Source organism: Bos indicus, chromosome 20 (genome assembly GCF_029378745.1).
Source record: "Bos indicus isolate NIAB-ARS_2022 breed Sahiwal x Tharparkar chromosome 20, NIAB-ARS_B.indTharparkar_mat_pri_1.0, whole genome shotgun sequence".
Taxonomy (NCBI): domain Eukaryota; kingdom Metazoa; phylum Chordata; class Mammalia; order Artiodactyla; family Bovidae; genus Bos; species Bos indicus.
This window is the reverse complement of record NC_091779.1, coordinates 49,124,877-49,413,234: the sequence shown is the minus strand read 5'-3', so window position 1 is coordinate 49,413,234 and position 288,358 is coordinate 49,124,877. Positions and strand designations below refer to the sequence as shown.

Genomic DNA, 288,358 nt, shown 5'->3' with positions numbered 1-288,358 from the left:
TCCCCAAAGGAAATGTGTGTTCAAAAATGCAGGCATCAGGGGCTGCCTTTTTTGTTTTTAAAGATTAGATAGGACTGTGAAGAAAACTATCAGTACGTATTTGTTGAATTAAAAATACTGAACTAATTATCCTTCAGTTAGAAAATAAATAAATTAAAAAAAAAAGAATTAGGGGACATATGTCCCCTAACTCTCACACACGCAATATTTGGCATTGCCTCATATTTATAATGTGATTATTTTAAACTATATTTGAAACACATACAACCTTTATTATGCATCTAATCTGTATCGTGTTATGCTACAAGAGAGACTATATAATCAAAAATTACCAAGATTGCACTTAAATAGGGCACATATGTTCATAATATACTTTTTAAGATCTAATTACGTTTCTAGAACATACTCTTTCTGAGGTCTTTGTTGGACTCCACAAACTCCGTCTGAGTCTAGCATTAAAATTTCTCTTTAACTGTGTTAACATCACTCCTAATTTATTCTCCAGAGCTGAAGAGGTCCCTTACCACTTGTCTGTTTTAGTGTTTAATTGCTTCACAGACTCCCAAATTGAATTCTGTAGCAAATTACTTTGCTCTCCTGGTGAAAGAGTGAGATTTTCAGCATGATTTACACAAAAATGAAAATCTTGACATGAAGAGAACACTATGCTAATAAGTAAAAAAGCAGGGGTTCCTCTATCCTTTTACTTGATTGGAGGCTAATAGTGAATTTGTTAATCTTACAGAATTTTATCAGTAGTTTTGCAGTTTTATTCCAAGGAGTTAATGACTGAAAGTCTGTAGGCCACCCCAATTCAGCATTTCCAAGACTATACTCTCTTACCTGAGATACATTGCTGCTACTGCTAAGTCACTTAAGTCGTGTCTGACTCTGTGTGACTCCATAGACGTCTGCCCACCAGGCTCCACCGTCCCTGGGATTCTCCAGGCAAGAACACTGGAGTGGGTTGCCATTTCCTTCTCCAATGCATGAAAGTGAAAAGTGAAAATCAAGTCGCTCAGTCATGTCTGACCCTCAGCGACCCCATGGACTGCAGCCTACCAGGCTCCTCTGTTCATGGGATTTTCCAGGCAGGAGTACGGGAGTGGGGTGCCATTGAGATACATTATAAGTGATTAAATCTGTACCATGAACTTCCTGTTTATAATCCTCTAAACCCAAACTTGTTTTCACAGTTTTTTTTTTTTTTTTCCCCAAGATATTTAAACTAACCAATAAACATGCATTGCACTATGTTTAACTTCTATTTAAAAGTGTAAGTTCTGAAGTTTGGGGTATCTTTATGTTATCAAATTAACAAAATTGACAAGTTTCAAAATAAAATGGTATTAATTTTGTATATAATAAAAGCCTCTGAATTCTAATTGCAAGGGCTCTCAAGTAATACTTGTTACACTCGGAAGATACTCAATTGAAGAATTTAAACTCATATTTAATATCCTTTATTGCTTCTTGGTCTGAAACAGTCCTAAAATTTCACAGAACAAAGACACTCTAAGTTGGTTCCTGATTATCATGACTAATTAGAAGTGCACTTAATGTTACTAACCTAGAGCTGTATTTGCAAATCGGTTTTCAAGAATAACTTCTAACACTAAGATGGGCTTTCTTTTACCCTCTGGCAAGCGAGACCTGCCATCTACTGGGCAAGAGCCAACTAACTTAAAGTTTGGTTAGAGTGAGAGGAGTCTAACTGAATGATCTTTTAAATAAAACTTTCACATAAAAAATGCTGGCGCAATTTTAATCAGTAAAGCTCCACATGGAAAGAGAACATTGACTAATTTGTATGTATTGTACAGATAATTTTATAAATCAACACCTTATCACTGAATCTTTGTCCTTTCCAATTCAGCTCATTTTAATTCAGAATACAAAATTTTATATTTCAGAAATTTTAGGATAATGAACTCAATATAAAAAAAAATTGACTTGCAATCCTGTTAATTCTCTATGCCAGTTAAAAGTAAAGCCATAAGAAAAATGTTCTATTGTTTGCACTGTCCTATACTATAGTTGTGGAGAAGGCGATGGCACCCCACTCCAGTACTCTTGCCTAGAAAACCCCATGGATGGAGGAGCCTGGTAAGCTGCAGTCCATGGGGTCGCTAAAAGTTGGACATGACTGAGCGACTTCACTTTCCCTTTTCACTTTCATGCATTGGAGAAGGAAATGGCAACCCACTCCAGTGTTCTTGCCTGGAGAATCCCAGGGACGGGGGAGCCTGGTGGGCCGCCGTCTATGGGGTCGCACAGAGTCGGACACGACTGAAGTGACTTAGCAGCATACTATAGTTGATGGCCACATGTGGCTGTTGGGCATTTGGAATGTACCTAGTCTGACTAGAAGTGAATTTTTAATTTTTTTAAATTTTATTTAATTTTAAGTAAATTAAAATTCAGTAGGCTTATGTAGATTATGACCATTGTATCTGTAGAACGACAGAGCTCTGTAGTATTTATTTATGGTAAATTATATAAAATAACGTTTCATGGTTTTTTTCACAGTGACCTCCAAAATTTGAACTTATCTGTAAGGACTTAGGTCTTGCCAGGCGGTTCATTGGGTAAAGAATCTGCCTGCAATGCAGAAAATATGGGTTTAACCCATGGGTCAGGAAGATCCTCTGGAGGAGAACGTAGCAACCTACTATAGTATACTTTACTGGAGAATTCCATGGATAGGACAATCGCAAAGTGTCCATAGGGTCACAAAGAGTCCTATATGACTGGAAAACCTAAGCATGCATGTAAGGATTTAAGTTACTTATTTCTGTTAAAAAAAAAAAAAAGTTAAGGAAAAAGAAGCAAAAGCTATGTTAATGTCAGAAACACATCATCATTGGAATTTGTATTGAGATATTAAAAAATAGTTTCTGATGTTGTTCTGTGTATAATGTAATGCATAAAATTTAAAGTTCAGTTCACTTCCGTTGCTGAGTCACATCTGACTCTTTCTGACCCAATGGACTGCAGCACGCCTGGCTTCCCTGTCCATCACCAATTGCCAAAGCTTGCTCAAACCCATGTCCATTGAGTGAGTGATGCCATCCAACCATCTCATCCTCTGTCGTTCCTTTCTCCTCCTGCTTTCAATCTTTCCCAGCATCAGGGTCTTTTCCAATGAGTTAGTTCTTTGCATCAGGTGGACAAAGTATTGGCACTTCAGTTTCAGCATCAGTCCTTCCAATGAATATTCAGGACTGATTTCCTTTTGGATAGACTGGTTGGATCTCCTTGCTGTCCAAGGGACTCTCAAGAGTCTTCTCCAACACCACAATTCAAAAGCATCAATTCTTTGGCACTCAGCCTTCTTTATGGTCCCACTCTCACTTTATGGTCCATCCTTCATCTACCAGAGTTTGCTCAAACTCATGTCCATTGAGTTGGTGATGCCGTCTAAGAACAAAAATAATAATCGACACTATTGAATTCTTCACAGAATATTTTAAAAAAATAGCAATAGAGAACCTAATATATCGAAGTCTATAAATGAAAGGTAAATTACTACAAAAGTAATATCAAATATTTATATTAATTTTTGGAAAATTAGAAAGCAGAATTTAAGATATGTATCAAAAGTATTGGTTCCAACCTGGGAAAGGTGTATGACAAGACTGTATATTTAAGACTGTCACCCTGCTTTTTTAACTTATTTGCAGAGTACATCATGTGAAGTGCTGGGCTGGATGAAGCAGAAACTGGAAACAAGATTGCTGGGACAAATATTAATAACCTCAGATATGCAGATGACACCACCCTTATGGCATAAGTCATGAGGAACTAAAGGGCCTCTTGATGAAAGTAAAAGAGGAAAGTGAAAAAGCTGGCTTAAAGCTCAACATTCAAAAAAAAAAAAACAAAGATCATACCATCACTTCATGGCAAAAGATGGTGAAACAGTGGAAAGAATGACAGAATTTCTAGGGCTCCATATTCACTGCAGATGGTGACTGCACCCATGAAATTAAAAGACACTTTCTCCTTGGAAGAAAAGTTATGATAAAACTAGACAGCATATTGAAAAGCAGAGACATTGCTTTGCCGACAAAGGTCCATATAGTCAAAAGTGTGGTTTTTCCAGTGGTCATGTACGGATGTGAGAATTGGACCATAAAGAAAGCGGAGCACCAAAGAATTGATGCTTTTGAACTGTGGTGTTGGAGAAGACTATTGAGAGTCCCTTGGACTACACAGAGATCAAACCAGTCAGTCCTAAAGAAAATCAGTCCTGAATATTCATTCGAAGGACTGATGCTGAAACTGAAGCTCCAATACTTTGGCCACCTGATGTGAAAAACTGACTCATTAGAAAAGACCCTGATGCTGGGAAAGGTTGAAGGCAGGAGGAGAAGGGAATGACAGAGGATGAGATGGTTGGATGGCATCACTGATTCAATGGACATGAGTTTAAACAAACTCCGGGAGTCCATGGTGATAGACAAGGAGGCCTGATGTGCTGCAGTCCTTTGGGTCGCAAATAATCGGACATGGCTGAGTGACAAAAAGAACTGAACTGATGAAAATTATTCAAATTTTTATACAGAAATTCACACACACACAAATCACCTTGGTCACAGAAGTTTCTTTAAAGATCCATACCTTGTGCTCTCATTATTATAAAATTCTAAATGTATAAAAAGAGAGTCTTAGCATCTCTAAGAGGAAGTGTAAAATCCTGCTTACAAATATATTTGCAAAAAAAGAAAAACATAATGGAGAGTACTTTTAATATGAAAATTAATTCATCAATCATTATTAAATCATCATCATGTAAATATTTTCCAATAACATAAAAGAGCCAATTATGAGAAATTATATCAACAAAATTTTCCATATTAAGAGAAAACTCTCAATCATGAAATATTTTCAAAACCTGTGTCTGTGTATGTTTTCTATACCCTGGATTTGCATGTGAAAACTTGTAAAATAATTTAGGCCTGTAATAATTGCATTTTCCTTCAGAAGAGAAGGAAAGTCCAGTGAAGTTTTTTATTATAATAATGGTGCATTGCTAAGTGAGGCAGTGGCACCCCACTCCAGTACTCTTGCCTGGCAAATCCCATGGATGGAGGAGCCTGGTAGGCTGCAGTCCATGGGGTCGCTAAGAGTTGGGCACAACTGAGCGACTTCACTTTCACTTTTCACTTTCATGAACTGGAGAAGGAAATGGCAACCAACTCCAGTATTCTTGCCTGGAGAATCCCAGGGACAGAGGAGCCTAGTGGGCTGCCGTCTATGGGGTTGCACAGAGTCAGACATGACTGAAGCAACTTAGCAGCAGCAGCAGCAGCTAAGTAATTAGCTTTGGGGTTGGTAACTTTTTTATCTTAATTACATATACATTGTTTTGAAGGATAAGTTAAATTTCTTTGTAGTCTCATTAGAAGATTATAAAGTAGAAACATGTTCTTAAAAACTATGTATAACAGAATCAGTTTGGTGTCCACACAAGACATGAAAGAAGCTAGTGTCTGGATTTCAGCACCTGGACCCTACTTTAAAAAAAAACTGACTTAAAATGTTGGGCACACATATCTGATTTATATGTTTATTATTTTTGGTTGCATTTATATAATATAGATAGCATCACCAACTCGAAGGACATGAATTTGAGCAAACTCCCCAGAGAGAGTGGAGGACCAAGGTGCCTGGCCTGCTACAGTCCATGGGATTGCAAAGAGTCAGACACAACTTAGTGACTGAACAACAACAGAACAACAACACCATATCTATATAAATCAAGGAAGTTCTTGTAAAATAGATAAATTAGCATTGAAACATGTATAATATCATATATGAAATGAGTCACCAGTCCAGGTTCGATGCACGATACTGGATGCTTGGGGCTGGTGCACTGGGACGACCCAGAGGGATGGTACGGGGAGGGAGGAGGGAAGAAGTTTCAGGATGCAAAACACGTGTATACCTGTGGCGGATTCATGTTGATATATGGCAAAACAAATACAATATTGTAAAGTTAAAAAATAAAATAAAAATAAATACATAAAAAACATTGTATATATTCGAAAAAATTTGTTTTAAATATATAAAAACATAAGACATAATACCTGATATACTACTAAAAATTTTCTTAGATTCGAAAGTCAGTTAATTTGTCTCTGATTTTCCTAAGATCTTAAAAAATGGAAAATCCTGTCTGTACCTCTTCCCTAATTCCCACAGTGTGATTTGTGGAGCATTTTTGTCAGTATTTCCAGTTATGCTGAGAAGCAGATTACTTGAATCAAGATAAGACATACTTTTTTTGATTCTCAGAGACTCAGGCCCCCAAATCTCCATTTTTTAATTGATACTTAACTGCTTTGAACATATATAAAACTAGAATTCATGAAATTATTACTTTTTAGGAAAGTAACCTTTGCAAAGTATTCAGCGTGTCCCTTTTCACATGTTTATCTTGCTTTATAAACACTCATTATTTAGGGATGGTAACTTGAAGAATGGGATTTTTTTTTTCTTTTCTTTAAAAATGAGCGTATGATTCTGAGAAAAGGTAAATTCTGAAGTATATTTTATCCCGTAACATCTGTAAATAAATTTGTTTCTTATTTGACATTAATAAAAGCAATATAAGATAAGCCTTATAGAAATAAACTTCAGTGATTTTCTTTTCCTAAAAAAGATAAGTTAAAGAAAATTATAAACTTAGAGATAATCTTTTTCAGCAAGTTAGTGTTGACTGTGACATAGAGAAAATATCCCAAATAATTCAGTTAACATTTTTAAAAGGTAGGATAAAATGCATTAAAGTAGTATACCTAGAGTTTTGCAATATAAAATACCAAAATGATAAGTATTTTATGTAACATTTAAAATTGTATTTAATTACCTTTTAAGAATCCCTTGAAATTAAAAAGAAAGGTGTCTGGACAGTGTTAAGCTACATTATACAGATCATTTGAATGGGTATTGTCTCCAGTTTTATGGAGTTTTATGAAACAACTGGGTTGCTTTTTTATATGTATGATACTAGTCATGGAGAAGGAAATGGCAATCCGCTCCTGGAAAATCCCATGGACAGAGGAACCTGGTGGGCTACATACAGTCCACGCAGTCACAAGAGTCAGACATGACTTAGCGAATAAACCACCATCACCACCATACTAGTCATCCAGAGTTTTATACTCACTATCCTGGAAAATTCCACTGGCTTTCTTATTAATGAAACAAAGCTACATTTTACACTTTTATTTTACATAATTTGAAAAACATGAGAAAAAAAATCATTTTTGGAACTGTTTTGTTATGAACAGGTTAAGATGAAAAGTTTATAAATTTCACTGTTGTACATATGCACAAGTGATGCAATAAATAACCAAAGAAAAGGAAGCACTTATAATGTGATTACAACAAACATAATACAAAGAAGACTAGATTTATGTTTTATCTACAGGTATGGATTTCTGTCAACAAAATCACTACAAAGGAAATTGTATTTCTCTGTTGATATTTTTATTATAGTACAAATGTGTCATTAATAGCTGTGTTATCTTGTTCTAAGTAGTTAACTTCTAAGAATTCAATTTTCCTCAGTTGTGTTATTGAGTGGATTATTTTTAAAAAGTCCTATAATATTCCTTACATCCTACATATATGTGGATTTAATAAACATAAGAAAAAAATGTAGAACTTAAAAAATTCATCATTGCACCAAAATTGTTAAAAATGCAAACAAATAAAAACCATAGCTTATATTAAAATTTTAGGCTTTAGTTAAAATTAAAAGGGCTACTTAGGTGACCTAGAATTCTCTGAAGGATAGGAGAGCAAAGCTAAAAACGAACTTGAAGAAATAATGATTGAAATGTTTCCACATTTGGCAAGTGACAAACGAATTTGGCAAAATTCAAGAAGCTGAGAAAATACAAACAGGATAAATCCAAAGAAAATCATAACAAGAAACATCAAGTTGGAGAAACAAGACCAAAAAAAAATTTTTTTTAAAAGCTTGAGAGAAATAGCCTTTTATCTGTAGAGGAAAAATAACTTAAATAACAATACATCTATCACCAGAAAATTTAGACCAGAAGGAAGTGGCAAACATTTTTCAAATGCTGAAAATGGAGAACTTCTACCCCATAATTCTATAGCTAGTAAAATAATCTTTAGGAATAAAAGGGAAAATGGAGATGTTCTCAGATGAAGGAAACAAAGAAAAGTTGTCACTAGTTTTAAAAGAAAATGTCTTATTAGAATATTAGAAAAATATAGTAAAAAGAGTAAAATTTATAAATAAATGTTTATTCTTGAGTCTTCTAAATTATATTTGATGATCAGAGTAAAAATTATAACAATGTCTAAAGTAATTCTCTATGCTTATATAGAAAATATTTGAGACAAGTTTACCATAAGTGAGAACAGGTGAAGGGACTTCAATTGAGGTAAATTCTTATATTTTATTTAAATTAGTAAAATCTATTACCAGTATAATATGATAAATTATTCATATACAGTGCAATACTTAGAGCAGCTTCTTTTTTTTTTTTAGAATATTAGATGATATTTTTTTCCTTTTTCCTTTTTTTTTTATTTTTTAACTTTACAATATTGTATTGGTTTTACAGCTTCTTAAAACCCTATTCAAAAACATAGGTGTTTCAAAATGGAATTATTAACAATGCTTATGTAAGCCACAATGCTTATGTAAGGCAGGAGAGTGAAAACCGAAGAGTAGAAACAGGAAAACAGAAAAAAAGTCAAGTATGATCTAATAAATGGTGAAATTGCCCACATTCATGGAATGGGAGACTCAACATAGTAAAAAAAATATGTATTATTTCCAAGTGGTTTAACAATTTTAATGTATGAGGAAGTAGAAAAATTTGATCCTCATACATTGTTGGTGAGAATGTAAAATTAGACTGTCACCCTGAAAGGCATTTTTGTAGTTTCTTAAAAAAAAAAAAAGATACTAAACTAAATATACACTTAACATATAGTTTAGTATTTGGATTTCTGATTGTTTGCCATGTAGAAATGAAAAAAATTCTTAGAGAAAAATTGTAAACTATATTAATTGTTAGTAGCCATTTTATTTATAATAGCCAAAACCTAAAAAAAAACCCCAAAATTCTCTATAGTGTGAATAATTGAACACGATACAGATGAAATCACCCTTATGGCAGAAAGTGAAGAGGAACTAAAAAGCCTCTTGATGAAAGTGAAAGAGGACAGTGAAAAAGTTGGCTGAAAGCTCAACATTCAGAAAATGAAGATCCTGGCATCTGGTCCCATCACTTCATGGCAAATAGATGGCGAAACAGTGGAAACAGTGTCAGACTTTATTTTTCTGGGCTCCAAAAGCACTGCATATGGTGATGCAGCCATGAAATTAAAAGACGCTTACTTCTTGGAAGGAAAATTATGACCAACCTAGATAACATAGTGAAAAGCAGAGACATTACTTTGCCAACAAAGGTTCGTCTAGTCAAGGCTATGGTTTTTCCAGTGGTCATGTATGGATGTGAGAGTTGGACTGTGAAGAAAGCTGAGCGCCGAAGAATTGATGCTTTTGAACTATGGTGTTGCAGAAGACTCTTGAGAGTCCCTTGGACTGCGAGGAGATCCAACCAGTCCCTTCTGAAGGAGATCAGCCCTGTGATTTCTTTGGAAGGAATGATGCTAAAGCTGAAACTCCAGTAATTTGGCCACCTCATGTGAAGTGTTGACTCATTGGAAAAGACTCTGATGCTGTGAGGGATTGGGGGCAGGAGGAGAAGGGGACAACAGAGGATGAGATGGCTGGATGGCATCACTGACTCGATGGACTTGAGTTTGAGTGAACTCTGGGAGATGGTGATGGACAGGGAGGCCTGGCGTGCTGCAATTCATGGGGTCGCAAAGAGTCGGACACAACTGAGTGACTGAATTGAATTGAATATTCCATTGCGTATATGTACCACAGCTTTCTTGTCCATTCGTCTGCTGATGGACATCAAGGTTGCTTCCATGTCCTGGCTATTATAAACAGTGCTCTGATGAACATTGGGGTACACGTGTTTCTTTCCCTTCTGGTTTCCTTGGAGTGTATGCCCAGCAGTGGGATTGCTGGATCATAAGGCAGTTCTATTTCCAGTTTTTTTAAGGAATCTCCACACTGTTCTCCATAGTGGCTATACGAGTTTGCATTCCCACCAACAGTGTAAGAGGGTTCCCTTTTCTCCACACCCTCTCCAGCATTTTTTGCTTGTATACTTTTGGATCGCAGCCATTCTGCCTGGCGTGCAATGGTACCTCATTGTGGTTTTGATTTGCATTTCTCTGATAACGAGTGATGTTGAGCATCTTTTCACATGTTTGTTAGCCATCTGTATGTCTTCTTTGGAGGAATGTCTGTTTAGTCCTTTGGCCCATTTTTTGATTGGGTGGTTTATTTTTCTGGAATTGAGCTGTAGGAGTTGCTTGTATATTTTTGAGATTAATTATTTGTCAGTTGCTTCATTTGCTATTATTTTCTCCCATTCTGAATGCTGTCTTTTCACCTTGCTTAGAGTTTCCTTTGTTGTGCAGAAGCTTTTAATTTTAATTAGGTCCCATTTGTTTATTTTTGCTTTTATTTCCAGTATTCTGGGAGGTGGGTCATAGAGGATCCTGCTGTGATGTATGTCAGAAAGTGTTTTGCCTATGTTCTCCTCTAGGAGTTTTATAGTTTCTGGTCTTACGTTTAGATCTTTAATCCATTTTGAGTTTATTTTTGTGTATGGTGTTAGAATTTGTTCTAGTTTCATTCTTTTACAAGTGCTTGACCAGTATTCCCAGCACCACTTGTTAAAGAGATTGCCTTTTCTCCATTGTATATTCTTGCCTCCTTTGTCAAAGATAAGGTGTCCATAGGTGTGTGGATTTATATCCAGGCTTTCTATTTTGTTCCATTGATCTATATTTCTGTCTTTGTACCAGTACCATACTGTCTTGATGACTGTGGCTTTGTAGTAGAGCCTGAAGTCAGGCAGGTTGATTCCTCCAGTTCCATTCTTCTTTCTCAAGGTTGCTTTTGGTTTTCGAGGATTTTTTGTATTTCCATACAAATTGTGAAATTATTCGTTCTAGTTCTGTGAAAAATACCATTGGTAGCTTGATAGGGATTGCCTTGAATCTATAGATTGCTTTGGGTAGTATACTCATTTTCACTATATTGATTCTTCCAATCCATGAATACGGTATATTTCTCCATCTATTAGTGTCCTCTTTGTAGACTTTTTGATAGCAGCCATTCTGACGGGTGTGAGATGGTAGCTCATTGTGGTTTTGATTTGCATTTCTTTGATAATGAGTGATGCTGAGCATCTTTTCATGTGTTTGTTAGCCATCTGTATGTCTTCTTTGGAGAAATGTCTGTTTAGATCTTTGGCCCAATTTTTGATTGGGTCATTTATTTTTCTGGTATTGAGCTGCATGAGCTACTTGTATATTTTTGAGATTAACTCTTTGTCAGTTGCTTCATTTGCTATTATTTTCTCCCATTCTGAATGCTGTCTTTTCACCTTGCTTATAGTTTCCTTTGTTGTGCAAACACTTTTACATTTAATTAGATCTCATTTGTTTATTTATTTATTTTTTTTTTTGCTTTTATTTCCATTACTCTGGGAGGTGAGTCATAGAGGATCCTGCTGTGATTTATGTTAGAGACTCTTTTGTGCAGCACTTTTAAAAGGACAAAATTGTAGATATGAAATAGAGATTGGTGGTGACCAGGATTTAGGAATGGTGGAGGGTGGGATGGGTATGGTTTTAAAAGAGTAGAAAGGAGATTTGTAATAATTGAATAGGTACTGAACAGATATTTTGACTGTAGTGAGGGTTCTAGAATCTACACATAAGATAAAATGTGTACACACACATCAGTATTCAATTCCTGTTTTGAAATTTGTATTTTTTCTAAGACGTTATGTAAATAGCTATGCAAAATGTAATCACTGGAAGAAATTGGATTGTATAGAAGTACTTTCTTTTCTTACATATGTAGCATACTAGGAACCTGTAATTATGTAAAAGTAAAAAAAAAATCATGTCTTTAGTACTGTTGTCTCACGACTTTAAGCATTATGAAATATGGCAGATGGAATATGTTAATTTTTCAATCGTCTTATTTCTGATGTAGAATGAGTGACTATAACATTGTATTTGCTCAATAAATGATCAATTACATAAGTGAAATATTAAAACATGGTCTATTGAGCTACTATGTGGGAAAAACTGTATAGTAGATCAAAAAAGAATGAGTATACTGACAGAATGGAGATAAATGTGGACAAATATTTTCATGTGCTGTGCTTAGTGGCTTAGTTGTGTCCGACTCTTGTGACCCAGTGGACTGTAGCCCACCAGGCTCCTCTGTCCATGGGTATTCTCCAGGCAAGAATACTGGTGTGGGTTGCCATATCCTCCTCCAGGGGATCTTTCTAACCCAGGGTCAAACCCGGGTTCCAATATTGCAAGCGGTTTCTTTACCATGAGTCACCAGGGAAACCCCTGGTAAAATTTTCATAGAAATTTGCAAAATAAATTAGTCTTAAAAGATTAAGTGATCACAGTCTTTGCAAGTTATAGAGAAGGCACTGTGCACTATAAGGAGAAGGCATCTTAAGGAACTAAGTTTAAGTCAGATGACAATCTTGAGGGAAAGAAATGTATTATGAAAAATGAATTTGGATTTGGAGGATTTACAATGCTTTATTTCAGTAGAAAAAGCAAGAAAAAGTGAAGGAAGGGAAGAAGGAATGTAAAAAAGATGGAAGGAAGGAGGAAGAAAAGGACGATAGGGAGAAATAGAGGGGAAGGAGGGAGGAAGATAGGAAGGAAGAGACAGAAAAAGAGAGAGAAATGGAGAATGGTTTTTAACTGATAGAAAATAAATCCAAGTTAATCGAATAAGAAAACTAATATAAAAATGATACTTTAACAAGATATATATGGTGGGCTGCCATCCATGGGGTCGCTAAGAGTCAGGCATGACTGAGCGACTTCACTTTCACTATTTACTTTTATGCATTGGAGAAGGAAATGGCAACCCACTCCAGTGTTCTTGCCTGGAGAATACCAGGGACTGGGGAGCCTGGTGGGCAGCCATCTCTGGGGTCACACAGAGTCGGACACAACTGAAGCATCTTAACAGCAGCAGCAGATAATTAGAAGATTGTTAGAATAATCTGGGAGGGAGGTTGAGGTACCTGCACTGTAAAGGGAAAATGATGAAACTAACAGTTTTCCCAAACATGGTAATGAAAAAGATTCATAGCTAGAAGTTTTAAAGCACTGCATGACCACCAGATACTTAGCATAAATTTTGGAATTACAAGAGAATATATATTTCCTGAATCTAAAGCTTAATTCCATTTGCACGATTTAACTAAAATGTTTAATGATATTCAATAGCAAAAAATCAAACAGTTACATTAAATAATGGGTAGTGAAACTGAATGGGCATTTTTCTAAAGACAGCCATGAGAATGGTTGACAGGTATATGAAAAGGTGTTCAGTATCACTAGTCCTCAGGGAAATACAAACCAAAACCAGATGAGCTATTCAGTTCAGTTCAGTTCAATTGCTCAGTCGTGTCCAACTCTTTGCGATGAACTATTACCTCACACCTATTGGGATATCTGTTCTCAAAAAACAAGAGATAACAAAGGTTGACAAGGAAGTGGAGATAAGGGAACCCTTGTGTACTGTTGGTGGGAATGTATATTGGTGCAGCCAGTATGGAAAACAGTATGTCAGTCAGTCGGTCAGTTTAGTCACTCAGTCCTGTCCGACTATTTGTGACCCTATAAATTGCAGCAAGCCAGGCCTCCCTGTCCATCATCAACTCCCGAAGTTCACTCAAACTCACGTCCATCGAGTCAGTGATGCCATCCAGCCATCTCATCCTCTGTCGTCCCCTTTTCCTCCTGCCCCCAATCCCTCCCAGCATCAGAGTCTTTTCCAATGAGTCAACTCTTCGCATGATGTGGCCAAATTACTGGAGTTTCAGCTTTAGCATCATTCCTTCCAAAGAAATCACAGGGCTGATCTCCTTCAGAAGGGACTGGTTGGATCTCCTCGCAGTCCAAGGGACTCTCAACAGTCTTCTGCAACACCATAGTTCAAAAGCATCAATTCTTCGGCGCTCAGCTTTCTTCACAATCCAACTCACACATCCATACATGACCACTGGAAAAACCATAGCCTTGACTAGACGGACCTTTGTTGGCAAAGTAATGTCTCTGCTTTTGAATATGCTATCTAGGTTGGTCAAAATTTCCTTCCAAGGAGTAAGCGTGTTTTAATTTCATGGCTGCAGTCACCATCTGCAGTGACCCTGGAGCCCAGAAAAATAAAGTCTGACACTGTTTCCACTGTTTCCCCATCTATTTCCCAGAAGTGATGGGACCAGATTCCATGATCTTCATTTTCTGAATGTTGAGCTTTAAGCCAACTTTTTCACTCTCCTCTTTCACTGTCATCAACTGACTTTTTAGTTCCTCTTCACTTTCTGCCATAAGGGTGGTGTCATCTGCATATCTGATGTTATTGATCTTTCTCCTGCCAATCTTGATTCTAGCTTGTGCTTCTTCCAGCCCAATGCAAAACAGTATGAATGTTCCTCAAAAAATTAAAAACAGAAGTGCCATATTATCCATAAATTTTATTCTATATCCAAAAGAAATTAAAACAGATTATCAAAAAGATGTATGCATTGCCATGTTTATTGCTACACTGTTCCATATAGCCAAGAATTGGAAAGAACCTAAGTCCCAGACAATGGATGAGTGGTTAAATAAGATATGATTATATACCATAAAATATAGAAAATTCTGCCATTTGCAATGAAATAAATGGATCTTGAGAATATTATGCTAAATGATGAAGGTGAGAATATCAGGAGATATTGTTTAAAGGAAGAAACTTGCAAAGAGTAGTTAAATAAGTCTTGGAGATCTAATACACTGCATAATGATTATAGGCTGCATTATAAATTTCAGAGTTGTTAAAGAGACTATGTCTTAAATTGTTTTCTCTACAGAAACTAATTATGTGACATAACAGGCATTAGATAAAGCTGTGGTGGCAATTATGTTGTGCTATACAAATGTATCAATTCAAAATAATTTATAGCTTAAACTTGCAAATTGTTATATGTTAATTATATCTCAAAAAGTAAAAACAAAGAAACAAAAAACTACAACAACAAAAAAAAACCCTGAAAATTTCCTTTTAAATGTTGTTTTTAGTAAGAAATCTGGTAAAAAAAAATATATGTGTGCATATTTACTGTTACTCTGAGATGCCATACAGATAGTGAATAGTTCTTATGCCTTGAGAGGTGGATAACTGGATTTTTTGTTGTGGATCCTGTGACTTTTACTGATAGACCTGAGGAGTGGCTATTATCCCATAAGAAAAATAAAATGTTTCTTCCCATGTCCCTTTGGGTTTGATCAATTTGAAAAGAAAAAAAGAAACACTCAAGTTTTTCAAGACCACGTACCAAGTATCAGAAAAAAATACAAAATGTGATTAGAAACATGAATTTCCAGAAAACAGATTAATTTAGAGAAAGTTGTTTTCTCCAAGAGTGTGGAATTAATTACATAAGCAATGGCCTTCAATTCTTAAAATACATATGGATAGTTATAAAGACAGCTATTGATTAGAACAAATTCTGCCATAAAATCCATTGAAAAACAGGCATACAATGTTCTGGAATTTAATGAAGGTTTACTTGAAGAAGAATCACCTATTATTATTTGGTCTAGATGACAACCTTCTTGAATTCTTTCATTCTTTAAGAAGTGTGCAAAAATTTATCCTGGGTTATGAATTATATGTCTTTATTGGCACATTACTACAAAATATAGAGTGGTTTTACTGGAAATTTTTCATTTTTAATAAGCTTTTGAATAAGTTTTCTAATTCTATTATCAAAACAATTAAGCTTCTAAATCATTGAAATTACATGAATTATCAATTAATAATGAATATGATACCAACAAAAGGCTTCTGTACAGGCAGGAGTGCCAAGAGCACATCAACAGATTTGCATCTTAGTTTTTACAAATTTAACACAAATATGCAAAATACTGATTATATACTATTACATATCATTTACATATAACATATATGATATATAGTACAAGCTTTTGTTGTTTAGTGGCTAATTTGTGTCCAACTCTGAGACCCCACAGGATGGTAGCCCTTCAGGCTCCTCTGTCCAAGGAATTTCCCAGGCAAGAATACTGGAGTGGGTTGTCATTTCCTTCTCCAAAATATACGTCTTTGTAGAATATAAAATATATTTATATTATACAGTAATATTTTTTCTAATTATTCAATTTCACTTTTAGGAAATGTCAATATATTGCCTAATTACATCAAAACTTAAAACCAAAAATAAAGACACAGATTTTAATACTTAATTTAATCCTGAAAATGATGCTTTGAAAATATTAATGCTTTTTAGTTTCACATAAATATATAAGAGCCTTTTAAACCATCAGTTCAGTTCAGTCACTCAGTCATGTCCGACTTTTTGTGACCCCATGAATAGCAGCACTCCAGGCCTCCCTGTCTATCACCAGCTCCCGGAGTTCACTCAGACTCACGTCCATCACTCACGTCCATTGAGTCAGTGATGCCATCCAGCCATCTCATCCTCTGTCGTCCCCTTCTCCTCCTGCCCCCAATCCCTCCCAGCATCAGAGTCTTGTCCAATGAGTCAGCTCTTCGCATGAGGTGGCCAAAGTACTGGAGTTTCAGCTTTAGCATCATTCCTTCCAAAGAAATCCCAGGGCTGATCTCCTTCAGAATGGACTGGTTGGATCTCACCGCAGTCCAGGGGACTCTCAAGAGTCTCCTGCAACACCATAGTTCAAAAGCGTCAATTCTTCGCATTCATCTTTCTTCACAGTCCAACTCTCACATCCATACATGACCACTGGAAAAACCATAGCCTTGACTAGACAGACCTTTGTTGGCGAAGTAATGTCTCTGCTTTTGAATATGCTATCTAGGTTGGTCATAACTTTCCTTCCAAGGAGTAAGCATCTTTTAATTTCATGTCTGCAGTCACCATCTGCAGTGATTTTGGAGCCCAAAAAATAAAGTCTGGCACTGTTTCCACTGTTTCCCCATCTATTTCCCATGAAGTGATGGGACCAGATGCCATGATCTTCGTTTTCTGAATGTTGAGCTTTAAGCCAACTTTTTCACTCTCCACTTTCACTTTCAAGAGGCTTTTTCATTCCTCTTCACTTTCTGCCATAAGGGTGGTGTCATCTGCATATCTGAGGTTATTGATATTTCTCCCAGCAATCTTGATTCCAGCTTGTGCTTCTTCCAGCCCAGCGTTTCTCATGATGTAATCTGCATAGAAGTTAAATAAGCAGGGTGACAATATGTAGCCTTGACAGACTCCTTTTCCTATATGGAACCAGTCTGTTGTTCCATGTCAAGTTCTAACCATTGCTTCATGACCTGGATACAAGTTTCTCAAGAGGCAGGTCAGGTGTTCTGGTACTCCTATCTCTTTCAGAATTTTCCACAGTTTATTGTGATCCACACAGTCAAAGGCTTTGGCATAGTCAATAAAGCAGAAATCGATGTTTTTCTGGAACTCTCTTGCTTTTTCCATGTTCCAGCAGATGTTGGCAATTTGATCTCTGGTTCCTCTGCCGTTTCTAAAACCAGATGCTTGAACATCAGGAAGTTCAACCAGATACTTGAACATCTGGAAGTTCACGGTTCACATATTGCTGAAGCCTGGCTTGGAGAATTTTGAGCATTACTTTACTAGCGTGTGAGATGAGTGCAATTGTGTGGTCATTTGAGCATTCTTTGGCATTGTCTTTCTTTGGGATTGGAATGAAAACTGACCTTTTCCAGTCCTGTGGCCACTGCTGGGTTTTCCAAATTTGCTGGCATATTGAGTGCAGCACTTTCACGGCATCATCTTTCAGGATTTGAAATAGCTCAACTGGAATACCATCACCTCCACTAGCTTTATTCGTAGTGATGCTTTCTAAGACCCACTTGACTTCACATTCCAGGATATCTGGCTCTAGGTGAGTGATCATACCATCGTGATTATCTTGGTCGTGAAGATCTTTTTTTGTACAGTTCTTCTGTGTATTCCTGCCATCTCTTTTAATATCTACTGCTTCTATTTGTAGACATACCATTTCTCATCCTTTATCGAGCCCATCTTTGCATGAAATGTTCCCTTGGTATGTCTAATTTTCTTGAAGAGATCTCTAGTCTTTCCCATTCTGTTGTTTTTCTCTATTTCTTTGCATTGATCGCTGAAGAGGGCTTTCTTATCTCTTCTTGCTATTCTTTGAAACTCTGCATTCAGATGCTTATATCTTTCCTTTTCTCCTTTGCTTTTCGCTTTTCTTCTTTTCACAGCTATCTATAAGGCCTCCTCAGACAGCCATTTTGCCTTTTTGCATTTCTTTTCCATGGGAATGTCTTTATCCCTGTCTCCTGTACAATGTCATGAACCTCCATCCATAGTTCATCAGGCACTCTGTCTATCAAATCTAGTCCCTTAAATCTATTTCTCACTTCCACTGTATAATCATAAGGGATTTGATTTAGGTCATACCTGAATGGTCTAGTGGTTTTCCCTACTTTCTTCAATTTTTTCTTTAAACCATCAGTACTCCAAATTACAGGGCATAAGAAAATATGTGGATATTTTTGTATGTATGTGGAAGAGAGTGAGTTCATTTTTTTAATTCATGAATGAATTCATAATTGAAACATTATGAGACTCCAAAGGGCATTTAATAAATTATCTAGTTTCACCTAGTTGTCTAAAAACTTAATGAACTTTCCCAAGGTTAGAAATTTATTTCTTTCTTTAAAAGATCATTTCCATGTAATTTAAATTACTCTTTAAAATGATGTTAGTAATTCTCCATTTTAATTAAAATTATTGATCAAAATCTTTATATTGCAGTGATATTAATGTTACAGGGGACATAATATCCATTTTCTTTTCTTTTGCATATAACGGTAATGCTAAAACTTCAATATAATACCTCCAGTTTATAGTCTTTCTAAAATTCAGTTAGTATGAAAACTTATTTGAGAAATTTCAATACAATTTGTCATATTTATAATACCATCAGCTATACTGTTTTTTTGTTTCAAAATATTTCTTATGTCTAAATTCTTAGGAAACTGAAAAACATAACTATAAAACAAATGTAATTGGTTTTTCAAGGCACACAGTTCTTAGAAAACCATCAAATACTCCAGTTGGGTGCTAAATAACATTCTGATAGCTCATAATTTCTCTACCTGATTCCATATGTTTGGGTTTGCATATAATACTATTTCTGGGAAATTACAGAATACAGAGTGAACTGACATATAAAAGGCAAATATTGTGACTTAAAAGATCTCCAATAAGTTAAAATTTTCACTTACTTGACTTATGAACTTTTTCAGAATCTAAATCACTGGTCTGTATTTTAGAATCTGTAAATCTTAGAAGTTAAAAACGATTTGCAATCATTTGAAAGGGAAGTTAAATTATGCCTTTTTAAATAAAGTTTATGTATCTATTTACTTTTGCCTTCTGTGGGTCCTTGTTGCTGTGCACAGGTGTTCTATAGTTGTGGCAAGTAAGGGCTACTCTGTCATTGCAGTGGGCAGGCTTCTCATTTCAGTGGCTGCTCGTGTTGCAGAGCACCAGCTCTTCAGTAGTTGCAACGTACATGTTCAGTATTTGCGGCACATGAGCCCTCAAGCATGAGGGCTTCAGTAGTTGTAATGCAAGGGCTTAGTGGTCCCGCAGTACATGAAATCTTCCTAGACCAGGGATCGAACTCATGTGACCTGCATTGGCAAGTGGATTCTTAACCACTGGACCGCCAGAGAAGTCCAAAATTACATCTTTTTAAAAAAGGAGTCACTTTTACCTAGGTTTATAAAGTTCCTGTAATGTAAAAGACCTTCATGTTTTTCTAATTTCATTAGTGATCTCAGTGCTGACTTTCGAAAGCACTTTCACTAAGGTTTCCTTGATCCATAAAGATTTAATTGCTCCATATGCTGCATATTCAGTGTTAATTGTAGTGTAATCAGTAGTTTGCATTTTTCTGATTACCATATTTCTTTGGGAATATTTAATTAATGTTTTAAAACTGTTTTTTAATTTATAATGATTTCCTTTATTATTATTTTTTATTATTTCATGGTCAACACTACCCAGTGTCACCATATATTATTACTGCCAACCTCATGTAGCATTTAACTTAAATGTTTCTTTAAAAGCTTTATTTGCTTAAATCCAGTGAATTCCATTTAGATTTTTCTAACTAAACTAAAATAACAAAAGGATCCTTAAGAGTATAACATCTCACTGACATGATTGTTCACCCTCTTTAATGAGAGAATTAACATTATACTGCTAGTAAGGCAAATTTAACTGTCACTGTATTTGCAGTACCCAATGAGGCTTATGACTCTAGGTTTACATGTAATGCAGACTACCATATTGTAAAAATATTCTGGCATGGATTATATTACATTTATGTTAACCCCAAGGAGATTTACCCCAAAGGATTTCTGTGCATAACTAGAGGTCATAAAAATGGACTTTAAAAGATTTTATGGTTTGGCTCACTAGGATGGTCCCTCAACTCACCAGTGCTTAATTAGCTATTGAGGATGTGAACAGTACAGCCTGCCAAAAACTGAGACAAACACCAAGAGCCCAAGATCTGTTAAGAGGACCAATTGGCCATTTGATGATAAGTGAATCATACTAAACCCTTTCTACTGAGGAAGGAGTATGGTTGGTTTTCACCATCATTGATGCATGCTGTGAGTTTGACTTTGCAATCAAAGAGGCTCAGCCAGCTCCACTTTTTGAAGACTTAGATAGTTTTTGATCCATTGACAGTGTGTGCATGCATGCTAGGTCATTCAGTCATGTCTGATTCTTTGTGACCCGAGGGATTGCAGCCCACCAATCTCCTCTGTCCATGGAATTTTCTAGGCAAGAATTCTGGAGTGGATTACCATTTCCTCCTCCAGGGGATCTTCCAGACCCAGAGATCAAACCTGCTTTCCTGCATCTCCTACATTGGTAGGCAAATTCTTTACTAGTGGGCGACCTGATACATTGGCAGAAGATTTAAAAAAGTGTCATATTCAGAGAACTAACCTTATAGCAGAACAATTTGGAAAGCATGCATATAACCATTATACCCATTGTTCACATCATATGTCACACCACCCATAAGCTGCCAGTATTCCAGAATGACAGAGTGACTTTTGAAGACATAGCTGATGCAATGACTTGGAGATAAGGTTCTCTGAGAATGGGGCTGTAGCCATTAAGATGCAATGTAAATGAGACTTTGTCTCCTGTTCACTTCAGTTCAGTCACTCAGTCACGTCTGACTCTTTGCAACCCCATGGACTGTAGCACACCAGGCTTCCCTGCCCATCAACAACTCCCAGAGCTTGCTCAAACTCATGTCCATTGATTCAGTGATGCCATCAAACCATCTCATCCTCTGTTGTCCCCTTCTCCTCCTGCCTTCAGTTTTTCACCAACATCAGAGTCATTTCCAGTGAGTCAGTTCTTCTCATCAGGTGGCCAAAGATTTGGAGCTTCAGCTTCAGCATCAATCCTCCCAATGAATATTCAGGACTGATATCCTTTAGAATTGACTGATTTGATCTCCTTGTAGTCCAAGGGACTCTCAAGTGTCTTCTTCAACACCACAGTTCAAAACCATCAATGCTTTGGTGCTCAGCTTTCTTTATGGTCCAACTCTCACTTGTCTCCTATAGGCAGTATGTTGCAGTCTGGGAAAGAAAGAGTGGAACTAGGAATGGCTTCTTTTGCCATAACTCTAAGTAACTCACTTAGGAACATGAACATTGTTTCCACACAAATTGCAGCTCTGTAAATCTATAGGTTCTGGTTTCCAGAATGGTAAATGCTTACTTAAGGAGCTTTAGTGTTAAATTTTGAAGACACTTACTGCACTGACATTGTCAACCTCTTGAGCCAAAAGAAAAACTACAAAAGAAAGGCTTATTATCTCTTATGCTTATCTATCGCTGTATAAATATTTGCCTCACAACTTCACAACATATAATAAAATGCGTACTGTAGTCATGAATCCTGTGGGTCATCAGTCTGGATAAGGAATAGTGGGGATACCTATCTCTGTACTTCTCTCTCCTTCCTGAAACCAGGATTCTCAACAGGAAGACTGAAAGTCTCAGACCAGAATTCTTTGAAAGATTGTTCTCTTTCATGTCTGGTGATGGATGTAGGCTGAAGTCTGGGGTTCTCAGGTTTTCTATCATAGTAAGATTCTGTAGTGTACTGTTTAGACACCCTAAAGGGTGGAGGCACTCATTTCTCCAGCTTGTGGGGCTAAAGACTCTCAGCTGATTCTTTCTCTGGCTTTTCAAGTAAAAAGACCTCCTTCACTCAAGAGCATGGCTCCTCTCCAGTTGCATCTTGGACACAATGACTAGGTAACATTGAATGTATATGGTTCTTCCCATTTGCATCAGATTGGGAAAACAGAGGCAGAGATCCCTTTTGTGATGGCGTTGCTATTCAACTTTTCTCTGAACATGGCCCTGCTTCTCTGACATTTCCAAGATATGTTAGGCAGAGTACCACAATATTTCTCCTGCATGTAAACCTCATTGTCTATTTTCTGTGGGAGCTGAAGTTTGATCTATCATGTAATACAAAGACATAAGACATTTGATAAAATTAAATAAGACAATTGTGTAAAAATGCTATTAATATTGATATTTAATAAGGATTAAGAAAGAAAGCTTGTCTTAAAATTCTATAAACAGTATGATCACAAAAAAATAAAGTGTGAAGTCATTTGCCAGAGAGTGTTTGTTATGCAAATATATGGAAATTTATGACATTGCATACCAATTCTTGATAGATTACTCATCACTCATCAACAAATGGAATGAGCCTAAGAGATAGTTTTAAAAAGAAGCTTTTGCCATTATGAGTATCCAAGCTTTCCCATTTGCTAGATTTTTAAAATATGGCAACACATTTTTCATTTTTAAAATAAAGGGAAGAAGAAAGAATCAACAGTTAATAGCCATCTGATGATGTAATCTGTCCTAAGTCAAGAAAAGCTTTCATTTTGCTTTAGTTTTCATGTGTGATATATATTTGTCCTTAGTAACATCTACTGCAGTTACAAAGTAGGAAGGAATATTATCCCTTTCCTCATAGAGAATTGTTGTTATTGTTGTTCAGTTACGAAGTCATGTCTGACTCTTTACAACCCCAGGGACTGCAGCACTTCAGGCTCCCCTGTCTTTCACTATCTCCCAGAGGTTGCTCAAACTCGTGTCTATTGAGTCAGTGATGCCATCAAACCATCTCATCATCTACCCCACATCTCCTTATGCCCTCAATCTTACCCAGCATCAGAGTCTTTTCCAATGAGTTGGCTCTTCACATCAGGTGGCCAAAGTATGGGAGCTTCAGCATCAGTTCTTCCAATAAATATTCAGGGTTGATTTCCTTTAGTTTTGACTGCCTCCAGAGATGCTAGGGTAAAGAACCCACCTACCAATGCAGGAGAGAGATGTAAGTTCCATTTCCTGGTTGGAAAGATCACCTGGAAGAGAGCATGGCTACTATTCCAATATTCTTGCCTGGAGAAGCCCATGGACAGAGGAGCCTGGGAGGCTGTGGTCCATAGAGTCACAGAATGTTGGACATGATTAAAGAGACTTAGCACTCACTCGTAGATAATGCAGTCAATTATATCTTTAACAGAAAGTCATTTAAAAATATTATTGTAGTGATTTAAATAAAAGTATGCATCATTTACTGTATATAATCTTTGGATTTTAATATCTGCCACATAATCTATACCAAGCTTTTCAACTTGCTTTCTGAAGATTATTGTGATAAAAATAAGTTCAAATGATTATGTCAATAGAAAAAATGTTACTTTCAAGCAAGAATTACTGCATCAAGTTATTAATAAATGGAGATGGCGGTAACAAACCATTTTTCCACATCTTCTTTGCACTATTGCTCTACAATTTAAAAACTGAGTTCTTTCTCTCTCACACACACATCTGTGAGTGCTTTCTATCTCTCTCTTACACACACACCTTTATTTACTATTTTTAGATTTTATGTGCTCTTCCAGAACTACCAATGAGAGTTGATTATATGTAAGTTAATAGGATGTTATTCTCAATGTAAAGTGTTCAGTATTCGTAATCACTACCTTCTCTGCATCAATGTGCAGTACCCTGATTTTATAGCCTGTGTCTCAGTTAGGAAAATGACAGGTGGTACCGTGCTCTCTGCTCCACTTGAATAACTAATCTGCATAAGCACAGTAAGAAAGCTCATTATCCAACAACATATGTGGACACATCCTTTCAGGGTGCCATATGTTTCTAAGGCACATATAAAATAATTATCACAGCTAGCCCCAGATCAAGTCGTGTGTGTTTCATTGAGCTCTAGCTAGGAGGCTTAATTATGCCATCATCTCTCCATGATGGTATAATCTTTTTATGTTCCTTTTCTCTCAGTTCACTCTGCTCTCGTTATCACTGGTAGTTTTATTTTCTACCAGTAGTCTCTTGTCTTTGTCCCTGGCTGTGGAGAATTGAACTACATTGTAATTAGCTTTAAACCGGTGGTCCCCAACCTTTTGGGCACCAGGGACTGGTTTCATGCAAGAGAATTTTGCAATAGACTGCAGGTGAGAGGTATGGTTTCAGGATGACTCAAGCACATTAGATATGTTATATACTTTATTATTATTACAGCAGCTCCACCTCCGGTGGTCAGGCATTAATCCCAGAGGTTGAGGACCCCTGCTTTAATCTATAATGTTAATTTATTGCTGTCTTAGTTATTTTTATTGGAAATCTTATCTTTTTATACCTTGTTTGTAGAATTTCTTCTTTTCCTAATTTTCTTTGAGTAATATTCTTTTTATTGGTTTTCACCAACCTCATTTGTTTTAAAAATCTATAAATATAACCAAGGTTTATTTGAATTATGGGTTTTAAAATTTTATTAGACAAAGTAATTTTGTTTTTAAATGAAAAAAGACAAAGAGGATCCTAGTGTAGCAAAACCATAAAATCTAGTAGAATTTATCCCAAAACTCCAAGTATAAATTTCTCCTGGATTTGCATTTGAATTCAGTTCAAGAATTTTAGCATTTCAATTGCCAACCAAACTCTGGTCATCTAGGACCAAACTACCTTATTCATAATTCTGAAACGGCCAGAAGACTTCCTTTATGTTACATGCAGAGAGATCCTTTTAATCAAATTTATCTTCAAGTCACAAAGTCTGCTATATGCAGTATGAAAATATGACTGCTCCCAAAAGAGTTTACACAGCTTCAACCAGTCCATTCTGAAGGAGATCAGCCCTGGGATTTCTTTGGAAGGAATGATGCTAGAGCTGAAACTCCAGTACTTTGGCCACCTCATGCGAAGAGTTGACTCATTGGAAAAGACTCTGATGCTGGGAGGGATTGGGGGCAGGAGGAAAAGGGGATGACAGAGGATGAGATGGCTGGATGGCATCACTGATTCGACAGACGTGAGTCTGGGTGAACTCCAGGAGTTGGTGATGGACAGGGAGGCTTGGCGTGCTGCGATTCATGGGGTCGCAAAGAGTTGGACACGACTGAGCGACTGATCTGATCTGATCTGATCCCAGTGTTAGTGGATTTTCTTATTTTCACAAAAAAACAAGAATTTCTAATTTGTCCTAAGCATAGTTGTGCTACAGCTTGCTCTTATTCCCAGGTAAAAACTTCTGGTACTTGAATTAAAGAAATAAATGATTGGATAGAAATATCCTTTTTAATACCTGTTGATTTCTGATAGTTTTATGTCAAGAAGTAAAAAATCTCTAAGTGTGCTTTCAATAAGCAGAACATTTATTATAATTCTGATAATCAGTATTGATTTGGGCATATAATTTTCTTTAACTAATTGAAAGCAACTAATTAGCATACTGTGGAAAATTATGAAAGAGATGGGAATACCAGACCACCTGAGCTTCCTCTTGAGAAACCTATGCAGGTCACGAAGCAACAGTTCGAACTGGACATGGAAAAACAGACTGGTTCCAAATAGGAAAAAGAGTACGTCAAGGCCCTGCTTATTTAACTTATATGCAGAGTACATCATGAGAAACACTGGACTGGAGGAAGCACAAGCTGGAATCAAGATTGCCGGGAGAAATATCAATAACCTCAGATATGCAGATGACACCACCCTTATGGCAGAGAGTGAAGAAAAACTAAAGAACCCCTTGATGAAAGTGAAAGAGGAGAGTGAAAAAGTTGTCTTAAAGCTCAACATTCAGAAAACTAAGACCATGGCATCTGGTCCCATCACTTCATGGGAAATATATGGGGAAACAGTGGAAACAATGGCTGACTTTATTTTCTGGGGCTCCAAAATCACTGCAGATGGTGATTGCAGTGATGAAATCAAAAGGTGCTTACTCCTTGGAAGGAAAGTTATTACCAACCTAGACAGCATTATTAAGAAGCAGAGATATTACTTTGCCATCAAAGGTCCGTATAGTCAAGGCTATGGTTTTTCCAGTGGTCATGTATGGATGTGAGAGTTGGATTATAAAGAAAGCTGAGCACCGAATTGATGTTTTTGAACTGTGGTGTTCGAGAAGACTCTTGAGAGTCCCTTGGACTGCAAGGAGATCCAACCAGTCCATCCTAAAGGAAATCAGTCCTGGGTGTTCATTGGAAGGACTGATGCTGAGGCTGAAGCTCCAATACTTTGGCCACCTGATGCGAAGAGCTAACTGATTTGAAAAGACCCTGATGCTGGGACATATTGAGGACAGGAAGAGCAGGGGACGACAAAGGATGAGATGATTGGATGGCATCACCAACTCAATGGACATGAGTTTGGGTAGGCTCCGGAAGTTGGTGATGGACAGGGAGACCCGGCATGCTGCAGTTCATGGGATTACAGAGTCAGACGTGACTGAGTGACTGAACTGAACTGAACTGAATTAGCAGAACTCCTTTTTATTGCTATTTAAATCTCAGTGTCAGGAGATCACCAGGAATACATTGTAATCAAACAACTTTAGCTGTCTTGACTTGCTTATAAAAATGAGAAAAGCACTACCAGCACTATGGACTATCTCAAAGAGGTGTAATTAACATTCATAAAGGCTTCAGTGACTGGAGTTAGTCATATGGTGGTCTTGGCAGGGATTGATCAGAATGTGCAAACTAAGGAGTTATTGGAAAGTTTAGTAGTTTTCTACTTAAAACACATAAGTCCATGTGGAATTAGAGTTTGGTTTGATCTTATGTTGGAATATATGGATCTGAATGAGTGAGTGTTGAGTCAAGTGTATCATGATTTTGTGTGGCACAGTTTATCATTTTAATGTGTAACTGAGCAACAATCTATTCGTGAAAATTTGATTGCGAATCTCAGTACTGCTTCAGTGAAGCAGTATGATTATTTTTCAGCACCCTTCCTCTTCCAGTTAAATTTCATCTTAAACTAAGGATTATACTATATCTTTTATGGGCATGGATAATGTTAATCTGAACCATACCACTCATCAGAATATTGTTCAAAGAATATCTGTTGCTAAACAAAAATAGCTTTTCAGATTTCTTGCTGCAGGTTGATGTGAAAACGGTTGTCCTATAGCATGTAAGTCTCCAATAATCACATTTTGACAAATTCAACAAATAGCAAATTAACTTCAGATTTTATTTTTTTATTTTATTTTTTTTTTAGTTTGAAACGTGTTCCGTATATCATTTAATTTATTTGGATATTCTTACATAACCAGGAGTTACAATGCCTTAGTTTGGATATGCATGCTCCAATTCTTTAATGTCTGAGAAAAGGACCCAATTGTCAAGGATAAGAGAATATCAGGAGCATATTTTGGCTAAAGAACATACGAGAGTACTAACAATCAGACCTTGCACTAGCTGTGAGGAAAGACAATAACAAAAAGAACAAAGAACAAAAGCAATGAAAAGAAAAGTATGACAATCAGTCGTATCCATTATCTATGTGCTTTTATTTCTGTGATCCAATTATCTTGGGCAGAAACAACCACATGTATGCATATGTATGCATTTTTATGTATGCATTTAATACGCAATTTTTTAATTAAAAATCTTTGGTAACATTAACTTCCTAACAAAAAAGTTAACATCTTAATCAGTACTATCGGTGTAAATTTTTCTTTAATCCAATTAAATATGCCTCTATTTCAAGTATGTTGTCACTATTATAAGTCAGTCATTAGTAATGCTATACATGTACATAATTAGTTGAGATAAAATCCCAAAAGTAGAACCTGAGAATCATAGGAAGATATATTTGACAGCATTTGATAAATAATCACAAAAGTGATATTCAGAAAGGTTATTCCAATTTACACTCCCACCAGCGATATTTACACAAACTGTCACAAACTGCAAGTGTTGTTAATTAATCTTTGCTGATATGTTAGGAGAAATTCTTTGTTTTCATTTTAATTTCATCGTATAGTTAATTTTTAGGAGACTGAAGTTATATTATCATCTTAATTTATATCACCAGTATACAGAGTTTTATACTCTGGATTCTATTTCATATAATTTTGTTATGAGAATTTTAGCATTGTGTTAATTTTCAAAAACTGTACAATGTTAATAATATTCATTTTGAGAGAAGTTATTTCTGTATGTTCCCAATTTGACATTTGTTTGTATTTGACAGTTGATTATTTCTTTTTATTCCTGTATGGAAAACAAATTTTAAAATATTGACATTTATTATTTTTCTTAAAAGTTATTGATTATGGATTACTTTTAGAAAAGGCCTCGTCTCTAAGAATCTAGTTATTCACCTATTTTTATAATGTACAATAATATATCATCATGTAATTTTAAAGATCCATATTTTCTACAGTGAAAAAGATTACTAAGCAGTAAATAGAATTATATGCTACATATATATAGAAATAAAATTGTAGAATAACTAAATAGAAATAAAATTGAAAAAAAAATTATTCAGTGGAAGAATAAACATCAGTAGTGACCATTTCTGGTTTCTAGATCAATATTGATTTTTTTATCTTTACAGTTTTACATTTAATACATTGTTATAAAAGTGCTATTTAAAAACAACAAAATTGTAATATCATTATTATAACATGATGACAGACTTTAAGACATATGAAGTCCCTTTACTGTATCAGGTATTATTTCAGGAAATAAAAGTGTAGTGGAAAATTTTAATGGCAAACTTCTTATAATATGTATTTATATTGTATAGGGAAAATGATCAGAAATATGTGCTATAGAAAGTAAAACATTAAATATCTGGTTAGGATAAATTTTTCAAATGTGGTGACTTGAAAGGACTTCCTGAAAGTTGACATTTAAGTTCAGGTTTGAGTGAGGTAATGGTCCCCTTGTGGAAGATTTGCAAAGCCCTTTCCATTTTACATAAACAAAATCTAATATTGTATTTATGATACAATATCAAATATCAAAATCAAATTGATAAAATGATTTCAATGTTTGTTTCTTTGTGTGATAGGAAATCTACATGGTAGTCAATCAAAAAATAAATAAAAATTAAAACTTCTGCCCCACATATATAAAGTTAGCATTAATAATGTACATTTTACTTAACTTTAATTAAAACTGCCCCACATATCCAAAGTTAGCATTAATAATGTACATTTTTATTTAACTTTAACTATGGCTCTACTGCATTAGATAATAATATCACAAGGCAAGATATGGTTTCTGGTACATAACTTTCTGATAGGTACTGAATTGTGTTCCCCTAAATTTCATACATTGAAGTTCTAATTGCCAAAGTAACTGTTTTTGAAGATAAGGTCTGTAAGGATGTAATTAAGGTTGAATGAGGTTATGATAGTGAGGCCCTGGCCCATATAGCTGGTATTCTCATAACTAGACGAGAAGAATCAAGAGTGGGCACCACAGAGAAAGGCACACTGGACACAGCAAGAAGGCAGCCATCTGCAAGCCAAGAAGAGGTCTCACCAGAACCAACTGCCAACACTTCATCTTGGAAGTTTGGACTCCAGATTTGAAAAATAATTTCTGTTGTTGAAGAAGTCACCCAATCTGTATTATACTGATATGGCACCCTACGCAGTCTTATACAAAGTGTCTTTTTCTTTTTTTAATTGCCTTACATTATATTAACTATAGTCATATAAGTGTAAAGTTCAACAGTTCCTTGCTTTTCATTTTCATCAATATTAATTCCTGCAAAGATTAATTTGCCATTCCTTTCTTGGTACAATTTTATAAAGACAGTATTTTAATGTATTGTACCTTTAAATTTATTTTGTATAAACTTATAAAGTATCTTTCTCATCTTGTGGACAGAGCCAGAAAGGGGGGAAATGTAATAAACCTCTTTATTTTTTCAGAAGACTGCAAAAATTTGCTCAGAAATTTTAGAGTATTTATTAAAAATAAATGATTTTTTTAAACTTAGTTCTACTATATTAAGCAACAAGCTTTATTTTCATATCCTTTGCATTTTTTGAGACTTACCTTATGGCCCATAAACCAATGAATACATCTCATGTGTGTATGTAGAATATGGCTGTTTGTGTTTGGGTGCAATATTGTATATATGTTTATTGGGCTAAGTTCTTTCATTGCTTATTCATATATTTCACATGCTTTCTAATGTTGTTGTTTGCTTGTCTTATTAGCGATATATGCACATTTAAATCTCCCACTGTGTTTTTTATGTTGCACATTGATTTCTTTTTCTGGGGCTTCCCCACTGGCAAATGTAGGAGACCCAAGAGATATGAGATCAATCCCGGATCAGGAAGATACCCTGGAGAAGGAAATGGCAAACCAGTCCAGTATTCCTGCCTGGAAAATCACATGAACAGAGGACCCTTGTAGGCTACAGTCCCATGGGGTCATGAAGAGTTGGACATAACTGAGCGACTAAGCAACATTGTGATTCTTTTTTCTAGTTCCCATACATTTTGCTTCAGTACTTAAGTCTATATTATTATGTACACATACATTTAGAACTGTTAAATCTTCTTGGTTGACAGAATGCTTTATCAATTTGAAATATCCATTAATCTTTAACAACAATCCATGTGTTGTGGTCTGTAGTCTATACTGCAGTGACAACTTCTTTCTCTAGGTTTGTCAGTGACTTATGAACCACTGTGTGTGCGTTAGTCACTCAGTCTTGTCCAACCCCATGGGTCGTAGCCCACCAGACTCTTCTGTCTATGGAATTCTCCAGGCCAGAATACTGGACTGGGTAGCCTTTCCCTTCTCAAGGAGATCTTCCCAACCCAGGGACTGAACCCAGGTCTCCCTCATTGCAGGTGGATTCTTTCAGCTGAGCCACCAGGGAAGCCCTATAAAAATATATAGATTAAACATTTATAAGGGTTTCATAAAATCTGTATAAAATAATTTACCTTTGGCATCTATTAATTCATGGAAAATACTGTTTTAATTTTTACCCTTATTAATTTCCTTCTTTCATATCACTATTGTTTTGTATTTATTGACATAAAACATATACACATGTGATACATAAACACATGTGATACATATACATGTTAAGTGTCCCTTTCATGGATCATAGCCTTTTCATGACCAAGGGGCTTGTGTAATTCAATGAACCTATGAGCCATGCCATGCAGTCACCCAAGATGGACAGGTCCTCGTGAAAAAATCTGACAAAAAGTAGTCCACTGGAGAAGAAAATGGCAACCCACTCCTGTATTTTTGCTGCAAGAACCTCACAAACAGTATGAAAAGGTAAAAAGATACACCACCAGAAGATGAACGCCCCGGGTCAGAAGGATCCCAGTATGGTACTGGAGAAGAGTGGAGGGCAATTACTAATAGCTCCAGAAAGAATGAAGTGGCTGGGCCAAAGTGGAAAAGACACACAGTTGTAGATGTCTCTGCTGGTAAAAGTAAAGTCCAGTGCTGTAAAGATTACTATTGCATCAGTTCAGTTCAGTAACTCAGTCATGTCCAACTCTTTGTGACCCCATGAATCACAGCACGCCAGGCCTCCCTTTCCATCACCAACTCCCAGAGTTCACCCAAACTCACGTGGATCGATTCGGTGATGCCACCCAGCCATCTCATACTCTGTCGTCCCCTTCTCTTCCTGCCCCCAATCCCTCCCAGTATCAGAGTCTTTTCCAATGAGTCAACTCTTCACATGAGGTGGCCAAAGTATTGGAGTTTCAGCCTCAGCATCAGTCCTTCCAATGAAGGACTTCCAATGAAGACCCAGCACTGGTCTCATTTAGGATGGATTGGTTGTATCTCCTTGCAGTACAAGGGACTTACAAGAGTCTTCTCCAGCACCACAATTCAAAAGCATCAATTCTTCAGTGCTCAGCTTTCTTCACAGTCCAACTGTCACATCCATACATGACCACTGGAAGAACCATAGCCTTGACTAGACGGACCTTTGTTGCCAAAATAATATCTCTGCTATATAAGTTGGTTATAACTTTCCTTCCAAGGAGTAAGAGTCTTTTAATTTCATGGCTGCAATCACCATCTGCAGTGATTTTGGAGCCCAAAAAATAAAGTCTGACACTCTTTCCACTGTGTCCCCATCTATTTGCCATGAAGTGATGGGACCAGATGCCATGATCTTCGTTTTCTGAATGTTGAGCTTTAAGACAACTTTTTCACTCTCCTCTTTTACTTTCATCAAGAGGCTTTTTAGTTCCTCTTCACTTTCTGCCATAAGGGTGGTGTCATCTGCATATCTGAGGTTATTGATATTTTTCCCGGGAATCTTGATTCCAGCTTGTGCTTCTTACAGCCCAGTGTTTCTCATGATGTACTCTGCTTACAAATTAAATAAGCAGAGTGACAATATATAGCCTTGATGCACTCCTTTTCCTATTTGGAACTAGTTTGTTGTTCCATTTCCAGTTCTGACTGTTGCTTCCTGACCTGCATATAGGTTTCTCAAGAGGCAGGTCAGGTGGTCTGGTATTCCCATCTCTTTCAGTACTTTTACTTTATTGTGATCCACACAGTCAAAGGCTTTGGCATAGTCAATAAAGCTGAAGTAGATGCTTTTCTGGAACTTTCTCGCTTTTTCGATGATCCAGCAGATGTTGGCAATTTGATCTCTGGTTCCTCTGCCTTTTCTAAAACCAGCTTGAACATCTGGAATTTCACATTTCACATATTGCTGAAGCCTGGCTTTGGAATCTTGAGCATTACTTTACTAGTGTGTGAGATGAGTACAATTGTGAAGTAGTTTAAGCATTCTTTGCCATTGCCTTTCTTTGTGATTGAAATGAAAACTGACATTTACAGTACTGTGGCCACTGCTGAGTTTTCCAAATTTGCTGGCATATTGAGTGCAGCACTTTCATAGCATCATCTTTCAGAATTTGAAATAGCTTTACTGGAATTCCATCACCTCCACTAGTTTTGTTCATAGTGATGGTTTCTAAGCCCCACCTGACTTCACATTCCAGGTTGTCTGGCTCTAGATCAGTGATCATACCATCGTGCTTATCTGGGTTGTGAAGCTTTTTTTTGTACAGTTCTTCTGTGTATTCTTGCCATCTCTTCTTAATATATTCTGCTTCTGTTAGGGCCATACAATTTCTGTCCTTTATCGAGCCCATCTTTGCATGAAATGCTCCCTTGGTATCTCTAATTTTTTTTTTTAGGGTTTTATATGCTGTTTTATTTATTTTAATTAGAGGCTAATTACTTTACAATATTATATTGATTTTGCCATACATCAACATGAATCCACCACAGGTGTACACGTGTTCCCAATCTTGAACCCCTCTCCCACCGTCCTCCCCATACCATCTCTCTGGGTCATCCCAGTGCCCCAGCCCCAAGAGGTCTCTAATCTTTCCCATTCTGTTGTTTTCCTCTATTTCTTTGCATTGATCTCTGAGGAAGGCTTTCTTATCTCTCCTTGCTATTCTTTTGAACTCTGAATTCAGATGCTTGTGTATCTCCTTTTCTCCTTTGCTTTTCGCTTCTCTTCTTTTCACAGCTATTTGTAAGGCCTCCTCCCACAGCAATTTTGCTTTTTTGCATGTCAAATACCTTACAATTATACAATTGTACAATGGAGGTGACAAATAGATTCAGGGAATTAGATCTGGTAGACAGAGTGTCTGAAGAACTATGGACTCATGATCACTACCTTGTATAGGAGGCAGAGACCAAAATTGTCCCAAAGAAAAGGAAATGCAAGAAAGTAAAGTGAAGTCTTTGCAAATAGCTGAGAAAAGAGGATAAGCAAAAAGCAAGGGAGAAAGGGAAAGATATACCCAACTGAATGCAGAGTTCCAGAGGGTAGCCAGGAGAGATAAGGCCTTCTTAAATGAACAATGCAAAGAAATAAGGGAAAACAATAGATTGAGAAAGACTAGAGAGCTCTTCAAGAAAATTAGAGATATGAATGGAACGTTTCATGCAAGGATGGGCAAGATAAATGACAGAAACAATAAGAACCTAACAGAAGGAGACAAGATTAAGAACAGGTGGCAAGAATACACAGAAGCACTGTACAAAATAGGTTTTAATGACCCAGATAGCCACAGTGGTGTCACTCAACTACAGCCAGGCATTCTGGAGTGTGAAGTCAAGTGGGCCTTAGGAACCATTACTATTGGTAAGGCAAGTGGAGGTGATGGATTTCCAGCTGAGCTATTTAAATCTGGTGCTGTTAAAAATGTCAGCAAATTTGGAAAACTCAGCAGTGGCCACAGGACAGGAAAAGATCAGTTTTCAATCAGATCCCAAAGAAGGGCAATGCCAAACAATGTTCAAACAACTGTACATTTGCACTCATTTCACATGCTAGCAAGGTTCTGCTCAGAATTCTCCAAGCTAGGCTTCAGCTGTATGTGATCAGAGGATTTCCATGTGTACAAGCTGGATTTATAAAAGGCAGAGAAACCAGATCTCAAATTGCCAACATTCATTAGATCACAGAGAAATGAAGAGAATTCCAAAACATCTACTTCTGCTTCACTGACTATGCTAAAGTCTTGGACTATATGGACCACAACAAGCTGTGGAAAATTCTTTAAGAGATGGGAATACCATACCACCTTACCTGCCTCCTGAGAAAACTGTATGCAGGTCAAGAAGCAACAGTTAGAACCGGACATTGAATAAAAGACTGATTCATAATTGGGAAAGGAGTATATCAAGGCTGTATATTGTCACTCTGCTTATTTTATTTATATGCAGAGTACATCATGAGAAATGCCTTGCTGAATGAAGCTCAAGCTGGAATCAAGATTGCTGGGAGAAATATGTAACCTTAGATGTGCAGATGACACTGCCCTTGTGGAAGAAAGTCAAGAGGAACTAGAGATCCTCTTGATGAAGGTGGAAGAGGAGAGTGAAAAAGCTGGCTTAAAACTAAATATTCAAATAATGAAGATAATTGCATCTAGTCCCATCACTTCAGATAGGTGGGGAAACAATGGAAGCAGTGACAGACTTTAATTTCTTGGGCTCCAAAATCACTGGGAAGGGTGATTGCATCTGTGAAATTAGATGCGTGCTTCTTTGAATAAAAGCTATGACAAAACTAGACAGCATATTAAAAAGAAAAGGCATCGCTTTGCTGACAGGGGTCCATCTTGTCAAAGCTCTGGTTTTTCTAGTAGTTATGTACAGATATGAGAGCTAGACCTTGAAGAAGGCTGAGTGTTGAAGAACTGATGCTTTTGAACTGTGGTGCTGGATAAGACTCTTGAGAGTCCCTTGAAAAGCAAGGAGATCAAACCAGTCAATCCTAAAGGAGATCAGTCCTGAATATTCATTGGTAGGACTGATGCTGAAGCAGAAGCTCCAATATTTTGGCCATCTGAAGTGAAGAGCTGACTCATTAGAAAAGACCCTAATGCTGGGAAAGACTGCGTGAAGGAGGAGAAAGGGGCAACAGAGGACAAGATGGTTGGATTGCATCATCCATTCAATGGACAGGAGTTTGGGCATCTCCGGGAGATACTGAAGGACTGGGCAGCTTGGCGTGCTATATTCATGGGGTCACAAAGAGTCGGACACAAGTAAGGGACTGAGCAACAACTAAAAAAACATAGCTTTGATAATATGGAGAACCCTGTGAACCAATTATCTACTGCTACTTAACACCTTACACAGACACAGCATTTAAAATAACACATCTTTGTTATCTCCAGTTTTCTAAGGTCAGAAATTTATACATAATTTCACTGTGTCTACTACTTAGTGACAGATTTCCTCTTCTTGGGCTCCAAAATCACTGCAGATGTTGACTGAAACCATGAAATCAGAAGATTACTGATTTCAGTTACTTCTTGGCAGGAAAGGGATGAAAACCTAGACAGAATGTTGAAAAGCAGAGACTTTACTCTGCCAACAAAGATCTGTATTGTCAAGGCTGTTGTCTTCCCACTGGTCACATACAGTTGTGAGAGCTGGACCATAAAGAAGGCAGAACGCCAAAGAATTGATACCTTCAAACTGTGCTGCTGGAGATGACTACTAAAATTCCCTTGGACAGCAAGGAGATCAAATCAAGTCAATCTTAGAGGAGATCAACCCTGAATACTCATTGGAAGGACTGATGCCAAAGCTGAAGCTCCAGTATTTTGGTCATGATGCCAGCAGACGAGTCATTGTAAAAATCCCTGATGCTGGGAAAGATTGAGGGCAAAAGGAGAAGAGAGCGTCAGAGAATGAGATGGCTGGATGGCATCACCAATGCAATGAACATGAACTTAGGCAAACTCTGGGAGATAGGGAGGGACAGGAAGGCCTGGAGTGTTGAAGTCCAAGGGATCACAAAGAGTTGGACATGACTGGTTACTGAACAACAACAGCTGCTAGTGTCTCCCCAGGCTGTAATCTAGGTACCTGTCGGGGATGGTGTATCTTTTGAGCTCCTGGATCCTCTTCCAAGCTCAGACAGTTGTTGTAGCATTAATTTCTGTAAGTCTGTAGAACAGTGTTGTCTGATTCCTCAAGAACATTAGGAGAGAAAGTCTCTGAACCTGTAGGACTGCAGTCCCTCTTTTAAGTTTTCACTTGATTAAATTAAACCCACTCAGGATAATCTCTCTACTTAGTAGTGAGTTGAAGTCAACTCTGTTGACACAAATTACTTCTGAAGAATCCTGTTACCTTTTCCTGTCTCTGTTTACTAGAAGAAAGTCACAGTATCTATCCACATTGAAGCAAGGAAATTGTAAAATGGCATGACCTAAATACAGGCTTCCCAGAAAGCGCTAGGAGAAGGAAATGGCAACCCATTCCAGTACTCTTGCCTAGAGAATTCTGTGGACAGAGGAGCCTGGTGGGCTGCTGTACATGTGGTCGCACAGAGTCGGACACCACTGAAGCGACTTAGCAGCAGCAGCAGCAGCAGCAGATGGCGCTAGTTTTAAAGAAAGAAATAAAAAAAAAGAACGTGAGTATTACTCAGCCATTAAAAAGAATACATTTGAATCAGTTCTAATGAGGTGGATGAAACTGGAGCCTATTATACAGAGTGAAGTAAGCCAGAAGGAAAAACACCAATACAGTATACTAACGCATACATATGGAATTTAGAAAGATGGTAACAATAACCCTGTGTACGAGACAGCAAAAGAGACACTGATGTATAGAACAGTCTTATGGACTCTAAGGGAGAGGGAGAGGGTGGGAAGATTTGGGAGAATAGCATTGAAACACGTAAAATATCATGTATGAAACGAGATGCCAGTCCAGGTTCAATGCACGATACTGGATGCTTGGGGCTAGTGCACTGGGAAGACCCAGAGGGATGGTATGGGGAGGGAGGAGGGAGGAGGGTTCAGGATGGGGAACACATGTATACCTGTGGTGGATTCATTTTGATATTTGGCAAAACTAATACAATTATGTAAAGTTTAAAAATAAAATAAAATTTTAAAAAAAAAGAACATGAAGTCGCTCAGTTGTGTCCGACTCTTTGCGACCGCATGGACTGTAGCCCACCAGACTCCTCCGTCCATGGGATTCTCCAGGCAAGAATACTGGAGTGGGTTGCCATTTCCTTCTCCAGGGGATCTTCCTGACCCAGGGATCGAACCCAGTTCTCCCGCATTGTGGGCAGACACTTTAACCTCTGAGCCACCAAGGAAGCCCAGGAAGTTATAAAGAACCCACCTGCTAATTCAGGAGTTGTAAAAGATGTGGGTTTGATACTTAGTTGGCAAGATCCACTGAAGTAGGGCATGGCAGCCCACTCCAATGTTCTTGCCTGGAGAATCCCATGGACAGAAGAGTCTGGGGGGCTACAGTCCATAGGCTCGCACAGAGTTGGACATGACTCAGACGACTTAGCACACATGCACGTAGATATCCAAATTAGGTTAAATTCAACCTATTTTGTTTCCACGGGCTTACCTTGTGGCACAGTAGTAAAGAATCTGCCTGCCAATGCAGGAAATGCAGGTTCGATCCCTGGGTCAGGGAGATCCTCTGGAGAAGGAAATGGTAATCTATTTCAATATTCTTGCCTGGGAAATCCCATGAATAGAGGAGTCTGGCAGCCTATAGGCCATGAGGTCTCAAAAGAGTGAAATGTGATGTAGTAAGACTAAACAACAACTTTGTTTCCATTCTTTTTCAAGTCCAGACCAAACTGGTATTTGATGCAACTTTCCTCCTTCTTCATCACAGGATTATTCTGCAATGCACATGTCACCTCCCTTTACTTTCATCATTTTTTATGTCCAGGTGGGGCCCCAACCCTTAGTGCCAAATTGCTGGAATATCTGAGGAACATATGGGAACTTCTTTCTTTATAGTTTTCTGGACCAAACTTGACCTTTTTACCCTTGATGGCTTCTGTCATCATGCTTGCATGCTTCTCCACAGAACAATTGCTATTAAATGTGGTCCCTAAAGCTAGTTTTAGTTCAGCATTCCACATTGTTCACCTTCAATTTAGTTCAGTTCAGTTGCTCAGTTGTGTACAACTCTTTGCAACCCTATGAAGTGCAGCATGCCAGGCTTCCCTGTCCACCACCAACTCCCAGAGCTTGCTCAAACTCATGTCAGTCAAGTTGGTGATGCCATCCAGCAATGACATGGTTGCCCCTTCTCCTTCTGCCTTCAATCTTTCCCAGCATCAGGGTCCTTTCCAATGAGTCAGTTCTTTGCATCAGGTGGCCAAAGTATTGGAGCTTTGCTTCAGTATCAGTCCTTCCAATGAGTATTCAGGACTGGTTTCCTTTAGGATGGACTGGCTGGATCTCCTTGATGTCCAAGGGACTCTCAAGTGTCTTCTCCAACACCACAGTTCAAAAGCATCAATTCTTCGGCATTCAGCTTTCTTTATGGTCCAACTCTCACATCCATACAAAACTACTGGAAAAAAAACATAGCTTTGATTAGATGTCAGCAAAGTAATGTCTCTGCTTTTTAATAGGCTGTGTAGGTTGGCTTTGCTGATAGCTCAGTTGGTAAATAATCCGCCTGCAATGCAGGAGACCCCTGTTCAATTCGTGACTTAGGAAGATCCACTAGAGAAGGGATAGGCTACCCACTCCAGTATTCTGGCCTAGAGAATTCCATGGACTGTATAGTCCATGGGGCCGCAAAGAGTTGCACAGGACTGAGCAACTTTCACTTTCTCTTTCTGGGTTAGTCATAACTTTTCTTCCAAGGAGGAAGTGTCTTTTAAATTCCTGGCTGCAGTTACCAACTGCAGCGATTTTGGAACCCCCCAAAATAAAGTCTCTCCCTGTTTCCATTGTTCCCCCATCTATTTGTCATGAAGTGATGGGACCAGATGACATGATCTTCATTTTTTTAATGTTGAGTTTTAAGCCAACTTTTTCACTCTCCTCTTTCACTTTCATCAAGAGGCTCTTTAGTTCTTCTTTGCTTTCTGCCATAAGGGTGGTGTCATCTGCATATCTGAGAGTATTGATATTTCTTCTGGCAATCTTGATTCCAGTTTGTGCTTCATCCAGCCTTACATTTCACATGATGTATTCTGCATGTAAGTTAAATAAGCAGGGTGACAATATTCAGTCTTATCATACTCCTTTCCCAATTTGGAACGAGTCCTTTGTTCCATGTCCACTTCTAACTGTTGCCTTTTGACCTGCGTACAGATTTCTCAGGAGGCAGGTAAGGTGGTCTGGTATTCCCACCTCTTCAAGAATTTTCCACAGTTTATTGTGATCCACACAGTCAAAGGCTTTGGTGTAGTCAATAAAGCAGAAGTCGATATTTCTCTGGAATTCTTTTGCTTTTTCTATGACGCAACAGATGTTGGCAACTTGAAATATGGTTCATCTGCCTTTTCTAAATCTAGAATATCTGGAAGTTCTCAGTCCATGTACTGTTGAAGCTTTGCTTGGAGAATTTTGAACATTACTTTGCTAGTGTGTGAGATGAGTACAATTGTGCAGTAGTTTGAACATTCTTTGGCATTGCCTTTCTTTGGGATTGGAATGAAAACTGATCCTTTCCAGTCCTGTGGTCATGGCTGAGATGTCCACCTTACCAACAGAAAATCCACATAGTGTTGACAAACAGATGCCAGTACAGCCCAGCACACAGAACTTTTGTCTTTTCTTTTTAACCTGACAATTCTCCAGAGTTTTCTAGAGTTCTCATAGTGCCATAGGTTTATATCAGTGAGTCTGTTGCCCAGTTCCATACTAACAGGGTAATGGGATTTCAGTCCGATTACAGTTGATCTAATTTTTGTGTGTGATTCTCTTTGGACTCTACCATGATGAGCAAGGAAGAGACATACTTCTCGACATAAATACAGCAATATCATGTCCAAAATTCCTATACAGATAGAAAAGAAGGAATGTCATGAAAATACAGTGTCAATCAAAGTAGACTGCTAAATGACTATGAGGCATTTTAATAAACATTGAGGGAAGTTCTTGGGATTCAGTGGACTTTTTTTTTTTTTTTTTTAACATAGAGCATGAGTTTTCAGTGTATCTTTAACTGCAGGTTCCAAGCCAATACCAGGACCAAAGCACTTCTTCCTAAATTTCCTTTTACAAGTATTTGTATGAAACCAATCTAAAAGCTGAATCACCAATACTTTGGCCACCTGATGTGACGAGCTGACTCAAGGGAAAAGACCCTGATGCTGGGAAAGATTGAAGGTGGGAAGAGAAGGGGACAACAGAGGATGAGATGTTGGATGACATCACCAACTTGATGGACATGAGTTTGAGTAAGCTCCGGGAGTTGGTGATGGACAGGGAAGCCTGGTGTGCTGCAGTCCATGGGGTAACGAAGAGTTGGACAAGACTGAGTGACTGAACTGAATCTAAAAGGTTGATAAATTTCACTAGGAAAATATATGCATATTATTTTAAAGAATGACACATTTTTTTAAAGAATGACAAGTGCAAAGTATCATCATAATCTTCTCATATGAACCTTCCTCAAATTTTAGGGTTTCACACCTTTGTAATCAATGCTTATGTTAAACACTGTAGTCATGGCATACCTGTACATTCATTTTTCACTATATTGAGGCCATATTTTAACCTGTGGGTTTGCTTTTTAGAAAAATCAGTCCTGTGGCTATAGTAGATAAGATTTTCTCTTCAGACAGTCAATAACTTTCTTGTCTCTAATGTAGGTTTGACCTGAGAATTAGCCATGACCTGATGAATTTCTTTCTTTAAGTTGCTTAGTGTTCCTAGAAGTACCCCTTCCCCAACTCCTTGATTCTTCTTATTTTCACCAATATGTTTCCTTCTTCCAGGACCTACTTGATAAATAAAACTTTACTTTCAGTGAGCACTTGGTTACAGGTGTCTAGAAATGATTGTGTAAGTAGTTGCTTTCCCAATGTGACATCGACTTCCAATGTCCCTGTTAAACACTTGTCATAGAGGCATTAGCACTGTTAAGCCAAATCAGTGTACCTCTTATAATCTAATAGTTTTTATTTTGTCTGAAATTATTTCTGGTATCAATAACTTTTTAAGTCAGGGCCAAATCAAGAAAATAGTATGACTTTGTTTCTATGTCTGGTGGTGGGACTGAAGATGCAGAGTGGATAAGAGCGCAAATAGGAACTTGTAGGCATCTATTTGTTATCCCTCATGCAAAGTGGAAGAAAGATAAGCTGAAAGCCTGTCACACCAATGAGTTTCTCTTTTGGCTCATCTAACCAATGACTTTCTGAGCCTAGTGAATGCTGCTTACTTCTCTCTAAACTGTATTCAATTCTCTGTCTCTGCCTCTGCCTCTCTCTTTCACTCTCCGTCTTTTAAATTCTAAGTGGGAAACATGAAGGGAAGGAAATTTCTGAGAGAGGAGTTTCAGATTATCTGAATTGAGATAGTGTAAAAATATGACAGCTAAACAAAATTTATAACAACAATGTTTGTAAATATTCAATAATATCCTCATATATTAGTAATTAATCACACCAGATTATAAGGACATGCAAATTTTCCTAGTTTCTATGATGTCTGCATATTTTGGTTACTGATTCCTAAAGAACAGGATGCATAGTTGTTCAGCTTGGGATTGGGTGATGCATAGGCAAATGAGACTTAAACTTGAGATCAGATTGAAATAGGAAATTCTATAAGAAAATATGTATGAACAAAAATAATCTTGTTAATATGATGAGGTCAGCTACAGGCATAAGAAGAAATTATGGTTTAGAATATTTACCTAATAAAAGACAGAAAAAAGCTGAACTGTGGGCTTAGCTTAGCAGTTCTAATATACTTGCATTTTGAAGAAATGCTGACATCTAATCAGAAACTTTGAGGATTATTATGTTTAGCAAAAATATGTTTACATAACATATAGTCTTCTTTTTTATAACTAAAATTTTTGCATGAAACTTATCTTTGTATCTGTATCTTTAATCTTTTGGTCAATCATAAAATAAATTTCATGGCAAAGAATTATGTCAAAGTCACTTTTCATTTTGTATTGGTTGAGAAATAAAGATTTAAATGTTTCCCAGGAAATCGTTTCTTATTTTAAGTTGATTTTTTTTCTGAATCATTCTATAGTGCATTCTGTGACAGTATAATTAGTTTCAATTCCTAAAGAAATATCTTAAATAAAGAAGTGTAGAATATTCATTGGAAGGACTTTTGCTAAAGCTGAAGCTCCGAAATTTTGGCCACTTGATGTGAAGAGCAGATTCACTGGAAAACACCCTGAGTTTGGGGAAAGATTGAGAGGATAAAACGGTTGGATGGCATCACTGACTCAATGGACATGAGTTTGAGCAAACTCAGGGAGATAGTGAAGAACAGGGAAGCCTAGCATGCTGCAATTCACTTAGTCTCTGAGAGTTGGACACAACTTGGCAACTGAACAATAGTTAATTGCCTCTCTGTGGAGTGGGGAGGGATTGACATTGTCTTTCAAATAACTGTATGGCCTATAGGAAGCAAATCAAATTTATAAAATAAGTGCCTCTAATCAAAAATTTCTAAATGTACTCTACTAGAACAAAATATATTTTATCAAATTATTCTTACTTAATGTTATATATTTTTAAAAAGCTTAGGACGTTCCAAAATAAAGTAGTTATTATTATAGTCATAATCCTTTTGTAATCCGTTAAGGTTGTATGAATATAGGACTCTTAGAGCTGATATTTTCAGGACCTAGTAGTAAAATAAAATTATAATGGATTTGTATTTTCTTAGGTATGTCCCATTCTGGATTTTTTATCCCGGCCCAGATGGCTTCTGCTTTTTCAAAAATTGGCTTTTATTTTTCTAACTAGAACACTGGCTGGCACATTTGAAATGCTCAATTAATATTTGATGAATTAATGAATTAACAAATGAGTGAATGACTACTATTGTCTATAACATCTCATTAAGTTTTAAAATGCTGAAATCTATAGAACTATTGCCGAGCAAGAGCCTTTTATTATCTAGTCTTAAAATAAAATCTTGTGGTCTTATTTTGTTTTTGTTTCATCCTTATAAATTTTCTATCCATAGTTATCTTTAGACCCTGGGATTTATTTCTTACATGGACTTATAAGTAACTCTACTTGTTAAATAGATAATAATGTACCTATGACAAATTAATTTTTTCTTGACCTTTTGTTAACAACAATGTCATGCTGGAAAAGGAATTTAAAAATTGCCCAACTCAATCCTATCATATTTCTGTGATTTTTGTCATCTGAGCTATCTAATGTTTGAAGTTCTGTATTTCTTCTATTTAAACATGCATTTCAGTGTCCAATGTACTTTTGACACAAAGCTGCTGGTTAATACACAAATGTTAATATAATAGATTTAATAATTTGAATATTACCATACTTAAACATCAATCAACCTTGTGTGATTTATGAACTTTTCAATCTATAATTCAGTAAATTCTCTTTAAAGAACGCAATAGCAAAGTTGTCACACATGCAGAGGACAAAGTACAGTGACCTTTACCCCTATATTATAATCTTGCCCCTGTATTTTAATAAGTAATAAACACTTTCTCCTTATATCAAAAAATCAATACCCATTGCAAAGTTTCAGTTTCTGTATACTCTGAATTCCTGATTAGCATAAAAACCTGTTAGTTGCTGTTTGTAATTTCATGGACTGTAGCACACCAGGCTCTTCTGCCTATGGAATTCTCCAGGCAAGAATTCTGGAATGTGTTGCCATTCCCTTCTCCAGGGGATCTTTCTGACCTAGGGATTGAACAGGGCTCCTGCACTGCAGGTAGGCTCTTTACCATCTGAGCCACCAGGGAAGTCCTAGTTAGCATACTTTTCTATAATTTGAGTGTGTTCTACACCCTTAAGGTTACAGTACCTGTGCAATTTCCGATTTCAAAATGAGCAGCTAGTATCACTAAGTCATTAATTGCCCTTCTGTGATATAGTCATCCATTATAAAGAACAGTATATTTTTATATGCATTCCAACATTTTAAGGCTTTGTTGATCATTTAAATGCTCATTCATTTTCTTAGTCAAAGGAATTTTATGATAAGCAACATAATTTTACTGCTACTGGTTCAATGAATTATCTATCATACCATTTGATAAAAATATTATTTTACTTTATGTGTGTTATTCTCTCTTTCTTTCCCAAACTAAATAGCAGGGAATTATATCTTCTTTGGGGAGAGATATATAAAGCCAATCTGACTCAGGTTTGTTAAATACTGAAACTGATTCAGTTTAGTTCAGTTGCTCAATCGTGTTCAACTCTGCAACCCCATGGACTGCAACCCGTCAGGACTTCTTGCCCATCACCAACTCCCAGAGTTTACTCAAACTCATGTCCATTGAATCAGTGATGCCATCCAACCATCTCATCCTCTGTCATCCCCTTCTCCTCCCGCCTTCAATCTTTCCCAGCATCAGGGTTTTTTCAAATGAGCCAGTTCTTCACAACAGGTGGTCAAAATATTGGAGCTTCAGATTCAGCATCAGTCCTTCCAGTGAATATTCAGGACTGATTTCCTTTAGGATGGACTGGTTGGATATTCTTGTAGTCCAAGGGACTCTCAAGAGTCTTACCAACACCACAGTTCAAAAGCATCAATTCTTCAGTGCTCAGCTTTCTTTATAGTCCAACTCACACATCCATACGTGATTATTGGAAAAACCATAGCTTTGACTAGACAGACCTTTGTTGGTAAAGTATGTCTCTTCTTTTTATTAGGTTGTGTAGCTTGGTCATAACTTTTCTTCCAAGGATGAATCATCTTTTAATTTCATGGCTGCAGTCACCATCTCCAATGATTTTTGAGCCCCCCAAAATAAAATCTGTCACTGTTTCCCCATCTACTTGCAATGAAATGATGGGACGAGATGCCATGATCTTAGTTTTCTGAATGTTGAGCTTTAAGCCAACTTTTTTGCTCTCCTCTCTCACTTTCATCAAGAGGCTCTTTAGTTCGTTTTCACTTTCTGCCATAAGGGTGGTGTCATCTGCATATCTGAGGTTATTGATATTTCTCCTGCAGTCTTGATTCCAGCTTGTGCTTCATCCAGTCCAGCATTTCTCAGGACGTACTCTGCATAGAAGTTAAATGAGCAGAGTGACAATATACAGCCTTGACATACTCCTTTTCCTATTTGGAACCAGTCTGTTGTTCCATGTCCAGTTCTAACTGTTGCTTCCTGACCTGCATACAGATTTCTCAGGAGGCAGGTCAGGTGGTCCGGTATTTCCATCTCTTGAATTTTCCACAGTTTGTTGTGACCACACAGTCAAAAGCTTTGGCATAGTCAATAAAGCAGAAATAGATGTTTTTCTGGAACTCTCACTTTTTCATTGATCCAATGGATGTTGGCAATTTGATCTCTGGTTCCTCTGCCTTTTCTAAATCCAGCTTGAACATCTGGAAGTTTACGGTTCACATACTGTTGAATCCTGGCTTGAAGAATTTTGAGCATTACTTTACTAGCATGTGAGATAAGTGCAATTGTGTGGTAGTTTGAGCATTCTTTGGTATTGCCTTTCTTTGAGATTGGAATGAAAACTGACCTTTTCCAGTCCTGTGGCCACTGCTGAGTTTTCCAAATTTGCTGGCATATTGAGTGCAGCTGAAACTGATTAGTGATTGTTAAAAAATCCTTTATGCTTGCTATAAGTTAAGTAAATCTTCTTGTAGCTTACATGGTACATGTGGTTGGATAGTATATGGAAATTAGTAAGATCAAAGACTGTTCCTCCCAGTTCAAGAATTTAACAGTTATTTTTGTTTATCCCTTATTAATCTGCATAATGCTTAATCTACTTCATTGAGAAAAATGAGGATAGAATTCACATGGGAAGCATTAAATACGTGATGTTTATTTTTTGTAATTAAGGCATTTATGAAATAAATATCTAAATTTTAATAATACTAACTGATGTAACTATAATCCATCTTATATATATGATATATATATACATATATATATATACACCCCATGTACATATATATATATATATATATATACACACATTACCACATATGCATATATACATATGTATTACCCCATAGATACTATGGGTTTATAGTGCATATCAATCCCATTTATATGTTTACAATCAACAAATACTTTTTAGTTGACTAATTTGTGCCAGGGAGTATTTTAGATGCTAAGGGAATGGCAACCCACTCCAGTGTTCTTTCCTGGAGAATCCCATGGACAGAGGAGGCTGGCAGGCTACAGTCCATGGAGTCACAGAGTTGGACACAACTGAGTGACTATCACACATACAAGAACACTGCAGTGTATTAGTTATCTTTTGCTGTTCTAACAAATTACCAAAAGTTTGGTGCCTTAAAATAAGAAGGAAATAGTCATCTTACAGGGTTTGGGGGTTATAAGTCCGAAATGGTTTCACTGGTGTAAAATCAAGGAGCCTTCTGGAAACTTTCGTAGAGAGTCCACACCCTTCCCTTTTCCAGCTTTTAAAGTTGATCCTGAAGCTGAAACTCCAATACTTTGGCCACATGATGTGAAGAACTGTCTCATTGGAAAAGACCCTGATGCTGGGAAAGATTGAAGGCGGGAGGAGAAGGGGATGACAGAGGATGAGATGGTTGGATGGCATTGCCGACGTGACAAACATGAGTTTGAGTAGGCTCCAGGAGTTGGTGATGGACAGGGAAGCCTGGTGTGCTGCAGTCCAGTCGTAACTTATTAGCCTTTCTTTTTATCTAGATAAGCATTTAATGTTAATATTTTGCCCCATCAGTACATAATTTGATAGTATGCTATCATTTCATTGAGATCAAACAGTTGTTTAATTGTTCTTTGAACCGTAAAATAGTGTTTTGTTTGTATATGCAATTTCTGATTGTTGGCATATTTTAAACACTCTATATTACAGTAAAAATGTATAACTATTTTTTATTTCTACATGAATAATTCTGTGGCATTAAGGTTCAATATATTCAAAATGTTGTCCAGCCACTATCATTATCTATTTCTGGAACTTTTTCATCAACCCAACAGATTTCTGTAACTATTAAATAATTCTTCCTCATTCCCTGACCCCAAGCCTATGGTAGCTTTCATTATAGTATCTATCTCTATGAATTTGCCTTGTCTAGGTATCTAATGTAACTGAAATCATACAATATTTGTCTTTTTGTGTCTGACTTATTTCTCATAGCATAATGTTTTTAATGTTTAAAAAATTAAACTGAGCTAAAATAACCCTGATTTGTTACACTACCATATATAAAATATATTAAGCTGTACCTTTGCTTTGCACATGTCATTTTTTGCATGTAATTCCTATGTGCTCGTGACAAATGTATTTTTTCCAATATGATGTTAGATCAAAATTATAATTGTGCCTTTCAAATACTCTATTACATTTTGGCCTTCAGAAAAACAAATGTAGCACATGCACTGTTACAAAGCTATAAAGAATAAATCGAACCACTTCATGACATCAAGAAGAGTAAGGAAGAAAAACAAAGGAAGGATTCACTATGATAATCAAGCTGCCTTTCATTTTTCAGGGACTCTTCTCAGATTAGTCTCCCCGGACCTTTATATTTTAATTGGATGTGTCTTAATAACTGCATTCATGTGTACACACACACACTTTAGATGGTATAAAGCTCATCACTACCTTTATCCCAAATCCTACATATGTAATCTATGTCTATAGATATGTATGTAAAGACATATAAATATGTATTGATACTTGTCTCAAGAAAATCACTTCTTTTGTTGATCTATTTTCAAATATAAATTGGAATTCTAATACTCTAGTCACAATTGACTATGTGATTGAATATCTTTGTATCTTTTTAAATACACAAGCTTTGTTTTACTAACTGAGTGTTGAGAAAAACTAGGAGTTCTGTTTGGGTGTATTTGAAATAGCCCTGCAGTTAATTTTTTTTTTTCAGTTAAATTTTGATTCTAGTGCTTCTTACCTTTATGACATTGAAGGACTTTATTACTGTGGTAAGCAGAATAATATTCTATCAAATGTGCCATTGCATTACTTCCCAGAAATTGTAATGTGCTATATTATATAGCATAAATGATATTCAGATGCAATTAAAGTCATGGACCTTAAAATAGGGAGCTTATCCTGCATTATCTAACTGGGCCCATCTAATGAAATTAGCCCTTAAATGTAGAGAATTTTCTCTGGCCAGAGAAATGTGGCAGAAGGTGAGTCAGAGATTGAAAGTATGAAGACTCAAAGCACCATGGCTGGCTCTGGGATATAGAGTCCCATGTGCAGGCTCTGGCCAAAAAACCTCTAGGAATTAAGGGTGTCTGCCAGTTGACAGGCAGCAGGAAATGGAATCTCAGTCCTGTGACTAAAAGGATCTGGACTCTGCCAACAGCTTGAATGAACTTGGAAGCAGAATCTTCCCAGAGTCTCCTGAGAAGAGTCCAGTTGGCTGACACATTGTGTTTGGCTTTGTGAAATCTAGAGCACAGCAACAGTGGAGCCAACTAGAACTTCTGACCTATAAAACTGTGCAATACTAAGTTTGTATTGTTTTAAACCACTTAGTTTGTGGTTATTTGTTACAGCAGCAGGAGAAAATGAATGCCAGTATCCTCTTCAACTCAGGTACCAGTCCCTAAAAGGCAGTAGAAAGTGATATTATGTTACAAGTGTTTGTATGTCTTTGGTATACAGAATGATTGATAAATTATACTTGTCATACATTTAAAAAATTTTTTATTTGATTTTTTTTATTAAAGATTTAAATGTAGATTATACAAACCAGTTTTTCCCCTTTGTATGCATGTATGGGTGTTTAAGATTTTTATCACATTTAATTGTCCTATGGAAAAATCTACTATCTGATAACTGAATATTTTCATTGATGTATACAAATCTAATATGGTGATATGTCACAGTGGAAAGTTCCTGAAATGAATGGCACCAATGGTGAGGATGACATTCATGGCCTAATTGCAGGAAACAGAAATACACGGTTTTGAAGACAAACAAAAATGCTGTAAAATATTACATATTTCATTAAAATAGTTTACACTAACTTATATTCACCCAAGTTTTTACATCTTGCAAAATGCTTAAGAATGTTCTTAAATACTAATTAAATGATGAGTTTGCCACAGTTTAAAAAAAAAAGCTTCATTGGAAACTGCTTGACTTCTGATATTTAAAATGTACTCTTGTTAATAAAATATAATTTATACTTTCCTTATGACTTTAAAATAGATATAAAATGTATACTCAGTTTAAAATTATGATTGAATAACTCTGTGTTTCTGCAGAAAATGTGCCAGAAGATAGACCACATGGCTTATAATAGATTTTCAGTGATCCCTGTGATTCAATTTTATTTTCGCTGCTGGATTTGTTTTTAAAGCAAGAATAAACATGGTTTTCATTTTTAATAGATAATTCTATTTCTTCTTTGGAACTTAAACTGATTTGAGAATGTTATAGCAAGCACATCAGAAACAGTATTGTATATGATAATGCCTTTCAGTCATATAATGGTTTTATCAGTTCAATTCAGTTCAGTCGCTCAGCCATGTCCTACTCTTTGCAACCCCATGAACCGCAGCATGCTAGGCCTCCCTGTCCATCACCAATTCCCGGAGTCCACCAAACCCATGTGCATTGAGTCGGTGATGCCATACAACCATCTCATCCTCTGTCATTCCCTTCTCCTCCTGCCCTCAATCTTTCCCAGCATCAGGGTCTTTTCCAATGAGTCAGCTCTTTGCATCAGGTGGCCAAAGTATTGGAGTTTCAGCTTCAACATCAGTCCTACCAATGAACACCCAGGACTGATCTCCTTTAGGGTGGACTGGTTGGATCTCCTTGCAATCAAAGGGATTCTCAAGAGTCTTCTCCAATACTACAGTTCAAAAGCATCAATTCTTTGGCGCTCAGCTTTCTTTATAGTCCAACTCTCACATCCATACACAAATTTATTATTAATTAAAGAATATTATATATTATTTGATAGTATTATATTTTCAATTTTTGTTACTGAATAGGTATATTAATGAAGAAATATTTGTCTGAGACTTTCCATTAGTCTCCCACTTTCAAAATAACATATAACATATAACATTCTTAAACATTATCAACTTTACCATTTCAAAAAAAATCATTTGTTAAACATTTTCATGAAAATATTTTGATACAAAGTTTTCAGTAATGTAACTTCTAAAATCAATAATATAGTCTTGAACTTGAGCCTAGAGGAAAATGTTCATAGAAATCTGCCTGTAGCGTATGCTTAAGAATGAGCAGCAGTCTTTGTAGGTTATTGACCTTCCATTCCAGCTTGCTTCACCCATACATTCAACATTCTTAAACCTCTTATGATGGGTTGTTGAATTATTGAGGATCTGGAGGCATATGCATCTGTTTTAATAATTCACTGCATCTTTGCTAAAGTTGTACTAGCAATTATAAAGATAAGTTGATGATTGAAGATAATCAATGAAGTAAATTACACACACATGCATACATACTGTTTACATGAAAATTGTATTCAAAAAGAAAGTTAAGTAATCTATTGTTTAAATATTTTGAGTACTCAATTGATAATGCATCTTCTGCCTTTTCATAAGGAAAGTCTTAGATATATAAGAATCGAATACTGAGTACAAAATATGGATGTGAAAATCTAAATTAAGGTATTAAAATTGACATAGAGTAATCAGTTCTGACAGTATAAATGAGAAAATAAGAAGGTGGATCAAACAGACCATCAGATCAGATCAGATCAGATCAGTTGCTCAGTCGTGTCCGACTCTTTGCGACCCCGTGAATCGCAACAAAGCTAGTGGAGGTGATGGAATTCCAGTTGAGCTATTCCAAATCCTGAAAGATGATGCTGTGAAAGTGCTGCACTCAATATGCCAGCAAATTTGGAAAACTCAGCAGTGGCCACAGGACTGGAAAAGGTCAGTTTTTCATTCCAATCCCAAAGAAAGGCAATGCCAAAGAATGCTCAAACTACTGCACAGTTGCACTCATCTCACACGCTAGTAAAGTAATGCTTAAAATTCTCCAAGCCAGGCTTCAGCAATATGCGAACCATGAACTTCCTGATGTTCAAGCTGGTTTTCAAAAAGGCAGAGGAACCAGAGATCAAATTGCCAACATCTGCTGGATCATGGAAAAAGCAAGAGAGCTCCAGAAAAATTTCTATTTCTGCTTTATTGACTATGCCAAAGCCTTTGACTGTGTGGATCACAATAAATTGTGGAAAATTCTGAAAGAGATGGGAATACCAGATCACCTGATCTGCCTCTTGAGAAATTTGTATGCAGGTCAGGAAGCAACAGTCAGAACTTGACATGGAACAACAGACTGGTTCCAAATAGGAAAAGGAGTTCGTCAAGGCTGTATATTGTCACCCTGTTTATTTAACTTATATGCAGAGTACATCATGAGAAACACTGGACTGGAAGAAACACAAGCTGGAATCAAGATTGCTGGGAGAAATATCAATCACCTCAGATATGCAGATGACACCACCCTTATGCCAGAAAGCGAAGAGGAACTCAAAAGCCTCTTGATGAAAGTGAAAGAGGAGAGTGAAAAAGTTGGCTTAAAGCTCAACATTCAGAAAACGAAGATCATGGCATCCGGTCCCATCACTTCATGGGAAATACATGGGGAAACAGTGGATACAGTGTCAGACTTTATTTTTCTGGGCTCAAAAATCACTGCAGATGGTGACCACAGCCATGAAATTAATGGACGCTTACTCCTTGGAAGGAAAGTTATGACCAACCCAGATAGCATATTCAAAAGCAGAGACATTACTTTGCCAACAAAACTGAAACTCCAGTACTTTGGCCACCTCATGCGAAGAGTTGACTCATTGGAAAAGACTTTGTTGCTGTGAGGGATTGGGGGCAAGCAGCGACAGAGGATGAGATGGCTGGATGGCATCACTGACTTGGTAGACATGAGTCTCAGTGAACTCCGGGAGTTGGTGATGGACAGGGAGGCCTGGCATAGGAAGAAAAAATAGAACGTTTGACAAATTTATTATTTTAATAACATATTTTGAATGAAATATTAAGACCAAATTTTATATTTTTAATATAAAGCAAACATTTTTTTTTTGGTTGGGTTTTGTGTTTTGGTTTGGAGTTTTTGTTTGTTCTGGGGAAAAGGCAGATAGTACCTATTTTAGGCTTTGCTGATGACATGACCTCTGTCTTCACTATTCAATTACAGTTCTGCTGTTTAAACACAAAATGATCCATAGAAAATCAATCAATGCATAGTCATGACTCTGTTTCAGTAAAGCTTTATTTGTGGCTCAGCTGGTAAAGAATCTTCCTGCAAAGCAGAAGACCTGGGTTCAATCCCTGGGTTGGGAAAATCCCTTGGAGAAGGGAAAGGCTACCCATGCCAGTATTCTGGCCTGGAGAATTCCAAAGACGGTCCATGGGACTGCAAAGCGTCAGACATGACTGAGCGACTTGCACTTCCACTAAAACCTAGGCCTGTGGTATTTGGATGTATACTTTGTTAATTGTGATCTACAGCAGCTGTTCTTAGTGTATTGTCTTCAGGTCAGCACCATCCATAACACCTAGGAACCTGATAGGAATGGAAACTTTTACACTCTTCCCCAGATCTACTGAGGCAGATATTTTAGAGGAAATGCTTAACAATGTCTGTCATGTAAACTCCAGGTGATTCTGTGCAGGTTAAAGTCTGAGAACCACTAATCTTGAATATGGGTTTCAACCAAAAAAAGGTTGACTGAAGAAATATCAGAAAAATGATACTTAATGAGCTTTGGGATATATTTAATGTATATTTGTACTAAAGCAAAAGTAGATATGAGGATAGACTCTGCAATGATTCTAGGCACAGACTGGGCTTCCTTGGGGGAGGGACAGGAGAACCAACTACACTGCACCTTCCACTCACAGAAGGAAAAAGTGATCTGCCATTAGACCAGAAACTTTCTATGATACGAGGTAGAGACTGCAGTACTAGGGACAGGGCAGGAAGCTACCTGTGCTCTGATCACCACACTGAGGAGGGAGAAGGTGTTTCCTGTTGGAAAAGTACAAGAATGCTAAGAGTGTCCCAGTCTGAGACTCAGTCTGCCTCATTGGAGGAGGACTGCGGGGTGAGACATACTCTGTTGGAAAGGTGTGCAGGACCTGTTATCTGAAATCTGATGGTAAGGAGAGATTCTCTGGCATTCCATACCTCATACTCACAATGTGACTGTAAAATCAACCGCCAGAGTAATTTCAAGACTTTTGTACATGATGGTAAATTAAAGAAAAAAAAAAAAAAACCAAAGGGGCACACCCAGCACAACTATAGAAAAATTGTCTCAGTTCTCCCATGAATAGGATGCCAAAAGAATGGGCATGCTTACTTTTGAGTATAGATATTATTTACCTTAGCCTTTCCTGCTGCTGCTAAGTCACTTCAGTTGTGTCCGACTCTGTGCGACCCCAGAGACAGCAGCCCACCAGGCTCCCCTATCCCCGGGATTCTCCAAGCAAGAACACTGGAGTGGGTTGCCATTTCCTTCTCCAATGCATGAAAGTAAAAAGTGAAAGTGAAGTCGCTCAGTCATGTCCGACTCCTGGAGACCCCATGACTGCAGCCTACCAGGCTCCTCTGTCCATGGGATTTTCCAGGCAAGAGTACTGGAGTGGGATGCCATTGCCTTCTCCGTAGCCTCTACTATTCTGTTACACACAATGTCTGACATTAATATATATAACAAAAATCATAAAACAATGTTAATAGATATAATAGAAAAGTAGATATGTTTGTACAGTTGGAAAAAACAGCAGAAAAAATGGAAATTATGTGAAAGGGAAAAGTATGTCTGGGGCTTTTCCTTTCATATAGACCAAATAAATTTCTAATGTAGTTGCAATTTACATTTTCAGCAGAATGTCTGAGTTTCAGTTGTTTCACATTCTTGTAATAGTTGATATTATCATTGCTGTTGTTGCTTCGTTGCTAAATTGTGTCCCATTCTTTTGTGATCTCATGGACTGTAGCCTGCCATGCTCTTCTGTCCATGGGATTTTCCAGCAAGAATACTGAAGTGGGTTGCTATTTCCTTCTCCAGGCAATCTTCCCAACCCAGGGGTCGAACCCACGTCTCCTGCATTGGCAGGTGGATCCTTTACCACTGAGCCACATGGGAATAAAAGTCACTCAGTTGTGTCCAATGTTCGACTCTTTGCGACTGCATGGACTGTAGCACACCAGGTTTCCCTGTCCATCACCGACTCCCAAAGCTTGCTCAAACTCATGTCCATCGAGTTGAAAGAAGATATAGTAGAAAATTAAAGTAGTTCTTGGCAGTTTTAAATTTAAAGTTTAAATTTTAAGTCATGATTTCTGGTTACACCTACTTGCTGGCTAGAAAAAAAAAAATTAAACAACTGTGTAATAGGCCTTACAATATGGTACAGGTTATGGCTATGTGTTATGGCTGCTGGAGGTATTATCAACTATTAGTAAAATCTCCTACAGAGATATTGATAATTAAATTAAGAAAGCTGCAGGGAACAACTTTAATTTAGCAGGGAAAAAAAAAACAACGCAGAGTTCCCTGGTGGCCAAGACAGTAAAGCGTCTGCCTACAATGCGGGAGACCCAGGCTTGATCCCTGGGTCGAGAAGATCCCCTGGAGAAAGAAATGGCAACCCACTCCAGTACTCTTGACTGGAAAATTCTATGGATGGAGGAGCCTGGTAAGCTACAGTTCACAGGGTCACAAAGAGTCAGATACAAGTGAGCAACTTCACTTTCTTTCTTCTGTTCTCTCTAGTCTCCAAACGTATCTGTCTCAGTCAGACTAATTTATTAAATTTAATGATGCAAATCTGATTATGGCCAGAAAAAAAGCAGTAAAGATAGTTTTTGTGTTTTAATTTATTAATAGAAATAAAGAATCCTAACTATAATGCTGTGACAAAGAAGCCCACAGATAGCTATTTCTTCACTCTTCTCCAGTAGCATATTGGGCATCTACTAACCTGGGTAGTTCATCTTTCAGTGTCATATCTTTTTGCCTTTTCATGCTGTTCATGGGGTTATTCAGAATAATGTAAATATCATTTCAAGGATTTTTGCATCTGTGTTTGAGGAGTATTGGATTGTCTTAATCTACTTCTGCAATTTTTTTGGTCTGGCTTTGGTTTTAAGATAATTCTAGCCCATACAGTTATTTATAAAGTGTTAATTTATCAATTATTTTCGAAAGAATTTGTGTAGAAACATTTTTATTTCCTCCTTAAATGTTTGAAACAAATAAAAGAAAATAATAAATCCTTTGTGTCAGATAAAATAGTAGTCCTCTTAATCCTCAGAAGCTGTGAATATGTATATTACATGGCAAAGGAATTTTGAAGGTATGATTAAGGATGTGGACCTTGAATTAGAGACATTTCCTCAGTTATCCAATTAGGCCCAATCTAATTATGAATCCTTAAATGCAGAAATCCAGAGAGTTTTTCCTAGTCTGTGGTTACAGAAGAAATTGATGACAGAGAGAAGAAAGGTAATAGAGGTGGCAAATTGCTAACTTTTAAGATGGAGGAAGAGGACATGAAACACTGTAGATTCAGAGATCTTCTAGAAGCTGTAAAAAGCAAAATAACAGATTGTTCTCTAGAGGTACCAGATAGCATTGCAGCCATTCTGTATATTTCTTGCCCTTCAAATATAAGGAATAATTTCTCATGTCTGTAGTTAAAATGGTATCCCATGATAAAGGCTAGAAAATAAGATTAGACCCAGAATTTTCCAGACCAACAACCATTGGTAGAAGAAACAGAAGTAGAATAACAAAATTCTCAAGGAAGGGACCTAGTACATAAATGGATAGATCAGAATGAATAGCTTGTTCAGTTGTAAGAGGTCACCTTGGAATTTCAGGTTTATTTATTCTTATAGTTCTATTGTACCTTATTGATTTACATGGTCAAAACTAAAGCACCCATAATATGTCACTCCTGCAGCTTGCAAGAGGAAGGAAATAGTAAATAGAGGGCAACCAGCTTCCTTCTATTGACATACTGAACAAAAGCTGCCTGTCTCATTTCTGTATCCCAGTGACCAGAACACTGCCGTATAAATACTGTTGTTAGCTGCAAAGCGGATTTAAGTTGGACAAATGCTGTGGAGCCATGCACTCATTTGAAATTTGTGAATCCTATTACTAAAAGCAACGCATCAGTCAAGAAAATAGGAATCCATTAAAAGTACCTGCTTCAGTATGCTCAAGTTTCTATACATGTGATTGTCCATCAGTCTTAAGAGAACTTCTTAGTAGTCACCAAATGGAGCCCACCATGCAGGTTTTGGGGGAAATCACTGTACTTTGGAGCCAGTAAGAGATGGCTTTTCATTTTCTGGTGATCTATACATAAAAGACACATTTTCTGATTCATCCAATATAAACTGGTGAAGAATGAGCAAGATAACTGCAAAGGAGGAGGGTGGAGTGTGGAATGCATACTGCAGTCAGTATTTTCTGGCAGTTATTAATGTCTGTTGGTGGTAATTGTGAGAAATTTCCATGATTATCCATCTGGCAACCCTAGTTCTAGCCTGTAGATATTCTCTTTTTCATTATCCTCAGTGGAACCTGACTTTTCCCTAATGAAGGATCTTTCTAGCCAGTTACCCTCTGGCCCCATCTAAAGTGGGCACTGCAGTTTATGGACCGAAGTGACTTCTCAGCTTTACATTTCCCTGGGTGTAGGGATCCCCTTAAAGGCTTTGGTTTATCTGCTTCCCATGATTTCAATAGTCGCAGAACACATCTGGTCACAAATCTTGAGAGGCCAGCTGAAACAGCAGGCTTGGCGTGAGTTGGGAAGAGAACTACGATTAATCTCTTCTTTGCAGCTGAACTGGCTCCCTGCTTCTGGCACTTAACTGGCTCTAGAAAAAGACACCAAATGACAATCCTATCTCCTGCTGCTTGGGCTTCAGAAGCCTTTGGCTTTACACTTCTGAGGCCCAACATTATCGAAATTCCAATCAATTTAAATTGTAGGCCATATGCATAGAAATTTTCCTGGAGCAGAGCTCAGTTCCCTTCCATCTCTGATTGCAAATTAACTGATTGTTCCCTGAATCAATCCCACTCTTATATTTGCCAGAAGCATTAAGAAGCACAGATAATTTTAGGCTTTTAAATTACTGTAAGTTCAATAAGCACATGCTCTGTGTTCTACATATGCTCCATGTCCACATATGGGGGACAGTTTTACCACCTGTATTGCCAATATAATGATAAACTATTTACCCTGACTTAAATATTGCCAGCATACCAACTGATAAGCCAATGCCATATACTATAATTTTTGCTTTTTTGGTTATGAGAGCACCGTGCTTTCAAGTATCAAATTTGTGTATTCATGGAGTATAAGTGATGCCTCTGTAACAGAGTTCCTACAAAAAAATAATATTTTTTTCTTTATGTTCTATTGCAGGGGACATTTGATGGTCCAGAGAGGATAGAAAACTCTGTTCCACGAGGACATTAAAGATCTTGGTGTATCTGTCTTGTAAAACTCCCCCTTAGGTGATAACTTAGTCTGCTCTGCCAAATATCTCACTATTTCTTCTTGCACCAAGTAGGATAAAGATATTGAAGGCCAGTCCTCTTTTTAAGGAGGGTGACATATAATTTGTGCATATCATTGCCTCACAAACCCAGTGGCCATTGTCAGTCATAAAACCATACCTATTTACAAACCAAGCTAAGAAATATGCTTGCAAGAACTCTGTAGTTCTATTATAATAAGGAAGAAGACTCTTGTGGAAAAATTAGCAGTCTCTACCATATATCAAAACTAACAGAATTACAAATTTTTACTGTGTTCTGGGAACTGTGTTAAATAAACATCTACTGTTTATGATTTGACTGATAAACTGAATAGTACATTAGAATGTTCTTGTGAGAAATGTCTATGTGGCAAATATAAATAACCCAAATATATAATGTGTGAAACTGTTGTGCCAAGGACCAAAAAAAAAAATGGATTGTGTGTATTAATAACTTCTTTCCAAAATGTTAATTTACTGCTATGTTAATATGATCTTGAATTAGGCATTCTACTTGTTCAGTTTAGTTATTTGCTCAGTCGTGTCCTACTCTTTGTGACCCCATAGACTGCAGCACGCCAGGCCTCCCTGTCCATCATCACTCTAGGAGCCTACACAAACTCATGTCCATTGAATTGGTGATGCTTTCCAACCATCTCATCCTCTGTCATCTCCTTCTCCTCCTGTCCTCAATCTTTCCCAGCATCAGGGTCTTTTCAAATGAGTCAGCTCTTCCCATCAAGTGGCTAAAGTATTGCCATTTCAGCTCCTGCATTAGTCCTTCCAATGAATATTCAGGACTGATTTCTTTTAGGATTTATTAGTTTGATCTGTTTGCAGTCCAAGGGATTCTCAGCTTTCTTTATAGTCCAACTCTCACATCCATAGATGACTATTGGACAAACCAGAGCTTTGACTAGACAGACCTTTGCTGACAAAGTAATGCCTTACATGACTACTAGAGAAACTGTAGCTTTGACTAGATGGACCTTTGTTGGCAAAGTAATATCTCTGTTTTTTAATATGCTGTGTAGGTTGGTTATAGCTTTTTTTCCAAGGAGTAAGCATCTTTTAATTTCATGACTGCAGTCACCATCTTTAGTGATTTTGGAGACCCCCCAAAATAAAGTCTTTCACTATTTCCATTGTTACCCCATCTATTTGCCATGAAGTGATGGGACCAAATGTCTTGATCTTAGTGTTTTGAATGTTGAGTTTTAAGTGACCTTTTTAACTCTCTTTCACTTTCATCAAGAGGCTCTTTAGTTCTTTGCTTTCTGCCATAAGGGTGGTATCATCTGCATAGCTGAGGTTATTGATATTTCTCCCAGCCATCTTGATTCCACCTTGTGCTTCATCCAGCCTGGCATTTCACATGACACTCTGCATATGAGTTAAATAAGCAGAGTGACAATATACAACCTTGATGTACTCCTTTTCCAATTTGGAACCAGTCTATTGTTCTATTAAGGTTCTAACTGTTGCTTCCTGACCTGCATACAGATTTCTCAGGAGGCAGGTTAGGTGGTTTGGTATTCCCATCTCTTTCAGAATTTTCCACCATTTGTTGTGATCCACACAGTCAAAAGCTTTCATGTAGGCAATAAAGCAGAAATATATGTTTTTTGTTTTGTTTTGTTTTGTTTTCTGGAACTTGCCTCCCTCTTTGATGATCCAATGGATGTGGGCAATTTGATCTTTTCTAAATCCAGCTTGAACATCTAGAAGTTCACTGTTCACATACTGTTGAAGCCTGGCTTGGAGAATTTTGAGCCATACTTTGCTAGTGTGTGAGTGCAACTGTGTGGTGGTTTGAACATTCTTTGGCATTGCCGAAAGAAATTTGGGATTGGAATGAAAACTGACCTTTTCCAGTCCTGTGGCCACTGCTGAGTTTTCCAAATTTGTTGGCATATTGAGTGCAGCACTTTCACAACATCATTTTTTAGGATATGAAATAGTTCAACCGGAATTTCGTCACTTCCACTAGCTTTGTTTGTCGTGATGCTTCCTAAGGCCCACTTGACTTCACATTCCAGGATGTCTGGCTCTAGGTGAATGATCACACCATCATGGTTGTCTGGGTCTTGAAGATCTTTTTTTGTATAGTTCTAAGTATTCTTGCCACCTCTTCTTAATATCTTAAGCTGATGTTAGATTCATACCATTTCTGTCCTTTATTATTCCCATCTTTGCATGAAATGTTCTCTTGGTATCTCTAATTCTTTTGAAGAGACTTCTGTTCTTTCCCATTCTATTTTTTTCCTCTATTTATTTGCATTGATCACTGAGTAAGGCTTTCTTTTCTCTCCTTGCTCTTCTTTGAAACTCTGCATTCAAATGGGTATATCTTTTCTCCTTTGCCTTTTGCTTCTCTTCTTTTCTCAGCTATTTGTAAGGCCTCATCAGACAACCATTTTGCCTTTTTTGCATTTCTTTTTCTTGGGGTTGGGCTTGATCACTGCCTCCTCTACAATGTCATGAACCTCCACCATAGTTCTTCAGGCACTCTATCAGATCTGATCCCTTGAATCTATTTGTCTCTTCCAGTGTTTAATTGTAAGGGGTTTGATTAAGGTCATAGCTGAATGGTCTAGTAGTTTTCTCTACTTTCTTCAACTTAAGTCTGAATTTTAAAATATGGAGTTCATGGTCTGAGCCACAGTCATCTCCCAGTCTTGTTTTTGCTGATTGTGTAGAGATTCTCCATCTTTGACTGAAAAGAATATAATCAGTTTGATTTAAGTATTGACCACTGGTGATGTCCACATGTAGAATAGTCTCTTGGGTTGTTGGAAGATGGTATTTGCTATGACCAGTAAGTTCTCTTTCAGCCTTTGCCCTGCTTCATTCTGTACCCCAAGGCCAAACTTGCCTGTTACTCCAGGTATCTCTTGACTTCCTACTTTTGTTTTCCAGTCCCCTATGGTGCAAAGGATATCTTTTTTGGGTGTTAATTTTAGAAGGTCTTGTAGGTCTTCATAGAACTGTTCAGCTTCAGCTTCTTCAGCATTAGTGGTTGGGGGATAAAGTTGCATTACTGTGATGTTGAATGGTTGCCTTTGAAAGAACAGAGATCATTCTATCATTTTTGAGATTGCCACGAAGTACTGCATTTCGAACTCTTTTGTTAACTATGATGGCTACTCCATTTCTTTTAAGGGATTCTTGCCCACAGTAGTATATACAATGGTCATCTGAGTAAAATTTGCCCATTCCAGTACATTTTAGTTCACTGATTCCTAAAATGTCGATGTTCACTCTTGCCATCTCCTGTTTGACCACTTCCAATTTACCTTGATTTGTGGACCTAACATTCCAGGTTCCTAGCCAATATCATTCTTACAGCATCTGACTTTACTTTCATCACCAGTCACATCCATAACTGGACCTTGTTTTTGCTTCGACTCTGTCTCTTCATTCTTCTGGAGTTATTTCTCCACTCTTCTCCAGTGGCATATTGGACACCTATCAACCTGGGGAGTTCATCTTTCAGGTCATATATTTTTGCCTTTTCATACTTTTCATGGGGTTCTCAAGGCAAGACTACTAAAGTGGTTTATCAATCCCTTCTCCAGTGGACAAGGTTTTGTCATTACTCTCCACCATGTCGCATCCATCTTGGGTTACCCTACATGCTCATCGTTCATTTAGTTAGATAAGGCTGTGGTCCGTATGATCAGTCTGGTTAGTATTCTGTGATTGTGGTTTTTATTCTGCAGGCCCTCTGAAGGATAATGATTCAAGTCTTATGGATGCTTCCTGATGGTAGAGACTGACTGTGGGGGAAACTGGGTCTTGTTCTGATGGGTGGGGCTCAAGTCAAACAACAGGGAGGGAACACCAACTCCAGCCTTCAACAAATATTAAAGATTTACTAAGCATGGCCCTGCCGATCAGAACAAACTAGCAATACAATGCATAAAATAGATAAGCAACAAGAATATATTGTATAGCACAGGAAATTTTATCCATTATCATGTGATAACTTATAATGGGTTATAATCGACAAAAATACTGATTCACTATGTTGTATACCTGAAACTAACAAAATATTGCAAATCAACTATATTTCAATTAAAAAAAACAGAGTGGTGCCTATATGATTAGGTTAAGAGGGAAAGATAAACTCTTTATCCCAGACCTTTGATAATAGAATAACTTTATCTTATATTTAATTACTGTAATTTAAATGTTTTTATAGTGGACTTATATCATCAAATGAATTACTTTAAGGTATAATATTTGCTTCTAAAATATCTTTGTTTTTATTCAGTATTATGACTACATTTGTAGACATCATTTATAGTTAGCATTTTTCACTTACCTGTTTGAAGACTTCTTTCTCATCCTCCTCTTTTCTTTAACATTTTGTCCATTAGTGCTGTAATTCATTTTCAGGATGGTTTTCAGCAAAATACATATTTGACTTTTTTGTTTAATGTGAAAATACTATTTTGTCTTAGCAATAGGTAGCAATTTGACTGGTATTATTAAATTATTTTTTTATATGTGAAAATACTGTTTTGTCTTCCAATAGGTAGCAATTTGGTATTATTAAATTATTTATGGTTTCTGTTGAAACTATGCTTCATTTAATTTTTAATTGGAGCGTTGAGATTTGCAGAAAAGAGTAAAGTCAATAAATTTTTGTTCCTTGGAGGAAAATAATTTTCTTCTTTATTTTATATTTTACTAAAAAAGATGATTTGTAATGTAACTAAATGAGTTAAATCTTTGTATAATTGAGAAATGATTAATTTCACTATTTCATTATTGCTTCTATTACTTTTTTTGTTTCAGTTTCAAAAGCCTTCCATTTCTGAGTTATATTTAATCTTCTGACAATATCTTCTTACATCCATATCACTTTCTAATGTACTTTTGTGTTCTTAAAAATATTTACACAGAATATGTCCTACATAGTATCAGTTTTTTGCACTATCAGTGATGTCCTTTACATACTGAAGAGAAAACTTGTTTTATCTGAGTTTTGCTATACCATATTAGAAAAACTCCTCTCCACACCTGAAGATAGAATCAGGGCAGACTAGACTGACTATTTTCCAACCTGTGGGGTTGAATCTGGGGCGTACAGACAAGGCTTCCCTGGTGGCTTCTTGGGTATAGAATGCACCTGCAATGTAGGAGGCATAGGAGACACAGGTTCAGTCCCTGGTATGGGAAGATCCCCTGGAGGAGGACATAGCAACCCACTCTAGTATTCTTGCCTGGAGAATCCCATGGAGAGAGGAGTCTAACAAGCTACAATCCATAGTGTTGCACAGAGTGGGACAAGATTGAAGCGACTTAGCATGCAGCAGCATGCACACACAACACTGCCCAAAATAAAAGGGAAGTGGTAAAAGCAAGTAAATATAAATTATTGTAGAACTGTATTATAAATGTACAAATCAGGAAGTTGTGCTTATCATATTTATAGGGAAACAAAAAATTTTTAATTTTGGACTTAATTATAATTATATAAAATAAATATGATCGTGATTATTTTCATGCTGGAAGAGAATTATATTCCAAGGCTATTTAAGCATAGTAAATAAATTCGTGGTGTCTGTGGCAATTATCCAGATAGAAAATTCAGTCAGCTATACTAGATATGATATATATTTTCAGTTCAAATCATATTCATAAGTAAATTTTTCCAAACATTGCCAAAGAAACAGTCTGTATAATATCCACTCTGTGCATGTTTCACAAATGACCTGCATTTTTTCTAGATAAATTCTGTCTTCCTCCTAATATAATCAAAATTTTTTGCTCTGGTACCTCCTAATATAATCAAAATTGTTCCCTCTGGTATTGGGTTAGACTTATTTTTGTATTCTGCCCCAGGCCCAAATTCACATATTGAAATCCTAAACTACAGTGTGGTAATATTTTAAAGAAGGATCTCTAAAGAAGTAATTAAGATTTAGTAAGGATATAAGAGTGGGACCCTCATCCCAACAAAATTTGTGTTTCTTTGTGTGTTAGTCACTCAGTTGTGTCCGACTCTTTGTGACATGAACTCTAGCCCACCAGGCTCCTCTGTACACGGGATTCTCCAGCTAAGAATACTGGAGTAGGTTGCCATTCCCTTCTCCAGGGGATCTTCCCGACCCAGGGACTGAACACGTTTCTCCTGCATTGCAGGAAGATTCTTTACCGTGTAAGCCACCAGGGAGCCACCTGTGTCCCTATAAGAGATATCAAAGAGTTCATTCTCTCACTGTACCTGCGTGCACCAAGGAAAAGCCACGTGGGCAGACTAGCAAGGGTCAGTCATATGTAAGCTAGGAAGAAAACTCTTATTATAAACCAACTATGCTGTTACCCCGGAGAAGGCAATGGCAACCCACTCCAGTACTCTTGCCTGGAAAATCCCATGGATGGAGGAGCCTGGAAGGCTGTAGTCCATGGGGTCACTAAGAGTTGGGCATGACTGAGCAACTTCACTTTCATTTTTCACTTTCATGCATTGGAGAAGGAAATGGCAGCCCACTCCAGTATTCTTGCCTGGAGAATCCCAGGGACAGAGGAGCCAGGTGGGCTGCCGTCTATGGGGTCGCACAGAGTCGGACACGACTGACGCGACTTAGCAGCAGCAGCAGCAGCATGCTGTTACCCTGATCTCTAATAACTGTGAGATAATATATTTCTGTTGTTCAAGCAACTCAGTCTGTGGTATTTTGTTATGGCAACTTAAGATGACTAAGATAGGCATTTATTATATTCTGTCAAAAAAAATCATCTAAGTTATTTGATATTAACAGCATGGGTTTCTTTAACAAATACGTGAAGAAACAGTATGAAATTATGCAAACATTAGTGAAGTTCTTAAATTTAGATGTGAAGAGAAAAAAACACAAACATCTTTCAGTGCTGTCTGCAGTCTTCCACTGTAAATCACAATAAATCCATAGGTGCTCCTAATAAATCGTCTTTAAATACCCAAACGGTTACTATTCTTATAAATAATTCACATGTTAAAATAGTTTTCTACACTATTTGCATATGTCCATAAAACACTTATGAGAAAGATTTGAAGATAACATTTGCTTATGTGTAAGATATTTCAAGCATGGCTATGCATATTTCACTGAATACCTTTGCCAGTACATCTGCAAGGTGATGTAAAAGTTCTAGGAAAATTACATTCTCATTTATTTTGTTAAAAAGTAAATGATAGGCTCAAAATGGAGTCACTTGTGCTAAGCTCCAGGTCAGCAAACCAAGACTTCATTCCTAACCAAACTGAAGTTATAATCCCCCCTAGGAATGTTGGTCTGGAATTTTCTGGTCAACACCAGTGAGGTAATCTGCCACAAAAGCCCTTTCTACACTGAAAAGATGATGAAGTTCCCTACTTTCTCCTTTGCCCCTCCCCACTCCTGCCTCTAAAAGTCTTATATTTAAATTTAAAGTTCATTGGAGTTCCTCTACTAGCTAGTTAGCATGTGCCTGATTCATGAATCACTGTGTGACTGTAGCCCACCAGGCTCCTTGGTCTATGGAATTCTCCAGGCAAGAATACTGGACTGGGTAGCTGTTCCCTGCTCCAAGGGATCTTCCCAACCGAGGGATTGAACCCAGGTCTCCTAAGTTGCAGGTGGATTCTTTACCACTAGCGTCACCTGGGAAATCATGAATCATTAAATAAAGCCAGCTTAATTTTCAAATTTACTCAGTTGAATTTTGCTTTTTTAAAAAATAATTGAATATATATAGAGTTGGCTGACAAGTTTGTTATATTATGGAAAATGGACTTTCACCAGAATGAACTTTTTGGCCAACCCAATAATTACTTATTCTCTGAGCACCAATTTCCAGTACGTGTGTGTAAGGAGGAGGAGTTGAAGAACACCTCTTCCTTCCTGGCAAGGATGCCTCCAATGAAAAGCCACAGGTTCTTTTTCTACTCTAGCACTTTTTTTTTCCTTTATTTTTTATCTTCTTTTTTAAAAAAATATATAAATTTATTTATTTTAATTGGAAGCTAATTACTTTGCAATATTGTATTGGTTTTGCCATACATCAACATGAATCTGCCACAGGTGCACACGTGTTCCCCATCCTGGACCCTGCTCCCGCCTCCCTCTCCATACCATCCCTCTGGGTCATCCCAGTGTACCAGCCCCGAGCATCCTGTATCATGCATCAAACCTGGACTGGCAATTTGTTTCACATATGATATTATATATGTTTCATTGTCATTCTCCCAAATCATCCCACCCTCACCCTCTCCCATAGAGTCCAAAAAACTGTTATATACATCTGTGTCTCTTTTGCTGTCTCATATACAGGGTTATCATTACCATCTTTCTAAATTCCATATATATGTGTTAGTATACTGCATTAGTGTTTTTCTTTCTGGCTTACTTCACTCTGTATAATAGGCTCCAGTTTCATTGACCAATAGGTGGATGAAACTGATTCAAATGTATTCTTTTTAATGGCTGAGTAATACTTCATTGTGTATATGTACCACAGCTTTCTTATCCATTCGTCTGCTGATGGACACCTAGGTTGCTTCCATGTCCTGGCTTACTATAGCTTTTCTGACTTCCTTTTCCCACTCTGTAAAACTGTTCCTCCCTTGCCCGGGAGGGACTTGCTCACTGTAATTGCAGATCCAGAATTACAATTCTCTGCTGATCCAAATAATCCCATATTTGATGGAGAAATATCTAACCATCCATTTATTTCAGATCAAATCCGCACATACATCCCAACAATTTTCAGGACACCAACTGGGTGTCCTACAATCCAATGCAATTCTGACACTGTCTACCCTGAGGTACAATTCCAGGGTTTGAGGGCCTGTGATACCAGACACCTCACCTTCATTTCAGACAACAGTGAGCCTGTATTTGAATATTAGTTGCTCAGTCATGTCTGACTCTTTGTGATAGTATGGACTCTAGCTCACCAGACTCCTCTGTCCATGAGATTTCCCAGGCAAGAATGCCAGAGTGGGTTGCCATTCCTTTCTCTGGGGGATCTTCCTGACTCCTGGAATTCAATGATGGAATCCAAGTCTCCCTCATTGAAGGCAGATTCTTTACTGTCTCAGCCACCAGGGAAGCCTGGGATATCACATTTTACTGACTAGGTACCAGTTAATTATTAAAGGGTATAACTCAGGAACAGCCAGAAGAAAGAAATGAATAGGGCAAGGTATAGGAAAAAGATTCAGAGCTTCCATGCCTTCTTCAAGCACACCACCCTCTCCAAATCTCCATGTGTTCACCTAGTCAGAAACTCTCCTAACCCAATTGTTTTGAGGATTATGGAGGCTTCATTACATAGGCATGACTGATTATTTCATGGGCCATTGGAAATCTATTCAAACTCCAGTCCCTTTCCTCTCTTCTGAGGGGGAATGGGAAGGTGGTACAGATAGTTCCTGTTCTTTAATGACATAATTGGTTTACCTGGTAACCAGCCCCCAACCTGAGTTTATGTAACAAAAGACAACTTTGTTTCTCTCTCACTTTAGAAATTCCCAAGAGATTTGGGAGCCCTATGCCAGAAAGGGAATACACACCAAATATCTAGTTCTTATAAATCACAATATTGAAATAGTCATCTTGAAAAACCAGAAATTAAAAAAAAAATTGCTTCAAGAAACTCTGTACATTTCATGAATTTAAAGAATGTTAATCAAGATTAGTTTTGAAATAATCACATAATATTCAAGTATCTGTGATTAAGCTTCTAATGGCTACATATAGGACAATGCCAAAAACTAGTTTTATGACTAGTGATATTCTCTATGTTAGCTTTAAAATAAATGGAATCTTGAATTCCAATCAATTCCTCTATTTGATAATATAATATGAATCTGATTATTAAATCATATTTGCACCTTTGTAAACTTCCAAAAATAATCACAATAATTTTAGTTTGCGCCGTTTTATTTTTCTGCTAGGATATAATGAAGTCAAGGTGATAGGAAACTGTTGTCTATACTGCTTGATATTTCTTCTTCCGCTGCATCCTCCAGTGTAAAAATATTTATTTCTGACTTTATACATATTGAAATTCAGGGTTTGATAATATAGAATATTAGTCTTCCAACTGTAAAACAAGAGCAGTGATAGTATCATTGTCCTGTTTTATGAGGTAATAATTTAATTCCAACTAAATGAAAATAAAGGCAAGATAATAAAACTAAGGATAAATGCTCAGAAAGGTAATCATATCTATTATTTTACCCTCCTTATTACCCTTATTCTTTTCTGTAAAGAAATTTTAAAGAAATAGGGTTTGATGAGAACAAAGAGGGTGCATGCATTATTTGTAAATATAATTAGTAAGTATCTCCAGTGACAAAAGGGTCATTCCTTGACTTCCAGAGAAACTTCTGTATCTCCAGGGTCTTTAAGGCCAATTGCAAGTGCCTCTTTTGTCCTTTAGCCTGAATCTTTTCCTCAATTCCAAAGAAATGCCTGATGAGCAGAGGTTATGGAGAAGAATAAATTTACATTCTATTCTCAGTTTAATAAACTCAGCAATTCTAATCACAGCATCTCTGTTTGTAGGTTATCCTTAGTTTTTAGAATAAAATATAACCATTGCTTCTCTGAGCTAGTCTTATGACAGGTATAGTGATTAAAGAACAATATTGTATTCTTGGAACTCTTGGATAAAATATTGGGGGGATAAAAAAGCACGCTTATGTTTCTCGGGGGTATGGGAATGGAAATAGAGTTTATGAAAATAAATATTATTTACTATATTAAAATGCAATAAGTGCTATAGTTAAATATAAAGCAGAGGGCAGAATAAAAATTCCTGGGGATAAATTTTCATTTCATATAGGTTTTACAGGGAAGACTTCACATTTGATTCATGAGCAGGTGCAGTGTATCCCTTCTCTAGCTTTTAACTCCTTTTTACACATCTACCCTTTATGTACTGACTTCTATTCTTTCAAAAATCAAATATTATGGAAACCATAGAAGCGTTCCCTTTAATATTGTCAACTCTAATGCCTTTACCTGCTCTTATACACTCACTTGGAAAACCTTTGACTCTAATTAAATAAACAACTCATTTGTTACTCTTTTGCTAGAATCTATTTAGCTGAAATTGGCTGGAGAAAGCACACACACAAACCAGTGTTGACTGGTGTTGTGGTAAATAGATGACTACGGCCACAAGAGAGCTCTTAATTCTGCTTAGCAAATACACTAAAATTCTAAATTATTTATTTGAAGATATCTCTGTAATACCTATGTGCAAAAGAAAATACTAAAAAGGAAAATAGAAAGTATCTGTATCAGTACTTGTATGTCCTGTTAACATCCCAACGTTATACCCTCCCCACTTTGAGACAAACAGTGGGGTATTATTCAGCCTTAGAAAAGAAGGGAATGCTGTCATATGAGAAACATGTGTGAAACTGGAGGAAACTATGCTAAGTAAAATTGACTTGTCACAGAAGGACAAATACTGCTACTCCACTTATCTGAGGCCTATAAAGTAAATCAGGCTTCCCTGGTGGCTTGGAATGCAGGAGACTTGGGTTGGACCCCTGGACTGGGAAGATGCCCTGGAGGAGGGCATGGCAACCCACTCCAGTATTCTGCCTGGAGAGTCCCCATGGACAGAGGATCCTGGCAGGCTACAGTCCATGGGGTTACAAAGAGTCAGACACGACTGAGCGACTAAGCACACAACGCATAAAGTAACTCAAATTCTTGGAAGCAGGGATTAGAATTGTGATTTCCAGGTACTGAGGGCAGGGAGTAAATGAGGAGCTGCTGTTCAGTGGGTATAACATTTTGGTAATGCTAGATATACGGGTTCTAGAGATCTGCTGTCCAACAGTGTGCCTATAGTTGACAGTACTGTGTAATGTACACAAAAATTGATTAAGGGGGTAGGTTTTGGATTGGCTTGCCAGATGACCAGAAATAAAACCTCCCCCAGTCCAATGGTTTTAGTGCATTCCAGCTTTACATTTTCTGTTTGAACATCCCGTGAACCCTGGCTCTCTTTAGAGCTAAACCTAGTTCAAAACCCACAAATTTAGGAAAATGTTGGGTAAGAGTTTTGTGTTAATTATTCACTAAACATTCTTATTAATAACAATATTAGTTATGTAATCTGTATAAGGTGCCTGCTTACTCTGTATTTTCTAGATTTTTGACTTCCCATTAGAATGATAAATCTGTTTTCCGTTGATAATGACTATTTCATGTTAATTAACAAAGATGAGAATATCTATTTTTCAATAATATCTTGAGTTTTTAAAGTTTTTCTATAGTGTATTCATAGGGCTTCCCTGATAACTCATTTGGTAAAGAATCCACCTGAAATGCAGGAAACCCCGATTCAAGTCCTGGGTCGGGAGGATCCGCTGGAGAAGGGATAGGCTACCTACTCCAGTATTCTTGGACTTCCCTTTTGGCTCAGCTGGTAAAGAATCCACTGCAATGAGGGAGACCAGGGTTTGATCCCTGTGTTGGGAAGATCCCTTAGAGAAGGGAATGGCTACCGAGTCCAGTATTCTGGCCTGGAGAATTCCATGGACTGTATAGTCCTTGGGGTCGCAAAGAGTCAAACATGACTGAGCGACTATCATTGTCATAGTGTATTCAGAAACTGATATTCAGGTACATACATATTTGTTAGGTAACTGGATACAATATTTGGAATCTCTAATAACTGCATTGTCTTCATGTTGTATCTCCAAAACTCAAACTTTTTACTTCTGAGCTATTATTTAAACATTTTATTAATAGGAATCATTTTTGTATAATTTTGAATTTTAAAATTAAAAGATGATTACATTATTCATATAACTATTTGCATTTTGAAGGAAGTTTCTTATATAATCAATAGATTTTATCCTTCTGATATTATTTTGCAAGTGAAATAAGAATCCAGAAGGCAGGGGATGTCCTTCTCATTTATAACTATGACACTATTCAATAGAAAGCATAAGTCAAATCTTCAGTCTCCTTGTTAGGGAGGAGACAGTAAATCACACTAGAATGCTAAATATGCAATTTTGATAAACTAAGTAGGATTAATCCCTACTTAGGAAATATTGTGTGTTTACACATTTAGCAGGGCATTTAAGCTGTTAAGAAAGTTTCATTTATCATATCATACTTCATTTTTCAACTTTAAAACTTTTTGAGTTAAATTACTAAAAATACTCCAAATAATAATGAAGAATGAAGACGATATTACAAATGGATCATAAGATAAATTTTGAGCATATGTCTAGGTGTAATCAGCCTTAGACCTACAAGTCTTTCTTATGCAGATAAGGAGATAAAGGACTCCAGTAATTCACTCAATTAAGTTCAACTCTTTGGAAATGATATATAGCTTAAGTGCTCAAAATCTTGATCAAAGTTTATGGACATAAGTAGATAAAAACTGCCTTAACTGGATTAACAGTTGACACTGGGAGAGGAGCAACCTTGTTAAACACTAAAGATTTGAGAAACATAAACTAATGCCCAGGCAAGATAGGAGAACAGTGATAAATATTTCTGAGGAATATGAAGCAAATTGTGAATCTTCTGTTGGGAACACTGTTTATGAATCTTGGGCTGATTGGGTATGTATTTTCTCCTCTACCTGTTTTTGTGAAGTATCCAGATTCCTTCTCCTTAAATATATTTTATGCCTTTTCTTATTGGTTAAAATAAGAAAGCATTAGATTTGAGACTCCAAGCACAGACTTTGACACCAGAGAGCCTGAGGTTGTTCACTAGCTGTTTTCTTGGGCAAGTTCTTTGAGTTTTCTGCACTTAAATTCCCCTTTTTGTAAAACAGATCTAACCAAAGTACCTAATTTATAGTATTTTGTGAGGATATTTAGGCTTCCCTGGTAACTCAGTTGGTAAAGAATCTGCCTGAAATGCAGGAGACCCAGGTTTGATTCCTGGGTCAGGAAGATCCAAGCTTTTATTTAAACTTAATGTAATCATTTGGGACGAGAGTTGTATATTTGAAAAACATTGTTATGTCTCTTCAATAATTTTAACACTTATTCAATAGGAAATTGTTCTTCATTTTTACTGATATGAAAATATGCTACATAGACCACAAATCCAAGCTACCCCAGGAAAGCTGGACAATATCCCCCAGGGATATTGCTTTCAGAGGCAGTAGACATGGTCTTTAGTTTGTGGTTCCATCAGAACATAGCCTGACACTGTGTCCCATGAGCCCAGAAATTAGAAAGCATGTGAACTAGGATAGCAGTCAGTATTTTGTCACTGTATGCTGCCTATAGCCAAGGAACTTTTCATCTCTGGGACACTTATTTCAAGAGTGTCTTAGACAAACGACTCCTGGAATGAACAGATGGGTTCTTGTTCCAGGAGCCAAGGAGAATAATACATAGTCCAAGAAATATGGCCACTAGTGGTCTCATAGCTGGTTTGATTCCAAACATCAGTCTTGTATTTTTGTAGCTGTTATCCTTTTTAACATTCTCCAAACAAACTCCCAGAGTTATAACCCTGCCAAGATAGACAGGCTGCAAAATGGGGCTTTTCGTTAGTTTTAAATTCCTGATATTAATACATTAAATGGATTGTTAACACATTAAGTGGATTCAAATTCATTTAATTTATTTACAAGGTCAAGACATTGAAATGCTACAGTTGCTCAAAGAGAAAAAGTGAAGGTATTACATCATTTAATTTCATCTGTTTAAATTTTTAAAAGATGTTAAAAAGACATATTTGAAATATTTTATTATGTAAAAATTATACAGTTGTTCAGTCAGTCACTCGGTCATGTCTGACTCTTTGAGACCCCGTGGACCGCAGCACTCCAGGCTTCCCTGTCCGTGACCAACTCCTGGAGCTTGCTGAAACTCAGGTCCGTCAAGTCGGTGACGCCATCCAACCATTTCATTCTCTGTTCTCTACTTCTCCTCTTGCCTTCAATCTTTCCCAGAGTCTTTTTCAATGAGTCAGTTCTTCGCATCAGGTGGCTAAATTATTGGAGCTTCAGCTTCAGCATCAGTCCTTCCAATGAATATTCAGCACTGATTTCCTTTAGGATTGATTGGTTTGATCTCTTTGAAGTCCAAGTGACTCTCGAGAGTCTTCACCAACAGCACAGTTCAAAAGCATAAATTCTTTGGTCTTCAGCCTTCTTTACAGTCCAGTTTTCGTATCCATACATGACTACTGGAAAAACCATAGCTTTGACTATGTGGACCATTGTTGGCAAAGTAATGTCTCTGCTTTTTAATATGCTGTCTAGGTTGGTCATAGCCTTTCTTGGCTGTGACCATGGCTCTAGTCACCATCTGCAGTGAATTTGGAGCCCCCCAAAATAAAGTCTGTCACTATTTCCATTGTTTCCATCTACTTGCCATGAAGTAATGGGACTGGATGTAGTTTTTTGAATGTTGAGTTTTACACCAGCTTTTTCACTCTCCTCTTTCACTTTTATCAGGAGGCTCTTGAGTTCCTCTTTGCTTTCTGCCATAAAGGTGGTATCATCTGCATATCTGAGGTTATTGATATTTCTCCCTGAAATCTTGATTCCAACTTGTGATTCATCCAGCTGAGCATCTCACATGATGTCCTCTGAATATAAGTTAAAGAAGCAGTGTGACAATATACAGCCTTGACGTACTTCTTTCCCAATTTAGAACCTGTCCATTATTCCATGTCTGGTTCTAAGTGTTGCTTCTTGACCTGCATACAGTTGTGCCTATATCTAAAATTTGAAGAGAACATTATTAAAGTTTATCATCAAAACTACATGAGGTAATTTTCCGTGTTAATGCTGATATAAAAAATGTTTATTAATTAAAGCAAACTGTTTTAAAACTAGTAATAATTCATTAACATCTACTTATAGTTAATATTTAATATACCCTTCTCATCTTGTATTTTATTTATTTTTGTGTATTTTCTTTTTCTTTTTTTATTGAAGTATATTGTTTGTACAGGCTTGTAAATTTCTGCTCTATAGCAAAATGAATCAGCCATACTTATACATATATTCCCTCTGTTTTTTACTTCCTTCCAGTTTAGGTGACTACAGAGCATTGAGTAGAGTCCCCTATCCTATACAGTAGATTATCATTAATTGTCTGTTTTATACACTGTAGTGTGTGTACGTCAATCCTAATCTCCCCATTCATCCAACTCCCCCACCTTTCCCTTTTTGTATCCATACATTTGTTCTCTAGTGCATTTTATTTTTTATTGTAATATATATTGCATGCAAGTAAATTTTACCAAACTACATGTGGACGCTCTCAAGTCCCCAAAATTATTTCCAATATACCCCCACTGTAATGTATAACTTTCTGTACATCCCAGAATATTAAATAGGTGGGAAAGTAGTCTCCCAGAATCTCTAACCAGAAAATTGGATTTTAAAAATGTTTTCCTTAGCTAGTTCTGAGATACTGAACATGAACTTAGACCTTTGTTTTACTCAATGATGAGATCACTCTCAGGGGAATATTAGGTTTCATAATAGAGAATTTCAATTTGAATTGGAACTTCTCTTGAATATAATTAGAAATTGAATTTCCCTGAGTTTAATTCAAGATGATAAGGTGTTATTTTTTAACATTAATGCAGTTAAGTTGATGCCTTTGCATATATTTATAACACCAGATAAGACTTAAGTTTTCCTTCTTAGTAAAGGAGTAGGAAAAAGTGAAAAGTTATTACATGTGCTTAAATTTCTCTGGGCTTCCCAGGTGACTCAGTGGTAAGGAATTTGCCTGCCAGTACAGGAGAAACAGGAGTCACAGGTTTGATCACTGAGTTGGGAAGATCCCCTGGAGGAGGAAATGGTAACCAGTTCCAGAATTCTTGCCTGGTAAATCCCATGGACAGAACAGCCTGGTGGGCTACAGTCTAGGGGATCACAAAGAGTCAAACCCAACTGAAGGACAGAACACACACACACATAAATTTCTGTTAGCCTCTGCTAAAATGTTTTAATCTTCCATCCATTACATACAAAAGTTCAGAGCAATTGTTTGGAGCACAGACAGGGAAGCCTGGCATGCTGCGGTCCATAGGGGTCACAAAATGTCAGACATGACTGAGCGACTAGCAACAACATAAAAGAACTCGGGATAACTCGAAATAAAATAAAAACAGACTGAAAAAAATAAAGGTTTTTAATGAGAGAAATAATACATTTATTAATAGTATTTCTGGGGATAAATATCATTGGGTATAAATTTAGCAGTAGGTATAAAGTTAGAACTTTACATGCTACTAAATTTACATATATATAAATGTATAGAATATAGAATATATATTCATATATATGTATATATATGTATTCTATATATATATACACGCACATATATAAAAAACATATATATAGAATCTATATAGATAAACTTTATGTATATCTCAGATTATTTTACTTTTTACTTGTAGGGATTTATTCTCAAGGGTTAAATATAAACATGTCTGATGTACAAATATTTATTTATGAGTTATTTTTGTAACTAAAATGCATATGTCAAAACTGGTATTAATTGCGTATATAATATTCATGCAAGATAATAATGATAATAGCATTAGTTGACAAATATCAGTGCCCATTATACTTTATAAATTGAGTTAATGAGTTTGTTTAAATATGCACTCTGGTTTTGCTTACCTGCATTGGCAACCTTCTACTAGCTTCTTTTTCTTAACTGTAGAGCTTGACACAGGGAAAACTACTTTATCCAGGAACCTGTAGATAGCAGAGCAGTTGTTATTATAAAGTTCAAGTTCCAGACAGTGAGAGAGAAGCTGAATTTGTTGTAACCACATCTTTTTCCCCCATCATTCTTTTTCTGAACTGAGTGTGAATGTGGCAGCTAGAATTGTGTCAGCCATAAGGGAAAGGCAGAATCACTAAGATAAACTGGCCACATGGCCAAATCATAAAATCAGTATCATCAAATTTGCAAAGTGTACCTTCTAACTTATTTTATGTGAAGTTATTTATTTTTTAAAAAAAAATTTTTAACTTTATAATATTGTGTTGGTCTTGCCATATATCAACATGAATCCTCCACACATATACACGTGTTCCCCATCCTGAACCCTCCAGGCAAAAAGTAGACAGATGTCACTTTCAGTAGAGGATATAGTTTTATGGAGGTTAAACAAGTTGTCTTAAATCATATAATTTATTAGGGTGAGAGCTGGGGCTTGAACAAGTTTTTGCCTTGTCTCCAAAACTTACGTTCTCAGCCAGTCTACAGCTGGCTGAGAATTGAAATGAAATGGCTGAAAATTTCATACTGAAATTTCAGTATGAAGTTCAGTACGGCTGCTATGAAAGACCAGCCAATGATAAATTTTTCTGAGTTTGTTTGTAGGTAAACTGAATCTACTCTGCTCCTTTCTCTGCCTTTTCTCTGGGTTAGTCTAGTTGGAGGTACGTGCAGAATATTGAAATGTGGGAAGAGAAACAAATAGTTATTATTTGATTTCTTCTCTTCTGCATCCATGTTTTCCAGTGAGTTTCTACAAAAATTAAGGCTCCTGCACTTGTGTTCTAGAAACTGCTCTCTCCCTTCAGACCTAATGATGGTAACAGTGGTTAGCAGACATTTGGTCCTGTTCAGAATACCCACAAGACCTTTGGTCTTATTTAATCCTATCTAGTAGCATTTTGAGGGCTTCCCTGATGGCTTAGCAGGTTAAAAGTCCACCTGCAATGCAGGACACAGGAGACATGCTTTCAGCTCCAGGTTCAAGATCCCCTGGAGGAGGAAATGGCAACCCATTTCTGTGTTCCTGCCTGAAAAATCCCATGGACAGAGGAGCCTGGATGGCTACAGCCCAGAGTCACAAAGAGTCAGAAAGGACTGAGAGCATGTGCGTGGGTGTATGTGCACACACACACACACACAAAGTAGCATTTGGCATAGACTAAGTATGCTCATTAGCATTTTGAACAGAACAAAATAAGTGTCACACAAGGGTAATAATTGCCCAGTATTCCTAATTTTGGATATTTTTTAATCTCTTGTGAATTCTATTAACTCTATCAATACCCTTTTAGTGGTTAATTTTGTATATCAACCAGATGGGATAATGGATGCCTGGTGGTGGTCATTTAGTCACTAAGTCATGTACGACTCTTGCCACCCATGGATTGTAGCCCGCCAGGCTGTTGTGTCTGTGGGATTCTCCAGGCAAGAATACTGGAGTGGGTTGTCATTTCCTTCTCCAATGGATGCCTAGGTAACTAATAAAACATTATTTCTGCATGTATTGGTGATGGTGTCTCAGGAAGAGATCAGCATTTGAAACAGTAAACTGAGTAAAAAAGATCTTCCCTCATTGATACAGGCACCATTAAGGGCCTGAATAGAACAAAAAGGAGGAGAAATGGCAAGTTCTTTCCTTCTCTCTCTCTACTTGAGCTGAGATGTCCATTTTTTCCTGCCCTCATATATTGGTTCTGTTGATTCTCGGCTTCTTAAACTGAGATTAGGGACTTACACCATTGCCCACCCTCCTTCTCAGACCTTCAGACTGGAAATGAGTTACACTTGTTGACTAAAAAATATAATCACAACCTGAAAATAGATAGTTATTTTATTCTGTGGGAATATTTAGGACTCCAAGTCCGGGAGACAGCATCTCAGTAGTTCTGAGAAAACAGCTTCAAGGGGGCAGGAGAGGGAAGTCAGACTATATACAAGTTTGCAACAAAGGGAGCAAGGAGCCTGAACATCAAAAATCAGGTACCAAGTTAAGGAATTTATCATTCTATGTATGGGAAGATGCAAGCCTCTGCGCTCACTGAATCCATTCCTTTCATATGTACCTCAGCTATCTGGGGCTAATCCTGTTTCCTTGTTCACCTTTCTTCTTGCATTCTCCCAGCTCCTCAGCAATCACCATGCGGGGTGAGAGCATCCACTGGATTGCAGTTTTGGGAACCCTCACTCACATTTGAAGGCCAGAGATCACTGATGGCTATGCCATTTCTTATTTTCATTTCACACCACAGACTTTCCTGTTTTGTTTCTCATTCTTATAGACTGCAGATCATCGAACTCTTGGCCCCTATAACTGTGTGAACCAATTCCTACAATAAATCTTCTCATATATTATCTTGAAGGAAGAAACAGACAGAACAGGCTCCATCTTGAAAGCAGGTCTCCATCTTGGGCTGGAATATGGACTTTGAGCTATATGCCCAGTATCTATGGAAATGACATACCAACTGGTAAACCAGACCCCCTGGATGGAAGAGCCCCAGGACTCATACCTAGACTCTCCCATGCCTAAGAGAATACTCTAATTATCTGTGTAACCAAATAGAATCATAAATTCTATTATGCTTATTGGGGTATGACCACAGGCCTTTTGATAATTGTCCACTGTTAACTACCTAGGTTTAAGGCATATGAATCAAGGGTTAACTTTGGTTGTATTTTTCTTTTCCTTTATTCAGACTAGTTCAGAGAATTTGGGGAGGTGGGTTTGAGCACGTACACTTAAGGTATATAAGGTTTTCACAAAAACTGGTCGCGGTCCTTGGCTAAGATGAGACTCTGCCTTGGGCCCGCCAGTGTAATAAACTGCACTCCACTATCTGCATTGTCCTTCTGAGTGAGTTTGTTTCCCAGAATACGTGGCTACAACAGTCTATCTATCTACCTACCTACCTGCCTATCTATCTATCTCCTACTGGTTTCCTTTCTTCAGGTTGTTATTATGGTGGTTTTTGTTCAGTCACTAAGTCATGTCGTACTCTTTGCAACCCCATGAACTGCAGCATGCAAGGCTTCTCTATCTTTCACTGTCTCTGAAGAGGAAAAGTTAAAATTTTACCTCCTTTTGCCTCTGTAACTCACCTTGCCCCTTGCAATATCTGGATCACATAGGTCAATACTAGGAACTGGAGTTTATCTCACTCACCCTTGTCCTGCTTTTTGCAATCACCCAACCCCTGCAAACCTACTTAATCATGCCTGTCCAGGTTAGGCATCCCCCTCCCCATCTGGACCACTGTTCCCATGCACGTGAAACCCCTTAGTTTAAACCAGCCTATTAAACAGGTAGTGCTGCCCACTACAGTCTGTCTATAAAAACTCTGTAATCCCTTTGCTCAAGACTCAGAGCTTGTAGTGTTAACTTCTCTGGGCCCACCGGGATAATAAACCTAAGTTCTCCAACTCTCCAAGTGTGGTGCTTGGTTTCTCGAGTACTCGTTTCTCCAACATCTCCAGGAGTCTTCTAAAAGCTCCTGTCTATTGAGTCAGTGATGTTATCTAACCATCCCATCCTCTGCTACTCCCTTCTCCTTTTGCCTTCAGTCTTTCCCAGCATCAGGGTCTTTTCAAATGAGTCAGCTCTTTGCATCAAAATGGTCAAGTATTGGAGCTTCAGCTTCAGCATCAGTCCTTCCAATGAATATTCAGCACTGATTTCCTTTAGGATTGACTGATTTGATCTCCTTGCTGTCCCAGAGACTCTCAAGAGTCTTCTCTAACACCGCAATTCAAAAGCATCAATCTTTTCGTGCTCATCCTTCTTTATGATCCTACTCTCACATCCGTATATGACTACTGGAAAAACCATAGCTTTGACTATATGAACCTTTGGCAGCAAAGCGATGTCTCTGCTTTTTAATACACTGTCTAAATTGGTCATATCTTCCCTTCCAAGGAGCAAGCGTCTTTTAATTTCATGGCTGCAGTCACTATCCGTGGTTGTTTGGGAGCCCCAAAAATAAAATCTGTTACTGCTTCTACTTTTTTCCCTTTTTTCAGGAGAACCTGACTAATCTACCTTTAAAATACTCTCTATATTAAAATCTCTTCAGTCACCCTGTGGCAGCATGGTCTCTTGTCTGCCAACACTTTATAAAACCAGCCAAAATAGCATAGGCTCTGCTAAATTTATTACCCTTTACAATCAAAATGTGGAAAACTATATATAAAATATTATTATATACGTTTGACTATATCTAAATTTAAACAATTTTTGAAGACTACATGAAAATACTACTTATCTATAAAATGAAGTGGACAATGGAATAAGTGGGAACATAAGTAGATGAACAATTTTAATGCAAACATAGTATTTATGATTTGATGTTTAAAATATATGAAAAGCATATGTATTTGTATTCAAAGCAAAGCAAATAAAATTTAGCAGAGTTATTTTAATTCTAAAGGTGATTTTTTTATCCAAAGGAATAAAACTAATATTATTTACTAGATTTATATATAGTTATTACAGATCATGAATTCTCCTTTTTATAACCTAAACTCTAGGTAAACAAGGCATATCTCTTTTTCACTTTATTACCAGAAAGTTTTAAATATAATTTCAGGACAAAAAGGAAACCAAAAGTTGGTTTTGGTCATGGGAAAAGTTTATTTTTCAAGGTTCAAGGAAACATCTGGAAAAGCACCCATAGAACACTAAACCTCTAGACGAGGGATCACCAAGCCCCAGGCCACAGACTGGTACTGTTCTGTGGCCTGTTTGGAACTGAACTGCACAACAGGAGGTGAGTGGGGGAAAAGGATCAAAGCTTCATCTGCTGCTCCCAATCACTCATACTACTGCATTACTACCTGAACCTTCATGCCCCCCAATACCCCCTGTCTGAGGAAGCATTGTCTTCCACAAAACCCATCTCTGATGCCAGAAAGGATAACCATTGCTCTAGACTCAATGGGAGACAGGGACCTATGGATAATATTTGGTCCTGCTCAGGAAAATAGCACCAGCAGAAATCTGCAACCTGCTCAGACTACATATAGAAGCACAGCAGGTAATGTTCTCTGGCAATGTTTCTGGAACTCACAATCTAGCCACCTATGCTCATGAAATACAACCATTATGGCTGTGATTAGTTTAGGAAATATATCCAACCAAAGGCAATCCAACATTGTATGATGGTCCTCGCAGGTGAATCAGTGTAAAGAATCCACCTGCCAATGCAGGAGACCTGGGTTTGATCCCTTGGTCAGGAAGAGCCCCTAGAGAAGGAAACGGCAATCCACTCCAGTATTCTTCCCTGGAAAATCCTATGGACAAGGGAGCTTGAAGTCTACAATCCACAGGGTCGCAAAAGAATAGGCATGACTGAGTGACTAAACAACCACAACATATGTTAAATATTTGAGTTATTACACAAGTTTCTGGGAATTGTTTACTTTCATAACAGGTAGAATAAAAGTTCATTTTTAACTACTCTTTACCTCTACTCATAGGTAATCTTTAAAAACATTTATATAAGGAAAAACGCTGCTTTGTTTTATTTACAATTCTTAACTTTGCAGATAGGGATGTTTTACTATTTCATGCTTCAATAAAGAAAATCTTAATTTTATAGAAAACAAATGTGCAATCTCCTATGATTTTTTAAAAAATGTTAATGCAAGAACGGTATATACTTACAGTGAGGTAAGTTGACTTTTAAGAATCAGCTACCTCTTTTCAATACTTTTCTAATTGTATTTGCTATCATGTAAATATCTTCTATTGTTTGTATATCTTTATTCCAAGAATCACAATAAGGCTATATATCTAGGGAGCATCTTGGGTGAGGAACTTGTGGAACATATTCATGGATCCACAGGACCAGTGGCTCAGGCTATCGATGAATCATGTGAAGACTTAAGTAACAAATTTTCATGGCCACCACAAATTGATTTTACTATGTTTCTTCATTGAGTATCACCTTCCCAAATGATACATCCTTATTTAGGTTTTATTTTGGTGCATAAGGTAGTGCCTCACAATGTTTTACTTCATCCAAGGTTATAAAAGCCTGTCACTGAAGAAAGCTTGTTAAAGTAGCAGGCATGCCAACTACAAAATCTATGCTTATTCATCTGTCATAAAATATATCTATAGTCCATGAATCCTTGAACAGTTATTTCTAAATCATTTTTAAAGTGGAACAAAGAAATAAGTGTGGAAAAATCCAAGAGCAGCATTGTGTTTATCTCTCTGTCTTTCCTCTGCAATCTTAAATATTTTGGATTAAAAATGTAATACAAACAAATTATTAACATGCCGCTATTCGATCCCTGGGTCGGGAAGATCCCCTGGAGAAGGAAATGGCAACCCACTCCAGTACTCTTGCCTAGAAAATTCCATGGATGGAGAAGGCTGGTGGGCTACAGTCCATGGGGTAGCAAGAGTCGGACATGACTGAGCGAATTCACTCACTCACTCATGTTTATTACTATGACTCCAATCTTAAAACTTGAGTTCAGTTGGCCCTTGAACATCAGGGGTTGAAATGCATGGATCCATTTACACACAGATTATTTTTTTCAATAAATATACAGTCAGCTCTTCATATTCCTGGGTTCCACATTATAGAGGGTCACCTATGGGACTTAAGCATCCAAGGATTTTGATATTCAGTCCCCTATGTATACTGAGGACTACTTTAGTCATAAGAAAAACATATTTAATATGCCAAAAATCAGGTTAGAAGTGGGTTGGGTTATTCTTCCCTTATATTATTTTTCTTAAAAGCATGGTAACAAAAATCCTATGTTATTGAATGGTATGTTACACTGCAATTATTCTCTTGTCTATGTCACAGTTAAAAGGTATAAGTAAACATTTAAAGAATTTTAGCCAAAATATTTGTGTTAAGAACAGTGTGGGCAAGGTGAAAAGTTTGAAAATGAAGTATTGTGAAAATTATCTCATAGATGTCTGAACATTATTGCTTACTTATTCTTCATAATTAAAACTAGAATGATATACTGTACAAATTCAATAGGTAATCAAACCATACTATGTATACAGATGTCAGAAATTTCCAATTTAGTGACCATGAGTAAGATCCCCTACTATGGTTTAACTTGCTCATTTTTAAAATTGGAAGAGTAATATAAACCACCTCTGATATAATTGGGAAAACCACTTGACATGTACAGCATGCTATAAAGTGCCCTACTGTTACAAACTCAAGTTTGCATGCTAGATGCTCAAAAATCCAATACTGAGACAAGTGTTGGGTAAAAGGGAAGCTAACTTTATTCAGGAAGCTGACAACCTGGGGAAAAGGTGGATTTGTGTCCAAAGGAACAAATTCCCAACTCCCCAAGTTTTGTTCAGAGACTATATAGAGAAAAAAAGGAATGGGCTATGTGCTGGACAGGGGGTAATCTTCTATTTTTAGAGATGATCTCCATCATGCAGTTCCAAATAGCGGTCATGTCTCACTTGTGATTGGAGCATTATCTGAGCCATAAATTTCTGGTCAGCTAGTCCTTCTGGTTCCAAACATACTGGAGTCGATATGCTTGTTTGTAAAATACACTTAACTTCTTCCACCTGGTAGGTGTTTCAATATTGGCAAAAGAGCTTAAAGAGTTTGGCTCAGAATGTTATATATAGCCCTTGAGGATGAGCTAAAGGTCCCTGACATTTTTTAATGACAAAACTATTATTAGTTTCTCTTGCATGACTTATTTCCTTTGCTTCTGCAAAGGAAGCATTTTGTTTTTGTCTCTTCTCTGACTAAATTTATTCTTTGGAACTTGGGGAAGGCCTCAGAAGTTAAGGTGTTTGTAAAAACAAGAGGCAGGTGGAGGATGTGGGGAAAGGGGTCTGTCCCAGAAAGGATCCATAGAGTCGTGTTCAGTTACACTGCTTCTGTTTTAATTTTTAGTTTAAAAAAAAAGTTTTAAAATTTGATATGAAATAAAATTTGGGGATCACATAGCATATGTGGATGATCAACTTTATGGGAACCCACAGCAAACATATCCTCAATGGTGAAAATTTGAAAGCATTTCCACTAAAGTCAGGAACAAGACAAGGGTGCCCACTCTCACCACTACTATTCAACATAGTTTTGGAAGTTTTGGCCACAGCAATCAGAGCAGAAAAAAAAAAAAGGAATCCAAATTGGAAAAGAAGAAGTAAAACTCTCACTGTTTGTAGATGACATGATCCTCTACATAGAAAACCCTAAAGACTCCACCAGAAAATTACTATAGTTAGTCAATGAATATAGTAAAGTTGCCGGATATAAAATCAACACACCGAAATCCCTTGCATTCCTATACACTAAGAATGAGAAAATAGAGAAATTAAGGAAACAATTCCATTCACCACTGCAATGAAAAGAATAAAATACTTAGGAATATATCTACATAAATAAACTAAAGATCTATATATAGAAAACTATAAAACACTGGTGAAAGAAATCAAAGAGGACACTAATAGATGGAGAAATATATCATGTTCATGGATTGGAGGAATCAATATAGTGAAAATGAGTATACTACCCAAAGCAATCTATAGATTCAAGGCAATCCCTATCAAGCTACCAACAGTATTTTTCACAGAGCTAGAACAAATAATTTCACAATTTGTATGAAAATACAAAAAACCTCGAATAGCCAAAGCAATCTTGAGAAAGAAGAATGGAACTGGAGGAATCAACCTGTCTGACTTCAGGCTCTACTATAAAGCCACAGTCATCAAGACAGTATGGTACTGGCACAAAGACAGAAATATAGATCAATGGAACAAAATAGAAAGCCCAGAGATAAACTGACACACCGATGGACACCGTATCTTTGATGAAGGAGGCAAGAATATACAATGGAGAAAAGACGATCTCTTTAACAAGTGGTGCTGGGAAAACTGGTCAGTCACTTGTAAAAGAATGAAACTAGAACACTTTTTAACACCAAACACAAAAATAAACTCAAAATGGATTAAAGATCTAAACATAAGACCAGAAACTATAAAAATCTTAGAGGAGAACATAGGCAAAACACTCTCTGACATACATCACAACAGGATCCTCTATGACGCACTTCCCAGAATATTGGAAATAAAAGCAAAAATAAACAAATGGGATCTAATTAAAATTAAAAGCTTCTGCACAACAAAGGAAACTCTTAGCAAGGTGAAAAGACAGCCTTCAGAATGGGAGAAAATAATAGCAAATGAAGCAACAGACAAACAACTAATCTCAAAAATACACGAGCAACTCCTACAGCTCAATTCCAGAAAAATAAACGACCCAATCAAAAAATAGGCCAAAGAACTAAACAGACATTTCTCCAAAGAAGACATACAGATGGCTAACAAACACATGAAAAGATGCTCAACATCACTCATTATCAGAGAAATGCAAATCAAAACCACAATGAGGTACCATTTCACACCAGTCAGCATGGCTGCGATCCAAAAGTCTACAAGCAATAAATGCTGGAGAGGGTGTGGAGAAAAGGGAACCCTCTTACACTGTTGGTGGGAACGCAAACTAGTACAGCCACTATGGAGAACAGTGTGGAGATTCCTCAAAAAACTGGAAATAGAACTGCCTTATGACCCAGCAATCCCACTGCTGGGTGTACACACCGAGGAAACCAGAATTGAAAGAGACACGTGTACCCCAATGTTCATCGCAGCACAGTTTATAATTGCTAGGACATGGAAGCAACCTAGATGTCCATCAGCAGATGCTGCTGCTAAGTTGCTTCAGTCGTGTCCGACTCTGTGCGACCCCATAGACGGCAGCCCACCAGGCTCCCCTGTCCCTGGGATTCTCCAGGCAAGAATACTGGAGTGGGTTGCCATTTCCTTCTCCAATGCATGAAGGTGAAAAGTGAAAGTGAAGTCGCTCAGTCCTGTCCGACTCTGAGCGACCCCATGGACTGCAGCCTACTGGGCTCCTCTGTCCATGGGATTTTCCAGGCAGGAGTACTCGAGTGGGGTGCCATTGCCTTCTCTGCATCAGCAGATAAATGGATAAGAAAGCTGTGGAACATATACACAATGGAGTATTACTCAGCCATTAAAAAGAATACATTTGAAACAGTTCTAATGAGGTGGATGAAACTGGAGCCTATTATACAGAGTGAAGTAAGCCAGAAAGAAAAACACCAATACAGTATGCTAACACATATATATGGAATTTAGAAAGATGGTAATGATAACCCTGTATGCGAGATAGCAAAAGAGACACAGATGTATAGAACAGTCTTTTGGACTCTGTGGGAGAGGGATGGGGGGATGATTTGGGAGAATGGCTTAAAACATGTTTAATATCATGTATGAAACGAATCGCCAGTCCAGGTTTGATGCAGGATACAGGAAGCTTGGGGCTGGTGCACTGGGATGACCCAGAGGGATAGTATGGGGAGGGAGGTGGAAGGGGGGTTCAGGATGGGGAACACGTGTACACCCATGGCAGATGCATGTTGATATATGGCAAAACCAATACAATATTGTAAAGTAAAATATATATATATATATATATATATAAAATAAAATAAAAAGAATTCTTATGGAGTAAGAATTCATTGTTATTCAGTTGCTCAGTCATGTCTAACTCTTTGCAACCCCATGGACTGCAGCATGCCATGCTTTTCTGTCCTTAGCCATCTCCTGGAGTCTACTCAAACTCATGTGCATCGAATCACTAATGCCATACAACCATCTCATTCTCTGTTGTCCCCTTCTCCTCCTGTCTTCAATCTTTCCCAGAATCAGAGTCTTTTCTATTGAGTTGGCTCTTTGGATCAGGTGGCCAAAGTATTGAGGCATCAGTTGTTCAAATGAATATTCAGGACTGATTTCTTTTAGGAGTCATTGGTTTGATTTCTTTGCTTTCCAAGAGACTCTCAAGAATCTTCTCCAGCACCACAGTTCAAAAGCATCAATTCTTTGGTGCTCAGCCTTCTTTATGGTCAGTTTTTCACATCCATACATGACTACTGGAAAAACCCTAGCTTTGACTATATGGTTGCAAAATAAAATCTCTGCTTTTTAATACACTGTCTGGGTTTGTCATAGATTTTCTTCCAAGGAACAAGCATATTTTAATTTCATGGCTGCAGTCATGATCTGCAGTGATTTTTGAGCCTCCCAAAAATAAAGTCTGTCATAGTTTCCATTGTTTCCCCATATATTTGCCATTAAGTGATGGGACTGGATACCATGATCTTCATTTTTGAATGTTGAATTTTAAGCCAGTTTTTTCACTCTCCTCTCTCACCCTTAGTGAAAAAGGCTCTTTAGTTCCTCTTCACTTTATGTTATGAGTGGTGTCATTTGAATATCTGAGGTTACTGATTTTTCTCCTAGCAATCTTGATTCCAGCATGTGCTTCATCCAGCCTGGCATTTCACATGATGTACTCTGCATATAAGTTAAATAAGCAGGGTGACAATACACAGCTTTGACATACTCCTTTCTCAATTTGGACCAGTCTGTTGTTCCATATCTGATTCTAACTGTTACTTCTTTATCTGCATACAGGTTTCTCTAGAGGCAGGTAAAGTGGTATCTTTGGTACTGGTATTCACAGTATGAAAAGAATTCATAGTATAGTCATTTTGCTAACTTTGGATCATTGGAATGATACTCCATCTATTGTTCCAGAAATTTATTGTGTGAATGATATTTAAAAATTAGTAAAGTATAGCTAGAATTACTATGGTAATCACTTTACAATAAATACAAATATTGAATCATCATGTTGTAGATGTGAAACTAATATATCATATGTTAATCATATCTCAATAAAAATTGAAAAATAAAAATAAATAAGTGGAGTATAGTCAATGTATCTAGTCTTTTTATTAAACTTAAAAAGTTTTGATAATACTATGAATCTGAAAATAGCATACAAGTGGAATATATTTTAACCCATATCAGTAGTTCTAGGGCAGTATAGAAGAATATGTTGGAATTAACAATTATTCTGTTCTACATTTTATCATGTAGGAGAACAAACTGCCAACCCATTAAGATTAAGAACACAGAATAGTATCTCTTTTGGCACACTTAGATATAGTTCTTCCCGTCAGGGTACAGACTACTACTAAAACACAGAAATAGACAAAGAAACATAATATTACATGTAAAAAAATAAGTTCCTTACCACCCTTAATGCAGTGGTCTCATGGAAAGTTTCAATAAACAAAACAAAATATGTTCCTTAATTCAGAAGGGAAAGACATCTTGAAAGTTATAATGACGCATGACTCCCAGTTGAATATGAGAGGAGAAAAGGGGGAGATACTGTTGAAAAGCCTTTAAGGATTGGGGTATAGAAATAAGCTATGGGAATAATGTAATTATGCACCTTTTTATTATTACTTCTTAGATTTTTAAATTTTGTTTTGACTGGCTTGATTGTCTAAAGATAGCAGCTACATTCCAGGTGGAGAATATGTCTCTGAAAAAGACATGAGTCCATAATATTTAATTTGGCTGGTGCATTCATGAATAAAATCTGTAGTGGATCATAACGTCCTCCAATATCGTTAGAATAGGGTTAGCTGTGACCACATTAGCAAGTAGAAAGCAGTTATGCAATTATTTACCAGTTGGATCATATACTATCTTCCAGGAGAGTAGGCAAAAGAGAAATCATATTAACATTATTGTAATTTGCCCTATGTGTAAGCTGTGCTGACAAAGGAGGCTATTCTACCAAGGTATGTTTAATGAGATAGCAAACAGAAAGTAATGGAGAATGGAGATGATGGCAAATGAGAAGAAGGTGCACAGAATAACTCAGAGAAAGTTCAATACTCCTACCAACTCTTTTCCAACCTTCTTAAAAGCAGCTATCTAAAATCACTTTTCCAGAAAAGAAATATTGGGTCACTGCTTACTTCATGTGTCTTCCTAAAGCCTCTACCTGGATAGTCCAGATTTAAGATATTCAGTACTTCCTAACTGGCCAATTCATTGTTAGAGCTACCACTTGGCTCAGGGTATTAGAATTACATTTTCTGTTACTTTTCAAGAACTTAGAAATGACCTTTGCATCACACGGGATAAAGACTACTGGATAGCTCAGCATGTGCACCCTGTGTCACTGAATTAAATACGCATATGGAAGATAAAGTGGCCAAATGTCACAGGTAATTATCCTCTGGTATTTCATACTGGTCATTAGTGGGGAGTTCTATGCTCACCCAGACTGAATTGTCTTTATCAGTGAAGTGAAAGTCACTCAGTCGTGTCCAACTCTTTGTGACCCCATGGTCTGTACAGTCCATGGAATTCTCTAGGCCAGAATACTAGAGTGGCTAGCCTTTCCCTTCTCCAAGGGATCTTTCCAACCCAGGGATTGAACCCAGGTCTCCCACATTGCAGGTGGATTCTGTACCAGCTGAGCCACAAGGTAGGTCCAAATAATGACACTAGAGAGAGCACTTTTCCAAGAGTTAGCAGTGATTTTCAGTGGGACAGGATTTGCTTCCAAACTGAAAACACTGCCTCAGTTGTCAGCAACCCTTTACTCTCACCCAGCAAGGAATATCAAAGGTTTATAATATTACCCTGGAATCTTAGAAATTGGTAAGGAGCCCTGGACGACAAGTTGGCTTTTGGGGAGGCAGTACATATGTAAGAACCCCACAGTAGGCCTAAGCTATGAAAAAAAAAAAAAAGGTGCTCAACAGTGTGGCTTTAAATGAAATATTTAAGATATTGTGTTCCATGCATATTTTGAGAGACTAGTTTGAAACACCCATCTCAAGAAATGAATAATGAATTTGTTCAGCTGAAAACACAGTGCAATTGCCCTTATAAAACATATTAGTAATAATAATAAATTTAAATGGATTATGGTTTCCATGGCACTTTCTTGTCAAAACTTAGCCAATAATATATACAAAATGCTGGGCTTTATTTTGCTATAAACCTATCATGTATTTAAGGAAAAATATAATGGAGACATTGTATATTCATGAGGATTATGGTATCAAACTGTGACACCATAGCAAAGCAAAAATATTTAGACAATTGTTAAATTGTATCAGATGTAATAAAAATAATTTCTGTTTACTCCAGCGGAGATTCTTATGTGAATATTTGAGTACATGGTTGTCTAGTGACTTCAAGATAGCTTGACATGTGCAGAATTTTGAGTTTTTTGATTTTAGCAGGAGAAGTTATACTGAATCCTGAGTGAGTGAGTGAAGTCGCTCAGTCGTGTCTGACTCTTTGCGACCCCGTGCCTGTAGCCTACCAGGCTTCTCCGTCCATGGGATTCTCCCGGCAAGAATACTGGAGTGGGTTACCATTTCCTTCTCCAACTGAATCCTGATTTTAAGTAAAATGATTCATCAAGGTGTTTATTCATTCTTGATGAGATTAACCCAAAGTAACTCAGGATGCTTATGTCTGTCTTATTCTTTTTGAGCACTACTCTTCTATTAAACTAAGCGTCTGTAATTCCTGGCATGTTTTTTCTGTTTGCCCTGATGCTGTGCCTGGTAGAAGCTTTTTGCTCTCTCTCCAAAGCTCCTCATGATAATTTTCCCCATTGACCCACCTAAGTAAACAATTCACCTGATTCTTCTCATTTCAACTGTTTTGGCACCTTGCTTAAGCTTTATCTCTTTCAAGACAGTTCCTCTACCTTATCTTACATTTTCCTTCTAATAGTATTTATACTGAATCAAAAATGTAGGGTATTTTATTCATAACTGTTTTTATTCATTGGCTAGCCCAGTGCTTTGTGCATACCAATATTTCAATAATTATGTTTCATTTATGAGCTATAATCTATTCACTTTCAGGCTGTTATTTTTGCTATAATAAGGATACTGTTAATGGTCATACTGGAAAAGTGACTTAGGGAGGAATCAAAAGCCACTCTCATCATTGCTTCCCAGAGCTATATAATGTTCACATAATGTTGTTGTTCGGTCACTAAGCCGTGTCCAACTCTTTGTGACCCCATGGACTGTAGCATGCCAGGCTTCCCTGTCCTTCACTGTGTCCTGGAGTTTTCTCAGACTCATGTCCATTGAGTTGGTTATGCTATCTAACCATCTCATCCTCTGCCACTCCCTTTTCCTTTGGCCTTCAGTCTTCCCCAGCATCAGTGTCTTTTCCAGTGAGTCAGCTCTTTGCATCAGGTGGCCAAACTACTGGAGCTTTAGCTTCAGCATCAGTCTTTCCAATGAATATCCAGGATTGATTTCCTTTATAATTGACTGTTTTGATCTCCTTACAGTCCAAGGGACTATCAAGAGTCTTCTCCAGCACCACAATATGAAGGCATCAATTCTTCATCACTCAGCCTTCTTTATGGTTCAATTCTCACATTTGTACATGACAACTGAAAAATTATAGCTTTGACTATATAGACTTTTGCTATTCAATAATACATAGTCTGGGTTTGTCATAACTTTCCTCCCAAGGAGCAAGCATCTTTTAATTTCATGACTGCAGTCACCATCTGCAGTTTTTAAAGCCTAAGAAAATCCTGGCAAAAAGCAACCTGAGCAGGTATAATGCAACTCTAAAAAACAAAACACTGAACTGCATTTGAACATCAATTTAAATGATAACTTCTTTTTCATTTTATTTTTATATTCTGCTATTGGGTTTAATAAATATCTGTTTCTATATTCTGCTCAAGTTATGAATGCAGTATTTGGTTTTATATCAATACTATTAGAGCCCTCTGCTGTGTGCTGGGAGTATAACAGTAGAATATGGTTGCTTCAAATGCACTGGAAATAGTGCAGTGAGTAATGTCCTTATAGTTACTCCCTTCATGTTTCAAAACTACATTATTTAGGTTACCTAGGCTATATTACTATAGTATGAATGGTAGTTTTAAAAATTAATATGCTGTAATAACTAGATTTTTTGCTCTGTGACATCTAGTTGATATGTATATATAAAAGGAGAAATAAATCAAAAGCCAATCTCCTCTTCTCAAATTTCTTGCTTGACTATTCTTGAAATAAATATTTTGTTTTTCCAGACAACTAGGGTATTTCTTTATTTATAGCATTCAACTAACCAACTGAGTTTCTCTATTTTGAATATAATGCCTAATTGATTAAATAATGGACCCGTTTTCCTCTTTTCCTTCCCTTCCCTTCCTTCCTTCCTTTCATTCTTTCTTCTCTTTCACAGCAACAAAGAGAAATATAGGAAGTATATGAACACAGTCAGTTCTCTTTTTCAGTCCTGTCGAGAAGAGTCAGAAAAGGAAAATTGCAAAATTCCAATTTTCTTTGCATTTCAGGAGTGACACACTATTTCAAATATCATTCTTATTGCATTAGACAGGAAATTTAACAATGCTGGCCACAGTCTCTCTGTGATTTAGATCAGAATTTTAGGCTGGATACATTCTCTTTGTTGGGGTTACACAAATTATTTGAGAGATAATAGTATTTTCACCATGATTGGGGGAAAAATAAATGGTATTCATACTACATTTTAAAAATTGCATTTAAATATTCTGTGAGATTGAGGCAGGGTTTGGGTCTTTCACATATGTATCTTCAGTGTACTATGTAGTTCCCAAGAGTAATTTCTCAATTTATCAATCGTGTGAACAATCATTAGTATTTGGATGAAATCCACAGCCAATCTCACTGTTTATTAATTCTGTAGCATTCTCACACAATGCAAAAATGCACACAGAAATCATTATAATCTAAAGTCGATTTAAGAAATTTTATTTCTCCATAAAATAAAATGCATAGCATTTTGGAAAAGTTATTGATGCAAGCTTAATGAGGATATATTTCTACAAAGTGTACATAGTCAGTAAACTATTATAGGAAAAAACAGACTAGAGCTTAATCTCATACAACAAGGAAACTTTTGTGAATTAATTATATAGATTAATTTTATAGTATTTTCAATTTCTTTTCTTATTTTTAAAAAATAAGATTTTAATTCAAAATATAATCTTATGGTAATAAGAACATGTGTACAATAAGTAAAATATGTATGTGCAATATGTACAATAATGATATTTAAATTAATTTTATCTAAGGATATGTAAATATTGATTTAGCAATAATTATATGAAAAATTAACCAGGTGAAGTTTCTGTTCTGGCAATATGAGAGATCACCTCAATAATGTCTTTAAAAATAATATTAAAATGTAACATTATGAAAGTTGAGAAATTTTTGACTTCTTGTAAAGCAGCAAATTGCAATTAAATACTCACTCTGTAACTAATCCTCTAATGATATGATAGACAAGAAAAACTGAAACAAAATTTCTCCCTATTATCACAGAGATTAGATGTGATAAAATCATGTATTACCTTTTTCTCTATCTGTTGTGGATCTCCAGATCCATATTTAACGCTGGGCTTCAGGGTGTTTGAGGGATTGAATTTACATGGTTCACATTGTGTGACAACCTATACTACCTCTGCTACCATCCCCGGTCCCCGCCGCCACAAAATAATTTTTTAATTATAAATTTATCCTTGACTATTGATTCTCCAAAAGCTTGGTCAAGAAAAGACTTTCACATAAAAGTAGGCCCACCAAATTTGAGCAAAAATCAAATGTGTCATTAAAACTTTATGAAAACACAATACCCCCTGACAGATGTAGCACAGACAGAAACACCAGAAAACATGAAAGACTCTTCAAGAGTCAGGAGATTAAAACATGAAGCCTGAGCTGTATGTCCATTGGAAATCACAGAAGAAGCATTAAGGAAGAAAATAGAACTTTAGTGTTTTTAAAACAGCAACAGAAATTTTAAAAAGCTGTAAAACATAGAAGACAATAGAGAATTAACTGTTTATTTTTTTTCTGAAAAAAGTTAGGATATTCTTCATGAAGGTGGAAATAAAATTGATTTTTAAAGTAATTAAAAGGCAAAAAGCTATGGTGAAGAAGCAGATTTTTCTATGTGGTAATGTGACTTTATTTTTCTAACATGAAGAATAAAAGTTTATAAAGCTGTTATTTAGATCAATATAACTTGAAAGCTGGAGGGATATAGAGATAAGAGTGAAAGTGTATTTTGGAGAAATATAATGTATAATCCAAGCTAACTCAGCAAAGAACACAGAAACAAGAAAAAATAAGATTTAAAACACAAGGGTAAAAAGCACAAAAATATCATTAAATTAGATAATAAAATATATCCAAGCATTCATTAATCAAAATAATGTGAACATGTTATTTTAGGAGTCTGTTTTTTTTTCAGATTTGATTAAAATGTTTTCATAATCTAGATCTTTTGTTTTTTAAGAATTAAAATATAACTGCTTTGCAAGATGGAAAGTAAATCATTGCAAGCATTATATGAGAGGAAAGCTTTGGTCTACAGAGAGCTACTACTTCTATAGAGATAAACATACTTTAATGGAAAAAGAATAACAAAGAATACAAAATGAAGAAGAATTTACCCCTATTTCTGTTGGATTCCCACCTGTGCAGTACTAAATAGGAAGGAATTAGAAATATTAATTAAAGACTAATAAGTGGTTCTAAATAAGCTATTTGAAGTTTCTCTAAATTATATTTTCCTCAAAGTATTTTGTACAAGTAAAGATTTTTACTAAATTATTTTTAAAAAATCCATATGTTTAACCGTATATAATTTAGCTCAAGAAAGTCTTTATTATTTATGCTGAGTGTGTGCTTGAAATAAGTAAGATTCATAGATAAACGTCAAATCTTGATGTGTACTTCTTATCTTATTCTTCCAATCAGTTCAGTTCAGTCACTCAGTCGTGTCCAACTCTTTGTGACCCCATGAACCGCAGCACCCCAGGCCGCCCTGTCCATCACCAACTCCCAGAGTCTACCCAAACCCATGTCCATTGAGTCCATTGGTGATGCCATCCAACCATCTCATCCTTTGTTGTCCCCTTCTCCTCCTGCTCTCAATCTTTCCCAGCATCAGGATCTTTACAAGTGAGTCAGCTGTTCGCATCAGGTGGCCAAAGTATTGAGGTTTCAGCTTCAACATCAGTCCTTCCAATGAACACCCAGGACTTGTCTCCTTTAGGATGGACTGTTTGGATCTCCTTGCAGTCCAAGGGACTCTCAAGGGTTTTCTCCAACACCACAGTTCGAAAGCATCAATTCTTTGGCACTCAGCTTTCTTCACAGTCCAACTCTCACATCCATACATGACAATATGGAAAAACCATAGCCTTGACTAGACGAACCTTTGTTGGCAAAGTAATGTCTCTGCTTTTTAATATGCTGTCTAGGTTGGTTGTAATTTTCCTTCCAAGGAGTAAGCGTCTTTTAATTTCATGGCTGCAATCACGATCTGCCGTGATTTTGGAGCCCAAAAAAATAAAGTCTGACACTGTTTCCAATGTTTCCTCATCTATTTGCCATGAAGTGATGGGACCAGATGCCATGATCTTAGTTTTCTGAATGTTGAGCTTTAAGCCAACTTTTTCACTCTCCACTTTCACTTTCATCAAGAGACTCTTTAATTCTTCTTCACTTTCTGCCATAAGGGTGGTGTCATCTGCATATCTGAGGTTATTGATATTTCTTTCTCCCGGCAATCTTGATTCCAGCTTGTGCTTCCTTCAGCCCAGCCATTTCTCATGATGTACTCTGCATATAACTTAAATAATCAGGGTGACAATATACAGCCTTGACATACTCCTTTTCCTATTTGGAGACAGTCTGTTGTTCCATGTCCAATTCTAACTGTTGCTTCCTGACCTGCATACAGGTTTCTCAAGGTTTTTTCCAATAGAATAATTTAAAATAATCACTATCGTTGTTTAGTTGATAAGTTATGTCTACCTCTTTACAGTCCCATCTGACTCTGCAACCCTATGGACTCTAGCCCACTACTCTATCCTTGGAATTTTCAGGCAAGAAAACTGGAATGTGTTGCCGTTTCTTACTCCAGGGGATCTTCCCAACCCAGGGATCAAAACGCTTGCTTCCTGCATGCCCTGCATTGGCAGGCAGATTCTTTACCACCAAGTCACTGGGAAACCCAGTATGAAAACAGTAGAACATTATAAAATGAATTATGGTCTTCTGTTATTTCATCTTCAACCTTTATTTCCTTAAATGTAGAATTAAATGAACTCCACTGATCATTTTGATGCAAGGTTTTTTGTTTTTGTTTTTGTTTTTAAACCCTCACCTGGTTCCTATTTTTTAAAACATATTCCTTGCATGTATGTGGTAAGTCACTTCAGTCCTGTCCAACTGTTTGCAACCCTATAGACTGTAGCCAACCTGGCTCCTCTGTCCATGGGATTCTCCAGGCAAGAATACTGGAGTGTGTTGCCATGCCTTCCTTCAGGGGACTCTTCCTGACCAGGGAATCAAACTGCAGTCTCATGTCTCCTGCATTGGCAGGCAGGCTCTTAACCACTAGTGCCACCTGGGAAGCCCCTAGGTTGTATTTTTTCCCTTCTTATCTGTACACGGATAATCATTTCTTTTATCAGGGAAATGTTTGCACAGAGTAACATCTATTTTCTTACCTAGTTTCAAGCAATGTCTATTTCTGATATGTGGCATCATGTTTGTGAGTCAAGTCACTTTAATTGTGTCCTGCTCTTTGTGAACCTCATAACTGTAGCCCGTTCCTCCTCTGCTGCTGCTGCTAAGTCGCTTCAGTCGTGTCTGACTCTGTGCGACCTCATAGGCAACAGCCCACCAGGCTCCCCCGTCCCTGGGATTCTCCAGGCAAGAACACTGGAGTGGGTTGCCATTTCCTTCTCCAATGCATGGAAGTGAAAAGTGAAAGTGAAGTCGCTCAGTCGTGTCTGACTCAGCGACCCCATGGACTGCAGCCTACCAGGCTCCTCCATCCATGGGATTTTCCAGGCAAGAGTATTGAAGTGGGTTGCTGTTTCCTACTCTAGGGTATCTTCCCGACTCAGGGATCCAACTCCCGTCTCTTAAGTCTCCTGCACAGGCCAGAGTGTTCTTTACCACTAGCACCACCTCAGAAGCCCATGTTACATTAGAGGTCCATATAATGCCAATGTGAAGGGGGGGTTCATGATTTGAAATGGCCTCTATAGACAGTAAACTAAATTTATAAGTACATTTTTCATAAAATGGCTTTTTTTCTTTCTGTTTAAATTGGAGTTTTCACTTTTGGCCAAAGGATAACTTTTTTCTGACAAGCTTCATCTTTGTCAAAACACATTGGTACATTGCTATGTATCAGCTAAAATGATCCAACATAGATCACTCCTTTTTTTTTTAATCCAACAGGTATAACATGTGCTTACACTGATTTCCTATGACCTGCCTTAGCTGAATGAAATGGCTGTTTACTAAAGACTCAACATAAATTTCATATCCTGTAAAATGATTGTAGATATTCTGAACACTGCAAAAATTAGTATCTTATGAAGGTATGCAGTATATATTTATCCAATTAGTACCTTATGAGGGTATACAGCATATATTTATCCAGTTATATATTTTTCTTCTTCCGTGTTCTTTAAAATATATTTTATTCTTTTTACTAAAATGTAGTTCTTACATTTCTCTGAAACTTCTTAGAAAATAAGTTAGGCGCTTGTAATTTTTAATATATTTGAATCTTCAAAACATTCGTAAACAGACAAATATATATGTAAATAAATGGAATCATAATGAATATGCCTATTTTAATTTAGTACAGTTTGAAATTTTATTTTTCCTCTTTATTCTCATTTTTCTAACCCCCTTTATCATCTCTTTATCCTCTATATCCATATTAAATAATTGATTTAAATCCTTCTTCATAAGATATGTAGTTACTTACATGTTTATCTTTGCCCTATCCATTTACAAAATAGGAATTTTGCTTCCAATACATTGTAAAATAGCAGTTGGATAGTGTAATTAGGAGAAATTTAATTGAATAATGACATTACAAACTCTTGAAGGCAAATATACATATATATATATACATATATATATATATACATATATATATAAGAAAATGTAGTATACATTTCTAAAGAACAATATTTGAACTGAAAATTAATGTTTACTTCTGAGACTATATATTTTTATTTTTATTTTATCATATGAAGAGAAAATTAGCTAAAAGCAGCATTATTAAAAGCATTTGACAAATGTAACTTGTGGTATACTAGCCCATCCTTGAGGAACAAAGCCTAATGGCACCTTGGTTTTTAGCCTACGATAATGATGATGATGATGTCATTACTTCCTGGAGGCCTACTGAAACACAGTGACAGATATATAGGTAGATAAATATTTAGTGCATACTGAAAAATTGCATATATAATTTTCTGGCAATGAAAAAAGGCCTTCTGATACTTCTGTTATCTACTTTTTCATCTCTATCTTTAAGAACATCAACAACAGTTCAGATCAGATCAGATCAGTCGCTCAGTCGTGTCCGACTCTTTGTGACCCCGTGAATCGAAGCACGCCAGGCCTCCCTGTCCATCACCAACTCCTGGAGTTCACTGAGACTCACATCAACAACAGTTAGTCATGGTTTTTTCAGTTTGATTTTTTCAGACACCTTATTAAGAGCATTGATGAAGATAAAATAATGGTGTTTTCATCAATGTTAAAGTAGGAATACAAACAAATAATATTTATCTAGCATTCCTGATGCATCAGTCACTCCGTTGTGTTGGACTCTTTGCGATCCCATAGACTATAGCCCTCCAGGCTCCTCTATCCTTGGAATTCTCCAGGCAAGCATATTTGAATGGGTTGCCATTTCCTTCTCCAGGAGCTCTTCTCAATCCAGGGAATGAACCTGAGTCTCCTGCATTGCAGGCAGATACTTTACCATTTGAGTCACCAGGAAAGTATTCTTGAACATTTGTATAATTAAATATACTGTGTGCATATTGGGAGAAGGCAATGGCACCCCACTCCAGTACTGTTGCCCGGAAAATCCCATGGACGGAGGAGCCTGGTAGGCTGCAGTCCATGGGGTCGCTAAGAGTCGGACACGATTGAGTGACTTCACTTTCACTTTCCACTTTCATGTATTGGAGAAGGAAATGGCAACCCACTCCAGTGTTTTTGCCTGGAGAATCCCATGGACGGAGAAGCCTGGTAGGCTGCAGTCCGTGGGGTTGCACAGAGTCAGACACGACTGAAGTGATATAGTAGTAGTAGTAGTAGTAATGTGCATATTGCATGATACTGAACTTATCAAAGAGCTTGCTGTGTGCCAAGTAGCTTCAGTCATGTTCAACTCAGTGCGACCCCATGGACTGTAGCCCACCAGGTTCCTCCATCCCTGGGATTCTCCAGGCCAGAATACAGGAGTGGTAACCATTCCCTCCCCCAGGGGATCTTCTCTATCCCAGGATCTAGCTCACATCTGTTACGTCTCCTGCGTTGGCAGTCAGGTTCTTTACCACTAGCTCCACCTGGGCTTGTGTGACCTCTATTTGCAAGATGTGTTAATATGCTAATATCTTGATAAATTTGAAGAATATAAGAAAAAAAATCTCAATTATTTTGTAAAAATTAAAAAAAATAAAAGGGGTATAGAATGGATGAATTAAAATTCAGGAGGCACATGGTCCACCTGTATTTAATAAATAAATGTATTTATTTAATAAATAAATGTCGGCATAATTTTCTAAAATATTTTAAGCAATTGATGCCAAAAAAATTTTTTTAAGTATAGAAAAAGGCACTATTACATATTACTTAAGATGAAAATATGTTTCAAATTTTGCTTCCACTGACTATTGACTGTATTACATTTAGCAAATGATTTAACTTTTATGAGTCTTAATACTTCTATAAAATTTGGGGAAAGACAGTACCAAATATGTAGAGCTACTTGGTGAAATTCATTGTATAGTCCATGTAAAATAATAAGAACAGTGCCTGGAAAATACAAAACATTCACTAAATATTACTTGTTTTTAGGAAATCCAGGTAACGGTTGAAATCTGCAGCAGAGCAGATAATATTTCTTTCAATTTTGTCTATGATTGAAAGTATGACAGCTTCCTCCCTTGAGAAGATGGTTGAAGGTGCTTTGAAAAATTCTTCTAATGCTAAGTTGATGCATCAGTCATACTCGATACAAAAAGGAGAGTATATACAGCATGAAATGAAAGTCAAAGCTCAAAAATGTAGTTATAAAATACGTGGTAAGAAAAAATGTTTAAAAATGCACTTACTTGCAGCACTTCAATAAGCAGGTTCCCCTTTGCTTAATTGAGGTCCTTGCTGCTGCTAAGTCACTTCAGTCGTGTCCGACTCTGTGCGACCCCATAGACGGCAGCCCACCAGGCTCCCCCGTCCCTGGGATTCTCCAGGCAAGAACACTGGAGTGGGTCGCCATTTCCTTCTCCAATGCAGGAAAGGGAAACATGAAAGTGAAGTCGCTCAGTCGTGTCCGACTCTTCGTGACCCCATGGACTGCAGCCTACCAGGCTCCTCTGTCCATGGGATTTTCCAGGCAAGAGAACTGGAGTGGGGTGCCACTGCCTTCTCTGGGAGGTCCTTAGGGTATGGGAAAGTAGGCATGAGGACAACCAAAAATCAGAACCTGGGCAGCGATCCTTGCAACTGGTAGTGCCATAGAGGTATATGGTGACTTGAACTGGAAACTGGAAGATACACACTTTACAAAATGTTTTTTTTCTTGACAGTGAGACTCCATTAGGCAGCACAATCCAGGAGTGAACTCTGGTCATAAAGAGAAGAAAAACCAGCTGTGGTGATCAATAATTAAAATCAGTTAAGGAGCCCATTAGATTAGACCCTGAGGAAAATGCACATCATTTGAAAATAATATTGTTCATATATTATCTTTTTACAAAACCAAGGTAATTTCTTGCTTAGTGGCTAAAGTGACCTTGGGTGTATTTTAGTTAATTATTTTCCCTGTAATGAAGAATTTTTCAATACATGGATTCCCTTCCTTGGTATCAGGTTTGGCTTGTAGCCAGTTGGACTCGCATGAAATGATATCACTGTGATACGCTCAGAATGAGGTGAATGTAAATGCCCCAGATTCCATCATTTATCAGAGTGAAATACAATGTTTAGGTAGAATCAAGAGTGCCTTGAATATAACCAGACAGCTACTAGACATAGAAACATGAGAAATTTCAAGATATGTGACTTCTATAGTAATTACTTTCTATTTTCAAATCTCTCAGACTTTTGGTGTAAATCTATTGCCTTTAAAGTCTTAAAATTTACCCTGTCGATTCTAATATAGTTTTAAATCAGGAAATGGGATGCCTCCAGCTTTGTTTGTCTTTCACAGGATTGCTTTGGCTATGGTGGGGTCTTTTGTGATTCTATTAATTTGTAGTTTTTTTCTTCTATTTTTGTGAAAAATGCCATTGCAGTCTTGATAGGGATTATATGGAATCAGTAGATTTCTTTGGTTCACATGGACATTTTCACAATATTAATTCTTCAAATTCATGAACATAATAGATCAGCAATAAATCCACACTTATACAGTCAATTAATCTTTGACAAGGGTATCAGAAGACAAAATGAGGAAAGGACACTTCAGTAAATGGTGTTGGTAAAACTGAATATCCACATATGAAAGAATTAAGGTAAAACTCTATCTTACACCAACTAGAAAATGAAATTGAAATGGATTGAAGACATAAAACCTGAAACCATAAAATTCCTAGAAGAAAACATGAGGAAAAAGTACCTTGATGTTCACCATGCAGTGATATTTTGGGATATGACACCAAGAGCAGAGGCAACAGAAGCACTTATACACAGCAAAAAAACCAACAGGATGAAAAGAAAACTTATGCAATGGAAAATATTTATAAATTATATATCTGATAAGAGGGCAATAGTAGAAATGTATAAGGAACACATATAACTCAAGAGCAAAACAATTTAACAGCCCATTTTAAAAATGAGCAAAGTACATAAATAGACATCTCTGTCAAAAAGATACACAAACAGAAACATGGAAAGGTACTCACCATCACTAATCATCAGGAAAATGAAAATACTGAGAGATGTCACTTTGCATCTATTAGAATGGCTATTATCAAAAAGACAGTTAATAAGTGCTGTCAACGATGTGCAAGGAGGGGAATTCTTATACCCTGCTAGTGGAATGTAAACTTGTGCAGCCAGAATGAAAAATCAGTATGGAGGTCCTTCAAAAAATAAAATAAAAATAAAAATAAAACCTACCATGAGATCCAGTAATCCCACTTTTGAGTATATAGCCCATGGAAATACAATGAGTACCTTTAAGAGATATCTGAAGTCTATGCTCATTGCAGCCTTATTCACAATAGCTAAGACAGGGAAACAACTGAAGTGTTCATCAACAGATGAATGAATAAAAATGGTATGGTGGTGGTTTAGTCATGTCCGACTCTTGTGACCCCATGGACTGTACCCGCCAGGCTCCTCTGTCTATGGGATTTCCAAGCAAGAATACTGGAGTGGGTTACCATTTCCTCCTCCAGGGGATCTTCCAAACCCAGGGGTCAAACCCAGGTCTCCTGCACTGCAGGCAACTTCCTTACCAACTGAGCTACTGGGGAAGGCCTTTGAATATTAGTCAGCCATGAGAAAGAAGGAAATCCTGCCTTTAGCAACAATGCAAAAGGTGAACCTTATGGTAATTTAAATAAGCCAGGCATCAAAAGACAGATTCTGTATGATCTCATTCTTAAGTGGAATCTAAAAAGAAAACTCATAGGAAACAGAGTAGAGCATGTATTGCTAGGGACTGGGGAGTCAGGGAAATGAAGAAATGTCCGTCACAGGGAACAGACTTTCAGTTATTAGGTAAATACATTCTAGAGATCAAATGTACAACATGGTGACTCCAGTTAATAATTTTGTATTGTATACTTGACTTTTGCTTAGAGAGTAGATCTTAGACATTCTCACCACACATACGCAGCAGGTCAGTCCATGAAATGGTGGATATAGAAATTGACTTGATTGTGGTTATCATTATGTATACATATACCAAAACATCACACAGCACACTAGTGAATAATGTTAGTTGCTCAGTCATGTCCAACTCTTTGCGACAACATGGGCTGCAGCATGCCAGGCTCCTCTGTTTATGGGATTTTCCAGGCAAGGATACTGGAGTGGGTTACCATTTCCTTCTCCAGGGGATCTTCCTGACCCAGGGATCAAACCTTGCTCTCCCTCATTGCAGGCAGATTCTTTACTGTCTGAGCCACCAGGTGAGCCTAAAAAATTTGTTCTTTATTATCTGAGTATCCTCTGTCCATGGAATTCTCCAAGCAAGAATACTAGAGTGGATAGCTGTTCCCTTCTCCAGGGGATTTTCCCAACCCAAGGATTGAACCCAGGTCTCCCGCCTTGCAGGCAGATTCTTTACAGTCTGAGCCACCAGGGAAGCCTGTGCACTTTATTTATTTATTTATTTTAAAATGGAGAATGACTTTTTTTTTTTTAGTTTTTTTTTAATTTAAATTTATGTATTTTAATTAGAGGCTAATTACTTTACAATATTGTATTGGTTTTGCCATACATCAACATGAATCCACCACAGGTGTGCACGTGTTCCCTATCCTGAAGCCCCCTCCCACCTACCTCCCCATGGCATCCCTCTGGGTCATCCCAGTGCCCCAGTTCCAAGCATCCTGTATCCTGCATTGAACCTAGACTGGCGATTCTTTTCTTATATGGTATTATACATCTTTCAATGCCATTCTCCCAAATCATCCCACCCTCGCCCTCTCCCACAGAGTCCAAAAGACTGTTCTATAGATCTGTGTCTCTTTTGCTGTCTCACATACAGGGTTATCATTGCCATCTTTCTAAACGCCATATATAAGCATTAGTATACTGTATTGGTGTTTTTCTTTCTGGCTTACTTCACTTTGTTTAATAGGCTCCAGTTTCATCCACCTCATTAGAACTGATTCAAATGTATTCTTTTTAATGGCTGAGTAATACTCCATTGTGTATATGTACCACAGCTTTCTTATCCATTCGTCTGCTGATGGACATCTAGGTTGCTTCCATGTTCTGGCTATTATCAACAGTGCTGCGATGAACATTGGGGTACACGTGTCTCTTTCAATTCTGGCTTCCTCGGTGTGTATGCCCAGCAGTGGGATTCCTGGGTCATACAGCAGTTCTATTTCCACTTTTTTGAGGAGTCTCCACACTGTTCTCCATAGTGGCTGTACTAGGTTGCATTCTCACCAACAGTGTAAGAGAGTTCCCGTTTCCCCACACCCTCTCCAGCATTTATTGCTTGTAGACTTATGGATCACAGCCATTCTGACTGGCGTGCAATGGTACCTCATTGTGGTTTTGATTTGCATTTCTCTGATAATGAGTGATGTTGAGCATCTTTTCATGTGTTTGTTAGCCATCTGTATGTCTTCTTTGGAGAAATGTCTGTTTAGTTCTTTGGCCCATTTTTTGAATTGGGTCGTTTATTTTTCTGGAATTGAGCTGCAGGAGTTGCTTGTATATTTTTGAGATTAGTTGTTTGTCAGTTGCTTCATTTGCTATTATTTTCTCCCATTCTGAAAGCTAAATATAGACCATTTTATTTGTCACTTATAGTTCAATAAAGCTTGAGGAAGAAAATAATTTACCCTGAGAATCTACCTTATGTAGACAATGCCTACCTAAGGTAGTGGGCAGTTGGTCAATGACAAGAATAGACTAGCTGCTCCAGTGGCCACACCACAGGCTGGCAGAAAACACTTAACAAAGGCTCATGGTTTTAACACTAACCCAAAGAGATTCTGAAATTCCAACAAAACTGGTGACTCCTATCTTAATATGTATATATCAAAGGAAGGAACATCATGGTAACTAAAGATAGTTTATTTATTTATTTATTTATTTTTGGAAAGGCAAGCTTTATTTCAAGGCAACATGAAAACAGCAGTCAGGGGTCCACCACCACAAACTGGCAGGAGGGAGAAACAGTCACACGTCCATTTGGCAGTGTCTCAGTGGAAAGTCTCACCACTTTCTGCTGATCGCCCAATACCTGCTCAGTTTCCTCTTCAGATTGAAACTAAAAAGGTTGACTTGAAGATGCCCATTATATCTCTGTTATCCAAACACACTTATTTCAGGATGGAGGACACTTGGAGTCAACTTAATTGAGGGAATCCACTTAATTATTAAGTATTTATACTGAGAATATGGTTAAGTTAGTAGCTTTCTTCACATTTTCACATTTTTAGAAGAGCCACAGAGGTTCCATTCACGTTCTAAGCAGTTGAGCTGGCAAAAATCCATTTCATAGGAAATAGATCACATTCAATTACTCCTCACAACAGCCAACTGGAAGACTATTCCATTGCTTTTGAAGCCCTGGTTGGGTTGGCATCTGCGATGGTAGCCAAATAAATGAGATTTCTGTGTAACACATGCTGGTACTGGACGAACTCATTCGCCCGGCCTTTGTTCTGATATTCCACGATACAGCGGATCAGCTGGTCATTCTCCTCCAGGAGCCGCTGGATAGTCTCCTGATTGACTTCTGCCTTCCCTCTCAGCTAGTCTGGTACGAAAGCCACCGACATCCCGGGAAGCCAGGGTGGAACTCGGCCTCAGGCCCGGCAGATCCCCTGGTCTAGACCGGGGCGGACCTACACCTCCAGACGTACTCAAGATAGTTTAAAGATAAATAAGAAAATTGATTTAATTGATTTTTTTAGTAAATAGGAGTTTAACTTTTTTTTTTCTTTGATCTCAACTGAATTCAAGGCAAGAGGACCTGCAGATAAAATGAAACAGAAAACTAAGCATCACTGTGCTTTCCTTAGTCTCTCATTCATGTCTGACACTTTGCAAACCCACAGACTGTAGCTTACCAGGCTCCTCTGTCCACAGGGATTCTCCATGGCAAGAACACTGAAGTGGGTTGCCATGCCCTCCTCCAGGGGATCTGCTCAACCCAGGGATCAAACCCAGGTTTCACCCATTGCAGGTGGATTCTTTACTGTCTGAGCCACCAGGGAACCCCAGGAATACTGGAGTGTGTGGCCTCTCGCTTCTCCAGGCGATCTTCCCAACCCAGGAACTGAGCCCAAGTCTCCTACATTGAGCATCACTATATTCTCTTTATTTCTCCTATCTCTGAACTATATCCTCTTTATTTCTCCTATCTCTATTTTATGAATCATATTTACAGCTTCTGTCTGTCCCTTTAATCTTGCTGGACTTCATGATTTTCTCAAGCTCCTTTTCTCATCCCAGTTGGTACACACCTCTTGCATTTTATTCATTTTTTTCTTGGCTTCTTTGTACACAATTCTGTGAGCCCTGAATCTATAGTCTCAGTCCCAGTCATGCTCATAAGGTCCAAATCAAGATATCTAATAGCTTATGAAAACATCTATTTGAAATTCCATTAGGAAACATTGAATTATACCTATATCATCAAATAACATCTCATCAACTTACCACCTTCTCCTATTAGTTCAGTTCAGCTCAGTCACTCAGTTGTATCCAACTCTTTGTGACCCCATGGACTGCAGCATGCCAAGCTTCCCTGTCCATCACCAACTCCTGGAGGTTGCTCAAACTCATGTCCTTTGAGTCAGTGATGCCATCCAAGCATCTCATCCTCTGTCATCCCCTTCTCCTCCTGCCTTCAATCTTTCCCAGCATTGGTGTCTTTTCCAACGAGTCAGTTCTTCACATCAGGTGGTCAGAGTATTGGAGTTTCAGCTTTAGCACCAGTCTTTCCAATGAATATTCAGCACTGATTTTCTTTAAGATTGACTGATTTGATCTCCTTGCAGTCCAAGGGACACTCAAGTGTCTTCTCCAACACCACAGTTCAAAAGCATCAATTCCTTGGTGCTCAACTTTATTTATAGTCCAACTTTCACATCCATACATGACTACAGGAAAAACCATAGCTTTGACTAGATGGACCTTTGTCAGCAAATTAATGTCTCTGCTTTTGAATATGCTAAGTTTGTCATAGCTTTTCTTCCAAAGAGCAAACGTCTTTTAATTTCATGGCTGCAGTCACCATCTGCAGTGATTTTTGAGCCCCCAAAATAGTCTCTTACTGTTTCCTCATCTATTTGCCATGAAATGTTTGGACCCTCTCCCATACCAGCTCGCTTACTAATATTTTTTTGTTATTTGCATTTAAACCCTAGTGCCATACCTAATTTCAGTCCTTCATTCTTTCCAATCAGTCACAAATTCATGGTGGTTGTTCCACTTATATAATCATCAAACTGTCCATTTCTCTCCTTACTCAATGCTGTTGCTCTAAAACATGCCATTATGCATTCTAACCTTGCTTTACTGTAGACATGCATATTGTCTGCCTTCCATTAGATTGTATTGAAACACTAGGAATGTTGAAATATTATAACTGCTTCTAAAACTCAAATGTGATAAATGTTTGACTTACCTTTCTTAACTACCTCATGCTTAAAGTGGGATATAGTTGCCCTTACTCTCTTCCCTATACTTTGTGTTGTCTTTTATTCCATACAGACTTCCTTAGACTGCTCTCCAATAGGACACAGTAAGGCTATCTACTCTATAAGCCCTTGTGGTCACATGTTCTAGTAAATGCCAATCATGGAGAGAACTCCAGTAATTTTGTTGAGTGAATAATTAACTCCAGTAAATTTTTATACAATAAAATTGTTCACAATCTCTTGTTTCAACATCAAAAATAAGATACATACCAGTTATCAGGGTTTCAAGTACTTATATTTTTAGGGAAGAGTTTGTACTCCTAAGATTATAAAATGTGTAACTAATACCAATGTAGTAAAAGCCCTCTACTCTCTGTTGCATTAAATAATAATAATAATAATAATAGTGGAGTGATGATAGTTTTTTTGCTGTTACTTGCATGTATGCATGATGGGCAGGATTCTTGACTATGATCCTTCTCTCTTCCCTGTATCCATAGCCTTGTCATAGCCTCACTGTGGGCAGAAACTCTTGGCACTGGGCTTGGCCCAGTATCTTGCTAAAGACAATGATATGTGCAAGTATTTGAATTTCTAGTGCACTAAATCCAAGCTGCAGCCTAAAGACATCTTATGAGTTGCCACTAGTTTGCTTGCACTTTTTACATCACCATGAGAGGATCACACACCCAGGAGGAGGAAAGCCATGAGTCATGACTGAACTGTCCCAGCCAAGACCTGTCTTAAACAGCAAAACCCCAGTGACAAGAAAATGCATTAGAAAAAATGAGTGTTGTTATAAGCCTGAGGGTTTTGAGTAATTTTATGTAACAAGAGCTAACTGATGCAGTTTTATTAAACTTCATTAAAAGTACAGGCAAATCTGAAGCATAACTCAAGCATTCATTGTTAATCAACCCCTTAGGCTGATCACTTACCTCATTAATAAATTTAGCTTATATTCAATTTTATAAAATTTTCTTAAAAGCTGATAGGTGAACCCATATTCAAGAAATCATGGAGATAAACTTTTAGATACTGTTATATACATGAACTATCTAGGGAACAAAACAGACAATGGCTTCATGTCATAAAGAAGAAAAGGTAAATTGGTTGAAATTATTTAAAGCTATATTTCCTTAAACATAGTTACAGGTAAGTTTTCTATTTGACTTTTGAGATATACATGTATTTCTCAATCCTCCCTGGAAAAAAATAATGCTCTGGCAACTAATTATTAGAGTGTGGTAGTAAATGATGTGATTTATAATATGTACTGAAATTTCTTTCTTTATATTTTCAATATAAACAAGCAAACTTTAGTAATCATGATATTTAATTGTACATTACCTCAGACTTTAAGTAGATAGTGTCCTGTAATTAAGCTTTACAAATACTCATAATTATTTTATAAAGGGGTGGAAGTATTGACTGGTTCTGACAACAGCCTTCTAGATTTGAGTTTTTCATGATCAATTAGAGTAGGCAGCATGCAACTCGCAGATTCTAAGGTTGAAAGAAAATAAATGTGTGTATTTACTTTTATTCAAGTGCTTTGGCATGTTTTATCTTTTTATTTTTTTAGACAAGAGGAGCTAATACTTGTGTGTACTATAAACATGAAGTCTGTTTGATAACTATTATTGAAACATCTGTTCTTCTGTATATGACATTTCTGAAATAGGCATTTTTATGTCTCCCCAGTGGTATAATTGAATCCAAGTTTGGCTTGTGTATCTTATATGGATTTCTAGTCCTATTTCAAGAGTTATTCTGTTTTTGGATGTTATCTGTTTTAAAATCTGTGTGCCCAGCATGGAAGAGAGAAAATAAATCAGATTTTGTATTTTGTGGTAAAGCAAGCATTGTGTTACCGAAAGAGTACATGGGGCCCAGCTGCTCACTGCCCCAAAGTCAATAAACAGGCCAGGTTGGTGGAAAGGAAAGTTAGCTTTATTTCAGATGCTGACCACTGCAGGTAGTGGGTAGCAGACAACTGTCTAAAGGCCAACTCCCCCTGCCTACTGGCAACCAGTGGGGCAAGAGCTGTTATAGACAGAGGTCAGGGGGAGGGGGCACTACATGCAGAAACAGCACAGTCATTTATGAGTTATCTTCAAACTGATTGTAAGTAGTCTGACCAGGATCATCTTGGTTGTATTAGATTCAGTTAATCTTTAGTTTCAGGGTCCGTTTGTTCCCATTTCTTTGCAGCCAATTCTCAGAATTGTGGCAGCTCCTGTCCTGCATACAGTCTGGTCATCATGTAATTAACTACTTTCACCTGGGGTTTCATTATCTATAAGACAGCTCACAGGATATGGCTCAGAATATTATCTATAGTCCTTGAGAAGGAACTAAAGATCCTTGACTATGCTTAATGATTACATTATTATTATTTAGTTTCCTTTGGCCCTTTTCCTTTGTTTTTACATGTTCTCATTTCTCTGATTAAACTTATTCTTTGACTAAAGTTGTCCACAGGCAAAAGGCAGGCAGAGGACGTGGTGAGAGGTCAAGGACCTTTGGGCCTCTATCTGTTCCAATTGTGCTTAAACAGTTATGGGTTACAGGCTACCTTGATACCTGATACGCTGGGGACTGAGGGCAATTCCTGGAGAACTGAGATTAAAACTGTCATTCATCAATATTCCCAGAAGATGGAGGAATGGAACCTCAGTCTTGTTGGGGGATCTAAGAAGAACACCACAGAAATCTGCAACATTACTTCTTTTAGACAAGAAATCCACATTGTGGCTTCAAAATCACTTTATTTACAATTTGGTAGAAATCTGCTTAAAAGTGATATAAAATGTCAAATGGGCCTAGTCAGTATATAACCTAAACATAAGCCAAAATGTTAATCCTTGTATGAACAATCAGTTTGCGTAGATGTTACTTATTTAATGGCACATTTCGTGCTCTGTATTTTATGAACTTTAAGGCTTTTTTTTTTTTTTTTTTTTCCATAGTGAAAAACTTCCCAAACAAGACAAATTCAATGATTATCTTTGGACAGATTGTAGCCACTTTCGTTGACATTGCCTGAACATATGTAAAATAGCTTATGTCTATTTCTGTTTCTATACCTCAACTAAAATATATGCATCAATGATTCTACTTACATTTGATTAAGCTGTCACTTAATTTTTATTCCATAATACTGCAACCAGCCTTAACACTTGGTCAGGGTTCTTGAGGTTTGAAAAAAAAAAATGTTTGAAACAGTACTGGAGAGCTTTTAAAATAAATGATACATTACACAGACATTAACAGAATGGAAAAATGGTAATCTCAATAGGTGCGGGAAAAATTTTTTAACAAAATTCAACATTGACTAATGATAAAAAAAAATCTCTTACAGAATAGGTATAGAAGGAATGAACTTAGGCACATTATCCATACATGAAAAGCCCATGGCTAAAATCATAATCAGGGCTTCACAAGTGGCATTAGTGGTAAAGAACCTGCCTGCCAAGGCAGGAGACATAAGAGACACGGGTTGAACCCCTGGGTTGGGAAGATCCCCTGGAGGAAGACATGGCAACCTACTCCAGTATTTTTGCCTGGAGAATCCCCATGGACCGAAGAGCCTGGTGGGCTACAATCTATAGGGTCACAAAGAGCTGAACACATCTGAAGGGATTGAGCACAGGCACACACGACTTCATAATTAATGAAGAAAAAGACAAACTTTTCCTCTAAGATAGTACAAGGCAAGGTTACCCACTGTTGCCACTTCTATTTAAGTAGTACCAGAATTCTTAAGCGGAGATGGCAATGACACCTCACTCCAGTACTCGTGCCTGGAAAATCCCATGGCCGGAGGAGCCTGGTGGGCTGCAGTCCATGGGGTCACTACAAGTCAGACACAACTGAGAGACTTCACTTTCACTTTTCAGTTTCATGCATTGGAGGAGGAAATGGCAACCCACTACAGAATTCTTGCCTGGAGAATCCCAGGGACGGGGGAGCCTGGTGGGCTGTTGTCTATGGGATCGCACAGAGTCAGACACAAGTGAAGCGACTTAGCAGTAGCAGCAGAATTCTTAAAAAGATGAATGAGACAATGATGACAAAAAAGAATCCAACTCAAGAAGGAAAGAAGTAAAATTACCTGTGTTTTCAGAGAGATGTAGAAAATCCTAGAGACACAACAGGATACTGCTAAAACTAACAAATGGATTTATAAATACTGCAGGATCACAATTAACAAAAACCAGTCATTTTTCTATATACATGCAGTGAATTATCTAAAAAATAATTTAAGAAAAAAATCCCATTCAAAATGGGATCCAAAAAATCCCATTCAAAAAAATCCCTAAGAATACTTAGGAATACTTGGGCTTCCCTAGTTGCTCATAATGTAAGTAAAGAATCTGCCTGTAGTGCAGGAGACACACTGGTTTGATCCCTGGGTCAGGAAGTCCCCTGGAGAAGGGAATGGCTACCTATTTACGGTATTCTTGCCTGGAGAATTCCATGGACAGAGGAGCCTGGCAGGCTATAGTCCATGGGGTTGCAAAGAGTCGGACATCACTGAGTGACTAACACTTTCACTTAGGAATAAACCTGACCATAAACATCCTTCACTGAAAATCATAAAATATTAATGAAGAAATTTAAAGGAGACACAGATAAATGGAAAGAAAATCCACAATCATGGAAAAATTAATGTTGTCAAAATGTCTACACTACCCAAAATGATCTACAGGTTCAATGCAATATCTATAAAAATCCCTTTACAGAATTAAAAAAAAAAATACAATCCTAAAAATCATATGTAGCCACAAACGCCCTGAAGTCCTCAAAGCAACATTGAGCAGAATAACAAAGTCAGAGCATCACACTTCCTGACTTCAAAATAAGTTATAGCAAGCAAAACAGTATAGACTGATGTAAAAAGAGACATATAGACCAGGTGAACAGAATAGGGACCTCAGAAATAAATCTGTAAATGTATGATTCCCTTATTTTCAGAATTCTATCCAAGAACATACAATAGAGAAAGATTACTTCTTTAACAAATTATGTTGGAGAAACTAGATATCCACATGGAAAGACTGGAACTAAGCCCATGCCTTTGTCTCATACCATATACAAAAGTCAACTCAAAATGGATTAAAGATATCAACATGAAACCTGAAACAGTTACACTACTAAAAGAAGATATGGAGAGAAATTTTCTTGACATCAATCTGATAAATCTGGGGACATAACTCCAAAAGCACAGACAACAAAAGCAAACAACAACAACAACAACTAAAATCTGCATAACAAAGGAAACAGGCGCCAGGAGACAGTGAAAGGACAGGGAAGCTACAGTCCATGGCGTCACAAAGAGCTGGACACGACTGAATGACTGAACAACAACAACAACAACAATTTATCCTTTGGTTTCCCAGATGCTGTTTGTGGTAAAGAACTCGCCTGCCAATGCAGGAGGCATAAGAGACAGGGGAAGGGGAGGAGGGATGAATTGGGACATTGGGATTAGTGGATGTGCACTGCCATGTTTAAAACAGAGAGCCAGTGGGAATCTGCTGAAAGGCACTGGGAAATCAGCTAGGTGTTCTGTGGTGACCTAGACAGGTGAGGTGGGAAGGTGGCAGGAAGGACCACGAGGGAGCAGTATATGTATACATATAGCTAATTCACTTTCTTGTACAACACTGTAAAGCAACTATACCCCTATATACAAAGAAGCAAGTACTGATACATGCTTGAAATACTATGCTAAGTGGAAGAAGTTAGTCACAAACGACCATATATGATTCCATTCATGTTCAAAATATGCAATTCTATAAAGTATATTAGTGGTTGGCTAGAGCTAAAGATGCGCTTAAGTTGGGTGAGATAGAATGGGAATGTTTACAGAGTTTTTTTGTGGGGCTGATGAAATATTCCAGAATTAGATTGTGGTGGTATATTCACAACTTTGCCAACATACTAAAAAAAAAATGAATAATAAATATTAAACAGGTGAATTTTATGGTTATAATTTGTATCATAATAATACTTAAAAACCTGTCCTTTTAATAAATTACAAAGATTTATAGAAAAAAAATTTCATAATCCTTTTAAAGTTTCTTGGTAAACTAATATTTAACTTTTGGATCACAAAATTATCTAAAATTTAAAGAGAAATGTATATATTATTTCTAGAAATAAATGCAAAGCAAATATAAGAAAAAAACTGAGGCAACATTAGAGAAAGAAATTCTTCTTTAATGTTTTAATATATAATGATAATTCTATCAGGCAGGAGTTTTACTCAAATGTTACAGAAATAATAAAATATTACAGATAATTCTTCAAATTATTTCTGAAACACTGTATGCTATATTTTTATTTAAATTACTAAATGATCAGCTCATTTGCTGTATGAAAATAGTTCTTTTAATTTTTTTTTTATTTTTTATAAAATTTTTTTATGTGCTTCCCATGATGTTATTTTTATTTAATCTTATGGTTAAACAGATGGCATAACCTATTATATACTTACAAAATATGAAGTGCTTGACATACAGCAACAGCAATACTTTTTTAGACATGAAAACAAATAAAGAAACTAGAGTTTTTTCTGAAATACCCAACACACCCAGGAAGAGGAAAATTAAAAGTGCTGGATTCTAGAAAAGATATAGATATCACCAGTGTAGCTATAATATTCTGTGTTTCAGGTTAGGGCAGCAAAAGATTCCTCTGAAACCAAATTGATTTCTGGCTCCCAGTAATGTTTCTGCTATCGTCCTATTCTGCCTTTTGAAGCTGCTTCATGGTACCCATTCAAATATCCTATTTACTTGGAATAGAAATGTGAATGGTCCTGGTGTAGAAAGATTTATTGCATTTTCTTAAGCCTAGAGAAATATTAATATGTTCATAAGTATAGTGAGGTTATAGAAGGTATAGCCATTTTTTCTCTACTTCTATATTTATAAATATTTACTGGATAATAGATATTACATTCAAACCAAAACAACAAAAATTAGAAAATATTTAAAAATTTTTAGTTAATCATATATTTACAAAAGTACATGGATAATGAAATTTGATTAAAGTTATCAATTTTATACATGATTTTAAATCTTGAATATAAAAAAGATGCTTTAATGGCATAAAGTGAGGATGAACTAAAGAGCCTCTTGAAAAGGGTGAAAGAGGAGAGTGAAAAATCTGACTTAAAACTCAACATTCAAAAAACCAAGACCGTTGCATCTGAGCCCATAACTTGATGCCAAATAGATGGAGAAATAGACTCAATAGTGGCAGATTTTATTTTCTTGGGCACCAAAAACACTGCGGACAATGACTGCAGCCAAGAAATTAAAAGACACTTGCTCCTTGGAAGGAAAGTTATGATCAACCTAGACAGCATATTCAAAAGCAGAGACATCACTTTGCTGACAAAGGTCCATATAGTCAAAGCTTTTTTTTTTTTCCAGTAATCGTGTATGGATGTGAGAGCTGGACCATAAAGAAGGCTGAGTGCTGAAGAATTGTTACTTTCAAACTGCAGTGCTGGAAAAGACTCTTGAGAGCCCCTTGGACTGCAAGGAGATCAACCCAGTCAATCCTAAAGAAATCAATCCTGGATATTCATTGGAAGAACTGATGCTGAAACTGAAGCCACCTTATGAGAAGAGCCGACTCTTTGGAAAAGACCCTGATGCTGGGAAAGATTGAGAGCAGGAACAAAAGGGGGCAACAGAAAATGAGATGATTGGATGGCATCATTGACTTAATGAACATGAGTTTGAGCAACCTCCAGGAGACAGTGAGGAACAGGGAAGCCTGACCTGCTATAGTCCATGTGTCACAAAGAGTGGGACACGACTTAGCCAATGAACAACAAAAGAAACTGAATACACCCACAAAGCAGTATGAATTTTATTTTGGTGACTCAGAGGGTAAAGAATTTGCTTGCATTGCAGGAGACACGGGTATAATCCCTGGGTCGGGAAGATCCCCCAAAGAAGGGAATGGCAACCCACTCCACTATTCTTGCCTGGAGAATCCCATGGACAGAGGAGCCTGGCAGACTACAGTCCATGGGATCCCAAAGAGTCCGATATGGCTGAGTGACTACACTTTCAGTTTCATACATTATACTCAGGCTTAGAAACAGCAAATATGAATTTCTACCATATTTTGGCACTGTTGTAGATATATTATGTCTCAAAATTAAGTATAAATACACTTCAGCCCTCTATAGCACTAGCATTTTTTTTATTAAATCTAGAGGCTGCTCTGTCAAATATCAGTATATAAACAAAGATTTATTTGACTTATTTGCATGACATATTAGTAGGTTTTATGTCTTTCTAATCTCACATTTTCTATGTCCAAAATTTTAAAAACCTGTTTCTCATACAAGTATTTTTCAATTTCAGCAGCTATATTAAGATATGCTTACATGTTATTTTCTTCTTAATAGTTCTTATACATTTTTTGGAGAAGAAAATGACAACCCACGCCTGTATTCTTGCCTGGGGAATCCCATGGATAAAGAAACCTGGTGGGCTACAGTCCATTGAGTCACAAGAGTCAGACACGATTTAACGACTAAACAACATACATTTTTATTTTACTTCAGGAATTCAGTTCAGTTCCTCAGTCATATCTGACTCTTTTCGACCTCATGGACGGCAGCATGCCAGGCTTCCCCGTACATCACCAACTCCCTGAGCTTGCTCAAACTCATGTCCATCAAGTTGGTGATGCCATCCAACCACCTCATCCTCTGTCATCCCCTTCTCCTCCTGCCTTCAATCTTTCCCAGCATTAGAGCCTTTTCTAATGAGTCAGTTCTTTGCATCAGGTAGCCAAAGTATTGGAGCTTCAGCATCAGTACTACCAGTGAATATTCAGGACTGATTTACTTTGGGATAGACTGGTTTGATTTCCTTGCAGTACAAGAGATTCTCAAGAGTCTTCTCCAACACCACAGTTCCAAAGCATCAATTTTTCAGTGCTCAGCTTTCCTTATGGTCCAACTCTTACATCCATACATGACCACTGGAAAAACCATAGCATTGACTAGACAGACCTTTGTTGGCATGTAGGTAATGTCTCTGCTTTTTAATATGCTGTCTAGGTTGGCCATAGCTTTTCTTCCAAGGAGCAAGTGTCTTTTAATTTCATGGCTGCAGTCACCATCTGCAGTGATTTTGGAGCCCAAGAAAACAATGTCTGTCACTGTTTCCATTGTTTCCCCATTTATTTGCAATGAAGTGATGGGACTGGATGCCATGATCTTAGTTTTTTGAATGCTGAGTTTTAAGCCAGCTTTTTCACTCTCTTCTTTCACCTTCATCAAGAGGCTCTTTAGTTCCTCTTCACTTTGTGAATGGTGTCATCTGCATATCTGAGGTTACCGATATTTCTCCCAGCAATCTTGATTCCAACTTGTGCTTCATCCAGCCCAGCATTTTGCATGATACACTCTACATATAAGTTGAATAATCAGGGTGACAATATACAGTCTTGACATACTCTTTTCCCAATTTGGAACGAGTCCATTGTTCGAAGTCCAGTTCTAACTGTTGCTTCCTGACCTGAAAACACATTTCTCAGGATGCAGGTAAGGTGATTTGGTATTCCCATCTATTTATGCCAAAGCCTTTGATTGTGTGTATCATTAAAATAATGATACACACAATCAAAGGCTTTGGCATAATCAGTAAATCAGAAGTAGATGTTTTCCTGAAATTCTCCTGCTTTTTCTATAATCCGATGAAGGTTGGCAATTTGATCTCTGGTTCTTCTGCCTTTGCTAAATACAGCTTGAACATCTGGAAGTTCTTGTTTCACATACCATTGAAACTTAGCTTGGAGAATTTTGAGCATTGCTTTGCTAGTGTGTGAGATAAATACAATTGTTCAGTAATTTGAACATTCTTTGGCATTTCCTTTCTTTGGAATTGGAATGAAAACTGACCTTTTCCAGTCCTGTGGCCACTGCTGAGTTTTCCAAATTTACTCAATTTACAATTGAGTTCAGCACTTTCGCAGCATCTTCTTTTAGCATTTGAAATAGCTCAACTGGAATTCCATCATCTCTTCTGGCTTTGTTTTTACTGATGCTTCCTAAGGACCACTAGACTTCACATTCTTAGATGTCTAGCTCTGGATGAGTGATAACACCATTGTGGTTGTCTGGGTCATGAAGATCTTTTTTTATACTTCTTCTGTATATTTTTGCCACCTCTTTCTAATATCTTCTGCTTCAGTTAGGTCCATACCATTTCTGTCCTTTATTGAGCTCATCTTTGCATGAAATGTTCCCTTGGTATCTGTAATTTTCTTGAAGAGATCTCTAGTCTTCCCCATTCTATTGTTTTCCTCTACTTCTTTGCACTGATCACTGAGGAAGGCTTTCTTACCTGTCCTTGCTATTCTTTGGAACTCTGCATTCATAAGGGTATATATTTCCTTTTCTCCTTTGCCTTTCACTTCTCTTCTTTTCACAGCTATTTGTAAGGCCTCCTCAGACAATTATTTTGCCTTTTTGCATTTCTTTTTCTTGGGCATGGTACTTCATAAATCTGGGGGTTAATGTCCATCATGAGTTTTAGAAAATATTTAGCCAATGTTTCTCAGAATATGTCTGCTTAAATTATATATATATATGATAATGTTTATGCTTCTCATATATTTTTTACCCCATCCCCTTTATTTAGCACTATCAATTTTTTTTCCTTTTTATTTCTAGACGTACCCCATCCAATAATCTTTTGTTGGATCTAGCCTGTTTTTAAAAGGATATATTGAATTCCTAATTTCATTTTAAATTCTACATTTCTCTTTGAGTTGTTTTGAGATACTGAATCTCTTTTAGATATTGTAATGTTCACACAAATATTCGGTAAAGAATCTATGCTGCTACCGCTGCTAAGTTGCTTCAGTCGTGTCCGACTCTGTGTGACCCCATAGACAGCAGTCCACCAGGTTCCCCTGTCCCTGGGATTCTCCAGGCAAGAACACTGGAGTGGGTTGCCATTTCCTTCTCCAATGCATGAAAGTGAAAAATGAAAGTGAAGTCATTCTATCGTGCCCGACTCTTAGCGACCCCATGGACTGCAGCCCACCAGGCTCCTCCATCCATGGGATTTTCCAGGCAAGAGTACTGGAATGTGTTGCCAAAGAATCTATACAGAGAAATAGAAGAGAGACTCCTCCTGCCCGTTTTGGCATACTTAGGAGACGTGGGCTTGATCCCTAGGTTGGGAAGATCACTTTCAGCAGGGAATGGCTACCCACTCCAGTATTATTGCCTGGAGAATCCCATGGACAGAGGAACCTGGCAGGCTACAGTCATGGATTCGCAAAGAATGGGACATGAATGAGTGAGGGAGCACTTTATTTAAGACTCGTTCAAGAATGCAAACTAGTACAGCCACTATGGAGAACAGTGTGGAGATTCCTCAAAAAACTGGAAATAGAACTGCCTTATGACCCAGGAATCCCACTGCTAGGCATACACACCGAGGAAACCAGAATTGAAAGAGATAACATGAACTCCAATGTTCATCGCAGCACTGTTTATAATAGCCAGGACATGGAAGCAACCTAGATGTCCATCAGCAGACGAATGGATAAGAAAGCTGTGGTACACATACACAATGGAGTATTACTCGGCCATTAAAAAGAATACATTTGAATCAGTTCTAATGAGGTGGATGAAACTGGAGCCTATTATACAGAGTGAAGTAAGCCAGACAGAAAAACACCAATGCAGTATACTAACACATATATATGGAATTTAGAAAGAGGGTAACAATAACTCTGTATGCGAGACAGCAAAAGAGACACAGATGTATAGAACAGTCTCTTGGACTCTGTGAGAAAGGGAGAGTGTAGGATGATTTGGGAGAATGGCATTGAAACATGTATAATATCATATGTGAAATGAATCGCCAGTCCAGGTTCGATGCAGGGTACAGGATGCTTGGGGCTGATACACTGGGATGACCCAGAGGGATGGTATGGGGAGGGAGGTGGGACGGGGGTTCAGGATGGGGAACACCTGTACACCAATGGTGGATTCATGTTGATGTGTGGCAAAACCAATACAATATTGTAAAGTAATTAGCCTCCAATTAAAATAAATAAATTTAAATTAAAAAAAAGAAAAGAAAAGACTAGCTCCGGGAGTGCAGCCACCGCTAAGGAAGAAAGTGCTCCAGAGAAGCGTGATTTTCAACAGTATTATACCTTATTAGAACAAAAAGTGTACATCGAACTTGACAGGGTGCATTGCTTCCAAGTTTCAACTGAGATGTTTAGTAACAGTTTAGCATGTATGCAACAAGTTGCAATACACTGATATTCGGGAAGGGAACCTTAGTGGTCTCATCAGAAGGGAGGCATTATTTTTACCTTCAGAGTGGATATTTTGTAATGATTAAAGCAGATGTGAAATGCATGTTTGACCGGCCACAAGTCAGGCTATTCTTTGACATAAACTTCAGGCCACATTACCTATAAGCCAGAATGCCTTTCCCATACCCGTATGAAAACATTTCTTCCATTACAAAATTTCTGTTGAAAATCTCTATTATGAGACATAAGAAAATTAAAGTCTCCCTTGAAGAAGGTAAATCATCCAAATCTGAGTATCTAAATTGTGTTTCGTGTGTAGCATGCATTGGATCACATAGGCAGGTGGGTTCTCCTGACCAGCCCACTGCTGGTCCAGTAGCACCGCTCTGTGTTATGAGAGTCACGATGAACATGCTGAAGACACTGCATAAATGAGAGCTGCTTTCTGAACCTGCTTCTGTATCTCACAGGTTTTATCATCACTGTTGCTGTCAGGTTAGGTTATCTTTCACCACTAAGTCCCATATACCTGAAAGAGATCTTAGCATGGAGATGGCTATTGTTATGCCAATTTTCTTTCTTTCTTTCTTTCTTTTTTTTTTTTTTTGCTGTGGTTGCTGTCCGTGTGGTCATGGTACTCTTTGTCTCAGAGGCATTTATGTTCAATATATACAATTGGAAAAAATGTACCTAAAAATAAGGAAAATTAAAATCCTCCCATAATTTTACTACCCATAGATAACTGCTATTTTGGTTTATATTCTGTGCTCAATTTTGCAAACCAATTCTTACCACTAGCTTAATACGCACATAGTTTAAATTAATATTCTACCCATCTCCTTGAGAGCTATTTGTAGTTTTTCAGGTGAGTTACTATTTAATTGGGATATTTTCTAATAAAATACATTTTACTTTTTATCATTTAACTAGGCATCATGTTATTCAAGTATCCTGCTATTGACACTTGAATTAATGACCTAAAACGAGATCTTTCCTTAAGTGTTTGGTCTTACCAATGTATTTGTTCACTCATATCACCTTTATGTTTTAGAACTGGATTAAAGGAGTAGAGAATGGTTAGGCATAAAACCAAGTAAACACATTCATTTTCATCTTTGAGAAAAATAAATCATAAGAGAGTATGGTTATTTGTGGTCTGTTTTTTGTCTTGCTTATGATTAATTGCCATCTACAATTTAAATGTCTTCTTCAGGCAGATTACCCAAATATAAAATGTTAAAAATATTTGATTTCGGATAGTGTGTAGGAAAGGTTTGTAGGCAGTCTTGTTTTTGGATATCCCAACATAATTAAAATTGTTCTTCATCTCATTTCTTTTACATAATGCCATTGTTTTTCTCATATTTGGCGGATCTTATTTGCTGTTTGTAAAATATGACATCTTTGTGTTAGATCATTATGTGGATCTTTGATATTTACTGGGTAGATATTAAAATGTGTATTCTTCTTCCAACATTTAAACCATGGATACATTCAAAAGCAATTGTTATTGCCACTTGGTAAAGCATATCCTTGGAGAAGGAAATGGCAACCCACTCCAGTACGCTTGCCTGGAAAATCCCATGGACTGAGGTTTCACTTTTCACTTTCATTCACTGGAGAAGGAAATGGCAACCAACTCCAATATTCTTGCCTGGAGAATCCCAAGGACAGAGGAGCCTGGTGGGCTGCCGTCTATGGGATCGCACAGAGTCGGACATGACTGAAGTGACTTAGCAGCAGTAGCAGCAAAGCATATCCTATGGTAGCCATCTTATTCAAATATTATGCACTCCAAGTGTTTTAAAGTTAGAATTGAATTCTGACATTGGTATTTTAAAAGACCGCAAAATAGATTTGTTTTTAAGCCACTAGATTTTTTCCTTTAGATTTTAACTGGTGAGTTACTGGTCACTTTTATTTTTAACTATATTAAATAACACATGGTATTTGAAAATAGATGTATTTTTCAAGCTGTTTCTCTGGTTTCTTTCAGCAGGTGTATGTACTGGATAATGTACAGAAATAAAAGCTACAGTTTGAACCCATGTAAATGTCTTAGGAATATATGAAACTTAAAGAAACAATTATAAAAATAATAACCTTGTAGAAATTGCAACTTGAAGTGTCAGTACAAGCAGCTGGTTTTGCATAATTAACTGTAACCAATGTACATTTTTTGTCCTTAAATGAATATATTAGAAGAAAAGCTGTTAACTCATGATCTATGATCCATTTATTTAAAAAATCAGGTATAGAGATGAAATAAACTAATATAAGTATTCTCCAAGCCAGGCTTCAGCAATATGTGAACCGTGAACTTCCTGATGTTCAAGCTGGTTTTAGAAAAGGCAGAGGAACCAGAGATCAAATTGCCAACATCCGCTGGATCATGGAAAAAGCAAGAGAGTTCCAGAAAAACATCTATTTCTGCTTTATTGACTCTGCCAAAGCCTTTGACTGTGTGGATCACAATAAACTGTGGAAAATTCTGAAAGAGATGGGAATACCAGACCACCTAATCTACCTCTTGAGAAATTTGTATGCAGGTCAGGAAGCAACATTTAGAACTGGACATGGAACAGCAGACTGGTCCAAATAGGAAAAGTAGTACATCAAGGCTGTATATTGTCACCCTGCTTATTTAACTTCTATGCAGAGTACATCATGAGAAACGCTGGACTGGAAGAAGCACAAGCTGGAATCAAGATTGCCGGGAGAAATATCAATAACCTCAGATATGCAGATGACAACACCCTTATGGCACAAAGTGAAGAGGAACTAACAAGCCTCTTGATGAAAGTGAAAGTGGAGAGTGAAAAAGTTGGCTTAAAGCTCAACATTCAGAAAATGAAGATCATGGCATCTGGTCCCATCACTTCCTGGGAAATAGATGGGGCAACAGTGGGAACAGTGTCAGACTTTATTTTTGGGGGCTCCAAAATCACTGCAGATGGTGACTGCAGCCATGAAATTAAAAGACACTTACTCCTTGGAGGAAAAGTTATGGCCAACCTAGATAGCATATTCAAAAGCAGAGACATTACTTTGCCAACAAAGGTTCGTCTAATCAAGGCTATGGTTTTCCCTGTGGTCATGTATGGATGTGAGAGTTGGACTGTGAAGAAGGCTGAGAGCCGAAGAATTGATGCTTTTGAACTGTGGTGTTGGAGAAGACTCTTGAGAGTCCCTTGGACTGCAAGGAGATCCAACCAGTCCATTCTGAAGGAGATCAGCCCTGGGATTTCTTTGGAAGGAATGATGCTAAAGCTGAAACTCCAGTACTTTGGCCACCTCATTCGAAGAGTTGACTCATCGGAAAAGACTCTGATGCTGGGAGGGATTGGGGGCAGGAGGAGAAGGGGACGACAGAGGATGAGATGGCTGGATGGCATCACTGATTCGATGGACATGAATCTGAGTGAACTCCAGGAGTTGGTGATGGACAGGGAGTCCTGGCCTGCTGTGATTCATGGGTTGCAAAGAGTCGGACATGACTGAGCGACTGAACTGAACTGAACTGAGATGACTTTTACATAAATATACACTTGTTTTATCATTACCCATATAAAGATTTTTCTAGCACCCTTTAATTATTTCTCAATCAATAGGTCCCCAACATTGAGGTCCTGATTCTGTAATCTTGATGATTTTTGAACTTCATATGCTTGATATCATTGAGTATGTATTATTTGTGTTACTTTTTTTCAACATTGTTGTATGTGTCAACAGTTATTTTGTCTGTATTTGCTTTTATTAATTTACTGTGAGGCATTGCATTGTGCAGATATTTCATAATTTAGTAATGCATAGTACCACTAATGGCCGTTGGGTTACTTTTCCCTTTTGATTGTTATGAATAAAATGCTATAAAAATAATTTCATTTTTGTGTGTGTGTTTATGTGTGTGGACATTGGCACTCACTCTTTTATAGCACATACCTATAAGTGCTGGTTTATAAAATAGGTGCTTGTTTAGTCACGTGCCAAAGATTTTTCAAAACTTATTTTACTTTTTGCTTCCATCGAGACAATTATAAGATTCCCTGTGACTTCACATTTTATTGAACACTTAGTATTATCACTGTTTAATTAAAATTTCATTGTGTATGTTTGTCCTTCTTACCATCTGATATGTACTTACTTGGTAAGTACTACTCTGAAACAACTTTTTTTATTCTTATGAGTCTTGATGTCCTCTCTTAGTAATATTATCCATAGTAGATTATTTATACTTTGTTTTATTAATTTATGGGATAAAAATCCAGATAAGAGAATATAACTTACTTGCAATGTAAATATTTTCTCTCTTTCTGGATTATTCCTTCTCTTCATGTGATTTATGGTGAATAGAAGTTATCAGTTTTAGTGATGTGCAAATTGCCATCTGCTTTCTGTGATGTGTTTAACAAATGGTTGTGTACTTTGGTCATGTATTCTTCACTCTTGTCTCTAACCTTAATTGTTTTATCACTCTATATGTATTATTGTATCCGAGTGTAATTTTTGTATTTAGTGAAATCCAACCTAAATTCCCAGTGAAGGTAAAAGTAGAGAAATCAGACCTGAAGTTGGCCTGGATCAGGACCAAACTAGATGCCCTTCTGCAGTGTCTACCAAAGAATAGTTATATGGGTGGGGAGCATCTGGATGAGGAAGCCTGGAAAACCCACTTGGATGCACATAGCAAGGACTGTTGCATCATCGTGACCCCTGGCAAAAGCCATTTGCCCATTTTCTGCCACAGCAAATAAGAAAGAAGAGGGAGATGGATGGGCTACAGAAAACCAGTAAGTATGTGATCAAGCTATTTGACTAGAGTGTGCTTTTAGCTCGGTTCAGCGGTTCACACTGAAGTAGCCAATCTATGATGTCTAGAGGTGCAGTGGCCTCTCACAGCTCACGTGTCAGTGCTTACCCAGCTCACTGTTAGAGGACACAGAGGGTTCCGAGGTCGCCATGGAAATAGTCTATAGGTTATAAGCAGCCTTCTCCTGTAGCCCCTGGGCACCTGGAGATGCCTGCAGATGCTGCATACCTTCCCCACTTCACCCAGAGGCACAGGACAGCCCCAGAGATGAGCCCAAGTCTGAGCTCTCCAGACTCAAACTACAGCAACATGAAGAACTGGAAGCACATTTGACAGAGATGGACCAGCATCCTTACTTGTAAATCATGTGGTTACAATGGGAGATAATAAGAGCAACATGATTTCCCGTTGTTCCCTAATTCCAATAAGTATTTCCCTTCTTAAAAAAAAAAAAAAAGGAAAATAGGTCACAATTTTTTTTTTCATGAAGAAACACAGTTTTGCAAGGACCATATATTAAAAAGATCACCATTCCCCTGGTGAACTGCAGTAGCCACTTTGCCACAGGTCAGGCCAATATGTATGTGCCAGTCACTTTCTGGAATGCCTATTCTGTTGAACCTATCTTTTGTCTGAACTTCTGTCAATATATCTTTATTCTTAGATTTGAAATGTGATGACATATGCCCACCTTTTGTTTTCTTCTTTTCAAGAATTCTTTGTTTTGGGAGGGCACTTTGCATTTTCTCATAAAAAACAGAGTTATATTACCATTCACACACTCTTTCACACACAAAGAGACTGGGTATGATTGGAATGAAAATCAACTTGGAGAGACTTGGAGAGACTCAATTCTTGAGTCTTCTAACTCATAGTACAGTATATCTCACCATTATTTTTGGTCTTTTTAATTTCTCAGAGCCAGCATTTTTAGGTTTCATTGTATATATCTGGGAAATTTTTGTTAGATTTATGTTGTAAACATTTATATATAAATGACCCATTAGTAGTCAGAAGAGCATTGTGTAAAATCACTGGACAAAGGACTCTTTATAACACATATGTCAGTAATTTAGGTAAGTAATAGTTTAAGCAAACTAAGAAACCTGAAGGATTCATCCATACAAAATAACACTTTCTCCAGTAACCTGTCCACTTAGAGAGGTAGGAAAGTGATCACATTTATCTCAGGAGCAGAATATGTGACACTCCAGAGACCATACTAAGAATCTTGGGTTTCACATTAACACCAATGCATGAACATTTCCTTTAGGCTCCCCATAGATTCTTAAAGGAACTGTGACATGAAAACCCATAGGTGAGTACATTATTCTAACTGGTCATTTCGAGATGCAAATACTTTGTGAGTAATGCGGAGGAAACAAGTGTATTCCCTGTTACCCTAGTTTACTTCTGTGCTGAATCAGTAAGACTGAATCTGATGTCATCTCCAGGTCACTTCTTATTTGAACAAACTTATATTCTGTATCAAGTAAAAAAAAAAAAAACACAAAAATTTCTAGTGAACAGCCAAGGTGATGACTTTTAGAGAAGGGTGTATCTTTCTCAGACTTCCATATGTTGCAACAATGTGCTAGTCCCATTACTAACCCGTGATGTGGAAACACTGAGAGTAGAGAAGCTTTTAGGCATAGTTGATAAAAGCTCTGCAAACATTAGTGAAAACAAAACAGCACCTTAGAAAACAAACCAGTGTATCTCAAATAACCATTCTTATGGCTTCTTATTTTCCTGTGCTTATCTGTGGAAATATGATAGCATGCAGAAATTGCTTAACTAAAGAAATGCAACAGAATTTTAAACTAATGGGTATGTTGTGCTATGCTTTAACTTAATGATGTGGCACTTTTTGGACTATCCCACTTTATATGTAAATTTCTCTAACCCTTGTAAATGGAGAATCTCATATAGACTATGAAACATCATTGTGCAGCATAAAAATTATATCAAAATGGTTTTTCTTGATGACATGCATCCATTAGAAGGAAACCATAAAAATGTTATAAACATATTTGAATCTTCTAGGTGATGATTTTTCTTGACAAGCTAATGTGCTGTGCTATGAGGGGAAATGGAGTAATATTGTTGAAAAGAACAGAATGATTTTAGTGTCTTTTTTTTGCCAAGAAAATCTCAAGAAAAACAGTTCATTCTCCAAAATCCCTGCTGGTAAGGTAGTCCCTTGAGAATTGTAAGTTGTCATGTTATATTTTTTACCCATTCTTTTTAGATTGATAGAAAGTATATTTATGGAGACACAATTTTCTTAAATTTTCATTTAAGAAGTGCACATGTGCTAAGATCATCACTACTTCCATAAAAATTATTTTCCCCATTTTTTTAATAAATCAAATAATGGTTTTGAAGAACTGAAAAATTTTAAATACTTGTATGAATTTCCTATGGATAGCATCTTAAAATATCTTATATTTACTTAATTTTTAGAAGAAGCCATACATACAGGATTTAGCGTAGCATTTATACATGATAAATCCTTGAAATTTTAAACTGTTAGAGTCCTGATAAATAATTCAAAAATCATTCAGGTTTTTGTCATTTAAACATAATATTCAAATTCTAGGTATAGACTCAGCTAAAACTGAGTCTATAAGTTTTAGCTTATAAAACTTATAAATAGACAAGATTACTAAGTCTGTTAATCATCCTGTGTGGGAAATATGAGATTTTTTAACAAAAAACTGAACTTTCCATTCATTTCATAATTCTGAGCAGAAAAATCAAAGAAAAAAGAGGTGGTATAAATGACAAGTGTCTACTCACAATATTGCAAAGTTTAATTCAACATTATTCACAAACTTAGGTAGTTAGCAAAGAAATATGGTAGTGGCTTCCAATTTTGGAAACATCAGAGCCTGATCAAAATAGATATTTATTAGAAACACAAAAAGTCTGACTATTCTAGCTCATCTAAAATAGTTATTAAATGCATCACAGAATTGGTTTGCTCAAGAAGACTTTAAATCCAGACACAACAGGTGATAACCAATGAAGTGTGATGGTTTGAATTACATATTAATAATCAATGCCTAGAATCTGAGACAGAAAGTTGGGAGAATTGTGTTTATACCAAAAAAGCTCAGTAGTCAAAATTAAGATCATGGCATAAAAACAAGCTTTTGGAAGTTTCACACTAATTGCCAAAGGAGCTGAAGATCAGAAATCAAATAAATAAACCCAAATGAAATAACATAGTCTCTTAAATCTAAAGCTACTCATAACATGCAACGGAGTTGAAAATATACATGTGTACATGCAAACACACACACACACACATTATAAACTTTTAGGAATTAACTCCGAAATACATCACAATATGGCATAGAATCCAAATGTCTACTGAATATAAAGACAAGAATTCTCAAGGTGGGTAACTGTTTTACAAATCAGTTCTAAGATGGTAAGACCCCAACGGCACATAGCCTGAAGAAGAAAGATAAAAAGGAAGACAGAGAAAGAAAGAAGGAAATAAAGAGGGAAGAGAGAGTTGAAAATAAAAATGTAGAGATTTCTTGAAATCTGTTTCTGTCTACAATTTTTTGTGTATCAATTGAAACAAATTTAAAATAGCAATCTTTTAGAAAATTAGTTGTACAAACAATATACAAATCAAAATAGCTTTAATTTGTATAGAATCTGAGGTACAAGAGATTTCAAAATTTACAACTGTTTTTATTTGAATAAGATAGATAAGTAAACAGATTTTACTTCAATATAAAATAATAAAACACTAAGATAGATATAACCAAACAGTTAACTTAAAACTAAAATTTAGCACATAGTCAAAGAGTTAAAATTTAGGTGTGGTTGGAAATATCATTGTAAATATATTTTTGGAAAGCATTCAGAATATAACATGGAGATTTGAATAGAATTGTTGTCAAAGAAATTAAGGGACACGATGATAAAATAAGGTATGGTATGGGGAGGGAAGAGGGAGGGGGTTCAGGATGGGGAACACGTGTATACCCGTGGTGGATTCATGTTGATGTATGACAAAACAAATACAATATTGTAAAGTAATTAGCCACCAATTAAAATAAATAAATTTATATTTAAAAAAAAGAAAGCCCAAAGTAGGTCTTTTAGGAGATTCAGAACAAGAAAATTTAAGAAAGAATGGGAATAAATAGTGACAAAAATTTTCTGGAATAGATAAATGTCCTAATTGATTGATCATTGTGAACAACACCAACAAAAACAAAAAAAATCCATGAAAGTAAAATAACACCAGAAATATGTAATAAAGTAGAAATTATTAGAGGCAAAAAGATCTTATGATTTTTTAAAAGTAACAAAAGGGAAAAAAATAGATTACCTACAAATGACAAAATATTAAAGTGAAAAAGGATTTTCATAAAAACACACACACAAAAAATTGTATGTTTTGAAAACTGAGATAAAACAAATGTCATATTGCAGTTTTGCATCTAGCTCAACTGTCTCCATTAATAGAAAAAAATAAGAGAAAAATTTTGCTGCTAACAATTATTCAATGAGAAATAGCAAGGATAAATTCAAAACAAAGAACTTAAAGGAAGAAAGAGGAATTAAATATTACTGAAGAAGTAAATGATAACTGCATGGATAATCATGAAAAATAACTGAATACATAAAAATATATATTAATAAAGCAAAAACTGGCATAGTTTTAGGCAGCAATAGCATGGGCACTAATAAAGAATAAAATTTAAGTTAAAATGCTTTCATTTCTCAATGCTCCTTGTTGAGTAGAAAGATAATAGCCTGAATGTGTGCTCAGTGTGTAAGGGTAACCACTAAATGAACAAAATTATACATAAAAATGTAAAAAACTAGATAAAGGAAGAAAATGAGAAAAAATTTAAAAGGGGAAATGTATGCTATACATAACACAAAATAGTAATATAAAAATAAGCATATATATTAATAATCACAATTCTGTAAGAACATTAAGCCTATTAAATGATTTTTAAACACAATGCAAAAGTAGTGTTTTTACATGCTTGCTCAGCTCTAATTGTTTTGCTCTTCTGTGATGACAAACAAGACTCAATGAAGCTTGCTCTGTTGACACAGTTTAATTATGTTATTCTAATAAAGGATTCTTAGTTTCCTTTCCTCTAATGGAAGCTTATATTTGAAGAAATGCAGTGTACCAAATCAATCTGAAATTTTGCAGCTATAGACCCTTTTCCATACTCCAACTTCTTTTCACTGAATTCGGAATTCCATTCTCATTGGATGCTCTTATGGGTTAAAAGATCACTGCAATTAGAGTTGGGTCATTTGCATTTGTATTGATTGTATCTTTTGCTTTGGGTATATTCTTGAGACACATACATGCAGAGGCAACTTATACTCACCATCATAAAACTGAACAAGTTTGAATAGTTTTAGGAACTGTGTTGTCAAAGTAATTAATATTTCAAAATTAACAATTACTTTTAGTTCTTTGTTGCTTTTCCTAGAACAATAAATATCTATATGCCTCGGATCTTTCCCAAGGTAATTAATGTACAGGACAAACAAAGGCCAGTATGTATGAATAGAAACTGTTCATTCATACATACTTGTGTTTGGTTGAGAAAAAAAAAGAAGAAATTGTTTCAGAGTTTTCTGCCCATAAATATACTTAATTGGAATTCTGTGATATTAATCAGTCTTCCTATGTTTACTATTAAATCCTGGTAGTATTACTTCATCATAGGCTCAAATAATTGACATTTATTAAATTGATTTTCTTTGACATGATTGTCTTCATACATTCTCTTTTCTCTTCCTGGAAAATATCCAGCCTTTTAATATATTGGGAAAATGTGTATTTCTTTTTCAGATGGCTGCTTAAGTATCATATCTTCCTGCTTCAATATCATATCTATGAACTTTATCGATGGTTCATGAAAAAGAGTTTTCAAAGGGATTAATAGACTATTAGTATCTGGCTACTCTAATATCCACTTACTCCTTATTTTCCTTGTCACTTTTAGTCTCTCATGAAAAGTACTGATAGATGTGTTCAAGAGGGAAGACACTATTAAAGCAGAAAAGTTGTTTATATCATAATTCATATGGAAAATGTACCATATTAAGAGTCTCTCTCTACTGTCCACCATGCCTGGAAATATTTTGTGTATGGCATATATACTAATTAAAATAAGATGCATTTAATATGGCCTACATGTGGGAAAATAAAATCTATTAAATATGATAGTGAGTAAAAACGTTAAGCTTAAGGACTTATTCAGGAAGAATATGGAAGAAAATACTATTTCAATGACAAGAAGATAGGGAAGAGCCACTATGCAGCTTGATTAGCTTTACTGCATAAAATAGGACATGAGATCATGTAGGGGAATGTTTAATTTATAGAGGGCTTAGAATTTACACACAGACTTTGAGCAAACTCCAGGAGATAGCGAAGGACAAGGGAAGCCTGGTGTGCTGCATTCCATGGGGTCACAAAAGAGTCAAATACGACTTAGCAACTGAACAACAATATCTGAAATTGCTTCAGGCATTGAACGTGCCTGGTCACTTTCCCCACTGATGTGGTTTCAATAAACTTAAATAAAGTACGAAGCAGCCTCCCTTTTCTTGTCAGAGGTAATCACATGTCAAAGTCAATGGAAAGATGTCATTTGGAGGCAGTGGTCCACACTATCTTCGGAAAATGGTGGTTGAGTGCTCTGAAACATTGCTGATCCCCCTCATTACTCCTAACCAGCTTGCTAACAATTTGACTGGCATTTCATGTGTGACCATGGCTGCTGCTGCTGCTGCTAAGTCGCTTCTGTCGTGTCCGATTCTGTGGGACCCCAGAGACGGCAGCCCACCAGGCTCCCCCATCCCTAGGATTCTCCAGGCAAGAACACTGAAGTGGGGTGCCATTTCCTTCTCCAATGCATGAAAGTGAAAAGTGAAAGTGAAGTCGCTCAGTCGTGTCAGACTCCTAGCAACCCCATACACTGCAGCCTACCAGACTCCTCCATCCATAGGATTTGCCAGGCAAGAGTACTGGAGTGGGTTGCTATTGCCTTCTCCATATGTGTGACCATACCCTCATGTAATTTAAATCTCAAAATAACTCAGTATGCCAGGCATTTACTAATTTTATATAAATTTAAAATTAATATATCTCGAACAGTTTTGTAATTATTTCAAGGTCTAGCACCTTTCTAGCATATTTCTATTTTACTCTTTTTATTATTTATAATCATATTATTTCTCTCATTGTTTCATTTTAGGAATTAGTTGTTGCTTTTAAATATCATCCCCTTTATTAGATTTTGTTTTCATTACAATGCCTGTCTGTCTTTAACTTTTCTCAGAAGCTAGAATAGTTGCTAAATGCTAGATTCATGAATTCTGTATTGTTTAAAAGTAATTCGTACTTTACATAGATTTCTGGAACTTATAAGGAATTTAAGCATAATAATAAAATATTTCTCTGTAACACATTCCTTGTAATGATAGTACTTGTTGTGTCTTCTGTTTAATATAGCCTATATATATATATATATATGCTAGAATTTCATATAAATTGTATAAAATACTTTAAACATAATAGTTTATTATGTATTGGAGATAATTACCATGTGTGTGTTCTCAGTTATGTCAGACTCTGCGACCATTTGAACTGTAGCCTGCCAGGTTCCTCTATCCATGGGATTTTCCAGGCAAGAATACTGGAGTGGGTTGCCATTCCCTTCTCCAGGGGATCTTCTCAATCCAGGTATTGAACCCCCATCTGCTTCGTTTCCTGCATTGGCAGGCAGATTCTTTACAACTGAGCTGCTTGCAAAGCCCAGAGATCATTAGAGGTTAAGTAAAATACTCTGCTTGGGCTATGCAGGAAACCAGATATAAAATTCATCAATGATTCACACATACTTCTTCAGCTCTGATCATATATATTTAAAACAAATGCAGTGCCTGCCTGAATGTCTATCTTCATGAATTTTATTTCCGGTTTTATATCTTCTTCATAGCGAATACAGACACACAGAAATCATTTGACTATTGTAAAGTGTTTATAAATAAATATGCAAACATATGGATAATGAGAAGAATAGGAAAGACAAATTTTTAAAATACCTTTAGGATTTAAATAATTAAAGGTGGTTGGCATGCCAAATTATTGCTATCTGTAACTTGAAAAGGAATCTCAAAAGAAAATCAGAAACTTGACTTGCAACTTGATACAAAAAGTCAACATTTCCTAAAGACTGAAAGTGATTTTCATAATAAACGATATTTTTATTGTACCTATATGGTTATCTATATTTACTGCTAATTCAGCGTTCCATTACTTCTCTTTATTGAGTGATGGCAAGCCTCAAAATAATAGACAGGATACAGAAACACATTATGTAAAAAAAAGTTATTATTAATATCATAAGTGACTGGTTGATGTAAAGGAAAGAATCTACGTTTGGAGATAAGAGCCGTAAATTAGACATATGATGCTTAAGAAACCACTTATACTCTCTTCACCTCAGTATCTACATTTATTTATATGGTGTGAAGTGCATACTCTTAGTTGTGGGTTTTTTTTTTTTTTTTTTTTGTAATAAAATCTATTATAAATCATGTTCTGGTATATAAATACAGTTAACAAATACTTTTAAAGCACGCCCACTGCATAGTCCTCTTCCACAATAAGGAGACTGTTTCAACTTATTACATTCAAATACTGTAATAAAAACATATAGCTCAGATGGTAAAGTATGTGCCTGCAATACAGGAGACCCAGGTTTGATCCCTGGGTTAGGAATATCTCCTGGAAAAGGAAATGTCAATTCACTCCAGTAATCTTGCCTGGAGAATCCCATGGACAGAGGAGCCTGGCGGGCTATAGTCCATGGGGTCGCAAACAATTGGACACGACTGAGCAACTGACACAATAAAAATATAAGCTCTTGTCCTTTTGATTTCAGCCCAGAGATGTAGAGAGCTGCATAGGACATCTCTCTTGTTCTTACAGCTAGGAAAACAAGCTGGACAGATGCAGATTTAAGATTTCTTGAATCGGCCCCAGAACCCCTGTTACATGATAAACAAGTAAACCAAAATCTAGAGAGACATGAATCGATAGGCTTAAATGGCAAGGGCCATATGAGATTAAGCTAGAAGTTTTAATGAATTGTGAAAGGCCAAGCATGAGCTAATGTAGGAAGGGGAAGTTCCAGGAGATCATAGAAGTATGTCTGTGCCCTCTTACAGGCTTTCGTCCAGCAAGTCCTGCACTTTAACGAAGACTTTGAACAGGCTGGTTCCTGACTATTGCAGCCTGCACTTCCTTTCTGTAGAAACATGCACCTTAGAAAATTTGTGATGGTAAATTCTTTTTCTACCCTTTTGAAATTTAAATCTTCCACAGGAATATTTTTCTGAGTCATCAAGAAAAGAAGGGTTCTCTCTGTAATTCTTAGTAGGATGGTAAGTGTTTAACTTTCATAAGCAATACTTAGGGAACACAGATGGCCTGATTGCCTTGACCTGTCTTTCCTCTAATGCACTCCAATATTGTTCCACTAGTTCTTTCCAATGTTTAAAATGCCACCTTTCATGTTAGTGAAGTTGTGTTCAATCTTTCTTCCTTATTCAGTAGTTTTGAATAGTCTTCCTTGCTTTTTTTAATGTGTTGCATGTAATTTTTTTTTTTTTCTTTTTCTTTAACAATTCACAGGGAAGATCAGGGTGAATACTGACAGAGCTTTTCCAAAAATGCTGGTTGGAAGTGGAGAACCTCTGCTATCACTAAAACTTTGCCCAGACTCAACTCAGCTGAATTTTCAGGGGGACATCATTCATGCCTCTAGCTCTTGGGCACATGCAGAAAGTATTGGAGCAAGCAGAGAAGGATGGAGGCCAACACCAAAGCTCACCAAGGCATGGTTTCCTATCTCTTAATCACTCGTGAGGGACAAAAGCCTTGATCTTCAGATGAAAGAAGATACAGCCTGAAATTATTACACCTTGGAAAGGGTTTGGGAGTGGGTATGGGAAATGCCTATTCTTATGAAGGGGCAGGTAACATGTACTGAACTCAGCATTAGTTCAAAAGGAGGGCACAAGTGTTGGTGAAGACCAGCCTTGAGACTCAGCTTACAGACATCAGAGAACACTCCTTTGTATCATCTCTGTAAGGGAAAAGGAGGAAAAAAAGGAAGGAGAGGAAGGAGAAAAAGAAGAGCAGGAGGCTCCAAATAATTAATATATTATAAAATAAAGTGAGGGGGTTTCCCGGGTAGCTCAGCAGGTGAAGAATCCGCCTGCAATTTAGGAGACCCCGGTTCAATTCCTTGATCAGGAAGATCCCCTGGAAAAGTGATAGACTACCCACTTCAGTATTCTTGGGTTTCCTTGGTGGCTCAGATGGTAAAGAATTCACCTGCAATGCAGGAGACTTGGGTTCGATCCCTGGGTTGAAAAGATCCCCTGGAGAAGGGAACAGCAACCCATTTCAGTATTCTTGCCTGGAGAATTCCATGGACAGAGGAGCCTGGCAGGCTACAGTCTATGTGGTTGCAAAGAGTCAGACATAACTGAGAGACTAACACACACACACTCCCAAATATTTATTAATCACTGTGTCACTTTTAACAAATGTCCACTAAATTTTCAGTACTCCTCTCTCTTGGAGATGGAGCTTTATCACTATCCTCTTGTATGTGGCTTAGTGACCAACTTCTAGTGAATAGATGTGTAAAAATAAAATAACTTTTCCATGTAGAAATTGGGCATAGACATCTTTAACAATAAATATTAATATCACCAGAAATAAGCAATTCTGTTATATACTCACTGCAATAATGTAAGAAAACACTTTATGTATATGTTCAGTACAGTTCAGTCACTCAAACGTGCCGACTCTTTGCGACCCCATGAATTGCAGCACACCAGGGTTCCCTGGCCATCACCAACTCCCAGAGTTCACTCAAACTCATGTCCATCAAGTCGGTGATGCCATCCAGCCATCTCATCCTCTGTCGTCCCCTTCTCCTCCTGCCGCCAATCTCCACCCCCAGCATCAGGGTTTTTTCCAATGAGTCAACTCTTCGCATGAGGTGGCCAAAGTACTGGAGTTTCAGCTTTAGCATCAACCCTTCCAAAGAAAAACAAGGACTGATCTCTTTAAGATAGACTGGTTGGATCTCCTTTCAGTCCAAGGGACTCTCAGGAGTCTTCTCCAACACCACAGTTCAAAAGCTTCAATTCTTCGGTGCTCAGCTTTCTTCACAGTTGAACTCTCACATCAATACATGACCACTGGAAAAACCATAGCCTTGACTAGACGGACCTTTGTTGGCAAAGTAATGTCTGCTTTTGAATATGCTATCTAGGTTGGTCATAACTTTCCTTCCAAGGAATAAGTGTCTTTTAATTTCATGGCGGCAGTCACCATCTGCAGTGATATTGGGGATGAAAAAAACGAAGTCTGAAACTGTTTCCACTGTTTCCCCATCTATTCCCCATGAAGTGATGGGACCAGATGCCATGATCTTCGTTTTCTAAATGTTGAGCTTTAAGCCAACTTTTTCACTCTCCTCTTTCACTTTCATCAAGAGGCTTTTAGTTACTCTTCACTTTCTGCCATAAGGGTGGTGTCATCTGCATATCTGAGGTTACTGATATTTCTCCCGGCAATCTTGATTCCAATCTGTGCTTCTTCCAGCCCAGTGTTTCTCATGATGTACTCTGCATGTAAGTTAAATAAGCAGGGTGACAATATACAGCCTTGAGGTACTCCTTTTCCTATTTGGAACCAGTCTGTTGTTGCATGTCCAGTTCTAACTGTTGCTTCCTGACCTGCATATAGGTTTCTCAAGAGGCAAGTCAGGTGGTCTGGTATGCCCATGTCTTTCAGAATTTTCCACAGTTTATTGTGATCCATACAGTCAAAGGCTTTGGCTTAGTCAATAAAGTAGAAATAGATGATGTTTTTCTGGAACTCTCTTCCTTTTTCCATGATCCAGCAGATGTTGGCAATTTGATCTCTGGTTCCTCTGCATTTTTTTATTTTTATTTTTTAATTTTATTTTATTTTTAAACTTTACATAATTGTATTAGTTTTGCTAAATATCAAAATGAATCCATCACAGGTATACATGTGCTCCCCATCTTGAACCCTCCTCCCTCCTCCCTCCCCATACCATCCCTCTGGGTCGTCCCAGTGCACTAGCCCCAAGCATCCAGTATCGTGCATTGAACCTGGACTGGCATCTCATTTCATACATGATATTTTACATGTTTCAATGCCATTCTCCCAAATCTTCCCACCCTCTCCCTCTCCCTCTCCCACAGAGTCCATAAGACTCTTCCATACATCAGTGTCTCTTTTGCTGTCTCGTACACAGGGTTATTGTTACCATCTTTCTAAATTCCATATATATGCATTAGTATACTGTATTGGTGTTTTTCCTTCTGGCTTACTTCACTCTGTATAATAGGCTCCAGTTTCATCCACCTCATTAGAACTGATTCAAATGAATTCTTTTTAATGGCTGAGTAATACTCCATTATGTATATGTACCACAGCTTTCTTATCCATTCATCTGCTGATGGACATCTAGGTTGCTTCCATGTCCTGGCTATTATAAACAGTGCTGCGATGAACATTGGGGTACACGTGTCTCTTTCCCTTCTGGTTTCCTCAGTGTGCATGCCCAGCAGTGGGATTGCTGGATCATAAGGCAGTTCTATTTCCAGTTTTTTAAGGAATCTCCACACTGTTCTCCATAGTGGCTGTACTAGTTTGCATTCCCACCAACCTCTGCATTTTCTAAAACCAGCTTGAACATTTGGAAGTTCATGGTTCACGTATGGCTGAAGCCTGGCTTGGAGAATTTTGAGCATTACCTTTCTAGCGTGTGAGATGAGTACAATTATGCAGTAGTTTGAACATTCTTTGGTATTGCCTTTCTTTGGGATTGGAATGAAAACTGACCTTTTCCAGTCCTGTGGCCACTGCTGAGTTTTCCAAATTTGCTGGCATATTGAGTGCAACACTTTCACATCATCTTTTAGGATTTGAAATTGCTCTACTGGAAATCCATCACCTCCACTAGCTTTGTTCGTAGTGATGCTTCCTAAGGCCCCCTTGACTTCACATTCCAGGATGTCTGGCTCTAGGTGAGTGATCACATCATCGTGATTATCTTGGTGGTGAAGATCTTTTTTATAGAGTTCTTCTGTGTATTCTTGCCACCTCTTAATATCTTCTGCTTCTGTTAGGTCCATACCATTTCTGTCCTTTATTGAGCCCATCTTTGTATGAAATGTTCCCTTGGTATCTCTAATTTTCTTGAAGAGATCTCTAGTCTTTCCCATTTTATTATTTTCCTCTATTTCTTCCCATTGATTGCTGAGGAAGGCTTACTTATCTCTCCCTGCTATTCTTTCGAAGTCTGCATTCAGATGCTTATATCTTTCCTTTGCTCCTTTGCTTTTTGCTTCTCTATTTTCACAGCTATTTGTAAGGCCTCCTCTGACAGCCATTTTTCTTTTTTGCGATGCTTTTTCTTGAGGATGGTCTTGATTTCTGTCTCCTGTACAATGTCAGGAAACTCTGTCCATAGTTCATCAGGCACTCTGTCTATCAAATCTCGGCCCTTAAATCTATTTCTCACTTCCACTGTATAGTCATAAGGTATTTGATTTAGGTCATACCTGAATGATCTAGTGGTTCCCCTACCTTCTTCAATTTAAGTCTAAATTTGGCAATAAGGAGTTCATGATCTGAGCCACAGTCAGCTCCCCATCTTGTTTTTCCTGACTGTATAGAGCTTCTCCATCTTTGGCTGCAAAGAATATAGTCAATCTGATTTTGGCATTGACCATCTGGTGATGTCCATGTATAGAGTCTTCTCTTGTGTTGTTGGAAGAGGATGTTTGCTATGACCAGTTACTGCTGCTGCTGCTAAGTCGCTTCAGTCATGTCCAACTCTGTGTGACCCCATAAACAGCAGCCCACCAGGCTCTGCCATCCCTGGGATTCTCCAGGAAAGAACACTGAAGTGGGTTGCCATTTCCTTCTCCAATGCATTAAAGTGAAAAGTGAAAGTGAAGTCGCTATGACCAGTAGTCTTCCCCAAATCCATAATTTTAGTCCTTTTATGAATAATAAATGCATAACACAATCCTGAACTGTGGGATATTCTACAAAATACCTGACCAATATTCTTTGAACTTATAACAATCATAAAGAATATGGAAAGACTAAGAAACTTTCAGAGACTGAAGGAAGCTAAGGAGACATGATGACTAAATGCAACTTGGTGTCTTGGATTGAATGTTTGAACAAAAATAAAAATATATAAGTCGTTAGTGGGAAAATCATGAAATCTGAGTAAGTTAGTAGTTTAGTCAATAGTAATGGATATGCAGAGTACATCATGAGAAACGCTGGACTGGAAGAAACACAAGCTGGAATCAAGATTACCGAGAGAAATATCAGTAACCTCAGATATGCAGATGACACCACCCTTACACCAGAAAGTGAAGAGGAACTAAAAAGCCTCTTGATGAAAGCGAAAGAGGAGAGTGAAAAAGTTGGCTTAAAGCTCAACATTCAGAAAATGAAGATCATGGCATCTGGTCCCATCACTTCATGGGAAATGAATGGGGAACCAGTGGAAACAGTGTCAGACTTAATTTTTCTGGGCTCCAAAATCACTGCAGATGGTGACTGCAGCCATGAAATTAAAAGACATTTATTCCTTGGAAGGAAAGTTATGACCAAGCTAGATAGCATATTCAAAAGCAGAGACATTACTTTGCCAACAAAAGTTCGTCTAGCCAAGGCTATGGTTTTTCCAGTGGTCAGGTATGGATGTGAGAGTTGGACCGTGAAGAAGGCTGAGCACTGAAGAATTGAAGCTTTTGAACTGTGGTGTTGGAGAAGACTCTTGAGAGTCCCCGGGACTGCAAGGAGATCCAACCAGTCCATTCTGAAGGAGATTGGCCCTGGGATTTCTTTGGAAGGAATGATGCTAAAGCTGAAACTCCAGTATTTTGGCCACCTCTTGCGAAGAGTTGACTCATTGGAAAAGACTCTGATGCTGGGAGGGATTGGGGGCAAGAGGAGAAGGCGATGCCAGAGCATGAGATGGCTGGATGGCATCACTGACTCGATGGACGTGAGTTTGGGTGAACTCCAGGAGTTGGTGATGGACAGGGAGGCCTGGCGTGCTGTGATTCATGAGGTCGCAAAGAGTCAGACACGACTGAGCGACTGATCTGATCTGATTGTAGCAACATTAAATATTTAGTCTTTTTTTTTATTAAATATTTAGTCTTTATAATGCATCAGGGTTATATAAGAAGGTAACATTAAGGGAATATGAGATTCTTGAAGCTTTCCTATTAATCTGAAATTGTTTTCAAATAAAAAATCGAATTCGTAAATAATCGGATTTATTTTTGGCACTTTCATTGAAGTATAGTTGATTTACAATATTATATTTATTTTAGGGGTGTGTGTGTGTGTGTGTGTCTAGTGGCTCAGTCGTGTCCAACTCTCTGCAAACCCATGGAAGGCAGCTTGCCAGGTTCTTCTGTCCATGGGATTTTCAAGGCAAAAATACTAGAGTAGATTGCTGTGCCCTCCTCCAGGGGATCTTCCCAACCCAGGGATCAAACCCATGTCTCTTGTGTCTCTTGCATTTGAAGGCAGGTTCTTTACCACTAGTGCCACCTGGAAAACCCATAATGATTCAGTATTTGTACAGTTTATGGCCTTTTAGGCAATAGGCATAATTCCCTATGCTATACAATAAATCTTTATTGCTTATCTATTTTATACATATTGGTATCTAGCTCTTAATTTCATACCCCCAATTGCCCATCCACCCTCCCCTCTCCCCACTGGTAGCCACTGGCTTGTTTTCTGTATCTGTGAGTCCATTTCTATTTTGCTTTCTACATTTGTTTATATGAATTTTTACATTTCACATATAAATGATTATTTTGTAGAAAAAGTATGAATAGAGAAGTACATGAGTAAATGATACTTGTAAAATTAAACTGCCATTTCTTTTCATATCTCCAGAAATTAATTTTAACTTTGTCTTCTATTTTTTGTAGAAGACTTTATGCCGTTCCTTGAGAAATTTAGAAAAATATTGGGGGAGGAAATATTGAAAGGACATGTATAAAACTAAAAAGCAAATCTGCTAAATAAGATTTCATTTTAGTATTCTGTGAAGAAATGAAAGTCATTAAAAAGATTAAGTTCAAAGTTCTCCACAATTTGTAAGAAATAAGTGAAATACAGAGCATTGGTCTCTATTTTTAAGATAACTGACTTAAACTGTATAAATGGATATTGTTGGCACATTAAGATTCACTTTGGAACTCCATAATCTTACTAGTGTTAACAATGGAATTTTTAAAAATTTGAACCACACTTATATAATATATGTTAGAAGAAATAAAGTTACTTTTAAAACTGCTTCCTTAATTAGAGACAATGAAGTAACAATATGAGATAAAGGCAACAATCAATTTTATGCTCTTAGTCTCCAAAGTTTAAATGTATTATGATACATTTTTTTGAATGCACCTAGACGATTCATGGGGTCACAAATAGTCGGACACGACTGAGCGACTGAACTGAACTGAACTGAACTGAGACCATTCAGGTATGACCTAAATCAAATCCCTTATGATTATACAGTGGAAGTGAGAACTAGATTTAAGGGACTAAATCTGATAGACAGAGTGCCTGATGAACTATGAAATGAGGTTCGTGACATTATACGGGAGACAGGGATCAAGATCATCCCCATAGAAAAGAAATTCAAAAAAGCAATATGACTATCTGAGGAGGCCTTACAAATAGCTGTGAAAAGAAGAGAGTGAAAAGCAAAGGAGAAAAGGAAAGATACAAGCATCTGAATGCAGAGTTCCAAAGAACAGCAATAAGAGTTAAGAAAGCCTTCCTCAGCGATCAATGGAAAGAAATAGAGGAAAACAACAGAATGGGAAAGACTAGAGATCTCTTCAAGAAAATTAGAGATGCCAAGGGAATATTTCATGCAAAGATGGGCTCGATAAAGAACAGAAATGGTATGGACCTAAGAGAAGCAGAAAATATTAAGAAGAGGTGGCAAGAATACACAGAAGAACTGTACAAAAAAGATCTTCACTACCCAGATAATCACGATGGTGTGGTTACTCACCTAGAGCCAGACATACTGGAACATGAAGTCAAGTGGGCCTTAGAAAGCATAGGTATGAACAAAGCTAGCGGAGGTGATGGAATTCCAGTTGAGCTATTTCAAAACCTGAAAGATGATGCTGTGAAAGTGCTGCACTCAATATGCCAGCAAATTTGGAAAACTCAGCAGTGGCCACAGGACTGGAAAAGGTCAGTTTTCATTCCAATTCCAAAGGAAAACAATGCCAAAGAAAGATCAAATGACCACACAATTATACTCATCTCAGAGGTTAGTAAAGTAATGCTCAGAATTTGGCAAGCTAGGCTTCAGCAATACGTGAACTGTGAACTTCCAGATGTTGAAGCTGGTTTTAGACAAGGCAGAGGAACCAGAGATCAAATTGCCAAAATCTGCAGGATCATTGAAAAAGCAAGAGAGTTCCAGAAAAACATCTATTTCTGCCTTATTAATTATGCCAAAGCTTTTGATCGTGTGGATCACAATAAACTGTGGAAAATTCTGAAAGAGATGGGAATACCAGACCAAGTGACCTGCCTTTTGAGAAACGTGTATGCAGGTCAGGAAGCAACAGTTAGAACTGGACGTGGAACAGCAGACTGGTTCCAAATAGGAAAAGGGTACATCAAGGCTGTATATTGTCACCTTGCTTATTTAACTTACATGGAGAGTACATCATGAGAAACGCTGGGCTGGAAGAAGCACAAGCTGGAATCAAGATTGCCGGGAGAAATATCAATAACCTCAGATATGCAGATGACACCACCCTTATGGCAGAAAGTGAAAAGGAACTAAAAAGCCTCTTGATGAAAGTGAAAGAGGAGAGTTAAAAAGTTGGCTTAAAGCTCAACATTCAGAAAACTAAGATCATGGCATCTGGTTCCATCATTTCATGGCAAATAGATGGGGAAGCAGTGGAAACAGTGTCAGACTTTATTTTTGGGGGCTCCAAAATCACTGCAGATGGTGATTGCAGCCATGAAATTAAAAGACGCTTACTCCTTGGAAGGAAATTTATAACCGACCTAGACAGCATATTAAAAAGCAGAGATATTACTTTTCCAACAAAGGTCTGTCTAATCAAGGCTATGGTTTTTCCAGTAGTCATGTATGGATGTGAGAGCTGGACTGTGAAGAAAGCTGAGCGCTGAAGAATCAATGCTTTTGAACTATGGTGTTGGAGAAGACTCTTGAGAGTCCCTTGGACTTCAAGGACATCCAACCAGTCTGTCTTAAAGGAGATCAGTCCTGGGTGTTCATTGGAAGGACTGATGCTGAGGATGAAACTCCAATACTTTGAGCACCTCATGCGAAGAATTGACTCATTGGAAAAAGTCTCTGATGTTGGGAGGGATTGGGGGCAGGAGAAGAAGGGGATGACAGAAAATGAGATGGCAGGAAGACATCACTGACTCGATGGACATGAGTTTGAGTGAACTCTGGGAGTTGTTGATGGATAGGGAGGTCTGGCGTGCTGCTATTCATGGGGTCCCAAAGAGTCAGACACAACTGGGAGACTGAACTGAACTGAACTGAGAGGAGTCTTAGATCCTTGTCCAGGGATCAAATCCATGCCCGCTGCTGTGGAAACATGGATTCTTTTCCTCTGTTCCTCCAAGGAAATTCTCATGATATCTTATTTTAATAAAGTGCATACCCCTAATTTTTTCTGGAAACAAACATTCCTCTTAAATGAATTGTTTTTAAAATCCTGGAGAGAAAAAAATGTCTCTAACTATCCTCAAATATAATCTGATATTTTCATATGCTTTCCCTTTGTCCTACTTCACTTATTTGTACCTAGTAACAAGAGTTGATTTTGAACTGTCCACTCCAGAGCTCTTTAAGGCATTATTTAGATGTGTTAGGGAAAAAAATGCCCCATATTTCAAAAGTATTTTTGACTTAGAGTGAAATTTACTGAACCTCATAATTATTTTTAAAGTTTAAAACTGATTTCATATTAGATCATATTAATACATTTAAAGGTCTCTGTAATATTCTTCTAGCCCATGAACAGAATGATTTTATCTTAACTATGCACTGTTAATTTTATTGCAGTGATTAATAATCCTTGTCACTATGCATTTATAAACCTGCTATTCCAGGGTTGCATTTATTGCTTTCCTTTTTTTCAAACTGCCTTTTCATAGGAGCAATTTAATAAATGTTAAATTTCAAAGACAGATAATAGATAATTACAGACATTTAAATGATGGATGCTAATTTGATCCTTATAAAACATCAGGTAAATTAAGGTCATGTCTATAGAAGACACTCATTCTAAACTAATTTTTATTGTTAGATAATAAATAAGTCTCCCTTCTTACATCCTATCCATACAGTTATCTACTCAGAATTTAGTGTAGTTTTTAAATAAATATTAGATATGACCAAGTACTTCTCATCACTCATCAACACAGATTTGAAATCAAATGAATGTAATGTTTTAACATAATAGAATGATACTGAATAACCTCACAACAACACACATAGGTCAAGAAATTACATTACAGTACTTTTTCTACTTTACCCATAAGAAAAGCCTGGCATAGACGTGTTCAGATATCTGGTGAAAGTGATGAAATGCATCTTCTAAACAACGTGAACTCTTCACACATAAAATGAACAGTTACAATAATTAGAAGTTTATCAGTTATATACGAATATAATGCTACTAACTTCTCAAGTAGCACTAGTGGTAAAGAACCCGCCTGCCAATACAGGAGACGTAAGAGACACGGGTTTGATGCCTGGGTCAGGAAGATACCCTGGAGAAGGAAATGGCAATGCACTCCAGTACTCTTGCCTGGGAAATCCCATGGACCAAAGAACCTAACAGGCTACAGTACATGGGGTCTCAACGAGTTGGACACAAGTGAAGTGACTTAGCATGCAGGCAACATGCAAGTAAAGCAATGTGAAAGTGTCCCAGTAGAAATTGTATTAGTAATTGGTCATCTGCAGCTTATGTATAATTATCAATCACTCTCAGGTTTACCACTTTCTTAAGCCTTAATAATAACTAACAAAATTAAAATAGATGCTCTAGAGATATGATCTAAATACTTATCAACAAAATAAAATTGAAAAATATTTTGAAAATATTTGGGAAAAATAAATGCTTCCAGTCGTATTCTGTTAGCTATACATGTCAACTACTATCCAATTAAAAATCTTTGTATTATAATTATAACTATTTTAGATTTTTAAAGGACAGTGTTAAAGAAAATTTATCAAGCAATTGTGATACTAGGTGAAAATACATGTCTGGACAGATTTTTAGAAAAAGGAGTGAAAGAATCAGGGACAAAATAAGTAACACCAAAAACTTAGACTCAATGATAACCTGTTAATGTACTTCTAAGGAGTCACACAATTTTGTTTCTCAAATAATTCAAGCTGCAAATTTTGAGAAAATTCAGGAGACTTGTCTGTTTATTTTTATTGTATTATATTTCAAATACATACATTTGTACTACTTAATAGATGAGTTACATAACTTTTTAAACAAAACTAAATGGATGATTTTATCTTCAAGTATTAAATATTACAAAGACAGAATACTGACAGATTCATTTTCAGAATGGAGATCCAATCAGTCCATACTAAAGGAGATCAGTCCTTGGTGCTCATTGGAAGGACTGATGTTGAAGCTGAAACTACAATACTTTGGCCACCTCATGTGAAGACCTGACTCATTTGAAAAGACCCTGATGCTGGGAAGATTGAGGGCAGGAGGAAAAGGAGACTACAGAGGATGAGATGGTAGGATGGATGGCATCACCAACTCAATGGACATGGGTTTGGGTGGACTCCAGGAGTTGGTGATGGACAGAGAGGCCTGGTGTGCAGCAGTTGATGGGGTCACAGAGAGTTGGACATGACTGAGTGACTGAACTGAACTGAACTTTGATTTTGGCTTGGAAACATATATGTTATAATGGGAAATTTGATTTTTTAAATCAATGTGAAAATTAAGTCCATAAGGAAAATGATTCTATAAATGTGTTTTATTTTGTGTTCTAGTATTTACTAATAAATATAGCTAGTTATATAATATATCTTGTTAAAAACATTATAATTTAAGTCTAAAAGTTTATACTATTCACTGAACATATTAGTGTTTGAATATACACTTTAAGAAATATTCTATAAAATAAGTGGAATTTTGTTATAATATTATCAGTTTCTCTACACAAAACTCAAGACATAATTAATGCTCAGTAATAGACACTGTGGAATAATAGATGGGCTGTGGAAAATTCTTAAAGAGATGGAAATACCAGACCATCTGACCTGCTTCTTGAAAAATCTGTATGCAGGTCAAGAAGCAACAGTTAGAACTGGACATGGAACAACAGACTGGTTCCAAATAGGAAAAGGAGTACGTCAAGGCTGTATATTGTCACTCTGCTTATTTAACTTAAATGCAGAGTACATCATGAGAAATGCCAGGCTGGATGAAGCACAAGCTGGAATCAAGATTGCCAGGAGAAATATCAATACTTCAGATATGCATATGACACTACCCTTAAGGCAGAAAACAAAGAAGAACTAAAGAGCTTCTTGATGAAAGTGAAAGAGGAGAGTGAAAATGTTGGCTTAAAGCTCAACATTCAGAAAACTAATATCATGGCCTCTGGTCTCATCATTTCATGGAAAAGAGACGGGGAAACAATGGAAACACAGAAAGATTTTATTTTCTTGAGCTCCAAAATCACTGCAGATGGTGATTGCAGCCATGAAATTAAAAGACGCTTACTCCTTGGAAGAAAGGACCAAACTTAGAGAGCATATTAAAAAGCAGAGACATTAAACCGGAGCCACAAAGGTCCATCTAGTAAAAGCTATGGTTTTTCCAGTGGTCATGTATGGATGTGAGAGTTGGACTATTAGGAAAGCTGAGAGCCAAAGAATTGATGCTTTTGAACTTTGGTGTTGGAGAAGACTCTCAAGAGTACCTTCCTGCAAGGAAATCAAACCAGTCAATGCTAATGGAAGTCAGTCCTGAGTATTCATTGGAAGGACTGATGCTGAAGTTGAAGCGGAAACTCCATTACTTTGACCACCTGATGCGAAGAACTGACTTATTTGAAAAGACCTTGATGCTGGGAAAGATTGAAGGTAGGAGAAAAATGTGACAACAGAGGATGAGATGGTTGGATGGCATCAGCAACTCTATGGACATGAGTTTGAAAAGCTCCAGCAATTGGTGGACAGGTAGTCCATGGGGTTGCCGAGTCAGACAGGACTGAGCAACTGAACTGAATAGATGGAGTTTGCATTCAGATGGGTGTATCTACCCTTTTCTCCTTTGCCTTTAGCATCTCTTCTTTTTTCACCTATTTTAAGGCTTCTTCTGACAAGCATTTTGCCTTTTTGCATTTCTTTTTCTTGGGATGGTCTTGATCACTGTCTCCTGTACAATGTAATGAACCTCCAACCATAGTTCTTTAGGAACTCTGTCTATCAGATGTAATCCCTTGAATCTATTTCTCACTTCCAGTGTATTATTGTAAGGGATTTGATTTAGGTCATACTAGTGGTTTTCCCCAGAGAAGGTGATGACACCCCACTCCAGTACTCTTGCCTGGAAAATCCCACGGACGGAGGAGCCCTGTAGGCTACAGTCCATGGGGTTGCTCAGAGTCGGACACGACTGAGCGACTTCACTTTCACTTTTCACCTTCATGCATTGGAGAAGGAAATGGCAACCCACTCCAGTATTCTTGCCTGGAGAATCCCAGGGACAGGGGAGCCTGGTGGGCTGCCGTCTATGGGGTCGCACAGAGTTGGACACGACTGAAGTGACTTAGCAGCAGCAGCAGCAGTGGTTTTCCCTACTTTCTTCAATTCAAGTCTCAATTTTGCCATAAGAATTTCATGATCTGAGCCACAGTCAGCTCCTGTTCTCATTTTTGCTGATTGTATAGAGCTTCTCCATGTTTGACTGCAAAGAATATAAGCAATCCTCTTTTGGTTTTGGACATCTGGTGATGTCCATGTGTAGAGATGTCTCTTGTGTTGTTGGAAGAGGGTGTTTGTTATGACCAGTGCGTTCTCTTGGCAAAACTCTTAGCCTTTGCCCTGCTTCATTTCGTAATCCAAGGTCAAAGTTTCCTTTCACTCCAGGTGTCTCTTGATTTCCTACTTTTGCATTTGTGTCTTCTGTGATGAAAAGGATATCATTTTGGGGTGTTAGTTCCAGCAGGTCTTGTAGGTCTTCAATCTGTCCTGAATATTCATTGGAAACACTGATGCTGAAGCTGAAACTCCAATATTTGGCCACCTGATGTGAAGAACTGACTCATTGGAAAAGATCCTGATGCTGGAAAAGATAGAAGGCAGGAGGAGAAGGGGAAAATAGAGGACGAGATGGTTGGATAACATCACGAACTCAAAAGACATGAGACTGAGCAAACTCCAGGAGATGGTGAAGGGCCGGGAAGTCTGGTGTGCTGTAGTCACTGGAGTTGCAAAGTGCTGGACGTAACTGAGCAACTGAACAACAACAGGAGTCAATGTAGTTCATCCATTAATTAAGTTTGAATTTGGAATAAAATATCAAAATCAAATATAGTTTCTCCATTTTATCTTATTTATTCTGGCAATTTAATCAACTTTTATCCTTAATTATGAAATGAAATACTATAAGCATATTTTCAATGTTATTAATACTAAGTAGTATCTCTGTATATAGCCATACTCCTGTTTAGGCTGAGGTCTTATTCAGAGAGATAAATTGATTTGGCTTAAGCATTTATCTCTCTGAATTTTGATTTCAATTTATTTCATAGATAAATGCTACATACTCTTCAAGTATTTGTAGGAAAAAGTTTCTATTCATATAATTTATGCTACTTTAATTTTTAATGTTTTCCATATATACCTGGATAGATGGTTAAATCAGTCAATTGGATTAAATCAACCAAGATCTTAATATTAGCTAGAGATCTCTTCATTAAAATATTAACATAAAATTTTCACCAAATTTTAAAATGCAATATTTTTAAAAACTTATTGTAATTTGTGTTTGTTACCCTTAAAGTTTGAGCACTCTTTGGCATTGCCTTTCTTTGGGATTGGAATGAAAACTGACCTTTTCCAGTCCTGTGGCCACTGCTGAGTTTTCCAAATTTGCTGGCAAGTTGAGTGAAGCACTTTCACAGCATCATCTTTCAGGATTTGAAATACCTCAACTGGAATCCATCACCTCCACTAGCTTTGTTTGTAGTGATGCTTTCTAAGGCCCACTTGACTTCACATTCCAGGATGTCTGGCTCTAGGTGAGTGATCACACCATCATGATTATCTTAGTCATGAAGATTATTTTGTACAGTTCTTCTGTGTATCAATTGCACTCATCTCACACGCTAGTAAAGTAATGCTCAAAATTCTCCAAGGCAGGCTTCAGCAATACATGAACCGTGAACTTCCAGATGTTCAAGCTGGTTTTAGAAAAGGCAGAGGAACCAGAGACCAAATTGCCAACATCTGCTGGATCATCGAAAAAGCAAGAGAGTTCCAGAAAAACATCTATTTTTACTTTATTGACTATGCCAAAGCCTTTGACTGTGTGAATCACAATAAAATGTGGAAAATTCTGAAAGAGATGGGAGTACCAGACCACCTGACCTGCCTCTTGAGAAACCTATATGCAGGTCAGGAAGCAACAGTTAGAACTGGACATGGAATAGCAGACTGGTTCCAAATAGGAAAAGGAGTACGTCAAGGCTGTATATTGTCACTCTGCTTATTTAATTTCTATGCAGAGTACATCATGAGAAACGCTGGGCTGGAAGAAGCACAAGCTGGAATCAAGATTGCCATGAGAAATATCAATAATCTCAGATATGCGATGACACCACCATTATGGCAGAAATTGAAGAGGAACTCAAAAGCCTCTTGATGAAAGTGAAAGAGGAGAGTGAAAAAGTTGGCTTAAAGCTCAACATTTAGAAAACTAAGATCATGGCATCCAATCCCATCATTTCATGGCAAATAGATGGGGAAGCAGTGGAAACAGTGTCAGACTTTACTTTGGGGGGCTTGAAAATCACCACAGACGGAGATTGCAGCCATGAAATTAAGAGACGCTTACTCCTTGGAAGGAAAGTTATGACCGACCTAGATAGCATATTCAAAAGCAGAGACATTACTTTGCCAACAAAGGTCCGCCTAGTTAAGGCTATGGTTTTTCCAGTGGTCATGTATGGATATGAGAGTTGGACTGTGAAGAAAGCTGAGCGCTGAAGAATTGATGTTTTGAATTGTGGTGTTGGCGAAGACTCTTGAGAATGAATCCCTTGGACTTCAAGGAGATCCAACCAGTGCATTCTAAAGGAGATCAGTCCTGGGTGTTCTTTGGAAGAACTGATGCTAAAGTTGAAACTCCAATACTTTGGCCACCTCATGCGAAGAGTTGACTCATTGGAAAAGACTCTGATGCTGGGAGGGATGGGGGCAGGAGGTGAAGCGGACGACAGAGCATGAGATGGCTGGATGGCATCACTGACTCGATGAACATGATTTTGAGTGAAGTCCGGGAGTTGGTGATGGACAAGGAGGCCTGATGTGCTGCAATTCATGGGGTCCCAAAGAGTTGGACATGACTGAGCAACTGAACTGACTGACTGACCTTTAAAGTATTCTAAAATATATATGGAACTATATATTGATAATGAGAAAGCCTGATAAAATGAGAGTATTCATGAGAGATAATTAATAATAATAGCCAAGGCTTTTAAAATTTTTAATGTATTTAAATATTTTATAAGTTCTTGTCATTCACTATGTGGTTTCAAAAATGTTGCACATGTACACTTTGTACATTAATTAAATGACTAGCTTTATTTGATTCATTTTAGAAGCTTCAATGATTTTATCAAAGCTGAACTTTTGTTCTTCAAACAGTGCCAGAGGAATAAAACAAAATAAGGACTATCTATGTTGTAAAGTTGACTAGTCATGTCCTCATCTTTAGTACATTTTTGTAAAAGAATATCTTTAGAGACCTTCTCTGTAATAAGAATAAACAACTTAAAAACTGAAGGCATGAGAGTTTTGTTATTTCTATTCTGAAATCATTCATCTGCCTAGCTTGTGTGGCTCATTAAAATGGACCCCTAATGATGGTTTGTACATGGTGCAGTATTTTTTCAATCTTAAAAGATTGAAATAATACATTTTGACAATAGTGAGATTGTTCTTTTATTTAGTTTCAACATAAAGGATTATAAAAGCAGTATCAAGGAAATAATGGAGTGTCTTGCTGTGTCTGGTTTGTTAAGTATTTTCAAGAACTAGTGAATAGACATTTTAAGAAGGGAACATATGAAGTCAGAAAATCGGTATTCAGATATTAGAATTCAAATTAATTCACTTAGGAAAAACTAGAATTTTAAAGCAGGCTAATTGATAGTCTAAAATCTATGAGACTGATGGAGGTTAAAACTTAGGTAAGCACACAATAAGAAAGGCAGAGTTGAGAAACAAGCACTGAAATTTTGTGCTTAGGATGTTTCTGCTACAAAATCCACAAATACCCCAATTTTGTCCCTGGAAATGTGAACATAGCAAATGATTTGGGAATGGTCTTTCTTCAGTCCTGAAACTTTATGTGCATCTCTAAAAAAACGTAGAGTCTCAGGACAGTGTGCATTGATAGTCTGTGCGTCGAGCTTGTCCTTATATATTAAAAGATAGGAATAGGTGTATATAACTCCTTTTAAACCTCTAAAAAGAAAAGTAGTTACTATGTGATCCAAAGGAGATTCAACCAGTCAATCCTAAAGGAAATCAGTCCAGAGTGTTCATTGGAAGGACTGATGCTGAGGCTGAAACTCTAATACTTTGGCCACCTGATGCAAAGAACTGACTCAGTTGAAAAGACCCTGGTGCTGGGAAAGATTGAAGGCGGGAGGAGAAGGGGACAACAGAGGATGAGATGGTTGGATGGCATCACCGACTCAATGGACATGAGTCTGAGTAAACTCCAGGAGTTTATATGGACATGGAGGCTTGGCGTGCTGCAGTCCATGGGGCTGCCAAGAGTCAGACACACCTGAGTGACTGAACTGAACTAAAGTCTCCTAGGGCTTTTGTTTTTTAAAATTGTTTTAATTGCCATCTTTTTATTTTTTTTTATTTTATTTTTTTTATTTTTTTTAATTTATTTTATTTTATTTTTTAACTTTACAGTATTGTATTGGTTTTGCCATATATCAACATGAATCCGCCACAGGTATACACATGTTCCGCATCCTGAACCCTCCTCCCTATATTTTCTTTTTTTTTTTTTTTTTATTCTTCCAATTTTATTTTATTTTTAAACTTTACATAATTGTATTAGTTTTGCCAAATATCAAAATGAATCCACCACAGGTATACATGCGTTCCCCATCCCGAACCCTCCTCCCTCCTCCCTCAATATTTAATATCATCCATTTTTTAATTGGTTATGAGATGACAGCATTACTAAAAATGTGTTCACTAACATTTTGGAAAATGTGAGTCACACTACTAAAAAGCCTTAAAGTATACTGGTTATATCTTAACCTTCACATTTCTTCCCTTACTTTTGTTTGTATTTAATATTATTTATTTCCTGGTTGCTTATTTATTTTATACATATTTGTTTCTCTTAATTCTGTATCTTTATCTCACCCCTCCCTGATTTCCTTTTTTCCACTAACTAGTAACCTCTAATTTATTCTCTGCATCTGTGACTCTGTTTATCTTTTGTTATATTCACTTGTTTTATTTTTTGTGATTCTGTATATAAATGACAACACAGAGTATCTGTGTTTCTCTGTCTGATTTATTCCACTAAGCATAATAACCTCTAAGTGCATCAATGTTGTTGCAAATGATAGAATTTATATTTTTAATGACTGAGTAGTATTCCATTGCATATATGTTCCGTATCTTATTTATCTAGTCATCTGTTGATGAATAATAAGAAAGTTGCTCAGTTGTGTGTGACTTTTTGAGACCCCGTGGACTATAGAGTCCATGGAATTCTCCAGGCCAGAATAGTGGAATAGATAGCTGTTCCCTTCTCCAGGCGATCTTCCCTTTCCCAGGGATCAAACTCAAGTCTCCCTCATTGCAGGCAGACTCTTTACCAGCTGAGCCACCAGGGAAGCCCTGTTAAACATTAGGCTGCTTTTATACCTGGCTACTGTAAATAATGTTGCTGTTAACACTGGATTGCATATATCTTTTTGAATTAGTGTCTTTGTTTTCTTAGGTAGACTTCCAAGAGTAGTACTACTGTATAATACGGTAGTCCTATTTTTAGTTTCTTGAAGAAAATTCAGTTTTTCATAATTCAATTCAGTTCAGTCACTCAGTCATATCCGAATCTTTGTGAACTTATAGATTGCAGGATGCCAGGCCTCCCTGACCATCATCAAATCCCAGAGTTTACACAAACTCATGTACATTCAGTCAGTGATGCCATCCAACCATCTCATCCTCTGTTGTTCCATTCTCCTGGAATTCCAGTTGAGCTATTTCAAATCCTGAAAGATGATGCTATGAAAATGCTGCACTTAATTTGCCAGCAAATTTGGAAACCTCAGCAGTGCCCATGGGACTGGAAAAGCTCAGTTTTCATTGCAATCCCTAAGAAAGGCAATGCCAAAGAATGTGCAAACTACCGCACAATTGCACTCATCTCAGACACTAATAAAGTAATGCTCAGAATTCTGCAAGCTAGGCTTCAGCAATACTTGAGCCGTGAATATCCAGATGTTCAACCTGGTTTGAGAAAAGGCAGAGGAACCAGCGATCAAATTGCAAACATCCCCTGGATCATCAAAAAAGCAAGAGAGTTCCAAAAAAACATCTATTTCTGCTTTATTGACTATGCCAAAGCCTTTGACTGTGTGGATCACAATAAGCTGTGGAAAATTCTGAAAGAGATGGGAATACCAGACCACCTGACCTGCCTCTTGAGAAATCTGCATTCAGGTCAGAAAGCAACAATTAAAACTGGACATGGAAAAGCAGACTGGTTCCAAATAGGAAAAGGGTACATCAAGGCTGTGTATTGTCACTCTGCTTCTTTAACTTTTATGCAGAGTACATCATGAGAAATGCTAGGCTGGATGAAGCACAAGCTGGAATCAGGATTGCCATGAGAAATATCAATAATTTCAGAAATGCAGATGACACCACCCTATGGAACTAAAGAGTCTCTTGATGAAATTGAAGAAGAGAGTGAAAAAGTTGGCTTAAAGCTCAACATTCAGAAAACAAAGATCATGGCATTCAGTCCCATCACTTCATGGGAAATGGAAGGGGAAACTGTGGAAACAGTGTCAGACTTTATTTTTGGGGGCTCCAAAATCACTGCTGATGGTGACTGCAGCCATGAAATTAAAAGATGCTTACTCCTTGGAAGGAAAGTTATGACCAACCTGGATAAGCATATTCAAAAGCAGAGACATTACTTTGCCAACAAAGGTCCGTCTAGTCAAGGCTATGGTTTTTCTAGTAGTCTTGATATGACCGAGTGACTGAACTGAACTGAACTGTATAAGATAAGGTAAGGTAAGGTAAGTCACTTCAGTCGTGTCCGACTCTGTGCGACCCCATAGACGGCAGCCCACCAGGCTCCCCCGTTCCTGGGATTCTCCAGGCAAGAACACTGGAGTTAGTTGCCATTTCCTTCTCCAATGCATGAAAGTGAAAAGTGAAAGTGAAGTTGCTCAGTCATGTCCGACTCTTTGCGACCCCATGGACTGCAGCCCACTAGGCTCCTCTGCCCATGGGATTTTCCAGGCAAGAGTACAGGAGTGGGGTACCATTGCCTTCTCCAAACTGAACTGTATAGATGTGAGGAAAGCTGAGCCTGGAAGAATTGATGCATTTAAACTGTGGTGTTGTGGAAGACTCTTGAGAGTCCCTTAGACTGCAAGGAGATCCAACCAGTCCATCCTGAACAAAATCAGTCCTGGGTGTTCATTGGAAGGACTCATGTTGAAGCTGAAACTGCAATACTTTGGCCACCTGATGCGAAGAGCTGACTCATTTGAAAAGACCCTGATGCTGGCAAAGATTGAAGGCAGGAAAAGAAGGGGATGACAGAGAATGAGATGATTGGAAAGCATCACGAACTCAATGGAGCTGAGTTTGAGTAAACACCGGGAGTTGGTGATGGACAGGGAGGCCTGGCATGCTGTTGGCATGGGGTTGGAAAGATTTGGACATGACTGAGTGAGTGAATTGAACTGAACTGAATAGTTTTTTGGTGGAAACTTTAAGTTTTCTATATGTAGTATCATGTCATATGCTAATAGTGACCATTTTACTTCTTCCCTTCTGATTTTGATGCACTGTATTTTTTTTTTCCTTGTCTGAAATTTATGACTAGGACTTCGAATGCTATGTTAAATAAAAGTGACAAAAGTGTGCATCCTTGTTTTGTTCCTTAATTTAGAGGAAAGTTTTTCAACTTTTTATTGTTAGGTATTATGTTAGCCATAGTTTTGTCATAAATGGCCATTATTATGTTAGGGTATTGGCTATTATTACATTGAGTTTTGTGACATCTAACCCATCTTTGATCATTTATTTTATATATAATATATATATATAATATTCATATATAAACCTTAGTATTGAAAATTATTTAGTACATGGGTACATTCATAAATGTTCAGGTTAAAATTATCTAGGAATCAGGACATTGGTATTTATGAAGATGATTAATTTCCTGGAGTTGTAATGGAAGATACTTTGTGTTATGTATACCTGTCTTTCAAAATTTCAACCCATTCCAATTTCATCAATATTAAGACTGTGGAGAGAAGATTAATGAATTATTCAAATTAAAAATATTGATTTTTAACTATGCATTTTTCAATTAGTAGGCATTTGGGTTGTTCCCAGTTTGTGGCTATTATGAATAAAGCTAATATAAATATTAATATACAGGTCTTTGTATAGATATGATTTGTTTCTTTTGGCTGAACATCTAGGAATGGATTACTGGGTCATGTATTAAGTGAGTGGTTGTAATAATGCTACCTATTTTCAAGAGTGGCTGTACCATTATACATTCCCATCAGGAAATTTATCAGAGTCCAGTTTCTCTTTACTTTGCATTCATGTGGTTTTCAGAGGAATCCAATGAAATTATAGTAAGTAGCTTCAAACTTACTTTTGTTTCTCCTATTTTAGTCATAGGTATTATATCAGTAGTATTTTCAAATTTCTAAACTTTTATCCTTCTTCAAAGATAGATGCCACTTCTTTTCACATTTCTCACTTTCTCTCTCTTTCATCATACTATTAGATAAGCATCTCAAGGAACCTTTTAGAGCTCTTCAAAGAAAAGCACCTCAAAAATAAGACACTTTGGAACATTCAGGGCTTTCTGTAGACAAAACTTTTACATAAATGAGACAGATAATCAGATTGCAGCTTGAAAAACACAGCAAGTCAACTTTTAGCTGAGAACATATTTTCTTATTGATATATACAATCATAAAATTTGCAATTCTTAAGTTTGATTACAAGTGACTTATTTTTTTAATTGAAAAATGCATAATAGAAAATAAGTATTTGGCATTTTCAATAAAATTAGAATAAGACTTACATAAAAAATAAAGAAAGAAAACAGAAATGTTGACACTAGAAAGAAGCAAAGGTTACTGAAAGAAAGCCTGTAATGATGCAAATCAGGCTGTAACAGGGGTAGAAATACATTGGTATAGATATAATATATCTAGGGCTTCCCTGGTGGCTCTTGCGTTTTTGGAAGAGGGGGTTTGCTATTACCAGTGCCTTCTCTTGGCAAAACTCTATTAGCCTTTGCCCTGCTTCATTCTGTACTCCAAGACCAAATTTGCCTATTACTCCAGGTGTTTCTTGACTTCCTACTTTCGCATTCCAGCCTCCTATAATGAAAGGACATCTTTTTTAGGTGTTAGTTCTAAAAGTTCTTGTAGGTCTTCAAAGAGCCTTTCAACTTCAACTTATTCAGCATTGTTGGTCAGCACATAGACTTGGATTACCATGATATTGAATGGTTTGCCCTGGAAACGAACAGAGAACATTCTGTCGTTTTTGAGATTGCATCCATGTACTGCATTTTGAACTCTTTTTTTTTTTTTTTTTTTTACTATGACGGCTACTCCATTTCTTCTAAGAGATTCTTGCCCACAGTAGTAGATACAATGGTCATCTCAGCTAGTCACCCAATCCAGTTCATTTTAGTTCGCAGATGCCTAAAATGTAGATGTTCACTTTTGCTGTGTCCTGTTGGCCCACTTCCAATTTGCTTTGATTCATGGACCTAACATTCCAGGTTCCTATTAATATTGCTCTCTGCATCGGATCTTGCTTCCATCATGAGTCACATCCACAACTGGGTGTTGTTTTTGCTTCCTACTTGTTGTTTTGCTTCTCTTCCTTCTTTCTGGAGTTATTTCTCCATTGATCCCCGGTAGCATATTGGGCACCTACCAGCCTGGAGAGTTCATCTTTCAGTGTCATATCTTTTTGCCTTTTCGTACTGTTCATGGGGTTCTTAGGCAAAAATACTGAAGTGGTTAGGCATTCCCTTCACCAATGGACCACATTTTGTCAGAACTCTCCAACATGTCCCATCCCTCTTGGGTGGCCCTACAGGGCATGACTTACAGTTTCATTGAGTTAGACAAGGCCATGATCCATGTGACTAGGTTGGTTAGTTTTCTGTGATTGTGGTTTTCAGTCTGTCTGCCCTCAGATGGAGAAGGATAAGACGCTATGGAAGCTTCCTGATGGGAGAGACTGAATGAGGGGGAAACTGGGTCTTGTTCTGATGGGTGGGGCCATACTCAGTAAGTCTTTAATCTGACCTTCTGTTTATGGATATAGCTGTGTTCCCTCTCTGCTATTTACCTGGGCCAAACTATGGTGGAGGTAGTGAAGATAATGGCGACCTGCTTCAAAAGATTCCATGCATGTAATGTTACACTCAGTGCCCCCAACCCTGCAGTAGGCCACCACCGACCGACATCTCTGCTGGAGACTTCTGGACACTCACAGGAAAGTCGCTGTCAGTCTCTTTCTTGACCATTACCAGCTGGTAAACACCAAAGTAAGATAGATTATATTCTTTGCATCCAAAGTTGGAGAAGCTTTATACAGTCACCAAAAGCAAGACTAGGAGCTGAATGTGGCTCAGATCATGAACTCCTTATTGCTGAATTCAGATTAAATTAAAGAAATTAGGGAAAACCACTAGACCATTCAGGTATGACCTAAATCAAATCCCTTATGACAATACACTGAAAGTGAAAAGTATATTTAAGGGACTAGATGTGATAGTCAGAGTGCCTGAAGAACTATGGATGGAGGTTTGTGACATTGTACAGGAGACAGGAATCAAGACCATCCCCAAGAAAAACAAATGCAAAAAAGCAAAATGGCTGCCTGAGGAAGCCTTACAAATATCTGTGAAAAGAAGAGAAGAGAAAAGCAAAAGAGAAAAGGAATGATATACCCATTTTAATGTAGAGTTCCAAAGAATAGCAAGAAGAGATATGAAAGTCTTCCTCAGTGATCAGTGCAAAGAAATAGAGGAAAACAATAGAATGGGAAAGACTAGAGATCTCTTCAAGAAAATTACAGAAACCAGGGGAACATTTCATGCAAAGATGGGCTCAATAAAGGACAGAAATGCTATGGACCTAATAGAAGTAGAAGATATTAAGAAGAGGTGGCAAGAATAGACAGAAGAACTATACAAAAAAGATCTTCAACCCATATAATCACGATGGTATGATTATTCTCCTAGAGCCAGACATTCTGGAATGTGAAGTCAAGTGGGCCTAGTGGAGGTGATGGAATTCCAGTTGAGCTATTTCCAATGCTAAAAGACAATGCTTTGAAAGTGTCACATTCAATATGCCACCAAATTTGGAAAACTCAGCAGTGGCCACAGGACTGGAAAAGGTCAGTTTTCATTTCAATCCCAAAGAAAGGCAATGCCAAAGAATGTTCAGACTACCACACAATTGCTCTCATCTCACACACTAGTAAAGTAATGCTCAGAATTTTCCAAGCCAGGCTTCAGCAATATTTGAACAGTGAACTTCCAGATGTTCAAGCTTGTTTTAGGAAGGGTAGAGGAACCAGAGATCAAATTGCCAACATCCTTCAGATCATAAAAAAAAGCAAGAAAGTTCCAAAAAAAATTTGCTTCTGCTTTACTGACTATGCCAAAGCCTTTGACTGTGTGGATCACAATAAACTGTGAAAAGTTATGAAAGAGACGGGAATACCAGTCCACCTGATCTGCCTCTTGAGAAATCTGTATGCAGGTCAGGAAGCCACAGTTAGAACTGGACATGGAACAGGAGACTGGTTATGAGTAGGAAAAGGAGTATGTCAAGGCTGTATATTTTCACGCTTCTTCTTTAACTTATATCCAGAGTACATCATGAGAAATGCTGGGCTGGATTAAATGCAAGCTGGAGTCAAGATTGCCAAGGAAATATCAATAACTTCAGAAATGCAGATGGCACCACCCTTATCGCAGTTTATGAAGAAGAACTAAAGATCCTCTTGATGAACGTGAAAGAGGAGAGTGAAAAAGTTGGCTTAAAGCTCAACATTCAGAAAACTAAGATCATGGCATCGGTCCCATCAGTTCATTTCAAATAAATGGGGAAAGAGTGGAAACAGTGGCAGACATTATTTATTTATTTATTTTGGATCCAAAATCACTGCAGATGGTGACTGCAGCCATGAAATTAAAAGATGTTTACTCTTTGGAAGAAAAGCTGTGACCAACCTAGACAGCATATTAGAAAGCAGAGGCATTAGTTTGTCAACAAAGGTCCGTCTAGTCAAGGCTATGGTTTTCCCAGTAGTCATTTATGGATATGAGAGTTGGGCTATCAAGAAAGCTGAACCTCAAATAATTGATGCTTTTGATCTGTGGTGTCGGAGAAGACTCTTGAGAGTCCCTAGAACAGCATTAAGATCAAACAGTCAATCTTAAAGGAAATCTGGCCTGAATATTCATTGGAAGGACTCATGTTGAAGCTGAAACTCCAATATTCTGGCTATCTGATGTAAAGAACTTACTTATTTGAAAAGATCCTGATGCTAGGAAAGATTGAATGTGGGAGAAGAAGGAAACGACAGAGGATGAAGTCATTAAATGGCATCACCGACTCAATGGACATGAGTTTGGGTAATGGACAGGGAGTTGGTAATGGACAGGGAGTTGGTGATGGACAGGGAGGCCTGGCATGCTGCAGTCCATGGGGTCACAAAGAGTCAGAAACGACTGAGTGACTGAATTGACTGACTGACTGACCAACTTCTTTGTGGCTCACCTGGTAAAGAAACTGCCTGCAATATGGGAAATTGTGTTTGATCCCTGGTTTGGGACTATTCCCTGGAGAAGGAAAAAGCTACCCTTTCCAGTATTCTAGCCTGGAGAATTCCATGGACTGTATAGTCCATTGGGTTGCAAAGAGTTGGATATGACTGAACGACTTTCACAGATTTGACATAAATGTAAAAAGAAGTGATTATTAATAGAAATAAGCATAAGTGCCTTTGTTAAACTAGAATCAATATTAGATTGGTGTAATGAGTCACTTTTCCCAAAGAAATTCTCGCACTATTTAAAAAGTTCTAGGACCCACAACAGATTTTTCAATCTGGGATTCCAGCAAAGGGACTGAGAACCCCCACAGATTTTGCATTTGAAGCCAGTGGGATTTCATTACAGAACTTCCACAGGACTGGGGAAACAGACTTTGGAGGGCACAAATAAAACCTTGTGTTCACCAGGAGAAAGTTGAAGTTTCCCCACAATAGACTGAGTCAGACTTGCCTGTGAATGTCCAGGAGTCTCTGGTGGAGGCATGGATTGATAGTTTGGCCTCAGACCAAACAACTGGGAGGGAATACAACCCAACCCACCAATAGAAAATTGGATTAAAGATTTATAGATCATGGCCCTGCCCATCAAAACAAGACCCAGTTTCCCCCAGTCTCTCCCATCAGGAAGCTTCCATAAGCCTCTTATCCTTATTCATCAGAGGGCAGACAGAATGAAAACCACAATCATGGAAAACTAACAAAACTGATTACATGCACCATGGCCTTGTCTAACTCATTGAAACTATGAGCCATGCCATGTAGGGCCATCCATGACAGATGGATCATGGTGGAGAGTTCTGAAAAAACATGGTCCACTGGAGAAGGGAATGGCAAACCACTTCATTATCCTTGCCTTGAGAACCTGATAAACAGAATGAAAAGGAAAAAAATATATGGCACTGAAAGATGAACTCCCCAGGTTGGTTGGTGTCCAATATGCTACTGGAGAAGAGTGTAGAAATAACTTCAGAAAGAATGAAGAGGCAAAGCCAAAGCAAAAACAATGCCCAGTTGTGGATGTGACTGGTGATGGAAGCAAAGTCTGAAGCTGTAAAGAACAATATTGCATAGGAAACTAGAATGTTAGGTCCATGAATCAAGATGAATTGGAAGTGATCAAACAGGAGATGGCAAGAGTGAACATCAACATTTTAGAAATCGGTGAACTAAAATGGACTGGAATGGGTGAATTTAATTCAGATGGTCATTATATCTACTACTGTGGGCAAGAATCCCTTAAAAGAAATGCAATAGCCCTCATAGTCAACAAAACAGTCTGAAATTCAGTACTTGGGTGCATTCTCAAAAATTACACAACGATCTCTATTCATTTCCAAGGCAAACCATTCTGTATCACAGTAATCCAATTCTATGACCCAACCACTAATGCTGAAAACACTGAAGTTTGAACAGTTCTATGATGACCTACAAAACCTTCTAGAACTAACACCCAAAAGAGATGTCGTTTTCATCATAGGGGACGGGAATGCAAAAGTAGCAAGTAAAAAGATACCTGAAGTGATAGGCAAGTTTAGCCTTGGAGTACAGAATGAAGCAGGGCAAAGGCTAATAAAGTTTTGCCAAGAGAATGCACCTGTCATAGCAAACACCCTCTTCCAACAACACAAGGGAAAACTCTACACATGGACATCACCAGATGGTCAATACCAAAATCAGATTGATTTTATTCTTTGCAACTAAAGATGGAGAAGTTCTATACAGTTATCAAAAACATGAAACGAGTCACCAGTCCAGGTTTGATGCATGATACTGGATGCTTGGGGCTGGTGCACTGGGACAACCCAGAGGGATGGTATGGGGAGGGAGGAGGGAGGAGGGAGGAGGGTTCAGGATGGGGAACACATGTATACCTGTGGCGGATTCATTTCGATATTTGGCAAAACCAATACAATATTGTAAATTTAAAAATAAAATTAAATTAAAAAAAAGCAAAAAAAAAAAGACATTAAGGTTAAGATAGGTTATTAGACATGCCCAAATTCACTTTTTACTGACAGAACCAAAGCTAAAAACAAAATCACAATAATTAGGAATTAGAAATGAAATATTTATTGGCCTTCTCTTAGATAAAAAGAAATTGTCCCTATGATCATGATTTTCATCATAATCAAGTATGATAACCAAGATGAAGTGAATTTTATTCTTTTATATAACTCTTATCCTGCAAAATCATTGTTTTCTAGGCAAAGCACCATGGAAATTTCCTTTGCTGATTCATAAGAGCCTTAAATATGCTTGAAAAATAATACAAGAATCTGTATCTTTATGATCAGTTTTGCCAATAACAAGATATACCAATGAAAGTTTGAGAGCTTCACAAGCCCATTGCCTTGTCTTTTCCTTGGTAGAGCCTGGGAAGCTAGCAAATATACTTCCTAATATGAAGAATTCATGTCTTTTCACTTTACCTGTATCTCAAAAGCTGATCACCTATAAAAACCAACAGATAAAAAGAGTTTTTCTGTCACCACACTGCCTGTGCTTTATGATAAGGACATTCATTCAGTATTATGTAATGACTTCATACTGAGCTGAGCCTTCAATTCTGGGAATAGAAACACGATTCTCACCCTGGCCTTCAAGGAGATCATAGTCTAGTCAACAAATATTGTCCGTACTGTGCCAATAATAGACATATCTTTTATGCTAAATAGGTCTTTCTCTAATTAAAAACACGTTTTATAATAATAAATTGTTTTCTCTAAATATTTTCTGAAATAAAATTTATAGCATTAAAAAAACAAACAAACAAAAAAACCAAGACCCAGAGCTGACTGTGGCTCAGATCATGGACTCCTTTTTACAAAATTGAGACTTGAATTGAAGAAAGTAGGGAAAACCACTAGACCATTCAGGTATGACCTAAATCAAATCTCTTATGATTATACAGTGGAAGTAACAGATAGATTCAAGGAATTATATTTAATAGAGTGCTTATAGAACTATGGATGGAGGTTCATGGTATTGTACAGGAAGCTGTGATCAAGATCATCCCCAAGTAAAAGAAATGCAAAAAGGTAAAAGGGTTGTCTGAGGAGGCCTTACAGATAACTGAGAAAAGAAGAGAAGCTAAAGTCAAGTGAGAAAACGAAAGATATACCTATCTGAATGCAGCATTCCAAAGAATACAAGGATAGATAAGAAAGCTTTCCTCAATGATCAGTGCAAAGAAATAGAGGAAAACAGTAGAATGGGAAAGATAGAGATCTCTTCAAAACAGTTAGAGATACCAAAGTAACATTTCATGCAAAGATGGTCTCAGTAAAGGACAGAAGCTGTATGGACCTAACAAAGGCTGTAAATATTCAGAAAAGGTGGCAAGAATATAAAGAAGAACAATGCAAAAATGATCTTAATGACCCAGATAACCATGATGATATCATGCACCTAGAGCCAGACAGCCTGGAGTCCCAAGCCTGCAGCACTCCAGGCTTCCCTGTTCATCACCAACTTACAGAGCTTGCTCAAACTCATGTCCTTTGAGTCAGTGATGACATCCAGCCATCTCATCCTCTGGTGTACCCGTCTCCTCCTGCCTTAAATCTTTCCAGCATCAGGGTCTTTTCTATTGAGTTGGCTCTTCTCATCAGATGGCTAAAGTGTTGGAGCTTCAGCTTCAGCATCAGTCCTTCCAATGAATACTCAGTGTTGATTTCCTTTAGGATTGACTGGCTTGATCTTTATACCGTCCAAGGGACTCTTGAGTCTTCTCCAACACCACAGTACAAAAACATCAGTTCTTTGATGCTCAGCCTTCTTTATGGTTCAACACTTACATCCATATATGACTACTGGAAAAACCACTACTGGATAACCACTACTGGAAAAACCACAGATCTTTGTTGGCAAATACTTCAGAAATTAAATAACTCCAGAAAGTAAATACTACAGAAATAAAATACTACAGAAATTAAATAACACACTTATAAATGATGTGTTCAGCATCTAATTGGAGGTTAGAAAACATTTCAAACTGAATCATAATAATATTATGCAACATAAGTGTAGAGATTCAGCTAAATTAGTGTTGAGTGGAACACTTACAGCTTTATTTGTTTTATTGAAATATGGTTGATGTACAATGTTATTCTAGTTTTAGGTATACTACATAGTGAAATGATATTTGCATACACTATGAAATGGTCCCCACTATAAGTAATCATCTGTCCTCACGAAACATTATTACAATATTGACTTTATTCTTTATGCTGTATATTGCACACATTTTGTCTTCCCTGGTGTCTCAGACAGTAAAGAAACTACAATACAGGGGACCTGGGTTTGATCTCTGGGTTGGGAAGATTCCCTGGAGGAGGAAATGGTAACCCATTCCAGTATTCTTGCCTGGAGAATCCCCATGGACAGAGAAACCTGGTAGGCTATGGTCCATGGAGTTGCAAAAAGTCAGACATGACTGAGTGACTGAGCACACATACAACACACACGTTTAATTTCCTTATTGAATGACTGGAGGCTTATACCTCTTAATGCCCCTCCCTATTTTGCATACAACCTCATGCCTCTCCCCTCTGGCTACCACCTGTTTCTTCTCTGTATATTTGAGTCTGTTTTCATTTCGTTTTGTTTAGTTTTTTTTTTTTTTTTTTTTGGCTGCTGCTGCTGCTAAGTCGCTTCAGTAGTTTCCGACTCTGTGCGACCCCATAGAGGGCAGCCCACCAGGCTCCCCCGTCCCTGGGATTCTCCAGGCAAGAACGCAGGAGTGGGTTGCCATTTCCTTCTCCAATGTGTGAAAGTGAAAAGTGAAAGTGAAGTCACTCAGTCGTGTACAACCCTCAGCGACCCCATGGACTGCAGCCTTCCAGGTTCCTCCGTCCATGGGATTTTCCAGGCAAGAGTGCTGGAGTGGGGTGCCATTGCCTTCTCCGAGTTGTTTTTTTTTTAGGATTCCGCATATAAGTGAGGTCGTATGGTATTTATCTTTCTCTGTCTGACATATTTCACTGTAATAAAATACATTTTGAATCCACCCTTATAGTCACAAATAGCGAGATTTTATTTTTTATGCTGAGCAATTGTGTGTGTATGTATATAACCACTTGGTCATTAGTTGTTCATCTATTAATGGACACACATCGTTTCCATATTTCACCTATTACAAATAACTGCAATGAACATTGGTATGCATATATATTATTTTGAATTTAGTGTTTATGTTTTATCTAGGTAAGTAGCTAGGAATTTCTAGATCATATGGTAGTTCTATTTTGAATTCTTTGAGGAGCCTTTGTACTGTTCTCTGCAGCAGCTGTACCAATTTACTATCCCATCAAGAGTGCAGAAGTGTTCCCTTGTAGCCACATCCTCACCAATACATGTTATCTGTTGTCTTTTTGATGTCAGACATCTGACAGGTGCAAGGTAGTATGTCAGTGGTTTTAATTTGCATTTCTCTGATGATTAGTGATGTTGAGCATCTTTTCATGTGTCTGTTGGCCATCTGTATGTCTTCTTTGAAAAAATGTTTATTCAGGTCCTCTACCCATTTTTAATCAGGTTTTTTGTCTTTTTGATATTGAGGTGAAAAATAAATAGATAATCTCCAATCAGTTAGTAATATTTTTGTAATTTTTAAGATGATTTCAAGTGACAGGGCAAGGTGTGGAGTATCTATTTTTGTTGGTTTGGCCAAAGGAGACCTGTCTGCCGAAATGACCTATAAATAGTGTATGAGTTTTGAGGACTGCCATAACAAAGTACCATAAACTCAAGGTGTCAGCAGGGGTGTGCTTTCCTTCTGAAACTCTGCATGGACTCCTCCCTTGCCTCCTTCTAGGTACAAGTGGGCCATCCATCCTAGGCTTAAAGCTGCATCACCTTGATCTTCATGTCGGTACTCCAGTGTTCTCTATGTGTCTCTGTCTTTACATATAGTGCTCTCCTGTGTCTTCACATCGTTTTATTAAAAGCACACCTGTCATAGATGGTAAAGTGCCTTCTCCACTTCAGCCTGACTGAATCTGGATTTAACTATTTACATCTTCAATGCCACTATTTCTAAAGAAGTTCACATTCTGAGCTAATAGTCATTAGGACCTTTTGAGAGAAGGCACAATTAAACCCATAACAAAGAGTAAGCTGAAATGCAATGAGAGTTTAGCCAGAAGACCCAGAAGAAGAGCATTCCTAGTGGATACCATAGCCTTTAAAGCAGAAGTAAGTTGATATGTACAACTGAATAAGTGGGGTGACCATTCACTTCAGTTTTCCAAGGGAAGTCATAGTTGTCTCAGTATAAGTATTTGTTGCTTTTGTTCAGTTGCTCAGTCGTGTCTGACTCTTTGTGACCCCATGGACTGCAGCATGCCAGGCTTACCTGTCTTTCATTGTCTCCTGGAGCTTAGTCAAACTCATGCCCATTAAGTTGGTGATGCCATTCAACCATCTCATCTTCTGTCATCTCCTTCTCCTCCTGCATTTAGTCTTTCCCAGCATCATGGTCTTTTCTAATGAGTCAGTTCTTTGCATCAGGGAGCCAAAGTATTGTAGCTTCAGCATAAGCCTTTCCAATGAATATTCAGGATTGATTTCCTTTAAGATGGACTGGTTTGATCTCCTCGCAGTCCAAGAGACTCAAGAGTCTTCTCCAATGCATCAGTTCAAAAGCATCAATTATTAGGTGCTCAACCTTCTTTATGGTCTAACTCTCACATCCATCCATGACTACCAGGGAAAACCATAACTCTGACTATATGGACCTTTGTTGGTAAAGTAATTCCTCTGCTTTCTAATATGCTGTCTAGGTTTGTCATAACTTTTCTTCCAAGGACCAAGCGTCTTTTAACTTCATAGCTGCAGTCATCATTGGCAGTGATTTCGGAGCCCAAGAAAATAAAGTCTGTCACTGCTTCCACTTTTTCCCCATCTATTTGCCATGAAGTGATGGGACTGGATGTCATGATCTTAGTTTCTTGAATGCAGAGTTTTAAGTGAACTTTTTCACTCTCCTCTTTCACCTTCATCAAGAGGGTCTTTAGTTTAAGTATTAATAGATTGCTATTTCACTTAAAAAGCAAATACTGCCTGGTGTACCATGAATTTAAGTGTTCTCTTTGCCTTCTGTGAGAGGCAAGAAGTTCAATCTTGCTAAAATGGAGTGCAAGGGAAATTAAAGAGATGAAGGTCCACTATATATGACTTTACCCAGGTTATGTCTTGCATTTTATTTTGCATCTCTTGGGAGGAGTTTTTTAACTTTTTAATTTTTTTAGAGCAAAATGATATGTTTATTGAATTATAGCACATAAGAAACTCAAATCTTCAAAAATCATAAATTTGTCTTACTAAATATTTCAAAAATTAACATACCAATATAATCATTACCAAACTTAGAACATCACTACCAATCTTAAAACTCCACTTTACCATCTCTAGACATTTCTTCCCTTCCTCATCCAAATATCAGACACTTATCTGTTAATTTTAAACACATGGAATCCATCCATCTGTATCACATGATGTTTGGATCTTTTACATTCAATATGTGATTGGTAGATTAATGCAAATTAATGCATGTACGTACTTTATACTGTTGATAGGGAATTTTGTCGTTTCTAATCTTTAACTCTATCACTGTGAGCAATATTAGCACCGACTACAGAGGCCTTTAGTAGCTAAGACTCTGAAGGTCCTGTAAGTGGCTGTGGTGGCTAGGATTGTTGGAATACTTGAAGGTAAAGCTACAATGCCCTGGGATCCTTGGAGGTGAAGCTACATAAATGGTTCCATGATTATACGTAATCAAATGTGAGTGTCTTTGCTCAGGTCCTTACTGAAATATTTCATGTTGTTTTGTTTTTTTCTGAATCCTTTATGGTTCTTTATAGCTATCACTTTTCATGGTTCTTGAAAGGAATCTACTTGCCTCCTCTTATTTGTTGCCCATTCGAAATCTTCATTATATTCGAGAGCACTCTTAGGCTTGAATTCCCCACTGTTTGTTTCAAATAAAAAGTGTTCCATCAGGGAGGGCTTTGGTGTTCCCCATCCTTATGAACTTTCAGCCCTCAGTGGTTAAAATTCACTAAGCCATACTGTTCCTGGGCTAGAAATGGGAATATGGCTTATTTTTGTTTCTCTTAGAATGACCCCCTTCTTTAAAAGTAGGGACTAAGCAGGAATGGTAACATCTAGTTTTCTCAACCTGACACTTCCTGGTATGGAATCCCCACCAGTTGATCAAGCTGATTGGGAGTACTCAGGGTTCCAATATCCTTGAGTGTGCCTGGAGTAGAGTTTCTATCCTATGAGTGGGAGACAGGTGGAAGAATGAGACCGTGGTCTCATAGTCATAGCTTCCAGGTTATACTCTGTGCTTCAGAACAGGGGAATGAGAAAAGCTGTGGCCTGTCCCTCCTTGAAAAATACTGTATTCCTTGACCAGTAGCTGAAGTGAGATGGAGCCCAGTTGTCTGGCCATATTTGTTCAAGTTGCACTTCTGTCACATAGGTGGGGAGTAAGTAGAACAAGGAGGACTGAGTCATGGTTCAAGTGCTACAGACTCTCACCATTCTTCATATCTATAAGATTTGGTAGACATTCTTAAATACATGTTTCTTAACTTACAGTGTATCCTTAGGGTAATTTTCATGATATAAATGGTTATTTTAAAAATAATTTTCGGTTGTAGTTGTTTTGCTGGGAAAAGGTATGCAGTACACTTTAGATGCTATTCTGGAAGTGGAATGAATACCTTATATTCTTTAATACTTGGTACCCAATACAGCATATTCTTCTACCTTGTTCTTATTCTTCATGTGTAATTTCCTATTTGGTTCTTGGTCAAAAATCTTAGAATAAGTTGCATAATAACAACTGAAAAAGATTTTGTGTCAATAAGAAAATTCAGGAGAGATAAAGAGCAGAAATCAGCAAAATAGAGTAAAAAAAGAAAACATCAGACATTTTTTTCATGAAAAAGAACTCAAAAATTATTTTTTAAAAGTTTTCCTAAAACAAAGCTATTTGCAAGGTGTTATTGTGGTTAACTGTAACCTAAATGTCAGGAAGCAGTTAACTTCTTGTGTGCAAGCATGCTTAGTTGCTTCAGTTGTGTCTGACTCTATGCAACCCTATGGACAATAGCCCACCAGGCTCCTCTGTCCATGGGATTTTCCAGGCAAAAATAATGGAGTGGGTTGCCATGCCCTCCTCCAGGGATCTTGCACACCCAGGGATCATGCCCACATCTCTTATGTCTCTAGCATTGACAGGCAGGTTCTTTATCGTTAGTGCCATCAGGGAAGCCCAGTTAATTTCTTAGAGTTGTTTAAAAAGAAACAAAACAGACCATGCCCTGCTCTTTATTCATATTTATTATACCATTGGCTTTTTAAATTCTAAAAGGCAATGCAAAAGGATATATAATATGTAGACATATTTCACTTATAAATTACAGTGAAAAACAAATTTTAGATAAAGCATTATATAATTCAAACCACAATCTTTTTTTAAATGGACAAAATGCACTCTACTATATATAGTTCAAGAATGTTAAGTTGGCTTATTACAAAACATCTAAAAATTTAAACCAACATATTAATAAATTAATAGAGAAATTATTTGATTTTTTTAAATAGATAAAAGATGATGTCTAAACACTATATGCATAAAATTATTTGTTGGACTTGCATAGAAGTGCATAAAGTAGAACTTGTTAATATATATGTATGATAAGGCATTTATGTTACTTATTCCAGAGTAGCAGTTAACAAGAACTATTTGTTAATTTTTTATGAGTCCATAGATCACTTGAGCTAGTACTGTTTGACTGATCTCAGCTAGACTCATTATATTTCAGTGGTTAGTTATACATGGCTTGTGGGAGACTGGCTATTCTAAGTAGACATCTGATACATATCTAGCAGTTGGTTGTCTGTCTGCTGGGTTAAGTACTGTGATCAGACATTGTGTTTCTCAGGATCTAGCACATTGGTCAAAACCTTTTCCCATGGTAGCAGCAGGTTTCCAAGGGAGTGAGAAGAACTTTCTGAGGTTTGCCTTTGGAAGTGGTATAACAATATTTCTACTACATACTATTGGCAAAAGCAAGTCATAAAGCCAGCGCAGAAATTTGCAATGTGGAAATAAACTCAATCTCATGGTGACAGAAACTGCAAAGTAGTATTGTTAAAGATACAGAAACAGAGTGGGTTCGAAAGTCAAGAACATTTTTGTATTGAATCTACTAAATAATCAAGAAATAAAACTATCATTGTTGGCAATTGATACAAAACTAAAAAATGATTAATACATAGGATATATAATTATTTTGTGAAGAAAACAAGTGTAAATGATGACAATGTGGTGTACAGTCAACAAATGCATCTAAAGTCCATAGTAAATACATACATACATGCATATGCATACATACATACAAGTACATGTAAGTCTTTTTAATTAAACTTTTCATTTTGGAAAGAGAAAAGTTACAATGTCATACAGAGGTTTTTTGAATACACATCACCAATTTTCTGACACTACTAACACTATACATTTTGATGGTATAATTATCAAGTTAACAAATTGATATTGGCAGAGAAATGCAAATCAAAACCACAATAAGGTACCATCTCATGCTAATCAGAATAGCTGTTATCAAAAAGTCTACAAACAATAAATGCTGGAGAGGGTGTGGAGAAAAGGGAACCCTCTTACACTGTTGGTGCGAATGCAAACTAGTACAGCCACTATGGAGAACAATGTGGAGATTCCTTAAAAAACTGGAAATAGAATTGCCATATGACCCAGCAATCCCACTGCTGAGCATACACACTGAGGAAAAAAGAATTGAAAGAGACACGTGTACCCTGATGTTCATAGCAGCACTGTTTATAACAGCCAGGACATGGAAGCAACCTAGATGTCCACTGTCAGACAAATGGATAAGAAAGCTGTGGTACATATACACAATGGAATATTATTCAGCCATTAAAATGAATACATTTGAATCAGTCCTAATGAAGAGGATGAAACTGGAGCCTATTATACATAGTGAAGTAAGTCAAAAAGAAAAACACCAATATAGTATACTAATGCATATATATGGAATTTATAAAGATGGTAACGATGACCCTATATGTGAGACAGCAAAAGAGACATAGATGTATAGAAGTCTTTTGGATTCTGTGGGAGAAGGCGAGGGTGGGATGATTTCAGAGAATAGCATTGAAACGTGTATATTATCATATGTGAAACAGATCGTCAGTCCAGGTTCGATGCATGAGACAGGGTGCTCAGGGCTGGTGCACTGGGCTGACCCTGAGGAATGGGATAGGGAGGGAGGTCAGGGCGGGGGGGGTTCAAGATAGGGAACACATGTACACCCATGGAGGATTCAAGTCAATGTATGGCAAAGCCAATACAATATTGTAAAGTAATTAGTCTCCAATTAAAATAAATAAATTTTTAAAGAAAGAAAGAAAAAATAAATTGATATTGGAACATCACTATTAACTAAGTTCCAGATTTTATTTGGGTTTCACCTTTTTTTCCATTAATGTCTTCTTTCTTTCCCAGGATCTCATCAAAGATTCCACAGTGTACTCAGTTGTCAGGTGTCCCCAGCATTCCCTCATATGTGCTGTTTTCCCCTTTCCTATTTTCCATGATCTTTATAATGTTGAGGAATGTAGACCTGGTACAGATGGCGTAATCTTAAGTTTTTGATTTTTCTGTTTCCATATTATTAGACTGAAGTTACAAGTTCTCTGGGGAAGAATACAAAGGATATGTGCTCTGTTCACACTTGTATGGGGGATTACATGCTAAACCAGTGATATACTGATGATGTTAAACCATATCCTTGTTTAAGTGCTTGCCAAGTTTCTCCAATGTAATCATTATTTTTAAAACACAAATTAACACATTTTAGAAATAAAGCAGGATGTATAACCTCATAATATATGATTGCCTAAAGCTATATTAATATAGTGGAGAAGGCAATGGCACCCCACTCCAGTACTCTTGCCTGGAAAATCCCATGGATGGAGGAGCCTGGTAGGCTGCAGTCCATGGGGTCGCTAGGAGTCGGACACGACTGAGCGACTTCACTTTCACTTTTCACTTTCATGCGCTGGAGAAGGAAATGGCAACCCACTCCAGTGTTCTTGCCTGGAGAATCCCAGGGATTGGGGAGCCTGGTGGGCTGCTGTCTATGGGGTCGCACAGAGTTGGACATGACTGAAGTGACTTAGCATAGCATAGCATAACATATTAATATAGACAACATGTAAAATAAATTTATATTCAAATATATTTAAGTAGAAAAAATAACATGTGTGCAAAAGCATATAAATTATGGAATAAGTGTAATCTGTTTTTATTCATCTACTGGTAAACAATGACTTTCCAATAATCTTTCAAAGAGCTTACTTGTGATATGATATCCATTTGAAATCCCAGGGAGGAACTTTTAGCCTATTGGCACAGATGTAAATATGAATTGAAATATATTTTTATCTATATTTATAAACAAGCTTGATTTCTGCTTATATATTTTTAAAGATAAAAGCTGATTTATAGAAAAGAGTTTAACTTGAGAGATAACATAGGGCAAATTAAACTGAAGACTCTAAAAGAGTATAGGGAGTAGGACTAGTATCTATAGTTTTTCTGATGAAAGAAGATTTTGGGTATTAGATATAGGAAAAAGTTAGAAAGAAGGAGTTAAATTCTACCTGATACCAGTTCAGTTCAGTTCAGTCACTCAGTCATGTTTGACTCTTTGCAACCCCATGGACTGCAGCACGCCAGACTTCCCTGTCCATCACCAACTTCTGGAGCTTACTCAAATTCATGTCCATTGAGTCGCTGTTGACATCCAACCATCTCGTTCTCTGTCAATCCTTCTCCTCCTGCCTTCAATCTTTCCCAGTATCAGTGTCTTTTCCAATGAGTCAGTTCTTCACATCAGGTGACCAAGTATTGGAGCTTCAGCCTTAGCATCAGTCTTTCCAATGAATATTCAGGATTGATTTCCTTTATGATTGACTGGTTTGATTTCCTTTCAGTCCCTTGGACTCTCAAGAGTCTTCTCCAACACCACAGTTCAAAAGTATCAGTTCTTTGGTGCTCAGCTTTTTTTTATAGTCCAACTGTCACATCCATACATGACTCCTGGAAAAACCATAGCTCTGACTAAATGGGCTTTTGTTGGGAAAATAATGTCTCAGCTTTTTAATACACTAAGGTCTTCCCTGGTAGCTCAGTCAGTAAAGAATCTGCCTGCACTGCAGAAGACCCAGGTTCGATCCCTCGCTTGGGAAGATCCCCTGGATAAGGAATTGGCAACCCACTCCAGTATTCTTGCCTGGAAAATCCTACTGACAGAGAAGCCTGGTGGGTACAGTCCAGGGGGTCACAAGAGTCGGACATCACTTAGTGACTAAACCACGACAAAATTTGTTACAGTTTTTCTTCCAAGGAGCAAGTGTATTTTTTTAAATTTTAGTTTATTTTTTAACTTTAAAATATTGTACTGGTTTTGCCATATAATGAAATGAATCCTCCACAGGTACACATGTGTTCCCTATCCTGAACCCTCCTCCCTCCTCCCTCCCCATACCATCCCTCTGGGTCATCCCAGTGCACCAGCCCCAAGCATCCAGTATTGTGCATCAAACCTGGACTTGCGACTCATTTCATACATGATATTATATATATTTCAATACCATTCTCCCAAATCATCCCACCCTCGCCCTCTCCCACAGAGTCCAAAAGACTGTTCTATACATCAGTGTCTCTTTTGCTGTCTCGTATGCAGGCTTATTGTTACCATCTTTCTAAATTCCATATACATGTGTTAGTATACTGTATTGGTGTTTTTCTTTCTGGCTTACTTCACTCTGTATAATAGGCTCCAGTTTCATCCACCTCATTAGAGCTGATTCAAATGTATTCTTTTTAATGGCTGAGTAATACTCCATTGTGTATATGTACCACTGATCTCCTATCCATTCATCTGCTGATGGACATCTAGGTTGCTTCCATGTCCTGGCTATTATAAACAGTGCTGCGATGAACATTGGGGTACACATGTCTCTTTCCCTTCTGGTTTCCTCAGTGTGTATGCCCAGCAGTGAGATTGCTGAATCATAAGGCAGTTCTATTTCCAGTTTTTTAGGGAATCTCCACACTGTTCTCCATAGTGGCTGTACTAGTTTGCATTCCCACCAACAGTATAAGAGGGTTCCCTTTTCTCCACACCCTCTCCAGCATTTATTGCTTGTAGACTTTTGGATTGCGGCCATTCTAACTGGCGTGAAATGGTACCTCATAGTGGTTTTGATTTGCATTTCTCTGATAATGAGTGATGTTGAGCATCTTTTCATGTGTTTGTTAGCCATCTGTATGTCTTCTTTGGAGAAATGTCTATTTAGTTCTTTGGACCATTTTTTGATTGGGTCATTTATTTTTCTGGAGTTGAGCTGTAGGAGTTGCTTGTATATTTTTGAGATTAGTTGTTTGTCAGTTGCTTCATTTGCTATTATTTTCTCCCATTCTGAATGCTGTCTTTTCACCTTGCTTATAGTTTCCTTTGTTTTGCAGAAGCTTTTAAGTTTAATTAGGTGCAAGTGTATTTTAATTTCATGGCTGCAATCATCATCAGCAGTGATTTGGGAGACCATGAAAATAAAATCTGTCACTGTTTCCACTTTTTCTCCTTATTTACCATGAAGAGACGGAACTCGATGCCATGATCTTAGTTTCGTGTTAGGTCCATGAATAAAGGTAAATTGGATGTGGTCAAGCAGGAGATTGTCAGAATGAACATCAATATCTTTAAGAATCAATGAACTAAAATGGATGGGAGGAGAAATTATTTAGATACTAAGCAGAACACTCCATTTTAAGATAATGATGAGAATTTAGAAAATCTGTTATTTAAATCACTGAGTACTTTGATACCATGTTGTTTAATGCAAAAATGGTTCACAGTGGTTCACAAATTACTTGCATATTGATTTTTAAAAATAAATTAAATAAAATGTGCTTATCTATATAAGTGTTTTTGACACTGTATAATTTCCTACAGTTCATATAAACTACTACGTCTTATATCAATATTTTCTATTGGTTTTCTTATTCTGGAATTCATTCTTGATTAATTTCTTTACAAAAAAAACGTATGGAAATGTTATTTATCTCTCTGTATGCACCAGTAAAGAAAATATATGATATTGTTTTCATACCCAACAAGATTTTGCTCAGAATCAGAAGTTATTTCTCAACTGTCTTATAGCATCCAATATTATAAATGCTAATTCTACTGAAAATGGAATTATCATTTTTTTGTATATGTGTCATATTTGTTGTATCTATCTAAACACCACGAAAAGCTTCAAGGATTACAATTTTGCTGAAAAAATTATTATGTTTGCATTCTTATTATAGATCATTTTTTTAATTCCAAGTATTGGTTATTAAATTATCCAGATTGTAAAGTAAAAAAATAATAATAATAAAAATTTAAAAAAGAAAAGAAAAACTAATTGTATGAAAATTTAAACTACTAGTTTGTTGAGTATATAAGTTTATATTAATTAAAATTTTTAACATATAAATATATTTAATTGATATAAATTCATTTATTTTCATTTTATTTCTATTCCTTTATTTTGAACTGAGTAGACAGTTTTATGCATATGTATTTTTAAGACCAATATACATGTTCTAATAAGCAAATTGCTAAAAGCTTTTGGTGTCATTATTCAACTGATTCACTGCCAATGTTAACTGAACACCAAATAAATAAGGCAGCTAAAATAATATCTACAGGGGATAATATTTAGAGTCCACGTTTAGCAAGTCTTATAAAAAGTCTGATAAAAAAAGGTAAGCATAATGAGCCTAGTATATTAGTGACAAAAAAACAAAGTTAAAGAAAGTAATGGATTCAAAGAATATTATACATCAAAATATGTTATTTCCACACTATTAAACCACACGATGACTAATAATTGCCAGTTTATAAAATCTCCATGACTTCATAAAGCATTAATTAAACACTGAATGTCAGAAGAAAATCACTAACACTAACACTGTTTCTCAAAGAAAAGTGCCTGTCCACTTGTATCTGAATCCTTCCTGGAATTCTGCTAAATTTGTAAATGCATGTCCTCTACCTGAAATTTAATGGATTAGAATACTAAACAGAAGTGTCTGGAATTTGACTATATAATTAATACCCCAGTTAATCCCATGCACATTATTATAAGTCATAGCATGTTAGGGAAGAGAGAGTGACCAAAAAAAAAAAAGTCCTCATATTCATTATGATGATTAATTTTATGTGTCAGACTTGGCTGGGCCCCAATGCCCAGATATGTGGTCAAACTTTATTATGCTTGATGTTTCTTTAAGGGTATTTTTGGGTGAGGTTAGCATTGAGATTTTGAATTTTGGTTAAAACAGATTGCCCTCCGTAATGTAGGTTCATGCATACTAAGTCACTTTAGTTGTGTCAGACTTTTTGCAACCCTATAGCCTGCTGGGCTTCTCTGTCTGTGGAAATCTCCAGGCAAGAATACTGGAGTGGGTTGTCATGCCCTCCTCCAGAACATCTTCCCAACCCAGGGATTGAACCCATGTCTCCTGTTGCTCCTGCACTGCAGGGAGATACTTTACCACTGAGCCATCAGGGAAACCCCTTTATAATGTAAGTAGGGCTCATCTAATCAACTGAAGGCATGAATGGAACAAAAGACTGAGCAAGAGAGAAACCTGCCAGCAGATAGTCTTGAGCCTTGAACTCCAATGTCAATTCTTCTCTGGTTTTCCATCCTGCCAGTTTTGGACTTACCAACCTCTGTGATTGCATGACCTAATTCTTTAAAATAAATGAATATATTTATTTATGTAAAGAAACCTTTGCCTCTGGAAAATTTTGACTAATATGCCCATGATGTATGCAATTATTGTGTTTCAGAATTTATATTTACTTCACATTAACTTATAGTCTGTAAATAAGGACCCTAAAGAAATAGAGGAAAACAAGAGAATGGGAAAGACTAGAGATCTCTTCAAGAAAATTAGAGATGCCAAGGGAACATTTCATGCAAAGATGGGCTCGATAAAGGACAGAAATGGTATGGACCTAACAGAAGCAGAAGATATTAAGAAGAGGTAGCAAGAATACACAGAAGAATTGTACAAAAAAGATCTTCATGACCAAGATAATCACAATGCTGTGATCACTGACCTAGAGCCAGACATGCTGGAATATGAAGTCAAGTGGGCCTTAGAAAGCATCACTATGAACAAAGCTGGTGGAGGTGATGGAATTCCAGTTGAGCTATTTCAAATCCTGAAAGATGATGCTGTGATAGTGCCGCACTCAATACGCCAGAAAATTTGGAAAACTCAGCAGTGGCCACAGGACTGTAAAAGGTCAGTTTTTATTCCAATCCCAAAGAAAGGCAATGTCAAAGAGTGCTCAAACTATTGCACAATTGCACTCATCTCACATGCTAGTAAAGTAATGCTCAAAATTCTCCAATCCAGGCTTCAGCAGGGGATGACAGAGGATGAGATGGCTGGATGGCATCACTGACTTGATGGCATGAATTTGAGTGAACTCAGGCCTTCTGGACAGGAAGGCCTGGCATGCTGTGATTCATGGGGTTGCAAAGAGTTGGACACAATTGAGTGACTGAACTGAACTGAACTGAACTGAAGGATTCTGATCTTAGATTCATTCTCAGGCTCAGGCAAAATTAGAAGACAGAGCTAACCCTACCAACTCAACAGAGTTCAGGAAAACATTTCTTGTCCAAATTCCTGATCCTGGTTTCATCTAACTTTGTTTGGCCTCCTTATAAAAAGTCATTTTATTCCTAGTCTTTAAGATACTTTTTTCCTAATCTTTAAGATGTTTCCTTGGTGGTTCAGGCAGTAAAGAGTCTGCCTGCAATGCTGGAGACCTGGATTTGATCCCTGGGCTGGGAAAATCTCCTGGAGAAGGAAATGGAAACCCTCTCCAGTATTCTTGCCTGGGAAATCCAACAGACAGGGGAGCCTGGCAGACTACAGTCCATGGGTTGCAAAGAGTTGGACACGACTCAGAAACTTCACTTTCTTTTAAGATGCTTGCAGATCTTTTGGTTGGTGCATTCTTCTTATTAAAAATAATCTTCTCAAAAAATATATTTTTATTAATTTCAGATGTTTTGACTTACTGATACATACTGGGCTTGCCAGGTGGCACTAGTGGTAAAGAACCCACCTGCCAATGCAGGAGATATAAAAGATGTGGATTCGATCCCTGGTCGGGAAAATGCCCTGGAGGAGGGAGAGCATGGAAACCCACTCCAGTATTCTTTCCTGGAGAATCTGATGGACAAGAGGAGCCTGGTGGGCTATAATCCATAGAGTCTCAAAGAGTCAGACACAACTGAAATGACTTAACAGACACAGACACAGGCACAGACACTGATACATACTACATATATTTTTAAATAACTTTTTAAATAGCAATCTGTATCTATCAAAATTTATACAAGATATATGAAGACAATTTTAAAATTCTGATGAACAAATCAACCAACTAAATGAATAGAGAGATTTTCCATTTTTATCAATAGAAAGATCCCATACTGTCAGAATGTCAGTTCTTCCCAACTTGATCTATAGACTCAGTGTAGTCTCAATCAAATCCCTGCAATTCATTTTATGGATATTGACAAAAGCACTATAAATTTTATATGGAGAGGCAAAAGATCCAGATGAGTCAACATAGTATTGAAGGAGAAAAACAAAGTGGAAGGACTCACACTGAGTTTAAGGCTTAATATAAAGATACAGTAATTAAGATACTAGTATTGGGGATGGGCAATCATGAGCACTTAATCTAGTACTTCCTACATATCAGGCACTATCCTATATTCTTAATAAATATGAAGTTATTTAATCAACACAGTTTAAACTGACCAGCTATCCTCCAATATAAAATACAAACTTAAAAAAAAATCAGGTCATGGGGCCACCCTTCACTTCCGAAACGAAATAGGAAACATTGTGCTGAACATGAGCTGGTAGGTGGACTGGAAGGAGCTGACCATCACAATTGATTCCTTTGTGTATACTTTCACTAGAAATCTTAGATTATCTGTAAACCGTCCTAATCAGGGGATTGGGAGGTGTATCTCATAAATAACTGACCCTAATAAATAGAAACATGAAGACAAGGAAGCTAAACAAATTCTAAAAATGATCATGATCACACTACTTTGCAGAGAACATCAAGTAATGATCATTATTCCAGCCACATAGTAGACAGGGAGCTTTAGTGGCAATGGTCATACAATGTAAAATATAGAGGTGTGCAAGAGGCTGCTCTTTCATATTTTACACACTGCTATTTTGATTTTGCACTAGTTCTCCTGGAGAGGTCACCTAGTGTGACAATTCATGAAATTCTAATAGCTAAAACAACCTTAACTCGTTAAATATGTATTCTTTGATACATATATAATCTCTGATAGTAAGAGAATAACAAATATATTGTTGAATTCAACTCTAGCAATATACAGTAAACCCTGGACCAACAGGAATTTAAACTGTGCAGGTCAACTTATATTTGGATTAAAAAAACAAAAAAAAAAAACAAAAAAAACCTATAGTTCTGCAGAATCTTCAGCTGGTTGAATCCTGGGTGGGGAACTGTGGATAGAGAGGATGCTCTGTTGAGCATACTGGGATTTTGGTATTCATAGGAACTCTTGGAAACAATGCCGCCTGGATACCAAGGTACAACTGTGTGGGTGTTTTTTTTTTTTTTATAAGATAGGCATTATTTTCTCATAGACCAGTATGGATTACATTAATGCTGTCTTATGAAAGAGAATTGCTGTGCTAGGAGAAAAAAAGATGCATATAGTATGCATGTATTTTATTAAATGCATAAAGTCTATACATGAAATCTATGAAGTATTAAAAGCATGTGTGTGTTACTCGCTCAGTTGTGTCTGACTCTTTGCAACCCTATAGGCTGTAGCCCTCCAGGCTCCTTTGTCCATGGAATTCTCTAGGCAAGAAAAGTCGAGTGGATTGCCATTCGCTTCTCCAGGGGATCTTCCCAAACCAGGGATCGAACCCTGGTCTCCTGCATTGCAGGCAGATTGTTTACCATCTGAGCTACCATGGAAGCAAGTAAACTTTGAAATGTCTGTGCATAGAACTTAATGAAAGGAGAAAACTAATGTGTCATATCTTTCCTCCTACTTATGTTTGAGTCAATTGTGGCAGTTTTAAAATACTGTGGAGATAACTTAAATACACTTTATATAGGCACTTGCTCATAAAGTAACTCATATTATTAAAAATAAAAACTCTCTTCAACAAAACAATTAAAGAGTGGTTATTGAGAAATTATGCATAGGTGTTTTCTTAATTTTGATTACTCCTGTTACACCATCTACTGGTAGTTTTTGAGAATGCTATCAATTTCCTTGTTTTCTCTGTCCTTTTAATACTACTTGCTTTGGCAATCACAATATGCATTGGAAAAGTAATAGTGTTCCTATCTCTTTGAGTTTAGAAATCAATTCTTTATGAAAACTCCTCCATGAATGCACTACACACTTGCACACATACAAACACATACAGTTTGAGGGATATTATATACTATCATAGATATTATAGTTATTTCTTTAACTTTTCTCATTCTTTCTTTTTATCTCTTTATATCGTTATTTCATCAATATAAAAGGGATATCATAATTTGTTAGTGATTGTATTTGTTTGTTGAAGCTGCTGTAATAAAATATCATATACTGGCTGTCTTTAGCAACAAAATTTGTTTTCTCACAGTTCTGGAGACTAGAAGTCCAAAATCAAGGTGCCAAAAGGGTTGGTTTCTAGTGAGACTTCTCTTCCTGTCTTGCGGATACATCTGTGTCCACACATAGCCTTTCTTCTGTTCATACGCACTTCTGATATCTCTCTTTCAACAGGAAAATCCATTCTTTGGGATTAGGACCAAACTAGTATGTTCTCATTTAATTTTAATTAAATTAAATTAAATTTAATTTAATTTAATTCTTAAAGATCGTATCCCCAGATGTTGGGGGTTGGGGCTTCCACATGAATGTTGGGGGAACACAATTTAATCCATAACAGTGGTTCTGTGAACTGATACAACTTTTATACAAAGCAGTCTTGCAGTATGCACCATTTACTTGAAAGCTATCTTCCTTCTAATTAATCATTTACTTAGAGGCTGTCATTATTCCATCGCTTATTCATACCCAGTTCTCCGCAACCCCATGAACTGAGGTGTGCCAGGTCCTCTGTCCTCTGCTGTCTCCTGGGAGTTTGTTCAGATTCATGTCCATTGAGTTAGTGACGCTATCTAATCATCTCCTTTTTTTTACTCAAAGGGGTATAATCTAATATTATTGCACGCTAGGTTGCTTCAGTTGTGTCATACTCTGTGTGACCCTATGAGCTGTAGCCAACCAGGCTCCTCTGTATATGGGATTCTCCAGGCAAGAATACTGGAGTGGGTTGCCATGCCCTCCTGCAGGGAATCTTCCCAAAACCAGAGATCAAACTCACCTCTGTTATGTCTCCTGCATTGGTGGGTGTGTCTTTACCACTAGTGCCACTTGGGAAGCCCAATCTAATATTAATAAAACATGAAACACTGAATATGCTTTTGCTCATGAATATGTTGATCACAGTATCCTTAGAACGTGAGACTTCAGCAGTGCCTCCTAAATATTTTCAGACTGAGGCACGCATAGATAATTATATTGTACAATGCCCTCAGGTTAGTAGATATGGCCATTACCAGCAAGAGAGCTTATATATTCAAGGGCCCATCCAGAAGCCCCAGCACTAAGAACTTTGGCTCTTGTGTGACCCATTTGTCGTAACTACTGATACTGGGTGCACTGAGGAGCTCTGACAGAAACAGATTATGAGAACAGTTACTGGGGAGAAACTGATGTGTGACATTAATGTATCTTCTACTTCAGAAAAAACAAGATAAAGAGAAGACAGACAAACTGATGAAAGATGAAAACTATGCTACCATTTGTGTCTTTTACTTAGAAACATTTTTCTGATCATGTATTTGTAAAAATATTTTGAAACCTTTACAAATCGTTTCTGTAGAGTTTATTTTAATAAACATCATAATACTAAATTTTTAAGTTTTTTTTTTCAAGAAGCATATACAGAATTGTGACTATAATGAAATGTAATACTGAGCATTTGCCATGGGAGTAGGAATGTAGATAATTTTGTTCTTATTAATTATTTATTGCTTTCTGTTTCCACCAAAATAAATGAGGTTTATTTAATAATAACCAAATCATAATGTTTAAATTTTTTCTGTAGACTGATTTGTCTTCCCATAATGTATATGTTAAACACCACCTGTGTGTTGGAGATAAGACCTTCAAAGAGATGATCAAGGTTAATTGAGCTCATAAGGGTGGAGTCCTGTTTGATATATGTATGCTCTTATAGGAAGAGGAATGTATGCTGGAGCTGTCTCTGACATGTGAAGACACAGCAAAAAGAAGGATAACTGAAATCCAGGTAGAGTAGCTCACCAGACCAGATACAGACACTCTGATCTTGGACTTCTAGCCTCTGTGCTAAGTTACTTCAGTCATGTCCGACTCTTTGTGACCCTATGAACTGTAGCCCTCCAGGCTCCTCTGTCCATGGTATTCTCCAGGCAAGAATACTGGAGTGGATTGCCATGGCCTTCTCCAGGGGATCTTCCTGACCCAGGAATTGAACCTGTGTGTCTTAAGTTACCTGCATTAGCAGGCATGTCCTTTACCACTAGCACGGCCTGGGAAGTCCTTCTAGCTTTAGAAATATGAAAAAAGAATTCTGTTATTCAGCCAACTAATCTGTGATTATTTTGTTATGGCCACCTGATCAGGCTAGTAGAACTTTATAACTTCATAAGTATCTCAAATCTTTTTATAATACACACATATAATTATATAGTTTAAAATATTAGTATTCTAGGAGGTATTTTATTCATAAGACTATGTAGTTTTCAAGGCCCTAGGGCTCTTGGGAAGCCTAAAAATATCAATAATTTCCCCGTACATTTTTTAAATCCTTCAATGGTAATTTATGGTAATTACTGCTGCTTTGTCAGAAGTTGACACAAAAGGTTATACCTTTGTGACGCTGTCACATTGTCAAAGCTCTTCCTTTGCCTGAATTTCCTGAACTATGTGAGTTCTGCGTCTGAGGCTGACATTTTCAGACCTAGATTGATCTTAATCTATGAGCAGGTTTTGACCCTGGGGTTAAACCTAATTCTTACCCTGAAAAGAGTAGAAAGAGCCTCTCAAGAGAGTCATTCAATCTGTCACTTCCACTCTTACCTCCTCCCCAGCCTTGGTGGCAGAGCTTTTCTCTTGGTTGTTTGGTTGTTTACTTGGTCATTGGGTTCTGCTTCTGGCCTCATATAGTATTATATTTGCATTCTGTCATGATTGGCTAGTCTTTTTGACTTAATCACAAGCTCACTACACTAGAATATTAAACGCTGTCCTTGCACCCAGTGTATTCATATTTCCGGAGCCCAAACCATCTTCCTATTTCAGTACTTGATACCTGACTTTTAAAGTCTAAGTTCAAAACCTGCAAAATTGTGCTATTTGGCTTAACACTCTGTGCATCTGACCTTGGCCACAATATTATAACAGAATATTAAACTAAACATATTCTTAAAAATAACCTACTAAACATTGTCATTTTTACATGTGAGAAAATTAAGAAGAGATTTGGCCAAATTTACACAAGAACTGTATTAGTTTCCTATTATTTCTGTAATAAATTTCCACATATATGATGGCTTAAAACAATGCAAATTTATTATTATACAGTTCTGTTAGTGATAAATTCAAAATAAAACAATGGGCTAAAGTCAAGAGTCAGCTAATCTGTTTCCTCCTGGAGGTTCTCAGGGAGAATCTATGTCCCTGTCTTTTCCAGCCTTTAGAGGAGGTTTGTGTTTCACGATTGTTTGCATCATGGGACTAGGGTTGTGTTATGCTTTGGCATCATTCCAACATCTGCTCTGTGGTCATATCTTCTCTTTCTGTCATTCTCTTCTCCAGGGGATCTTCCTGACCCAGGGATTGAACCCAGATCTCCTGCATTGGAGGCCGATTCTTTACTGTCTGAGCCACCAGGTCCCCTAACTGTACTGCTTCCTCTTATAAGAATCCTTGTGAGTACTTTAAACTGTGTAATTCAAAACAAATCCAGGGTTGTGTTAGAAGAAACTTTATTTGGAAACACTTCTGCAATAGAGACTGGCACCCCACTCCAGTACTCTTGCCTGGAAAATCCCATGGATGGAGGAGCCTGGTGGACTGCAGTCCATGGGGTCGCTAAGAGTCGGACACGACTGAGTGACTTCACTTTCACTTTCACTTTTCACTTTCCTGCATTGGAGAAGGAAATGGGAATCCACTCCAGTGTTCTTGCCTGGAGAATCCCAGGGACAGGGGAGCCTGGTGAGCTGCCGTCTATGGGGTCGCACAGAGTCAGACACGACTGAAGTGACTTAGCAGCAGCAGCAGCAGCTGCAATACAGAGAATGTTCTAAACATAACAAAGTTTCTAAACATAACAACAAAAAAATAAGATTTTTATTTTTAAAAATTTTTATTGAATTATATATGCTGTACAATGTTATATAAGGTACAGTTGTACAATATAGCAATTCTAAATGTTTAAGGTTATCTTTCATTTATAATTATTATAACATATTGGCTATATTCCACATGTTGTATGGTGTTTCATTGCAGCTTATTTTATACCTTGTAGTTTATACCTCTGACTCTCCTGCTAAAATTCTTGTTTTAATGGAAGGAGAAAGCTAGACTAGAAAAAATACAGTGCAGGGAAGCGAGATGAAATGGTTCAGGGAATTGGGATAAAACAGGTGGTCTGACTGGATAGTAGAAAAACTGGATAAAGAAAAACATACTTTGAAGGCAGCCTCTTCCCCCATGTTGTTGTTCAGTTGCCTAGTTGTGTCCAACTCTTTGCGACCACATGGATGGCAGCACGCCAGGCTTCTCTGTCCCTCACCATCTCCCAGAGTTTGCCCATGTTTATGTCCATTGCATCAGGGATACCATTCATCCATCTCACCCCTATCGCTCTCTTCTCCTGTCTTCAATCTTTCCCAGCATCAGGGTCTTTTCCAATGAGTCGGCTCTTCACATCAGGTGGCCAAAGTATTGGAGCTTCAGCTTCAGCATCAGCCCTTCAAGTGAGTATACCGGGCTAATTTTCCTTAGAATTGACTGGTTTGATCTCCTTGATGTTCAAGGGACTCTCAAGAGTCTTCTCCAGCACCACAGTTTGAAAGAATCAATTCTTCAGCACTTTGCTTTCTTTATGGTCCAACTCTCATAACTGTATGTGACTACTACAAAGACAGTAACCCTGACTTTACAGACCTTTGTTGGCAAAGTTATGTCTTTGCTTTAAAAAAAAAAAATTACTTTTTAATTGAAGGATAATTGCTTTTCAGAATTTTGCTTTTTTTCTGTCATACTTCAACATGAATCAGGCACACTGACAAGATTTGTCATAGCTTTCCTGCCAAGAAGCAGTCATCTACTGATTTCATGGCTGCAGTGACCGTCCGCAGTGATTTTAGAGCCCAAGAAGAGGAAATGTGTCACTACTTCCACGTTTTCCCCTTCTATTTGCCATGAAGAGATAGGGCCAGATGCCATGATCTTACTTTGAATTTTAAGCTGGCTTTTGTACTCTCTTTCTTCACTCTCATCAAGAGGTTCTTTAGTTCCTCTTTACTTTCTGCCATGAGAGTGATATTATCCACATATCTGAGATTATTGATATTTCTCCCAGCAGTTTTGTTTCCAGCTTGTGACTCATCCAGCCCAGCGTTTCTTATGATGTTCTCTGCATGTAAGTTAAATAAACAGGGTGACAATAAACAGCCTTGTCAAACTCCTTTCTCAATTCTAAACCAGTCAATTGTTCCACACAGGGTTCTAATTGTTTCTTCTTGACCTGCATTCAAGTTTCTCAGGAGACAGGTAAAATGGTCTGGTATTCCCATCTCTTTAAGAGTTTTACACAGTTTATTATGATTCACACCATCAAAGATTTTAGCATAGTCAATGAAACAGAGGTAAATGTTTTTCTGGAATTTCCTTGCTTTCTCTATGATCCAGTGAATGTTGACAATTTGATCTCCGGTTCCCCCATAGGGTCCCTTAATGAGGGGCTGTAGGCTGGCACAGGCTGAGGGTGGCCACATTTTTGGACCCTGAGGAATGTTAGATTATTTACTGAAGTTTGATTTACAAGTATCTGTTATGATTGATCAGTAGGGCCACAATAGTTCAGTTAATCATTTATGAAGTGAATAATGGGGATATGGAGAGCATGTTTATGTGTTCTCTTTTATTACAGGTGAAAAAAGTGTGTGCCTCTGCATGTTAGCTAAGTCAAACTGGGAGGGATTTTTTTTTTACAGTAAGACATTTTCCAGAACACAAAAGACTGGGGAATATCTTTAAATATGGCTGTTCTCTCGGATCACAGGTAAAGTTCATGATCATCTGAAGTGATCCCACTTGGATAATTCAAGATAGCCTTCTCATTTCAAAATGAGTCAGTCCTAAATTAAGAATACAAATATGGGATTATTGAATTTAATAATTCCTGCAAAGACACCCTACCATAGTGGTTAGTGGAGAATGCTGGACAGAAATCCAGGTCTTCTTGTTTCTAACCAGAGAATTTTTCTGTCATAGCTTTAAAAGAATTGGGCCTTTTTGAAGTGTCAGTTGATGCCCCTTGTCCTGTCTGAGAAACATATCTTCAATTTTAACAAACCCCATAAACTTTTTCACCTATTCTGACTTTCTTCCTTAATCACTAGCTCTGATTTCAAATTCTGATACAGACTTCATGATTCTCACAAGTACTATCAATATTAGGAGCTTTACAAGCTCCCCATGCCTGGTTTAGCCATTTACTGTCTATTAGGCTGTGGTGGGCCAATCAACCGTTCCTAATCTCCCCAGTTCCATTATCATTCTTGTCCTTGTTGTTCAGTCTCTTAAGTGGTGTCCAAGTCTTTGAAACCCTATGAACTGAAGCACACTGTACTTCCCTGTCCTTCACTATCTCCCACAGTTTGCTCAAACGCATGTCCATTCAGTCAATGATGCCCCCCAACCATTTCATCCTCTGTCATTCCTTTCTCCTCCTGCCTTTTGTCTTTCCCAGCAGCAGGGTTTTTCCAGTGAGTCAGTTCTTTGCATTAGGTGGCCAAAGTATTGGAGCTTCAGCTTCAGCATCAGTCCTTTCAACAAATATTCAGGATTGATTTCTTTAGGATTGACTGTTTTTATCTCCTTCCTGTCCAAGGGACTCTCAAGAGTCTTCTCCAGCATCACAATTTGAAAGCATTCTTTCTTCAGTGCTCAGACTTCTTTACAGTCCAACTCTCACATCCATACATGACTACTGGAAAAGCCATAGGTTTGACTATACAGACCTTTGTTGGCAAAGCGATGTCTCTGCTTTTTAACAATCTCTTCTGTATATGAATCACATACTTGCTTTTTTAGTCTAATTTCTCTAGTGGAACCTATCCTTGCCATAAAATTGTTTTCCCATTTTTTACTCTAATACATTATCTAGAACATTACAAAATAGTTCACAATGTGTGTACAAAATACTAAATTCATGTGCAAAATAATTGTATAATCTGTTTAATATATTTACATATATAGCTTGTTATCAATATCATATCTTAGGTAATTATTATAGTAATATGCATTCTTATTCATCTCTGAGTATCCATATTCTTTTTTTTTTCTTTTGACTATCTATTTTCACTTGGATTCCTGCAGTGGATTAATAGATTGCTGATTATTTGTCAAACTTCTGCTTTTACCTTCTACAAATCAATTATGTATACAGTTCCTGAAGAAAGAATATCTATATCTATATAGTTATATTGTTGCAGAAACCAGTAATCAGGAAACCAAGCACCACACTCGGAGAGTTGGAGGACTGAGATTTATTATGCTGATGAGCCCAGAGGGATTAACACTCCAAGCTCTGAGCTCTGAACAAAGGGATTACAGAGTTTATATAGACAGACTGTAGTGGGCTGGTTTAAACTAAGGGGCTTTACGCACATTGGAACAACAGTCAAGATGGGGAGGGGGATGCCTGACCTGGACAGGCATGGTTAAGCAGGTTTGCAGGGGCTGGGCAGGACAAATGAGTGAGATAAACTCCAGTTCCTAGTATTGCAAGTCCCCACTTTCTGAGACTACGTGATCTACATGATCTAGACTTTGCAAGGGGCAAGCCGAGTTACAGAGGCAGAAGGAGAAGGAGGTTATGTAAAATTTTAACTTTTCTCTTCAATATCATATCCTTATCCATATCTATCTACATGCATGATACATATGTAAAATATAGATTTGCATGTGTTCAAATCTCTTCCAATATAAAGCATAGTTAAAGTGCTATGTTATTCTTTGAATGAAGTCCAACATTGTACACCAAACTCATCATCCCAGGCCTTCTAGAATATGAACCTCTATCAAACTCCTAGTCTAAAACTGTGTAATGACCTATCATTCAGTACATAATTTGACCTTGCCCAAGAAGTCTCACATCTGCATTAAACTAAAATGTAATCATGGTTATTATCTATAGAAGTGTTTTTTGTTTAAGATGTGACTGTCCATACCGCTTTATTCTTAGGATCAGAGCAGCTCGTGCCAGAAAACCAACTGTGACTCACAGTGTGCTTGGGGCAATGCAGTATCAGTCAACCTGGACACTGAGATCACCCACATGAAAATACAGGGAATTAATCATAAATTCCTAATGGAACCCCAAAGAGCAATTTGAAACAGCTAGAGTGAGCCTCATTGTTTGACAGTCCTCTATCTACATTGTTACATGCTGATACCCCAAGGTAAGGTACCCTGACTCCACAGAGAAAGGACAACAAAAGACCCACATTTGTAATCCTACTATGTCTTGTCTTCTGTATTTCTTCCTTTGGCTGATTTTAATCTGTATCCTTTCTGGAAGGACTGATGCTTTTGAACTATGGTGTTGGAGAAGACACTTGAGAGTCCCTTGGACTGCAAGGAGATCAAACCACTCAATCTTAAAGAAAATCAGCCCTGAATAGTCATTGGAAGGACTGCTGTTGAAACTGAAACTCAAACACTTTGGCCACCTGATGCAAAGAACTGACTCATTGGAAAAGCCCCTGATGCTGGGAAAGATTGAAGGCAGGAGGAGAAGGGGACAACAGAGGCTGAGAGGTTTGATGGCATCACCAACTTGATGGACATGAATTTGAGCAAGCTCTGGGAGCTGGTGATGGACATGGGGTCACAGAGAGTCAGACACGACAGAGAAAGAACTGAACTGAACTGAATCTGTATCCTTTCGCTATTATCCACTTTAACTGTGAGAAAAAAAGCTTCCAGTAAGTTATCTGAGATATTCTAAAGAATTATCAATCCTGACAGTTTTTGAAAATTGAAATTTTTTGAAATTTTGCAACTTGCAGTTGGTGTAAGAAGTGAAGTCATTCTTCTGGAGGACTGTGTGCCCTCAGACTGCAGTTCAGTTAACTCTGAGCACTGTCTTTGGATGACAAATTTGCTAAAATGGCCCAGAGTCACATAAATATGTGCTGTGGAAAAGGAGGGTGAGACAGTGGGAGATGACCAATCTGATTCCTGGATGGCTGTGAGATTTATAGAAATACAGCTGTCTTGCATTCAGTTACTAAAGGTAAAAGTTACCAATTGGATTTAGAAATGATGAACCTAACTTCTGACCAGTTTATTCCCTGAATGTATAAGGAAATGATATTAACAAGAAATAAGAAAAATATGTCATCTGCTTATTGTTTTCGGTAATAACTATAATTAAAGTAAGAAAGAGTGTTGGGGTGGATCCTGAATGTCTGGCCATGATTGGATCCCAGCAATTCAGAGCATCAGCCTCTAGCATCAGAGCCACTACTAAAGGGAAAATTTGAGATAAATATCAGATAGTGAAGAAAATTAGAATGATGTTCAAGAAAATGGGGAAAGATGACCTGGAGAATCAAGATTTTTGTCCCAGCAGGGTGTAAATATTTAAACAGTTAATAAGAAATGGGATAAATACAGTGAACATCAGACCAGATCCGATCAGATCAGTCGCTCAGTCATGTCCGACTCTTTGTGACCCCATGAATCACAGCACACCAGGCCTCCCTGTCCATCACCAACTCCCGGAGTTCACTCAAACTCATGTCCATCGAGTCGGTGAAGCCATCCAGCCATCTCATCCTCTAGCGTCCCCTTCTCCTCTTGCCCCCAATCTCTCCCAGCATCAGAGTCTTTTCTAATGAGTCAACTCTTCACATGAGGTGGCCAAAGTACTGGAGTTTCAGCTTTAGCATCATTCCTTCCAAAGAAATCCCAGGGCTGCTCTCCTTCAGAATGGACTGGTTGGATCTCCTTGCAGTCCAAGGGACTCTCAAGAGTCTTCTCCAACACCAGAGTTCAAAAGCATCAATTCTTCGGTGCTCAGCCTTCTTCACAGTCCAACTCTCACATCCATACGTGACCACAAGAAAAAGCATAGCTTTGACTAGACAGACCTTTGTTGGCAAAGTAATGTCTCTGCTTTTTTTTTTTTTATTATTTTATTTTTAAACTTTACATAATTGTATTAGTTTTGCCAAATATCAAAATGAATCCATCACAGGTATACATGTGCTCCCTATCCTGAACCCTCCTCCCTCCTCCCTCCCCATACCATCCCTCTGGGTCGTTCCAGTGCACTAGCCCCAAGCATCCAGTATTGTGCATTGAACCTGGACTGGTGTCTCTGCTTTTGAATATGCTATCTAGGTTGGTCATAACTTTCCTTCCAAGGAGTAAGCGTCTTTTAATTTCATGGCTGCAGTCACCATCTGCAGTGATTTTACTTAGGGCCAAAACAAAATCTTAACTAGCACCCTCTGAAGTAGGTGGACTGATGGTGCCCAACACTGAAGAACACTAAATAAATCTGCTTAATAATCTCAGTCTGGAGAAATTTATAGAGCCATTAGGCAAAGATGGCAATTAGAAACCCAACCTCCAAATTCCTGGAATAGTGGTCCTGAATGTAATCAGGATAAGTGCTGAGAAGTAGACCTGAGTCCTTTTGGCCCCATCACCAGCTATGAATCCAAAGTCACTTACACATGAGTGGGTAAAATGCTCAGGAAGGTGAAGAAATCCTGGGATTCCTTGAAATGAGATCCCATGCATGTGACCTACCAATGAGTTTACAGCAAGAGCTACAGTTAGGCTAGAAGGATAAAGAAATATAAAGGTTGATAAGAATGAAGGTAAAACTTTAGATGAAAACTGCTGTTTGAATAGACTTTATCTGAAACGGTTGTGTTTTCTTTTCCTGAAAATATAATGAGGATGGATATTGTGCCTGTCTGAGGAATGCTCCCCGTACCCAGTATTGTAAAACAGAAAGTATATGAAGCCACATTTCCCCCAATATTGATTGGACATGCTACATGGGAACACAGAAGATGCTTGAAACCACATATGTTATTAATTTACTCTACAATAGCCAGAGTGGTGTACAGATTGGAGCTTATAGGAAAAGCCTGTGAGTGCCACCCAGCAACAATGCTGGGATTTGAACCAGAAAGTTTCCCCTTGGGAAGCAATTACTAGTTGCTGTTAAAAATAATCAGAATTGTTTCTGTGTGTGAGGACCATGAAATATTTCTGAAACTTACCTTGCCTATGTTGTCTTGCAAGTGAAAGTGTTAGTTGTGTCCAACTCTTTGTAACCTTATGGCCTGTAGACCACCAGGCTCCCCTGTCCATGGAATCCTCCAGGCAAGACTACTAGAGTGGGTTGTCATTCCCTTCTCCAGAGTATCTTCCCAACCCAGGGATCAAACCCTGGTCTCCCTCATTGCAGGCAGATTCTCTACCGTCTGAGTCACCAGGGAAGCCCTATGTGTTGGGTGATTTCAGAGAAAGTTAGACAGACAATGCCTATAGTAAAATGGAAATGTTTTAGACAGAACATGATAGCAGGGGAATGCAAGGAGATACTCATGAGCAGGTAGCCAAATTTCCCTTAGGGTTGACTCCATAATTTGGTCAGTCAAGCCCCTTAAGCAGTGCTCTTTGAACAGTTCTTTGTGAGCAATAGAAATCTTCTTGGTTTATGGATGTCAGTTCCAAGATTAATGTACACAGTCCTATTTGTCCCCTGTTATGAACTGTCACTAAGAGTGTAACAGCCTCCAGTAAATTCTGAATCCTCCTGGCAAATTGTTGAACCTGTGAGTGATTCAAGGAACCTCCTGAATCTGCTGTTAGAGTCAGTCTCTTAGAGAACTGTATGACATCAGACTGTGTAGCTGGCCTGAATCTTCTAATACATATTTCAGATCTTTCAGAATCTTTATTTTACTTTATTTTAATTCTCCCTCTGTTTTTGCTGTTGTTTTTCAGTCACTGAGTTGTGTCTGATTTTCATGTACTTCAGCATGCCAGGATTCCATTCTACCGCTTAATTTAATGCAATAAAACTCTACTGAACCTTTATAAACTTTCATCACTATAAATGGAGAATGATATTTCAAATTTATTAAGATGACAAGCATACCTTTCAGTGAATAATGGCACTAAATTTGAAGAATTGCCTTCACGCAATATATATTCCTATTCACATATCCATACATAGTCATAGATATATGATGCATTTTGTCAATTAGTTTTGTTATCATTCATTTTCTTATAGATGCCTAGGAAAAACTATTAGTTCTGTGGCTAAAAATATACTTTTATCTTTTGAATATGTGCGGATTTCTTTCCTTTCTTTTCTTTTTTTCCTCATTGTTTGCTCATAAGATCCAAACAGAGCAGACAATCTTATCTCCTGCTGATTTTGATTCATTTGAAACAACTTGGGATTTCATAACTTTATTCTAGCAGGATATTTCCACTTATTATTTCCTTAGGCACTAGAACAACATTCACATTAAATAGATTTTGTTACTCTATATTATGAAAATGCATTTTTTATTTATTGAGTTTGTATTCAGTAACAAAACAGTCTTGAATTTGAATTTTTGCTTCATGTCTTACTAAGTTTGAATTCTTAGCCACGTTTCAGTTTTTCTCACCTGAAGTTTTAAGATAATTGACTCAGTATCTTCCAAAACATACCATTGTTTCTATAATGATTGTCATACTTAAGGGAAACCCCATTGCTCAAGTGCAGTGCAGTTTTCAAAGTGCTTACTTCTGTGTATTATACAGCAATCTGCAAATCCCTTGTTTCCAGTTCCCTGTGTCAAGCCTTGTTTCACAATAGTGCAGCATTACCGGTGCTCTGTGTCAATATGATGGGTTTAAGTTTCAATCGTTTCAACCTTTAGGGTTCTAGAATTTAGCTGAGTCTTCACTGTAGAGAAGTGTGGTAAGGGCATAGTTCTGGTACATGAACGTTGTTCCTTTTGTTACACCTCAGGTGTTTTACTGACTAACCAGCAAACACACTCTAATAAAGACATGTGCTCCTTTTTATATTTACTGGTTCTGGTTATAACCTCATTCTTTCATGTAAGCTTTCTGCTGTGTGTTCCCCTGACCTGTTTTAACCCCCTTTCTCTCATGCCTGTTGCTTACCTCCTGTTTTACCACTAGATGGTACTCACATATTTTTGGTATCTTTCAAATACATAACTTTGTTGTTTGCTAAGCAGAATTTAAATAATTTAGAAATATGAATAACTCTAAATATCAAGTCTGAGCAAGTTAAAATTTCACATGCTTTTATTAAATTTAATTACAATTAGATGCATTTCATAGAAAAATCAAATGCAAAATATATATATATTTTTCTCCCTGATTCCTATAATGTACTTTTTCAAAATTTATTTAAGAATATGGAAATAGAAGAATGACAATGATACTTACTTTACACTACATATATAAGCAGAATCTTTTTTAAAAATTCTTAATACTTTGTTTTTAGGTAGCCCATGTTCCCATAAATTTCATCTCAGTTTAGAGTACACACTTTGTCTTTCTGTTTATCTGGTACTTAATCCTCCCATGGACCTATTGACTTTTAATTAAAGAATAAATTTGATTAAAATTATCTTTTGGTTTTGTATCATTCAGTCACTATTCTAAATATTGTACATTTTTTAAGCATTTTGTCATTGCATCAATCAAATGAAAAGCAATAAGACTGTTTTGGTTCTCATTTCACATACTAGGAAACTAAGAATTAGAGAGGTTAAAGAATCCCCCCAAGCCACACAGCTATCAATTTATGGAGCTTAGAATATAATACACAGAAGTAAGCACTTTGCAAACTGTTTCCTTTAAATCCCACAATCTTAGTTATTATACTAATATAATAATAATAATATACAAATTATTATACTAAGATGGTAGTGATGGTTTTATTATTATAAAACTTTGTATTCTTTGGAAACAATGAAAAATTATTTACTTATGCATTTGTTAAATAAAATTTTCTAGTTTTGTAGTGTCTATGGAAATAATATCAATGCATATAATCTCAATGTGGTCTAATTTGGATAGTAAGGATCAGTGGCAGATGAAGAGATTTTATTATAATGACAACTGTATAAGAATTTAGCTCTCATCTCTATTTCTCTACTGTTCATTGATATTAATCTAGTGTTTCTATGTTGATTTGTTTTTGTGTTTTCAAAGGGGAAAATATATACGTACATTGTTTAAAGCAATATATATGAACCATGTTTAAACCAAGAAATATAACAAAACAAAACTTGATTGTATCCATAACCTATGTCTAAGCATTAAATTGCTTAGAAATGTATATATAGGAAGTTATGTTCTGAGCAAATTAGATAAACATTTTTATATTGTATGACTTCAGTTTCCTCGTGAACACTAAAAGCAAGAAATTTTGCCTAACAATTTGATTTACTAAAACAAATCCCTTAATTCCAGTTCAGTAGCAGTTATTTTTACTGATAGAAGTTGGAAATCAAAAGTCAATGGCATTTAGCTTAGAAGATTACCTCATTTATACATATATGTATATGTATGTAGGCAAAATGGTCCTGGAATAAAATGTCAACGGGAGAGAACTAAACTCATCAGTATATGGGGAGAAATATTAACTTCAGACCGTTATTTAGAGAAGAGTAAGGAAAGAAGACAGAGGATAAGAAGGATGAGAAGGGGAAAAAAAAAAAAAAGGAGAGGTGAGCTCAAAGAGAAAAAAGCATAGAAAGAACGGCGTGTTCCCAATGACAAACTGGGAAATTGAAAGCTTTGGATAGAGTTGTAGTATAAGTCACTCAGTCGTATCTGACTCTTTGAGACCCTATGGACTGTAGCCCTTCAGGCTTCTCTGTCCATGGGATTCTCCAGGCAAGAATACTGGAGTGGGTTGCCATGCCCTTCTCAATAGTAAATATACGTTAACATACTTTTTAATGTCTGTCAGTATGATAGTTTGCTTTAAAACTTCCCAATTTCTACCTTCTCATTCCAAGGATACTCAAAGTCTACATCACACAAGCTTAGGTGACACCTTTTAAGATAAGACAGATTCAATATTTGGACAACCAGGGAAGCAAAAGTACTGTAGGATTGAAAGTGAGTTCTAGAATGGAGATTGTACACCCTGAGGAAGGGCTGTCAGAGCCAGAGTTGCTTAGGGGTGAAGCAGACACCTCTTTCAAGAATCTCTAAAGACAAGAAAGGGATTTTCAACATGAATATAATAGAACAAAAGCCATTTGTTTAAGGAGTTGGCCATTTTCAAGCACATATTAAGCTAAATTTGGGGAGTATATATGGTAAATACATACACACACACACACACACACACATATATGTGTGTGTGTGTGTGTGTATGTATGTATTTCAACTCCAATTCTTTAATTATAGTACTGTATTTTTTGCAACTATGTTTCTCTATATCTGTTTCACTTTTTCAGATGACTGGCAAAATGTTATGAGAGCTGAAGAAATATATATAAGACAGTTGCAGCATACTCTGTAATAAGAATACATAAACACACAGTATAAGCTCTGTCAATGGAAGATTGAGTTTACAGTCAATACCAATTATTGAGCAATTTAAATGAAATGAAGTGACTGAATAATTTTAAGAAAAAAGCAGAATGTCTATTACTATACTATTTAAAAATTCATGGAATGCACACATGAATTTTTGCTTGTATGAATGTTCAACTAGTTATAGTTTGAATAGTGACTACCTCTGAGGGAAAGTTCTGGAAAACTCTGGAAATAAAGTAAAAGAGTAAATTATTCTTCACAGTTTACTCATTTTAGTAATCTCATTGTTTTCTTTTTACCAAGTCTGTACTACCTATTCAAATGAACAAAATAAAAACATGAGAAAATCTAAGTATTTAAAACATAAGATTAAAGAGAACTCTTTGTAATCCAGACAGCTTTTGTTTCTCCTGGACATTGGGTGTAGTTTCTGATTACAGATGTGAGTGTGCATGGAAGAGAGGGAGACGATTTCTCATTCAGGCAGAGTTTTTCTCTGTATATATTCCTGGTTGGACTCTGTCTTGTTTTTCTCTGGATGTCACTCTTCATTCAAGGATACTATTTTGTTAAATTTTTATGTATGACAGCATTAAAATAATCAGGAATGTTTCTAAGAAAGGAGAGGGCAAAAAAACGAAATATCAACAACAACAACAACAAAATACCCAAATAGAAGAGACATGATCTGTACATTTATCTTGCCGTACAGATTTGTAAAATATTTATTCAGTCATTTGAGGATGGAGTCATATACACTTAAATTGTAGAACTTTTGGAAATATCAACTTGCTCAGAAAACTAAGAATGTGGCTTGTGTTATGGATGGAACTGTGTCCCCTCAAAATTCTTACATTGAAATCTAACCCCCAATTAACTATATTGGAGACAGGGCTTTTAGGAGGTAATTAAAAATAAATTAGGTCCTAAGGGTGGGACCCTCACCCAAGAAGATTGGTGGCCTTATAAGTAGAGGAAAGGAGAGAGATTGTTTTTTTTTTTTTTTTTCTCTCTCGCTCTCTGCCACATGAGGACACAAGGAGAAGGCAGCTATCTGCAAGCTAGAAAAAGAGCTCTTACCAGGAACAAAGTTGCCTTGTACTTCATCTTAACTTCAATTTCTCTAGAGCTTAAAGAAATAAATTCCTGTGGTTTAAGCCACTCATCCATGGTAAGCAAACTATTGAAGACTGAAATAAAAATTTTATATGTTACCAGCCCAAGAACTACAAAGAATTAAAAAAAATCCAGGTACCAAAATGGTAAATGATTAGATATAATTAAATGTAAAATTAGCATAATATTTAAATGTACCTTTACAATTTAGATGCTTAACATATAAAATGTACTTACTAAAAACTGTCCATATATTATAAAGTAAAATAGACTGCCACCTTCAGGACCTTCTCAGACCAATCTCATATTCCTACTTTCATTTGATGATTGAGTACTGCTGTGTGTGGCCAAATTTGTGTCTGGGTAAATCTGATAACCCTCATTTCACAATTGGGAGCTCCTTTGCATGGTAACTTGGTGATCCATTTTCAAGCATTCAGTGACTGCTAAGACTTAGCAGCAGACAAAAAGCTGTTTCTCAAAAGTAGAGTAATTATCTGCAGAACATGGCAGAACTTTTCTTCTAAACCCTGTGACTTCACTGTGAGTCATTTACAGGGACTGGTCAAAGGCTCCCAATAGCTCCCATTCAACCACTGTTGGAGCATATGGTTCAAGCAACAGAACAACATATAGCAGCCTGGACCTCCTGCAGAGCATTCTCTTGTTTTGGTCGCCATTCAAAATTAGCATTTCTTGGGTCACTTGGCAAATGAGCTCACACCCAAGTAAGGACTACTTGTATCATTTTTTTAGTTGTAGGAGGGACTAGATGCAACAACTTACCCTTCAGTTTAGAGGGGATAGCTCAACATGCTCCACACCACTGGTCCCCTAGAAGTTTCACTTGAGGTAGAAAGCTCTAAAACTTTATTAGATTTATTTTGCACCATTTGACACACAAATGTCTCATCAATAGAGGTAGAGTAACTGCACCTTCTTGCTCACTATGACCAGTCAGAGTAATGACATCGGTGTAATGGATCACTGTGATATCCTGTGGAAGGGGAAGATGATCAAGATCACAGTATATTAAATTATGACATGGAGCTAGAAAGATGATATACAACAGAGGTAGGATAATGAGGTGTACTCAGTCAGTTCAGTTGCTCAGTCATGTCCGACTCTTTGTGACCCCATGAATCGCAGCACGTCAGGCCTCCCTGTCCAACACCAACTCCTGGAGTTCACTCAAACTCACATCCATCGAGTCAGTGATGCCATCCAGCAATCTCATCCTCTGTCATCCCCTTTTCCTTCTGTCCCCAATCCCTCCCAGCATCAGAGTCTTTTCCAATGAGTCAACTCTTCGCATGAGGTGGCCAAAGTATTGGAGTTTCAGCTTTAGCATGATTCTTCCAAAGAACACCCAGGGCGGATCTCCTTTAGAATGGACAGGTTGGATCTCCTTGCAGTCCAAGGGACTCTCAGGAGTCTTCTCCAACATTACAGTTCAAAAGCTTCAATTCTTCGGTGCTCAGCTTTCTTCACAGTCCAACTCTAACGTCCATACATGACCTCTGGAAAAACCATAGCCTTGACTAGACAGACCTTTGTTGGTAAAGTAATGTCTCTGCTTTTGAATATGCTATCTAGGTTGGTCATAACTTTTCTTTCAAGGAGCAAGCATCTTTTAATTTCATGGCTACAGTCACCATCTGCAGTGATTTTGAAGCCCCCAAAAATAAAGTCTGACACTGTTGCCACTGTTTCCCCATCTATTTCCCATGAAGTGATGGGACCAGATGCCGTGATCTTCATTTTCTGAATGTTGAGCTTTAAGCCAACTTTTTCACTCTCCACTTTCACTTTCATCAAGAGGCTTTTGAGTTCCTCTTCACTTTCTGCCATAAGGGTGGTATCATCTGCATATCTGAGGTTATTGATATTTCTCCCAGCAATCTTGATTTCAGCTTGTGCTTCTTCCAGCCCAGTGTTTCTCATGATGTACTCTGCATAGCAGGGTGACAATATACAGCCTTGATGTACTCCTTTTCCTATTTGGAACTAGTTTGTTGTTCCATGTCCAGTTCTAACTGTTGCTTCCTGACCTGCATATACGTTTCTCAAGAGGCAGGTCAGGTGGTCTGGTATTCCCATCTCTTTCAGAATTTTGCACAGTTTATTGTGATCCACACAGTCAAAGGCTTTGGCATAGTCAATAAAGCAAAAATAGATTTTTTTTTAGAACTCTTTTGCTTTTTCCATGATCCAGAGGATATTGGCAATTTGATCTCTGGTTCTTCTGCCTTTTCTAAAACCAGCTCGAACATCTGGAAGTTCATGGTTCATGTATTGAGGAAGCCTGGCTTGGAGAATTTTGAGCATTATTTTACTAGCGTGTGAGATGAGTGCAATTGTGCTGTAGTTAGGTGTACTACTGGCCTACCAACTAAAAGCAAATTATTTCTGCTGATCTTTATCAGCAGGGATGTTTAAAAAGAAAAAAAAAAATTGCCAGCTCAGTAGTTGCATACTTGTTACCTGGGAATATGTTAATATGCTCAAGCAATGAAACCATATCTGGTGAAGTTCCTGCAATTTGGAGTCACCACTTGGTTATGCTTGTGATAGTCTACTGTCATTCTTCAAGAACTATGTGTTCTCTGTGCAGACCTAAAAAGGTAAATTGGATGGGGATGTGGTAGGAATCACCTATAGAGAAGAACAATTACAGAGCAATTCATCTCTTCTGATAACATTGGATGATTTTTCTTCTGGACTGTCCCAGTCAGGGTAAGATGTTCTTAAGTGATAAATCCACTCTAACATCCCAGTCTCTTTAACTCTTTGAATCTCTTGCTCTATAATAAGCCAAGTCATGTCCAGCTTTTCAAGTTCATTTTACGTGGGCCAGCTTTTTCCCATGTTTCAGCCAACCAAGAAAGCAATCTGATAGGGTCCTTTAAAATTCTTTAAGTTGCAATAGTAAATGCATAAATTTCTGTATAAAGGGCCCATATCAATAAATTTGGTCTAATCCAACTATGTGCTCCTTCCATCATTAAGTCATATCCTTAATGTGGATTCCCACATATATTCTTTTGATTTCTATCTATATAAATTAGAAAAATTAAGTAGTTTTTGGAGGGTAGCACACTTTCTCCCTGATGGCTCAGACAGTAAAAAATCTTCTTGCAATGCAGGAGACTTGGGTTCAGTTCTGGGGTAAGGAAGATCCCCTGGAGAAAGGAACATCTTCCCACTCCAGTATTCTTGCCTGGTGAGTTCCATGGGCAGATGACCCTAGCAGGCTACAGTCTATAAGTTTGCAAAGAGTCAGACATGACTGAGCAAATAACACACACAACCACTTTCTCCTGGGTCAAATTTCATACCTCACTTTTAGGAGCCTACTGAGACTTGAGTCTAGTGATACATCTGGAAGCAAAGAGGGATTGGAAATTATTCAACAGTATTGTGTAAGGCAACTTCCTCAGGGGAGGACATATTGACAAATAGGACATCAGAATTTAGAGATTGAATGTCTCCAGTTTCCACGTTCCAACTTTCAGTATACCACACCTTCCCAATCACTATTCTCACTTTAGCAGAAGACACCCTGTGACCTGGCCATTCAATTTGCATTGTAATTGACAGGATGAGATTGTGGGTTTGGTTTTAACAATCTCAGCCATGTGATTATAGGAGATACAGGTCTCTTTCAAGGCAGATGTAGAAGCTTCCAGTTCATTTTTGTATCTGTTACCTGGAAATTCAAATCCCTGAACTCATCCTTTTCTTTGTCCACTTTCTTTAGAAACATTAGGAGCAACAGCTAATCTTATTTTACTCATTTATTTGACAAAAAATATTTGAATACATCATATAAATGGTCAATCAAATCTTTGCCTCATAAATGCTTTAAGTATCCAATGATTGTATTTTGCATACCTGTATTGTTATATCACACAATGAACTATCAGTGTTCACTTTGCTCCTGGAAATTGAGATTTCAGTATCTATAAATCTAATCAGAGTAGAAACCTAATTCTAGAAACCCTAAAGCCAATTCAGAAAACTCATTCTTAAGATTCTATTCCTCACTACTGGTACCAAAACCTGTACAAGTCAGGGTTTCCCAAAGAAACAGAACCAATAGGATGTGTGTGTGTGTGTGTGTGTGTGTGTGTGTGTGTGTGTGTGTTTAGAGACAGACACAGAGAGATAGAGACAGAGTAACAAGAAATGTATATTTTAATAAATCATATCACATGATTATAGAAGCTTCCAAGTCTACTCCTGCCAGGTAGTCCAGTGGGTTGGAAAATATTTGATGCTGCAGTTCAAGTCCAAAGGCAGTCAGACTTGAGAGCAGAAAAAAGTCAATGCTGCAATTCAAGTCTGAACAGTTAAAGTCTAAATGTCATTTCCTGGCAGAATTTCTTCTCACTTGGGAAAACTCAGACTTTTGTTCTATTCAGACCTTCAACTGATTAGATGAGACCTACCTACACTATGAGCACATTCTGCCTTATTTGGAGTCCATTGATTTTAATGTTAACTTCATCAAAAAGCACCCTCACAGGAACATCAAAGGTAATGTTTGAACAAATATTTGGGCACCATGACTCAGACAAGGTGACACATAAAATTAAACATTATACACTACACTAACATGAAGCACAAAATTGTGTATTTCTCATTAAATACCAAATGCATTTTTATTTCAATAGGTTTTACTACCCCTAGAAATTTCAGGGGAAAAAATTAATTAGTGTTTAAATTATTTTTTCATTCTTCCTATCCTTACTCTATAGAGTAATATATAGTTTATATTTCCTCTGTATATAAGTGCTTTTAGCACATGTATTAATTTTTCCTATGGTAATGAATAATGTCCAATTTCAGTGGCTTACAGAAACAAAATTTTATTTCCTACTGTGGTGTCTGCATCTTTGTAGGGCTCAGTTGGACTCTACAAGTTCTTTCATTTTAGAACTCAGGCTGAAGAAACATCTGATCTCTGAACATAATACTGTTATCAAAGAGAGCTCAAGAGGGGCAAGCATAAGGTGATGTATTTGGACTGCATACAATGTTCTTCTTAATAGATTCTGTTGCTGAAGGCTGTTTTTATGCACAATGTCAGAATTGATGAGGTGGGAATGTCCATTGTTTTTAATCTACTGGAATGCATCAGAGTCACATAACAAGGGACAAGGGCATATAATACTATTATCAATATATAACAAGACTTGTGAATAATAATCCAATCTATGACAATGTCATTAAAGAAATATGTTGCACTCAGATCAATAACATCATAATAACTAGGAAGCAAGTCTTTTCCAATTCATCCTGGTTTTCTTGTTGAAAAAAAGTTTTTCACATTAATATATGGTGGAAGCATGAACATTATGAATAGCATGGCTAACTTTTAATACACTCTAAAATAATTTTGTCTGGATTATAAAATCTGAATCAAAAGCACACAATAAAATTATTGTCATATTATCAGTTTCTACTGTATTTACACTGTTTTGGGCTCTCTTACATGCTTAATTTGCATGTTCTTATTAATTGGCCTAAGGGATTGCTTTTATTATCTCCATTTTAAAGAAGAGAAACAGGAAACAGTAGTCTACCCAAGTACATATGAGTAGATAGGAAATAGCACAATCAGAATTCAACCTCATTCATGTAAGAGCCATAGTGTAAAACAGTTACTTGTGTATTATAGCGCCGGAAATTGTAAATCCTATTTTTTCTGTGTTTAAAGTAATAAAGGTCATTTTATGTTTTCTTATTAAGAAAGCCTAATAAAACCATGTAAGATATGCATTGAAGTCCAGATGATTTCTTCTAAAAAGAGTATGAAAATATAGATGCATATGTTCTCACGATAAATTTTTCTAAAGATCTTTGCAAGCATTAACAAACTTAATTTAGAAGGCTGTGTTTCACATTAGGATAAGATTGCAGTGATGGATTTTACATTAACATATTTAAAAAGGGCTTCCCTGGTGGTCTATGGTGAAAAATCCACCTGCCAAACAGGGCAGATCACTGGGTTGGAAGATCCCCGGGTTGGAATATTCCCTGATGTAAGAAATGGCAACCCACTCCAGTATTCTTCCTGGGAAATTCCATGGATAGGGGAGTATGGTGGGCTAATGCTCATGGGGGAGAGACAGAGAGAGAGGGAAATTCCATGGACAGAGGAGTATGGTGGGCTAATGCTCATGGGAGGGGCGGGGAGAGAAAGAGAGAGAGAGAGAGAGCTAATGCTCATGGGAGAGAGAGCTAATGCTCATGGCGGGGAGAGAGAGAGAGTTAATGCTCATGGGAGACAGAGAGAGAGGGAGGGAGAGAGAGAGAGAGGGAGGGAGAGAGAGAGAGAGGGAGAGAGAATGAGCAGGCTTCCCTGGTGTCTCAGATGGTAAGGCATCTGCCTGCAATGTGGGAGACCCAGGGTTGATTCCTGGGTCAGAAGATCCCCTGGAGAAGGAAATGGCAATCCACTCCAGCATTCTTGCCTGGAAAATCCCATGGACGGAGGAGCCTTATAGGCTACAGTCTATGGGGTCTCAAAGAGTTGGACATGACTGAGAGACTTCACTTTCACTTTTCATAGAGAGAGATAGAGGGAGAGAGAGACAAAGACATCAATTGTATATGTTTTCAGTAAAATGACCTTTAAAAAAGTTAAATTTTAGCATGTGTTTTAAGAGACATTGTTTTTAAAGCATTAGCTGTTAAAAAAAGCTAACAGCAGTATATTTATTTCAGTTCAGTTCAGTCGCAAAATCGTGTCTGACTCTTTGTGACCTGCTGGACTGCAGCATATCAGGCTTTCATGTCCATCACCAACTTCTAGAGCTTACTCAAACTCATGCCCATCGTGTCGGTGATGCCATCCAACCATCTCATCCTCTGTCATTCCCTTGTCCTCCCGCCTTCAATCTTTCCTAGCACCAGGGTCTTTTCCAATGAGTTGTTTCTTCCCATCAGGTGGCCAAAGTATTGGAGTTTCAACTTCAGCATCAGTCCTTCCAATGAATATTCAGGACCGATTTCCTTTAGGATGGACTGGTTGGCTCTCCTTGCAGTCCAAGGGACTCTCAAGAGTCTTCTCCAACATTACAGTTCAAAAGCATCAATTCTTCAGCACTCAGCTTTCTTTATAGTACAGTTCTCACATCCATACATGACTGCTGGAAAAACCATGTCTCTGCTTTTGAATATGCTGTCTAGGTTGGTCATAACTTTCCTTCCAAGGATTTAATTTCATGTCTGCAGTCACCATCAGCAGTGATTTTGGAGCCAGAAAAATAAAGTCTGCCACTGTTGCCACTGTTTCCCCATTTATTTCCCATGAAGTGATGGGACTGGATGCCATGATCTTAGTTTTCTAAATGTTGAGTTTTCAGCCAACTTTTTCACTCTCCTATTTCACTTTCATCAAGTGGTTCTTTAGTTCTTCTTTACTTTCTGCCATAAGGGTGGTGTCATCTGTGTATCTGAGGTTATTGATATTTCTCCTAGCAATCTCGATTCCAGCTTGTGCTTCATTCAGCCTGGCATTGCACATGATGTACTCTTTGTGTAAGTTAAATAAGCAGGGTGACAATATACAGCCTTGACATGCTCCTTTCCCAATTTGGAACCAGTCTGTTCTTCCATGTCCAATACTAACTTTTGCTTCTTGACCTGCATATGGTTTCTCAGGAGGCAGGTCAGGTGGTCTGGTATTCCCATCTCTTTAAGAAATATTTAATTATAGAAATCCAAATCAGAACCTTATGTGACAATACATCTTATACCCTTCTATGACTGCTAAATTTTACACAGAATATGCAACTTGAGTTATGTATTGCCTACAATGGGAATATAATGACCTAAGTATTTTTCAGTTATACTGAAGAAGTACTAAAGGCCTTGGGATGTTTAAAAATATTCATGTATATAAATATATATATAAACTGATTGATACTTTATACTGTTCTATTGAAATAATTACAAGAAACCTTTCTTTTGATATGCCTGGCATTATCTGTTGACACACCTGAATCCTCATATCAAATAAACAGCTCTATTTGCAACAGTTTCTCAGTTCTCTTTTAGGTAGCACTTAAGAAAAGAAAATGATAAAAGCATATAAAGTAGTAGTAAGCATACACTTAGATATTAGAAGTGACTTACACAGGTCTCAAATTGGTAGTGGGGGTGAGCATAGAAAATTGGAATGTTGAATAAGCAGATTATGTGTAATAGTATCTATGTATAATACAAAGGATATTTTTTGCGTATTGCTAAACATTTCTAAAAATATTTTTGATAACAGGGCTCACTTTTATGTCTATATACACATATTATAATTCCTGTCATACAATTTAAATGGGTTTAAGAAATGTGAGGGACTAGCTCCACAAAACACTGATCATGTATGCATCTCCTCAAAATGATGCAGCAGGGTAGCATTGCTATAATGGAAACAGTGGATTTATTTGATGAGCAGCAAACCATTTCATACAAAGTTAACATTTGAGGGAAAAAATGCATTAGCTTTTATTACTGCATCAAGTTCAATAAGTGTCTGTCAAAAGAACACAACTGAAAATTTTAAAGCATGCAGCATTTTCATATAGTACAGAAGCCAGTTAGTTTCCTGTCCAACTACTCACCAGGACTCAGCATTACTTGCCAAGACTCGATGACTCCTTCAAGTTTAAGTCCTCAGTGACCTTGCTAGCAGTGAAGCAGGAGATGAAAGAATCTAAGACGAGTCAGAAATTTGAAAAACCACAACACTATGCTTTTGATACTTGCATTTCTGCATACACCCTGGCATTTGATGTTGTTAATATTCATACAATGATGCTATATATTATTATTTTATTCTTGTCTGGAGATTCCCATGGACAGAGGATCTTGCTGGGGTACATTCCATAGGGTCACAAAGAATCAGATATGATTAAAATGGCTTAGCACACATGCATGCATGCACACTGTACATTTAATGACATTTAATGTGTTATATATACATATATATAAAAGTGAAGTGAAAGTGTTAGTCACTCAGTTGTGTCTCACTCTTTGTGATCCCATAGATTGCAGCCCACAGGTTCCTCTGTCCATGGAATTCTCCAGGCAAGACTACTGGAGTGGGTAGCCATGTCCTTTTCCAGGGGATCTTCCCAACTCAGGGACTGAACCCGTATCTCCTACATTGCAGGCAGATTCTTTACCATCTGAGCCCTAATACATACATACATACATACATACATACATACATACATATATCATACATGCATCATATATACATATATATATATACATACATGGAAATAATAGATATATGATATCTTCAACACATTTTTAAGTGTGCACAATTCAGTACTACCAACTATAAGTACAATGCTTTTCATGCTTTTCAGCAGATTTCTATAACTTATTTAACTAGTGCTGTCAGACCCTTTCCAGATTCTTGGGCAGCATTACCACAGAAATGAATATCACACCCTCAAGATTCTTAGGAAAGCAAAACTTATTTTGAAAGGATAGCTTTTGCACAAGAGAGAAGACAGAAAATATTGCCAACTCCCCTAGCACTTCTAAGGAAGATGTTTTCAAGGCACTGTGAGGGTGTCTGGTCAGTATGTGTTCAATTCTTAGACTGAGTGGTATCGGATGAAGTTTTGAGCATCATCAATCTTACGGTTTCAACTGTTCTGGGATCTACATGCTTGCAATCAGCATTTTTCATTTGGGCGGGTGTGTGGGGGGGTCGCTTCCTGCAAAAGCAACTTAGGAACGTGTGTTGGGCCTGTATCGATATCTTTCAGGGAACTGGGAGTTTGGTGATTCTACGAGGTGAGAAATTTATAGTCCTTCTCTTGTTTTTTGGAAATTACGTACCTAAATTGATGGAACAGAGATAGAGCTAATCTTTTACTCCTGTGGGTCTTTGATTATCGTCTGTGAAATCCAAGCCTTTAGCACTTTGTTTTACTGGGTGTGTCAAGTCTCCTGGCTCAAGGCCGTTCCCTCAGTCCTTTTCCAAAATGGCTGTACTTTTGCCTTGTTTGTAGAACTGAAACTATTAATGAACCCAAACTCTTACTGTTCACAGAATAACAGGCCAATAAATCAAGAGATGTGGTGTCAGGGCTGCTGCTGCTGCTGCTGCTAAGTCACTTCAGTCGTGTGCGACTCTGTCCGACCCCATAGACGGCGGCCCACCAGGCTCCCCCGTCCCTGGGATTCTCCAGGCAAGAACACTGGAGTGGGTTGCCATTTCCTTCTCCAATGCATGAAAGGGAAAAGTGAAAGTGAAGTCGCTCAGTCGTGTCCGACTCTTCGCGACTCCATGGTCTGCAGCCCACCAGCCTCCTCCGTCCATGGGATTTTCCAGGCAAGAGTACTGGAGTAGGGTGCCTTTGTCAGGGCAAGCAATAATAACTATTCAGAAAGCTAGCAGACCAAAATGATAATGGACTAGTGTCCCAAAGAACTATCTTACCTGAATTCAGAGTTCATTTGTACTGAAAGGGGAAAGGGGTGGCTGCCTGTTGGAAACATCTTGGTGTCAGAATCATTTGTTCATTTAGCTGTCTGGATAGGTCTCATCACAATTATTCTGTAACCCTCCAACAACACAAGTGTTATTCTCTATTCTGTAACTTTTTCTCTTTATATGAATGAAAAGTGTTAAACCTTTAAAGGTCAAGTCTGGGAAGCACAGTCTTGAGAATGGGCTATGATGTATATTTCAGACTGTATGTGACATTATTTTACAAGGATGCAGAGCCAGAATGATGAAGCACAGAACACAAAGTTTAGAGCGAAAGGAATAGACCCAGGATGGAGTCAGATTTGTTCTTCTCTATCACAAACCTTCATACCCCTTGAACAGCAACTTGTAATTTCCTCCTCTTCCTGGCTCCCAGTAATGACCACCATACATTCTGTGGAGCACTATACCAAGATCACAAGTGTAAAGCCTTGTGCCAGGGCCACAGCTTTAGAACCCTGAACCAAGGTCATCTCCAGAACTGACAGAGCTCCATAGCCACTGTTGTCATAAGCTCCCTTGACCTAAACCAGCCAGCTCCCTGACTTCATATTAGGTAAAATTTACACCTTATAGCACCCTAACAATCACCTAATGCCAACCTTCCAGCAGGAATTTTCTTTGTCTTGAGATTATAAAAATTGCCTACTAACCTGTGAAAAGGGTTGGCTCTCCCTTGAGCCAGCCCACTATTCTAATAAGGTCTCCTGCTCTAAGAAACTCTATTCTGAAACACTTTGTGTCTGGAAATTCTTTTCCAACCCATGCACAGACTATGATACTTTCTGATTCTGTTAGTTTCATTATATTAGATTTCCTATGTAAGCAATTAGGCAGATTCTGCTAATATTTACTCCATCTCTGGAAATTTATATTCCGGAAAAAACATAAATGTGTAACTTAATGATGCACATGTAATATTTTTGGAAAAAGCTTTCTCACATTTTCTTTTTTTTTTTTAATTTTATTTTATTTTTAAACCTTACAAATTGTATTAGTTTTGCCAAATATCAAAATGAATCCACCACAGGTATTCATGTGTTCCCCATCCTGAAGCCTCCTCCCTCCTCCCTCCCCATACCATCCCTCTGGGTCATCCCAGTGCACTAGCCCCAAGCATCCAGTATCGTGCATCGAACCTGGACGGGCAACTCGTTTCATACATGATATTATACATGTTTCAATGTCATTCTCCCAAATCTTCCCACCCTCTCCCTCTGCAACAGAGTCCATAAGACTGTTCTATACATCAGTGTCTCTTTTGCTGTCTCATACACAGGGTTATTGTTAGCATCTTTCTAAATTCCATATATATGCGTTAGTATACTGTATTGGTGTTTTTCTTTCTGGCTTACTTCACTCTGTATAATAGGCTCCAGTTTCATCCACCTCACATTTTCTTATTTGTCATCATCGGAGGCATGAGAAAAATTCTTCATAAACAGATCACATTGAAACCAGCTTTCTTTATAATAAGATATATTTGTTAAAACTTAGTATTTTGCTATACATTTTAAACAAGTATGTCGTTTTATTGATTGTAAGCTGCATTACTTTTCTAGGATTGCCACAATGAAGTGTCATAAACTGGGCAGCTAAACAACAGAAAATTATTTTCTCACATTTATGGAGGCCAGAAATTCAAGATCAAGGTGTAAGCAGGGTTCATTTCTTATGAGGTATGTCTGGTTGGTTTGTACATGACTGTCTTCTTTTGGCGTTCACATGGTATTCCCTCTGTGTGTGTCTTTGTGATAAAAATCTCCTATTCTTATAAGGACACTAATCATAATTGGATTAGGATCTACCTCTGTGCATGTAAGCTCAGTCTTTCAGTCATGTCTGACTCTTTGCAACCCCATGGACTGTAACCCATCAGACTCCTCTGCCCATGGAATTTCCTAGGCAAGAATACTGGACTGGGTTGTCATTTCCTTCTCCAGGGGATCTTCCTGGCCCAGAGATTAAACCTGCATCTCCTGCATTGGCAGGTAGATTCTTTACCTCTGAGACATCTGGGAAGCCTCCACTAAGCTCATTTAGCCTTCTACATTCTATTTAATTCTCCAAATAATTAGTAGGTCATGGAGGAATATACTCTATAAAAAATAACACAAATATTATTTTAAAAAAAGAGTAAAGGAAATGGTAATTTAATGATACTTAAATTCTTTAAGTAGTGAATGTGTTATAATAGTGTCTCTATTCCTGATTATATTAGGCATAACTACTCTTTTTGCCTGTTCCTTTTGCTCCTGGGGAAGGGATTCCCTGGTGCCTCAGACGGTAAAGCATCTACCTGCAATGCAGTAGACCTGGGTTTGATTGCTGGGTCAGGAAAATCCTCTGGAGAAGGAAATGGCAACCCACTCCAGTATTCTTGCTTGGAAAATTCCATGGATGGAAGAGCTTGGTAGGCTTCAGTCCATGGGGTCACAAAGATGGGGACATGACTAATCAACTTCACTTTCTTCTCTCTTTGCTCCTGGGGAATGTTTCTTCCTCTTTTTTATCTTAATATAACAACTTTCATAATTACCTCAATCACAACAATCATCATATACATTCCCATAACTTCAACTTTAACTCTTATTCTTAAGTCCCCTTCCTTAGATTGTCACTTAAATTACCTTGCCAGTATTTCAAGCAACATTCCTATAACATGGGTAAAATGAACTCATTGTATTCTTCATCCAGACCTTCTTCTTGACAGATCAATACAGTCTCCTCTTATTTTCTCTGCTTTTAAAAATATCAGTCTAAAAGCAAACTTTCAAGCTTAGTGCTATAATTTATATTTTATCTTCTTTTTCCCCATTTATACAAGCAAACTGTAAATTGTACTATGGAAAGCTTTTCCTTCTTACTTATTTTCACTTGCCTCGAGCTTAGCACAGGCTATTCTACCTTGTCCTTCAACTCCTTTACAAGCCTCTTAAGGAGCCAATTAAATTATGATATGTTTATCATATTCCCTGTGGCTCAGATGGTAAAGAATCCACCCATAATACAGGAGACTGGCTTCGAACCCTGGGTTGGGAAGATCCCCTGGAGGAGGGCATGGCAACCCACTCCAGTATTCTTGAGTGGAGAATCCCCATGGACAGAGGAGCCTTGTGGGCTGCAGTCGATGGGGTCATAATGAGTCAGACGCAACTGGGTGACTAAGCATAGCACACACACACTGCATCATATTCATAATGAGCCTGCTTCCAATTATTTATCTAACTCCTATCTGTAGCAGAATATTTCATGACTATGTTACTTACCTCCTTGAGACACAGATATGTACAAGAAAATATATAGAATGTATTGGCATTCACAGTCCTCCACATTTTTTAAAATTATTTTTTATTGAAGGATAATTACTTTATAGAATTTTGCTGTTTTCTGTCAAACCTCAACATGAATCAGCCATAGGTATACATAAACAGCAAATGATCTTTTCTTTTTTTCATTGTTCTATCATAAGCTTGCCATTTAAAAAGCTGAAATTTTAGTTACTGTATTAGTTGTCTATTTCTGTGTGCAAATGTTGCACAGACTTAGTCGCTTAAAATAACCAAGATGTTTTTTGTCTTAGTTTCTGTGAGTCAAGAGTTACAGAAGAGCTTAGGTCCTCTTTTTCAAGCTCTAACACAGCTGAAGTCCAAGTGTTGACCAGGGTTGCAATCTCATCCCAGGATCAACTGTGGAAGAATCTGTTTCCAAGGTCACATAGTTGTTAGCAACATTCCATTTCTTGCAGGATCCTGGGCTTAAAACTACACTTTCTTGGTAGCTCTTGACTGGAAGCTGCCTTCTCCACTTTGCTGTGGCCTTCTCCAGAGGAGACACAGAGTGTGGCAGCATGAGACTTAAGAGCTAGCAAAGAAAATAGAGTCTTCTAATAACATGATTAACATTCTTGCAAAATAATTGTGTACAGTTAGTCACTGTGTGCATCCTATCTCATTTGCTCTGTAATATTGGGTAGAAGCAAGTCTCAGATTCCACCCACAGTCAAGGGGAGAGAATCACACAAAGATGTGAATACCATGACATGGGGCTCTCAGGAACTATTCTAGAGTCTGTCTGCCACAGCCATCCTTATATGAACCATGTCCTCTCTTGAGTGTAAGATTAACTCATGTTATTGCTGTTTAGTCTCTAAGTCATGTCCAGCTCTTACAACTCATAATGTTAACTTCTCTTGATATTTTGTTTTTATCACCTGTCCCTCCAGGTTAATATATGCTTTCTCTTCAGAAAGCACCTTCTAACCAGTATAATCTCAGAGCTGTTAAGGAAGCTATTGTTGCAGTCATTTGACAGTTTGACATTTAAATAAACATAAGAATTTATATGATATTTTTCCTATCTGTTGTTTAGCCCTACTAATACAAGAAAAGCTGAATATTTTTTATAAGAAAAATGTCTCTCTGCCATATACTTTTCTAAGATACTGTTAATAATCTTTCAGTGCTTAATATGATTAGGTTCGTACGCTTATAATATAAGCAAGTTGACAGAAACTATGTCTTATAAACTTCATAGGGGCACATTATAGATATGTAGCAATAATTTGTTAAATATTTATGATTGATTGAGTCAAGTCTGAGTAACAAGTGATTAGATACCGAGTGCAGAATTGCTTTTCACCAAGCAATTTAATGTGATTTTGTAATATAATCTGCATAAAAAGCTATGTTGGGAAGATGAATATTTCAAGTGTAGCTTAATGGCTACTAGGATCCAACATGATAAAGATTACTTTTGACATAAAGAAATGCACTACTCAGTAAATATTTCTTGCTGATTAAATGGATTCTTTAAATTAAATTCAGCATCAAATAGCACTGTGTTTTTTCCTCTTTTTTCTTTAATAGTAATTTGTTTCTAGAGTTTATTAGTGATTTTAAATTGCTGCTGAAACTTAATCTAAGATGAGAGAATCATGTTTCGAGAATATAAAATAATGACACATAATATAAACTTGGTAATAAAAAAGCAAATCCCTTCAGTTCAAAAACATCACATTTAATAGCTTGCAATCTAAAGGAGGAGTATGGCTGCCAGACAAATTACTAACACTTCTATATTGAGCTGTGACATGCATTTGTTAGTGGTTGCCAACAGATACTTATGTAAATGTGCTGCCTAGCACCTCATATTACTTAAACCTGGGTATTTTTGATCATTCAGCATATATTTGCTTACAATTATTTGTCTGCTTTAGCCCATGCATCAACATAAGATATAAAAAATTGTTACTATATTAAATATAATGTGTTTGCTAGATACATGAAAGTAGACTCTATGATTAAAATGATTTTTTACATGGTTAGATACCAAAATGAAATTCTTACAATAGTACTACTTCATTTGAATTGGTTTATAAATATCACTTTAGCTATAATACAATGAATTGTGTAATGGTTTTTAGAAATATTTTTTTCCAGGTCATGTAAAGCACTTTAGAGGTGAAGTTTCAAAGTCATGTACACTTTTTATCAGACTAATATTAGTAGAGGATATGGATAAGTTTTCAACATTTGTTAGTTTTTAAATAAATGTATGTCCCCAACATGTAGTCTTTTTAGATAAGAAAGATTCTAATAGCTATGCAAGGAAACTGAATTTGAAGGCTTAAACAAATTCAAGAACAGAGATATTATTGACTTGTTAGCTGGTGCCATTTAATAACTAAGTTAAATATATTGAATAACCATAATGGAAAAGATTATATGCAACACTCTTGAAATGATGTAGTAATAGATAAGATACTTCTTTCTTTCTTACCAACTTAAAATAAGAACCAGATTTGAATAAATTAATACAAATACAGTACAAAGCTCTAAAGAGTATAATCATAGTAGTGATCAGAATGCAGTGCTATGATTAGTAAGACAAAGAATAATTTCTAGATGGGGAAGTAAGGGAAACATTATTGGAAATAAAAAGGATTGGTACTGAACCTAGAAAGTATGATTTTAATATTAAGCTATCATACAGTATAGAGAAACAGAAACTTCAAGCAGAAACATGAGCATGAACAATATTTTTTTTAAAAAAGGAAACTTCAGAGTTATATAAATATGTATTATAATTTTACCATTGGTCAGTCCGCCTTGTGTCCACACAGTTTGCCATATGTATGACATTAAAACTCCATGTACTTTTGCTGTCTCATATACAGGGTTTTTGTTACCATCTTTGTAAATTCCATATATATGCGTTAGTATACTGTACTGGTGTTTTTCTTTCTGGCTTACTTCACTCTGTATAATAGGCTCCAGTTTCATCCACCTTGTTAGAACTGATTCAAATGTATTCTTTTTAATGGCTGAGTAATACTCCATTGTGTATATGTACCACTGATGTATAAGACAGTCTTTTGGACTCTGGGAGAGGGATAGGGTGGGATGATTTGGGAGAATGGCATTGAAACATGTATAATATCACATATGAAACAAGTCACCAGTCCAGGTTTGATGCACGATACTGGATCCTTGGGGCTGGTGCACTGGGACGACCCAGAGGAAAGAGGGAGAAGGGTTCAGGATAGGGAACACGTGTATACCTGTGGCGGATTCATGTTGATATATGGCAAAACCAATACAATATTGTAAAGTTAAAAAATAAATAAATAAAAAATAAAACTCCATGTACTAAAGATGTTCAGTGTGCTGTTGACTTTGGTTTTCTATACTTGACTTGTTTCTACTCAGCATTTTCTTAAGCAATATGGTTAGGAATACACACTTGGGCAATGATTCTGATTTCAGGAAGAGAATAAAAGGGAAATAGAGCAAAGTCTCAGATAAAACAACTCTCTCTAAGCTGACCCACTGATACAAGCTTGAACCTTATGCGGATATGGAGCTGTCATCTGACCCATTTCCTTTAGTTGATTTTATGCTGACATATGGGTGTATATGTGAAAATAAATGTTTTCATTTTCAGTCATTGAGCTTTGGGGTTATTTGATACACAACATTTCTTAGCAGATTTAAAATGTGAAACTGGAAGTGAGGCTACAACTATAATAAAATAGTTACTTTATTACTGTCACTGTCATTAGAACGACATAAAGAATGGATGCTTGGGGAAATGGTGAAGAAACTATTTAAGGAGAATAAAAAAAAATGTTGGCCTTTATTACTTAGTTGCAAAGCATTTGGTAAAATTAAATCTACAACAACATAAAAGACTGAAAATGTATTTAATATAGTGTCAACAGAAGCATATTTTTTAGGTAGAATATTTGAAATTAATTGTTCCTTTTTAGCTGCATATGATAAGATATAAAAATCGATCTTCAGAAAATAAAATGAAACTAATTCTCATATCCAGATCCTTAAATAAGTAAAAGACCTTCAAATTCAATTGTATCATGTGGTCCTAGACCAAATCAAAGGCCTTAACCAGTATTATATGATTTCCAAATGAAAATATGTAACTCACATATAGGTGGACTCCAGTAGTCTCTTTCACAGAAAAGAAGAACCTCTAGGAAGTATAGAGCATCCACAGTAGCCTGATTTTTTTTTTTTATTGTTACAGAAGAGAGAAACATGTATCTAATAGAATATTTGGACTTCCCAGATTGCTCAGTGGTAATGAATCTACCTGCCAAACAGAAGATGTGGGTATGATCCTGGGTCAGAAAGATCCGCCAAAGAAGGAAATGGCAACCCAGTCTAGTGTTCTTGCCTGAGAAATCCCATGGAGAGAGGAGCCTGGTGGGCTACAGATCAGGGGGTCACAAAGAGTCAGACATGACTTAGTGACTAAAACAAAACAAGAGAATATTATCTATAGCTTCTATTTAATGGAGTAAATAGAATTTAATACACAGAAAACCATACTGTTTTAGAAAGTCTTGTTGAAGAAATTATCTCCATCTGACCAAATATATGACTGAAGTGTCTTAGATATGAAATGTTCATTGGAATTAGAACATTCTAAAGGCAGAAAGAAGGTTTAAAAAAATTTCCCACCACCAAAGAGATAATATCGTTCAATGGTCTGTTTATAAGTGACTGAAGATAGTAACATAAAAACTCTTGGAGAAAAATGAACAGAGACAATACTGAGTAACACTAGAACCTAATTAAGAAATATCCTCTATTCTCGTTGTAGGAGCACCTGCCAATCCTTACTCAGCAAGACTTCCAAATTTCTAAGATTCAGTGACTGTTAATACATCTCTCATTATCCTTTATGTTGAATGTTGCTGCAGTTTTTCTCTTTAGGCTTTAACATTTTGTGGAGTGTGCAGAGAAGGAGGGCATGTAACTTGCTTTGTCCATAGGTCACCTGATCAGGAGAAGCCATATTTAAAACCAATAGAGAGAAAGGTGTGACTTGGTGTCTTGGGGTGGGGATGGACATTCAGAACAGAGAACAAAATGAGCTAGTGTATAGTACAGTGATGAAAACTAATGACTGTATTACATACTCAAAGCTACTAAGAGCATAGATTGTAAAATTTCTCATCACCAAAAAGAAAGGGCAACTTACCTGATGGTGGTGTTAACTAATGCTTGGTGGTGACCATTTGGTGATATTGTGGTGCTAGTGTTGGGGAACCCACCTGCCAATGCAGGAGACATAAGAGACATGGGTTTGACCTCTGGGTCAGAAGGATCCTTTGGAGGAGGGCATGGCAGCCCTTGCCAGTATTCTTGCCTGGAGAGTCCCGTGGACAAAAGAGCCTGACGGATTATGATCCGTGGGGTCACAAAGAATCGGACACAACTGAAGCGACTTAGTATGCATGCATAGTTGAGAACAACCTGGAGTTTGAATATCACAACATGATTGCTGAGTGGACTGGGAATCTTGCAGTGAGCACATTTGCCAAGTAGGAGAGGCATAACTCCTTCTGACTAAGAGTATACTATGGTGGACTATGTTATTAACTCTAACTATTCCCTTCACCTACCTCTATTGTGGAATATCTTTCCTCCTCCTTTACGTTCAGCTTGGCCACTTGCCTTGTGTTGACCAATAGAGTTAGACAGAACTGACTGGTTTCCAGTTTTGAATTTAGGTTTTAAGAGTCCCTGTCTGTTCTACTCACTCTCTTGGGCATATGCTAGCATCATGAGGAAGACAAAAAAAAAAAAAAAAAAAATCAAACAAACAAAAACCACTTCACTTTAAGCCTATAATTCCTGAGGGAGAATTGAGAATCAGAATAGTCTCAGATAAGTCACTTCATCCAAGTCCAGCAATAAAAAAGTATATTTGTTTCAATTTTATGCATTTTAGGGTAGTTTGTTTTACCACATTCAGAAATAGGAAGGAGGAGAAAGGTACCCAACATACACATTTGCTAGTTGGCTTTGAGGTCATCTAGTATAGACTGGATTAACTGGGGAGGCTGCTTCACAAATCTATTATCCTCATTGGGCCACTTATTAAAGTATTAATGTTGTGGATTTGCATATTTTTTCATGTAATTTCTGTCCATTTATCATTATGTGCTTAGTCTCTCAGTTGTGTCTTACTCTTTGCACCCCTATGGACTGTAGCTTGCCAGGCTCTGCTGTCCATAGGGATTCTCTAGGCTAGAATCCTCCAGGGGATCTTCCCAATCCAGGGATGGAACCCAGGTCTCCTGCGTTGCAGGTGTATTCTTTACCATCTGAGCCACCAGGGAAGCCCAGTTCATCATTCCATTTATATTTTTAGTTCTCTACAGTAATTTTTCACATAGAAAAATATTTCCCAAACAGAAAGTTCCTGTATACCCTTCACAGAATTTAATCCTGCACTAATTGTCAAAGCAATAAATTGATATTTGTACCACTGTTAATTAAAATTGTATTCAGCAATACTCTATTTCTGTGTTCTTCACCACCACCAATTAATTTGAAAAGCATTTTCATTTGTATAGAACTCTAGGTTATGTTCATTCATTATGCTGAAGAGTTTTTTGATTATTTTCTTGCTTTCCTTATTTCTGTTGAGGAATTGCCTGTCAAGCTTATCGGTGTTCCTTTGAATAAAACTTTTTTTTCCTCTACTAGATTTTATGATTTTATCTGTGGTGTTTTTCTCAAGAGTTTTACTGTAACTGTGTAGGGACACTGGCTTGAAATTCAGAGAGAGTTTTGATTTTGTGTTAGTAGTTTTCATCAATTTTAGAAAATTATAAGCATTTATATCTTCATTCTTTTATTTTTTCTGGAATTAAAAGTGTATATATGTTAAAATTTACTTATCCCACATGTCTCTTACCCCCTGTATTTCCAATGAATTTTCTTTATTGTATTCAGATTGACCTTTTTTCATGCTTGTGTCATTCATTTTATTGTTCCTGCCATTTGCTGCCTAAACTTTTGTTCAGGTGGATTCTTAATCTAAGAAAGTATATTCTCATCTCTACAGTTTTGATTTATTCATGTTTTAATAAATACAACCATGCTTACTTTTATATCTTTCCTTCTATTTGTAATACTTTATTATAAACTTTTAATTTTATCAATTGTGTAAAATTTTGTCTAATTACTCATTTACATAATACACATGACATCATGTTACATTTTTTTCTGCTTTCTGTTTTTATTTTCACCTATTGTGTCTATCTCTTAACTGGGTTAGTAATTTTTGATAGGATTCTGGACATTGTACAAAGAACGTTAGCCAAAGATATAGCCATATTAATCCAATAAGTTTTGTTAAGTCAGAATTTTCCTTTTGGTAAGTTTAATCTAAGTTATGAAAACCTTTCTTGTACATTAAACACAGGGAGGAAATTTGGGATTTATAACCGAATTTATAGCCAGTCAGAAGCAGAGATAACAAACTGGATTTATGATTGGCATCCTGAGTTGGAAGGATTGTTGGAATTTCCTGTTTGTAACCAGTTGGTCATAAGCACAGCGACAACCTAGACCTGAGGCTGGCATCTCAAGTGGAGGGTTGTCTCATGGGACTGAGCCATTTTTACCTATGAAATCTTACTCTGTCCCACAGTAGAGAGTGTCATAATTGAGTTGAATTGAGCCCTTTTACACCCTGCTGGCATCAAAGAATTTGTTGGTGAGGGGAACTGTACACACACAAACACACACACACACACACACACACAGGCGCACAATCACGTCACAATTGGGTCTGGGAAGCCTATTTCCTTGGATTATTCATTTACTTGCCTGAATGTCCTTAGGAATGATATTTAATTTCCATTGTCTTACTTTTCTTAAGTGCAAAGTAGATGACATATCAAAGTTCCAGGTTGTTTTGAAGATTAATTAAATTCAAATCTGTCAAATACTTGGCAGATGATAACTAGACCTATAGGCACTCTTTTTCAATCATAAGATGATATAAAAATAACTATCAGTTTTCTCTTTACTGCACTATGATATTTGATTCACCAGTTTTTCCCCTCCTTGGGAGTATAGATCTCTGAGTTTTAGACCAACATCTTGCAGGAAATTTTGTTCTCCAGGGTTCAACACAGTGCCTGGTACATAATAGATCATCCAAGTGTTTTTTTTTTAATAAATTAATGGATGGGTGATTGACTTGGGGGAGGTGAGAAATGACTGAATGTCATACCTAGACTTAGAATATACATATGAATTGCCTGGGTCTATAAGCTGAAACTCCAGTACTTTGGCCACCTCATGCGAAGAGTTGACTCACTGGAAAAGACTCTGATGCTGGGAGGGATTGGGGGCAGAAGGAGAAGGGGACGACAGAGGATGAGATGGCTGGATGACATCACTGACTTGATGGACGTGAGTCTGAGTGAACTCCAGGAGTTGGTGATGGACAGGGAGGCCTGGCGTGCTGCAATTCATGGGGTCGCAAAGTGTTGGACACGACTGAGCGACTGGTCTGATCTGATCTGATGACTGTCTTTCCAGAGCCACCCCAGTGCATGTTCCCAGCCAGCACTGGGCTCCTGCTCCAGCTCTCTTGCCCTGGTGGGTGCTGCTCCCCACTAAGGTGGAGGCTGCCATTGCCAACCAAAAGGTACATACATGAAGGAAATAGATGAGTGTGCAAGACATTCATGTGCACATCCAGCAAGAGAGTGCACAGAGAGGGGATGGAGTTCTCTTGGACCCGACCCTGTCTCTGACCAGGATGGGCATACCCGTTGCCAGCAGATGATTTGGTGTACACACTCAGGAAGGATCCGGACTCATTCCAGAATGCCTGTCTCTGCCCACACACTTGGAAGGGAGCTAGGCTAGCTCCACAGCAAACTGTCACTGCTGCAGCACACATGAATCATTGTGCATACTTGGACAAGGTGGGGGAGAGACAGCTCAGTGTTGTCACACCAACGCCTCCTGCCCCAAAACAGCCTTTAATCAAGGCATATGTACCTGAGAAGAAGTGAAGCCTGGACAGAAGTGCAGCCTCCAGCTCTTGGGCCCTGGTCACATCCCAAAGCAAGGCAGAGACTGCCAACATACCCAAGAGAAGCCCAACTCTGTTAGAGTTCCTCTTCCAGCCCGTTGGGCTATGCCTCACCCTTAATAACTGAAATAAAAAATACACTAGAGGGAATTAATAGCAGCTTGGGTGATACAGAAGAACACAGAAGCAATTTTGAAGGTAGAATAATAGAAATCACCCAATCAGAATAGCAAAGAGGAAATTTTTAAAAAGTGAGAACAGTTTAGTTGACCTGTGAGGAAACATCAAAAAGGGCTAACATTTGCATTACAGGGGTCCCCGAAGGAGAAGAAAAAGAGAAGGGGAAATAGAGTAAGTATTTGATAAAATTATGTCTGAAAACTTCCTGAAGTTGAAGAAGGAAATATATTTCCTTCTACCGAAAACACAGAGTTCCAAACAAAGTGTACCAGAGATCCTCACCAAGACATATCATAATTAAAATGGCAAAAGTTAAAAAATATTTTAAAGGTGTCAAGAGAAAAACAAAAAGGCTCATACAAATGAACCCCCATAAAGTGATTATCAGCTGATTTTTCAGCAGAAACTTTGCAGGCCAGAAGGGAGCAGCGTGAAATACTTAAAGGGCCAAAAGAAGAAAACCTACGAACTAGGATACTGTACCTGGCAAGGTTATCATTAATAGCTGAAAGAGAACGAACTCAGCCAAGCAAAAATTAAAAGAATTCACTAATGCTAAACTGATCTCACAAGAAGTCTTACAGAATCTTCTTTAAATGAAAAAGAAAATGCTACAAAAAATATGAAATTATAGGAAGGGAAAAATCCCACTGGTAAACACAAATACTTAAGAAAGGCTGTGGATCAACCACATAATAAGCTAGTATGAAGGCTGAAGGACAAAAATTGTAAAATCAATTGTAACTAAAGTAAACAGGGGATAAACATAATGATGTAAAATGTGATATCAAAAACACAAAAAGCTAGGGGAAGGAATAAAAAATGTAGAACTTTTAGAATGTGCTTGAACTTAAATGACAAGTAGATGTAGTTAACATATAGAAACTCCATGGTAACTGAAAATCAAAATCTTATAACAGATATGCAAATATAAGAGAGAAAAAGGCAGACATAACACTAAAAAAAATCATCAAATGATAAGGGAAGTGACTAGAAGAAGAAGAAAGAAAACAACTACAAAAGCAACCAGAAATCAAGTAGCAAAATGGCAATAAGTACATACATAAACATAACATTTTAATGATAATGGGCCAAATGCTCCAATCAAAATACATACTGTGGCTAATTGCATTAAAAAAATCATCTATATGTGTCCAGGAGAGACTCACTTCAGGTCTAAAAATACACACAGACAGAAAGTGAGAGCATGGAAAAAGATACTCCACACAAATTGGAAACAAAAGGAAGGCTGGAGCTGGGGTAGTGATACTCAAATGAAACAAAGTAGACTTTAAAACAATGTCTTTAACCAAAGAAACAAAAGAACATTATGAAATGACAAGGAGATCAATACAAAAGAGAATATAACTTTCATAAACATATTTGCACCATGTATATGGTATACATGTATATATATATATATATATATATATATATTTGGCCTTTTTTGTTTTGTATATTATTTTAATTTTTAACTTTCATTTTGAAATAATTTCAGACTTACAAAAAAAGTTCCAAAGATACACAGAATATTAATTCATATACAGTCTTTAACCCTACACCCTAAATGTTAATATTACCATATGAAAGCTGTTATTAAAATTAGGGTTTCTCAGGGTTCTCACGGAGAAGACAATGGCACCCCACTCTAGTACTCTTGCTTGGAAAATCCCATGGATGGAGGAGCCTGGTAGGCTGCAGTCCATGGGGTCACTAAGAGTCCGACACGACTGAGCGACTTCACTTTCACTTTTCACTTTCATGCATTGGAGAAGGAAATGGCAACCCACCCCAGTGTTCTTGCCAGGAGAATCCCAGGGACGGCAGAGCCTGGTGGGCTGCCGTCTCTGGGGTCACACAGAGTTGGACAGGACTGAAGTGACTTAACAGCAGCAGCAGCAGCAGCAGGTTCTCAGAGGAAGGATCCATGAAAGTAGTCGTAATGCTCTCTTGCAGATACTCCTCATTTTATTTTTTTATTTTCTAAGTAGTTCTTCTTCTCTCCTTAAAAAGTCATCTTTCATTTTCTTGAATTGAATCCTCACCCTTGGTCATAAGACAGTATTTTGATTTCTGGATCTGTCTTTATTTTCTGTCCCATGGTTACACTGTCTGTCATTCTCTATAGTAACCCTGGAATGCAGTATCAGGATCACTGTTGCCTACCAAAGTCCACCCCATAACCATAGTCAAGCCTGGATATAGTCATGTTTCCCTTCTAGTTAACAAAAATTGACAAATGAAAGCATGACTGTTTAATATTATTTTTTTCCAACACTCATACATCTTTCAAGCAAAGACATTCATTTTGAGGGCCAGTACAATACCAAGAAATGAGCTAGACATCTCTATTTTCTTCAGCAATTCAAGAATTGTATTATTGTGTAAAATAGTAATTGGTTTATCTGTTTCTAAAACTTGGAGCCTACTACATTTTAAATAATACACATCACATTTTTCTGACCACTTTCAATAGCAGAGCACCCCATGTATTAAGAAATCAAATTAGTTTTCCTTCATTTTTGTTTGGCAGAGAGAGGGAGATAGTAAATTATTCTAGTTAGATTGAGATCACAACATGTTTAAAATATCTAGTATGTAAGCTAAATAAATCATAGTCCCAAAGTATTTAATCATGCCAAACTAGATGATTATATTTAGTCATGATTTATATTCATTTGATCTGTCCAAATCAATGGTAGTCTTATTTAGAACATACTCTTGGATGCCTTGTAGCTACAACTAAGTTATATTTCTGATAAATGTTCATTTTATCTACTTCAAATAGAAAAGTATAATTCATCACACATTGAGATAGGTTAAAATATGCTTTGCTGTTTTGTATTCCCAACATACTCTATTTTTTACAAAGGAAATGGTGATTTACAAAAGATGACAAGTTGCAAAATACGCTTCACTAAGATTTATGAATTGCAGAATGCTCTCTTGATAGTAATCAATGGTAGAATCACTGTTGAAATTTTCTCATTTGTTTGCAAGTTCATACATTACAGTGCTGGAAATAGAAGCAACCACTACCAGCTTTCCATATTATAGAAGATTGTCTCTTTACTGCAAAAGAATCAAGTTAAGGCCTTAAAGTCATAAAATTCTATATTTGAATCTATCCATAATCTTCTGATGATGTCAGGAAACATTTTTCTGTCTTTACGTTTAGAATCTTAAGAATATGGTCACCGTAGATACAGAAGAGTGACTTCATCATGCATAGTTTGAAACTAATTTTTAACATCAATGCCTCTAGAGAGAAGCAAAATTGTACTTAGTAACTACTATATAATAATTTAATGCTAGATACACAGAGTTATCGGAGAAGGCAATGGCACCCCACTCCAGTACTCATGCCTGGAAAATCCCTTGGATGGAGGTGCCTGGTAGGCTGCAGTCCATGGGGTCGCTAGGAGTTGGACGTGACTGAGTGACTTCACTTTCACTTTTTACTTGCATGCATTGGAGAAGGAAATGGCAACCCACTCCAATGCTCTTGCCTGGAGAATCCCAGGGACGGGAAAGCCTGGTGGGCTGCCATCTCTGGGGTCGCACAGAGTCGGACATGACTGAAGCAACTTAGCAGCAGCAGCATTACATAGAGTTATTTATGCTTAATTTTCATACTAGGATTTAAGAGTCTAAAATGTGGTATATTTAATGATTTTTATAAAAGTGACAAAGGTTGACAGCTAAATTATTTTTGTGTATTCATATATTATGCTAACCAAATAATGAAATGCTCAGCAACCCTTGTGACTGTTCTTAATATATTCCCTTTATAAACGTTTAGATAAGACCCTGATGCTGGGGAAGATTGAGGGCAGGAGGAGAAGGGGATGACAGAGAATGAGATGGTTGGATGGCATCAGACTCAATGAACATGAGTTTAAGCAAACTCCAGGAGATGGTGAAGGACAGGGAAGCCTAGTGGGCTACAGTCAATGGGGTTGCAAAGAGTCAAACATGACTTGGCAACTGAACAACAACTTTATGAATTTACCCAAATCCTTCTGAGTTTTGTCTGTTTTCTCTACTTGTGATTCCTATTGGTGCCCAAACTTCTATTGAATATACCTTAGGATTCTATCTTTGTTGAAGCTCTATTCCACCCAAAAGTGTGTTTTGTTTTTGTTTTTTTAAAGGTTATCTTCCACTGAATATTTCTAAGATCTCTGAGAACCAGTCTACTGCAGTAACTACTAGTATTTCTTTGGTTCTCTGGCATTCACCAGTAAGAGGAATTGTAGGAAGACTCCTTCTAGTTTTGGCTGTTGCATTCCTGTACCTGCTTCTTCCTCCAAACTTGAAAGTAACCTTCCTTTTAGTAAACTGAATATTAAATTGCATTTCCTAGGGTATTAGGACTATCAAAAACATTCCAATTTTGTTCTTTTTGTTTTCTCACACACAGTTGCCACATTAAATTAGCCCTACTAATATTAGTGATTTGGCCCCAGAAAATTATTGTGATTCATGACAGTGAAGTGAAGGTGATATCTATGTGTGTGTGTGCATAGCCACATGTGTATTTTATGTGAGGAGGTTTGGAAAAAATCTAAAACCTCCTTTACTTCTATGTAAACTTCTCTCTCTCTGTTCTCACTCAAATCCTTTTAGTCATGCATTTGGCTGCCTTTTAATAAACTTCTAAAATGTGGTATACGAACTAAAGGCATTGTATTATTCCTCGATAAACTCTCTCCATGGTCTTTTTTATCCATTTTAATGGCACCTCAGTCCTTCAGCACTCAAGCATAATAGTGTTTGACTGCTCACCTGATCCCTCCCACTCCACATCCTGTTCATCTGCAGACACTCTCAGTTTCACCGTTAAAACATTTCCATAGTTTCAATATTTCTCACCAACTTCACCATTACATCTTGAAGCAAACTCCTGTTATCCCTTTCCTTTCCTTGATTAATGAAAGAAATTCCTGGCTTCAATGACTCTTATAGTCCTCCTGTCTACTTTCAGCAGAGCAAATAAAACGATCATTTTAGAATTTAGATTATTTAGAATTTAGAACACATCTGCTGTAGACTGAATGTTTGTGTCCTTTAAAACTTCCTCTTTTGAAAACTAGTCCTCAATGTGATGGTGCTTCCAGTTGGGGCCTTTATGAGGTGATCAGGTCGTGAAGGCGTAGTGCTCATGAATGGGATTAGTGGCCTTGTAAAAGGGAGGTGTGAGTGGAGTTCAGGATGGGGGACACATGAACACCCATGGCTAATTCATGTCAATGTGTGGCAAAAACCATTACAATATTGTAAAGTAATTAGCCTCCGATTAAAATAAAAATAAATTTAAAAAAAAAAAAAGAAAAGAAATCCCAGAGTGATCCCTTCCACTGTGTGAAGACTCAGGAAGAAGATGGATATCTATGAACTAGGAACTGGGTCCTCATTAAATACCAAATCTGCCAGTGCCTTGATCTTGAACTTTTCAGCCTCCAAAACTATGAGAAATAAATTTCTGTTGTTATAAGCTATGCAGTATATGGTATTATCTTGTAGCTGCCAAGATAGACTAAAACATCATCTGATCAAAGCAGTCACTGTCTCTTTGTGTTAGATATTGTCCTTCTGTCCTTATATGTCTTATCTTTTACCATAAGTACTGAAATCCCTAAATCTTCATTTCATAGACTCTTAAATATCAAGCTTCAGGTTAAATGCTGCTATTGAAATGTACTCATACAAAGTTTTAATGGCAAAAGAGAATGAAAACCTATTTATCTAACTGACACTGAGGACAGGTGTGTTTGCTTTAAAATAAGACAAAAATTAAGATATTGTTTTTGGATTTTAGGCCTCTTTCTACTAATGTTAATCATCTACTTCTGGTGTTGAAAGCAACTGATGCTATGTATCATTATTTCCTCTGGTTTCTATGGTGTCCAATAGCTCGAACCTAGAAATGCTCTCTCTGATCATTTTCTGGAATAGCTTTCAATCATCAAAATTCCTGCATTCAATACTTGTTTGAAACAAATAATATAAATTTCTGTTTCCCCATTTCAATCTTTCAGGATAAAGTACTAGATGTTTGAAATATTTTCACAGAGATCATTAAACAGAAATTTGGAACTCCATGTATAACTTGGTTTGATTTCAGGTTGGTAAGAGTCTTATCATCAGTGGTAAATTGGGTTTGGATAGACACAGAGAGTAGAGTAGCAAAATATTTACTTAAATTATAACATTATTTTCTGGAATGATGTTCTCACAGAAAGCAAGGATTTAGGAGATGATGCTACACAAGCTACAGAATGGCATATTGGAAATAATGATTAAGGTGACTATGAGGTGATGACAGCTTCTGATTATACTGGAGAACTTACAGAAAGTAAATGACCAGAAAATTATTTTCAATCTCCATTCTGGACCAGGTAGGAAGACCAGAGATCTTCTATATCTGTCTTGAAATAATCTTCTCCAAGGTCAATATATCCAATTTTGAATCCAAATATCTATGACTGTACTATAAAGAGTTACAAAATGAGTATAATACACAGCCTTGAAGGTCATTTATACTAAATTTAATTGGTTGAGAAAACTTGGGAGACAGAGTGGCAGGTACCTCGGGGTAAATTCTAATGAATCTACTTATATTACACTGCCCCATAACATTCTGCCTCCCTTCTCAGCCAACACTTTCTCCTCTCATCTGAGGAGACCAGTCTCCTCTTATTCAGAGACCTAAACAATTCCAAAAAAAGGACACACAGATACCAGCCTTGCTCAAGGCCCACCTTACTAACTGTCATTGCATTTAGACCCAACTAGATATGGATAATGAAGTGAAAGTGAAAGCCGCTCAGTTGTGTCCTACTCTTTGCAACCCCATGGACTATACAGTCCACAGAATTCTCTAAGCCAGAATACTGGACTGGATAGCCTTTTCCTTCCCTAGGGGATCTTCCCAACCCAGGTATAGAACCAAGGTCTCCCGCATTACAGGTGGATTCTTTACCTGCTGAGCTACAAGGGAAGCCCAGAAATATTGGAGTGGGTAGCCTATTCCTTCTTCAGTGGATATTCCTAACCCAGGAATTGACCCAGGGTCTCTGCATTGCAGACAGATTCATACCAACTGAGCTAACAAATATGGATAAAAAGGGTAAAATAACGAAATCACTCAAGAACAGGACAAAATCTTACTTGGATGGGGCTATAATCTCTACTAAAGTACTACAAATATTTTACCATTTATGTTGGCACAACCTTAGGAATATTTATAAGGAAAAATCCAAGAGGTTATTACATAGAAGAATGTATGTAACATTGGACAAACCTGGACTAACCAGAGTGTTTGGATTCATTGAGTTAGTTCCTACCACAGAAGAGTCTCTAGTAGTTAGCCTGACTGAATGACATGAACCTAGATTCAACAAAACTAAAACAATAACTCACAAAAACAAACTTGTAATCCACATTGTTCTTGTTGTTGTCTAATCACTAAATCATGTCAGACTCTTCGTGACCCCATAAACTGTAGCCCATCAGGCTCTTCTGTCCATGGAATTTTTCAGGCAAGAATACTGCAGTGGGTTGCCATTTCAATAGTAGCTTTTAATAAAAATAGCTTTAGAATTTCTTTTTTATAATATAATTGGGACAATACTTACAATGATAGAAGTATTTTAATGCATTTGTAGTAGTCAAGGGTTTCCCTTGTAGCTCAGCTGGTAAAGAGTAATAATCAAAAGCTCTGAACAATGTCATCTACCTGCCATGTGCTTCAAATGCACTACTGAGAGCCAAACACTGCTGCTGCTGCTGCTGCTGCTGCTGTAAAGTCACTTCAGTCGTGTCCGACTCTGTGTGACCCCAGAGACAGCAGCCCACCAGGTTCCCCTGTCTCTGGGATTCTCCAGGCAAGAACACTGGAGTGGGTTGCCATTTCCTTCTCCAATGCATGAAAGTGAAAAGTGAAAGTGAAGTCGCTCAGTCTTGTCCGACTCTTCGTGACCCCATGGTCTGCAGCCTACCAGGCTCCTCCATCCATGGGATTTTCCAGGCAAGAGTACTGGAGTGGGGTGCCATTGCCTTCTTTGAGCCAAACACTGTGTTCCCTTAAAGAAAAGTTGCTTTAATAAATACTATTGATTAACACAGAACATAATGATGGGTGAATATGGAACTAAGAGGAAAGAAACTCATAAATAACACAAAAAATAAAATGACAAATGAAGAGGTTTATCTAAACCTATCTGAAACCTTCCCATAAACATACATTTTACCATTTTCCTGTTTTTAAATATATCGTTGGGAAACAACTGGCAGGATTTCTGTGTCAGGTCCCTAAACCACAAGTTAGGGTTTATTACAGTAAAAAAGTAAAAGTGGAAGTCCTTGCTGCTGCTGCTAAGTCACTTCAGTCGTGTCCGATTCTGTGCAACCCCATAGACGGCAGCCACCGGGCTCCCCTGTCCCTGGGACTCTCCAGGCAAGAACACTGGAGTGGGTTGCCATTTCCTTCTCCAATGCATGAAAGTGAAAAGTAAAAGTGAAGTCACTCAGTTGTGTCCGACCCTCAGCGACCCCATGGACTGCAACCTACCAGGCTCCCCCGTCCATGGAATTTTCCAGACATGAGTACTAGAGTGGGGTGCCATTGCCTTCTCTGGAAGTGCTTAGTCCTTTTCTTTTCCTACTCTAACAAAATATTAAACCAAAAGCAATATACCATAGCTGACAGGTTGCAAATATTGCCACACTCTGAGACATGAAAAATATAGAAGTGTCTTTCCTGTCACTTTCTCTGAATTTTTTAATTTGACTTCTAAAAAATACAGATATTGATAAATGGGTGTCTACTAATGTAATTCTTAACAGGTGTTGACTACAGTTCCACCTGCTGTGCTAGTTATTTTATCTTTACTGGATCTAACCTCCCAGGCCTTTGTTTTTTGGTATTTTGGTAGACAAACGCCACCTCTGCCACCTTTATCAAAAAGGAAATGCCGGCAGAAGCCATGTGTTCTCATAAGGACATCTATACAACTTTACTGTCTAAATCAGGATTTTTGAAGTCCTACAGGTATGTCACTAGAATAATCAGACTCACTGTTACCTTGATCTTTTGTTGTTGCCCACATTATCATGCTGTATCATTCAGTTAGGGATAGCAAGGTGAGTGGAACTTGTAAGCCAAAAGGGGCAAATGTCAATGTGACTTCTTAAGACAATGTGTTTGCCAGAAGGTGGGATGAAGACTCAATGAAAATTCAGGGACCTAGCACCTGAGAAAGAAGCTCCATAATTACTGAACCACTTAGATTTATAGAGGTAATCTTTATCACTTATGTCTGTGTTGCTTTGAACCACTTTCTCAGAAAACCCATAATGCAACCACTTTTGAGCAAGGATTGGATGGTAAAGAATCTGCCTGCAATGCAGGAGAGCTGACTTTGATCCCTGGATCAGGAACATACCCCGGAGAAGGAAATGGCAACCCACTCTGGTATTCTTGCTTGGAGAATTCCATGGACAGAGGAGACTGGTGGATATAGTTCAAAAGGTCACAGAGTCAGAGATGACTGAGCAACTGTTTTATTTATTTAAGACTGGATGAAACACAAGCTGGAAACAAGATTTCTGGGACAAATATTAATAACCTCAGATATGCAGATTACACCACCCTTATGGCAGAAAGTGAAGAGGAACTAAAGAACCTCTCAATGAAGGTGAAAGAGGAGGTGAAAAAGCTGGCTTAAAACTCCACATTCAAAAAACTAAGAACATGGCATCTAGTCCAATCACTTCATGGCAAATAGATGGGGAAACAAAGGAATCACTGAGAGATGTTATTTTCTTGGGCTCCAAAATCACTGCAGCCATGAAATTAAAAGACACTTGCTCCTCAGAAGAAAGCTATGACAAACCTATACAGAGCATTAAAAAGCAGAGACTTTACTTTGCCAAAGAAGGTCCATATGGTCAAAGCTATGGTTTTTCCAGTAGTCATGTATGGATATGAGAGTTGGACCATAAAGAAGACTGAGCAACAAAGAATTGATGCTTTTGAACTGTGGTGTTGAAGAAGACTCTCGAGAATCCCTTGGGCCTCAGGGAGATCAAACCAGTCAATCATAAAGGAAATCAACCCTAAGTATTCTTTGGAAGGACTGATGCTGAAGCTGAAGCTCAAATACTTGGGCCACCTGATGTGAAGTGCTGACCCATTAGAAAAGACACAGACACTGGACAAAATTGAAGGCAGGAGGAGAAGTGGATGACAGAGAATGAGATGGTTGGATGGCATCACCAACCCGATGGACATGAGTTTGAGCAAGCTCTGGAAGTTGGTGATGGACAGGGAAGCCTGGTGTGCTACAGTCCATAGTGCTGGACATGCAAAGAGTTGGACGCGACTGAACAGCAACAACTATTATAGTGTACAGGTCAGTGGCTGAAACTCTCATGGGATTTACTTTCATTTTATTGCTACCCATCCCTCAGTTCATGTCTATGGTTTCTTGGGGAGCACACCATATATGACCACACAAAATAGCCTGGGCTTGGTTTATGAGTTGTTATATATAAGGTGCAAATACCAAAATTAGATGAATGATTGCAATCCTACTATGATTATCTCTAATCATCCCAGTCAAAATCGTGCACTAATTTCTTTTGTAAATTTTTAGATATTTGCTCTGTTTAGAATTGCTTACGTCCAAGTGGGTATATCAGATACCAGATGATAAGGAGATTTTCTCTAACTTATACTATTAATTTTTATTTGAAATTTGTTTTAGCCTGAGAAGTAGATCATCTATTGTTAAAACATGTTTCATTACATACTGTCTTTATTTTTATTTTTAATAACAATCATTTTGAAGTGTGGCTATGAATATAAAACTATGGTCTTTTATCATTAAAATAATATATGCTATGTTAAACTCCTAATGTATGCATTATTCTCTCAATTTGGAATTGTAAATATTTCACGGAAAGTTTTCACTTTAACAAAGGTGAAAGGAAGGTATGGTTATAGTCTACCTTTTGAGTTAATAGTTCAGTTCCCTTCAGTCACTCAGTCATGTCTGACTCTTTGTAACCCCATAAACTGCAGCACACTAGACTTCCCTGTTCATCAGCAGCTCCTGGAACATGCTCAAACTCATGTCCATTGAGTCCGTGATGCCACCAACCATCTCATCCTGTTGGCCCCTTCTCCTCCTGCCTTCAATCTTTCCCAGCATCAGGGTCTTTTCCAGTGTGTCAGTTCTTTGCATCAGGTGGCCGAAGTATTGCAGTTTCAGCTTCAGAATTAGTCCTTCCAATGAATATTCAGGGGTGATTTCCTTTAGGATTTACTGGTTTGATTTCCTTTCAATCCAAGGGACTCTAAAGAGTCCCATGGTTCAAAAGCATCAATTCTTTGGAGCTTAACACTATCTTATTATTTTGTTAAAAAATATATTGTTACTGTGACAGTAATAATAGAAATAACATTTGGTAGTAGGGAAATTTACATATACTTTGACATACTTTTGTATTATACTTTCTTATATACTTTTTATACTTTTATAACTTTCAGTTAAGTAACATTTTGATTGTGTTTTTGTGTAACAGTATGATTGCTCCTGCTTATAAGAACATACTGCTTATATATATATAGTTCACTTTCCAATCATGGGTTATTATTGGTGTCCACAGCTGTAATTATCTGCGTTTTTTTCAAAATTCAAATGAAATATGATGTGTATATATAATATTTATTCCACTTAAGGATTTCAAAAGTGTCTCAATACATAGTAGCAATATAGTCTAAGGTACTCTTTGATGTTTGTCAAAGAAGATTCTAAGGTCTGCAGAAACATCACACAGTAACATTTGAGTTTAGATCCCATGGACAGAGCCTGGTGGGCTACAGTCCATGGGGTCACATGGAGTTGGACATGACTGAAGCAGCTTAGCATGCAAACACACACTTGAAATCAACTTTAAAAACCTACGTATAATCCTTTTCCCTCTTCTTCATTATAATATTTAGAGACATATGAAACATTATAATATGTGTAATGTCTAAAATAAACACTTCAATTCACATTTGCTGACTGAAAAAGCAAAAAGGAAGGTACTCTCTTGATAAACAGTCTTCAAGGCAGTTCCTTCAGAGATTAAAATGGCACTGATCCTAAAAATATTACTATGAAATAAGACAGGGGAAGCAATTGACAGGAAGTACATGAAGATGAAATAAAAGCTTGATATTTTTATATGAAAAATGATACAAACGGAAAAGTTCTATACTAATATAAATTAAGCCAAGTACCTAGAGGAGAAAGAGGAATATTCCTTTTCCTGACAAAGAGTGCTGTTGGACTGCACAGAAGAGTAAATGACTTTTGCAATTGCTTCTAGGAAGTCAGAAATACAACCTAGGGAAAATTCTTAGATTTAAGTTCTCAATAAATTAAGAACCATGAAATGATGTTATATTTCTTGACAAGAATACAGGCATGGACATAGTTCAGAGAGTAAGTCGTTGGTTTTGATTTAACGGGGTTATAAGCTGAACAATCACAGGACAGGAACTTCTACTACTGGTCTCACGTTTTTGCAGCAGAACTTTAGACGTGATTGATAGCCCTTTTCTTGTTCTATTCTTTTTTTTTTTTTTTAAACTTTACAATATTGTATTGGTTTTGCCAAATGCTTGATGGACAGGAGTCAGTGGAAGAACACGGTCATGATAGATTCCATACACTCATCTCTTCCTGACAGAAAATTGCATTGACTTTGGAATTCTCATCTTTACCTTGTTCAGGCCGTGTGCCTGCATGTTGATTAACTGCTGATAATAAACCTTCAGAACAAAAAGAACAAATCCTTGAATTACTGTTTATTTTCATTTTTAACCTTACTCATGCAACAGACATGCATACATGAACATATTTTTTCCTTCATAGAGCTAATAATTTTCAATCTTTAAACCAAGATATGTCGATAGTTGAAGATATAAAGTGGGTAAGAACAAGCTTTTTAAGGATTCAAGTTACTTAGGTTGCTTTTACTATTGCCTAATATTTATGAAGTTTTTTTCAAGACTGGCAACAAAGAAATGTTTCTATAACAAACTCAATAATATGAATGTTTTTCTAGTTCTATGATTAGCAGTAGAAATATGTGACATGCACAGGCCAAATGCTTCCCAAAAAGTTAAAATAAAATAATTAAGCAGAATATATTTTTTTGTTTTTGCATTCTCCAATTTGACTAACAGAAGAATGTAGTATCCTCATAATATCACCACACATTTAAATCACACTTGTACATTCTAAATTAATTGTATTAGTTAAAATTTTAAAATTATTAAAAACCTAGATGCTTCTCCATGTAAGTGGTTTAAAGTTTTGTTAGCACTAGTAACTAACTCGTCTTTCTTTCAAATAGATTTCTTTACCACATGTAGAAATCAATACAAATTCATTAATTAATGACTTAAAAGGAAACAAATCAACTTCAGTCATTTTAAAAGTTCTGTTTCCTGAAAGAAATACATATTTTCCCATTTAATTAACATTTTTTTCTTGTAGTACATTAGGCATACAATACCTAAAAGCAGGTTAAATCTCCTTTCCTGATTTAAAAAAAAGAACTTTAAATAGTTAATGCAAACTGAGCCATTAATTTAATTTTATTTCATTTCTGTAGTATGTATAATTTTTGTTTTGTGTTTCTAAACATTGTGCGTAATCTTATTTCTTCACAAAATTATTACAGTTATAGTAAATAATTTCAACAATCATTGAAATATCTCACCATCCTGTGACAGCAGCAGAATTTCTATGTTTTGAAGACTGATAGTATCATGTGCAGGGGCTTCCCAGGTGGCGCTAGTGGTAAAAAAAACCCTCCTGCCAATGCAGGAGATGTAAGAGACACAGATTCAATACCTGGGTGAGGAAGATCCCTTGGAGGATGGCATGGAAACACACTCCAGTATTCTTGCCTGAAGAATCCCATGGACAGAGGAGCCTGGCAGCTACAGTCCATGGGGTCACAGAGCCGGACACAACTGAAGTAACAGCTTGCATACACAGACAGTCTTCACAAAACAGTGTCTGGTACAAACACTGTCTGATGCTTTCATTCATGAAATAGAGGTTGATTTCACAGGAGATCAATGCCACAAAATACACGTAGTAACTTTTAATTAGGTGGATATTTTTGCCTATGACAATCTCAGTTCTCAGTTCACCCTTTTTCTCTCAAGGTGTCCCTGTCTGGATTATAAAATATATTATCTCCCAAAGATCCGTCTAGTCAAGTCTATGGTTTTTTCAGTGGTCATGTATGGATGTGAGAGTTGGACTGTGAAGAAAGCTGAGTGCCGAAGAATTGATGCTTTTGAACTGTGGTGTTGGAGAAGACTCTTGAGAGTCCCTTGGATTGCAAGGAGATCCGAAGTCTATTTTAAAGGAAATCAGTCCTTGGTGTTCATTGGAAGGACTGATGCTAAAGCTGAAACTCCAATACTTTGGCCACCTCACGTGAAGAATTGACTCATTGGAAAAGACTGAAGCTGGGAGTGATTGGGGGAAGGAGGTGAAGGGGATGAGATTGGCTGGATGGCATCACTGACTCGATGGGCGTGAGTCAGTGAAATCCAGGAGTTGGTGATGGACAGGGAGGCCTGGCATGCTGCGATTCATGGAGTCTCAAAGAGTCAGACATGACTGAGCGACTGAACTTAACTGAACTGAATTCTATCTCTAAGCCATTCTGTGTTCTATGTGTTTTATATTTATCAGCTCATTTAATTTTGAACAGATCCTTCACAGCAGAAGGATCTGTTGGTATCCCTGACTGACCATTGAGGAAGTTGAGTTAACAAAGTTAGCTCATTCAGACTTTTTGATCATGGAAGACCTCAGATTCAAACTCATCGTGAGCCTTTGCTCTTAAATTGCTACATGGTGATGACCCAAGTGCTTTATAGACATTTATGGACATTACATTACTGATATGTATTGTCAATACAATCACAATGAAATTTTGAATTGTTTTTACGAGTGGACTAACCAGATAGAAGTGCTCATTTTTGTTACTCTAACTTTCCTCCAAACTACTGTATAATCTCTTATAGACTGTAAAGAAACAGTGTGTATACATTTGCATGCCAACCTCAAGAAGGGATTGTTTGAATTTCCTCATTGAATAGTGCTCAAAAACATCAAGTACAAGAAAATAAAATCAACTTACCTCCAAGCAGACTATGGTGAAAGTGGAAGTCGCTCAGTCGTGTCCAACTCTTTGGGACCCCCTGGACTACACAGTCCATGGAATTCTCTAGGCCAGAATACTGGAGTGGATAGCCCTTCCCTTCTCCAGGGGATCTTCCCAACCCAGGAGTTGAACCTAGATCTCCCACATTGTAGGAGGATTCTTTACCAGCTGAGCTACAAGGGAAGCCCAAACAGACTATAATTTCCATAAAACAAAGATGACGGAACATCAGTCTTCTATGCCTAACTTATCCTGCTTTCTGTGCTTCCCTGGATAGGGGAGCCTGACAAACTACAGTCCATGGAGTTGCAAAGAGTTGATTATAACTTAGAAACTACACACAGAACACACTACTTTGATATCATTTTAGACAATCATTATTGATGCAAAACATTCCAGAATATACATGTTTTACTGGAACTTTTTGTTAAAATTATTATGAGTTTACTTTTCATTAATTAGCATTGATTGAAAAATCAATTTTTTGTCATTGATTGTGAATTATATATAATATTAACAAGCAGAGGCTCAGGAAGACAATTGGTGCTTAAATCTCAGATGAAGAAAAGCTGGAATTTTCCATTTCTTAATGCCATAATTCATTGAATTGATAGTGACCTTGAAACTAAATTGTGCTAACAGTGATACGATAGTACCATGCTAAATATTTGACAATTGTGTCTGATAACTCTTTATTCTGTATTTTCATTAAGTAAAATTATATTACTTCATACTTATTGCTAACCCTTTATTTCATACCCTTCTGTAATACAATATTATCTTGAAAATGGTTATTGCTTCTTCATTGTTTTTCTAGCTCTCTGCATATACTTGCTCCAACCCATTTCCCATATTTATATAGTTATGATTCTGAAATTCCAATCTGATGTTGCATTTTCATGCTTGAATTATACATAGCCCGAGGATAATGCTGAAAATGCTTAGCTTGTCAAAAATCCTTCTATGTCCTCCATTAGATTTCAGTTGCTTTTCCTCTGTGTGCTTCTTTAATATTGTGTATATACATCCTTTATGGAGATCATTTTCTGGATTGTCAAGGACAGTCCTAATTTATGCTTGTTTTCCATGCTTCCGATATGATTTAACATTGTCCTTAATTTTTATTTTTGTAAATGAAGTATTCTTTTGAAATTTGTAGTAAAGTAGGCTCAATGATTTAGAAAAACATTTAAATTTTATTTTCAGTTTTTTCTGGGTGGCCATTTAGTAGTAACTGAAATACATGTTCCATAACAGATTACTGCTAGAAAATGACTGGTGATTGTACTTCTGTCTGGAACCATTCTAAAAGCAACATAACTAATACTTCCCTTTCAAAGTCAGTGTGTAGGGCATGTTACTAAAGCAAAATGCTCAGTTACAAATGATTAAGGACATTTTACTCCTTGCAGTAAGAGAGGATCTTTTATTCTGTTTCTGGCCATTCCGTATACCAGCCTGCAATGCTATGGCCCAATGACATGTCTGGTAAGATCCAAGAAAACTCTAGGTGGCAATATGTCAGAAACATAGGGAATTACACAGGTGTAAAAATAGAAATATGTAGAAAACTTTACTCTCCTTATCAGAAATAAACCCACTTGAGCAACAAATTATATGCTTAGTGGAGTGGACTTCATTTTCTAAAGTAGGTATTTTTCTATCTTCTTAAATCTGGGCAGGTTAAGAAGCTGGGTTGACCTAGAGTGTATGGCATTTCGAAGCATAGCCTTTACATAGTCTTGTACTTTTCTGCTTCCTGTGTTTGATCCCTGGGTTGGGAAGATCCCTGGAGAAGGAAATGGCAATGCTTAGAATGCTCACTCTCAGAACCCAGCCTCCATATAGTGAAGGCCATGCTGCATGAAAAAGCTGCGTGTTGATGTGCTTGTCAACAGCTCAGCTATGCTCCTAGAAAGCAACTCTGTACCAAATGTCATTTTGGATTTCCAGCCTAATTGAGCCTTCAGTTGATTTAGCCCCTGCCAACATCTTCCTGCAACTTCACGGGGGAACTACTTACTTAAATCTAGTCAAACTAGCAGAGTGATAATAATAATAGTACCAACAATTATACTAAATTGTTTTTAACCACTAACTTGAGAGAAGATTGTTATACAACAAATAACCAGACCAGCTCATCTTTCTACAGTAGCCCAATCACATTTTATTTGCATTTTTGAATGCTGTAAGCTTTTTTATCCATTGGGTACTAGGTTTAGTAAGAATAATCCAGGTTCACTTTATGCATCATTTGACCCTTCAGGAGGCCCAAAGTTGGTGCATATTGGATGTTTGTTGAACAAGTAAAGAAAGAAATATTGTGGGCCTTGGATGCAAGTCCCAGATTTTTTTTTCAAATATTTCTACCTCTTAAAGAACCATCAATACCATGATTTTAAATCTCTCTAAACACATAATACAGTCCCAGCCATACCACTCCCATTGACCAGCATATCCCCTTTTTTCAGACTGCCTGGTGAAGTCATCACAGTTTAAAAACAATAGTGTATAGCTCCCTAAACATCAGTCCAGGAAGCCTCCTTTTTAAGTGCACTGCTGCATGGTATACACAGATTCATTATTTTACCCAACACATTATATTTTAAATGATTATATTGTTACATCTATTTTACTATGCAGAGAGAGATAGGTTCTATATTTCAATGATTTTTAATAAGCAAAAGTCAAATTAAGGGATAAATAAATGCATAAAAAATATTTAAAAAGCATCACCTTAAATAAGTCGAGAGGTTCATGCTGGTTTAGAAGACCAATGAAGCCTAGTAGAATAGTCCATGAGAACTAGATCCCAAAGATTGACACTTTATGAATCTGCTAATTAATGCTATATTATTTATGTCATTAAATATTTTAAGTTCTATTTGGCCTCACATTTTCACATAAAGTAAAGATATAGGAAAGAAAATATCTCTATTTCCACATAATTTATATTTTAGGGACTATGAAGGATAAAGGAATTTCTATCCCATTTAATAAAAATGGATAAGTTTTTGTGATCCCTTAAAGTAGAATTTAATTCTAAGTTTCATGCAAAATGAAAGAATAATGAAAATGATCTACGTACAAAGGAAAAAGTAATAAGCTGCCAATCTGTATATGATTCTGTTGCTATTTATTTTGGAAGCATGCAATTAGAAGGTTTTCTGAGGGATTTTCCCCCATTAAAAATACTATCAATACCCTTAAAATTGAATCATCAAAAATAAAATGTCAGGCCTTTCTGGATTCCTTTTTCTTGTATTTTGATTTATTTTAGAGTTTCATTTAATTTGGTTTTAAACCTTTTTTTTGTTTGTTTGTTTTTGAAATGTGGCAAGGATTTGTACTGTCGACTTAAAAAAAATAAAATGCCAGATATTTCTCCAACAAAGGTGGGTTTATTTGTGATCAGTAGAGAATTGCAATTCTGAGTCTGCAACCATAGTGAGGAATGTGCAAGTCCCTATAGACCAGACAAGGGAAGAATACTTTTAAAGGAGGAAAATGAAGTTGAGACGACTATACAGTAAACAAAGAGTGGGTTTTTCTTTGGCCAAGGAATCTTTCTTCTTCCTATTGGACTCTGCTGTTGTCTCAATGTGAGAGCTCCCCTTGCTGGCCTCCGAACTCTGTTTAATTGAGGTTTCTGTTTATTTATTTATTTTTTTTACAGTTATTTTAGTCTAGTAACCTTCCTGCTTAAATTTTATTTTCTTGATGTAAACAAATTAAAAGAGTAAAGCAATCTCTGCATGTAAGTATGAATTGTTTTATGTATTAACCAAATAAAAAATTGCCATTTTAAATTCATTGCCATGTATTGAATTCTTCATACTTATTTTCTGGACTAGACCTCAGTTATCATATATATTCTTTTTAGTTGTGGGGTCACAATGAACGTATACAGAGCTTTTCATGGGAGTAGCTTTGCAAGTTTTCATTTTAAACGCTATTAGCTTTTAAGCTTTCTGTCAATAGTATGTTTTCTCAAAAATAAAAAAAAATTCAGCTGTATGGAAATGCTTTTATGTTAGATGACAGATTATGTTAGTAGGGATGACTAAAAGGTACTGATAGAAACATCTAGGGACTAGCTAAATTCATTACATAAAGGGAATTATTCTTTATGGGAGGACTATTTTGTAAAACATAGCATCTGTTAAAGTATGTTTCTTTCAATTTCTCATATAAATAAATATAATTTCCAAGAATATTTTATTACTAATAAAATAAGCCTCTTAGAAAACACAACTGCTGTTTTATTTTGGATAATAAATATAGCTGGAATCTGAGCACCATCTTCAGAGACATCTGCTTCTGTCTAGATACATTTTTATACCTGAGACCGAAAGTATTCATTTATTGTAAATGAGTATGCTGCACTATAGGAAATTACAGCCCTTTCAGTGGCCAGAAATTCCTAAAATATTGAAAAAAATTGAATGCTTCTATCAAGAAGTATTAACTATAAAGACAAATTATGAGCAAAAATTTAAGGAAAACATGTTCTAAATAAAATATACATATGCTTTTAGCAGCCAGGCCCATAGCAAATCTAGTCTGTATATTAGAGGATGATACTGTTTGGAAAAGGCAGGTAGGAATTAAGCAGATGGCTGAGACAGGAATAAATTCTTCACTATGAGCTGATTATCTAGTCAGAAGCACATGATTTTATTTAAACTTTTTATTGTAGAGTGATATATATGTATAAACAGATCGGTGATTTTTTTCACCCATTAGAAATATTTATATATTTGGCTTTGAGCATATTATTTTTTGTATCCAATTGCCACATGTATTTTCTATAATCTGCTTACCATTTCTCCTTTTCTTAGCAAAGGATAGTGTCAGGGAATGCTTAACAGGAGGATTCCTACGTGCTGTTTCTCACAAGTCCTTTGTTTCTTTTCAAGCAGAGCAGAATGCTGCTCCCAGGAACCAGAGTCATTGTGTGAGATAGGCTTGAGTCTCCTTTAGTAAACATTCTCTTTATGACAAAACTGCTTAGTCTCAATCCTCTTTCTTGAGATATGGATGGTCTTCTGACCTTGTGGCAATTATTAATCCCTTGTTCCCTTGGTAACAGTTGTTATACGCTTGGTTTTCTGATCTTTATCATAGTCGTAAGAAACTTCTTGTACCATAGCTTATATATACTCACAGAAAATTCATTAAAGCACCTTTGCTCCATCAGAGCTTGGGTCCCCATGTCTGTCTTTCTCTCTCTCTCTCTCTCTCTCTCTCTTCGGCTGATTCCTTGGAGCGCAGAGACTCGTCTTCCTCACTCTCCTGCCCGGGCTTCTAAGACTCTTTCGAGAAGGCGCCCTGTACCTTCACCACCCCTCGAGAGGGTGCCTGGTGCCTTTGTGAGGGATGCAAGTCCTGTGTCAAGGACTTTAAACCAGGGAGTATCAGCCTCTTTCTCTCTTTCACTTTCTTATCGTCGCCTCTGGATCGCCAGGTCCCGGTCCATTAAAGGACCTCAACAACAAATGGAAAACTCACATATATTCAGCAAGCAGATCAAAAAATATTGTCAAGACCGTGGAAGACCCTACTGTTGCCTCCCAGTTGTTGTCTCCCAAGGATAACCACTATCTGGACTTCTGAGAGCACAAATTAGGCTTGTCTGTTTTTGTACATTATATTATTAGAATCAAATGTATGTATTCTTTCATGTTGGCTTATTTGCTTAACAGTGTGACAGACTTTTCTCACATGTATTTGTACGTAGTTCATTTTCATGTCTGTATTGTATTCCATCATGTGACTAAATAACGTTATTAATATATACATATATATATGCTAAAATAAAATATGAGAATGTCTGAGTTCATATAAACATGACCGTTTATAAGTAGCTATGCCCATGGAAGACATTCAGTTGAAATAAGAAAAACAAAACTGATAAAAATATCTGAATTTATTTATTTTTAATATAGCATTTCTCATAATCTTAGGGGAGTTGTCAATCAATCTTTAGGATAAGTTTAGTAATTTTGTAAATCAATTCAAAATTTATTTTTTTATTTCTTAATATAAATTTATTTATTTTAATTGGAGGTTAATTACTTTACAATATTGTATTGGTTTTGCCAATGTGATGAGTGAGATTTACTTTTATCAAAACCAAAAGTAAATTTTTATTTTACTTGTTTATAACAATGTGTGCCTAATATGAGTCAGCTTATAATTATTTTACTGTTCTACATAAAATAAATGCTTTGATACATTTCACAAGCAATTATCAAGGAACTACTATATTCTAAGCATTTTTTTTTTCAATGACATGTAATTAGCACCTATTATGAATCAGGAAATGTTCCAATCCCTTAGGGTACAACTATGAACAAGGCATGCACATACACAAAGCTGTCTTCATGTTGCATATTTTCTAATGAAGGAAGGCAGACAAATAATAACTAAAGTATATAGGATACCAGATATTAATAAGCACAGGAAATAAGGATGAGAAGGGTAGTAAAATAGATTTACTTAATACTCATCAACATTCAGGAGGTTTAGAGCTTGTGAATAAACAATACCCTGACATCCAAGTTTCTTGTGATAGAAATGACAGAAATAAATGGTGTGATGAATGACACAGATCTCATTTCTCAGTTTGAAACTCTGGATGAGATGGGAGGGTAGGATACTTTCAGGACATGTGGCATTTGAAGCCACCTCTTCTGACATGGTAATGTTGTTGTTGAGTTGCTAAATCATGTCAGACTCTTTACAATCCCATGGACTGCAGCACTCCAGGCTTTCCTGTCCTTTACTATCTTCTGGAGTTTGCTCAAACTCATGTTCTTTGAGTCAGTGATGCCATCCAACCATCTTGTCCTCTGTTATCCATTTCTCCTCCTTCCCTCAATCTTTGTCAGCATCAGGGTCTTTTCCAATGAGTTGACTCTTCACACCAGGTGGCCAAAGTATTGGAGCTTCGGCATTAGTCCTTCCAATGAATATTCAGGGTTGATTTCCTTTAGGATTGATTTGTTTGATATCACTGCTGTCCCAGGGACTCTCAGCACCACAGTTCAAAAACATCTGTTCTTCGGCACTCAGCCTTTTTTATGGCCCAACTCTCACATCTGTACATGACAACTGGAAAAAACTATAGCTTTAATTATATGGACATTTGTCAGCAGACTGACGTCTCTGACTGTGGTGATTTGGAAGCAAAGGGAGATGGTGGCTCTTCTCTTACTTGTACCAACAGAGACAAGAGTACAAAGGAAGGTAATTGTATGGAACACATTTGGTTATAGACAAAAGATTTCAAATAATAATCTACCATCCCATATAAAAAGAAGTAAAGTGAACTTTCATTATATAATAAGAGAGCACAAACAGAGGCAGTTTTTGAATTGGATCTCTGCAAATATCCAGTCATTAGTCAATGAAGTGAAGGCAATTACCAGAGGGAAGACTATAAATAGTCATAAAAGCCTGAAAATGACTGATTTGCTATTGAACAAAGGACTCTTTGGTGCCTGTTGTGAGTGACAGAGGGAGGGTCTGAATTTTAGTTGGTGGCTGAAGTATATCCCATATTCCAAGTGCTGGCAAAATTGTTTTATTCACTGAAGTTTACTGTCATTTACCAACCTTAATCTGTTTTTTTGTTTTTTTTTTTATCTTACAATGATAATTGCCTCTTCAAGATTTATGTCTTTGAAGTAAGATGCTCTCTTTGCTTATATGTTCTTGTAATCAGTATACTTCCTGCAAAAACCTCTCCTTGGCACAGCTCTAACACTTCCCCCAAACCCTCAATGAATCTAATCTTACCAGTGCAGATAGCATATTTTACTGTATTTACTTTTGCAATATGTTTGATTGTTCTAATTTTGTAAACTCTTTTAGAAAGCATTTAAAGAATTTAAATTCTGATTATACCAGGAAGCACAGTGATTTTAATAGTATTTGTCTTCAAGCGCTGTGAAAAATCCTTTTATTTGTGGTAGGTTGTTCAGTTTAATAACCCATAACAAGTTTTAAAATACTTAATGGTATTTGCATTCTTAGCAAAACTTCTCAGAAGGCTACCACTATCATCTGCCACTCCCTCCTCAAGCCCTCAGTTTTGTTAGTTTGGGCAAATCCCAACTTCCCCTGAGGCTTCTATGAGTTCCCACAGAGTTTAAGAATCTCATTTCATCTCCAGTCTTACAGTTTCCATCTGCTATCTATGCATTCTCTGTGATTTAGTTGAATAACTCATCCCCTCTTTATTATTTTATACAAAAATAGTTCCACCAAGCATTTTGTTATTTAAAAGTTTTAATAAAAAGGATCAGTCAAAATGCAAATATTTTGATATTTTCCCTTGTTTTTGGACTATTGAATCATCACAGGTTTTCTTTTAAACTAAATTATCAAATGAACTAAGTATACATATATATATATATATATATATATATAAAATTTCTCTATTTTTATATAAATGAGAAAGTGGGTAAATATGAACCAAACAGATATTAATGAAAAAGTCCGTCAATCAGTTCAGTTCAGTCACTCAGTCGTGTCCGACTCTTTGGACATGACTGTCTGACCCATGGACTGCAGCACGCCAGGCTTCCCTGTCCACCACCAACTCCCAGAGCTTGCTCAAACTCAAGTCCATTGACCCGGTAATGCCATTCAACTATCTTATCCTCTGTTGTCCCCTTCTCCTCCTGCCTTTAATCTTTCCCAGCATCAGAGTCTTTTCCAAGGAGTCAGTTCTTCATTATCAGTTGGCCAAAGTATTAGAGCATCAGTATTAGAACATCAGTCAGAGTATTCAGCATCAGTCCTTCCAATGAATATTCAGGATTGATTTCCTTTAGGATGGAATGGTTGATCTCCTTGCAGTCCAAGGGACACTCAAGAGTCTTCTTCAATACTACAGTTCAAAAGCATCAATTCTTTGGTGACCAGCTTTCTTTATGGTCCAACTCTCACATCCACACGTGACTATTGCAAAAACCATAGCTTTGACAAGATGGACCTTTGTCGACAAAGTAATGTCTCTGCTTTTCAATATGCTGTTGAGGTTTGGCATAGCTTTTCTTACAAGGAGCAACCGTCTTTTAATTTCATGGCTACAGTCACCATCTGCAGTGATTTTGGAAAAAGTTCTTACAAGAGGTTTAAAAAAGGGTGATCATAGTGTATTTATGTCTATGAACTCAAATATAATTTGCAAGATAGATGTTATAATACTAATGTACTTCACCATCTATTATTGACTGAAATATGTTTCCCCATATTCAAATGTTAAAGCCCTATTCTTACTCAATAGTTCAGAATATGTATTTGGAGATGGAGCTTTTAAAATGTAATTTAGTTAAAATTGGACTTCTCTGGTTGCTCAGATGGTAAAGTATCTGCCTACAATGCGGGAGACTTGGTTTTTATCCTTGGGTAAGGAAGATTCCCTGGAGAAGAAAATGGTACTCCAGTACTCTTGCCTGGAGAATCCCATGGATGGAGGAGCCTGGTGGGCTACAGTCCATGGGATCATAAAGAGTCAGACATGACTGAACAACTTCACCTACTTATTAGGGTGTGTCCTAATCCTATCTGCCTGATGGCTTTATAAGAAGAGACTAGAACAGAGGGACACCAGAGGTCTTATACACAGAGGGATGACTTTTTAAAGAGGCCACAAAAGCTGACCTTGTGTAAACCAGGCAGAGGCCTCAGAGGAAGTCAATCATGTTGACTCCTTGACCTAAGGCTTCTAGCCTCCAGAACTGTGAGAAAATAAATTTCTGTTGTTTTAAGGCACTCAATTTGTGGTTATTTATTTTTTTAATGGCAAACTTAGCAAACTAATACACCATGTAAACTGTTTTTTTCCAATAATATATGTGTTACAATCAATTTATCCATGGACTGTTTTCCAAAAACTTTGCAGAAGAAAAGAGATAAGTTAAATATATCTAAGTATAATCCAAAGAATTGTTATAAAATATAATTTGATAAAAAATGTTCCTTATTAGTTATCAAGCTTTGTAATGATTATAGACCATTAGTTAAAACCATATGCATGCTTGCTAAGTTGGTTCAATCATTTCCTACTCTTTGTGACCCTATGGACTGCAGCCCACCAGGCTCCTAGTCCATGGGATTCTCCAGGCAAAAATACTGAAGTGGGTTGCCATGCCCTCTTGCAGGCGATCTTCCCCACCCAGGGTCAAACCTGGTTCTCCTGCATTGGAAGGCAGATTCTTTACCATTAGGGCCACCTAGAAAGCCCTAAAACCATATGAGGTCAAGTTATTTCTTACTGAATATGGATTTTCTGAATTAAAAAAGTGGCTATTAATTTTTATTTGTCTCTATGATTAATATTCCATTAACATATAAAGAAAAGTGAAACCTATATTTAAAGTGTTGAAGGACATTTGAATATTGGAATCAATAATATACATTTGTAAAATTTTATTCATTAAGGGTGGGGAGAATAACAGTTTTTTTTAGAATTCAAGAAGAAATTATATTTTTTTTAATTTTGGGGACAATATGTTTCTTCCCAGTGTATGTTTTTGAATGAATAGAATTCATACATAAATTTTCTATTTCTACTGCAACAGATTACCACAAAATTAATGACAAAACACATTTAGTAGTCTATAGTTCTTTGGTTCAGAAGTATAAAATCAGTCTTAGTAATCTAACATCAGAGTTTCCTAGGTGGATCTAGTGATAAAGAATCTTCCTGCCAATGTAAGAGACAGGTAAGAGGGGTGGGTTTGATCCCTGGGTTGTGAAGATCCCTTGGAGGAAGGCATGGCAATCCAATCCAGTATTCTTGCCTGGAGAATTCCCTGGACTTAGAAGCCTGGTGTGCAAATAGTTGGACATGACTGAAATGACTTAGCACACACATGCACGCAGTCTAACATCAAGGTTTGGCAGTGCTGTGATCTTTTTGGAGACTCTAGAGGAAAATTTGTCTTCTTTTTTCTAGCTTCTACAAGATACCTGAATTCTTTGGCTCATGGCTCTACAGCAATCCAATCTTTGCTTCCATTTTCACATGTCTCTTTTCCCCTCTATTTCTACTGTCACACCACCAATCTATATGATTGAATACTCTGGCATTTTGACACATCGGAGGCACTAGTTAAAGGTTAACTTTCTCTCAAGAGCATACTTTACTGACAGTAAATCTTTTCATTTTAGAGTCTTTGGCAATTTGAATAGGCTCACAGTTTCCCAAATCATTAAAGTCTAGTTCCATTTTGCTTAACAGTTCTTCCCTCAATTTATTTCTTTCCTGTAAATTTTACTATGAGCAGTGAGAAGAAAGAATACATCTTCAACACTTCACTAGGAAATCTCATCTAAACACACAAGTTCATTGCTTAAATGTTCTGCTTTTCACATGTCTTTACAATGCAATTCAACTAAGTTTTCTGACACTATATAAAAAGGATCAACTTTCCGCCAGTTTCCAGTAACTTTTTTTTCATTTCCTTTTGAACTCTTACTGCCAGAAAGTCTTTTTTAAGATGATTTAGATATTCTCTAAGATGAGACAGATTTTCTCTCTCATACTCAATTTCTTCTAAGCCCTCACCCACCACGCATGATCAAATATAACCAGGATTATTGAAATCTTCTATCCTCTGTCAACTGCCAAAGTCTGAAGCTGTTTCAATATTTTCAGGAATTTTTTATTGCAGTACTCCACTCCAGGTACCAAAATCTGAATCAGTCAAGGCTCTACCAGAGAAATCAAACCAATATGAGAAATGTATTGAGAGACCTTTTGCAAAACAAAACAAAACAAAACTGCCTTCTTTCTGTGCCAGGCAAATAGTTAGGTTGAATGGGAATATGGTCATATCACCACTCCTGAACCTTTCAAATTATAGTACTAAACTCTGCAATCCCTCGAGGAATTCAGTATTGCTTTGGTTTGGTATTTTATAAGGAGAAGCTGTTCTAGTCTTGTACTTCATCATATCTACCATAAAAGCCCAGAAGTGATTGCTTTTTAAATGGGCAAAAATAGCTTTACAAATAAGCATGACCTTGTGCCTAAAAGCCTATGAATGCCAGGATTTTACCCCAAATGTTATTTAAAGTCACCAAAAATATTAATAAATATAGTAAAAAGTGTATCTAGTCAAGTATAAAATGAACTCATTTTAGATCACATTAATCCCTCCCTCCCTTTCCTTTTGTACAATAAAAATAGCAAACGAGGGGTGTCAGTGGCAGATAGAGATGCTGTTTTGGGCATTTTGCAGGCTTTTATAGATGAATCTACAAAAAAAGTCGCAAAAAGTTGGACATGACTGAGCAATTGAACTGACTGAGAGATGAATCACAGAGCAGAGTCTTAGGATTTGGGGGTAAAATTCTGCCACTCTTACAAGTGAAAGTGAAAGTCACTCAGTTGTGTCCGACTGTTTGAGACTCTATGGACTATAAAGTCCATGGAATTCTCCTGGCCAGAATACTGGAGTAGGTTGCCATTCCCTTTTCCAGGGGATCATTCCAGCTGAGAGACTGAACCCAGGTCTCCTGCATTTCAGGCAGATTCTTTACTGTCTGAGCCACCAGGGAAGACACTATAGGACAAAAATTGTAATCTAGCTGACTTTTCCCTCTTCAATTTCATTTGGTTGGTACATCTATCAGAAACCATTAGAAACAAATAGGGTCATTATCTTTTAGTTAGACACAGGGTAAGTAATATCACATCAAACAATCAGATAATTGTAGAAAACATTTTTCAGTTCTATAATTGGGAGAATGAATTATCATGCAGTAAATGGAGATACATTGTTAACATTTTATCTCTGATATAGAATTGGTATTCCCTTCATTAAAAAGTTTATGAAAGATTTAGAAGACGAATTAAGTTCTGTTAAGCACTCTGTGCCTAAATAGCACATAAAATAGTTTAAAACCTTTGTCAAAGATTGTATTACATAGTGATTAGCAATTATTAATGTGCAATTCACGGCAAAGTATAATGGTCAAAATATTTAACCTAAAGTACAATAACATTTGGTGATTTTGTTTTTGCTTTAAATTGTGTATTGACTTACTTATGGTACATAAAATATTTGTGTAATCAGACGTTATTGGATTTTTTACTGCTTTATTACCTAAGTTTATTGTTCAATCAAAAAAGCATATATTTTAGGGCCCTTGTTGACAGGAAGTAATTCCAAATCCTTCATGCTGAAATTCCTCTTCATATTTTCTCCTCCTGCCCTTAGTAAAACAGAGAGGAGCTAGTCAGCAGTTTTTATATTTTCTCAGTTCATTTTCTCTTTTCACTTTACCTAAGTTGGGTTGATATTATGCACATATAAAGTATTGACTATTCTGAATACAATGAGGGAATTATTCAGAAAAGGTGAATATTGCAGAACTTTGTGTGAGATATGCATTTTGAAATCTCTGACTACATTAATTAGAATTTAGAACATATAAGCTAAAGAAAATTAAATGGAGAGAGATATGAAGTTTATTTGCACCACTGAGCCAGTTTCAAACAAGGTAAAATACCTGCAAGATTAATTCACTTCTATGATATTTCAGTAAATCAAGAAGATTAAAGTTTTAAAATTATGTGTTTGCTAAAAAAAATTACGGTATCCTTTGCTAAGTTCACATGCATGTTAAACTCTATCATGTAGTTACTAGAGAAGGTATTTTTATAAATAGATGGCATATTAAAAGTAGAGACATTACTTTGTCAACAAAGGTCCATATTGTCAAAGCTATGGCTTTTCCAGTGGTCATGTATGGATGTGAAAGTTGGACTGTGAAGAAAGCTGAGCACTGAAGAATCAATGCTTTTGAACTGTAATGATGGAGAAGATTCTTGAGAGTCCCTTGGAGTGCAAGGAGATCCAACCAGTCCACCCTAAAGGAGATCAGTCCTAGGTGTCCATTGGAAGGACTGATCTTGAAGCTGAAACTACAATCCTTTGGCGACCTGATGCAAAGAGCCAACTCATTAGAAAAGACCCTGATGCTGAGAAAGATTGAAGGTGTATTAAAAAGGGCACAACAGAGGACGAGATGTTTAGATGGAGTCACTGAGTCAATGGACATGAGTTTGAGCAAGCTCTGGGAGATGGTGAAGGACAGGGAAACCTGGTGTGCAGCAGTCCATGGGGCCACAAAGAGTCAGACATGACTGAGCAACTGAACAACAAAATTTTTATAAATTAGAAAGGAATTTTTTTAAGAGATAAAATGTTATTTACCCTTCTTGTAGTTTTACTGAGAGATTTTTTAAAAGATTGTTATATTATCTGGTAAATTATGATTTAAGTTCATCCAACAAGCAATAGTCATATATTGAACATTGGGGGATTGAAGACATATATTGCAAAATAGATAAGGTCAGGTAATTGTCACAACAAATACACTAATGAAACATGGCATGTCTTGCACACAAAAACCTTTATATTTCTTATATGCCAATACAATGCAGTCAGCTGAGAGGTTTTATATCATGCACTCAAGTCATTCAGTAATCTAGGCTCCTTTCTTCTTCTGGCTGGTATCCTGAGGAAAGAGAAGAAAAATGGAGGATTGTGATACTGCTGCTAAGTCACTTCAGCCGTGTCCGACTCTGTGCGACCCCATAGATGGCAGCCCACCACGCTCCCCCATCCCTGGGATTCTCCAGGCAAGAACACTGGAGTGGGTTGCCTTTTCATTCTCCAATGCATGAAAGTGAAAAGTGAAAGTGAAGTTGCTCAGTCGTGTCCGACTCTTTGCGACCCCATGGACTGCAGCCTACCAGGCTCCTCCATCCATGGGATTTTCCAGGCAAGAGTACTGGAGTGGGGTGCCATTGCCTTCTCCAGGATTGTGCTAGATGTTATGATTAAATGCACCTGGAAATGACTTGATCACTATCATCCCCACTTATTTAGCAAACATTCACTCTTATAGGCATAACTTACTTGCAAAGGGAAGAAGGAAAATTAGCCAGGAGATAAAAAAAAGAAGAAATGGGACTGGAGTGTATATATTGAGTCTCTTTAAAAAAGTACACGACTTTTGGCCTTTATTAGATTTGGGGTGTTGAAACAGGTGGTAACAAAAGAATTCTCTATGCTGAAGCACTGGAACATAGGCCAGAAATGATAAAGCGCGGTCATTTGAAAAACAGACTACAGTTTGACATTTCCTAGTGTCACTGTATATCATTGACAATTCTGGGAGAAAGGAATGATAAAATGAATGATTAGTGTCACGAAGATCCAGTGAAAGGAAAACAAGGAATAATAACATGGCCCACACATGTATACCTGACTCCCTGCTAAGTATTTCTCATTATTAACTGCTGTAATGCTCAAAACCACCATATGAGTCAAGTATTATTTTTAAACACTTTTTATTCAAGAGGGACATAAGTGAAAAACAGTGTTTTTGAAAGAGAGGCTAAAATCTGTTCCAGTTCACAAAAAATTGTAGGTCATAGAAATTAAATATTAAACTGGACAGCCTCCAGATTCTATGTTTTAAACTCTACATTATATTATTCTTAGACTTCCCAGGTGGTGCAATGGTAGGTAGTCCACCTTTCGCAGGAGCTGCAAGAGACTCTGGTTTGATCCTTGGGTCAGGAAGATCCCTGGAGAAGGAAATGTCAACCCACTCCAGTATTCTTGCCTGTGCTGTAAGACTGTTTAGATTCTTGTCCATGGGAAACCCATGGACAGAGGAGCCTGGAGAGCTACAGTCCATAGGGTCACAAAGAGTTGGACACGACCGAGCACACACATCAAAAAATATATATATTATTCTTATGCAAAAGCAAATTCAGCATACTATACTGACAAAAATAGTTGCAAAATCATTCACTGTTAGAAGCTAACTACTGTTCATGTTTAGGAAGCTTGGAAGAAGACATAATGAAATTCTATCAATATGTTTAACACAGGTATCTAGTAATACAAATGAAGTATTGGTTCAATTATGAAATTAAACTATGTCAGGAAAAAGAATAGCCTAATTAAATATATATATATATATATATTTACAATCCTGTGTTAACACAAATAAAAATATGAACAAGTGTAAATCTGAACAGAAATCATCCAATTTCTCACTCAGAATCTTAACCATGTTTATTCAGATGGTATCTCTTCTGTAAACACTAAAAATTATCGAATCTGATGATGCCTTAACAGATTCACAAAAACATTTTTTTAAGTTTATGGCTTACATAAAATATTCACATGCCACCACTGGAAAATTGTTAAATGATTTTCAAGTCTTTCATTTTCTAAAAGCTTTTATAGTCTTTAAAAGTGAAGTCATTGTTTGCTTCAAGCTACTGTGTGTTTTCATTTTTAAAGTGTATGATTTTGAGAATCAGTGTTCTTTCTCTAAGGAAGAAAGAAAAGTCCGTGATAGCTTCTTTTCTAATTGCATGATACTGTGGTAAACGGTTTAGTGAGAGGTGGATGAAAGGTAACAATATAGTTATAAATAAGAAAATTGGGTAACAAAGGCTCACCTGTAATTGGTCAGTAACAGCAAGTGGGGCAGTGCTGTAAGACTGTTTAGATTCTCAACTATTTTCAAATCACCAGTCACATAAATATCTTGTTACAAGTTTGATTTAAAATTAAAATCAAATTTCTCTGTTTCATGAAACCATTGGCAAACAGCATAGAAATCTCTACATTCTAAATGTTACAGCATTTGACAATTATTTGTAGAAGTTGAGTTGTTATTCTTCTGGACATATTTTAATTTACTTTCCTAAAATAACCCAATTGCCAATGGTAAGAAATTTGATGAGTCATTAGGGTTAACCTTAAAAAATGGGGGATCACAAACCATAACATATTATTTACTTATTAATTTCTACTAATTGATATTTAATACATTGTTAACATATTGAAAGTGCTATAATACCTCTTCACTGGTGTGATGACTGATGCTGCTTTGAAAATTACAAACTGGCTTCCCTTTGTTCCATAATTTAGATTTAAAAAAAAAAGTACGAGATAGAGACACAATCCAGCATTGTCCCTGCTTCTCAAAGTGACCTATCTAGAATAAACTATTGCTTTGTTAAACTCTCATCAAAATTGCCTAACACATTCTAGACCTATAACAGCCCCTCCTAAACTCTATTTCTGAGACACTCCATGATTACACATGCTCTATCATCTCCCTTTTTCTCTTGTAACAAATATTAATATACTAAACTTTTTTCCAGCTATAGGTGTCATCCTGGTGGTTTGCTAATGGACATCTAAAGTTCTTTTTTATTCCTTCAGCTTTACTGAATTATAATTGATAAATAAAATTGTAGACAAAGAATATAATGTTATGATTTGACATACACATACTTCGTGAAATGATTACCAGAATCCAGTTAACTAACACAGGTTGTACCTCAGTTTAGTTCAATTCGTCGCTCAGTCATGTCCGACTCTTTGTGACCCCATGAATCGTGGGATGCCAGACCTCCCTGTCCATCACTAACTCACGGGGTTCACTCAGACTCACGTCCATCGAGGCAGTGATGCCATCCAGCCATCTCATCCTCTGTCGTCCCCTTCTCCTCCTGCCCCCAATCCCTCCCAGCATCAGAGTCTTTCCAATGAGTAAACTCTTCACATGAGGTGGCCAAAGTACTGGAGTTTCAGCTTTAGCATCATTCCTTCCAAAGAAATTCCAGGGCTGATCTCCTTCAGAATGGACTGGTTGGATCTCCTTGCAGTCCAAGGGACTCTCAAGAGTCTTCCCCAACACCACAGTTCAAAAGCATCAATTCTTCGGTACTCAGCCTTCTTCACAGTCCAACTCTCACATCCATACATGACCACAGGAAAAACCATAGCCTTGACTAGACGGACCTTTGATGGTGAAGTAATGTCTCTGCTTTTGAATATGCCACCTAGGTTGGTCATAACTTTCCTCCCAAGGAGTAAGCGTCTTTTAATTTCATGGCTGCAGTCACCATCTGCAGTGATTTTGGAGCCCCCCAAAATAAAGTCTGGATCATAAGGCAGTTCTGACCCAGCAATACCACTTCTGGGCATACACACTGAGGAAACCAGAATTGAAAGAGACACGTGTCCCCCAATGTTCATCGCAGCACTGTTTATAAGCCAGGACATGGAAGCAACCTAGATGTCCATTGGCACATGAATGGATAAGAAAGCTGTGGTACACATACACAATGGAGTATTACTCACCCATTAAAAAGAATACATTTGTATCAGTTATAATGAGGTGGATGAAACTGGAGCCTATTATACAGAGTGAAGTAAGCCAGCAAGAAAAACACCAACACAGTATACTAACACATATATATGGAATTTAGAAAGATGGTAACAATAAGCCTGTATGCTGCTGCTAAGTCGCTTCAGTCGTGTCTGACTCTGTGCGACCCCATAGATGGAAGCCCACCAGGCTCCCCCGTCCCTGGGATTCTCCAGGCAAGAACACTGGAGTGGGTTGCCATTTCCTTCTTCAATGCAGGAAAGTGAAGAGTGAAAGTGAAGTTGCTCAGTCGTGTCCGACTCTTTGCGACCCCATGGACTGCAGCCTACCAGGCTCCTTCATCCATGGGATTTTCCAAGCAAGAGTACTGGAGTGGGGTGCCACTGCCTTCTCTGGGACAATACAAGCCTGTATACAAGACAGCAAAAGAGACATTGATGTATAGACCAGTCTTTTGGGCTCTGTGGGAGACAGAAAGGGTGGGATGATTTGGGAGAATGGCATTGAAACATGTATAATATCATATATGAAATAAGTCACCAGTCCAGGATCGATGCATGATACTGGATTCTTGGAGCTGGTGCACTGGGACGACCCAGAGGGATAGTATGGGGAGGGAGGAGGGTGGAGGGTTCAGGATGGGGAACACATGTATCCCTGTGGCAGATTCATGTTGATATATGGCAAAACCAATACAATAAAGTTAAAAAATAAAATAAAATTTAAAAAAAGAAAGAAAAAAAAAGTCTGACACTGTTTCCACTGTTTCCCCATCTATTTCCCATGAAGTGATGGGACCGGATGCCATGATCTTCGTTTTCTGAAAGTTGAGCTTTAAGCCAACATTTTCATTCTCCACTTTCACTTTCATCAAGAGGCTTTTTATTTCCTCTTCACTTTCTGCCATAAGGGTGGTGTCATCTGCATATCTGAGGTTATTGATATTTCTCCCGACAAACTTGATTCCAGCTTGTGTTTGTTCCAGTCCAGCGTTACTCATGATGTACTCTGCGTATAAATTAGATAAGCAGGGTGACAATATACAGCCTTGACAGACTCCTTTTCCTATTTGGAACCAATCTGTTGTTCCATGTCCAGTTCTAAATGTTGTTTCCTGACTTGCATGCAGATTTCTCAAGAGGCAGATCAAGTGGTCTGGAATTCCCATCTCTTTCAGAATTTTCCGCAGTTTATTGTGATCCACACAGTCAAAGGCTTTGGCATAGTCAATAAAGCAGAAATAGATGTTTTTCTGGAACTCTCTTGCTTTTTCCAGGATCCAGCAGATGTTGGCAATTTGATCTCTGGTTCCTCTGCCTTTTCTAAAACCAGCTTGAACATCAGGAAGTTCTCGGTTCATGTATTTCTGAAGCCTGGCTTGGACAATTTTGAGCGTTACTTTACTAGAATGTGAGATGAGTGCAATTGTGCAATAGTTTGAGCATTCTTTGGCATTGCCTTTCTTTGGGATTGGAATGAAAACTGGCCTTTTCTAGTCCTGTGGCCTCTTCTGAGTTTTCCAAATTTGCTGGCATATTGAATGCAGCACTTTCACAGCATCATCTTTCACGATTTGAAATAGCTCAACTGGAATTCTATCACCTCCACTAGCTTTCTTTGTAGTGATGTTTTCTAAGCCCACTTGACTTCGCATTCCAGAATGTCTGGCTCTAGGTCAGTGATCACATCATTGTGATTATCTGGGTCATGAAGATCTTTTTTGTACAGTTCTTCTGTGTATTCTTGCCATCTCTTCTTAATATCTTCTGCTTCTGTTAGGTCCATGCCATTTCTGTCCTTTATTGAGCCCATTTTTGCATGAAATATTCCCTTGGTATCTCTATTTGTCTTGAAGAGATTTCTCGTCTTTCCCATTCCATTGTTTTCCTCTATCTCTTTGCATTGATTGCTGAAGAAGGCTTTCTTATCTCTTTTATCTCTTCTTGCTATTCTTTGGAACTCTGCATTCAGATGCTTATATCTTTCCTTTTCTCCTTTGCTTTTTGCTTCTCTTCTTTTCACAGCTATTTGTAAGGACTCCTCAGACAGCCATTTTGCTTTTTTGCATTTCTTTTCCATAGGGATGGTCTTGATCCCTGTCTCCTGTGCAATATCATGAACCTCATTCCATAGTCATCAGGCACTCTATCAGATCTAGGCCCTTAAATCTATTCCTCACTTCCACTGTATAATCATAAGGGATTTGATTTAGGTCATATCTGAGTGGTCTAGTGATTTTCCCTACTTTCTTCAATTTAAGTCTGAATTTGGTAATAAGGAGTTCATGATCTGAACCACAGTCAGCTCCTGGTCTTTTTTTTTGTTGTTGTTGACTGTATAGAGCTTCTCCATCTTTGGCTGCAAAGAACATAATCAATCTGATTTTGGTGTTGACCATCTGGTGATGTAGAGTCTTCTCTTGTGTTGTTGGACTAGGGTGTTTGCTATGACCAGTACATTTTCTTGGCAAAACTCTATTAGTCTTTGCCCTGCTTCATTCCGTATTCCAAGGCCAAATTTGCCTGTTACTCCAGGTGTTTCTTGACTGCCTACTTTTGCATTCCAGTCCCCTATAATGAATAGGACATCTTTTTGGGGTGTTAGTCTAAAAGATCTTGTAGGTCTTCATAGAACCATTCAACTTCAGCTTATTCAGCATTACTGGTTGGGGCATAGACTTGGATTACTGTGATACTGAATGGCTCACCTTGGAAACGAACAGAGATCATTCTGTACTCTAATCATTCTGACCTCATTCTGACAGAATGTGATCCACTGGAGAAGGGAATGGCAAGCCACTTCAGTATTCTTGCCTTGAGAATCCCATGAACAGTATGAAAAGGCAAAATGATAGGATACTGAAAGAGGAACTTTCCAAGTCGGTAGGTGCCCAATATGCTGCTGTAGATCAGTGGAGAAATAACTCCAGAAAGAATGAAAGGATGGAGCCAAAGCAAAAACAGTACCCAGCTGTCGATGTGACTGGTGATAGAAGCAAGGTCCGATGCTGTAAAGAGCAATATTGCATAGGAACCCGGAAAGTCAGGTCCATGACTCAAGGCAAATTGAAAGTGGTCAAACAAGAGATGGCAAGAGTGAATGTCGACATTCTAGGAATCAGTGAACTCAAATGGACTGGAATGGGTGAATTTAACTCAGATGACCATTATATCTACTACTGCAGACAGGAATCCCTCAGAAGAAATGGAGTAGCCATCATGGTCAACAAAAGAGTCTGTAATACATTACTTGGATGCAATCTCAAAAATGACAGAAAGATCTCTGTTCATTTCCAAGGCAAACCATTCAATATCACAGTAATCAAATTGTCTGCCCCAACCAGGCTATACCGCACACAAGTACCTTTCCTTATGTGTGGTGAGTCAGTTCAGTTCAGTTGCTCAGTCATATCCAACTATTTGCAACCCCATGGGCTGCAGTATGCCAGGCTTCCCTGTCCATCATGAACTCCCAGAGCTTACTCAAGCTCATGTCCATTGAGTCGGTGATGCCATCCAACCATCTCATCCATTGTCGCCCCTTCTCCTTCTGCCTTCAATCATTCCCAGCATCAGGGTCTTTTCAAATGAGTCAGTTTTTCACATAAGATTGCCAAAATATTGGAGTTTCAGCTTCAACATAAGTCCTTCCAATGAATATTCAGGACTGATTTCCTTTAGGATGGACTTGTTGGATATCCTAGCTATCCAATGGACTCTCAGGGGTCTTCTCCAACACCACAGTTCAAAAGCGTCAATTTTTTGGCACTCAGCTTTCTTTATTGTCCAACTCTCACATTCATAAATGACTACTGGAAAAACCAAAGCTTTGACTAGATGGACCTTTGTTGGAAAAGCAATGTTTCTGCTTTTTAATATACTGTCTAACTTGGTCATAAATTTTTTTCCAAGGAGCAAGAGTCTTTTAATTTCATGGCTGCAATCACCATCTGCAGTGATTTTTGGAGCCAAAATAATAATAATAATAAGGTCTGTCATTGTTTCCACTTTTTTCCCATCTATTTGCCATGAAATGATGGGAACTGAAGCCACGATCTTAGTTTTCTGAATGTTGAGCTTTAAGCCAACTTTTTTAGTCTCCTCTCTCACTTTCATCAAGAGGTTCTTTAGTTCCTCTTTGCTTTCTGCCATAAGGGTGGTGTCATATGCATATCTGAGGTTACTGATATCTCTCCTGGAAATTTTGATTCCAGCTTGTGCTTCTTCCAGCCCAGCGTTTCTCATGATGTACTCTGTGTATAAGTTAAATAAGCAGGGTGACAATATACAGCCTTGACATACTCCTTTTCCTATTTGGACCCAGTCTGTTGTTCCATGTCCAGTTCTAACTGTTGCTTCCTGACCTGCATATAATTTCTCAGAAGGCAGGTAAGATGGTCTGGTATTCACCTCTTTAAGAGTTTTCCACAGTTTCTTGTGATCCACACAGTCAAAGTCTTTGGCATAGTCAATAAATCAGAAATAGATGTTTTTTTGGAACTCTTTCACTTTTTCAATGATCCAACAGATGTTGGCAATTTAATCCTTGGTTCCTCTGCCTTTTCTAAATCCACCTTGAACATCTGGAAGTTCATGGTTCACATACTAGTGAACCCTGGCTTGAGAATTTTGAGCTTTACTTTGCTAGCATGTGAGATGAGTGCAATTGTGCGATAGTTTGAGAATTCTTTGGCATTGCCTTTCTTTGGCATTAGAATGAAAACTGAACTTTTCCAGTCCTGTGGCCACTGCTGAGTTTTCCCAATTTGCTGGCATATTGAGTGCAGCACTTTCACAGCATCATCTTTCAGGATTTGAAATAGCTCCACTGGAATTCCATCACCTCCACTAGCTTTGTTCATAGTGATGCTTCCTAAAGCCCACTTGCCTTCACATTCCAGAATGTCTGGCTCTAGGTGAGTGATCACACCATCGTGATTATCTGCGTCATGAAGATCATCTAACTTCTTAGCAAATTTTCTGTCTACATCACAGTATTATTAAGTGTATTCACCATGTTTACATTAGATCCCCAGAGCTTATTTATCTTGTAACTGAAGGCTTCCCTGGTAGCTCAGGCAGTAATGAATCTGCCTGCAATGCAGGAGATGCGGGCTTGATCCCAGGGTTAGGAAGATCCCCTGGAAAAAGAATGGCTATCCACTCCAGTGTTATTGCCTGGGGAGTCCCCATGGACAGAGTAGCCTGGTGGGCTACAGTTTATGGGGTCACAAAGAGTCAGACACGACTGAGCAACACACCATGTATCCTTTGACCAGGACCACCGTCGCCCTCACCCCATGATATCTGATAATCAATATTCTGCTTTCTTCCACTTTCTTTAGCTATTTGTAAGGCCTCCTCAGATAACCACTTTGCCTTCTTGCTTTTCTTTTTCTTTGTGATGGTTTTCTTCATTTCTTTCTGTACAATATTGTGGACAGTATTACAATAAGGGAACATTTTGCCCAAAGATGGGAACAATAAAGGATGTAAAAGATAGAGACATAGTAGACACTAAAGAGATCAAGAAGAGATGGAAAGAATATATGGAATAACAGTATAAACTAATACAGCTAAACCAGACTACTATGATGGTGTTGTCAGTCACCCAGGGCCAGACAGTCTGAGAATTAAGTCAACCCACTCCAGTACTCTTGCCTGGAAAATCCCATGGATGGAGGGGCCTGGTAGGCTGCAGTCCATGGGGTCGCTAGGAGTCAGACACTACTGAATGACTTCACTTTCACTTTTCACTTTCATGCATTGGAGAAGAAAATGGCAACCCACTCCAGTGTTCTTGCCTGGAGAATCCCAGGGACGGGGAGCCTGGTGGGCTGCCGTCTATGGGGTCACACAGAGTCAGATAAGACTGAAGCGACTTAGCAGCAGTAGCAGCGCCTTAAGAAGCACTGCTGTTAATAAAGCTAACGGATGCAACGAAATCCCAGTATAACTATTCAAAACTCTAAAGGATGATGCCATGAAGGTGTTGCATTCAATATGTCAGCAAATCTGGAAGACTCACCAGTGGCCACAGGACTGGAAAAGGTCAGTCCTCATCCCAATTCCCAAGAAAGGGAGTGCTAAAGAATATACTAACTATCAGACAATCATAGTCATCTCCCGTGCTAGTAAGGTCATGCTTAAAATCTTGCATGCTAGGCTTCAGCATTATGCGAAACATGGATTTCCAGAAGACAAAGCTGGATTTAGAAAAGACAGAGGAACCAGAGATCAAATTGCCAACATTTGCTGAATCATAGAAAACACTAGGGAGTTAAAAAAAAAAAAAAAATCTACCTCTGTTTTGTCAGTTGCACCAAAGCCTTTGATTGTGTAGTTCATAACAAACTGTGGAAATCTCTTAAGGAGATGGGAATACCAAACCATCTTACCTGTCTCCTGAGAAACATATATGTGGATCAAGAAGCAACAAATAGATCTCTGTATGGAAGAACTGGTTGTCGATATATGGCAAAACCAATACAATATTTTAAAGTTAAAAAATAAAATTAAAAAAAAAGAAATATCAAAAATAGAAGAAAAAAAGACTGAGAAAGGAGTACGACAAGGCTGTCTGCTGTCACCCTGTTTGATCTATATGCTGAGCACATCATGAGAAATGCTGGGCTGGATGAGTTATAAGCTGGAATCAATATAGGTGAGAGAAGCATCAGCAACCTCAGATATGCAAATGATACCACTCTAATGACAGAAAGCAAAGAAGAACTAAAGAGCCTCTTGATGAGGGTGAAGGAGAGTGAAAAAGTCAGCTTAAAACTAAATATAAAAAACCAAGATCATGCATCTGGCCCCATTACTTCATGGCAAATAAAGGGGGAGGGAAGGTGAAAGTATTGACAGATTTCCCCTTCTTCGGTTCTAAAATCACTGTAGATGGTGACTACAGGCATGAAATCAGATCGTTTGCTTCTTGACAGGAAAGTTATGACAACCTAGACAATGTGTAGTAAAGCAGAGACATCACTGACAAAGGTCATACTCAACGCTATGGTCTTCCCATTGGTCACATATGGTTGTTAGAGCTGGATTGTAAAGAAGGCAGAGCACCGAAGAATTGATGCCTTCGAACTATGGTGCTGGAGATGACTCCGGAGAGTCCCTTCGACAGCAAGGAGATCAATCCAGTCAGTCTTAAAGGAAATCGACCCTGAATATTCATTGGAAGGACTGATGCTGAAGCTGAAACTCCAGTATTTTTTCACCTGATATGAACAGCTGACTTATTGGAAAAGCCCCTGATGCTGGGAAAGATTGAGGACAGAAGGAGAAGGGGGTGTCAGAGGATGATGTGTCTGAATGGCATCACGAAAGCAATGGACCTGAACTTGAACAAACTTTGGGAGATGGTGAGGGACAGAGAAGCCTGGCATGCTACAGTCCATGGGGTCATAGAGTTGGACAAGACTCTGTGATTGAACCACAACAACATTGTACTCTATGCTTCTAGGTGTTCAACTAAAATAAATATAACTAAAAACATAAAAGAAAATCAAGTTCTCAGTTTTGTGTTAAACTTAGTGGAGGTCTGCCAGTTTAATGGAACAGCTTATCCCAGAAAAATGTTTAAAAGAAAAATAAAAAGTTTTAAATATACCTTTCTCAGTAGTTCCTTATGATAAAATATTTACAAAGACTAATTTATTCATTATTTAAATATTATCAGAGTAACCCTATCATCCTATGGAGGAAAATAGGAACTGAGTTTGGAGGTGTAGAATATATTGTAAATAACCGTCTATCATGGGATGAGAGAGATGAATGATAGAAAAATTTAAATATTTTAAATGAACAAACATAACTTTTTATTCAGAGTTTCAGAAGTCATTACTTATTGAATTCTGGTGCCAGCACAAAAATGTGAAAGCTATGAAAATCTAAGAAGATATTACCACAAAAAATCAGAAACAATTGTAATATTTTTAAAAGAATGTCCCAAGGAGATTTATTCATATCTTTATTATTCATAAAGTTAATTAAGAAGTTCTACTGAAATAGAATTAAACAAATGTTGTCATTTTTGGTGCAACAATACCAACTACTGTATTGAAACCATGGAAATCAAAGAAGTGACTCTACAATTTAATATGAGAGAAACCTTATATAAGATAACCTTAATCATTATTCTTAACCAGGTATGCACACTTGACTCACCCACTGAGCTTTTAATAAATTAAACATACAGAGGCCAAATATGAAAATTCATAAAGTGCAAGAGCTGTGCTAAAATGTGTGGTTGGGAGTTGGAGCCCTGGTACATAATAGCAATTCTTTATACTCTTGGAAAGCTATTTTATTAAGATGTACCATGGTATTCATTTCTAAAGTGAACAGAACATTGTAGAATCATTGCTTGAGAGAATGACAGATTAAAATGCATTGCAAACATTTCTTTTTTTTTTTCAATAAAAAGAAAATTGCAATATAAGAAATCTCTGTGATTTGGACAGTTCCACTTTCTCTGTGCCAGATTCTCCTAAATATTTTACTTCATGACAGTTTTGTTCTGCCTAACAACCATGTGGAGAAGGGCATGATGACCCACTCCAGTATTCTTGCCTGGAGAACTCCATGGACAGAGGAGCCTGGTGAGTTACAGTCCATGGGATCGCAAAGAGTCGGGTGTAACTGAGCGACTAAGCACAACAACAATGTGAGCTATCATGACCCCTATTTTCCAGATAAGCAAAATGGTATATAGAGAGGTTAGGTAATTTATGCAAATGTGTATTTCTAGCAAGTGATGGAGTGGAGATTTTAACCCATGATGTATGACTCTGGATCACTATATATACTATATATATAACAAATAGTATTTAAATTTTCACCCCACATTTCATAATCTGACATATGAAATAAAAGTTAAAGTGTATAACTAATAACAGAAAATTTAGATTTAAATATACTTTAAATGTAGGCTATAGCATCTTTAATAATTGTAAATGCCACATAACATTAATTATACTCTTTCTTCTAATATGAACTGAAATAGTTTGTATTACCATTTTTGTTATATAATCTGTTTTATCCCCTCCCCATTTTTTTTCGGTTAAATCCATGTATATAGCTGGTTAAATAACAAAAGCTTTTAGCAAGCAAACTTATCAGTCAAGTGGATTAGAACTGCTTACAAAAATATAAAATCTGATAAAACTACCACTGCCAGTAAATCCAAGATTAAGGTAGTAAAAATCAACAGTGTGATAAAACTTACCACCATTTAAATTATATATATAGCATATAGTTAAGATCACTTTATGATCAAAATTAATTTACCATTTTATAGCCATAATTATTTCTCCTCATTAAATCTGCAAACAGATTAGATAATAAAACATTAATCAGAGGGAAAATCCAGAACACTTTTTAAAAATTCTGTTTTCATTATTCTGACTAGTAATAATACTTGTCAATACTGGAAAGTTAAACCACCATTCAGACATATTATTTATTTCTGATGATGCAAAATTCAACTATTTTATTCTTAAAGCATCTTTTGAAAACTCTATAATGATATCTATAATTCTCAGATCAAAATCAGGTATATTCATGTACCTCAATGTGCAGTGTGGGGATACAGCCAATAATAATGTAATATCTCTCTGCATGCCTACAGATGGTAACTAGACTTATTGTGGCAATCATATTGTAATGTATAGAAATGTCAAATCCCTATGTGGTGCACCAGGAAGTGAAATAAGAAATGAAAGGAAGGAAGGACAGAAGCCAGGAAAGGAGGAAGGGCAGAAAGGAGAAATGAAGGGAAGAATCGGGTATATTCAGACTTGTTACACATTCTCTGCAATGTTTATTAGATTTTCTTATTTTTTCACATCCAATTTAGACTCCATTTAGCTCAAAAATATGTCTGTCACACATTAGTGTGCATAGCTGAGCGTGTTTATTTCATTGCTCCCATTTCCCTGGGTAGCCTTTGCCTATCCGACTGGTTGAATATCACTCAGGCCCTGTACAGCACTCTACAATACTTAATTTACTGCCTCTTGTCACTCCATCAGTAACCAACATGGTGGCTTTATGTAAATTAAAGCACTTCACTGGTATTGTGAGGAAGTTTCTAATAACTGTATGTACCCATGATGACTACACTAAGAATGGCATCCTCTAAGTGACAAGAAACACAGCGTGCATAGTCATCCTTGCACTCGCTCCAGTGATGTCCTTCCAGATACCCTATTTGACAGCTACACCTCTCTCAAATTCAGTTTTCACACTACTGTCCCTTCTTTCTCTACCTTTAGTCTCATTAGAAATATGGTTGCTTGGCATCTAAAGATCTCTAATTTTACAATTTTTTTTTTCTTCTTTAACATTTGTGTCCAGTATCAGGAGAAGCTGAAACTTCAATACTCCAATACTTTGGCCACCTCATTCGAAGAGTTGACTCATTGGAAAAGACTCTGATGCTGGGAGGGATTGGGGGAAGGAGGAGAAGGGGACAACAGAGGATAAGATGGCTGGATGGCATCACTGACTCGATGGGCATGAGTCTGAGTGAAATCCGGGAGTTGGTGATAGACAGGGAGGCCTGGTGTGCTGCGATTCATGGGGTCGCAAAGAGTCAGACATGACTGAGCGACTGAACTGAACTGAGCTGAACTTAAAAAAAAAAAAAAGCGCCTAGTAAGAAATTCAGTATTTTCATCATACTCTTTCTGGTTGCCCTATCTTTGTGATTGCATTTGCTATTCTTGACCACACTTTCCCTTTTTTCGTAGACTTCCTCTTTTCTTTTCCATAATTTATCAGAAGAGCATGCTACAAACCTAGGTTAAATGGTCTCTTGAATCCGTTATCTGACTCCAGAGTCTTTAACTTTTCAATCCATCAAGAATTCAATTTCTAGACAGATTATTCTTAAACATATTTTGACTGATCTTTTGATCAAAGTTTTAAACAGTCTAATCTTTGTAATTTAAAAAGTTACATTTCTCTGCCTAACATTTAATACTGATCAGATCTGGATTTCTTTTTTTTTTTATTTTTTATTTTTTCTAATTTTATTTTATTTTTAAACTTTACATAATTGTATTAGTTTTGCCAAATATCAAAATGAATCCGCCACAGGTATACATGTGTTCCCCATCCCGAACCCTCCTCCCTCCTCCCTCCCCATAAAAGTGAGGTCTGATAAATATGTCACATACATACTGTGGTGAAGGCATATTGTAGAAACAGAAAATATACAATTAGATCTGGATTTCTATCTAATTGTATATTTTCTGTTTCTACGATATGCCTTCACCACAGTATGTATGTGACATATTTATCAGACCTCACTGTTAGTTCAGTTCAGTCTCTCAGTCTGACTCTTTGTGTCTGATTCTTTATGACCCCAGGGACTGTAGCACACCAGGCTTTCCTGTCCATCACCAACTCCCAGAACCTGCTCAAACTCATGCCCATTGATTTGGTGATGCCGTGCAACCATCTCATCGTCTGTTGTCCCCTTCTGCTCCTGCCTTCAATCTTTCCCAGCATTAGTGTCTTTTCCAGTGAGTCAGTTCTTCGCATCTGGTGGCCAAAGTATTGGAGCTTCAGCTTCAGCATCAGTCCTTCCAATGAATATTCAGCACTGATTTCTTATAGGATTGACTGCTTTGATTTCCTTGCTGTCCAAGGGACTCTCAAGCGTCTTCTCCAATACCACAGTTCAAAAGCATCAGTTCTTCGGCACTCAGCTTTCTTTATAGTCCAAATCTCACATCCACACATGCTACTGGAAAAACCATATCTTTGATTAGATGGACTTTTGTTGGCAAAGTAATGTCTCTGCTTTTTAATATGCTGTCTAGATGGGTTGTAACTTTTCATCCTAGGAGCAAGCAGTTTTCCTTGTTGGATTGCTATTTTCCTTAAAGCCTGGGTTTACCAGATACAATACAGGCTATTCAGTTGTATTTGAACTTTACATAAATAATAGGTAAATTTTAGTATAAAAATATACAAAATATTGTGTGAGATATACTTATAATAATAAATTGTTATTTATTAATCTGAATTCAAACAGCTTTTTTTGATAAGTCTGGCAACTCTAAATTGCTACCTATTTTTAAGTTCAGGCTTATGTTTATAGATCATGTGAAAACTTTCCATTTTTCTAATAATTATTCATCTCTAAACATCTACCTATGTTGTCTATCTATTTTCTATCCCATATTATTTTACAATTAATATGTACAAAATATATATACATGCAATGTATAATAACTTATTTTTTATTTTATTAACTTTATCCCTATGTAACTACAGAAATTTTAATTTATATTCATTATGAATTATTTCAGCAGTTGCAGTACAAATCTTAATTATTGCCAATTGCTTATTCATACTATTACAGTGTCCTAATGTGTTACTACATGTTGCTTTTAATCCTACTTCAAGTGAATAATTTCCAGAAGGAACATTTTCTGTGACCTAATGCTTCAGTTTTAAAGTGATAAATGTTACATTTAAACAAGACATGAAAACAAAATACAAAGACCTCATGTCCTTGTCATAGAATACATTTCAAATTTCTCCTTTCTGCATATGGTATTTTCTGCCTCAGTACCATCTGTTTCCTTCATAGCTATCATTGATCTAATCTGTGCCTTTATTATTTGGGTTGTGGCAAGAATCTTCCAAAAATCACTTAACTATAGTCTTTCATAATTTAAATCTATTTTTTTAGTTCAGCAGACATTGGCATCTATCAAAAATATACCTGTTTATTTTAATGCAATGGTGTAAATTTCATTGATTTTGTACAGTTGTCATGAGAATTTCAATCTGCTCAGCATCATATCTGAGGCCTACTATGATGACAGCCACCTGCCTTTCAACCACATATTCCACTATTTCTTTTTAAGGTTTACCTTTTATAACTGATTAAATCGAGCACTACACTTGAAAACGTTTTACCTGTGTAAAGGAATCCATTCCAAATAACAAGAAAAAAATGAAAGGTAAAGAAAAAGTAGAGTCTAGTCTTGGTGTGGATCATATGCTTTGGTTACTTTTACTAAGAACAGTAACTCAAGAGAATATTGAGGATAGACAAGTTATAGAAATTAAAAGTATGAAGTAATCCTGTTTTTAATGGGAATTATATATATATATATATATATATATATATATAAAATAACAGTAGGATGAAATATTTCACTAGGTCACTTAATGAGAGCTACTCCTTGAACATCTATTCATTATAAATTCATTAGAATTGTTTATTAAAATTTGAATTTTCTAAAAATAAAGAATAAAAATTATACCATTTCCTTTTTTTCCTATAATCCGAAATATAAAACTGTAATTTTAAGAGAAGAGGGCATATTTTATGAATAAAATAACTTTTAATTATGATAAGGTATTTTCTCTTAAATGATCAAATCTATAAATTAAAATAAAAATCAAATCAATAAAAGTAAAACTTCTCTTAATTATCTTGAGAGCTTCAGGTCAGTGATTTCAAATTGATTTTTATTAAATATTTATTTCTCAGGTATTAACTTAGAGACTGTGGTTTTTCATGTTTACTAAAATTATAAATATTTGGAAAAATGTGAAATTAAAAAAAATTCTCTTAGAGATGTAAATCATAGTTCCTACCCTGTCAAACTTACCCCTGGAGCACATGTATTGAACACACTTTCTGTACAGATATCTTCACTTATAGTTTTATAGCATACATACAACAAATAGAACCACTTTTTGTCTTACTAAACTGAGACAACAGATTGCCAGAACTGTATCTGAATGCAGCAATACCTAGAGTCAAAGACAAGTTAATACTCTTGATATATCCCCCTTCTAAATCCCACTATTGTATTCTAAATAGAAAACACTTGGAGCTTCTTATTGGGCATCTACATAAGTTGAAGATTGCTACTTTTATTTTTGAAATTATTTTTAGTGGAGTATAGAGACTATCACACAGACTGAAGTCAGAAAGAGAAAAACAGATGTCATATATTAATGTATATATCTGGAATCTAGAAAAATGGTATAGAAAATCTTATTTGCAAAACAGAAATAGAGGCACAGATGTAGAGAACAAGCATATGGATACTAAGGAGGAGTAACGGAGGGGGATGAATTGGGAGACTGGGATTGACATATGTACGCTATTGATAACATGTATAAAATAGATAACTAATGAGAACCTACTGTGTAACTCAGGAAACTATAGCCAGTGCTCTGTGCAACCTAAATCTCAGACTTCCAAATTCAACATGATGTAAACTAAATGTTTTCTACTACCGAGTTAGTATCAACCATAGCTCTTTTTGAATGTTATGCTATTTCAGCATTTTTCTGATGCTGAAAAAATGGAATCTCTTTTCACCCAACTTTATTCCCTCTTAGAATGATCAATTCAGGAAAATAAATGTTGTTTATATAACTCAGGCTTCCATTATGATGAATTCCCATCAGCAATTTTCAAAAGCTATCTTCATTTACTCTTCCAAGTGCTTCTAAAACTTTGAAATTGGTTATTTATTCCCCTAGTCACTAACAGTAATCTAGGCAATGTGTCTTTTCCAACTGCCAATAATGCTGATTTAATACATTCTGTTCGGAGTTTTCCTTGTTACAATCAAACAACAATTTTATTTTACTTAACAGTAACTTGTTGAAAATTAATAGAATTTGTTTAGCCTTATAGAACATCACATACTTTAGGCAAGAATGTATTTAAAAGAAGAAAGATATATCTAAGTTACCAACCTGCATTCAGTCAGTTTGTGAAACTATTACTATCACCCTGATTAACTTGAAAATCTATTAGCCTCATTAGTGTAGAAGTAAGACTTTTTAGTGACAAGCTATCCGTAGTATTTTTTTAAAATATGAAAAATAGTCTGTGACAGTTCCCAAGTCATAATTATCTTGCAATAATACATATACATGCAATTATATATATATATATATATATATATATATATATATATATATATATATATATATATGAATCGATATATCTGGGCTTGAATAAAGTACAAGAATTCCATATTTATCACTAAAAATTTGTACTTTTGTTTTCAGAACTTGCAAGAAGGTGCTTCTCATAAGGATGTTAACAAACTCAGAATTAATTCCATGAGGAAGAATTTCCTTCAATTAATTTTTAAATGGATAATGTTTAATGTGACAGGAAATACACATATTTTGGCCTCAAGACCTGATGAGATGTTGATTGCAGTTGAGGGGGATCCATGTGGCAAGTCAGTAAAATTTTAGTTCTTATAATAATTACTCTCTCAATGCAAAATATGTGTGTTTTTTTGGTGGAGAAGTACAGTTCTTTAAAAAATAGTGAAAATTTCAGTAATATGAAATACTTCTTTTTTTAGTGAAGATCAGTTTATAATTGTGGAAGATAAATTTGATTTTTCAGAGTCACTAATTGCTTTCCATAGAATACAATTAAGTAAAGTCAAGTAAACAAAAATCCAGTAGCCATATGTGACTTTGATTATCTGCCCTCGCAGGGCTCACCTAGTGTGCATTTGCTATCAGTAAGTAATGGGAAAGACTTAGAGGTCACAAAAAGCAAATTACCTGCCATCTCTCCCTCCTTGTCATCTCATCAGGGAAAGGACTTCTTATCCCTTACTACTGAATACCATGGGGCATGTGCTGTATTGGATTTTATGTCAGGTCATGCAGAGCTGGTAATGAACTCTGAGCAGTACACTCCTGACATGACAGAGAACATAGCCTCAAATCATTAAATAAGTTTTCTGTCATCTAAACCTATACTAAATGACAGTTGTTTTTCAAAGTCTTTAAATGATTGATAGTCTGGCATAAAATACTCTGAAGGAATTTTTAACTGTAACTCCTCTAATTGATTACATGAATTAGAAATAACATGTTTCATCTCTTTATAAACACTGAACATGTCTCTTTATAAACACATGACACTGGAAAATTGCATGTTACTTATATGTCAGAACACTGGATTTCATAGTCTCACTGCTGTGAAAACATCTATTATTCATGCTATGTACTAGATACTGATATTTATACTGTAGATGTTCTTTAGGTAAATCAGAAAACAATCTGAGGAACCTTAAACTTTTATTTAAGAATAATGTTCAAAAACAAAGGAAAGCATAAAGAGTAATCTTGTGAACACTCAAGTATACTAATGTCTAGATTCACTAATTTTTCAGTTTTGATAACCTGTTTCGTTTGCCCACAAAAAAAAAAAACAAATAATCAAGGTGAAAGTGAAGTGAGTGAAAGTTGCCCAGTCATGTCCGACTCTTTGCGACTCCATTGACTATACATTCCATGGAATTCTCTAGGCCAGAATACAGGCTTGGGTAGCAGTTCCCTTCTCCAGGGAGTCTTCCAACCCTGGATCAAACCCATGTCTCCCACTTTGTGGGCAGATTCTTTACCAGCTGAGCCACCAAGGAAGGCCAAGAACAACTGGAGTGGGTAGCCTATCCCTTCTCCAGCGGCTCTTCCTGACCCAGGAATTGAACTGGGGTCTCTTGTATTGCGAGCAGATTCTTTACCAGCTAAGATACCAGCGGAGCAATAATGAAGGTATTTTAGGTGTTAAATACCTAAAAGTTATTAGGAGGTGTCATAGCACTTTATGTTTAAAATTGTGAGCTGCTGCTGCTGCTGCTAAGTCACTTCAGTCCTGTCCAACTCTGTGCGACCCCAGAGACAGCAGCCTACCAGGCTTCCCCATCCCTGGGATTCTCCAGGCAAGAACACTGGAGTGGGTTGCCATTCCCTTTTCCAATGCATGAAAGTGAAAAGTGAAAGTGAAGTCGCTCAGTCGTGTCTGACTCTTAGTGACCCCATGGACTGCAACCTACCAGGCTCCTCCATCCATGGGATTTTCCAGGCAAGAGTACCGGAGTGGGGTGCGATTGCCTTCTCTGAAAATTGTGAACAAGTATGTTCAAATCATAAAGTTTTCATATTTTACTGCAATTAAATACCATGCTAACGAAATTAATATCTGTTTTACATTTCATTTCTGATTTCTCCAACGTTTCTCCAAAATTTCTTTAGTAACTGTTTTCTACCCCTAAATAAAATATATAACCAATGCCCACTCATTTAATTTTCTTGTTATGTTTTAACAATCTATTTAACTTAGTAAAATGCTAGCCTTCATCCTTTTTTCTCATATTGGCTTATGGGAAAGTTGAAGACATTTGACCTGGAGAATGTTATCTATTCTAGATTTCTATCAACTTTTTCAAATTGTTATTTAACATATTCCTCTGTCTTCTCTTTTTATGTAAACAGGAAATTATCTCCAAAGGAGAGAGGTTGAATTCATTTTGAATGTTTTAACATCAAGAGATGAATTATGCTATTTTGTTTTTCATTGCATTGTTACCATATTTTGTTGAGAAGATTTTATGGCATAGTACTTTGGAACTCTGTGAATGTTCAATCATACAACAGTATTTCACCTGTTGGGTTTAGCACTGATTGGTGGTTCTTTTCTGAATTAATGATATCATTGGGGGCCATTGAAAATTTTCAATTTCCTGATTCCTTTCACTTTTCTCAACTAGCATTGTTGTCATGAGAGTATGATTTCTTACTTATCTAGAATTATATGTTAAATGAAGTACACTTTTAATCAAAAGCAGACTAAGTGTTTGCCTGTTTCTTTAATATCAATTTTTGGACTGAAAAACTGATTTATTAGAGACACCTAATTGTGATAATTGTTTTTTGTTTATTTGTTAGGTTTTTGTATTTCTTTCATTGGAGTCCTCCTGTGAAGTCATAGATTGTTATTTATTCAATCTGTTCTAATCAGTTAAAATAATTAAAATTTTGATACTCCAATTTTTACAAATTTAAAAAGTACTAGAATTTTCAAACTGAATACTGTATCTGATGAGTGATCATTAGTCTTGGAAAATTTCTTTATTTCTGGTGCATCAAAAATTGTGATTCTCAACTTGTACTTGACTTAAGCCAGGTCTGCATGACTGAGCAACTAAGCACAGCACAGCATTAGCTATCATCCACACATTAGTGGGAGTCCAAGTAGGTTGTGGTTGGAGTGATTATTGTTACTTGAGTATCAGTACTTTTAAATACTTTCGTGGGAAAGATATATGGGCTTCCTAGTGGTGCAATGGTAAAGAATCCACCTGCCAATGCAGGAGATGCAAAAGACACATGTTTGATCTCTAGATTGGGAAGATTCCCTGGAGAAGGAAATGGCAACCTCCTCCAGTATTCTTACCTGGAAAATTCCATAGACAGAGGAGCCTGATCAAGGTCATGGGATTGCACAGAGTCGAAAATGACTGAGCACGTATGCATGCAATATCATGCATGGGAGAGATGCAAGTTTAGTGTCAACAAAATTAAGACTTTGCTTTAATATTTGAAATTTCCAGTGCATACATGGTGTTGCAGACAATTTAAATAAGATTTTAAAAAATACTCTATTTCACTTAAGCATTAGTTTTTAACTTTAGTTTTTACCTGAATATATACCAGGAAAAATATTTCTAAGGTGTCAAAAGTGACTGAATAAAGTTGAAGGCTTATTTGTTGTAGTTCTTCTCTAGAACAGATAGTAGCAGAATAGTTCTCTCTCTCTCTCTCTCTCTCTCATATACATACTAGCATTGTGGTTGTGCATAAAGTATTTTGGGACTTGCCAGGTGGCTCTAGAGGTAAAGAACCCACCTGCCAATGCAGGAAATGTAAGAGATGAGGTTCAATCCCTGGCTCAGGAAGATTTCCTGAAGGAGAGCATGACAACCCACTCCAGTATTCTTGCCTGGAGAATCCCATGGACAAAGGAGCCAGGTGGGTTACTGTCCATGGAGTTGCAGAGTAGGACATGACTGAAGCGACTTATCAAGCATACACATATAGTATTTTATTTTAAGAATATTTTTGCAGAAAGATTCTTTGTTTTAAATATATTAGAAAACATTATAAGGCAGATTCCATTAAAGGTTAAGGATATGATTTTGAATGTTATTTACAGGGCTACCATAACAAAATTTTGTGGACTGGGTGGCTTAAACAACAGAAACTTATTTTCTCACAGTTCTAGAGGTTAGAAATCCATGATCAAGATGTTGGCAGGTTTGTTTTGTCTTAAGGCCTTTCTCTCTTGGGTTGCCATGCAGCTGTCTTCTGACCTAGTCCTCTCATGGCCTTTTCTCTGAGCGTGTACCCCACTTTCTTTTTCTCATCATGTATGGACACCGCCATATATAATCTCCTTGTAACCCCATGGACTATACAGTCCAAATAATTCTCCAGGCCAGAATAGTGGAGTGGGTAGCTGTTTCCTTCTCCAGGGGATCTTACCCAGGGGTGAAAACCAGACCTCCCGCATTGCAGGCAGATTCTTTACCAGCTGAGTCACAAGGGAAGCATATATAATCTCATTTAAACTTAATTACTTTTTTAAGGACTATCTCTAAATATGGTTAAATTTTGAGGTACTAGGCTTTGGGACCTCAACAAATGAATTTGTAGGGAGTACAATCCACTCCATAACAAGCATGCTGAATTATGTAGTGAAAGATTCACTGTGTGTGGTGCAATAGGCTGTGGGTCAAATTCTGGCTTCACATTTGGTGACCTGTGATTAGTAATTTAATTCTTCAACCCAGGATGTTCTCATGTCAAGTAATAGGGAAATGGAATTGAGTTAAGTGGACTGTTCTGAAAATTAGCGATTATATTTGTGATGTGCTGGGCATATATTATGTCAATAAGTAAGCTCTCTTACTACAAAAATTAATGTTCTTCTTGTTTCACAGAGACAAATTCTATGATATGTATTTTTTTTGCTATAATTCTGAAAAAGGTATTTAATTATATTAAAATTTTAATTATTGTGTGTTTATATCTAGCACTGAGTGTCTCCATTAGTGTATCAAGAATGACTTCCAGGTTTTTGATAGTTCTGTCCCCTCAGTTCCATGTTTAGGACAACTTCTTTTTTCTCTCATCATTTTTTATGAGTTTGCTTTGTTATATAAAAGTTTGAGAAGCTATGTGTTGACAAGATACATACATGTAACATAATGTCAAAGGACATGTCCTATTAAATTAGTGGCTTATTTCACCATCATATACAATTACAAACAATAAGATTTTTTTTGAAAGTTTAACTTTTACAATAATTTTAAGAAGTTCCTATTAAGAAGTTCCTATGTTGTTTAAACTTTTGACAATGAACCTAAGATAATATTTAACTTTGATCTGTGGAATTATCTTCCCATTAAAATATCTTGTGACAGTATACTATAGAAAATTGAAGTAAATATGTTTTCTGCATTATTAACATAAACAAAAATACTTGCATGGGAATAGATATCATAGAAAAAAGCGAAAAGATAAATTTAGTAGCTAGAATCTGTACTTATAATTTATGAAGGCAGAAAAAAGTTTTTTTAATTTGTAATAGCCAGCAAACTGTAAATAACATGTTACAAAATCAGATTATTCACATTATCTTCTGAATAAAAGCCTGTTTTAAATTTCTTCAGCTGCAATTCATTAATCCAAATTTATGACATGTCCTGGGAAACAGCAGAGACTGCTTTAGCCTTTTGCTCTTCTGATTACACAGGAATGCCATCTAGTGTCAAAACAGTATCTGCAGCCTTTTTGTCCTATGAAAACTCTACTTTATACTGTTTTTCTGTAAAATATGCTTTAAAGAAATATATCACAGTGGATAGTTGGGGACTATCTCTATATCAATAAATAGAAGAATGTCAGCCAAGTAGCCTTTAGGTACTTCTGGGTTTTTTTTTTTCTTGTTATAAAATTAAAGTTAAATTATATTTAATTTAATTTAAAACACGTTCATTTAAGCATTCTAAATAAGCAACTGTATTAAGGAAAAAAATTCAGAAAGATAATTACTACTCAGTAAGCTCAAGGTTATATCAATTTATTTTATAATTTTAAATTAAACAATTCAGAAATACATAACAATATATTCTTTTTTGTTGCTGTTCACAATTAATCTGTTATAGTTAATATCTTCTGAAAGTGAGGAAACCATTGGATGCAAATGTAGTTGATAGATTGCCTGATAGTATAGTAATTTTATCTGTTGGTGTTTATTAAATGCTTAGTACAAAATGATAATTTACCTATACATTTTTTAATATAAACTTCTCATGCTCTGCTAGCTTGCTGCTGAAATTTCTATCTGAATTTCACTTAAATCCTGAGATAGTGCAAATGAAAGTGAAAAACAACTTTATTAGGTTGGTTTATTAGTTTTTGCCTTTGTAGCTGACTTTCATAATTAAGAGAATTTTCAGTCATTTCATTTCTTCTCTACAAAGCCAGTTCATTTTCCAAATGCAATGAAGTATCACCTTATCAATTAATTTCCGTCATGGAGAACAGTGGTATACAAATGGTAGCAGGCCCTAGAGTGGAATTTGATATACAAAGCAGAGTATAAGGTGCAAGCGCAGCGGGATTGCAGTTGAATGGGGGCAATTGTGGAAGAAGGGGATGGGAGGCAGCAGGTAATGTGGTAATTCAGTTCCAGCAGCCACGGTGGCTTGTTGTTTTGGATGTAGATGGCAGTCTTCCATATGCCATTAACAGAGGTTTGACTATCAACTTGTGGCCCACACAAGGCTTCCTTCCTTAGCTCCAACTGCAAAAAGGAACATTCCCAAAACCGGACACCTTAAGAGAACCTGGTTTATAGCGAAAGCCAGTTAGACCCTACCTAGCACCATGCATCCTGAGACTGACATTTATACTTTTCAACAAATCTGAGGGGTGGAATTATTGTTTTATAGGACACAACGTAACTATTAGTAGTCTGTATTTCTGACTACCAGTTCTGATTTCACTCAACTTGACATATCAGAAGGTAGAGTTAAAGCTCGGCTGTAAAATCAACATGTCTGGTTGTCATTTGTGGCTTTCCTATGCCCTATGTGTAATTGGAAGTAATCAGTCTGCCTTTCAGATTTGTTGAAAAAAATAAAGTGTCATTATCATCACATTCAGAGGTAAGTGTTATTATAAAAAGGAACCATGGATGAATTTATGTATTAATAGGAGACAAAAACCAGGATTCAAACCCTGATGTGATTGGTTTTAAAATCTGCCCTTTTGCAGCTGTATTTGATGCAGCTCTAAACCAAGTTTTGGCAGTAACTATATACATTTGAGAAACTAATTTAATCATTGTTCTTGTTGGCAGAAAAGACAGTAGTATTATTGATTTTTTAAAAATTCATTAAATTAGCTAGCAAAAAAGAAAATATTTGATATGATTTATTTCGTCATTATATTGCTAAAAGATCAGTAGGGAGGTGAATGATTGAAAAAAAGACTTTAATAAAGCTTTAGAGCTTTTATGATAGAAATGTCTAAAATGAATGGTGGGGAGTAAGTCCACACTAACATTTGAAGTGGCAGGCAGCAAGTATTAATAGAGGAGGTAATAAAGGAACAGAGTCTGGGAGGATTAGCCAATAATCACATAGCAGAGAGGAGAAAGGGGATATCACCATGTAATGTGGAGGAAATAATAGGAAACTGAGGCACACATTAGCTTGATATACTCACTGTGTTGTCAGTAGGTTAGTAGGCTTGTTCTCTGTGAGGATTACATGAAGTAACCCATGAAAGTCACTTTGGACAACTCTTGTCCTGATTAGTAGCACATACTCTACAAATGTTAACTATGCTCTATAATAATAGCTTATAGTATGAAAAATAGAGCAGGAGAGAAGGACAGCAATGTAAGGAAGAGAATAATCCCCAAGGACCTGTTACAGAGCACCATACATTTTTTCTGTATATAATGAAAAACCACAGAGGAATGCTAAGTTTGGAAGTATCCAGATAAATTTTTAATATTCGAATGACCACTCTACTAGCTAATGGAGGATTGATTAGAAAATAACATGAGACAATCAAATTTAAAGAATGATGCTCAAGGCAAGAACATAGGCAATAGCAGTGGGGGTGAAGAGTAAACACTCATGATTGAAATTTTGCAAGACAGTACAGATAGGACTTTGCCAATGACAAGATACAGAAGGAAGTCCAATGTGACTCTTAAGTTTTTGACTGGTTACTGCAGCGATGTTAATATTTCTGAAAAATTCAGAGCCAGAGCAGCATTTCTCATGAGACACTGACCAAAATACCACGATCATCACAATATTCAACAAAAATCTCATCCCCCACCAAGAGGAAGCACCTTATCAAATCAGCTTTTTCAGAACTGCCAACAGTTTCAGGTTAGCTTTCTGGGGACATAAGACTCCATGACAGAGAGGAAGATGCTGAAGTTTTATGAGGCAGTGTGCTTAGGACTAAGTTCCTTTACAGCAGTGGCTCTCGACAGGCATGAGTCTGCCCCCAGGAGATGTTTGTCTATGTTCGAGGGTAGTTTTTGAATCTCATGAGTCATTTTTGGTTGTCACAAGTGGACACAGGTGCTAATGGCATGGAGCAAAAAAAAAAAAAAAAATCAGTACTGTTAAGTATTCTACATTGCACAGGGCAAGCACTGACCATGAAGAATTGTGTGGCTCACATTGTCAATAAAGAAAGCATTGAGAAAAACCTGCTTTGCAGAGTGTAGGAGTTCAATAACAAAAATGTTTCACGTTGTTGATTCAGAAAGTTTCATGATCCAGTATTGTAGCAATATTTAAGTCTAAGAAGTAGAGTTTAACTAATGTAATTTCAAAACAGCCAAATATTTATTTGGATATAACACAAGTATTTTTCTGTGTTTCTCAAACACCAACCAACAGAAACACTACTCCAAATTGCCTTTCTTTTTCTAACTAGTTGCACTACAACTCACAACTACTGTTGTGCTTTCTCTTCTAGTATTTTTGCAGCCTATGTAAGAATTAATAATTAACTGATAATAGTTAATAAATTATGATTAATTGAAATTGATAGCACAAAGATAATTGGGAAATTCCAAAATTTGGTGATTAAACAATCTAATTGTAAATAAACCACACGTCAAAGAGGAAGATTAAAATAAAATAAAAATTTTTATGTGAACAAAATTAAAACACAGATATTAAAATTAGTGGACTGTAACAAAGATAGTAATTCAGAGGAAATTTGTGGCATTAAATATTTTCATATAAAAATATGATTTCAAGTAAGTAATACATATTTCCATCTAAGAAAGTAGAAAAAAGGGCACATTAAATGAAAAGCAAGTAGAAACAAGTAGAAAGGAGGAAATAAAGGCATAAGAACAGACATCTATTAAATTAGAAACAACAAAATAATACACAAATTCAGTGAAAGCAAAAACTGCTTTGAGGAAAGGATTTTTATAAATTTAATCAATCTCTAGTCAGATTAATCAAGAAAAAAAGAGAAATGACACAAATTACAATATTATAAATTGAAGAGGGAACATCACTACAAACCATGTAGATGGGAAAAGGAATAAAATGTAACAGTTTATGGATATAAATTTGAAAAAATGAATAAAATTAGCATTGTTTCATATACAAAAACTAAGAAATGTCATTTAAAAATAATCACTTTACAAGCTTAGTTTTGGATGTAATTATCTTTGTCTTATTTACTACTTCACACATGCTTTTTTAACTTATTTTAATATGTCATCACTGACCTAGAGCCAGACATCCTGGAATGTGAAGTCAAGAGGGCCTTAGAAAGCATCACTACGAACAAAGCTAGTGGAGGTGATAGAATTCCAGTTGAGCTATTTCAAATCCTGAAAGATGATGCTGTGAAAGTGCTACACTCAGTATGCCAGCAAATTTGGAAAACTCAGCAGTGGCCACAGGACTGGAAAAGGTCAGTTTTCATTCCAATCCCAAAGAAAGGCAATGGCAAAGAATGCTCAAACTACCGCACAATTGCACTCATCTCACACGCTAGTAAAGTAATGCTCAAAATTTTCCAAGCCAGCCTTCAGCAATATGTGAACCATGAACTTCCTGATGTTCGAGCTGGTTTCAGAAAGGGCAGAGGAACCAGAGATCAAATAGCCAACGTCTGCTGGATCATCAAAAAAGCAAGAAAGTTCCAGAAAAACATCTATTTCTGCTTTATTGACTATGCCAAAGTCTTTGACTGTGTGGATCACAATCAACTGTGGAAAATTCTGAAAGAGATGGGAATACCAGACCACCTGATCTGCCTCTTGAGAAATTTGTATGCAGGTCAGGAAGCAACAGTTAGAACTGGACATGGAACAACAGACTGGTTCCAAATAGGAAAAGGAGTACATCAAGGCTGTATATTGTCACCCTGTTTATTTAACTTATATGAAGAGTACATCATGAGAAACGCTGGACTGGAAGAAACACAAGCTGGAATCAAGATTTCCGGGAGAAATATCAATAACCTCAGATATGCAGATGACACCACCCTTATGGCAGAAAGTGAAGAGGAACTAAAAAGCCTCTTGATGAAAATGAAAGAGGAGAGTGAAAAAGTTGGTTTAAAGCTCAACATTTAGAAAAGGAAGATCATGGCATCCGGTCCCATCATTTCATGGGAAATAGATGGGGAAGCAGTGGAAATAGTGTCAGACTTTATTTTTCTGGGCTCCAAAATCACTGCAGATGGTGACTGCAGCCATGAAATTAAAAGACGCTTACTCCTTGGGAGGAAAATTATAACCAACCTAGATAGCATATTCAAAAGCAGAGACATTACTTTGCCAACAAAGGTCCGTCTAGTCAAGGCTATGGTTTTTCCTATGGTCATGTATGGATGTGAGAGTTGGACTGTGAAGAAGGCTGAGCACCAAAGAACTGATGCTTTTGAACTGTGGTATTGGAGAAGACTCTTGAGAGTCCCTTGGACTGCAAGGAGATCCAACCAGTTCATTCTGAAGGAAATCAGCCCTGGGATTTCTTTGGAAGGAATGATGCTAAAGCTGAAACTCCAGTACTTTGGCCACCTCATGCGAAGAGCTGACTCATTGGAAAAGACTCTGATGCTGGAAGGGATTGGAGGCAGGAGGACAAGGGGACGACAGAGGATGAGATGGCTGGATGGCATCACTGACTCAATGGATGTGAGTCTGTGTGAACTCTGGGAGTTGATGATGGACAGGGAAGCCTGGCGTGCTGTGATTCATGGGGTCTCAAAGAGTGGGACACGACTGAGCGACTAATGTGATCTGATCTGATCTGAATATGTTTAATATCTTTTGTCAGATATAAACACTTTGTTAGATGTGGCATGCAAATATTTTATCTCAGTCTATGAACTTGTAGATAAGTATTCATCTAAAAGAAAAAATAAACAATAATATGAAGCCAAAAATTTGAACAAATTTCACCAACAACACCGGTCTCCTGCACTGCATGCAGATTCTTTACCAACTGAGTTATGAGGGAAGATGGCAAAGGAAAAAGCACATGAAGCGAAAATCAGTCTGGCTAAATAAGGGCTTCCTAGATGCCTTTAATGGTAAAGAATCTGCCTGCGAAGGCAGGACAAATAAGAGATGTCGGTTCCATCCCTGAGTCAAGAAGATCCCCTGGAAAACAAAACGGCAACTGACTCCAGTATTATTGCCTGGAGAATCCCATGGGCAGAGGAGCCTGGCAGGCTACAATCTAACAGTTCAGTTCTGTTCAACTGTTCAGTCATGTCCAACTCTTCGCAACCCCATGCACTTGGTCCTCAAAACAGTCAACCCCACGGTCCTCAAAACAGTAAAAACAGAATTGGCAATTCTACTTCTAGGCATATATCCAAAGAATACTGTAATTTGAAAAGATATATGCACCCAAACAGCATGCTAGGCCTCGCTGTCCATGCCAACTCCCAGAGTTTACCAAAACTAATGTCCTTTGAGTAGGTGATGTCATCCAACCATCTCATCTTCTGTCATCCCCTTCTCCTCCCCCCTTCAGTCTTTCCCAGCATCAGTGTCTTTTCAAATGAGTCAGCTCTTTGCATCAGGTGGCCAAAGTATTGGAGTTTCAGCTTCAACATCAGTCCTTCCAATGAATATTCACTACTGATTTCCTTCAGAATGAACTGGTTGGATCTCCTTGCAGTCCAAGGGACTCTCAAGAGTCTTCTCCAACACCGCAGTCCAAAAGCATCAATTCTTTGGCACTCAGCTTTCTTTATAGTCCAACTCTCACATACCTACATGACTACTGGAAAAATTATAGCCTTGACTAGACAGACCTTAGTTGGCAAAGTCATGTCTCTGCTTTTTAATATGCTGTCTAGTTTGGTCATAATTTTCCTTCCAAGGAGTAAGCGATTTTTAATTTCATGGCTGCAATCACCATAGCAATGATTCTGTAGCCCCCTCCCACCAAAAATATAAAATCTGTCACTGTTTCCACTGCTTCCTCAACTATTTGCCATGAAGTGATTGGACCCTTTGCCATGATCTTAGTTTCCTGAATGTTGAGTTTTAAGCTAATTTTTTCACTCTCTTCTTTCACTTTCATCAAGAGGTTCATTAGTTCTTAACTTTCTGCAATAATGATGGTGTCATCTGCATATCTGAGGTTACTGATATTTCTCCCAGCAATCTTGATTCCAGCTTGTGCTTAATCCAGCCCAGCATCTCTCATGATGTACTCTGCATATAAATTAAATAAACAGGGTGACAATATACAGCTTTGATGTACTCCTTTTCTTATTTGGAACCAGTCTGTTGCTCCATTACCAGTTCTAACTGTTGCCTCCTGACCTATATACATATTTCTCAAGAGGCAGGTCAGGTGGTTTGATATTCCCATCTATTGAAGAATTTTCCACAGTTTATTGTGATCCACACAGACAAAGGCTTTGGCATAGTCAATAAAGCAGAAATAGATGATTTTCTGGAACTCTCTTGCTTTTTTGATAATACAATGGATGCTGGTTCCTCTGCCTTTTCTAAGTCCAGATTGAATATCTGGGAGTTCATGGTTCATGTACTGTTGAAGCCTGGCTTTGAGAGTTTTGAGCAATACTTTGCTAGCGTGTGAGATGAGTGCAATTGTGTGGTAGCTTGAGCATTCTTTGACATTGCCTTTCTTTGGAATTGGAATAAAAACTGACCTTTTCCAGTCCTGTGGCCACTGCTACATTTTCCAAATTTGCTGGCATATTGAGTGCAGCATTTTCACAGCATCATCTTTTAGCATTTGAAATAGCTCAACTGGAATTCCATCACCTCCACTAGCTTTGTTCCTAGTGATGTTTCCTAAGGCCCACTTGACTTCCCATTCCAGGATGTCTGGCTAGGTGAGTGATCACACCATCATGATTATCTGGGTCATGAAGATCTTTTTTGTATAGTTCTTCTGTGTATTCTTGCCACCTCTTCTTTTTTTTTTTTTTTTTCTAATTTTATTTTATTTTTAAACTTTACATAATTGTATTAGTTTTGCCAAATATCTAAATGAATCCACCACAGGTATACATGTGTTCCCCATCCCGAACCCTCCTCCCTCTTCCCTCCCCATACCATCCCTCTGGGCCGTCCCAGTGCAACAGCCCCAAGCATCCAGCATCGTGCATCGAACCTGGACTGGCAACTCGTTTCCTACATGATATTTTATATGTTTCATTGCCATTCTCCCAAATCTTTCCACCCTCTCCCTCTCCCACAGAGTCCATAAGACTGTTCTATACATCAGTGTCTCTTTTGCTGTCTCGTACACAGGGTTATTGTTACCATCTTTCTAAATTCCATATATATGCGTTAGTATACTGTATTTATGTTTTTCCTTCTGGCTTACTTCACTCTGTATAATAGGCTCCAGTTTCATCCACCTCATTAGAACTGATTCAAATGTATTCTTTCTAATGGCTGAGTAATACTCCACTGTGTATATGTACCACTGCTTTCTTATCCATTCATCTGCTGATGGACATCTAGGTTGCTTCCATGTCCTGGCTATTATAAACAGTGCTGCGATGAACATTGGGGTACACGTGTCTCTTTCCCTTCTGGTTTCCTCAGTGTGTATGCCCAGCAGTGGGGTTGCTGGATCATAAGGCAGTTCTATTTCCAGTTTTTTAAGGAATCTCCACACTGTTCTCCATAGTGGCTGTACTAGTTTGCATTCCCACCAACAGTGTAAGAGGGTTCCCTTTTCTCCACACCCTCTCCAGAATTTATTATTTGTAGACTTTTGGATCGCAGCCATTCTGACTGGTGTGAAATGGTACCTCATAGTGGTTTTGATTTGCATTTCTCTGATAATGAGTGATGTTGAGCATCTTTTCATGTGTTTGTCACCTCTTCTTAATATCTTCTGCTTCTGTTCACTTCAGTCAGTTCACTTCTGCTTCTGTTAGGTCTATACTATTTCTGTCCTTTATCAAGCCCATCTGTGCATGAAATGTTCCCTTGGTATCTCTAATTTTCTTGAAATAATGTCTAGTCTTTCCCATTCTATTGTTTCCTCTATTTCTTTGCACTGATCACTGAGGAAGGCTTTCTTATCTCTCCTTGCTATTCTTTGGAACTCCACATTCAAATGAGTACATCTTTCCTTTCTCCTTTGCTTTTCACTTCTCTTCTTTTCACAGCTATTTGTAAGGCCTTCTCAGCCATTTTTATTTTTTGCACTTCTTTTTATTGGGGATGGTCTTATCCCTGTCTCCTGTACAATGTCACGAACTTCAGTCTGTAGTTCATTATGCACTCCAGATCTAGTCCCTTGAATCTATTTGCCACCCCCTCTGTATAATTGGGAGGGATTTTATTTAGATCAAACCTGAATGGTCTAGTGGTTTTCTCTACTTTCTTCAATTTAACTGTGAATTTGGCAATGAGGAGTTCATGATCTGAGCCACAGTCAGCTCCCGGGCTTGTTTTTGCTGACCATATAAAGCTTCTCCATCTTTGGCTGCAAAGAATATATTCAATCTGATTTCAGTGTTGACCATCTGGTAATATCCATGATAGAGTCTTCTTTTGTGTTGTTGGAAGAGGGTGTTTGCTATGACCAGTGCATTCTCTTGGCAAAACTTGTTAGCTTTTGCCCTGCTTTATTGTGTACTCCAAGGCCAAACTTGCCTGTTACTCCAGGTGTTTGTTGACTTCCTACTTTTGCATTCCAGTCCCCTATAATGAAAAGTGAAAGTAAAGTAAAAAGTGAAGTCGCTCAGTCGTGTCTGACTCTTTGCGATCCCGTGGACTGTAGCCCACCAGGCTCCTCTGTCCATGGGGTTCTCCAGGCAAGAATACTCGAGTGGGTTGCCATTTCCTTCTCCAGAGGGATCTTCGTGACCCAGGGATCGAACCCAGGTCTCCTGCATTGCAGGCAGACGCTTTAACCTCTGAGCCACCAGGGAAGCCAATAATGAAAAGGGCATCTTTTTTTACAGTCCATAGGATCACAAAGTCAGACATGGCTGAGGTGACTTTAGCATACATGCAGGTACTAAACACATTGTACATGCTTAAAAGGGTTAATGGCATTTTTGTATGGCAGTCTATAGTGAGCAGTTATTTTCTTTTTCTCTTATGCAAATTTTAGTTCAGTTTTTATTTTTCTCATTGTCATTGTATTTTTTCTGAATGAATAGTGTGTTCAGAATGAAGGATACTTTATCTTTCAATTTTCTTCTCTTGCTAGATAAATTCCTTCATTCATTCGGGCTTATGGTCAGACAAATTGAAATTTTATTTCTTTTTCTTTGCTTTAATGTCACCCTTGTTTTCTAATTACTTTGCTGCTATTGCTGCTGTTGCTATACTTTTGCTTGATTCTTTATTTACTATAATTATCTAAATCATTTTAATTTCTTGTTTGCTTAATCTCTCCTGAGAATAGTAATTTAAATTATATTTTACCTTCCAAAGAAAAAATAAAAGAGCAATTCTAGTCAAAAATTGCACAAGTATATTTATTTTTAGAGAACATGTTATCAAATAACCAAAGCATAATAGACATATTATTCTTTAAAATCTTCTTGTCTAAAATCACCCCAAATATTGATCACATACTTTAATGAAATTTTAAATAATATGAGCAATTCATGGGATTTTATTACTCCAATTGATTTATTATCCAAAACTATATATTATTATATATATAATATATATATTATTTCTATTATATATATATAAAGAAAAAGTTGTTACTATTGCCCTTTCCTCTTTCATGGATTCTAGGTTTCCTTTACACTTTTTCCTGGGTGTTTTCTCAGATATTTGTGCTTCCCTCTGATTTCCCTTGCAATTCAGTTTTATTTGATTAGGCAATAGCACTCATTTACCACAAGATGCTAAAGAAGCATTATTTTCTTCTTTCATCCTCTCTTCCTTAGGCAGTGTTTTAAGTTCTACAATCTCATTAACTGGAGTACAAAATAAAACATGAAACTTTTCAAATAACTCCTTTAATAGTTATTAGAGGCCATCATTTACAAAACAAATATGTCGACTGTTATTTTCAACAGCATATAAGATCTATTTATTTTGTTGTTGCAATTTAGTTTTGCAATTCGATCTCTAGTTTATTGTTTCTGCCAAGCCCCATCCCTCTATTCTGTTCTGTTTTGCTAAGGCTTCTTTTGTTAATGTTTCTTACAAGCCCAATTTATGAAATATACTTTAACTTCCCAGCAATGAATGACTCAATTCAATACCTTTCAAAGTGTGAGTCAAACACAGGCCATAGAATTTGAATTATTTAATAAAAATGATTAGATTGCTCTGCATCCCAGGGCATGATTGAGCATGTCTGCGATGAGTTTTAGTGCATGTAAAAACACCTTCAGCACTTGTCATCTCTCTGATCTGTTGCAGAATGAACAATCCACGTCTGTGCCGATGGCTCTTTTCATTAGCCTCTCAGTGATCTGACTCTAATCACTCTTTTCTGCTTTGTAAATTATATTTACTATAGATAAAAGCTGACATTTTATAATGTCTACCAATTATCCTCTGTAACTGCATGAAGGCAGGTTATGAAATCATTTGCCATACTTTTCTTGTATTTTCAGTTCTCTTTCTAAATCCCATTCTTTTATCATAAGTAGGACAAGATGGAAAATTATGTAAATGTATGGCTACTTTCATGATAAAATAAAGTTGTATAATTTTGCTAGCACTAGGTAATATTCAATGTATATGTTAGTTGGATCATGAAAATAATTCTTTTCTTGAAAATAGGAATATTGCTTTTTCATCAGAGGATGTATGGAGAATCAATAACTCTGATATTTGCACCTATAGTTGTTCCTTTCTATAGGTTCAGTTCAGTCACTCAGTCATGTCCGACTCTTTGTGACCCCATGAAGCACAGCACACCAGGCCTCCCTGTCCATGACCAACTGCCAGAGTCTAACCAAACCCATGTCCATTGAGTTGGTGATGCCATCCAACCATCTCATCCTCTGTAGTCCCCTTCTCCTCCTGCCCTCAATATTTCCCGGCATCAGGGTCTTTTCAAATGAGTCAGCTTTTCACATCAGGTGACCAAAGTATTGGAGTTTCAGCTTCAACATCAGTCCTTTCAATGAACACTCAGGGCTGATCTCCTTTACGATGGATTTGTTGGATCTCCTTGCTGTCCAAGGGACTCTCAAGAGTCTTCTCCAACACCACAGTTCAAAGCATCAATTCTTCAGTGCTCAGCTTTCTTTATAGCCCAATTCTCACATCCACACTGGTCTACTGGAAAAACCATAGCTTTAACTAGAGGGACCCTTGTTGGCAAAGTAATGTCTCTGTGTTTTAATATGCTGTCTAGGTTGGTCATGACGTTTTTTCCAAGGAACAAGCATCTTTTAATTTCATGGCTGCAGTCACCATCTGAAGTGATTTTGGAGCCCCCCAAAATAAAGTCTGTCACTGTTTCCATTGCTTCCCCATCTATTTGCCATGAAGTGATGGGGCCAGATGTCATGTTCTTAGATTTTTGAATGTTTAGTTTTAAGCCAACATGATAGAGATTATCTCTTTCCTTCTACCTTTTGATGATATAGCAAGATGGCCCTCTGCCAGCCAGGAATGAGCTCTCACTAGCTCTCACTATTGAATAGGTTAGCACCTTAATGTTGGACTCCCCACCCTTCAGAATTATGAGACATAAATGTCTGCTGTTCAAGTCATGCAGTTTACAGTATTCTGTTATACCTGCCTGAGAAGACACATTTAAATATAATATTAAAAGATGTTTTAACTAGTTCTTTCTCAAATCAATCAGGGACATTGATCACATTCTTCCTTCCTTCATGGTTCTTTTGTAAATATGTCTAGTCACTCTTGTGCTGTGCTCTCACTTTAGTCATGTCAGACTCTTTGCCACCATATGGACTGTAGCCTGCCAGGCTCCTCTGTCCATGGGATTTTTTCTTTAATGGGATATTTTAACAAAGATAGAGAACTTATAGTATACTGGATTTCATTTTTGATAAGGGATATGATTAAACATTGAAAATTCACGGTAGCCAGGTGAAATAGTCTCAGAATTAAACATAATTTGTTTATTATATATGATTGAGCTTTAGGATGTCCTGTATCATGGCTTTCTAAATGGAAGAGACTATAATATAATAAAGAAAGCATGCATATGAATTTTCTTTCAGAAGCTCTAAGCCTTCAAGTATGTTAAGAAATTTATGTTGAAGGAAATGTATGTCATATATATTATATATATATATATATAAAATGTAGATTATAGATTATAGTGAAATTTGCATGGTCATGTCCAACTCTTTGTGACCCCAAGGACTATACAGTCCATGGAATTTTCCACACCAGAATAATGAAATGGGTAGCCTTTCCCTTCTCCAGTGGATCTACCCAACCCAGGGATCAAACATTGCAGGCGGATTCTTTATCAGCTGAGCCACAAGGGAAGCCCATAGAGTATATGTCAATATTAAACATTCATACCTATGAACTATAAATGCAAATTCTGAGATTCCTTTCCAGTGAATTATCTAGTAGAAAATGTGTATAGGAAAGCAAAACGAAATTAGAGCTTTCTTAGCTAGCATTTAATTGGAGCAAATAATTTTCATATGGTGATTTTATTGGTCATACAAAAATTATAACACATGCATATTGATTTT

General features: G+C 37.1%; 1 pseudogene; it reads right to left on the bottom strand.

The window, feature by feature from the left end:
• Positions 1 to 105,162: 105,162 nt before the first annotated feature.
• LOC109574696 (SS18-like protein 2 pseudogene) lies at positions 105,163 to 105,871 on the bottom strand (annotated as a pseudogene).
• Positions 105,872 to 288,358: the final 182,487 nt, after the last annotated feature.